Source organism: Notamacropus eugenii, chromosome Y (genome assembly GCF_028372415.1).
Source record: "Notamacropus eugenii isolate mMacEug1 chromosome Y, mMacEug1.pri_v2, whole genome shotgun sequence".
Taxonomy (NCBI): Eukaryota; Metazoa; Chordata; class Mammalia; order Diprotodontia; family Macropodidae; genus Notamacropus; species Notamacropus eugenii.
In genome coordinates, this window is record NC_092880.1 from 898,224 (window position 1) to 1,157,329 (window position 259,106).

Consider the following 259,106-nt stretch of genomic DNA (forward strand, 5'->3'; position numbering starts at 1 on the left):
CCATGGATTATAATTCTAGAGCAAGAAGGGACTTCATAGACCACACTCTTCTAGTGAGGAAACCAAGACACAAGAACTATATGTGACTCGATCAAATGTTTTTTAGATAGTAAGCATCAATAGAACTTGACAGATGTTTGAAGGAATAGTCATGATATTATGCAATATCTTATCTTTTACATTTTTAAATTTTAATTTATGAAATAAAACAAACATTTCTGTAACACAGTGTAATGAAAAAAGACAGTTGCATGTGAAACCGCACATCTACTATGTACAACTTGCTATTCCTTTCAAATACATAACAAAATTATCATGTAAATATTTTTTCCTTTTTTCTTCCCTTCCCCTTAACTTATCTTAAAGACAACTCTCAGTTCTATGATTCCATGATCATATATATATATATATATATATATATATATATATAATTTATTCAGTAGTGTTAAATTTGAAAAGAAACAGGAAACAAGTAACCCACATATAGGGATCCCTGGGGGCCACATTGACACAAAACCACATATTAAAATCGTCTGTGTTCTATTTTATTTATTTTGTTAAATATTTACAATCATATTTTAACTAATTCCAGAAACGTGGGCAGTCAGTAGCTTTTGACATCTCAGATTTAAACCTTCACTATCTCTGTGTACCTCTACAAAGATTTTCCTCCATTGCTTCATTATGGTATTAGAAGGATGAATAGTTTCTTCAAGGATATGCCAGCAAAGCATAAGCTCTAGTAGGTCTTACTCAGTTGGGAAGACTTCAGGTATAGACCTCATAATAACCTACCGTACCTGCCATCTGCGGAACAGTGTACTTAAATATGAAGAGGCTGGACAGGTTGACTAGCAAGGAGATGATCACAGAACTCTTGAAGATCATCTACCAAAGCAGAGAAAGAAAGCAGTCTGCCTTGGTGGGGAAGCTGACACAAATGAAACCAGGGATCCTAGAAGTATTTGTAAACGTAATTTTTTTTCAATTAATAACCATTTATAGTTGTCCCTTCCACATAGAGACTTTCCCCATCGAGGTTTTGATATATCACAGGTCAGCCTAAGAAATTAAATGGGAATTTGGGGGGAGCTTTGCAGATGCTGCAGATGATATGTGAAGCCCAGCAGATGACAGAAAAAGTTTAGAAACTCAGAAATGCATAAAATATATATATAGTACTGTTTAATATCAACATACCTTATCTTTTAATACCCTAACAATTTAAACTTCTTCTCTAGGATAAAGACAAGGCCAAATTTTTTTACACAGATTTTCCAGATGGGGGGGGCACCACACCCCTAACCCTCGCATAGTGTGGAAGGGATAACTGTGTTTTCTCTCCTTGACTCAAGCTAAAAAAAAAAAGAAAGAAAAGAAAAAAAAGCAAAACTCTTGGAACAAATATACAAAGTCAAATGACTGGTGTTTGTCATCTCTCTGTCAGGAAACGGGTAGCATGTTTCCTCTTTCAACCTCTGAATTTGTTGTTTGCCACTGCTTTGTTCAGTGTTCTCAAGTCATTCAAAGTTGTTTTTTCATTATATTCTTATTGAATAAATTGTTCTCCTGCTTGTGTGTAATTCATACCACTTCAGTTCAAAAAAATCTTTATCTTCTCTTTTCATTTTGAAACTGTGTATTGCATAATTTCCTGTGGTGCAATAATTTCTATTTCATTCTATTCTATTTCATTCATATGCCAAAATTTCTTTATCCATTTCCCACTAGCTGTGTGACCCTGGGCAAGTCACCTAACCCTGTTTGTCTTAGTTTCAAGTTGGAGAAGGAAATGGCAAATAGCCACAGTATCTTTATCAAGAAATTCTCAAATGGGGTCATGGAGCGTCAGATACAACTGTGAAAGGACTCAACCACAACAGTTGTATAAATTGTTCTTCTGGTTCTGCTCATTTCAGTTGTAGCAGGTTCTTTAAAAAATAATTTTATTGACATCTTTTTTTTTAATATCACCTTAATTTCCAAATGTAACCCTTCCCAACCCATCTCGTTTACCAGCAACAACAAAAAGAATTTTTTTAAAAAGCTGTTCATCCAAACAAGCAACCATTTCAACTAAGTCTTAAATGCCTGTGTTTCTGTGGGACATAGGCAAATAACACATTGACTCTGCCTTCATAGAACTTATACTTACTTCTCATAATTTATAAACCTCACAGAGTCCTGGACACATAGTAAACATTTAAGAAACACTTATTGATTGAGGTTGCCTTCCTATAACTTTTATAAACAGCACTGAATGGAGCTGCATCTTTCCCTGGAATTCTTATCCACTTGATCATTGATTCTGCTATTAAAAATGCAGACTACTTATCAGTTGAGTGACTTAACAAGCCTTTAAGTACTTCCTATGTAGCAGGCCCTAGAGCTATGGAGTTAAAATTGGAATAGCTCCTGCCCTCAAAGAGTTTACATATTAAATGTAAATTAGTGTATAAGAAATATAGACAAAACAGAAACTATGTAACTGGAAGGCATTTGTATGGAGGCGGGAGGAAAGCAGATAGAAAAAGCCTAAGAATACCTAGGTTGTAGCGGCTGTTTTATTTCTGTCCTCATTTTAGTAACAATGTGTGTGCTCTATTGTGTGTGTGTAGATGTATACATAAATACGTACCCATCTCTACAGACAGCTACTTAACCATGTCTCTAATTTTGGGGGAAATTTCCTGATGGTTGGTGAAGAAGTATATTGAGTAATCACTGTTGAGAAAATTCCTTGCAACTGTGACAGAGAGGTTCCTCTCTATTGAACAAATGCCCAGATACTGTGGCTTCTTTAGAGGAAAAAAAATTACCATCACTTTTAAAAAAATATATTTAAAATGATTATTTTTTTGTTTTCAGACACAGAGGCAAATCATTTTCAGGAAATGAAAAGATGATGCAGTGCTAGGATATCTCGGGTGCAATATATCTGTTTTCTACACCAGGGTTTCCCAGCCCTGAAGGGTAAGAATTATTGGAAAAAATCTTTGAATCCATATTGTAGCAAGTATTTTATAGCACAACAAAATAGGCACCCAGACTCAAAATTGTAAATAAGCAAGCACATCTTTTGTTGATTATTAATGCCCCAAACATATGTTCAAAGATGTTATGACCTTGTGGAGAGAGGATTGGCCTTAGAGGCTTAGAGGGACCGATCTTTTTACCTTTCAGTATCCTGAGGTATCTCTTTAAGATTTTAGGTTAGAAATAGTGTCAGATCTTCATTTTTAATGCAATAACCAACCATGTTTAATCTAGACGACCAAGATGAAGTATACTACACATCTCCTGACAGAGAGGTGATAGTCAATATGCCAAAAAAAAAATTTTTTTCCTCATGTGTTTGATGTTGGAATTTGTTTTGCTTAACTATGTATGCTTGATATAAGGATTTTGTGTTTTTTTTTCTCCATTGGGTGAGAGGCAGTGACAGAAAATAAATACCTGTTAAATGAAAAAAAAAAATGGTGTATTAGAGGGAGTTTTCCCACCAGGAGTTCCTTACACTGATGAAGTCATAGATATGAAAATGGACACACTGTATCAATCAATCAAGCATTTATTAAGTACTTGTGTGCTAGATACATCCTAGGTTCTAGTTTATACACAGAAAGGCCAAAAAACCCCAAAAACCTCTTTGCCCTTAAATAGCTCATGTTCTCGTGGGGGAGACAACATGTATATAACCCTGAAAATTCAAGATACATGCAGAGTGGATGGCAGGTAAACTTAGAGGGAAGGAACTACCAGGGGTGGAGTTGGGGGAAATCAAGAAAGGCCTCTGGCAGAAGGTGGGATTTAGTCTGAGTTGTGGAGGTAACCCCAGAAGGTAAGAGGTAGAGGTGAGAAGGGAGAATGTTCAGAGATGTAGGATAGCTGGTGATGGAGTGCTGTGTGTTTGAGGAACATCAGATAGACCAAGTCAAGCTAGATCATGAATTGCTTGGAAGGGAGTAAAGTATAAGAATGGAAGAGACATGGGAATGTTTTTAGACAGCAGAGAAGCAACCAGCACTTAGGGAGATAATGGATGCAGTCTCCTAGAGAAGAGGGAATGGTAAGTACCAAGTGTGTATTTAAAAGGCTTGCTTTGTCAAGGAGAAAGATCACTTCTTCATCATTATGGAAGAAAGGAGGAGATAATGGAGAACTTTTTGAGTGGTGTGAGATGAGGAGAAGGGGGAAAGAGAGAACATTTGGGGGAAGATGTCATTTGTTTTTGTTTTTGGTGAAGTATTTGGTACAGCCCTCATCTTGGAGGGCTGAGGTGTGTGATGGGAGGATGGAAGAGGGATAGAAAGTTTGTAATAGCCTCATTTTTTTGAGTGGGATATTAAGTTGATTAGAGAGGTATAAAGGCTTACCTTACTATATTAAGGGCACAGTTGAGATTAGGTAATAGTAATTTGTATCCATATGTATACAAGTACACGTAAATGTATATACAAATATATTTGAAATGTGTGTATGTGTAATTTATGTATGACATTGTGGTAGCATAGTTTAGTGAACTGAGTACTGGTCTTGGATCTAGGAAGATGGGTTAAGTCATACCTCTGATACACAGTGGCTATAGGAAAGTGATTTAACGTCTCAGGTCTCAAAGCAAGTTTCCAAGACTATAAAGTGAAGGGAAGATACCAATCTAACTTGGTAGAGATTGTTTTCTCCTCCAATGAAATCACAGGTCCAGTACAAATTTGACATTAGACATGTCTGGAAAGGAAACATGCCATTGCCAATTGATTAAGAAAATAAATCTTTTAAAGACATTATTAGATTTATAGGGGATTTTTTATTATATATCTTCTCAGTTAATGGATATCAATTATTACAATACTAATCCTTTGAATCTGCGAAATTTTGTGACATTAAAAAGAAATCTTTGAAAGAGCTGGGAATTGATTATTTGGGTCTCAAGCCTTGAAGACAGTGTTTTTAAAGATTTTGTTAGGCAGTAAATGAGTGATTTGATAAGTTTATATTTATGAAAGTATCAATCCTAGGATTGTGAATATTTTACAAAAAATATGTATCTGCTCTTTTGAGAAGGCCCAATATGGGGAGCTATCTGAGAGGTTAGTGAAGAGTCTCAGAGAAGTCTTAAATTCCTCTCCGATTCATACCTAAGGAGATAATTTACAAACTGTCACATGCGTGTATATCCAGACTACTTCTGAATTCAAAGTGGAACATGGTTTTGGGGTGTGGGAGTTAACTGTAGAGAAGATAAGTATGGTACTTTCTCCACCCCAAGAAGTAACACCCCTGATGGCCAGAGAGGAAACTGTTGGATACCCCATAAGAAGATTTAAATGAAGATTCCAAGAGAGATTTTTTTTCAGCTTTTTCTGGAGTGTTAAGTACAAAGATAGATTACTCCATTGCCAGGATCAGACAATTCTTGTATGAGTTTAGATAGTTATGGAATACACTTTCACAACAGGAACTTTGGGTTGTCATTTCCTTCCAGTATGCATTTTTTCAAAAAAAAAGTGAAGAAAAATGAGAAACAAAAGTTTCAGCATCATACGGCTTTGTCCCTGGAATTGTAGATGGTAACATGCCCTTTGATTAGTTTTAAGTTTTCAACTAAGTTATACTTAAAAGTGACTTAGGTAGGGTGGAAGAGCATGAAATAATGAGATCTGTAACAGTAATTTGCCTATCAAGATATGCCTTTAAGATAATCAGATATTTTGTAAATGTCACATTGTGAAATGGGGTGGAAAATTATATTCACACCCCCTCTCGCATAAGTGCATCAAATTGAAGTTTATGCCTTGGATGTGAGTCCTAGCATTCCTATCAGTTTCAGGAAGAGAGACTGGGGATAAAGACACAATGAAATTTCAGAGAAGATGGGAATTGCAGATTGTATGATTTTTCCATGGCATCAACTTTTTGAGATAGGTTTATCCTTCATCTGAAGCTAGATGCAACCTAGATTTTCTGTCATTTCCACAATGCTCCAGACATCAGTCAATTAATCACTTGATCAAGACACATTAAAGCACCTGCTATGTGCTAGGTACTTTGCTAGTTGCTGGGAATACAAGTACAAAACGTAGAGAGAGGTACTCCCTTTGAGGAATTAACATTCTATTAGCAAGATGCAAGATATCCACAGATAAAGAAGATTTATACAAAATAAAGCTTGTAGTAATTTGGAGGTGAACAAGTTATTCACAACTGAGGGGAATCAGGAAAGGCCTCTTGAAGGAGCTTACTTTCAACTGAGTCTTGAAGTGATCCAAGAGGCAGGAATAGATATTGCTTGTCTGGGTGCCTAAAATCAGTGAGATAAATGATAGCTGGCATCTGCATAGTGCCTTAAGATTTGCAATGTGCCACAAGAATGAAGAGAACCATGAAAAGGTGAACAGCAAAGAGAAGTCATAAGGGACTTACTAAAGTTGAACTGTTTACATTCCTACATGGAAAGACAATATTTGTAACTCTTGAAACATTTCAGTATCTGGGTACTGGGTGGGAGTACACACACATACATAGAGACAGAGTGCACAGAGTGAATTGAAGAGGATGGGATCATATCTTAAAAAAAAAATGAAATCAAGCAGTGAGAGAGAAATATTGGGAGGAGAAAGGGAGAAGTTATATGGGGCAAATTATCTCTCATAAAAGAGGCAAGCAAAAGACTTATTAGTGGTTGGATAAAGAGGGGAGGCAAGAGAAAAACATGAGGTCTACTCTCATCACATTCCACTAAAGGAAAGAATATAATGCACACTCATTTTGATAGGAAAACCTATCTCATAATACAGGAGAGTGGGGGACAGGGGCACAAGCAGGGTGGGGGGGAGGATAGAGGGGAGGGCATGGGGAGGAGAATGCAATACGAGGTCGACACTCATGGGGAGGAAAAGGACCATAAGAAAATAGAAGTAATGGGGGACAGGATAGGATGGAGGGAAATATAGTTAGTCCTATACAACACAACTAGTATGGAAATCATTTGCAAAACTAAACAGATATGGCCTATACTGAATTGCCTGTCTTCCAAGGGGAAGGGGTGGAGAGGGAGGGAGGGAGCTAAAGAAGTTGGAACTCAAAGTGTTAGGACCAAATGTAATGTTCTTACCACTGGGTAACAAGAAATACAGGTTAAGGGGTCAAGAAAGCTATCTGGCCCTACAGGACAAAAGAGAAGACGGAGACAAGGGCAGGGAGGGAGGATAGAGGAGACAGCAGATAGGTCACAGGGGCAATTAGAAAGCTTGGGTCTGGGGGGGGGGGGAGGGGAGAAAAGGGGAGAAAATTTGTAACCCAAAATGTTGTGAAAATAAATGTTAAAAGTTAAATAAAAAAAAAAAGATTTGCAATGTGCTTTGTGAATATGATCTCATTTTATCCTCACAACAACATAGGTGCTGTCATTATCCCCATTTTACAGGTGAGAAAACTGAGACAGATGACTTAAGTGACTTGCCCAGGGTCACACAGCTAATAAGCATCTGAGACAAAATTTAAATACAAAGTCTTTCAGACTCTAGGTGCAATTTATATCCACTGTGCCACTTTGCTAATGAATAATGATGGGAACAGTGACACTACCTGGGCTAATGGAGCTAGAGAGGTAAAATTGGGCGTAGAGGACCGCGTGAAGCTGTTTACAATGGGAATAACCAGTTTCAGTGTCTAGTGATCACCAGTCATAAAACCACAATTGCATCATTCAGTACTATGTCAGACAGAACTCACAAGGAAGCCAAGTACTGTTTACGATTCAGGAAAGAAACAAAGGTAGGATGAAGGTTAATCGTTATAAAGAAATGAAGGTTTTTGACTTTGAGCTTTGATGAGGGATCTTTCATGGCTTGTTCAGTACCTGATTTAAGTTTTATAAAGAGTCTCAAGAATCCTTTATAAGGATAATGGAAACTATATTGAATTCTGTATACTCTGTATGGCTAGGAACTTTCAGAGGGTGGGGTAAAATGGTTTGATTCTTCAGTAAGCTGCAAAACTATGAAAAATGCAAAGGGATTTTTTAGTTGAATTTGTTCAGAATGCTTGATTTGCAGGCCTGTCTCCTTCATTCTACTTAAACAGAAAGAATATTAGAGCAGAAGTTTTGACCTGGTTTCTAGGCTTCAATCAATCACTAACTGAATGTCTAACTTTGGGCAAGTCACTTGTTCTCTGGGACTTAGTTTCCTTATCTGCAAAATGAATTGAGTTATGTTAAGTGCTCTCTCTCTGCTCTACATTCTGTGATTGTAGGTATATGTGATGTAATAGTTAGGAATATAAATACAATAATTTATGTACTATGGTTTCTGCATACATTCACTTATTTCCTCCTCATCTTATCCTTGTTATGTAGGTAGGAAAGATGACATTATTCTCCTCTATAGATAAGGACTTGTTCTGGGTCACAGACAATACTGTAGTATTGGCAGTATCAGGTATATATTGATCATCTATTTCCTGTCTCTGGGTTACTGGGTTATAGAAAGCCAATCCAGATTACTGAAAATTAATCTTGTCTGATTAACATGGGTTTTACTTCCTTTGTGAAGATTAAGGCTTAGTATGACTTAGAATTTAATATTTAATAACTTATGATTGTCATTTTTACTTCTACAGACATTAAGTCCCTATTGTGTAGCTAATACCATACTAGGAAATGGGAAGGATAGGTTAGATTTTAAATAGTTTCTACCCTAATGGAATTTAGTCTAACAGGAGGAAATACACATACATATACGTACATACATATATACATACATAAACATACATAAATACACAAATACATATACAAACACATATACACATACAGAGCTTCATTTCTCATCAGACTATACTCTGGATTTCATTTTTCTTTATTATATCCAGAGCTCTTTGAAGGTAGGAACAGTCTTTTGCCTTTCAGAGCTTAGTGGTTAATAAATGTTTATTGACTGACATACATATATATGCCTATCTAGATATAATTATCTATGTAGATAGGATTTTTTTCCTTTTTTTGTTTCAAGGACCCCTTTGACAGTCTGAAGCCTATGGATTCCTTCTCAGAATAATGTTTTTAAATGCTTAAAATAAAATACATAGGATTAGAAAGGAAATCCACTGTATTGAAACATAGTTTTATGTTTTTGGTGTATTTTACATACACACACATACACACATACTGAGGAAAGAATCAGACAGAGGAAGAAATGCAAAAAAGGACATTGTGAAAAGAGAGGGGGAACTTTGATATTCAAGACTATGGAGGTAAACAGTGTTCCTAAACTGGGGCTCTTGAGTGTTTTTCATAAAAAATACTTTAATAACTATTTTTAACATAATTGATTTTCTTTATATGCCTATGGATTTTATTTTATGTATTTAAAAACAGGATTCCAAGAAGTAGTCTATAGGCCTCTCCAGAATCCCAGAAGGTTAAGAATTCCTGTTTTAGGGTGATGGTTAAGTCAGAGGTGTGACCATTCCTATAGGCTGCTTGAGGCATTCAGATAAGTACAATAGAAAATGAGGTGGGGTAGTGGGACTCAGTGAGAAGGGCATTCGTTTTTATAAATGCATGTATTTTTCCATGCCAAAATTTTCATTTATGACTTTTAAGTATTTTCATTTATGGTATATCAAGTTTCTTATATTAAAGTGAAATCATAAAATTGTAGAAAACCAGTGTCAGGGCTGTGTTGGTAAATGTTTAACAATGGGCTCCAGGGTGGGAAACAAATGTGTGTACAAAACACTTTTGCATTTAATCTGCCTTATTAACATTCCTTATCACTTTAAGTTTAGCTAATCAATAAAACAAGAAATCAAGCCCTGATTTGCAGGCTTGTTGATTTCTGAGGTGTAAATGCTCGTAATGATATTTTGAGCAATCATTTCTGGGAAATTGATTTGAATTGGTCCAGAACCCCTTTGTACTATGGTATAAAATAGAAGGTCTTGGGATTTGTAAAATTCCCCAAAGACTGAAGGGGACCTTTGTTTGAATTTCTGCTCTGCTACATATTGCCTGTGTGATCTTGGCCACGAGGGGCTTCAGTTCTCTGGGTCTCAGTTCTGTAGTTTCATAGATCTAGAATTGGAAGGGACCTTGGGACAACTAGTTGGTACGGTGGCTAGACAACCAGGCCTGGAGTCAGGAAGACTCATGTTCCTGAGTTCAGATTTGGCCTTAGGAGCTGTGTGACCCTGGGCAAGTCACTTCACCCTGTTTACCTCAGTTTCCTCATCTGTAAAATGAGCTGGAGTAGGAAATGACAAACCTCTCCAGTATCTTTGCCTAGAAAATTCCAAATAGGGTTATAGAAAGTTGGACATGAGTAAAGAAAAACAATAATTAGGGATCCAACTCTCATTTTACAGATGGAGAAACTGAGGCCCAGAGAGGCCCAAAGTGAAATGACTTGCCTAAGATCATAAAAGTAGAAAGTAGCAGATTTAGGCGATGACCTCAAATCCCGTGCTTTCAAGTTTACTATTCCTGTTTCATTCTTTTTCTATTTTATCACATCCCTTCTCTATACCATGAGGGGACTGGATTAGTGGACCTCTCAGATCCCTTTCAGCTTTAAATATGGCCCTCATAGTCTTTGGGGGTTGGGGAAGGGCATGGTATGGACCTTCAGTAACACAATTTGTCGTCATGAGAATAAAGGAAATAGACTTTATCAAGAATTTTGCCTTTTTTGGAGGCATTTTCCTCAGTCTAGTTGATTTCTTTGCAGCTTTTAACTGTATCAGATGTTCCCTCTTTCTAGATGCTTTCTCTAGTGTTGGCTTCTACAACACTGCTTTGTCAAACAGATTGCTTTGGCTGAGTCTTCTTTGCCAGATCATTATTACTCTTAAGAGAAAATTCCTGTCTCTGCTGCATAAGGTTAGTTAACCTCTACGTAGACATTTGGAAGAATTTCAGTGACAGCAGGACAGTAGGAAATCACAAGAGGTGATAGGCCATTGCTGGTGATTCCAAATCTTTACATAGAAAAGTGCAATCATTGTGTGTTAATCTATAGGCAAACTAATAACTATTTGCCTCCTGGGGTGGTATAATGCTAGTGTGGTTTAGCAGGAAGAGTCTTGCTAGATTTGGAGTTGGACAAACTGGGTTCCACATTTTTGAAAGGTAATTGATAAAGCTTGAGAGCATCCAAAGAAAGTTAATCAGATTAGCAAAAGGGCTTCAGGATCGTGCTTTATTAGATTTATTTGAAAGAATTTGGGATGTTTACCCTTGAAAAGAGAAGGCTGGGAAGAGACAGGAGCTTTAGAACTTCCCCCAAATGTCTAAAGGCTATCACTTATAAGAGTCAAGTCAGAAAGCATTTATTAAGTACCTACTATGTTCCAAGTACTGCGAAGTTCAGAAAAAGCAAAAAAACTATCCTTTCTTTCATTACAATCTAATGATGATAAAGGCAACATGAAAAAAAGATTAATTGAATGTGATGTTGGGAATGGGAGAAGGGGGCAGAAGCAGTAACAGTGTGTAGAAACTGCAAACAGGACAACTGAGACTTAATGGAAGGAAAAAAAAAACTAATTTGAATTACCCAAAAAGAGAATGAATTAGGTTCCCTGTGGAAGTGATGAGCTCCTTCTCATGAAAGGTATTCGATCAAAGGTAAGATGTGTCCTTGTTTGATTTTCTTTTTCTAGAGGGACTCTTGTACATTTAGACTAGATGGTGAGACTGAAGTTTCTTCCAGTTCTGAGTCTCTATGATAAGATTGCTTGTCCTTGAGTAAGTAATTTAACCTCTGAGTTTCAGCTGTCTCATTTGTAAAAAAAAAAAAAAAAAAGGGCTGGAGTCAATGATTTTTCAGATCCCATTTAGCTCTAAATCTTTGGTCTGGTGAGCTCATAGTTTATTCATCAATAGGTATAGCTAAACTAACTGAATGATAGAAGTAAATCTCCTTGCAAATAATTAGATATAATAAACATTCATTACTAAATATTAAGGAAGAACAAAATATTGAACTGGATAGAAAGAATCACATTCTTTGAGACCCTAGCCTCTCAGCATCTAAATGCACTTTCATGCATTTAGTAGGCACTTAGTAAGTGCTTATTGAATTATATTCTCAACTGGTATCGTGGATGCCTAAAAGAATTGTTTTTCTTTCCCTCTCTAACTTGTTACCAGTATATTTTCATAAGCCTAGGTATGGTTAATTCTAGGGACTAGCAAGTGACTTATCCATTTGGCATTGTCTAGTGCTTTCATTCTTTTAAAACTTACCCTCCTTGGATGTGTTCAGTGCTGAAATACCACCTTCCTTCCCCACCTACCTGGGATGGAGCCAAGCCTTCAGATCCTTCCTTCTTTATTCCCTAGAAAGAGTTCTACAGATCTATCCAAACTGCAATGGGTGTAGGCTATAGTTAAATACTGACTTGATTCTGGAAGCTGAAGATTTGGAGATACAGAATCTTTTGTCTATTAAACAAATTTGGGTAGATTTTTAATGATGACAAAGTACTAGAGCCCAGAAAAGAGATCTAGAAGTTTGACTGACAACTGTAATTTTTGTATTCAAAATATATTTTATATCTAGAATGTAATTTAGAAACAGTTCAAGTATTCTTATTAGTTGAGATACGTAGATTGTGATTTTGCATATAACTAAACACATTACCCTTCAATCCTTTAATTATTGTTGATTTATAGGCATGAGTACTCTTTTCACCAATATGTATTCTGATGTCTATCCTTTGGTAGATTTTCTCTGAAAGCTATTGTGGGGATGGGCAATGAATGGGCACTATGAATAATTTCCTACCCTACAGGAAAGTTTATTTGATTACCCTTACCAGGAATTATCAACATCCTTTTTTTTTAAGGATGCATAGATCATTGCTTCACTTGGAGAAAAAAAATCTTTAATAAATCTTTCTGTATATACTTGTGTATGTACTTGTCATCTTTACTATTAAAATATAAAATCCTTTCAGGTTGGGATTGTTTCATTCATTATATTTCTATATCCAGTACCTGATACATAGTAGATGTTTAATAAATGCTTAATGATTGGTCAATTACAGATAAATTTTTAAAAATGATGGTACTTATGTAGGAAGTTATCAATGTCCCAAAGATCATACAAGCAGGAATTGGGCCAGACTTAGTAGACATCCAGATGACTTTGAGGCTAGGTTAGTGATGCAAGATGATGGGTTAATTATAAAATAGGTTAATTATAGCATGTTTTAAAGATATGGGCTTCGCATTGCATTTGGAAAACAGATAAGTTAGTTTCATAGAATTACATAATGTTATACTTAGAAGATACCTCAGGGACCACTTATTCCATCCCACATCTGAATGCAAATCCCCTCTACAAAATACCTATAAAGTAGTCATCTATCTAGCCTTTGCTTAAAAACCAATGAGGAGAACTGATTGCCTCTCAAGGTAGTTTTCCATATTAGGTAACGTTTTCTTATCTCTTTGAATAGCTTTGTCTTATCTCTAGGATAAGAGATTCACCTGTTTTCCATCAGTCCAGTTTATCAAGATTTTGATTAAAAGTGGGAGAATTAATCATAACTGTCTTAAAAATTGTGATACAGTATCACTGAAAGATACACTGACTACATGGCAAGAGTCCAAAATAACTTACAGTCCACATTCTCTACCATGTTGTTAGGATATTATGATGTTAGGAGAATATAGGGAAAACCCTGGCGCGTTGAGAGGACTCCTGGTAGAGATCTCATGTGAGGATCTGGACAAGAGGCTCTTGTAGGATTTCTAAAAGCCATATATACAGAAGTCCGCCTTGGGCTTGGCCTGTGCTTATCAGTAAATTCCTGAATAAAAGATCAAGGACCCTTTCATTCATTTCTCAAGCATTCATTAAGTGCCTACTGTGTGCCAGGCAACTGTGTTATGTGCTCAGGATAAAAATACCAAAAATTAAACGAACCCTGCTCACAAGGAGCTTACATTCTAAGGGGGAAGCAACTATATACACACACATATACATTGTGTGTGTGTGTGTGTGTGTGTGTGTGTGTGTGTGTGTGTATACACATATACATATATATATATACGGAGTAAACAAAGAAAATAAGAAGTAATTCAAAGTAGTTTGGGAAGGAGGGCTACTAGCAGTTGGAAGCATCTGGAAAGGCTTCTCGTAAATGAGAGAAATGATCTTGTAGGTAAGAGAAAGCAACTCTTTCAAAGGTTATCTTGGTCCTTTAAAAAATATCTTTTTCCCAATTACTTGGGATAAGAGGCACATGTAGGGCAGCAATAATAATACATAATGTAATAAAGAAATATAAATATAATAATAAAGAAATGTATTTAATCAAAATGAGTAAGCACTTTGGTCATATCTACTAATATATGCTATATTCTGCAACCAAAATTCCCAGAATTTTTCTTCACACACCTGAAATTCTACCTATTAGAAATTCACATTTGTTAATCAAATATCCTTGGACATCTCTATCCCTTGCTTTATCTCCCTCAAGGCTTAGCTTGTAATATTGCGTACTTGCAGGGGCCTTTGATGATTCCTTCCATTGTTGGTGCCTCCTACTCCCATATCACTGTGTATTTATTTGGTATACATCTTATATTTAATTATGTGAGAACCTGTTGTATCCCTCATGGTAGAATGAAAGCTTTTTGAGGTCAGAGACTATGTCATTTTTATGTTTTTATTATCTCCAAAACTTAGAACAAAATAGGTTGTTAAAAATTTTTGTTCGTTAGTTGTTGCCTATGTTAAGGGTCAGGATAGCCCCAAAGCCTTTCCAGGTGCCCAGCTAAATAGAATATAAAAGCCCTTCCAAGAATCACTCAAATAGAAGAAGGATGAGTCAGGTGCTGTAATCCAAATACCTCACTGGTCATCTTTAGAGGAACTTTGAGAGAGTGACATAGTGCCAAGCTCAATTAGAAACCTCTGGTTCCATGGTGGGGATGGGGGTTAGGGGGAGGGCAGGCAGGAATATTGACTTAGAAAACCATATGTTAACATTATCTATGTTCTATTGTATTTTTTATTTTGTTAACTATTTCCCAACTACATTTTAATCTCGTTCAACTGTACTCTAAAGGAGTATAATGTAGGGATGGGGGGGTAGGGGGAGGGTAGATGGTAATATTGACTTAGAAAACCCCTATGTTAACATATTCTATACATTTTCATCTCATCCAATTGTATTCTGAAGCTGTATGATGCAGGAAGGGCCTTCATATTTGACACTTCTCCCTTAGAGGGATCTATAATTTACCAATTTTGATTAACAAAACACATTTATACATGCAATAAATATTTTGCTATTTAATATGGATAACCTGCTAATTGATATACTATTTAATAATATGATAGATATTTGCTATTTAAAGAAATCTTTCCTTTTCATGTGACCCTGAGAAGAAGCAAGCTGATGGGGCAATTGTTGCAGCATAGAAGATGAAGGATTTGGAGTCAAGACAAACCTGGGTTGAACCCTTGGCTCTGATTCTCTCAACCTGTTTGATCTCAGGCACATCTCTTATCATCTCTGGGCCTCACTTTTGTCATCTATAAAGTGAAGGGGTTGGATTAAATGCCCTCTAGTCACTTCCACCTCTAAATCTATGATCTGTGATCCTAAGTAAAGTTGTGTGACTTGTCCTAGGTCGCTGGCAGAGAGGGGATTACTTCTGAATGGCAGTTAAGTGTCAGGCTGTTACTTAGCCCATGGAGTGGTTTGTCCCCTAAGAGTCAACTGGTAGAAGTGAAAGCAAATTTTCTTCATGATGTGCCCTGATCCACTGCTCAGGCTGAGCTTCAGTAAACTGCTAAAAGGAATAAATCCAAAGGTGAATGGGTCCTGTAAGTGCGATTGCTGGGAGAATGTGTGTGCCTTTATCTGTAAGAGTATCCTGGCTTCCACAGAAAAGATATGACATTAATAGGGTGACTGGGCTTGAATCTTAGCTTTGATCGTTGTAAATAACACAGTGATTCTAATCCTTTCACGGATGTGGCTGAGACAGCATCATTTCAAATATTTTTCTGGATTAGGTAAAGGACTTAGGGAGTACTGGTTCATGAGGAAAAGGTGACCCTCATAATTCTGAAATTTGGAATCTTTCATAATTTAAGGTGGTAGTATGCTGACAACTCCCTTTCCATTTCAGAAGTTTCTATATGATTTTTCCGATTTGTAGTTTAATTTTTATATCCTCCCTTTGCCTTTTAATACTAAAGGTAGGTTTCTTTGATACATAGAGTAATTTCCTGTCATAGATTTATTTATCATAGAATCATAGATTTAGCGTTGGAAGGGACCTTGGAACTTCTAAACCCTCCCTCCACTTGCATTTTGCAGATGAGATAATGTGACCAAAGGGGTTAAGTGACTTATTCCAGGTCACACAGGTAGCAAGAATCAGAGGTGAAATTTGAACACAGGTCCTTCAACTCCCCAGCTAGGGAACATTCCATGTACTGTGCTGCTTCCATTGCAAACAATTATGGTAGAATTGCCTCTGAAATGATAGTGTTGTCGATTTTATCTGAATATTTGAATGAGAAAATGTCTCTTAAATAGAAAAATAGGGAATCTTAATGAAATCACATTTAGCCTTTCATGCTTGCCTTTGAATGTTTTCTTTAAATGGCAATATGGAGAGGGGTTTGTAGTTTTTATTTTGCTTTGCAAGTGTTAAAATGTAAATGTATCAAATTGTGAAATATGTATCATAATATATGGCTTTCATTGACTGATATATTCAAAAAGCAATGTAGAATAGTGGATAGAGAGTAGCCCCTGGAGCCTAGAAGACCCAGGTTCAATTCCCAAATCTGACCCATGCTGACTTTGTGACCTTGGTAAAGTCATAGACACCTCAAACGCTGCAGAAAAGTTGCCAATCCACATTGTTAAAAGTTTCTAATTGGCAGTTGAGTACATGGATAAAATCATGAATTGACTAAAAAAGAAAAAAGCCATAGTCATATTAATGAGAAGGGCCAGAGACTGATTTTTCTTAAGATCACAGAAATGTTGCTGTAAACCTACTCTCAACAGCAAAAAGCTAATCACGACTACCATTTACATAGCCCTTTAAGATTTTAAGCATGATAAAGCAATAATATTTCATTAAGAATGCAAAAGCATACATTAGGACCCATTATGAGGCAGCTCATAGTATGGATTTAGATATACGATAGGTCAGACTAAGCTATCTTCAATCTAACTACATGAAGTAAAGACAAGATGGTTAACCCTGGTGTTTCCCAGTATTAGGACTAATAAAAGAGTTCTGATATTTGATATAAATAATAATAGCTAGCATTTACATAGCGTTTACTATGTGCCAGACGCTGTGCTAATTGCTTTGTGATGATTATCTCATTTTATCCTCACAACAACTGTAGGATGTAGATGCAGTCATTATCCCCATTTTGTAGATGAGGAAACTGAGGCAAATAGGGGTTAAGTGACTTGCCCAGGGTCACACAGCTAGGAAATGTCTGAGGCTGGATTCAAACTCAAAGTCTTCCTGATGCCTCTGCCTATAACACCACCATTATGTAAAACGTAATATGTTTTTATTGATTAGGACCAGATATAATTATTTAACAAACTTCATGTTGCCACTTGTAGATTTCAGCTAAAGAGCTTCTCTTTGGTCACACTGCTTCTATAACATGTTTGGCGAAAGCAAGAGAATTTGAAAAACAGCCATACATTGTGAGTGCTGCTGACGATGGGTAAGTAACTATCCATTGCTTTTGCTAATAATTGTTCATATTTTGTTGTCCTTTAAAATTTACAAAGGACTTTCCCGTAGATGAGAACTTTTCCTTGTACTAATAATAACATGATATTAGGATTATAGAAGTCTAGAGCTAGAAGAGACTTAAGAGATCACCTAACCCTACCTCTTCATTTTACAAATGAAGAAACTGAGGTAAAATGAAGGGCAATGACTTGCCAAAGGCTAAACAATTCATGACCCAGCCAAGGCTAGAAATCAGGTCTCCTGACTCCCAGTCAAACACAATTTCCACTACACAATGCTATACTTAGACATTTTCAAGGTTCACAAGATCATTGATGAAATAGAGATGAGGTGTGTGTCTTGTTTAAAATGATTGCCAGAGTAACTTTATTCTGTTGAAGGTTTGGAAGATTCTGCAGGCTCCTGTGAAACTAGAAGAGAGTTCCCTAGAGTGACTATAAGCTTCATAGACCTGTTTCCATCCTGGATAGGCTAAGATGAATGTAAAAATTCATTAGGTATTAGGGCAGGAGACCCTGCTAATCTCTATTAACATCTGCCTTCAATAGCTAACCTTAAATTTTCCCCCTTACAAGGAATTTTACCTACTCTCATCTTTAGATTTCAGGGACCACTCGTAATTTGGTAATTGCTTTCCAGTTTATCTGTCTGGAATATTATTCCACTTCTTAGCCTGATCTCTGTGACAATGTGCTGTGTGCTGTTTGCCATGGACTGATCTTGTCCGAATCTTTGGCTCTCACATTTTTGGATCCTTACCTGTCATGCTGATTATAAAACTGCCATTTCACGCACTATCAATGGGCCTTATGCCCGCTTCTGATGTTTCGTTACTGTACCATAGCTTTTCCATTGGCTACTTTCCTTCATCTCTACATGGAATTGTTGCTTTGTAGCATTTAACAGTAGCTATACTTTCTACCATATATCCCATCACTAAGAAAAATGTATATGCTGTCACTGTATTCTGTCTTGATCAAACCACATCTGGAATATTTGCTTCCATTTCAGTCTTAGAGTCATATTTCTAAAAGAAATTATTTTCAATTTATGAAACAAAATAAGCATTTCTGTAACATAGTATAATAAAAAAAGATGCCACACTTTAAAAAGAGTACTGACAAAAGGAAAAAAATGAGGATTGTAAAGGCTCTTAGGACCTTGCTTTGCAATGATCAGTTGAAAGAAGCGTGCAGACTTTTAGTCAGGGAAAAGAATTTTTGTTTGTTTGGTTTTTGGATTGTTGAATACGATAGTTCTTTTGAAGTATCTAAAGAGCTGATGGGCAGACTTGAGATTAGATTTACTTGGATCTGGAGGACAGCAGCTAATGGACGTTCTGGAAAGGCAGATTTAAACTCAAGGTAAAGAAAGAGAATCCCTGAGAATTCAGTTTGTCCCCCAGTAGAATGGGTTGCTGAAGCAGACACTTTGCTCAAAGTCTTCGAGAACACATTAATTTAGCTGGTTTGTTTTTGAACATTTATAGACAGATATTTGTTGGGATAGATGGCCTCTGAGGTACCTCGTAACTCAAATGATGTGATGAGGGATGGTTCTTTACCCCTCTGGGTTAGGAGTGGCACTAACTCCTGGATGGCTATAGGTATAATTGTAATCCATAGACAGTGCCAGCTTCTTTGACCAACCTAGGTTTGACAGGTGTAAATGCAAAGGCTTAGCATGCAGTGGATTGACAAAATACTCAACTGTGGGGTTGTCAGCATCCATTCCATCACTTTTCAGCAGAATCTTGTACTCCATTAAAGAAAGATACAAAAAAAATTGGCTTGCTTTGCCCAACCACAGAACACGTAGTATTAATATATTTTAGGAATTTAAAAAAGTTTTATTTTTGTGTATTTTATTTTCAATGTTAAAATATTCATTTTTTTTCTCTTTTTCCTCCATTTCTCCTATTTCCTCTCCCCCCTCCATTTTTTGGGAAGTACAGAAACCTTGTATCACCTAAGAACACTAAAAACAAATCACCACATTGCTCATACCTGAAAACGTGTTTCTTATTCTTCATATTAGTCTACCATGTCTCTGTTATGACATGGACAGAGTCTTTCTCAGTTCTCTGGAAACTTGGTTGATCATTTAGTTGATCGAAGTTCTTAAATTTGTTCTTTAAAGATTGCTTATTTTACAATATTGATTTTATAAATTGTTCTTGTCTTTTTGCTTACTTCATCCTGTATCAATTCACACAAGTCTTCCTATGACCCTTTGAAGCCATCTTTGTCCTCATTTCTTATAGCATAACAACATTTCGTTACTATCTATTTTAAAGGCATTTTCAAAGCTTGTTAATGAGTGTTGAATTCTTGCAAGAAAAAGAGTTACATTATCTTGCCAAACAAATTTTTTTAGTGGTGACTTAGGAAATCCTTCCCAGGAAGCCTTCCTTTATAAAAAGGGCAGTAAATTATGACCCACTTTTACAGACAGGCTCACTCTTGAAGGCAGAAGAATTCCATTTGTGAATTTATTTTTCTAGAACAATACATGCTCCCCACTGTCCTATACCTATTTAGTAACAGGAAGGCCACTGAGTGCTTATTTACAAAAGCCTGGACTCTTGAAATCTTTGTTACTTGATACCATATTTCTTAGTACTTGGAACACATGTAGAGGCAGGGCAGGCACATCTCAGGGCTAGGGTGCTGTCGTCTTGGTTTTCTTCCACCAGCATGAAGGTGATTTTTGAGATTTATGAAAGCAAGGTTCTCATCATGAAACCTTGAAAGGCCACAGTATAAAGGGTAGAGTATTATTATAAATGAGTTTCTTACTTCTAAAGAAGGAGCAAATTCCAGCCTCTTTTGATTTTTTTCCCCAATATTTTAGCAAAGTCCTTTGGGTGTTTTGTTGATAATGGCAAAGGTAGACACCATCTTCATGGATTAGTTTCTCCATATCCCAGACGGAGATAATGATACTACATATGGCAATCATCCTAGAGTGGTAAGAAATCATAGACTGCTAACTGAAAGGGGTTTCATTGACTGTCTATAATCTTAGCCCCTCATTTTATAAAGGAGAAAATTGGGTGCCAGAACTTGCCTAGGGTGACACGGGTAATTAGTAGTAGAGCTGAGATTTGAACTACAGACCTCTGATGCCAAATCCAGCACACTTTCCACATCTGATGGAGAAACATTTTTGAAAAGATGAAAACATACTCTGTGTCGAATCTTAAAAGGGAAATGCTATGTGTTTCAGGGAGCATCTGTTTACTTTGCTTCAGTTGTTGTTGCTTAGTTCTTTTTGAATTGTGTCTGATTCTTCATGACCCAGTTGGGATTTTCTTGGAAGAGACACTAGAATGACTTGCCATTTCCTTCTCAAGCTCATTTTACAGATGAGGAAACTGAGGCAAACAGGGTTAAGTGACTTGACCAGGATCATATAGCTAGTAAGTGTATGAGTCTGGATTTGAACTCATGAAGATGAATCTTCCTGATTCTAGTTCCAGTGCTCTGTCCACTGTACCACCTGACTGCTGTAATGAATTTACTTCATTATAGGTTTTCATTTCTTAGTGATGACACCAGATTTCCCTCATGAGACATTCACTGAAGGCTTCTGAGCTCTGGTCACAGAGAGGGAGAAAAATAACTTTTCTCTCTCCCACCAATTACACTGTATCTCCTTTCCTTTCCTCTTGGAATATGAAACATAAGGTTGGTTGTATAGTGGTGTTTTTCACTTGGGAAATGTTGGATTTTATTTCTTAGAGATATAAGAGGACTTAGACTATGTCAGGTCAATCTTTAAGAAAGGTATTTGCCTGGGGAAAAGAAAAGACTGCACTTGCAATATTGAGAGTACACTTCTTGTTAAGAGGTGAACAATTTCTCCCGTTCCCTTGTAACATGCCAAGCTATGTGTGTTAAACAAATTATTTGTTTTCTGTTGTTGTTGTTTTCACTTCCCCTGTACCCATCTTTGGGAGGCTAAGAGCCATTGTTTTGTTTGTGAAATCTTTGTGGATCTCATTCCAAATTTAGAGTGCTTCAAAGGATCCACTAGTGTTGGCAGTTACCTCAGTCCATCCCTGGAGATCACAAATGCTCCCTACCATAGAGGGTTCATGGACTGCAGTCCCCATAATAACAGCACCTGATGGACCCTGTCTTTGGGTAAGAACATCTCCAAATGGCATCTCCCTAATTCCAACGGCACCTTGGACTACAGATATATTCTTGTTCCCACATAGTGTACTTAGACTCTTTCTAGCTTAGTCATACCTATGAGATGGTATAACCTGGGAAATGATGTTCACCATCAAATTGGAATAGGCTCTCTGTAAAGCTCCAGATATTATTATATTATTTTATTTGGTTTGTTTTGGTGGGGGAGAAATGATAGATGATTGGACCTTTTGATGAAAGGTAGACTAATGGACTAGGTTGTTTTGTTTTGTTTTGGCAACTTTTGATGCTTTGGGATTTATTGTAACCCTTAATAGATCCCAAACACCTTTGATTATTCAATAGCTGGATATGGTAAGCATGATATGAATGGAAAGAACACTGGCTCTGGAGTCAAAGAAACTGGGTTCAGATTCTAAGTCTGCCACTTAACCGTGATCAAATCACTTCACTTTTCTGGGTCTGAAATGAAGAAGCTGTACTCAAGGGCTCTTTCAGCTCCATAGCAATTATTCTGTATTTACATTTAGAATATTTAATCTTACAAAAGAAGGGAGAAAAGCAAACCATTACTCTCATGTCGTATTTCTTATCAATTCTGTATTTCTCTTCGATTCTAATATTGTCTTCCAAATCTTGTAAAGTTTTCATTTTTTCCTTGCTTGGGAATTTTATATTTATCCAGATTGAAGAGCTTAACGTGTGACCAGAATACATGGAATGTGAAAGCAGAGGATGCGCATTCAGATTCTGCCTCTGATGCTTAGAACCCGAGGGATTTGGGGGACAAATCAGTTAGTCTGTCCAGGCCTCAGTCTCTTTGTCTGTAAAATGAGGAAGTTTATTAGATGGTCTCTGAGGTCCCTTCCTGCTCTCGGTCTATGAACTTTTAACAGTAACTTAAAAATGCTTTTTTTCACATAGGAAAAGAAGAAAACAAACTTCAGAAGTAGCATAGTATATTGAAAACAATACTGGATTTAGAGTCAGAAGACCTACGTTCAGATCCCTCTTCTGATCTCTATTACCTATATGATTTTGGGCTAATTATTTGACCTCTTTGGGCTTCAGTTTCCTTATCTGTAAAATGAGAAAGGTGGATTACGGTTGGATCAAGGTTTCTTAATCTGTTTTTCTTCCAAACCTTTTAGTTTGATAAAGCCTATGGAAGTCTGGTACAGCCTCAGAAAGCACAAAATAAAACACATACGACTTCAAAGGGAATCAGCTATATTAAAATAAAGAAGCAAATTTTTTTCCTATCCAAAATCATGGACCTTCTGGAATCTATCCATAGAATTTTGATGAGCTAGATCATCTCTTCTAACTCTAGAATTGTGTGGTCTTATGAACTTGTGGGCAGTATTAATGTGTGGATATAATTTCATTACTATCTGTTGTATAGCTACATAAATTAGATACATTTTCTTTAAAACATGTGTGTGTGTATGCACACATGTGTATATATGCATGTTTATGTGTGTATATACATATACACACATATACACACCACACACATATATGCATGTACATACATACGCACACATACACATGTATATAAACAGGTAATTTCATTAACTATTTGTATATACAACTGTATAAACTATGTGAAAAATTTTGTTTAAATAAATACATCATGGAGGTAATTTCATACCATCTGATGTAGATATAATCATGTAAATTAGGTGAAGATAATCTTGCTTAAATATTAATCTGCATGGATTATTTTAGGGTAGGTTGACATTTTTGCTTGGACTGGTAGAGATGATGAGTGTAGACCAAGACTGGCCTCTAGGTGGCACTGTCTATTCTTAACACAACGATTGCTTACCTTAAGACTGAGAGCCCAGTAGAGCAACACAAGATACATTTATGCTTTTGAGAAGGTACAGGTTAAGCTCGGTGAAATGAGCCATTTTCAGGAGGATGCTGTTGCACGGAATGATCATTCTGGTGTCACTCTGAAGGAGCCATAATGGCCATCCCTGCACCATTTGTCGTGGACCAGGTTTGGCCTTAAAGTAAGGTTGCTGCCAGGTATAATTACCAAAACAAAAAGAAACAGATACTGCGTGTCATCCTCTGCTAATGACCACAACGTTTTCTTGCCCAGTAATCTGTAACAAAAAGCCACATAAACGATCAGGCTGCACTTAAGTGCGGCACTAAAGAAAAACTTGGTGGCACGAAATTATTCCAGCCAATTGAGTGGAAATGATAGAGAATAATGCAAAGTTATCTCTGGCAGGGAGATGTGTGTTTGGAATGTCACCAGTGGCCAGTGCATTGAATCTGCAACCCTCCCTTATAGACACACAGCAGCCATCTGTGTAAGTACATCCTGCATCTGCTTCTTATGGGGTATTTCAGGCTTTTACAACTTGGAATCACTGGGGTGCAGACATTTTAAGGGATTGTACTTAAGGGATTTCCCTTCACCTATTCACAGATATAACTTACCCTAAAGATTAAAAAGGGGAACCTTTTAATATATAAATATTGCAGTTTCAATAATTCAGTATTTCAATTTTTTCTGTTAAAAATGTTGTTCAAGCAGTTAATGTTATTTTCACTTTAGTTTCTTAAAAATATATATCTCCTAAATACATGAATTCTTTTTTTCTCCCCAAAAATATTTTTTTATTTATTATACATCTCATATCACCTCTCTGTCAGGAGACAGGTTGCATAGATCTTTAACAGTCCCCTGGCATAGTGATTGATCGTTGCTAAATATGCATATCTTTGATAAACCTATATCCATGTTTTTTTCATATAGAAAATTTTGTGATTTGTCTTTTTTAAAAAGATTATATTTACTTTCCCTTTGGCCTTTACAAAGGATAAAACCCTTGTTTTCTTCACTTATATGGTGCTGACATTATTTCTGGTGTCTTTCATGAGAATTTCTACTATGCTTCTCATCTATATTCTTTAATCTGGCCACCTCTGATCATAAATGTGCATAGGTGGAAGGTATCTCGCCAAGGCTAGAATGAACTATTAATAGAATTAATCATCATGAATAGAAATTAATAGAAACAGAATTGTCAGTAATAGAAATAACTCAAAAATGCAATTACTGCAAAAATTACTTTGATTTAAAATTAAATGCTTAATACAGAAAAGAAGAGAGTTGGAAATTGTCTTCATTAAAAAAATGTTACAAGGAATAGACTTGAATTAATCAAAGTGTTTTACTTCCCACGATTAAGAATTTTTTTTTTCATAAAATATAAGTTTTTATATCAAGAAAAATAAGTTCGTGGTTGAGGTAAAAATTTGACAACTTAGAACTATCAAGTTATAGAATTTTAGAAATGGAATGGAATACTTTCATCATTTTATAGGTAAGGAGGCTGAGATACCAAGATGAATTCACCATAAATCCTATCTTGTGCCCCAAATATATACACAGACACATGCACGTGAGCATGCATGCACGCATGTGCGCGCGTGCACACACACACAAACACTTTGTGCCTCAATTGCATTAACTTTAAAAACAATTGGATTGTGTTTGAACAGTACTATCACTGCGCCTTTCGAATGACAGGAGATGGCTGGCTTTTGTGTTGTGGAGAATATCAAGATATTCTCATTATTGATGCCAAGACCTTGACAGTACTTCACACTTTTATATCCTCTCAATCTCCTGACTGGATCAACTGCATGTGCATTGTTCATTCCGTGAGGATTCAAGGTATATGTTTGGTACAGTGCATGAAGTAACCTGGGGCAGTGTAGACATATTATCACTGAAATGTCTTCATCGGTTGCATAGGAAAATATGCATACTGATGAATACTAGGTGAGGGGTATTTGATAAATTCAGATCACATCCTAATCAAGAACATTTGCTTGTGTTACCTGGTCAAGGGAGCAGCTTCCTTATGTGGGATTGACTCCTTTATAATGCAAAGAGCAGAGTAATTGTGAAAGGGCTAAGGAAAGATGGGGACAGCGAAATGAATGGCCCAAGACGTTGGAAAGAGATTGCATTGTAGATCCAGTCAGAAAAGACTGCCTCTTGTAAGCCAGTCCTGCTGGAGATGTTTCAGTAATGGCTGACAAGTATTTGCTAAAAATGACCAGTTTTCTTCTTTACTTTTCTTTTTTCTGAGGATATAGTGATGAAAGAACAGTTTAAGAGTTAAATTTGATATGTATTTTATGAGGCAAAAATGTAAGGTTCTTCTTCTAAAATAACTGCCTATACAGGGGAAGGGAGTTTGCTGATGACAGGACAATAGATCTAAAATTTGTTTTATATGCAAACATTTAAAAGGTTTGTTATTTTCTTTTAAATAAAAAGTAGAGTGTGTGTGTATATATGTATATATGTGTGTGCGTATATATATGCATACATATGTATATATCCATGTACGTGTGTGTGTGTGTAAATTGATACAGCTTTCCAAAGGAGATAGCCTATAGATAAGATGTCTTTTTTGTGACTGAGTTGCTCAGTGGTCAGCTCATATCTTTTTTTTTTTTTTTAACAGAGGATTCTCTCCTGGTGGTTTCTGTAACTGGAGATCTCAAAGTGTGGAATCTGTCCTCTTCCATAAGTAGCATTCAGGTCAGTTTTGTGGAATAATGTTTCTCATCTAAGAATTAGGCATTGGGAATATGAAAAGTGTAAGAATTTGTGGAGCTTTTTAGTGCTCTCCTTTTCTTGGTAGTTACATGTTAAAAGGTTTGTGTAAAAAGGGACCTGAGAGAGAAAAGAAGTAGGGGTGGAGGGAAAGGTCCCAGAAAGTATGCTAAAATCATCATCGCCTTACATTTTGTCATAAACATTTGCATATTTAGTAGTGGTGATGGGTTTGGTGTGGGATAGAGAAAGTATCGACAATAACTTTGGATCTCCTCTCTTCTTTTATTGATTATTTCTGGGTATTTTATTTTAACTTCATAGTCATTTTCGGATGAACCCCTTGCTGCTCATTGAACTTTCCCTTATAACAAGGAAAACAGTTAAGCAAAACCAAACCACAAAGCAACAAAGTTGACAGTGTATGTTACTGCCTGTGACTGTAGATCTGCAAATCCTCTACCTCACTATTAGGGGAAGTTCTCACATTCTTTTGAAGGAAATTTTTACTGTTGCTGAAGAATATCTTACTGGATTTGGCAAGAGATGAGGTAATGATATGTTTTAAGACATATTTATTTTTGAAGTTACTGCATTGAAACTGTAAGCAATGGTATCAGAGATATTCTAACATCTCCTCAAGAACATTAGCAATTACAGACTGCTGATGTGCTAAAGGATAGTTTTCTCTATTAGTTGAAGGAGTTGTTCTAAAAGAACAGTTGGTGGCACGGTGGATAGAGTTCCAGGTCTGGAGTTGGGAAGATTCATCTTTCTCAGTTCAAGTCTGGACTCAGATACTTACTAGCTGTATGACCCTGGGCAAGTCACTTAACCTGCTTGTCTCAGTTTTCTCATCTGCAAAATGAACTGGAGAAGGAAACAGCAAACCATTCCAATATCTTTGCCAAGAAAACCTCAAATGAGGCCACAGAGAATCGGATATGACTGAACAACAATTTCTTGTAAAGGTTTAGTTTCACCCTTAGTCCTCCCAATGTACTGTTCAATCCAGTGTTGCTGTCCTCCTTGCTGCTGCTCATAAAAGATACACCATCTCCTGATTGTGCATTTTCACAAGCCTGTGATTCCTTTCTCCTCATCTCTGTCTCCTGGCTTCCTTCAAGTTTCAGCTAAAATCCATTATTCTATAAGAAATCTTTCCTAGTAATTCTCCTTAATACTAGTGCCTTCCTTCTGTTGATTGTCTCCAATGTATCGTGTCTGTATCTTGTGTGTAAGTAGTTGTTTGCCGGTTGTCTTCCCCATTAGACTGAATTCTTCAAGAGAAGGAATTGTATTTTTGTCCACTTGCCCTTTCTTGTATCCCTGGTACTGAGTATGGTTCCTGGCATATAATAGGTGCTTAATAAATGCTTGTTGACTGTCTCATCCTAGGGAGTGCTTTTGACCTAGCTTGGACCTTTCTGGTTGTGAGAGATTCCAGAAATACTGAACCCAAAATAATATATATCATAACCACCAATCGATAAAAATTTATCGAGGACTAGGGATATAAGGCCAAAGAATGACATAGTCCCTGTTCACAAAGAGCTTGTATTCTAATAAGAGACAAGTACACATAAAAACATATATAGCATAAATATGAAGTGAATAAATACTGACATGTGAAGTAGTTAAATATAAATTAATTTGAGAAGAAGGGCATTAGTAACTTGGGAGATCAGGAAAAGTGTCATGCAGAAGATAGTGCTTGAACTATGGCTTAAAGGAAGATAGAGAGGATTCAGTGAGGAAGGATTCAGGAAGGAACACATCAGGAATGTGAGATATCCAGTGAAGAGACACAGAGATGAGATATAATGTTCTGAGTGTGATGAAGAGAAAGACTGGATGACAGAGTGCAAGCAGAAGAGGAATGCCTCCCGGAGGTATAAAAATATGTTTGAAGCAAGTTGTAAACAGTTTTCAAAGCTAAACAGAGGAGTTTATATTTAAACAAATATTTATTGAATGACTACTGTGTGTCAAATCAAGCTGGGAGGGGAAGACCCTCAGGGTTGCTGGCCAAAAGAGAAATAGTTACTATTGACATTCACTCTAAGCCAGGAGGGCCCAAAATACAGCCATTAAGTGGAGCTTGGTTAGGGAACTATTATGGTCCAATCTATGGGCTTCAGAGTGAACTGGGTTTAAGATTTTGTGAAAACAAAGGTAAAAGAGAGAGAGAGAGAGAGAGAGAGAGAAAGACAGTAAATCCCAAGCTAACTGGGTAGCTTCTGGCTATCAAAATTTACCTTCCTTTGGAAAGGGGAAGGAGAGGGAGAGGTGAATGGGTGTTTCCTCACTTTAACTGAGTACCTGAAAAGACCTTAGCTTAAAAGGGGCAGGGTTTCCCATTGCATCCTGGACCATCTCCAGTCATCCTGATTGATATCTGGTCACTGGGTCCAGATGGCTCTGGAGGAGAAAGTGAGGCTGGTGACCTTGCACAGCCCTCTCTCACTCAAATCAAAGTCAAGTGCAAGTCATATTATCATTTCCCTGATGTCATGGTCCTCTTAGAAAATGAAGGACAAACACAACATCTATATGTAAGGCACTCTAGTACACATGGAACACTCTTCATTTCTTTTTCAACTGATTTTGTGAGATACTTTTGAAGTCATAAGAAAGTGATGTGATCTGGTATAAATATGTTGGAAACATTTTATTATGTGTATTAACCTAAAGCATTACATGTTAGTACTGACATATGTCAACTTCTAATAAAGGAAAAGAAAGATATTCATGAAAAAGAATCCAAATCTCTGGACTCACCCAACTGCCGGACGATAAGATTTTGTACCTACACGGAAAGACTTCTGTTGGTGGTATTTGCCAAGCGTTGGCAGGTAGTGTGTGAACACAGTGAATTTCTTTGCTCTCATTATATTAAGAAGTAGATTACAATTTAAATACAGCACAAACCTTTTGGATTATTAATCTGGGGCTCTGGACAAACACTTTCTACTTTGCATCAGGTTTTCTTTTGTTTTTTTTTACACAACTTCTAGTTCCTATACTTTTGGTCTATGGATAATCATTCATGTTATAGTAGGGAGTTACTATATTTAGACAGAAGATTTTTTAAAAAATTGATGCCTCTGCTTGAGAATTTAAAGTAATATTGCCATGTTCTTGAAATAATTTATCTTTTTAAGGACTTCTATTTTTCACTACCTTATTATGTTAACATCCTCTTTTCCTATGAGTGCACTGAATGCCAAGATCACTGAGTTTCCAGCTTGTCCTGAGAGAAAAGTGAAAGTGTCACCCTTTGAAAATGCCCTCTTCATTTCAATATATGATATAGCTGAATCTATTAGAAATGATTTGGCTTTATAGAAGGCCACCCTGAAACAGGATCATAATTTAATCAAATCTACTGAACATTAAGTCTCAAGGAAAGACAATAGCTGAATGCCCACATTTGTAGTGAGTTGTTCTTTGTATGTCTATATGGATAAAATATAATGTGCACTTGAGACTTGCCCATAATTTAACCTAAACCATAATCACATTGATAGAAATGAGTACACATTGCTTACTGCTGATGGAAAGCATAGATTTTCTTTTAGGTTTATGATTCCTGTGATTTTTCCCTCCTGCTCACTCAAGTCAGTAAAAGCAGGGAGTTTTTTGCTGGTGGAGAGGTGCTTGCAGCTCACCGAATCATCATCTGGACAGAAGATGGTCACAGTTACATCTATCAGCTGCTGAACAGGTGGGCTCAGATGGGGACAGCACACATAATGTTCAGGTAGAAAATGAACTTTGGGAGGTTTATCATAGGAAAGTCCCTGCATGTTGCCCATGATCAAAAACCAGAACAAAACCGCTTTGGCACTCGAAGATTTACCCTAAGCTTGGTAGACTTCAGCCTTTGTATTAAACAGCAGGGGATGGAGGAATGAGATTAGCCATGTAGAACTTGTACAGCTGGTGCCGAGTTTTCAAAAAGAAGTCACTTGTAATAATTAACCTAACAGTTTCTAACAAAGTTTAGAAACGTAAGTGGTAAATCCTGGACCCAGAAAGTGAGGGGAGTGACACAAATATACTACAAACAAACAGATCTACATTTCTTTGAAACTTCTTTGTTTTTTCGCCCACTGGACTTTCAAAAAGTTTATATCCTGCTGATGGAAGAGCACTTCAAGAAACCATGTATCCTCATTTACTTTGCTCTACTTCTGTAAAAGAAAATAAGGTAATGGATGACAAAGAAAAGTGATTCATTCCTTAAAGTTCTTTGATTCAGTATTTTAGATAAGTAGCTGGCTTTGTCTGTTTCAGAATGAAGTGTTATGAAAAAGTTGGTTCAAACTATCAAAATAAACACTCTGATACTATTATTTTTAAGTAGCTTATATTTTCTACAAAGTTGCCATAAAAATTAAATTTCATTAAACATATTTTAAAAAATCAATATGATTCTCTTAATTGCTGTAAACTAGATGAAATTTTACTATTATCATAAGTTACAAGAATGATGGCATTAGCTCTTTACTCTTATGTAACACTTTAAAAGTGTCAAAGAACTTTCTACATTTTATCATAATAACATTCTGAAATAGTCAATAGATAGATAGTATACCCATTTTACACATGACAAAACTGAGGTTCATCTGTAATCATAAACTATTGTCAGAAGAGAGATCTGAACAAGTATTCTGATCCCAAGTCTAGCACTGTATTAACAGTAACAGAATAATGACCATTTATATAGTGTATTCTATATGTCAGGCACTGTGCTTTACAATTATTATCTCATCTGATCCTTACCACAATCCTGGAAAGTAGGCACTATTGTTAGCCCCATTTCATAGATGAGGAAACTGAGGCAAATAGTATTAAATGACTTGCCCAGGGCCACACACACCAAGGAAGTTTCTGAGACTCAATTTGAACTCTGGTCTTCCTGACTCTAGGCCTGGTGCCCTATCCACCGAGCCATCTATGTGCTGTAACATAATCATACCAAAATAATTCACTTACTAAATAGAAGGCATTATCAGATTTGCTAAAGGACATGCAAAAGTAAATGACAGTCCCTTGTCCTAAAGGAACTTACATTCTAAAAAACAAGTAATACAAAATATCTCACTGATGTATATAAAAGATGTCAGCAGAGACTCTGGTGCTTCTCAGGGTATATTAAATGATATTTCCATAGGTCTACAGTTTGGTCCTCAGTTTTTAAGGTTAGGGACCTTAATTTTATCAGTTCACTCAGAAGTGATCAGGCTTGGAGGGCCACTGATGCATGCTACCAAATACAGAAGAAATCCTAGTAAGCATGAATGCCAATTTATTAGATGACAGTGACAAATAGATCTGATGAACAGAGCAGATGTTTCTATTGCTATTTAGCACATTTGCTTCCCAGTAGGAAAGTCTACTTAAACAACCAAATTGAAATTGAAAGATTCACTGGTAACTATCAAGCTATGATAACCAGGCACACTCATTTCTATTCTACAGATCTGCCAAATGAACCAGATACTTCTCTAACCTGGTCAAGTCAGGAAACCCTTCCTCTTGTCTGATGTTGGTTAAACACTTGACTCTTTACTCTCTAATTCTCTTTTTTCCCACTGTTCATCAGTTATCAAATATATTATCACAATGCCTCCCCATGCAGGACTTGTTACCCAATTTAAAATTTAACTTTGGTTACATTTTAATCCTTATACTTCCTTCTATGGAGTCACCTTTAGCTCCTTGCTTTAAAAGAGCAAAACTATCTCATTCGGTAGGTTGTTTCTGTAGATATCTAACTTCATTCATTATGAGTTCATTCTTTCCACCACCACCCCCATCCCTAGCTGCAATGACTTTTACTGACTTGTAGAGAGTGACGTTTCTTTGTCTCCTCATACTTGGAGGGCAAACTTGGGGACCTTATTTGCAGTCTTTGGTCTGGTGTGTAATTATTACAACCATCCTCAAGCTTTCTAAAGATATTGAACTGGGTTATCAGTTAAACCCTAGAATACTTACTGCAAGAAAAATGAAATATTTTTGTATGATTGATATGACAACCAAGAGTACATGTTGCTATTTATTGGTTGATGGCATGCTTAATTAGTCAACCATAAATGTTGAGAAGTCAGACAATTGCTTCCTCTTAAATTTATTTGTGAAGTTTTATAGATAACTTTTTAAATAGGTGATTACAACAAAAAAATTGGAAAATGAAGGAATGTTTCAATTCAGGTATGGCAGTGGTGATTATTTTTAAATTATTTGAAAATGGCTACCAGAATGCTGTTTTGTATTCTATCTGGAAAAACAGAATTTTCGGTGTATAATTTGCCCAAAGCATTATTTAATTACTGCTTTTAATATCTTTCTTTCTCTTCATAACTAAAATATTCAGTGTAAAAAAAAAATGGCTTCAATGCTGTGCAGTTAAAATGCACTGGGAGTTCAAGAATTTTATTATTATGTTCATTATTTGATATTCTCTTATTTTTTTTAACTTTCAGAAAATAAAGGTCAGTAGGCAGCACCTTCCCCCTTACCTACCAGTTTACCACCTTGGAGACACCAGTCTCCCCAGTCATTCCACATTGCTGGTTTTTAAACTAAAAATTCTTCATTATGACAGTTATTTAGTTCAATACTTGGCTTCAGAGATCGTTGCTATGGCTTCAGATCACAAATGATCCTGAGTCTTGGCCATACTCGTTCATTTCTGCCCTTCTTCTGTAGCTATTGATCATGTCTTCATCCAAATCTTAATCAGAACACCCATCTAACACACTAGGTGGCTTTTTCTACTTTTCAAGCCATTGAATAAATAGCAAAGGAATACATGGTTGTTGTTCCATGTTGTTCCTTATTCTCATTTCATGTCCAGTCAGTTATTTTTCTGTTTATGTATGTGTTATGAAGTCCTATAGGCTGCTTTCCTGTGTAGTTCTTCATTCTTACTATATTGTAGCCCACATGTACAAATCACCTCATCATTATCCTTTGGTTCAAATTCCACTTTAATTTTTATGAAACTGTGGTATTCCATGAATCCCAACCTCACTGGGATTTCTGCAAAAAGAATATTTATGTTAAAAAGTTGAGTTTTTGTTTCAAGGAGAAGCTTGGGGTTTATAAAAAGTGTTGATGTTTTCCAAGGGAAATCTATCTCACACCTCTTTTCAATTCTCCGATCTATTTATTGTTCATTTGCAGTAGCTGTTTTAGTTTGTGTATTATGACAATCAATCAGCCAATCAGTATTAAATACCTATTATATGACTGGCACTCCTCTAAGCATAGGGAATATGAAAAGAAGCAAAAGACATTCCCTGCCCCCAAGGAGCTTACAATCTCATGGAGGAGACATCATTCAAACAAATATATACAAAGCAAAGTACATGGAGAACAAAAAGGTACTAATTAACAGAGGGAAGGCATTAGAATTAAAAGTTGTTGTGGCAAACTTCCAGTAAAAGATGGAATTTCATTTGTGAATTAAATGAAGTCAGGGAGATCAGTAGGTGGAGTGGATGAGGGAATAATATGGACAGATTATTATCTGCCTTGCACAAAATAGTGGAGTATAAATTGAGGTTATTCTAACACATTCCTCCATGTCCTCTGAAATTGAAGTTTTGCTGGAATTATTTTTCTTTCTTTTTTTTTTATTATTTTTTAATGTTTAACAATCACTGCCATACAATTGAGATTTTATCCCCCCCCACACCTACCCCCCACTACCCCCCTCCCTCCCCGCGACTGCATACAATTCTGTATAGGTTCTACATATACTTTCCTATTGAATATAGCTATACCAATTAAACTATCAGACAATTATTTTCTAGAGCTGGATAAAATAATATCAAAATTCATTTGGAAAAACAAAAGGTCCAGAATATCAAAGGGACTAATGAAAAGAAATGCTTGGGAAGGTGGCCTAGCGCTACCAGACCTCAAATTGTACTATAAAGCAGCAATTATCAAAACCACTTGGTATTGGCTAAGAAACAGAGAGGTAGACAAGTGGAATAGACTTGGCACTCAAGAGGCGCAGTAGGCAAGGAATATAGCAACCTTCTGTTTGATAAACCCAAGGACCCCAGCTTCTGGGATAAGAACTCATTGTTTGACAAAAATTGCTGGGAAAACTGGATAACAGTGTGGCGGAAATTAGGCATAGACCCATACCTGACACCGTACACAAGAATAAAGTCCAAATGGGTACATGATTTAGGTATAAAGATTGATACCATGAATAAACTGGAGAATCAAGGAATAGTGTATTTATCAGATTTATGGAGAAGGGAAGAATTCTTTACTAAAGGATAGAAAGCATTATGAAATGCAAAATGGATAACTTTGATTACATTAAACTGAGAAGTTTTTGCACAACCAAACCCAATGCAACCAAAATCCGGAGGGATGTAGTAAATTGGGAAAGAATTTTTACAGCTAAGCTCGGGGATAAAGGCCTCATTTCTAGAATATATAGAGAACTGACTGAAATGTTTAATCATACAAGTCATTCCCCAATTGATAAATGGTCAAAGGATATGAACAGGCAATTTTCAGAGGAAGAAATTGAAGATATCTATAATCATATGAAAAAAATGCTCTAAATCACTATTGATTAGAGAGATGCAAATCAAAACAACTCTGAGGTACCACATCACACCTATAAGATTGGCAAACATGACAGAACAAGAAAATGATAAATGCTGGAGAGGATGTGGGAGAGTTGGAACACTAATTCATTGTTGGTGGAGCTGCAAGCGCATCCAACCATTCTGGAGAGCAATTTGGAACTATGCTCAAAGGGCTACAAAAATGTGCATACCCTTTGACCCAGCAATATCGCTACTAGGACTGTATCCCCAAGAGATCATAAAAATGGGAAAGGGTCCCACATGTAGAAAAATATTTATAGCAGCACTCTTTGTACTTGCCAAAAACTGGAAGTCAAGGGGATGTCCATCAATTGGGGAATGGCTGAATGAATTATGGTATATGAATGTAATGGAGTACTATTGTGCCATAAGAAATGATGAACAAGACTTCAGAGAGGCCTGGAAGGACTTCTATGACCTGATGCTGAGTGAAAGGAGCAGAACCAGGAGAACTTTGTGCACAGCAACGACCACAGTGTGCGAGAGTTTTTTCTGGTAGACTTGGAATTTCGTAATAACACAAGAACTTCTTAAAAAAAAAAAAAATCCCAGTGGTGGTTCTCAAGGCAAAATGCCTTCCACACTCAGAGAAAGAAATACGGAAGTCATTTGCAGAATGTAGCAGATCATGTTTGTGTATGTGTATGTGTTTGTGTATCATGTTGTGATTTGTTATATGATTTCTTTCATTTATTTTAGTCTGACTACATAGCATGGAATTATTTTTCTGTGGATCATTTTGTAAATACTTAGTCGTGCTACCACAATACCAGATAACCAAACGTTGCATGAAATTATGTTTCCTGTTGCTTTTGGGCTCATGGCACAGTCAGCTCTGCTAATGCCATTATTTGCATGTACAAGAAGAAGCTGGAAGTTAGCCTCTCATTTATTGTGGGTTTCATCTTTTGGTTTTGTTTGTGTTGAAAGTATCTTATTTCTATTGAAAATGTATACATTTTTTATTTTGAGAATGTCAAATTTGACATAATTAAGTTCCTCAAATAGTATACTTTCCCTTTGGTCATTGGACAAAGATCTCACATTTGAAGTACCTACAATTAATGTTTAAGTCAAAATGTGACTCTTAGAGTTGTATTCTTTTTTTTTTGGCGTTCTGCTACTATTACCTCAAAAGTAGAAGATGGTTACATAGAACGAGGGCCATTTTGTATTTTTCTTTTGTTTCATTGTTTGCCATGCCCAAAGGGGTAGATGTCTAGTGATAAGCATATCCTTGGCTTGCCCTCATGGAGCAGACACAGTTTGTTGCCAGTTTATAATCAAAGCCTTTTCTCATTCTTTGCTTATCCACCTTTTGGTAATCTAAATAAGGTCACCTTCATACTGTGAGGCTTTGGAGTAGGACTTTGTGAAAGTCAGAGATACCAAGATGTTAACTGTCATATTAACTGTTATCTCCTGATGTATTCCCTGCCTTCCCATTCTCATTTTTCTAAGAGTTCCATCTTCCTTCAAAAAAAAAAAAATCAGACTCAGGAGGAGAAAAAGCAGTATAGTACAGGGAAATTAACAGTGGGTTTGGGACATAAAGGGGGCAACTAGGTGATGTAATAGAATGCTGGACCTGGAGTCAGGAAGACTTATCTTCCTGAGATTAAATCTGGCCTCAGACACTACCTATGGGACTGGTTAAGTCACTTTATTCTCTTTGCCTCAGTTTCCTTTTCTGTAATCTGGAAAAGGAAATAGCAAACACTCCAGTATCTTTGTCAAGAAAACCCCAGATGGGGTCACAAAGAATCAGACACAACTGAAAAACAACTGAATGGCAGCAATTATCATATAAGAACTTGGCTTCAAATCCAAGATCTGCTCTTAAACTATCTATGTAACTAAAAGAAAGTTTATTTTACTTTTTGTGCTCTCAATAAATTCATTTGTAAAATGAGCTTATTAGATGCATAATTTCAAAGGTAGCTTAGAAATAACTCCAGATCTGTGATTCTGTGTTTTAAGAAACATTCTTTTATGGCACCGAACTCTCTGCTGTATAATATCAATTAAGTACACATAGTTCCTGCCCTAGTGTTTGGAAGAAAGAGGTCAGTGGAACTGAAATGAATGAAAATGCAGTAGATCTTCAGAGAGCAAAAGAAAAACGCTGAAAAGGGCATTTCTTCTATACAGAATTGCAGTTGCATACAAATTAACTGAGACAAAGTAAAATAATTAAATTTATTGACATACAAAAGATCTTACTGCTTATTCTTTCTTAAAAACTTTTTAAATATGTAACAGACTTTTGGTATAGTCACTTGCTTTATATGACATTAGGTGGAGTTCACAATTTTAATAATCTTTAATTCTTCATTATGAAATTCCACTTTCATCACATTGTATATTAAATATACTTTTGACATCAGTACAAGTTCCAAGTCTAGTCTTGAGTATATGCAGCCTACACTTTTCCTTTTTGGAAAAAAAATATTTTCATTGGTATTTTTTGTTTTTACGTTGTCTGCAATTCTATCTGTAATTTTTTCTCCAGGAGTGCCATTCTATATAAGAAAGAATTTAGAATAAAAGTGGGGGGGGAGGGGGACCATCAAATCAGTCAGCAATTTTTTAAAAAAATCATTATGTCCTATAATTGTTTTTGTTTTTGTTTTTGTTTTTACCTCTCACAAAGAAGTTTACTTTATCAGGCAAATTCCCAGCCTATTAAAGCATTTTTATTTCCATTTCTAAAATTTCTTAACCTTTTGCCATGTGTTGAATTGCATAAAGTTGTATTATAGTATTCTCTATTTGGGAATTCCTGTAATTCTAGAATGATTTTACTTTTCAATATGTTACTGTGTGTACCAGAATTCATCATTCCTTCAATGAGGATAAGATTTCCAGATCTGGGAAGTGAAAAGTCCCCAAAGCAATTTGGGGGATGCAGGATCATAAAAATATAAAATATAAAACTAGTCCTATGAAAAAGTCCAGATCTTGGAGACTTACCTGGATTTTTTATGCCAAAATTTTTGACTTACCCTTTAAAATAGGATCAACTTCACCACCTTTTCTATGTCTTTCCAATCTTCAGCATTGCAGTCTTTGTGCTATCCTGATCTTTCTTTCCCTTCTTCATAGCAGCAGTTAGCAATGTTTTAAAAAATTACACACAATATTCTTTCAACTTTGAAAAGCTTGTATGTCATGGTAGAGGCATCCATCAGTAACAGCCTCTTCAGCTGCCAGGTTCCTCTGAAAGTCTTTGCTTATTTTCTAAGGATTAATTGGGCTGTTCTGCAACTATAGTTTGTCACTTCTTAGTTTTGCTTTTTATTTTCAAGCATATTTTCTTTTTGTTGCAACTGTTCCTGTTTTACTGTGGGCCTGACTGATCTTTGAAATGCTTGAATAGCTGCTACAATATCTCTAACACTCATTGAAGTGTGCTCATTAATGAGGATGCTCATTAAAAGTTATAACTTTTCCATGTTTCTATGGAGCAATATCAATTCAGTAAAACCATAGAATTAAAAAAAAGCAACAAAAGGGGCAATGAAATGTATATGACATGAAAACCAACAGTCAGTTGATAGAGAACTAACTCAAATTGGGGAAGCCACATGAATGCAACTTTATCTTGTCTAGGTCAGAAAAACCCCAAAATCACATGACCATTGCTATCACAAAATGAAACCAAATAAAAATTATTGTTTGTCCTAAGCAATTCACATAACAGTGTGCTTCATATTGCCAAATGAAATAGATCTCTCATCAGTTTGGCAAACTGCTGAAAGATCCTCAATAAGAGTTCTCCTAGTTTCAACACCTAGCATATGTCTGGCACATAGTAGATACTCAGTAAATGCCTAATGACTAGTTCACTGATAGATACATAGATTGCAGAATTTTGTCTGCCTTCCCAGATTTATATCTTACTTCCTTCTCTTCCGTTTTCTCAAAATCACATTCTCCTTCTTTTGACAATTATATTTATTTTATAGGTACTTTTTAGTAGTAGGTTGACTCTGTAAAGAAGCCATCATATATCTGACAAGTGTAAATCTGAGTTGGAAAGCAATCATGTTTTCAATTTTCAGATTTTTTGCCTTTTATTTAACAAAAAAATTCATCTTTATAATCATTTTAAAATTTCACAAATTTAAAAATTATCCCTACTTGGTGGCAGGAATTAATGAAGGTAATTTGCTGGGGTGGAAAGAAGTGGATTTGGGTGGATTGGGAGCATTTGGTTTTATTCTTGGCCCTACTAAACCCCTGTCTTTGGATTTACAGTAATGTAAAGTGAATTAGTTGACTCTAACCTAGCTTATTAGTCTGTAGTAGAAGGGCTAGATAGGTATAATGCAAATACAAATGAGAATATTAGATGAACCAGGAAAATAGTTGAGATCATTACAAGATCCTGAAGTACCTTGGGAATCATCCAGGAAAGATTATGTTGGATAACAGAATTAATTGATTTAGTTTACCTTTTGAATTTCTTTCAACTCAGGTTCAGAAAAGGTCATCTTTCATGGAAGGTCATAGAACATTTGACCTGTAAGGGGCTATTAAGGTCATTCAACCTAAGCCTTTGAGTACTCCCTGGGCAAATGTTATATTTAGGATATTTTCTCTCCTTTTTGAAAACACTGAAAACTACCTAGTGACCGAATCTAATTGCACAGTGCCCAGAGTTTCCTTTAAAGCTGGTCACTTCCTTGTTTCCATTCCAGATTAAGGTTAGAGACTTGAAGAGAGTGAGGCATTTATACAAGAAGGTTAATCTGTGTGTTAACCTTTTCCTTTTTCTTTTATTCCCCATTCATCACAACCATTTTCCAGTCTTTGTCTTCTCCCTTGTATGTAAAATTTTGAATTATTTTGATACAGAGCTATCCATTTGTTATGGGCTATCTCAATGAACGGAAGGAACCTTTCTATAAAGTCCTCTTCTCAGGAGAAATGTCTGGAAGAATCACTTTGTGGCATATCCCTGATGTTCCAGTATCAAAGTTTGATGGTTCCCCCAAAGGTAAAAAAAAAGTTATTCCATTTGCCAAATGTGTGCTGTGTCTGGGGAAAACTTCTGGATCTTTCTATTTGACTCTGAAAGTGAGAGGAGAAGATTGGGTGGTAGTATGATGCAGAGGGAGAGTGATTTTACTTATCCAAGCTTAGCTTGGCATAGTATAATAGATCAGTAGGGATAACACTGAATTTGGACTCAGGAAGACCTGTTTCAAATTCCACCTCAGCTGTATGACCATGGACAAGTTTGACTTACTTCTCTTAGCCTCAGTTTCCTTATTTGTAAAACAAAGAGGTTGGACTTGAAGACGCAACTATGACATTATTTTGAATTTGAATTGAATATTTGAAGAAGCAACTACAACATTAGGAAGAGTCCTGATTTTGATATCCAAGGATTTTGGTTCAAATGTAGGTTCTGCTACTTATGACCTATATGTACTTAGGCAAGTCACTTCATTTCTGGGTCTTAGTTTCCTTAAATGTATAATGAGGGAGGTTGGACTAGACAATAGTTTGGGCACCTCCCCCCCGTCCAACTATAAATTTATGATGTATGATCATGAGGTTCTTAAAGGTCTCTGGGACTTTCGCAAGCCTTATTTAAATCCCCAAAATGTTCAACAGCTGCTGAAGTATCCTCAGAATTCAAAGTGCAAGATGGTGAGAGGTCAGAGTGGCACTGAACGTGACCCTAGTGAAACAGACCATATAGAGTGTCTGTGATAGCTACCAAGCCTCAGAAATGCGGTTGGAGCATGACACTATTTTGAAATATTCAAATATTTTGTTATTTTTCAGACTGAAACTTTCCATATAGTGCCCTCAGAAGCTTTAGAGTGAGAAGAAAGCTTCCTTAGAGGTCATCTAATCTTAACCTTCTCATTTGACTGACATTGCCACTAGTCTTTAAACCTAGGGCTTTTCACTCCATATCTAGTATTCTTTCTACCACCATATTACTACAACTCTATGTTCTCTTCCCATCTTTGGCTAAGTCACACTGAAAGCACCATATGATATTCCTCAGAACCAACTCCACCATCCCAAGACTTCTCTGGTATCTTTGGTTGCTCCAATCTATGATGGATCCCTTAATATCAGTCTACCCTGATCATGCCCTTCACGATGATAGGTCCTAGGATCCAGGGGTAGAAGACCTTGAATTACAAAAAATGAATTACAGTTAGCCAATTTGTGTGCCATTGTTGAGTAGCTAGAATTTTTTGGCTGGCCCAATGACACATTGACTCATTTCTTTTGGTGATTGTGATAGATTATCAAAGGTACTTTTTTAATTCATCTTTCCCTCTATCCTTTCTAGAGATACCAATAACTACCACTTATACTCTTCAAGATAATTTTGACAAGCATCGCACTATGTCACCTAGCATTATTGATGGTTTCTGTGCTCTTGAAGATGGAGTTGGAAGTCCAGCAGTCACTTCATCTATGTATATTCCAAATTTTGACAAACTAATGTGTGGATGCGAAGATGGGAGGATCTTCATAACACTTGCCTTAAATGCAGCGAAAGCAGGACTTTTGGAAGACAGTGCCTTATTTAAAAAAGGTAATTAGTTGAATTCATTAAACAACGTCAAGCCAAATTAGAAGTAATGTTTCATGGTAACAAGAAGTGCTGGGTTTAAGCTAAATAAGACAGATTGGTTTCTGATGGGTGTATCAGGAAGGTGGCCGTAGTTATTGTTTGTTCATAGTTTTGTATAGTTTTTGATAGCTTATTATATTGCAATAAGTTACATATTAAAAATTAATAGGTCCTGAGTAACAAGTTGAGCTCTAGGCATGTTGAAGATGGAGTTCTGTGTCTTCACAAATTTAAAGGCATAGTTTGAACAGGTGCAGGTTTTGTCCTTGGCTCTGGGAATACAAAGGAAAAAATAAAATGATCATTTTCTTCAAGGCGGTTTATATTCTCCTGAAGTTAGAGAGGGTGGGTGTGTGGGATGTTAAAAATACACAAATAAATACCAAATATATACACAATAAATTAAAAAACTAAGGCAGCTAAGTGGTGCAGTGGATAGAGTACAGGTCTGGAGTCAGGCTTTAAATCTGGCCTCACACACTTACTCACTGTGTGACCCTGGGCAAGTCACTTAACCTTGTTTGTTTCAGTTTCCTCATCTATAAAATGAACTGGAGAAGAAAATGGCAAACCACTCCAGTATCTTTGCCAAGAAAACCCCAAAAGAGGTCACAAAGAGTCAGACATGACTGAACAATGAAATTTGAAGTAGTTTTATGGGAGGGAGGAGATTCACAACTGGGGTGATCTGGAAAGAAGATGGCCTTGAAGCACAAATCTATAAGTAGAGCTGAAGAAAGTGGTTTTTGCAGGGATGGGCTGTAGCCAATGTAAAGGTATGGAGAGTTGAGACTGAATACTCTGTGTATAGAAACTACACATAAGTCAGCTTGCCTAGAATGTAGAATGAATGAATGAATGAAGGGCAGTAATTTCAAATCAGTATGAAAGATAGATTGAAGCTAGATTATGAAGGATTTTAAATGGCATAAAAAAGGGAGTATTGAATCCAAGATACAGTGGGGACCCAGTAAAGCTTACTTCTCAGGCCAGTGGTATAGTCAAAGCTGTAATTAATGTAAGTATATAAGGCTGGTAGCTATGACTGATTGGAGGATGAATCAAAGAGAGGAGCAATCAGAATAATGAGGACAATTAGCTGTTTTTAGTACTTCAGGTGAGAGGTGATATGGATCTCAATGAGAGGGATGATCAAGTTGAGAGGAAAGAAGCTAACTGATGCTAGAAATGTAGTTAGATTTGATGAGACTTGGTGACTGAATATGCTAGGGTAAAGGCAAAGGAAGAGATAAGGGTGATGGTCACAAACCTAAATGACTAGAAAAATGGTGTTGTGGTTTGTTTGTTTTTTTTCAGAAGAAATAAAGAAATAAGAAAGAGTGACAGGTTTTGGGGAAAAGATGACAAAAGCAAGGAATTAAATTTTGGGTAGGTTGAGTTTGAAACTCATTTTCCTGAGTTCAGATCTGGCTTCAGACTGGCTGTGTGACCCTGGGCAAATCACCTAACCCTGTTTGCCTCAGTTTCCTCATCTATAAAATGAGCTGGAGAAGGAAATGGCAAACCACTCCAGTATCTCTGCCAACAAAATTCCAAATAGGACATGACTTAAAGATAACTGAACAGCAAGATAATGGACATCCTGTTACAGATGTCCAGAGGAAATTTGGAACTGGAGCTCAGGGAGAGATAGATACATAGAAAGATAGATAGATGTAATCATTCTATTTGTGAGAGCTGTTATCTCTTTAGAGTTAGTTTTATACGTAGTAGTTGTTCATTGGCTGACCCATGAAGATGGAGCAAAAGTGATCTGAGCCTCCAGTACATGATGCCAGTAAGCTGATGAGATGCTGCTATGAACTGCATAGGTGATCTCCAGGGAAGGGTAGGAGAGTGGCTGTTCAGCATGGGCTGAGGTGGCATTCTCCTGACTCAGTTTCCCCACTGACACCTGGCAGACTTTAAGCCTGACTGAACGCAAGTGGATAATCTAATCCTGCCTGGAATTGACATGAAGTTGGGGAGATATTGTACCCCTGCAATGTCCTTACTATTGGTTGCAATTTCCTATAGTCAAAAGGTTTGTAAGCTTAATACCAGATCTATTCAATTATAGATTATGGGTAGGGGAACATCCGAGGTTGTCTAAAACTAAGCTATTAGGCATAGGACTTTAGACCAACAACATTAAGTTAGGGTCCTTTAATTCTTGGTAATACTGTGGAGACAATTAGGTCAAGAGCTTGTGAAGTTAGCAACATAAATATTATTTGTGTCTCAGTTGGTTAATGTTTAAAAAAAAAAATCCTTTTGTGGTCCATATTGTAAATGCTTTAAATCATCTGAATGATGGTTTAAAACAATCATCTGAAACACTGTCATATAGCTAATATGGATCAGCCTGGACTTGAACCCATCTTTCAAAGATACACTTTTATCCACACACTATCCTGCTTCTTAAAGTGATAACATGTCAGTATGATGTGTTCTTAGACTTATCCTGTGAAGGAATAAGCTTCAGTAAGCTATGATGTCTACCATTGAACTAAGTAGTTTGAAGATTGACTGTAATTTGCAAACTGGTGAGTCATCCCTGCATAACTGAATTCAATAAACCCTCCACGGTAGGCAGAGGGGACCTATTGAAGTTTTGGGAGGTTAAGGGTAGCAAAGAATAAGATGCTCATACATACATATACACATACATATACATATACTTACACATATGTATATGTGTATATATGCATATACATATGCATACACTCACACACACACATATGTTACTACTGTTTATTGTTTGTCCTTTGTTCTTGAAGAGGCCCATGACATCAGGGAGGTGATGCCATGATATACAAATGAATTGGATTTGAGTGAGGAAGGGCTGTGCAAAGACTTACTCTATCCTCTGGAGTTAGGTGGGTCTAGAGACAAGATATAGATCAGAACAACTGGAGATGGCACAGGATGCAATCAGAAACGCTGGCGTTTTGAAGCTAAGGTCTTTAATAGGTCTCAGTTTAACTGTGGTAACATTCATTCAGTGTTAGGTAAGAAAAGATTCCAAAAGTGGCCTCTTTCAAAAAAGAAAAGGATCTGAGAGGGGAAGACCCTTGGGGCTTCTGGCCAAAACCTAAACAATTGCTATTTACTTTCATTCTGTGCAGATCAGAATGACCAAGTAGGGCTTGACTTGGGAAATATTATTGGCCTATCAGTGACAGCTAGAATGATTTGGAGAGCCAGTGTGATTTGGTTTGAGGGCTGATATTTAAGAGAAAAGTAAGTAGAAAAGGAGCTACCCACTGAGGACCAAACTGGGATTGGCCAGTCAGGCAACACATCTGTTCAACTTCCTTCCTTCCTTCCTTCCTTCCTTCCTTCCTTCCTTCCTTCCTTCCTTCCTTCCTTCCTTCCTTCCTTCCTTCCCTCCCTCCCTCCCTCCGTTCTTCCTTCCTTCCTTCCTTCCTTCCTTCCTTCCTTCCTTCCTTCCTTCCTTCCTTCCTTCCTTCCTTCCTATCCCACCTTTATCCGGGGGTGCTCTGCCCAAAGGGGAATGTAATGTAAATATGTGTTTGTGTATATGTATGTATATGCATACAATACATGCATATATTCATGCATACATATATGCATATGCGTATATGGTTACCAGACAAATGGCAAGTGTCCAGCACTAGGCAAGCCTTGATGTTCCAAGGATTGATTGTCTAGATGGGATGTTAAGTGGGGTTTGGACTCTACATGAAGTGAGCTAAGTGAGTTTTCATTCTCACCCACAAATTAGAACAGCTCATTGTCACTATTCTAAAGGGACTGATTCCCCTTCCTGAGGACAGGATGGTAGATTTATTAGAGCCAAAAATGAACTTTAGAGTCTAAGCCAACCTCTCCTGCCACTCTCACCTTCCTTCCCCCATTTTACAGATAAAGAAACTGCATCAGAAAGGTTAATCGATTTGCCCAAGATAATCTAATTATTAAGGAACAAAACCAGAAGTAGAACATAGGTCCTTTGCCTCCAAATTCAGTACTTTTTCTATGCCACTCTGATGTCTAGAGGTCCAAGTCTGATGGAGGAGTAAGGGTAGATGCCGTGTTTTACTTTGAGGTGCAAGCATGGCTTTCAAATGGAAATGCCCTGTAGGCAAGTTAGAGTTCCAGGACTGGAGCTGCTGCTGCTTGTGCTTCTCTGCTCAGGCTTTGTGGGAAGTACATCATTTTGCTGCAAACAGAGATGACTTTCCTGCTGGCTCCTGCTCCTACTCGTTCCCTGCTGACTGTAGCAAGGTTAGTTGCTCCAGGCTACATTTCAGTTTATCCTTGAGGCACTTTGTGCATAGCCTTAGTCCCTAAGGTTCTTTTCTCTCTTTGTCCTCCTTTCTTTCCTGCAGTGGAAATACTAACTCAGGAAATGGAAACTCTTAAGCCTGCATTCCACCTTAGGATAAAAAAAAAGCTGTATAATAAAATAAGCAATGACTGGAGATGTTAAGTCTTTGTTGTAAAGTATCTTTGCAATTTATGCAATAAAGTATGAGCTTGGTAGAGGTTTTATTTCCTTTTTCTGAACCTCTACTTTGCAAGGGGAGATGGGGAGTGGAAGATGGATAAATTATAATTTCCTATAATATTTAGCTTCTACTCATCCACAAATTGCAGGTTTTCTTCTTTCATCATCGTTTATAGATTGACTGAAATAATGAGGCAACATAAACTATATAGTGCAGTGAACAGAGTTCTGGCTTTTTAGTCAGAAATACCCTAATGCTCAAAACCTGATTCAGATGCTAACTAGCTGTGTGACCCTGGACAAGTCACTTAATTTCTTAGTCTCAGCTACTTCTCCTGTAAGATGAGGGACACAATGGCAGCTGCCTCATAAAGTTGTTGTGAGGACCAAATGACTTACATCAAGAGCTTTGCAAATCATAATGCTTCATAGAAATGCTAGCTATGCTTATTGTAAGCAATGGAGTATTGTCTGAATTCATCCTATGAGTTTGTAGTAGGGAGGAAAATATGGTGGGGGTAGATAGAAGATAATATCATACACTTTAATCTCTGTTATTTTATAATTGCCAGTGGTCACCATCTTGGCTTACCACTGGCTATCTGTTCAAGTCAGGTATTTGTGAAACAAAGGTAGACAGATACCTTTGACAAGTTAACAAGGAACACATCACATACAGCAGATTCTTTCCTCTTTGTTATGGTCAGTGTTCACAAAGCCTCCTAACAGTTACTCATGTCTGTGGGTCTTTACCACATGCTGTGGTTGTTGAACAGTTTTGGCTATGACCAGGGACCTTTAGAAACTTTTGTTTACAACCATTTGTCACAGGGCTTATCTCTCAACCTATCACCACTTTTAAAGAATTTTTTTGGTATCTTTTTTTTAACATATTTAAAGTTTTGAGTTCCAAATTCTATTCATCCCCCCACCCCTGAGAGGGCAAGTAATCAGATATAGGTTATACACATGCAATTATGTAAAATATTTCCATTAGTTATTTTGCAGAAGAAGACGAATAAAAGAGAAAAGAAAGGAAAGTGAAAAATAGCACACTTTAGTTTGTATTCAATCAGTATCACTTATTCCTCTGGAGGGAGGTAGTATGCTTTATCAGTATTGTGGGGTTGCCTTGGAGTATTGTATTGCTGAGAATTGCTAAGTCATTCACAATTCTTCACTGAACAATGTTGCTATTACTGTGTACAGTGTTTTCCTGGTTCTGTTCATTCCACTATAAAGTCAGTTCATTAAAGTCTTTCCGGGTTTTTCTGAAATCATCCTGCTTGTCATTTCTCATAGCACTATAATATACCATTACAATCATATACCACAGTTTTTTTAGCGATTACCCAATTGATGGGCATCCCTTTGATTTCCAACTTTTAACCACCACAAAAAGAGCTGCTATATTTTTGTAAAAAAAAGTCCTTTCCCTATTTAAAATACATCTTTGAGAATAGACCTATTATAGAATAGATTTAACATAATAACAGAATAATAATAACAAATAATGCTTACTCATGATTTTAGATAAATATTACTTATCATTTTAAGGTAAGCTCCATTTATTCCTATACTCTCTAGTGTTTTCAGTGGGAATAGGTGCTATATTTTGTCAAAGACTTTTCTGTATCTGTTGAGATAATCATATGATTTCTGTTGGTATTGCCATTGATCTGATCAACTATGCTGATAGTTTTCCTAATATTGAACCAATCTTGCATTGCTAGTATAAATCTCATCTGGCCATATTTTATGATCCTTATGTTATAATACTGTGATTTCTTTGCTAGTATTTTATTTAAATGTTTTTGCATCAATATTCATTAGGGGAATTTATCAGCATCATATTTGTGTCATAAAAGGATTTTGGCAGAACTCCTTCTTCGCTCATTTTTCCAAATAGTTTATATAGTATTGCTATTAATTGTTCTTTAAATTTTTGGTAGAATTCTCTTGTGAATCCGTCTGGTCCTAGAGATTTTTTCCTTGGAAGTTCATTGATGGCTTGTTCAATTTCTTTTTCTAAGATTAGGTTAAGTATTTTATTTCTTCTGTTAATCTGGGTAATTCGTATTTCTGTAGATATTCATCTATTTCATTTAGATTCTCAAATTTATTGGCATATAATTGGGCAAAATAGCCTCTAACAATTGTCTTAATTTCCTCTTCATTGGTGAATTCATCTCTTTTATTTTTATACTAGTAATTTGGTTTTCTTCTTTTCTTTTTTTTAAATCAAATTAACCAGTGGTTTATCTATTTCATTGTTTTTTCATAAAACCAGCTTCTAATTTTGTTTATTAGTTTAATAGTTTTCTTAACTTTCAGTTTTATTAATTTGTCCTTTGATTTTCAGGATTTCTAGTGTTTAATTGGGGATTTTAAATTTGTTCTGTTTCTAGTTTTTTTTTCTTAGTTCTATGCCCAAATCATTGATTTGCTTTTTCTCTATTTCACTGATGTAAGCAATTAGAGATATAAAATTTCCTCTAAGTACCACTTTGGCTGCATCCCATAAATTTTGCCATGTTGTCTCATTGTCATTTCCTTTAATGGAATTATCAGTTGTTTCTGATTTGTTCTTTGACCTACTTGTTTTTTTAGGATTAGGTTATTTAATTTCCAATTGATTTTTTTAATCTCTCTTTCCATTGTCCATTATTGAAAGCAATTTTTATTGTATTATAATGTGAAAAGGATGTATTTATTTTTTCTGCATTTGATTGTGAGGTTTTTATGTCCTAATGCTTGGTCAGTTTTTTTATGTAGGTGCTATTTTTGAAGAATTTTGAACAAATTTAATCAAGACACACCTTGTGTTACAATCTTTATTTCTTTTGTCCTTTAAAAAAAGCTTATATAGATGCCCTTTTTTAATTCCATATATATTTCCTAATTAATGTCTTCCCCTGCTCCATTGGACCTTTTTTTATTTCCCTTCAAAGTGCAATTAAGTAAAAACCAACTGACAGTGTCCATGACTGAAAACCTGTGCAATATTTTGCTCCTGTAGTTACACACCACTGTAATAGGGGAGGGAAATAGATTTCATCCTCTGTCTTCTTGGGACCAAGATTGACATTTAATTGTTAACATTTCATTCATGTTATTGAATCTTCTCTTGCTTGTGACTCCTTTGCACTGTGTCAGTTCATACAAGTCTTCATATGTTTCTCTAACTTCCTTGTATTTGTTGTTTCTCACAATACAGTAGTATTTCATTTTATTGATATCCCACAATTTGTTTTTTTGTTGTCATTCAGCCATATAAGTTGTATCCAGCTCCTCGAGGTCCCATTTGGGCTTTTCTTACAAAGATGCAGCTGTTGTTTGCCATTGTCTTCTCCAACTCATGGTTTTTTTTTAAGCAGATGAGGAAACTGAGGCAAAGAGGATTAAGTGACTTGCCCAGGGTCACATAGCTAGGACCTCTTTTAATCCAGGTCTTCTTGACTCCAGGTCTGGCACTCTACCCACAGTACCATATAGTACCACAGTATCACATTGGAGCAATGTGTTTAGCCATACACAACTGAAGGGCACCTGTTTTTAATTCAGTTGTTGTTATTTGTTTATTGGTTATTGTATCAGGTGGCAAAACAGTGTCTGATAAATCTTCCAATTTTTTTTGTCGTTGTTGCTGAAATTTTCCTGATTGTACCAGCAAGGTACAGTGGAAACAGCACATAATCTGGCAAGTCACTCAAACTCCTTAAGTTTCAGTTTCTCATCTTTAAAGTGAATAATCTAAAACTAGATGACTTGAGGTCCCTTCTCGTTCAGTTGTTTTTCAGCTGTATCTAACTCGTCATGATCTAATTTGTTTTATTTTTTCCTTTTGGAAAATATACTAGTGTGGTTTGCTATTTCTTTCTCCAGCTCATTTTACAGATGAGTACAGCGAGGCAAGCAATGTCAAGTGACTTGCCCAGGATCACACAGCTAGTGTCTGAGGCCATATTTGAACTTGGGAAGATAAGTCTTCCTGACTCCAGGACCAGCATTGTGCCCTCTGCCCATAGATGTCCATTCTGTCTCTAGATATATAGTACGGGTCTATATTCTAGCAATCCACAAGTAATGTTTCTTATTAAAATGTAGCTGTTTCCCCCAGATTTTCTTTCAGTTTATGCTTAAGAAGCTTTGGCATCTTTCTATAGCTTCTAGAAGAAAAAAATCTCATCTCTTAGGGCGTATAAAATCATTCATGTTCTTGTTTTTTGTGGTAGCTAGGTGACAGAGTAGATAGGGTACTGTCCCTGGAGACAGGAAAATCTGAGTTCAAATGTGACTTCAGCCATTTGTTAGCTGTGTGACAGTGGGCAAGTCATTTAACCCCCATCTTCCTCAGTTTCCTCAACTGTAAAATGAGGATAATTATAGCACCTACCTCTCAGGGTTGTTGTGAGGATACAGTCAAATTAGACAATAATTATAAAGCACTTAGTGCCTGGCACATACTATGTACTATATACATGGGGTTTTTTTCTTTATACTAATAGTTATTCACTATATGCAGCTGGTGGCCCAAGGGATAGAGTTCCGGACCTGGAGTCAGGGAGATTCATCTTCCTGAGTTCAAATTTGGCCTCAGATTCTTGCTAGCTGTGTGACCCCGGGCAAGTCACTTGGCCCTCCTTGCCTCAGTTTCCTCATCTATATAATGAGTAGAGAAGGAAATGGCAAACCATTTCAGGATCGTTGCCAAGAAACCCCCAAATGGGGTCACAGAGAGTCAGATATGACTAAAATGACTGACTGACAATATCTAGCTTACTTAGCTTCATTGTTACTGAGTCACCTTATGGCACAAAAGTGAGTTGTGGAGCCTGAATGTATTACTACCTCTGTTATACTTCATTTTGATTCAGTTTAACAAACATTTGATCGGTGCTGGGCACTGGGCATATAAAGGGTAATATGAAACTATCCCTGCCATAAGATACAACATGAGCTAAGATAAGCAAATGCAAGATGTATGCGAAATACATGCAAAATTACTTCTGAAGACTGACACCATTAACACCTGGAGGGGACAACAAAGGTCTTAAAAGAAAACTGGGATTCACAGAGGCAGAAGTAAAGTGGGACTGTATTCTAGGCATGAGGGATAGATAGACTATTCCCACAAAAGGAGGCTGGAGATAGAATGCTGTTTTAGAGGAACCATGACTGTACCCGTTTGACTTTGAGGGTGGAATATGTGAGAAGGAGTAATGTGAAATAAATCTGGAGATGCAGATAGAAGTCAGATTGTGTAAACAGATATGATTAATATTATAAGATAAGTTTAATATAAATGAATAAACATGTAAAATGAAATACTCATCTATAAATATACACATGCACACATGCTTCACCCTGAAAATATAGACTATCACTAAAATGAGAAACCTGTATACATATATAATATATATGTATGTACAAATACACAGTATATATTTTAATTATATGCAGGGAAAATAACACTGATTAGATGTCACATTTAAAGTTTATACAAGTCAGATTTGGGAAAGAATCATGGCCTATATCTAAAGCAGATCTGTATGTAATTAAAATAAGATATCAGTACTTTCTTGAAATCCTATTATAACATATACAGTATATTTTGGAGAACCACTATAAGCCTGTTGAGTATCTTATAGAATTCATATCCCAACAACAAAATAGCCTTATGCTGTCACATTAGGTGTTTTTTTTTCCTTCACATCTTTATTTTTTCTCAAAGTGTCATCTTTAGGGGATGGAGGTTATTGCTGTCTCCTCTTTGGTTAGCCATTGTAGATTTTTATCCTTAAGGAAAAGAGTTTACCTATTTTGTTAGCATCTAATATAAAGGAGAATGCTGCATTTCCTTTTTTAAAAAGTATTTAGAAGAATAACTTTTCTTTGTAAGTTTTCTAGATCATATGAATTTTTTTCATAAATGATGGTGTGAAGGAAATGCTATGAGAAAAGATGAAGATGTTATGAGACTCATTCTAAGCCAGTATTTTAATAGTGTTTTTCACATGGAAGTTGATGCATTTGTGTTTATTTGTTTGCAGTAAAGAGGGGGGGAAATTACATTGTATATGGTGGCTACAAAATACGTGGATCTGTGCAGCCAAATAGTCCTGTGCTGAGTCAGCTAAGTGGTGCTGTGAATCTGAATTCAAATCTGACCTTAGATACTTCCGAGTTGTGTGATCCTGGGCAAGTCACTTAACTTCTATCTGCCTCAGTTTCCTCAACTGTAAAATGCGCATCATAATAGCACCTACCTCCCAGGGTTGTTGTGAGGTTAGAGTGAGATAATATTTGTAAAACACCTGGTACAGTGCCTAGCACATAGTAGGAACTTAATAAATGCCTATTCCTTCTCTCTCATGAAATTTTTAACAAGTGTTATTAAATGGTTCGGCTCATAAAAACTCAGGTTCAAGACTTGCTTCTGACAGATGCTTCCTGTAAAAACAAGGACAAGCCACTTAACCCTACATTCCTCCTCCTGAGACTTGAAAGGTAGACAGCAATTATCATCTACATTGATGAAGAGAGTTTCCACATTGGAAGTTCCACACACCAATAAAATCTCTGATCCTGACCTCTGCCCCGTCAAAAAGAAATCCTTATAGGAAATATAATTTACTATCAGTGATCATAGATTGTGCTTTATTCTCTATCCATATTTATCTCATTTTGTATAAAAATAACAATTTGAAATAAATTTAGTTTTTATTTGAGGACAAGATTAACTCCTATTGCTGGTGTCTTTACTCAGCAGAATATAAATTATATGTTTAACATGGCATGGATAATCCAAATGAACCCATAGCTGATGGGATACTATGGTCATCATTAATTCATATTTATTGAGATCTCCTTGAGTGGATATCATTGTGTTTTACAAAAAGACAACTGTTTATGAGCTACTTTCCTCAGAAGAGACATTTGTTGATTTATTCCATTTTTAGATTTGTTCCTTTTTTAACTCCAATAAAACCCTTGCTCCTTTACTTATAAGCATGTGTAGTCCCTAGAAGATAAGTTCTTGACCTTTTGTGTGTCATGGATCTCTGTAGTTGTCTAGTAAAACCTATGGATAACTTCAAAATAACATTTTTAAGTGCACAAAATAGGATAAATGAGACTATGACGGAAGTCTATTATATTGAAATGGATATAAAGATTGTGTAGATATGTTTGTGTGTATAAATATATGTGCATGTGTATATCTCTCTCTACACACACACGTTTGTATGTGTATATATTTAAGGTCACGGACCGCAGATTTGAGAACACTTGTTCTCAAAGAAGGGCAGGGAAAAGAATAAAGGAAATATTACATTTTTTTTCCTCCTCTGCTCGCCAGTCACAAAGGCAAAGCAACTGGGACGATTCTGTTCAGATAAATAAAAGTAACATAAATTCTTTAAATCATATAGGCAGAAAGTGGAAAAAAAGAGAGATAAGCTGTGGTTGCATTTGTGTCCTTACTTGTGCTCCTCATTTAAACTGAAGATATTTATACATGGAAACAAAGGTTTTAAGTTTGATGAATCCAGTGAGACATAAAACACAATTTTCTTAGAAGAGCAAGCTCATTGTGTTTTGTGACTCGAACACTAGGAGGCAGCACTAAAATATTCTATTATTGTTTGTTATTGATTATGCACATACTGTATACTAAGTGCCAGGTTTTATTGTTTCAGAGTATTGAATGTCCCATTGATCTCAGTGGGTAAAGACGTATGTAAAGGAAGGCAGGCGCTTTTAGACCATTTTTCTGCTTTAGTAAGAGGATGCTTTGAAAGACTCAGAAACATTTTCCCATCCTGTATTTGATACTGTCAGAAATCAGAATACCACATTAAGTTGAAGCATCATAATTTCTTGCTGCTGCAGACTCTGGCGTGGATAGAAATTTTTTCACATACTTCTGTTTTCTTTTCTGACCCTGTTTCCTAGGCACTCTGGAAAGACATGAAACAGGAGAGAGAGCAAGGGTGATTCTTAATTGTTGTGAAGAGTCACAGATTTTTAAGCCTGCGCCTTTAGCTGCACTTGCTTCAGAAACACGCAAGCACAAAAATGCAGATTACAGATTCTCCAGTTCCTCGCAATTTGGAACCTTGTCTTACCCTATTCCTCATGCTGAATCTTTACCTAAGGTAAGTCAAAGCCAGAATATTGTTTCACAAGGCCAGTCAATAACAGAAGTTTAAAAAATGTAGAGTAATAAAAAAACTGATTTAAAATATTGACACATATCCAGAAGTATTCAAAGACTTGACTATGCCTAGTGACTTATGGATAATTCGTTGAGGAATATCTTCCAATACAATGGAATACAGTGAACACTTCATGACAAATGAAATTTTCTTTTCCTGTGTATGATAACTGAGCCAATTTATTGTGAATTCTGTGCAATAGACAATTGAAATGCTCCTTAGTTTGGAGAAGGATAAATGTCTAAGTTCCTCATTTTGGCTCTTGGTGTCTTTTAGCCGAGAGCATTTGCATTTATTTTTAAATGTAAATTCTTCAAAAACTATAATAAAAATATTGACCAAGGGATGTCAAATGTATATCTGTTCTTCAGTATACTCAGCATTGAAAAGTTAAAATTTAGTTCCTATATTTTAGTACTATGTACACATATACTTACCCATGTATATGTATACATACACACACATTCCTAATATTTGTTTATATTAGCATAAGGGGTAGTCAAGCTACTTAGAAGAAATTTTTACTCTAAATAATTATCAGTAGAGAGAGTTAATTAGCAGCTCAGTTAATTTACATTGGATTTACTTAATTTACTTGCTCCACACCTTCCAAAAAGTAATCAACAAAAAAAAAAGAGAAGAAGGAATAAATAAATACAAGGGAAGGGAGGGATGGTAGAAGAGAGGGCAGAGTGGTGCTAGGGGCAATTAGAATGCTCAGTGTTTTGGGGTGTGGGGAGAGAACAAATGGGGAGAAAATTTGGAACCCAAAATTTTGTGAAAATGAATGTGAAAAGTTAAATAAATTAATAAAAAATAAAAAGAGATTATGGAGTCACAGAGACACAGTTCAAATCCTGCCTCTGAGGCTTGCTAGCTATGCAAATTTGCACAAGCTCCCTGACCTAAGTTTGTTTATCTGTAAAATTACCATATGAAATGAGATAATTTCTGATGACTCTTCCAGCTCTAGGTCTAATATCTATTTGATATCTAATATCCTATGATATACCAAGGAATATTTTATTCTTTGAAGCAGCTAACCCCTCAAGATTTTTATATCTGTATTTTATGTGTTTTCCATTTACCTATGTGTGACTATGGTGTTTCCTTCCTTAGAAGAGTTCTCTTTTCTTCTTGTGCAGTATAGTCCAATTCCTCATGACACCATTTAGAGTTTTCTTGGCAAAGATACTGGAGTGATTTGACATTTTTTTCTCCAAACAATTTTACAAATGAAGAAACTGAGGCAAGCAGGTGACTTGCAAGGGTCACATAGCTAGTAAGTATCTGAGGGTACCACTGGTCTTTTGATCATATGCATATCACATAATGTAGGATACTTAAAGAGGCACCTAGTTGGCACAGTGGATAAAGCTCTGAGCCCAGAGTCAAGCTTATCTTTCTGAGTTCAATTCCAGCCTCAGTGCTTTATCCACTGTGCCACTTAGCTGCCCATAATATGTTGAGAAAAATAATGCTGGCACATAAGTGCTTGGTTAATGTTTATTCCTTCCCTCAGTCAGAATTTGAACTCACATTCTCTGCCTCTAGAGTGTGTGATTTTTCTTTTTAGTATATCACACTTCCTTACCTTTCTCCTATCATCCTGGGACTTCTTCAGTCATCTTGATGAATATCCGCTCACTGGATCCACATGGCCCAGGAGGGGAAGTGAGGCTGGTGACCTTGCACAGCCATTCCTCACCAAAACAAAGTCAAGTGCAAGTCATGCCATCATTTCTCTGATGTCATGGTCTTCTTCCAAATGAAGGACTAACCTTAACCAAATACTGATATGTAGCTGGAGGGAGAGACTATTAAGTTTATATTTGTACATAATATATATGCACATATACATATTCTTATCCACATCTATATCTTAGACAGGTGCAATAAATGGATCCTGAGCTGTGCACAGAATTATATAGGAAGAGATTGGCTTAAATCAAGGAAATTTTACATTGTTTTCCCAAGTTGCTTATTGTTGCATAAGCAGCTATACTGATATTTTCCTGGTGATATTCTATGGCTGAGATCCATAGAACACAATGATCACAGAAGAATCATAATGTCAGATGACCCCAGTATTTATGGAAAGATTCTTTAACACCTCATTTCCAATTTTGCCATATGAGGAAGTTGAAATGACAAGTCAGTCAATGAAATTAGGAAGAACTGCAGTACCAGCCTGAAGAGGAAATCCATGCTAGAGGCTATGTGATCTTAGAGAATTGTAGGTTTTGTTTTACAAGATGTTGTAAGTAAAAAAAATGCTGAAAGAAGTTTTTGAAAATTACTGATTTTAGCAATCCTTATTCTACCACTAATACCTGTGTGACCATGAGCAAGTCACCCAGATTCTCTGGGCCTCAGTTTTTTCGTGTATAAAATAAGTGAGTTAGAATTGACAACTTCTAAATTCTTTTCCAGCTTTGAATCTGTGAAACTGACATCAGCATATGATGACTTGTGTATGAGAAATGACAGATTTTATGAAGGTTGCATATGACTACAAAAAGAGGTGGTGAGAATTAGGTCAAGGAAATGGAAATCTCAAGAGGTACACTGGCATAACCATTATATTTAAAGAGCCAGAGGAAGGCCTGCAGTATATGGGATGGAATTTGGGGGAAAGCATGGTCAAGAACGTTATGTTCTTGTTGTGGTTGGTCTATTTTCTGAGCCGTTGGAGAGAGTACCCACATTAAAATGATAGTATTTAAGTATCCCAATCATGTTAGTCTTGAATTTTTGGATTTTAGTTTTCAACATCATTTGAGAACAGATTTCTTTTCAATTCATAAATGTCAATCTGGAGTGGAACATTTCATAGGTAAAGTTTGAATTAGTTTTCTGTGTCTTGGGACTCATCTGCTCATTTTTCTACCCACTTCTAAAGACTCTACCAGAAATTTGGCCCTATGAATTTGATATGGGATACCTGGTGGAACTTTATATCCTCTACAAATTTAACTGTATAAGGAAAGGATGAAAAGGAAGGAAGAAGGAAAGAAAAAGGAAGGAAGGAAAGAAGGAAGGAAGGAAAAGGAAAATAAACTTAACCAGGGCAATACTTTCCCATTAAACTCAAATTAGTACTTCCTTCTATTTTGAGAAGTGACTATTTGATGCTGTCTTTTGTCTCCTACCTTTAAGTCCCTTTTTCATTCAAGTGAGAGTATTTGTCTTCCTTTTCCTCCCTTTCTTCAATTTCCATGTCTTTCTCTTTAAACTACCTTTGTAATCTTTTGAATATGTTTTCGTGGCAGCTCCCCCCCCCCCAAAAAAAATCTAATTTATATCCATTGTTTCCTTCTTATAGACATTTATATTTATTCTAAGAACTTTGACTGGTGATGAGTTGCTTGGAAATTTCATCATAATAACTTACATTTAAATAATCCTTTATATTTGACGACAAAGTATGTTCCATGTAGATCTCTATAATATCCCAGAAGGTAGACAGTAGAAATATAATTCTTTGCATTCTGTAAATAGATTGAGGTCCAGAGTGGGCTCATGGCTTTTCCGAAGTCACGTATGAACTCAAGTATGACTCCTCAGTCCAGTGCTCTTCTATGCACTGTTCCATGTTACCCCATTATAGGTGCTTTTTGTCTGCCCTTTGGAGTTAACAAGTATACCAAAAAGAACACACATTTTTGAAATCTTTCAGAAATCGTGATTAGAACTACTTCAAATCTGTATTTCATTTACTTTCACTGAAAAATATGGATTATAAAAAACTATAAGCACACATTTATGCTTTTCCTTGTTGTTTTTAAAACATGAACTCAAAAGGCATAATTATATTTTAACAGGACAACATTTATGCCACATTTCCAGATAAATTTGGTGACAGTGATTTTCTAAAGAGAAGTACATTCTGTTCGTTGTCCAACCTATTACCTAGATCTGAGATAGATGTTTCAATGAAAAATATATATTTTCCATTAAGTGGAAGGTCATTAGAAGCTTGAAAATTTGCCATTTCTCTTGGTTTCCTTTTTAAAAAAGTACACATTCTTTCCTTTTCAAATCCTCTGTTCAGGCCTTGGAAGGACCTTCACACAGGTGAAAGACAAAGAATTCAAATCATAGAATGTCTGTTGCAAGGCTTTTCAGTTCATGATGAATGAACATTTAATTTTCACATTTTGTTTTCTTTTTCCTAGGTTTTTGCACATAGCACAATTTTCTTAATTAATTATTCTGCAAATCATGTCAAAGCATAATATATGAGATAATATTATGGCTAAAAGAGACGTATGCAGATACTCACACACTTTAGTTATGTAATTAAGAAATACAACTAAATAAGCTTTATTGTTGATTCATAATATTCTGCTAAACCCTTAGATAAAAAATAGTAAAAAAGAGGCATATTTTTCTGTTCATTTCATAGTCAGCTTGTGTACTCTGAAATCAGGAATTTTCTTGAACTCACTAACAATATTTTATGCTCATAAACCAGTTTGAAGCCTGAAACACCATCTCATTTACCTTTATATTCTAAGCTTTATAGTGTCTGCAGAAAGTGTCCATCTGTTCATCCGAGATTGCTTCAAATAGTGAGTGGTCAGAGAGACTTAGATGATAGAGGTCAAAGGAGCCTCTTGACCCTGTGATACTCGCGAAAGCAATTGGCGAGGAGGGACTGATATATAGTTAGATACAGCTTGCCAAGGTGGTCCCCACTTTAATTGGTAATGATGGCAGAAATACACAGTAAAGTCCTTGCTGAAAGAAAACAAAAAGTATCCAGTATAGTAATTTATGACCAGTCAGTGGGTCTCACGCACTTGGTTGTTTTACCCCTGCCGTGGTCAGGGAAAGCACAAAGGTACTCTAACACTTAACAGAAAATGGATGCCCTGCTGCTATCAGAGATGCATGCTGGTCAAATGATTGCCCATGCCATTAGCTTGGTAATGTTTTCTCTATTTTAAACTCAGCTCCCCATGTCCTTCCTGTGCATCAGCTGCAGACTGAAGGCTTTCTCCTTTGTCTTCTATTGCTGCTGCCAATCATCAAGCTGCTGTCCACCAGGCACATTTGAAAGAGACAATTTTTTACTATTGACAACCATCTCCAGCAACCTAGGGCTCAATGGATTTAAAAATGAATGGCCTGGGTTTTCATTTGCACTTTGGGGGTGGTTTTATGCATTGTTTGTATATGTGCTTGGGCAGAGAATTCAGGGTACGCAGGACCCCGATTTCACAGTTGTTTGAATGCTAGATGCTGCAGGTAATCTGTACACTCCACTAGGCTTCTAGATTGTGATGCAATTAAATGATTTGCTATAAATGCTGAAAAATATTTGTGTGAGATGGGCAGAATCTCTTTGTAGATATTTTTTCATTTGTCAACCAATAAAAAAAGTCATTTAAAAATAGTTACAGCATTCTGTCAAAGAGAATAAAATTCCCACCGACAAATGTAAATGAGCTCCACCCCCCACCGAATGTGGAATTTTTTTTTAGGCTCTAAATGTCATATATAAAATATTTCATGGGCACTGAGATGATAGATTCCAAAATTTAGCAATTGATTATAAAGACAGGGGAAAAGAAAATATTTATTTTCTTGTTTACATGTGAGATTATAAAATATTCTGGTCCTCTACTTATTTTTTTAATAATCTATGTTTAAAATAGCCCAGAAACCATAAAGGGAATTAAAATTATTAAGTCCATAGGCACTTTCTAGCCTTTTTTAGATTTTTTAATTTGTTGTTTTTTTAAGCACCACTTGGTAGAATAAGTATTTCTCAAATTATGAAACACATAAATTCCTGCAAGGTTATGTGTGTGTAAAGAAAATTAACTCATGCTATAAAGTTGGAAATGAATTCTCCAAAAGGAAATGTCTTTCAATGAACTGAAGTGAATCCTTTGTTTAAAAGAAGAGTTTTAAGGGACTGGCGGATGATTTCCTGGCGATGCTTAGATTACAGGAGGCCCAGGGCACCCACAGTTCAGCAAGGAAAACCAGTGTTTGCATTCTGCCTAACATACTTATTATCTGAGTGACCCTGAGCAAGCCATTTAACGTCAGTTTCCTCATCTGAAAAACAAAATGAAGATTATTGTTATTAATTTCTTCGTAGGTTTGTTGTGAGGACCAAGTGAGATAGTATGTGTAAAGCACTTTGTGAATTTTAGAAGTATTATACAAATTTTAATTATGAGTATTGCTCCTGAATATCATAATGCTGGGAGTGATCAAGATCTATTTTAATTTGTATCTTAGCATAGAACTGTTCCTTTAAGACAACAAATCAAACCACCACATTCACTGTTGCTCAAGCATTTTGGGGAACGTCTCCCTGGCTGATAGTTTTTGTTAGGTTTTTGTTGGCTTGACTGAGATGAGAAGGTTATTGCCAGCCCATGTAACAACATCCCACAAGGAAAGACTTGGATTTTGCGCTCTTTGGTAACATGTTTTCCGTGGGTCTGGTGGTGAAGCTACGACCATTTTTTCCCCAGAATGTTAGGACTGGAAAAAATCTTGGGTATCATCTTGTCCAGTCTTATCATTTTAGTAGATGAGGAAACTGAGACACCTCAAGTGGCCTGTCCAACATCAGTTAGTAATGGGCTGAAATGGAACTTTAACTCGTTTTTTGACTCCAAGTTTAGCATTCTTTCTCTTCTATTACACTAAAGAGGTTGGGATAATGTATGAGAATGTGATTTCTCTTTTGCTTAATTTATTATATTTCAATAGATTGAGTCTTAAGGAATTTCCTTGTACTGTTGTATAGTCACTGAAATGTGTTCTTGATTCAAATTTTAATTTTTCAAGTTTGCATATTATGCTATTGAAGTAACAGGACAGATGTTGAAAATAATTTAGAAAGTGAGGTCTTTAAAAATTGATTTCAGCTTTTCACTTGGTCAGGAAAGTTCTAAAGATAACGCTTGACTAGGACTAGACCTGCCAGAGAAGAGCTATAAATCTCCATATTACAAGACTTTATCAATTTTAATCTTCAAAAGGGGTCATTCCCAACTCAGTTCCCGCAGCCTCAGCAAGCCCTGGGAGCTCCTGTCCTCTGCATTTTTAACATGGTAACATAGAACGTAGGCTTCATCTTCTCAGAGTCTGATGAGGTAGAATATTTCACCAATATCCCAAAGAGCCTAATTTCTGTTATTGGAGTATTGCTTGGTTATATCAATAATAATAATTGGTAATTATATAGTGCTTTAACATTTACAAAGTGTTTTGCCTACATTATTTCATTTTAGTAACTAAGTACCTATGAGAAAGCCCACAGTTGAGCAAAACTAACCAACACTTTAAAAAGTCTAATACTACATGTAGTGTTACGCATTCATAGTCCCCTATTCGCCAGCTCTTCGAGGAAGGGGAGAGAGGTGCTTTCTCTTATGTCTGATTTGAGGCTATTTCGTCATTAAAATTGCTTTCACTTTCTTTCCACTTATATTTTTGCGGTCCCTCTACATATTGTTCCCTTGGTTCTGCTTACTTCATTTTGCATCATCTTTTCTGTCTTCCCATGCTTCTCATATTCATCACTCTCATTTTCAAAAGTACAACATATTCCATTACATTCATGTATGTGCCTCAACTTGTTTAGCTGTTTTTAATCAACAGACACCTACGTTATTTCTAGTTCTTTAAAGTGTTTACATTTTAACATGGAGAACCAACACGTAAAGGGGAGTGGTGGCCAAGAATGGAGTTTTGGTTTGAGGAAGGCTAAAACAGATGGCAAGGAAAGTCCTTCGTCATGTCTGTTCCAGAAACAAGGTACAATCTATGGATTTGATTATTTCCCATATATCACAATAGTTATGTCTTGTTGAGCTAAGTAATTTTAAATCTTTGTACTCAAAAACTTCAGAGGGCTGCTAGATGGTGCAGTAGAAAGAGTTCTGGTTCTGAAGTCAGGAATACCTGCATTCAAATCGACCCTGGTCAAATCACTTAATTCTGTTTATCTCAGTTTCCTCATCTGTAAAATGAGCTAGAGAAAGAAATGGCAAATCACTCAAAGTATCATTCCCAAGAAAACCCCGAATGGAGCCAGAGACAGATGCAACTAAAATGGTTGAATAAAAACCCTAGATCTTATTTTTTTAACTTCCTAATTTTATTGATTAAACATGAGAGAGGTTGAATGACTTAACTAAAGTCATGCAAATAATGAATAGGTAGCATAGCTGACATCCGAACCAAAGTCCTGTGACTCCAAATCTAGGATCATGATCACTGGACCAGTGTTTTCTTTACCCCTTTGGAGGATGGGCAGCCTTTGCACAGCACAGAGTTCTCAGCAGGACACATCTGGTTAAGGAAACTAGAGCCTCCATATAGAAGGTGAAGAAGAGGTGAACCAGTATGGGAATCCCTGCCAGCTAATGGAAATTTATGTTTTAAGTGAGGTAGAGTTCCCAGAATAAGTTGAATCCCAGTAGTAAACAGCCTTTAGAGACAAGAAGGTAGCTAGGTAAAATAGCATTTAAGTTGTACTTTCCATGAAATTTTTATGTGGTTATGTGTATTAAAGCAGTCAAAGGAGATGGCATGTCCTGATGTATTTGGGGGAGGGGGGAAAGTATAAAAGCATTTCCTTTTCCTGGATATCATGCTGAAAATATGTACAGTAACTTGAATTTTCAGGTAGACTTTATGCTTCAATTTAAGGCTTTCCAAAATACAATGTAGCATTATTGGTTTTGTGTGCTACTAATGGACCATGGCTTAATTTTAGGAAGTGAGTTCTTGACAGTAGGAGGAGGACCCTGACATTTATGGATCATAAAGTAATGCCTTTCACTCTTTTTTCATTATTGTATCCCTAGGACCTTTTGCAGTACCTTCAATGTATTTGTACGTGTTTTCTGGTCTTTGTTCTTCTGATGTTAATCTGTTTTTTTCCAAATGTTTTTCAAGATCGTCTAACTACTCTTTAATGTTATAGCTTGACAAATATTAGTGAAAATATGAAATTTTAAATCATTTGTATAATGACTTTAAATTATGCTAGTAGCAGAATGCTTTTGACAGGTCATAATTTTTTTTAGTTAAACCTGCTGCTTATAGTTTTGTTTCTGGAAAGGTATTGACAGGCTTATTTGTGTTTTCACATCAATAAATAATCATTGACAGATCTTTTGGCCATTGGTGAAATCAAGAATAAATCAGATGAGCAGCAGGCATTTATTTTGCATCTACTCTATGCTAAGTTCCATGGTAGGTGTTGGGAATATGAAGACAAAAATGAGGCAGTCTTTGCCCTCAGGAAGTTTGTCTTAAGTCTGGAAGACTTGAATTCATTTAATTTTTTTAAAAATTTAATTTAAATTTATTTAAATATGATGAGTGATCATGGACAGATTGCCTCTTAGTGCCCCTGGACACTCTCTGAGAGAGGTGATTTTCAGATTGTCATTAAGGAAAGAATTTCCTTCATTGGGAGTTCCCTATGTATGTAGGCTAAAGTACGTGTTCACTAACTCTTTCCTCACACCTTACCGTCACCCCCCAAAAAATACTAGAAAATTCTAGAATGAGATCTATGCTCTTTAGGCCATATCAGACTTTTGCCTTGAGAAAGTCAGTTCTTTTGTTTTTCATGAAATCAATAAAGTCAAAGCTTTAAGGTTTGGGGATATGGGAGGGGGTCAGGATGGGTCGATTTTGTATTTGTGGGGATAAAGCAGTAAAGAAGAAATTTGTTTGTTTTCTAAAGATGCTGATGTCTAGTTGTCGTTGCCTTGTAGAACGTCAGGGAAAAAAACTCCTTTCTAATTCATACCAATTACAACAAAGTACTTTTTGGCCTTAGTGCAAATATGATTTAAGGAATATTTTTTATGACCCACAGATTTATTACTTTCAAATGCATGCAAAATCTGGAACTAGTCTTAGGAGACTTGCTGTGAAATTATGAAAATGATTTGTATTAGAATATCAGTTAGATATAAATGATGACTTCCTAAGTTCTCCATGCCTATTGTTTGCAATAATTTGCAGGATCCATGATAAAAAGGTTTTGTTTAATAATGGCAAAAATCAATTTTCAGCCCTGTCCAAATTATCACAATTTCTGAATTAGTGGCATCCCAGTTAATGAGGTTTTAAGTTTGTGACCCAAAGGCAGGGATAGTAAATTAAGTTCTGCCAGGGATTCTAGAATCTCTACATCCAAAAAGAAGCTGGGAGTGGAGAAGCTACTTAAGAAAGAAACCTTTTCAGGAGGCCATGAAATCTTGGCTAGCTCCTGTAATTAGGTGCTTTCATGAGCTAATGTCCTGAAACATTTATTTTTCCTTTATGGTGACAGTTACTTAAGTGGATTTCACTGGAAACACTGATGTTAGAGATGAACTTCTCTGCATGTACAGGAATGTGGCCAGAGGACTGACTTCTAGTTACTGTAAACAAAGGCAACTTGTTAAAACACATGTGCCTAGCACAAGACCCTCTTATAATTGACTTTTAATGAATATCTTTTGAGTGAATGGATGAATGTACATGTTGAGTTCATTCCTAAAATGCTAATAAAATTAGAATAAATTTTTTTTTGATTTTTATGCTATATTGTATGATGGGTGGTGGTGTGGAAGTGAGAAGATAAAAAAATGAATCATGTTTCTACTTAGGATATCTATGGTTTAAATCTGAAAGACATAATGGTGTTGTGCAAAGAGAACTGGAAGTAAGGAAAGAGGACTTGGTTTTGAAACACAGGTCTGCTATCTTACCTGAAACTTATCAACAAGCATTTATTAATTACGAGGCACTGTGCTAGGTACAGAGAATGGTTGTTGTTTCTGTTCAGTCATTTTTTAGTTATGTTAAGCTCTTCATGACCCCGTTTGAGGTTTCTTTGGCAAAGATACTGGAGTGGTTTGCCATTTCCTTTTCCAGCTCATTTTACAGATGAGAAAACTAAGGCAAACAGGGTTGTGACTTACCCAGGGTCACACAGTTAGTACTGAGGCTAAATTTCCTGACTTCAAACCCAGTGCTCTATCCACTGTGCTACCTAGCTGCCTCTACTGTGCCACCTTGCTACTTGGTGCAGAGAATACAGTGGTAAAAATGAAAAAAAAAAATCGTCCCTTCATTCAAGAAGTATGTACTATGTACTGTTATCTCCCATGGGGGAGATAACATCTAAGATGTACAAGCTTGTAGAAAAAAATATACAAGGTGATTTTGGAAGAGTGTCACTGGTAACTTGGAGGACCAGGATTCATTCCTCTCCAGGCTGTCAATTGAGTCAGATAGAATATAGAATTTAAATCCCATATTATTCCACAAATCAGAATTATGCTATTGACTTTTTGAAGTTTGCATGATATTTTTGTGGTTCTTTTGACTCTAGGGTGACTCATTCTTCTCTATGCTGCACTCTGAATTTCCTCTCTCATGCCCCAGAATTCTCTTAGTCCTGAAAACTCACTCCATCCCAGGAATTCACACATTGGAAGTATCATCTACTCCTGTGGCTTCTACTTCTAATCCATTGGCTCCTCTCAGAACCTCCATTTAAGGAGGGTGCCTAGGTCAACCATGTTTCATTCCTCTCCTTACTGTACTTTGAACTTTTTGTACCTTGCTCAGTACCAAGTGCTTCATTCCTCCCACCATTTTTAGCTTCCATTTATGTGTAGTCTTTCCACATTAGAATGAATGCCCCTTGAAGGCAGGGACTATCTTTCTTTCTGCTTTTATTTGTATTCTCAGTACTTATCATGGTGTGTGGTGGGTAACAAGCTCTTAATAAATGCTTTTGACTTGACTAATTGACCAGGAAACAAATCCTATAGTAGGTGATTTGTGAGTTGAACTTGGACAGAAACTAGGAATTCTTCAAGGTGGAGCTGAGAGACTAGTGCATTGTAGGCATAGAGTGACACTGTGCAAAGACAGGACAAGTAATGTTCCATGTGTGGAACAGCGAGAAAACCATTTCCTTGCATCACAAGTGGGTGAAGGGGAGTAATGTCTAAAAAGGCTGTTTAGATGGGGTAGTATTTGAACGCCAAAAAAAGATATAATCTAATTCTAGACATAATTAGAAGCTTCTAGAGTTCACTGAGTAGAAGAATGGTATGGTCAGGAATTATCAATTTAGCAGCTGTTTGGGGGACTGATTAGAGAGGGGAAAGAATGAAGAAAGGGAATTCCATTAGGAAGCTATTGAAACACTCCAGGTTATAAGTAATGTCCTGAATTATGGTGTGAGCTCTATGAGTGAAGAGAATAGGACACATTCAAGAGATGTGGAGGTAGCAAAGACACAATTTGTCCATTGATTGGACATTGGGGTGAGGGGGAAAAGCGAGGTGATGAGAATTGACTCTGTGATTGAGAACTTGGGTGGTAACTTCAGTGAAAGGGGGAAGTTCATTGAGAAGAGGAGTAGATTTTGGGAAAAGACAATGAATTCTTTCTTGAATATGTGTTTGAGGTATCTGTTTCAAAATGTTCAATAGGCAGTTTTGTAGGACTGACGCTCAAGAGAGTAGAGGAGTGGAGATGTTTTTCTCTTACGGTTCATCTGCTGATAATTCTACCTGCCATCTACCTGTGTGCTCTTGGAAAGTCACCTGGCTTTTTTTAGCCTTATTTTTTATCTTTAAAAGGAGAAGGATGTGTACTAATTGATTTCTCAGGTTCCTCCCAGCTCTAAAAGTCTGTGACCCTGTGCACTTTTGCCCCATCAGCTTTCTCACCTATAAAATGAAGGATTTGAATTAGATAATCCCTAAGGAGTCTTTTATCTTCCATTAAATACTATATTTGGATGTGTGATGAGTCTCTTATACTTATTTTCCTAGAAATTAAGCATAATGACATGATAATCCCTCTTCAAATGCAGTAGAACACATGAGTTTACAGCTAATTTTAGTGAATGAGTCAGAATTGTGTCACTGACATTTTAAATGTTTTGGTGACTCTTAGGAATTCATTCTGTTTCCTAGTAATTGGAGGTATAGAATCCATATGGTCCATTGAGAAGAATCTTTTGTTTTCTAAAGGTCTAGAAATTTGATTTCAATTTTTATTTCACATTTCCCCTGCATACTTCCCAGGGCAGTGTTTATAAATCTCCACTAAGATTTAAATATACTTTCTCCATGTTTCCAATCTGTCATCATACTTCCCTGTGTCATTTTTTTCTTCTGGATAACTATCTATTATATGATGCAGAGGAAAGGAGAACCCTACTCAATTGGAAATATGACTGGTGCCTCTTACTTGGCTAAGGTATGTTTAGCTGGTATGAATGTTTGGCAGTGATGGAATGAGCTGTGTCTATAGTGCCATCATAGGACTGAACTGTGCCCCTCCCAAATGAGAAGTGGCCTATGTCCAATAATATGGCAGAGGGGTGGCCATACTTTTTAAGAGACTTTGTCTAATTTAGCTCTGTTTTAGTTTAGATAGAAGATAGTTGAATCTCACAGATGTTTACATCTACTCTCTCTGGTGCCAAATCTTGCTCCATTAGACTCACGAGCAAACGGAATCTGTTTGACAAATACAAAATTCGAGCCCCTATTATGCAGATAACAGGATGAGAGTCATCATATGAAGCACAATGTAATGTGGTGTCTTTGTTCCAGTCTTTATCCTCAAGGACCTGGATTCTTCCTGGAAGATAAGGCATGTTTACTGAGTTGCCATAGAAATAGCACTGAATTCAGGCTCAGTGGTTCTGCTCTACCTCCCATTTCTATGGGTGTGAGAACTTGAGCAAATCACTAGCTTTCCTACCTTTGTTCACCTGTAAAATGTGGAGATTGGACAAGATGGTATGTAAGGTCCCTGCCAGCTCTAAATCTTAAGAAAAGTTAAACTACAAAGCAGTATGTGATTAAACGTTAGGAGTTTCAAAGGAGAGTGACGTCTTTCTGGGCTAGAATGGTTAATGAAAGCTAAAAGCTTCATGGAAGGAGGTATGACTTGACTTTATTTTTGGAGGAACTCTAGAGGGTAGTAGAAGGTTTACTCTTCTTCAGGGAATATTTGAAAGAACAAAGCAGTCATGTGGCCATGAGAAAAGCATGTTAGAAACTGAATAAAGCACCAGTTTTGGATTGGAGAATAGGAGTACTTAAAGTACTTAAAGGTAAAGCAGGTTAGGGCTAATTCTGAACCTTAAGTGCTAAATTAAGAAGCTATAGATCTTGGAGAGCCACTGAAGCTTTTTGAGCAGAACAACGTCATGGAAATTGTACTTTGGATAGAAAGCTAAATAAGCAACAGAGTGGAAGTTGGATTCAATGGAGGTAGGTAGAACCCTTAGCAGATGATTGTGGTAGTCTAATCATGACTTAATAAAAGCCTGAACTAGGGTATTTTCAGTAAGGAAGGAAGAAAACACAGCAACATTCGGAAGAATGAATATATTAAATAACCTTTTTGGTGGGTGGAGCACATGAGAGACATAAGGCACATTTGAATTGGTCTGTTTCAATAGAGCAACTTGTATTGTATGGCCTTATTCTTTTCTTGTGGAAACCTACCGCTACTGTGGCTTTTGCTCTTTATCTCCCTCTGGTTTTCCTTCCCTGTATTGTGGACTTAGGATGGTGGGGTAAGAAAATTAGGAGCAGAGAGAGGATTATTGCAAAAGCCATGCAGGGTACAAGATAATAATATCTGTTTACTTTTTTGCAATTTTTACTACTCAAACAACTCAAAAGGTATAACCTGGTAACAGTCAGTTATACCTGTTCTCATTGCACTGGGAGGATTACCTGTCATTAGAAATGGCCAGGCAGGGAAAAGGACAGAACATTATACTTTGATATTAATAAAGTGTAAAGGACCTGTATGCCTTAAAATTCAGCTGGTGAAAGACAGTTTTGGATGCTGGTGAGTGACTGAACACTTGAAAACCCTAGGAACACAATCAGGCAAATAGCAGGGAGAAAATGATAAAGGAAGAAAAAATAAAAGGAATTAGAGGGTTTAGAGGAAAAAAAAAAGAAAACAATAGATACACAATTATATGAGGGATTTTGTCTTTTTTACTCTATAGGTGTTTTATGTGTGCATATGCATACATAGATAGTTATGCATTTTATGACACATTAATAGGAGTGTAAGGACAACAGAATGATTCCAAAAGCTTGTTTTTCATTTTGCAAAATTGCTAGATCAATGGGAAGTTTATTTTCCCAATTTGTTTCTCCATGACTCTGGGCTACATCTTTTTTTGCTCATATAATTTATTTATTTTCAGTTTTCAACATTTACTTCCACAAGATTTGAAATCCCAATTTTCTCCCCAGCTCTCCCCTCCCCCCCACCCCAGGACAGTGTGCACCCCAACCACGCCTTTCCCCAATCTGCCCTCCCTTCTCTCACCCCCATCCTTTCTCCCATCTCCCTCCCTTCTACTTTCCTGTAGGGCAAGATAGATTTCTAAACCCCATTGCCAGTACAGCTCATTTCCCAGTTACATCCAAAAACAATTTTTAGCATTCATTTTTAAAGCTTTATATTCCACATTCTCTCCCTTCCTCCTTCCCCACCCACCCTCATTGAGAAAGAAAGCAATTCCATATAGGTCATACTTGTATAGCCATGCAAAACACTCCCATAATGGACATGTTGCAAAAGACTAACCACATTTCCCTCTGTCCTGTCCTGCCCCCCATTTATTCCATTCTCTCCCTTGCCCTTTCCCCCCACAATAGTGTTTGCTTCAAATTACCCCTTACCCCAATCTACCATCCCTCTCTTATCTCCTTCCTCCCTGCCTTCCTGCAGTGTAAAATAGATTTCCATGCCCAATTGAATGTGTTATTCCCTCCTTAGGCCAAATCTGATGAGAGTAAGGCTTACTTATTCTCTCTCACCTCCCTCCTCTTCCCCTCTGTTGTAAAAGCTCTTTCTTGCCTTTTTTAATGTGAGATAATTTACTACATTCTACCTCTTCCTTTCTCTTTCTCCCAGAACATTCCTCTCAATACTTAGTACTGTCTTCTTTGGTATCCTCCCTTCATATTCATCTCACCTTGTGCTGTCTGTCTGTATCTATCTACACATATATATGTATATATGTATGTATACACACATATATGTGCATATATACATACCTACAATTATATACACATACATACACACATATACTTGACTTTTGAGCTCTTTGTCAAGTGGAGGGTATACTGCTCCAAGTTTCAGGGGTTTTGTCCAGCTGTTTTCAGAGATATGTCTAGGGACTACAAATTCTCAGTTCCTTCAAAGTAGTATGATGAAAGGAGAGGTGTTTACTTCTCTCCTGGCCTTCACTCTTGTCTGCGAGCAACCACAAGTGCCGTTTTCTGCCCTGGAACTGTGATTAGGATTCCCTCTCCACAGCTGCCACCAGCTCTGCCATGCCCACACTCCTCCTCCTCCAGGACTGCCACCCAGATCAGCCACTCAATTCCCCCACTGCCTGTAGACAGAGCTCCAGAAGCAGCTGGCCCTGAGGCATTGACTACTGTTGCCCTGGTCCTGGGGCTGGGGATAGACCACATTCCTCTCTCACCCAGCTGAAAGAGTTTCCCCACTGACCTTTGAAACTGTCTTTGGTGTTTGTAGATTGAGAAGTTTGGAACTGCTATAGCTGCCAGTGATTCAGTGCCCTGAGGTGTCCTCCAATCCTATCTGTGCTGTGAGGTCCATGCTGGGCTTTGCTGTGCTCTAACCCAGGGGCAATGAACCCTTTCTGTCCGCCTTCCCTATTTTCTTTGGTTGAAAATCTGAATCACTCTGTCATTTTGTGGCTTCTGCTGCTCTAGAATTTGTTTAGAGTCATTTTTACAGGTATTTTGAGGGGTTTGGGGGGAGAGCTCAGGCAGGTCCCTGCTTGTACTCTGCCATCTTGGCTCTGCTCCCTTCTGGGCTATTTCTTAATTTGCTTCCAACTTTATTTCTAAATTTTTCTACCTTTTGTACCCATGGACCTTACATAGCTGAGTCTATGTGACATATAGTGTTTTTGGTACTTGGTCCAAGGGATTTCTAGGTTCTGATATAATATAGAATACTTGTGAAAGGTTTGCTTGCATAGGCTGTCATGAAGGACGCAAGGAGATATAGAGAAATTAACATTCCCAAGATGGTATCAAGGAGTCATAATCACTTTTTGTAGTCTCTCCCCTTTCACTCCCCACCCCCATCAATCCTAGTGTCCCCAGGATGCCCCAGAAATTCATTCTATATTGTTTGGGATTTCTGCTACAGCTGATAGAGTTCCCTTTGGAGAGTAGATTTGTGTTTTAATTAGGGACTCAAGGCAAAGGAAAATGTGGTAGAGGATTTCTGGTAGTGTATCACTTGGGTAGTGTATCTCTTGACTTGAACTTGGTCTAGTTCAGCTGAGACTTGTTCTACTAGAGGATTCAATACCAGACATGTTCCCAAGGTTGAGGTGACACATACAGACATAGAGAAATATAGGAGGCTCCTAGCCTGGACCTAATTCCATAATAGTGGCTTTATTCAGTAATTTTAGGTAATAAGACAAATTTGAACAGGCAAACATTTAGTGAGATTAAGATTCAGTCTTATCTGACTCTTATCTGACTCTTTGGGTTTGTTTGGGGTTTTTTTTTTTGAAAAAGATTCTAGAGTGATTTGCCATTTCCTTCTCCAGATCATTTTATAGATGAGGAAACTGAGGAAAACAGAATTAAGTGACTTGCCAGGGTCACTCACCTAGTAAGTATCTGAGGCCACATTTGAACTCAGGTCTTCCTGTACTCTACCTAGGTGCTCAGATCACTCAGTTTACATATGCATAAAACTTATGGAATTGTTATTGCTTCTGATCATTAAATTACAGATTTGTAATATTAGGTTTAATTGGGAAATCTCTTTTACTATGTATGTTTTTTTAATCCTATTTCAGAAAATGCCCCCATTAAAGTTAGATATACATTTTAAAGATTTATTCAGACATTTGGTTTTAAGGGCTTTTCAAGTTTTACCATGAAATGATTTATATGCCAATTAATTTCTTTTTGGAATAGTGTATCAAGATACAATTAAAATTATATTCAGGCATTTCCTACTTCATTTCTAGAATTCTATACAACATTGTAGCAGCATTAACTGGCACTTTGGTATATAATGCTTTTACTGTTATTAAAAAAGACTATTATTAAAAATTGAATGAGATTCTACTCAATTGGAGACTTTAATAAAATTGAATGTCATACAGTATAGATAACAATAAAATTTAACTTAAAGCCAGGCAATATAAGTGGACAAATTGAGGTTATAAAAGATATACAGGTAGCTTCCCTTCAACTTAAGGATATGAGTTTTTTCTCAAAAGTTCATTTCTAAGTAGTTTGTTTGGAACTCACAATTTATTTTCTCACAGAAGTAATATTACGAATGGTGATCAAGTTTCAAGTCAGTCCACAAAAACTTACTTACCCCATAACGTACCTGAAGTACAATAGTAATACTGTTTCATAATACCTATCCATCACTTAAAATGTTCTCTTTATGGGAAAATCCATTATGAATTCCTGCTGAGGAAGTTGAGATTACATCTTCTCCTAGAAGGAAAAGTTAGGGTCTCCCAGGTCTTCATGTCCCAGGTATCAGCAATAGGTCTTTAGGAGGCCAGACTTGTCTTCTGGGTATCAATAATTAAGTCATTATGTTTCTGTTAAGTCAACAATATTTCATTACTGTTATCTAAGCAGCAGCCTGGTGCAGTGGAGAGAGATTGGACATTGGGCTTTCAGGTCATGAGTGTGGAATCTAGATGTGCCATTGTGCCAAGGACTTGGGGCAAGTCACTTTGTAATCATTGGAGGGGGTGGGACAGGATGACTTCTAATATCCCTTCTAGCACTAAAGCTATTATCAAAGACTCCTGTAGGTACTCGAAGGGCTTATATTCTAACAGAATAAGACACTAACATAAAGACCTGACAACCCAGTAAATTCATTAGAGGGTTACAGAACAAAGTGCTGTGTGACAGGTGAGGCAGGAACCTGGGAGAGCTTCAGGGAGAAGGTGGCTTTTAAAGTTGCCTTTAAAGATGATTAAGTTTTCGACAGATGAAGAGGGAGTAGCAGGATATTTGAGGTATAGCAAAGGAGACCCTATTTATAATTAGTTCAGGGCCATGCAATGAATAAAGATCATTCAACAGGAATTCAACAGCTCATTAAGTGCCTACTATATGCACGGTACTGTGCAATGTGCTGTAGATCCAAAGATAAAAAAACTCATTTCCCTTAAGGAACTTAGATTTTTCTGGTCAATACACAGAGAATTGCATTTATACGGAGCCTACTATGTTCTGGGAACTCAGGTAACCTTTATAAATATTATCTCATTTTATCCTCACACCAGCCCTGGGAGATAGGTGCTATCATTCTTCCTGTTTTACACTTGAGGAATCTGAAACAGAGGTTAAGTGACTTGCCCAGGGTCACACCATTAAATAAGCATTTGAGGCTGGGTTTCATCTCTGGTCTTCCTGACTCAAAGCCCAGTGCTCAATGCGTTGCACTATGCAGCTGTCTCAGCTGCCATTCCTAGCCATATGGAAATTTGGGGGGGATTTTGTGGAAACTACAGATGGCATGTGAAGGCCATCACCAAGGCTGTGACCAAACACTTACCCCAAATTTTGCAATAAGGTACTGTAAACACCCTATAAAACAGAAAGAAAAAATTCCAACTTCTTCTCTGGTACAAGGGGAGGGTCAAAAAATTTTACATGGATTTTCCAGATCACATGGACACTGTGCCCTTAACCCCCTGCAACGTGGAAGGGATAACTGTAAATGAAACTTCTTGATGACAAGGACTGGTTTTATGTATTTTGTTTTGTTTTGTTTTTTGTCTATAGAACCCAAACAACCAGCACAGCAACTAGCTGTGTGACCTTGGGCAAGTCTTAACCTCTATAGTAGGACTTCTAATGCATATTTATTAGATTTGGTTCAGTTGTGTTCAGGAAAAGGTTTCATAGAGGAGATAACAACAGAGATAACAGATAACAATAATGAAGCAAGCCAAGGATTCTGAGAGATGGAGATGGGGAAGAAGTACATTTCAGGCATGGAGAACGGCTTCTGGCAGATAAGTCAGTAATAGGAAATAGACAGAGAGATAAGTAGAGCCAGGAAGATATGAATTCAAACCCTACCTTAAATACCAGTTTTGTGATCCTGAGTAATTCACCTAACTGAGGGGTGGGAAATCTGTGACCTTGAGGCCACATGTGACCATCTAGGTCCTCCAGTGCAACCCTTTGACCGAATCCATTTAGGGCCACACTTGAGGACCTAGAGGTCCAAAGTTTCCGTATCACTAACCTAACTTGTTTCAGCATCAATTTCTTACTATGAAAAATGTGAATAATCATAGAAATTACTTCATAATTTTGTTGTGAGGATGAAATGAGATTCCATATGTCAAGTGCTTTGTAAACCTCAGAATGCTAATTGTATCCTTCAGGGCTAAGTACAAAGTCTGACACATCATACATGCTTAATGAATCCATAGATAATTGATTGATTGAAGCCTCTAAGGCAATTTTTAGTTTTAAAGCTATCATTATATGAACAAGATGATTTTTAAGGTCCTTTTAACAGCTATGATATTGTGAAAGAGAAAAGTCAAAGTCACAGGTTTCCTAAAAATTGTAGTAGTATACTGGGTGGTGCAGTGGTTAGATTGCTGGGCCTGGAGTCAGAAAGATTCTTCTTGATGAATTCAAATCTGACCTGAGACTCTTACTAGCTGTTTAACTCTGGACAAGTCATGTAAACCTGTTTGCTTCGGTTTCCTCATCTGTAAAATGAGCTGAAATTGGAAATGGCAAACCACTCCAGTATCTTTGCCAAGAAAACCCCAAATGGGGTCATGAAGAGTCAGACATGACTGAATAACAATAACAACAACTTTAAAAGTTGGATATGACTATGATGGAGAATGGGGCCACTCAGCAGATATTTTCTACATCCAACATTTTAGACAGTATGTTGTAGTAGATAGAATATTGAACTGGGAATCAGGAAGCTTTGAGTTGGGATATTACCTCATACTTATTAGCTATGTGACCCATGATACTCAAATGGCCTCAATTGACTCAACTCTTAGAGGGCTGAACATTTTAGCCAACTCAATCTATAATCCTGTGGGGATATATATGTGTGTGTGTGTGGGTATGTATATATGCATGTGTGCATATGTACTGATAATATTTAATATGGAATTTTGGAGTGATCTCTTTGTTCTCTCTGAAGCAAACTCGGGGAGTGCCTTTCCTATGTCAGCAGAGACCAGCCGGGGCTGACTCTACATTCCTTAAGGAGACCTTTAACCTGGGACACTATCTTGAATAATGGGACGTTTTCCATATCTTAATATTTGTAGACCTACACTATGTTATGGCATGTTAATGGTAAAGAAAACACAGACATCTTAGGTCGTAATTTCTGTTGAACTTTGTTTGCCCTTTCCTGTGTCAGTTATCTGTTTAGGGCAGGAAGCCTGCCACTTATTAGTGGTGGGATTTCCGAGACATATATTTACACAGCTTGGAATCGCAAGGCCCAACTGACATTACTTTGTTGGTTGTCTTGTCTTACTGGGTTTATGATTTGTTCGACTGGGAGAGTTCCTTTCTCACGGCAAAATGTATATAAGCCAGAAGATTTCTGCACTGGGGAGCCAGAACATTTCTGGCTCCATAATGCATTATGTTACCGTTGTCTTTAATAGGGAATTGATTAATTAATTAATTAAATCATGAAATGTATGCAATTATCCTGTTGCCTTTTCTTGGTAAGTTTTCAGGTCAACAGTACACATGTGTATGTATATGCATATACACATATATGTGTATATAGATATATGTCTGTGTGTATGTAAGTATGTTTATATATTCTTGCCTCCTTCCTTACCCAAGCCATTCCTTTTAAGAAAGAATAAAAAATAAAGGGAAAAATAGTTCAGCAAAAATAACCCAGTTCTAATGGTATAAGTAATTGTTGAACCCCTACTTTGTGGCAGGGAATTCATTTTCCTAGCTCTTCTAATCAAATATTTTGAGGTGATAAGTCACATAAAGCATAATGAAACAGTTTTTTAAAAAATCAGTAAAGAAGCTGTTTTACTGACAGCTTTATATTGAGGATAGTTTGCATGCTTCTAATCTTTTTATGATGTAACTCATAGAGCATCCATTCATCATTTTTGTCACAAGGCTTTTTCTCATAATAAGGAAGTTGAAGCAGGTGATTGTTAAATCTTTTGGTGTTTCTGAATCAAGCATCAACACTCATAGGGAAAAAAGAAAGAAACTAACAGAGCAGTCCGCCATCTTGATTTGAAGGAAATGTGCACATATCTCACACTTTTTTCTAACACGTTTCTCTATCTTGTAAAAATATATTTTGGGTTGAGGGGGGTTAGGAAGATCTCTCTCTTCTCCCCTCCTCATTCCCCCAATTATCATCAGAGTACTTTATGTGGGGAGGAGTTAAGAGGACTTGAAAGGCAAAATGCTTGCTGACCATCTGGGATTTACCCTTCACACTTTCTTTCCCTAGAATACTTTCCAAAGGTCTTCGCCCTCAGGACAAAGGGATTGTGTGGGGCTCAGCTCTCTTCTCTTTTCCCCACCTGCTGCTGCACTTTCATATGCAGATTTTCTTTTGCAACTTTATGAGCCAACTCCCCTAGAATTGAACAAGGAGGGGAAAGAATGGTTATGTCTGGAGAACATCCCTTCTTTTTTTTTTTTTTTTTTTTTTTTATTCAACAGTTAACAAAAGGAGATTTATTTAGCTATAGAAGTAGAAAGATATTCAACAAAGACATTTTGAGTTGATTCAGTAGAATGAAGCTCCCCATGCAGTTGCCCATCATGATCCCCTAGGCACACATCAGAGCACCCCTGGAATTCCTTGAGGCTACTTTGCACTCAGGAGATAAGGAAGGGACATCAACAGTCTGAGCTTTTAATCTCCTGAGCCAATCAAGTCTTGAGAATGTTTTCAACACCTTTTTTTTTTTTATAAGAAGTTTTTGCGTTATTACAAAATTCCAAGTCTACCATAAAAAACTCTTGCACACTGTGGTCGTTGCTGTGCACAAAGTTCTCCTGGTTCTGCTCCTTTCACTCAGCATCAGGTCATATAAGTCCTTCCAGGCCTCTCTGAAGTCTTCTTGTTCATCATTTCTTATGGCACAATAGTACTCCATTACATTCATATACCATAATTTATTCAGCCATTCCCCAATTGATGGACATCCCCTTGACTTCCAGTTTTTGGCAACTACATAGAGTGCTGCTATAAATATTTTTGTACATGTGGGACCCTTTCCCATTTTTATGATCTCTTGGGGATACAGTCCTAGTAGCGATATTGCTGGGTCAAAGGGTATGCACATTTTTGTAGCCCTTTGGGCATAGTTTCAAATTGCTCTCCAGAATGGTTGGATGCGCTCACAACTCCACCAACAATGAATTAGTAGAACATCCCTTCTTTACCACTCAGTTCCCTGACAACAAACAGAACTCCCTCAGTAGCTTCACCAAGCAACAGCTAGCTCAGAGTAAGCTCAAAGGTTGCTACAAGAAAAAGCTGGGAAAAATACTAAGGCTTACAGGAAATAGAAGAAAAAATATTTGATCTTTCTGGAAAAGTTTTGGGAATTCAGGAAATGAAGTAGCCCATGGAAAGCACCAGGTGAATTGCACCTAATAATAGTTAGATGAGGGTTATTTTGGTTTTTTAATTAGAGCATGGACATCATGTACATATAGACACTCAGCATAAAGTGTTTATTGTAGTCCACCAATTGTTGAAATCCTCATTGTCACTAAATCATTGATTAGAATTTTAACTTTTGGTGTAATAAACTTTGTTGTTATGACTTGATCAGTCATAATGTACTAATTTTATTGTAATGTGATTTTTTTGAGTCTCCTTTAGCATCATCCATCCAACATGGCATGGTGGAAAGAGCATTGGGTCTAAAGTCAGTGGATCTTAATCTCACCTCTAGTGCTTGGTATAGGTGTGACCTTGGGCACATCACTTACACTCCTTGGGCCTCAGTTTCTCATATGTATAATGAAAGATTGGGTTACATGACCAATCCCAGATGTTAAAAATTCCTGGTTAGGAAGAATATTTCTGGGAATGACAAATGATATCACCAAAACATACATCATATATATGTGTGTGTATATGTATATATATATATGTTTGTATGTGTATATGTCTGCTTACTTCATTCTGCATCAGTTCATGTAAGTTTTTACAAGCTTTTCTATTTGTCATATTCATCATTTCTTATAGTGGCTATATTGTATTCTATTAATATACCACATTTTATTTAAACCTCTAGTCAATAAGCCTCTACTTTCCTTCCAATTCTTTATATGCTCTCTCACACACACACACACACACACACACACACACACACACACACACACACACACCCTAATGCTACTAATAATATTTTAGCAAACATGGGAACTTCTTTTTTAATCATTGCTGTAAAATCTCTTAGAGGGTATATGTGTTTTTGAGTTACTTTATATAATTCTACATTGCTTTTCAAAATGGTTCTATCGATTCACAGCTTCACCAACCATGCTCTACTGTACCTATCTTCCTATAATCCCTGAAGCATTAAGTATTCCCATCTTTTGTCATCTTTGCCAACTTTCAGGGTATAAAGAAACTATATTAGATGAATGATGAAAGGATATGAACAAATGGTTCTCAAAACCAGAATTTTAAACTGTTAATAACCATATGAGAGAATGCTTTCTTTCTGAAATTAAAGTACAAATCAAAACTGATTGATCAAAATCTTTTCTGTTCAATTTTACAGTCGTTTCTTCATTCTGCTACTTTTTCAACAAGTTTAATAAGTATTCAATACTTACTTGCTGGATAGCTGTGCTATGTGTGGTGATGGCCATAGTGGGGCATCCAGGGTGGGGTCAAAGAAGCAGAAACATACTTTGAGTCTTCACAGAACCAATAGTGGTGTTGAATAATTAAGATGGGCATATATAAAGTGAATGACAAAAGTTAAATAATTCAACAAATATCAATGCTTAATTTTTATGAAATGCCATGATACATGCTGGTGATTTTTGGATTACAAATAACATCACCCCTGCTCTCAAGACACTTACACCTAAATGGGATTTATAATATGCACACAAATATGTAGGATAGAATGTATAAAGACAACAGGAACAAAAAGGAAATCCAGACAGGGCTCTAGGTAAACTGAGGTGGGTGAGATTCCATTGAGCTTGGGGAGATGAGGCAAATCTGTTATGTAAATTGGGTCTTGAAAAAGAAGAAAGATTTTAAATGTGTGATGTGAGAAGTAGATGCATTCCAGGTACTGGGGAAATCATGGAGGAAGGCAATTGCAAGCCAACATCAGACATAAGCTAGTCAATGTGGCTAAAACATAGATCACATAAAGAATAGTGGTGTAAAATAAGACTGGACAGGTAAGTCACTTACACTATTTAGAGCTTATCTAGTATTACCTAGTTCAATCAATATTTCAAAAGGATTTTCTCTAAAGTGGTCATCCAACCACCCCTTGAAGACCTCTAGTGAAGGAAAACTTCTTATTTCCAGAGATAGCTACTAAATTTTTATACACCTTTTAATTGTTTGGAATATTTTCCTCACCTCAAAATGAATTCTACCTGACTATAGCTTTGACCATCATTCCTAGTTCGATCCTTTGACACAAAACAGATCAAGTCCAGTTTTTTTCCCCTATGATAGCCTTGGTAACCAAATTCTTGAAGGCAGATTTTGTGAAATCTACCCCAAGTTTTCTCTTCTCCAACCTAAAATCCCCAGTTTCTTTAATCATCTTCATATAGTATGGTCTCAGGTCACCACCATTGCTAGCTATCCACTCACTCCCTTCTGACTCACTCTCTTCTCCCCACCCACACCCTATAGAAGTCCTTCCTTGAAACAGTTAAATCTAGTCAAGTAAAGCAAATTCACATATTGTCCATGTCTGAAAATTCATTTATGGTTGTACATCTTGAGTCCATCATCTCTCCATTAGAAGAGATTTGTGGAAACATGCTTCTCCATCAGTCTTTTGGAGTCATTGGATTGTTACATCTGATCTGTATTTTTAAGTCTTTCAAAGTGATTTTTCTTTCCATCACTGTTATTATATAAATTTTTCTTTTAGTATTCACTGTACCAGCTCACACAAACCTTCCCACATCTCTCTGAAATCATCTTTCCCCTCCATTTCTTATGGTACAGTAATATTCCATTACATTCATATACCATAATTTATTTAGCTATTCTATAATTGATGTTCACTCACCTTTTTCTTTTTCTTGGTCACATGATTCTAATTTTTAACTGGCCTGTCACCACAGTGACCTGTATTTAACTTAAAGTTCACTAAAAACCCGAAATCATTTTCAAATAAAGTTGTCTATCCCTGGCTATACTGATTTGGTGGGGTTTTTTTTTTTAAACAAATGTAAGACTTTTAATTTGTTACCATCAAATTTCATATTATTAAATTTAATCCATTGTACTCTTCTGTCAAATTGCTGTCTTCCTGACTTAGTCAACAAGCATCTATTAAGTACCTATTGTGTACTACTCATGATATTAAGCAGTGGAGATATAGAAAAAGCAAAAATGATGCCTGCTCTTAAAGATTTTAGTCTAGTAAGGAAGACAACATGCAAACAGCAGTGTACAAACTATATATATGTGTGTGTATGTATATGTGTGCGCATATATGTATACACACGTACACACATACATACAGGATTTATTGTAGATCACATCAGAGAGAAGTCACTAACTTTAAGAGGGATCAGGAGAGGCCACTTGCAGAGGCTGAACTTTTATTGGGACCTGAAAGGTGTTAAGGAAGACCAGAGATGGGGATGATAAAGGGGAGTTCAGGCATAGAGAACAGCTCTTGAGAATGTTTAACATTAGGAGACAACATGTCATCTTTTAAGAACAGCAAGGAGGCCAGTGTCACTGGATTATAGATTATGTGAAGAGGAGTAAGATATAAGATGACAAATGTGAGGGAGAAGGTATGTTATGATGTGCTTTAAAAACCCAATAGAGGATTTCTATTAGATCCTAGAGTTAGTAGGGAACTTAGAATTTGTTGAATGGGAAGCTTGAGGGGAAGCATTCTCTTATCTATCTATATTTTATTATATTATTATATATCGTATATATAATATATATTATATAGATATTATACATTATATAATATATTATATAATTAATATATTATATTAATAATATAATATTGTCATATAATATATATTACAATTATTATAGTATAATTATTATGTTGTGTTTATATTATAGTTATTATATTATAATTATATATTACAATAAAATATAATAATATATAATGTAATATATAGTATATAAATATATATATTTTTATATATGTCTATATATATTTTAGGAAAATCACTTTGATAGTAGATTGAAAGATGGAGTGAAGTGGACAAAACCTTGAGGCTTGTAGAGCAATCATAGAGCTATTTCAGTAGTCAGGGTGATAAGGTCCTGCACTAGAGTTTGGTGGTGTTCGAGGAAAGAAGAGAGTGTATGAGATGTTACAAAGGTAGAACTGACAGGACTTGGCAACTGATTGGATATGGGAAATGGGGAGTGGGAATGGGAATAGGTGAGTGAAGATACCTAGAGTTGTGAGTCTTAGTGATGGGAAGATGATGGTGCACTTGACAGTCATTGAGAAGTTCAGAAGAGGGGAGAGTTTTGGGGAAAAGATAATCCCCAGAAGTTCAGTTGTGGACATTTTTAGTGCAAGATTTTTGTGAGCCTTTCCATTTGAGATGTCTAATAGGCTGTCCTCCAGTATATTATCTGTCCCTCTCAGACTAATGTGATCTCTGATTTTTATTCCTTCATTCACATCAGCGATCAAAATAGTGAACCCCAGAAGACTAGAGACTCTGAGTCACTCCATAAGAATTTTCCTTCCAAGTTTACATTGGCCCATTAATGACTATTTTTTGGATCTGTTCGTTCAAAAATATTTTAAAATATTCATTAATATTCTAGCCATTTTTATGTTGTCTGTAAGAATGACATTTTGAAAAATGTTGCTTAAATCCCTGTATGCCGTAGCTACAACATTTTCCTGAGCTGTAAGCCACTTAATAATCTTGTCAGAAAGGGAAATAAGTTTAGTCTGACATGACCTATTCTTAAAGGAGCAACCTTGCCTTTTAGTGTTTACTATTTACCTTTCTAATTGATCACAAATAAAAATTTTCACATGTCCTTTACTATCCGTCCCAGAATTTTGCCACTGATTGAAGTCAAGCTCAGAGTTATGTACCTTGAAAACTCTATCTTCAACCCTTTCTTGAAAATTACAAGAAGATTGGAATGTCTTCAGTCCTGTGGTTTCTCTCTCTTTTAGTAGTCACTGACAGGTTCAAAAATCAGATGGCAACTTATCTATCTTATTATAAAGATTGTTCTTTTTCAGATAAATTAGACTAGTGGCAACTGAATGAGATCCCTTCCAACTTGGACATCCTGTGATTTTGTAGTTCAGCCTTCACTCAATCATGTTTTACATTACCATCTACCCTGGGCATGGTTATATACCTTCTTCAATCTTCTTCTTTCCCCAATATTGTTCCTGGACAATAAAATAATTCCAGTCACTGTTGTTATCTTTTATATCTATCTCCACCCTAAGATCATTCTGGACTTCAGTGCTCATGATGATAGCCTTCTAGGACTGAGTTACTACTTTGTGTTCATCATCCATCATCCGTGAGCTGTCATAGCTTCTGTCTTCTATCCATTAAAAAACAAACAAAAAGCCAAAGTTGTTTGTACCGCCATATAGATCTCTAAACTATTCCCACTCATTTTTCCTCATTGGAATAATTCATCCTTAGCATTTTATTCTTGATAGCTTCCCATTTCTTTGGCCACCAGATCCTGCTTATAATTTCCTTCAAAAAAAATCTTTCTTTAAATTATGCCTATGCTTCTCTAACTCGAATTGGAATAAAATCTTTGTTCTAAGGTTTTCATGATTTCTACTTGTGACTATTTTCCTTACTGGTTACAGTCAGGTCCAAAATAATCACTCCTAATGTTTTTGCTCCATGTTTTGAAGGATAGAATTTTCATTAAGGTGAGTCACAAATTTATCAATTGTTCTGCCTTTAAAAGAAAAAGCTTTAGCACTCTGCATAATTGTCTGCATAACTGAAATCCCACATCAATACTATATCATGTGTCCATCCCACACCAGTGATTTGTTTCCCAGTCTCCTTGTCTTTCCTACCTCTCTGTCTGGGTCGGGGTTTTTAAACGAGGGTCATGAACTCATTTTTAAAATATTTTGATAACTATCTTTCAATATAATTGGTTTCCTCTACAAGCATATTATCTTATTTTATTAATTGTAAAACATTCTGGAATGCCCATCAATTGGGAATGGCTGAATAAATTATGGTATATGAATGTAATGGAGTACTACTATAGCGCCATAAGAAATGATGAACAAGACTTCAGAGAGGCCTGGAAGGACTTATATGGTTTGATGCTGAGCGAAAGGAGCAGAACCAGAACTTTGTGCACAGCAACGACCACAGTGTGCGAGAGCTTTTTCTGGTAGACTTGGAATTTTGTAATAACACAAGAACTTAAAAAAAAATTCCCAATGGTTTTCTAAGGCAAAATACCCTCCACACTCAGAGAAAGAACTATGGAATTCATTTGCAGAATGTAGCAGATCATGTGTGTGTGTGTGTGTGTGTGCGTGTGCGTGTGCGTGTACGTGTTTTGATTTGTTATGTGATTTCTTCCATTTATTTTAGTTCATCTACACAGCATGACTATAGTGAAAGCGTATTCAATAGGAAAGTATATGTAGATCCTATATAGAATTGTATGCTGCTTTGGGGAGGAAGGGGGGTGGTGGGGAGTAGGTGGGGTGGGTAAAAATCTAAGTTTTATGGTAGTGATTGTAGAACATTAAAAAAAGTAAAATAATAAAAAATTTTTAAAAAAAGAAGTAAAACATTCTGAAAGTTTTTTAATTTGTTAAAAGAGTTCATGACACAAAAGGGTTAAGAGTCACTGGTACAGGTGATCTTCATATTTCGATTTTGACTCAGGAAACACCTATTAAGTCCCTACCATGTTTAAGGCTAGAAAAAAACAAAACAATCTATGCCTTTAAGTAGATAATATCCTGTTTCAAAGACTGTACTTTGTTTATCACTTTGTATTATTTCTTACCTCAGTGTTCTCTACCAGATTTCCTCTCATCTGTACATGAATGTATCTTGTTACACTGACTGACTTTGAGGGCTGTCACAATGTCCTCTGTTCTTTTTGGATAAGGGATACCTTGTAGTTTCATTGACTGGGAGGTCACCCACGTGCTTGTCTACATTGAAGAGTATGAACTTTGTCTTGTAGTTTATTGCCATGGCTGCCACATTGGCTTTACCTACCCAACGGTGGGGAACCTGTGTAGCCCTCTGGGTTCTCAAACTTCAAACTTCACAGAATTAATCTTGCTCAGCAGCAACGAAGAGGAATTGTACTGAGGTCAGGCTGTCTGCCACATAGGCCAAGGCTGGATTGAGGGTTGATGGAGGAAGACATGGGGATCCTGAGTAAAGCCTTCTTGATAGAAAGTCTTTGATTATTCATTAGGATTACAATATATGAAGGAATATAAGATGTGTCCCAATGCAGTAGAAACAGAGCATTACTTGGGAAGACAGGGGACTTGAATTCTATTATACCTTCCACAAGAAGCCTTTTTCAGTGCTCATTAAACTTGGTGGCTTCATATATCTTCTTTGTACATAGTTGTTTGCAAGTTGTCTCCCCCATTAAATTCTAGGCTTCCTGAAAGTGGGGTGGTTTTTGTTTTACCTTTCTACATATACCCAGTACTTAGCACAGTACCTGGTACACCAGAAGGGCATTTACCAAATACTAGTTGATAAGCTGTAGCTACCTACCAAGTTGCAGGGATATTTCACTTCAAAATTTCAAGGATCCACAACTTTTTTTCATGAGGGTACCTCATTTCCCATTTCAGTCCACAATCCTTCAGTTTAGTATCTGATATCAGTGGCCTGAAAATATTATTGTTTTAAGCCTGTCTGGTGTTGGATGCTCACTCTAAAACCATGGATATACAGTTACATGTAGACTCAAATTCATAACCTTCTAACACAAAACTGATGGCACAATGGAAAAAAGCACAGGATTTGGAATCAGAGAAACTTATTGCAAATGCCCACCATTTTTTACTACTGGTATGACCTTGAGTTAATGAGTAAATTATTTAACTTTTGAAGGCTTTAGTTTACTCATCTGTAAAATGAAGGGATTGTACTAAATGACTTCTGATTTGCCTTCTAGTTTTAAATATATGAATCTATAATCTTCCTATTTTGTTCCTATGGTATCTGGCTTGGCAAATATACATAGGTAATTTTATCCTTCCTTCTCTGACTTACATTTAATGTTCACTAGATCATATTTGGAAAATTCCAGTCTCTTTTTAGTTGTAGTTTATGATCAAGAATCTACCATTTCTGTAATTTAAGCCATGGTCCATCCTGAGCTCCAGATTCCATTCCTCAAGTTATATTTAATAACCAGTTATTCAGTTCTCAAATCATTTTCTTCTGAAGCCTTGTTTTTTTGGATTTTAATGGATTTTTATTAATATATTTTTGTTTTTATATTCAATTCCTAGATACTTCATCCTATGTCTTACTTTTCAGAGACATCCCATATAACCAGTATTTCTTTTAAAAAAGAATAGCAAGAGAAATAAAACATTTGCCCAAATTTATCAATTCATTGGAAAAGTCTGACATTATATGTAATATTATACATCTGTGTAACACCTTGTTCTTTGAAATTTTGCATCATTCATTTTTAATTATTTTATGGTTTTTATTCTTTTCATTGGTATAAATAATCATTGTATATGCTGTTTTATTGGCTCTGTTTATTTCACTTTGCATCAGTTCATATAAATCTGTCCATACTTCTCTGTATTTATCATGCTATGTCCTTACTTTGTATTTCATTTTTTGGAGGCATTTGGGGTTAAATGATTTGCCCAGGGTCACATAGCTAATAAGTATCTGAGGCAGGATTTGAACTCAGGGTTTCCTGTTTGTAGGACTAGTGTTCTATCCACTGTACCATCTAGCTGCACCTAGATCCTTACTTTCAATCAATGTCAGTAATTTAAAAAACAAAATATATCACTTGTGTCTCTAATATGTTCAGTTTTGCGGGGTTAAACTGGAGCCAGATTGTGGTGACCTTAAATGTCAAAGGAGTTTTTAATAGGCAATGAGAATCTAGTGAAAGGTTTTGATCATTTTAGGGACATGGTAAGACTGATGTAGGTAGATGAATTATCAAGTGATTTCAGTCACCCAGTATGAACCCATTAAGGACTGGAGTGGTGATGACAGCAAGAATAGAAAGGAGTAGAGAGATGAGAGCCACAAAGGAGGGCTTGATCCCTGCTATGGTTGGTATTAGAGAAAGAAGAGTCAGAGGTAATTCTGGAGTTTGTCTCAAAGAGATAAGATATGAAAAAACTATTGTTTTTGACATAAATAGGGGAGTAAGGAGGAGGAACTAGTGTTGATCTGAAGATTACAAGTTTCATTTTATCTACTTTAATTTTAGATTACAACAGGTTGCTCAATTAGAAACAGATATGTAAATAGAAGAAAACACATGCACATGCATGCACACACACAAATTAGTTGAAAGGTAAGCTCAGAGTTTCAGTTTGAAAAAAATTGCTAATATATTTCAAATGAGATAATATATGTAAAGTGCTTTGTAAAGTATATCAGTATAAATGCCAACTAGTATTATTATTAATTACAATGGTGACTTTTCTTGCAAAGTGGTACATGATCCCAGCTGGTAAAGTTGAGGCTGGTGGGTTACTTATTGAGTAGATAGTGACTAACACAGTCAGACCCATGCTTTATCAAAACCAGTTTGGCAGTGAGTAAAGAATAAGACAGAGAGACCAATCAGGAGACTGTTTCAGTAGTTCTTATGAGAAATTGTGAGGACCTGAACTACAGTATTGGTTATGAAGAGAAAAGGCTGTGCAAAATAGTGTGATTCTAGAAATGACAAAATTTGGAAACAGCTTGGGTAGGTAAGATAAGTGAGTGAGGACACAATGATGTCACTGAAATGAGCCTAAGTGACTGGAAGAATAGTACAATGCCTTGAGTTGTATGTAATAGGGCAGTTTAGAAAAGGTAAAGATTTTGAGGAGAAGATAATGGTTTCCATTTAAGACAAGTTGAATTTGAAATGGTTAGAAGTCAACCAGTTTGAAGTGTCCATAAGGCAATGTGGGACTGTATCTCAGGAGAGATTAGGAGACACCTACACACACACACACACATGTGTGTATGTGTGTGTGTGTGTGTGTGTATGTATGAGTGTATGTGTGTGCGTGCATGTGTAACTGTAGGAGGAGTCCTAAGGAGACTAAGATTACCTACAGAAATACACATGCCATATGATTTTGCAAATCATCTACACAGAAGTAATCATTGAACCAGAGGGAGCTGAAGAGATCATGAAGTTAAAAAGTAGAGGTAAAAGAGAACAGGACCCAAGCAGAGCCTTGTGGGGCACACATATTTAGTGGGCATGGTATGGATGGAGATCCAGCATGGGAGATTGAGAAAGAGGAGAAAGATGTGTAGGAGGAGAACCAGGAGAGAGCACAATTATGGAAATAAAGCTATATGCTGGGTAATAGTATTGGGTTTTTATTTAATGTTGAATATTGAGCAAAGCAAGCCCTAAGTAAATTGAAATGTAGCATATAGCATATAGTCCCAGTTGAATGGTAATTAGAAGTCAAATTGTAGAGTTTGGAGGCAGGGAAGAAAATAGAGTCACCTAATGTAGTTGAATTTCTTAACAGGTTTAAGCCTAAAGGGAAGGAGAGACAGAATCATAGCTGCTGGGCATGCTAGGATATAGTGAGAGTTTTTGTAACATGGGGTAGTCAAGGGTATACTTTTAGACAGCAGGAAAGGATCCGGTTCATAAGAAAGGAACTGAGAATGTTAGTTGGGTCATCTGCAGGAAAGTATGGGAAGGGACACAATCAAAGGTACACATAGAAGTCTTGAAAAATAGAAGACCTACTTCATCCCAGTCCAGAGTGCATGGAGGAAGAGATGGTAGGAAGTTCTCTGGGTAATATGATTTTAGGAAAAATGAAAAAGCACTAACTCTTGGCAAATGACCTCAGTTTATTCAGTGGAGTATGAAGAGGGGTCCTCAATACAGAGGGCAAGGAAATATGTAGTTGTGGGAGAGTTAAAGACATGCATAAAGATTTGGAACAATAATGGAGAGTAGAATAGTCAATCAATGAGGCAAATTTAAATGAATTGCCTTCCTTCAATGGAGTCCTGGTAAAATTAGATTATGTAAAATTTTACAGGACACAATCCACAGGATTTTCTGATTTCTTCCAGCTCATTTAGCAGTACCTGAAAAAGAGCAAAGCAGACACTTGCTTGTAGTTCTAGGTGGTTCATATTTGGCAGTGCATTATTAGGGATCAGACAAAGGGATAATGGACTCCAACAGATCTTGGATGAATGGTGGAAATTCTGATAGGTGGGGGTGATATTAAGAGAAAATAAGCAAGCAGTCTAGCACACTTAATGGACCCTTTGTCATGCAATTATGGTAATAAATGAACGAGAGTTGCCCAGGAGGGAAAGATGTAGAAAGGTTATAAGATGCATCATTAGAGGGGAAGCCATGTTGATGAGGTCATGAATCCATTGAAGTTTTTGACTACTTTATTCAACGTTTACTATCTTCAAGGCATTCTATGAAGCACTGGAGATATGAACTTCCTTCAAAGACTTTATAATTTATTTACCTACATGGACATTTCAATTTACTTAGGGCTTGCTTTGCTCAATATTCAATATTAAATAAAAACCCAATGCTATTACCCAACATATAGCTTATAAATAGTCATTCCTTGCTTTCTCCTTCAGACTTACATTCCTTTCTGTATTTTATTTTTCTTATTTGACTAACACAAGTTAAAGAACTCTATTCTCAGTGGCCAAGCAATGAAATTTCTAGGCAGAAGAACATTCGTGTTTGGGAGGCAGTATACATTAATGAATACACTTGGAAGATAGAAATCTAGGTTTGAAACCTGCCTCTGAGACAATAGCTTTATGACAGTGTACAAATAGCTAACATCTAGGCTTCAGTTTTGAGTATAAAATTAACATAATACTACCTGATGATTTTCATTTGTTTCAGTCATATCTGACTCTTTCTGATCCTATTTGAGGTTTTCTTTGCAATGATACTGGAGTGGTTTGCCATTTCTTTCTCCAGCTCATTTTACAGATGAGGAAACTGAGGCAATCAGGATTAAGTGCCTTTCTCAGGGTCATACAGCTATTTCAAGGCCAGATTTGAACTCAGGAAGATGAGTCTTCCTGAATTTAAGCCCATCATTCTATATAGTGTACCACCTAGCTGCTTTAACATTACTTGTAGTAATAACCAAATTGGTTTCTATGTTAAATAAGATCATGTGTGTAAGTAGTGAGAAAATTTAAAGTACTGTATCCATTCCTCATGAAAGATGAGGAATGAATTGGGCATTATTTTAATATACCTGCCTTCTAGGTAGGCATTAACACCTGATTTGTTTTATGTTTTTTGGATGCTTAAATTCCAGATGAATTATTGATTTGAGAGAACGTAAGATTGTAAGTCAAGAGCTAAAATGAACCTCAAAGGCCACCTAGGACATCTCCTTTGTTTTGATGAGGCAACTACCTTTCTTTTTAAAAATGAATTTTATAAATGAAGCATTTTAATACTGTAGTATTACAGTCTTTTTGGAATAAAAGGAAACTTGCTATGTCAAATGGAATCGTAGGATTTTTTAGCTACAAAGGAATCTTTGAGATCTTGTATTCAATTTGCAGATGAAGAAGTGAATTATACCAGGTAATTGATTTGTCCAAAGTCATACAAATCATTATTCTTAATTTTTTTGTGGTTATTTCATATGGTATTTTAATGATATCAGTTGTTTTTTAAATGACTTTATAACTCATCCATATTTTTCTTTTTCCCGTGTTAGCTCCCAGTTGCTTCGTCTTTCTCAGGTCCATTTAATGTGTTACCAGTGAAGAGCAAGTGCAGCAACATTGACTTTCACGTTCTTTTTTTTGACCTGGAAAATCTTGTGGAACTTCTGCTTTCCACCCAATTCAACAGCTTTAGCACTTCCCACTCATGGCATGGCAGTGACATTCTAAGAAGAGTCAGAAGCACCTTTGAGAAAAGGCCACTGGCTTTGAAAAGGAGTAAAACTGCCACCTCTTCTATTTCCGGCGAAATGCAGATGAGAAATATTTGTGAGGACCCAGACCAGGATGATAACCCAGGCCAATCCTTTGAAGAAAATGAGGGCATCAGACGACAGAAAAAAAACGAAGAGTTCTAAAAAAGCTCAATTTATACCCCCAAGGAAAGTTAATATCAACCTCATGATAGACACAGCTAAACTTCTCTTGTCCTGCCTTTTACCATGGGGTGTAGATAAAGATTTAGATAATCTCTGCATTCAGCATCTAAATATTTTTTTTTATTTTATTAAATTTATTTATTTAACTTTTAACATTCATTTTCACAAAATTTTGGGTTACAAATTTTCTCCCCTTTTATCCCCTCCCCCACAAACCCAAGCTTTCTAATTGCCCCTGTGACCAATCTGCTCTCTCTTCTATCATCCCTCTCTGCCCTTGTCTCCGTCTTCTCTTTTGTCCTGTAGGGCCAAATAACTTTCTATACCCCTTTACCTGTATTTCTTATTTCCTAGTGGCAAGGACATTACTCGACAGTTGATCCTAACACTTTGAGTTCCCCCTTCTTTACCTCCCTCCCTCTCCACCCCTTCCCTTTGGAAAGCAAGCAATTCAATATAGGCCAAATCTGTGTAGTTTTGCAAATGACTTCCATAATAGTTGTGTTGTATAGGACCAACTATATTTCCCTCCATCCTATCCTGTCCCCCATTACTTCTATTCTCTTTTAATCCTATCCCTCCCCATGAGTGTCGACCTCGAATTGCACTCTCCTCCCCATGCCCTCCCCTCTATCCTCCCCCCCACCCTGCTTGTGCCCTTGTCCCCCACTTTCCTGTATTGTGAGATAGGTTTTCCTACCAAAATGAGTGTGCATTTTATTCTTTCCTTTAGTGGAATGTGATGAGAGTAGACTTCATGTTTTTCTCTCACCTCCCCTCTTTATCCCTCCACTAATGAGTCTTTTGCTTGCCTCTTTTATGAGAGATAATTTGCCCCATTCCATTTCTCCCTTTCTCCTCCCAATATATTTCTCTCTCACTGCTTGATTTCATTTTTTTTAAGATATGATCCCATCCTCTTCAATTGACTCTGTGCACTCTGTCTCTATGTATGTGTGCGTGTGTAATCCCACCCAGTACCCAGATACTGAAATGTTTCAAGAGTTACAAATATTGTCTTTCCATGTAGGAATGTAAACAGTTCAGCTTTAGTAAGTCCCTTATGACTTCTCTTTGCTGTTCACCTTTTCATGCTTCTCTTCATTCTTGTGTTTGAAAGTCAAATTTTCTTTTCAGCTCTGGTCTTTTCATCAAGAAAATTTGAAAATCCTCTATTTCATTGAAAGACCAATTTTTCCCCTGAAGTATTATACTCAGTTTTGCTGGGTAGGTGATTCTTGGTTTTAGTCTTAGTTCCTTTGACTTCTGGAATATCCTATTCCATGCCCTTCGATTCCTTAATGTAGAGGCTGCTAGATCTTGTGTTATCCTGATTGTATTTCCACAATACTTGAATTGTTTCTTTCTAGCTGCTTGCAATATTTTCTCCTTGACCTGGGAACTCTGGAATTTGGCCACAGTGTTCCTAGGAGTTTCTCTTTTTGGATCTCTTTCAGGAGGTGTTCTGTGGATTCCTTGAATATTTATTTTGCCCTCTGGTTCTAGAATCTCAGGGCAGTTTTCCTTGATAATTTCATGAAAGATGATGTCTAGGCTCTTCTTTTGATCATGGCTTTCAGGTAGTCCCATAATTTTTAAATTGTCTCTCCTGGATCTATTTTCCAGGTCAGTTGTTTTTCCAATGAGATATTTCACATTATCTTCCATTTTTCCATTCTTCTCTCTTTGTTCTGTGATATCATGCTTTCTCAAAGTCATTAGCCTCCATCTGTGCCATTTTAATTTTGAAAAAACTATTTTCTTCAGTGAGCTTTTGAATTTCCTTTTCCATTTGGCTAATTCTGCTTTTGAAAGCATTCTTCTCCTCATTGGCTTTTTGAACCTCTTTTGCCAATTGAGTTAGGCTAGTTTTCAAGGTGTTAATTTCTTCAACATTTTTTTGGGTCTCCTTTAGCAGGGAGCTGATCTGCTTTTCATGCTTTGACTTCATCTCTCTCATTTCTCTTCCCAGTTTTTCCTCCACCTCTCTAACTTGATTTTCAAAATTCTTTTTGAGCTCTTCCATGGCCTGAGCCCATTGGGTGGGCTGGGACACAGAAGCCTTGATTTCTGTGTCTTTGCCTGATGGTAAGCTTTGTTCTTCCTCATCAGAAAGGAAGGGAGGAAATGCCTGTTCTCCAAGAAAGTAGCCTTCAATAGTCTTATTTCTTTTCCCTTTTCTGGGCATTTTCCCAGCCAGTGACTTGACCTCTGAATATTCTCCTCACACCCACCATGCCTCCTGATCCTCCCAGCCAGCGTTTGGGGACTGAGATTCAAATGCTGCTTCCCGCCTCAGGGCTTTTGGCAGTGGCAGGGCTGCTATTCAGTGTGAGATTAAGTTCAGGTGGTCAGGTTGGGGCAGGGCCGCCTCTCAGGCTCAGTTCCCTCAGGGGGTTTATGCACAGACCTTCCACAATGGATCCAGGCTCCCGCCCGCTTGGGGAGCTCCTGTCTGCAGCCACCTCTCAGCTTCTACCTCCCGGGGGGGCCCGAATCATGGGGGCACCCCACTCCCCTCTCGACCCGCCAAAGAGACCCTCTCACCGACCCCCGTCACCTGTGGGCGGAGGGACTTGTGCGGCCACTGGAGATCCCGTCCCTGAAGCCTGCTCGGGTCTGTTCCTCTCGGTGCCGCGGCCGCAGCAGGTCTGGGCTGGGCTCTGCGTCTGCAGCGTGACGGACCTTTTGTGAGAGGTTTGCAGGTCCCTCTGTGGGTGGAGGGACCCACGTGGCCGCTGGAGATCCCGTCCCTGAAGCCCGCTCGGATCTTTTCCTCTCGGTGCCGTGGCCGTTGCAGGGCTGCACTCAGCTCCCAGTCCTGGTGCCCAGTCCACAGCGCGAAGGACCCCCTGCGAGAGGTTTGCAGGTCTCTCTGGAACAGAAATCTCCCTCGCTCCAATGTTCCGTGGCCTCTGGGTGCAGAATTCACCGTGAGTTACTTCCCTGTAGCCGTTCTATGTGTTGTGGGTTCGGAGCTATGTGTATGTGCGTCTTTCTACTCTGCCATCTTGGCTCTGCCCCCTCAGCATCTAAATATTTTAAGGCTTCAATGTCCAGCTTCTTTAGGATTAGCTTCAAATGAAGATCACTTCTCTTTGATGTTGCCTGGTTGGAACTTTTGCAGTCCAGGAATGAACGAAGGGTGTTCAGTCATCAACTTATTTTCCAGAAAAGTGCTAGACTTGTCAAATAAATACATGGCTGCCCTCCCCAGTCAACCAGAAGGTTTAGGAAAGCTAGAAAGTGATTCGAAACATGGGTCAGATACTATATTATATCTGTTAAGCAAATTGTTTTTAGTTAATAAGCTAGTTAACATGCCTTTAGAATTGGCCTACCGAACTAACAGGTAATAAGTACTTATGATCTTTTTCCCTTTTTGGTGATGGGTGGGTTTGGTAGAGAGAAGGACATATTTACTAAAAAATCTACTAAATTTGTCTTATTTTTATGGGAAATATTGATCAATACGATAACCTCAAAATATGTTTAATTAAACCTGGATCAGACAGTGGAAAGGATCCTTAGAAGCCATTGAATCCAAACCTTTCATGATAAGACTGAACCTAGAAAGAGTGCAGCACATATCTAAAGTCATACAAATAAAAAAGGATAGTTCCAAGTTAGTCACTATTTGAAATCAGTTCCTCTGTCCCTAAATCTAGGACCCCTTCCACTATACTGTGCTACCCCTATCACACACACACACACACACACACACACACACACACACACACACACACACTTGCTATTAAATTTGCTGATTTACTTCATATTTATTTTTGAATTGAATATACTGCTTTTCTGGTTATTAGTTTTTCATGATCACAAAGGAACTTAACTATGGGACTTTTACCTTTTTATTTAGAAACTAAATCCATATTGTGGAAGAAAAAGTTCTAAAAATTTAGATCTCACCAAATCATACAATCATACTTCATATGAAAGTAAAGGAAGTTTCTTTTTCAATTATTTCTTAAAAAAAAACCAACCAACCAACGGAAAACACCTTGATGCTTCTTTCTGAGGTGTCCTCCCTTGCATAATTTTCTATGTTTCTATATTGTTATGTTTAATTGAATTCTCTAATGCTTTAATTGTTGAACTCTTAATGTTGCCCAACATTCTGAAAGGTATTATGAGATATCTAAATGTATGTCATTTTCCCAACCCTCAAAGAACTTATAAACTCATTAGCCTAGTAAGACTTACACAAATAGATCAATTAAACTTAATGTAATTGGGAGACAACTACAAAATATGTGGTACATATAAATGCAACTGGTCAGAAAAGAAAGAGATCAATGGATTATTTGTAGAAATATCCTTGAAAGAAGTGGGAATAGCATTTGGATAAACATTAAATTGTGGTGATATTTTTGTGTTTGGTTATCCTCTTTAGAGGGGCAGCTAGGTCGTGCAGTGGATAGAGCACTAGTGCAGGAGTCAGGAGGACCTGAGTTCACATCTCACCTCAGACACTTGACACTCACTAGCTGTGTGACCTTGGGCAAGTCACTTAACCCCAATTGCCTCATCCTGAGTCATTTCCAGTCATCCTGCCAACATCTGGTCACTGGATTCAGATGGCTCTGGAGGAAAAGTGAGGCTGGTGACCTGCACAGCCCTCCCTCACTCAAAACAGTCAAGTACCAGTCATGTCATTATTTCTCTGATGGCATGGTCTTCTTTGGCAACAAAGAATGAAGACACACACATCCTCTTTAGAAAACGTTTCATTAATCTATCTGAACCAACCTCTGCTTATTTGTCTCTTAGATGCCCCATTATTGGGGAGACGGATGCATTTTTTGATGTACATTTGTCTCTCTTGTCTTTACTTATAATTTGTGTTCAATAATCAGTTCTTTTTTCATCTTTCATCTTCTATTGGTTAGCAGTCTCATTCATAAAATTGAACACTATAATATGGCTGAATTTCCTGTAGTCAGTCAAAGGTGTATTGAAAATCATATTATGAGGATTTCTTGGGGGTGGGGGGCTTGTCAGAGGTAGAGAATAGATATCTAGATTCTTTTTTCTTCACAATTTTTTCATGAAGTAGACTGCTTTCCCTTGATCAGTGTAAAAACATATGGAGAGGTCCTTCATCAGCAAATGCCCATCTACTGATGACTTATGGCAATTTATGAAAATAAAAATTAATAGAGAAGTGCCTTCAGCTCTATCTGTGGCCCCCTTAAATTTCTGCTGTGATGAGAAAATGATGGCAGAGATGATAGATGGAGGGAGCTAAGAATCTCACAGTTTTTAGTCCAACTATAAACTTTAACTTAGCTGTTGAAACTGCTCTTTGTCTAATGACTAATGAAGGGGCATACCATTGGAGGAGTTGACTATATCAATATTGACATTCTTATTATTAAGGAAACCAGAAGAAAGAAGGAAATTATATCTAAGTGGAAAGATGGTCTATGGGTATGCTGACAATAGGCCAACATTGGAGTTGGTGGCACTGATGGAATTATGTGCCTCAAAGCCACAAGACAAATAATTTCATGAGACATTTGGTCGTCTCTTATTGTAGTGATTATTGTAAGGGGCGCTGTAAGGGGCCATAGCATTTTATAATATGGATCTTCAAAAAAATTGAATTTAATGCATCAGCATTGTTTCCATAGTATGAAGACATGAAGAAATGATCCAAAGAACTTGTTAATAACTTGCAAATTAAATCATTATAATATCAGAGTGTAAGAGTACTGAAGATGTTGAGAAACATATTAAAAAGCATGGATCATGAACAAAAATGTGAGGAGCCAAAGATTGTTAGACTGCACAGATGCTTCGTGATTTTATGTCATAAGCAACTTTTTTTTTTCTTCAGGACTGGGTTGATAGGCACTGAATGTGGAAAGCATCAAATGGCATTCCAAAAAAATTTTATATTTTAATATAAGAAAAGACACTAATGTGTAAATATTACAGAATCAACTATTTGTAAATAGTCTGATAATCAATTTACTAGAACAAAAGTCAGATTAGTATAAAGCTAAAAGAAGGACTAATGATGACTTAAAAAAAGATATGGCATACAATTGAAACAAACCTATTTTAAAAAGTTATAAGGAGGGGAGTGGAGCCAAGATGGCGGAGTAGAAAGACGCACATACACATAGCTCCGAACCCACAACCCACAGATCGGCTACAGGGGAGCAACTCACGGTGAATTCTGCACCCAGAGGCCACGGAATATTGGAGCGAGGGAGATTTCTGTTCCGGAGAGACCTGCAAACCTCTCGCGGGGGGTCCTTCGCGCTGCGGACTGGGCGCCGGGACTGGGAGCAGAGGGCAGCCCTGCAGCGGCCGTGGCACCGAGAGGAAAAGATCCTAGCAGGCTTCAGGGACGGGATCTCCAGCGGCTGCACAAGTCCCTCCGCCCACAGGTGACGGGGGTCGGTGAGAGAGTCTCTTTGGCGGGTCGAGAGGGGAGTGGGGTGCCTCCATGATTCAGGCCCCCCCGGGAGGTAGAAGCTGAGAGGTGGCTGCAGACAGGGGCTCCCCAAGCGGGCGAGAGCCTGGATCCATTGTGGAAGGTCTGTGCATAAACCCCCTGAGGGAACTGAGCCTGAGAGGCGGCCCTGCCCCAACCTGACCACCTGAACTTAATCTCACACTGAATAGCAGCCCTGCCACTGCCAAAAGCCCTGAGGCGGGAAGCAGCATTTGAATCTCAGTCCCCAAACGCTGGCTGGGAGGATCAGGAGGCATGGTGGGTGTGAGGAGAATATTCAGAGGTCAAGTCACTGGCTGGGAAAATGCCCAGAAAAGGGAAAAGAAATAAGACTATTGAAGGCTACTTTCTTGGAGAACAGGCATTTCCTCCCTTCCTTTCTGATGAGGAAGAACAATGCTTACCATCAGGCAAAGACACAGAAATCAAGGCTTCTGTGTCCCAGCCCACCCAATGGGCTCAGGCCATGGAAGAGCTCAAAAAGAATTTTGAAAATCAAGTTAGAGAGGTGGAGGAAAAACTGGGAAGAGAAATGAGAGAGATGAAGTCAAAGCATGAAAAGCAGATCAGCTCCCTGCTAAAGGAGACCCAAAAAAATGTTGAAGAAATTAACACCTTGAAAACTAGCCTAACTCAATTGGCAAAAGAGGTTCAAAAAGCCAATGAGGAGAAGAATGCTTTCAAAAGCAGAATTAGCCAAATGGAAAAGGAGGTCCAAAAGGTCACTGAAGAAAATAGTTCTTCAAACACAGATTTGGCCTATATTGAATTGCTTGCCTTCCAAAGGGAAGGGGTGAGGAGGGAGGGAGGTAAAGAAGTTGGAACTCAAAGTTCTGTTGAGTACTGTTCTTGCCACTAAGAAATAAGAAATACAGGTAAAGGGGTATAGAAATACATGCAAAGGGTAAACGTCCTGATATCTTATCTGCAGCAATGAGCTCAATACAAGGATTGCAGTTAGGTAGGAGATATTTGGGAATATCTCATACTCATTTGCTACTTTGGCCTTTATGATAGATATAGGGGAAGGTGTTTCAAGACATACATTGAAAACTAGGACGATATTATATTAACATCCTTGTTTCCCTTCACTCTCTTCATGGATAATAGGACCTTCAATCTTGTACATATTTCCTGGATGTTATCTCAATATTTAGGATTTCTTCATTTGTAGACCGTAAGAGTCAACATGAACACCTTTTGGCAAATAACCTAAAGAGAAACCTGTGAGGTAATACAGGTAAATGGTAAACCTCCACATAGCTTATCTGCAGCAATGACCTCCATACGAGGTTTGCAGTTATCTGTGAAAGTTTTGCTAATATCTCATTCTCAATTGTTCCATTGGCCAATATGGTAGCTTTCATAGAAGGAATCTCAGGAAATATGTTGAACACAAGGAAGATATTATATTAACAGCATTGTTTAAATTCACTCACTTCGTGGCTGATATGAGCTTCATTCTTGTCCATATTTCTTGGAGGGATTCTCAATATTTAGGAGTTCTTCATTTGGAGCCTATAGGAATCCAAATACACACATTTTGGCAAGTAACTTTAAGAGAAAACTATGAAGTAATTCATGTAAAGGGTAAATCTCCTCATATCTTATCTGCAGCAATGAGTTCAATACAAGGTTTGCAGTAACCTGGGAGATATTTGCAAATATCACATACTCCACTGCTCCATTAGCCAATATGGCAGATATAGTGGAAGGTAACTCTATACATATATCGAACACTAGGAAGATATTACATTAACAGCATTGCTTCCCTTCATTCTCTTCATGGATAATATGAACTTCAATCTTGTACGTATTTCTTGAAGATTATCTCAATATGTCAGATTTCTTCAATTGTAGGCTATACAAATCGAAATAAAAACATTTTGGCAAACAACCTGAAGAGAATACTATGAAGTAATACTTGTCAAGGGTAAACCTCCTGACATCTTACCTTCAGCAATGAGCTCAATACAAGGTTGGCAGTTATGTAGGAGATATTTGGGAATATCATATTCTCAATTTTTCCTTTTTCCAATATGGCTGAGATAGTGGAAGTTATCTCAAGACATATATTGAACACTAGGAAGATATTACATTAACAGCATTGTATCCCTTCACTCTCTTCAAGGATAACACGACCTTCAGTCTTGTACATATTTCCTGAAGGTTATCTCAATAGATCAGATTTCTTCAATTGTAGGCTATAGGAATCCAAATAAAAACATTTTGCCAAACAACATAAAGAAAATATTCTGAAGTAATACATGTAAAGTTTAAACCTCCTGACATCATATCTAAAGCAATGAGCTCAATAGAAGGTTTACAGTTACGTAGTAGATATTTGGGAATATCACATTTTCAATTGCTCCTTTGGCCATTAAGGTAGATATAGTGGAAGGTATCTCAAGACACATATTGAACACTTGCAAAATATTACATTAGCAGCCTTTTTTCCCTTCACTCTCTTCATTTATAATAGGACCTTCAATGTTGTACATATTTCCTGGAGGTTATCTCAATATTGAGAATTCTTCATTTGGAGCCCATAGGAATACAAATACACACATTCTGGGAAATAACTAAAAGAGAAAATTTAGTAATTCATGTAAAGAGTCAATCTCCAGATATCTTATCTGCATCAGTGAGCTCAATACAAGGTAAGCACCTGGGAGGTATTTGCAAATATCACATTCTCAACTGCTCCATTGACCCATACGGTAGATATAGCGGAAGGTAACTCAATACATATATTGAACACTAGGAAGATATTACATTAACAGCATTGTTTCACTTCACTCTCTTCATCGATAATATGAGCTTTAATCTTGTGCATATGTACTGAAGGTTATGTCAATATATAGTATTTGTCCACTTGCAGGCCATGGGAAACCAAATAAACAGATTTTTAGCAAATACAAAGAGAAAACTCTCAAGTAATAAATGTAAAGGGTAAACCTCCAGATATCTTATCTGCATCAATGACCTCAATACAAGGTTTGCAGTCATCTGAGAGATATTTGCAAATATCACATTCTCAATTAATCCATTGACCAATATGGTGGATATAGTGGAAGGTAACTCAAAACTATATTGAACACTAGGGAGATATTACACAAAACCGGATTGTTTCCCTTCACTCTCTTCCTGGATAATATGATTTTCAATATTCTGACTATTTCTTGAAGGGAATATCAATATATGTTATTTCGTCTATTGTAGGCTATAGGAATCCAAATAAAATCATTTTTGGCAAACAACCTAAAGAGAATACTCTGAAGTAATACATGTAAAGGGTAAAACTCCTGACATCTTATCTGAGCAACGAGCTCAATAAAAGGTTTGCAGTTAGGTGGGAGGTATTTGGGAATATGGCATTCTCAGTTTTTCCTTTGGCCATTATGGTAGATACAGTGGAAGGTATTTCAAGGCATACATTGAGCACTAGTAAGATATTACATTAAAAGCCTTGTTTCCCTTCACTCTCTTCATGCATAATAGGACCTTCAGACTTGTTGAGATTAACAGTTCATGATCTCAATATTTAAGGTTTCTTGAAATGTAAGCTATAAATATTCAAACAAAAATATTTTGTCACATAACCTAAAGAGAAAACTTTGCAGTGATACATGCAAAGGGTAAACGTCCTGGTATCTTATTTGCAGCAATGACATCATTACAAGTTTTGCAGTTACCTGAGAGATATTTGCAAATATCATATCCTCTGGCTACACATGCGCAGCTCCTCTGGCTACACATGCGCAGCTCCTCTGGCTACACATGCGCAGCTCCACCAGCTACGAGGGGGCAGCTCCTCTGGCAGCCACCATAATACCCCCTCCCACTTACATTCTGCTGCCAAAGAGCAGGAGATAAAAGAGGAAAGGGATTCCCACCCACCTAGTATACCTTACTCCATACATATATCCCCAGCTGTCCTTGGATTGTTCCAGAGAAACCTTTAAGACCCTTCTATAAATTTCCCTGTCACCCTAATGCCCTAAACAATGGGTCTCAAAGACCCAGCAGGGCTGCTAGTAGCCTCTTGAAGAAATGTTATACAGCCTTCCAGTTGACTAGTTTTTGTTAAGGAGAAACAAAGATTCAGGTCATTGTAATACCGTAAAACTTGAAACAGGAAATTTAAGTTCGAAACTACTAGTCCTAGACAACATGTTGTTTGAAAAAAAATAAAATAAAACAAAATTTAAAAACAAAATCACTTTTTTTCCCCTTCAAAGCAGAAAAACTCTTCTGGCTTTGGATCAGGCCCTGAATTCAAAGCTTTTGTCAAACTCTGGCCTTGATTGGGTGACAAAGCAGTTAAAACCCAACATAATAAAAGGCCAAATATTCACTTCATTTTCCCACTTGCTCAAAATTTTCTGACTCAACATAGAGCCAGTGAGTTCCCTGGAGTGAGATGGAGGCAGAGAGTATTCTCCATGCTTTGGAAATTTCATTTAGCTTTTCCTTCCCCTGCCTGGGAAACGCTTAGCTGCTCCCAGAGCTTATTCACAGTGAATAAACAGGACAGCAAGATGCTTAGTGAACCCAGCCCTGTTCCTGGTTTGGTCATAGGTTTATCTTGTTTTTTGTTGCCTTGTCTGAAGATAGCACACCCATTCACTTCACTGTGCATGGTATGATCACATTGCCCCCTCGGGGATTTGTCAGAGCTGTGCTATAGCTTTCCTCAGCTTAAGTTGGAATTTACTGCTATGTATCTGTCTGTCTTCCATTTACAGAGACTGGGACAAAACGGGGCTTTAGCCTAACCCCAGACAATGATGTGTTCGAGTATCTTGCATATACCTACTCTTCAAAGAATCCTGAAATGAAAACAGGAAACTTTTGTGAAAATAGTATAAATTTCCCCGATGGTATAACAAATGGATACTTGTGGTACCCACTCAAAGGTTAGTTTTTCTCTGGTTCTACTGGGTTCTTTTCTTGTCTCTTTAATCCAAAGGTTATATGTTCTTCTCTCTATAAGCAGTTATCCAAAGACCCCCCAGTCCTTGCAGACTACTGGCAATCCCTTGCTAACAGAGTGTAGATGAGTTTGTGTTTGACATAGATAATAATAATGTTCCCTGTCATCAAGAACCCAGGCAGAAATGAGAAAATGCAACATTCCGTGGCCACAGTGGGTCAGGACCCTATGGGAAGAGTCCCCTCCCCTAGAGGCGTGATTGTACAAATAGCAGCCTAGATACTGCTTCTTTTGAATTCCAGGTGCTGATGGGCCAGAATACTCACTAGTCCCTTTTCCTAACTCCCTCCCCATTCAGTTGTTCAGCTGTGGGAAGGACGGAGAGCAGACACACAAGTTGGTACTTTTTACAGCAGGATGGCTCTGGGCCAGCCACATGAAAGAATGTAAAACAAGCAGACAGTAGGATTGATAATGCAGCCAAATAAATAGGTGTCTTAAGCACATCTTTCTATGGGTTTCACCTCCTTTGCTCCCTCTGTTTCCAGGCTTCTGTCACCTTCCTCCCCACTGTTGATACAAAGTTTTCTCCTTACACTTAGAAGAGAAATATTCTCTGGCTCAAAGGCAAGCTTTACTGTCTGTCTCTTGCGTATGAGAACAAACCCGTATTGCGTGGGATTAGTTGGAAACATAGTGACACACAACAGTAATTCTGGGACTCATTCCCATGTGTGAGTCTCGATAGACTTGTGTGTCTTCAGTGCTGATGAATGGGGAGTTTGGCAGGAAGTGTGCTCTATTCAAATGTCTGAAGGGCTAGAATGTGAGGAGGGATTACATTTGTCCTGCCTGGCCACAGAAGTACTCGGTGGAAATTACAGGAAGGCAGATCTCAGTCAACATAAACAGAACTGTCTATAAATCAGAGCTAGAACCATTCCAGCACAAACCTTGTCAGGGAGATCGTTAGAAGTCATTCATTCTACAGATGGAATATAGACTAGTCCAGGGGAGGTTCTTAAATCTTTTTGCATCATGAACCCCTTTGGCAATCTGATGAAGCCTACAAAAGCATGTTTTTAATACATTGGATTACAAAGGAAACCAGTTCTATTGAAATGAGGTTAGAATTTTTTTCCCCATCCAAATTCATGGACCTTCTGGCATCTACCCACATAACCCTTAGAGGATAATAACCCCTGAACCATAGAAGATACCTGATGTGTACATACTTTTCAACTCTTCTAGGATTCTAAGTTAAAATCAGATAAAACATTGTACTTTACATTTATAATCGTCTTAAAAATACGTGCTGGAATGAGAGGCAAAAGAGTGTCAGAGTGAACACCCTCAACATCTGGAGTAGTGGGGACCCCCAGTTCAGTCTGCATCAGTAACAGCAAAATTTGTGCCTTGCTTTTCTATCAGAAGGTTACTCTGGTGATGATTGACCCAGAAATGGCCCAGGAAGTTGAGCCTTCATTACAAAAGTGCAGGTGTGCCCTCTCTTTTTTTTTTTTTTTTTTGGCCTTAAAGAGATGTGCACTTGAGGAAGCTCTCTCTTAAGAGGATCCAGCAATGAGTCATTTTGTTAAGGGAGGAATCCTCTTGTAATGGAAATTTTGTAACATGGGGACAATCTTGGACATGTTTCAGCAGCCTGGTATAAGAGCCATAGTGGAGCATTTCCAGTTGCCCCTAGATAATTGCTTTGTCAGGTCTTGTGTCTGTACACTAATTGATGGAGTGAATGGGGTGTTCAGGGAAGGCTAGTACTTCTGGTGTGAGGGCTTGCTGAGCCCTTGTCAGGGCTACTCATCCACCTTTGGTATCCACCTGTCACCCAACTCTCACCTGTGGCTCCAAGAAGCTGGAGCATGTGCAGGTGGTCACTCCCCAAGTTAAACCATAAGGGTAACCAACAGGCCTCATCAGTGAATTAGGGGGATGTCTAAACCAAACATGTGAAGACTTCCTCCATCGGAATGGGCAGATGAGAACAATTTGTTCCAGCAGTCATGAAGGAGGTGAGGCAGGCTCTGTGGAGTGCTTAGAGCTTGGTCAGACATCAAAGATGCCATGGTCATCCACTGCACCCCAGATCATCACCAGTCATCTTGACTTTTGTCTTGTGACTGGACTTTGATGACTCAGGAAGACAGAATGAGGCTTTATGCAACTCTGCCTCTCTTAAATACAATTGAAGGGCAAGTCAAGACATCATTTGTGAGGTCGCTGGTCATCTTTGAAAACCAAAGAAAACAATACTAATTGGTAAGAACTTCTGAGACAGTCTAATGCAGCCCTCTCATTTTAGAGAGGTCAAGGGACTTGCCAGGGATCTCCTAGGTCTTCAGCAGAAAAAAACAGAATTTAACCCACATTCTCTGCCATCAAATGCAGGCTCTTATCACTGTGAGCGATATGCCTCTTCTTTTCCTGTAACACAAGCATCTGCAGCTGCCTAATTCACCCATTTCTGTTTGTCTGGTGCTTTTGTTTAGGTGGGATGCAAGATTACAACTACATCTGGGCCCAGTGTTTTGAAATTACGTTGGAGGTGTCATGCTGCAAATATCCACCAGAAGAAAATCTCCCAGACTTTTGGAATAAGAAGCGAGACTCACTAATCAGCTTCATGAAACAGGTTCATCTAGGTCCGTAAGATTTTCAAATGAATTCTTTGCTAACGCCAAGTATGACTTCTAGCAAAACCTGTGGGATAAGAATGCGAACTTACCAATTTCCTGGCTACATTATGGTTTTTCCTAGGAGGCATAACTAGAAGTGAAGAATTTTCTCTGCTAGAGAGGAATCCTTCCATATTTGGGAAGGTGCTATGTCAGCCAGTTGGGGTAAAAGAGAGGACAAAAAGTGTTGATTTCCAGTGGGCCCCAAGTTCAAATATCAAGTCACTTGGAAACTGGCCTCAAGACAAGAACACCCTGTGTTAGTGAAAGGGATGACGCTCATTCAACAAATATTTATTACAAGAATCTGGCATATAAGACGCTCTAGGAGGCACTGGGGCTGCAAAGATAAAAGGTGACATTGTCCTTGTCCTCCATGAATTCACATCTCACATCCCACCGTGTAAGTTAATGGTGACCTATCCTAGGTTACTTATTACCCATTATAGAAAAAAATTAATAAAAGCCCACCTGCATATGTGATACTTCATAATTTGAACTTCATAAATTTCCATATTTCACTTTAGTTTCCCAGTACAACTCTTCTTGGCCCCATTTCACATCTGGGAAAGCTGATGCTAAGAGTTCAAATGACTTCCTTGAGGTTATAAGTGGTAAGTGGCAAAATGAGGTCTTTGAAGACCAAAACATTCCAGAGGGGTAACTGGACACCTGCTTGATGACCTTTTGTCCGTTTCTTTTCCAAGGTAGGAAGAGACCAACAGTGACTCCAGCATCCCCCCCCTCCCCCCTAGAAAGCCTGCCAAATGCATCCAAGCTAGTATCATGGGGCTCTACCTGGCCTGCTTCCGGAAAGTCCTTTGCCAGTATTTCCCACAGCTGCTGGTCAAATACAATGAACAAAAGAGCAATATATAAACTGGGATCATGTACAGTTCAGCGCCCCAGCTGTCACTCAGTCTTCACTCATGTGGGCTTTGTAAAGCTCTTTGACTTTGTTAAATGTTGGTATCATCTGCTTCTATTTAGAACGTCCAGAAGAAAGATCAGAAATTGGCAAATGTTTTTCTGCTATAACGTCAAGTAAAGTGCAGGGAGGAAAGAAAGCGTTTGGGCTTTTGGTTTTGGTTTTTGCCAAGTTCTTGCCCTAATCCTCAACAAAAAGCCATCATTTTACATCATCCTTTTTTTGGTTTGTTTTAGAGAAAGTATCATTTCCATCTTCACTTAGGTTCTAGGGTTTTTGCCCATCATCCCATGTCTTTCTCCTTTGCTAAATTCTAAACCTTGATTGATCTCTGGTTACCAGTGCTGAGCCCCCAAACCTTAATCCCCTGGGTCTGTTAGGCTTCCTGGATTTGTACATGTTGTATATGCTCAAGTTCTTAATTACCCGCTTCCTTCTTCTGTCATTTCAGTCGTAACTGTATGTCTACTTTGGGCATCCATTTCCCTTCCTCCTTTACTTTCTGTCTGCCATATGAATTGTACCACAAGAGTATATTTTCTAGGATATGTTCAGAAGGGGGTGTAGGGGGAAAGGACATAGAAGTTTAGAAAAAATTCACTAAAAGTAAATAAGAAATAGATATGAAAGAAAAAAATGACCCAAGTCTTAGGCAGATTGACCCCCTAAGCTTGTTTTCTAAGTTGAGTCATAAAATATAAGTATATTCAACAGGATATAATGCTATCCACATCCAGAGATGGAATTAGAGTCTGAATGCATAGTATTTGTTCTCTGTTTTGTTTCTTCTTTCTTGTGGCTCATTCCATTCATTCTAATTCTTCTTTACCACATGACTAATGTGAAAATGTTTAATATGAATGTATATATAACTTATAACAGATTGCATGCCATCTTGGGGGAGAGGGGAAAATTTAAAACTCAAAAGCTTGTGGAACTGAATGTTGTAAACTACAAATAAATTTTAAAAATTTATAAAAGAACTATGATGGGCTCTAAAAAAGATAAAGCCACCCTTTCTTTTGTATTTGTCTATGCAATATAAAAAGATCTCTAAATAACAAATGAAAACTATCAGGTTTTTCCTAGGAGATTTTTCCTAAGATTCTTGGAAGTAAGGACAGATAAAACTTCAAAGAATCAGAAACCTGAACTTATTTGCAACTCAAAAACAATCATTTTCATGAATCATCATCACATTTCACCAACAGTATTCAACTTAAATAATATTTATTAAATTTACTATTTACACAATTTTTTCAAAAAATTTCACACTCCCAAACTAGATAAGGAAATTACTTAACAAAAAGAAAGTCAATCTTCAAAATAACTAGTGATTCTTAACAGATGCAAACAGTAAAGGATCTATAGTTTCAATATAACCCAGTATGAGTGTTTATGACTTACTCTCAAATGATCTGACTTGGCACATAAGTTTTGGGAACCAACTAAAGCACAAAGAGGTTCAATGATTCATCCGGGGTCAAACGAGCTGTAAGTGTCCCATGTAGTATCTGACCTGCACTCTATCCACTATACCTGGCTGCCTCTATAAATAATACAAATGAAAACTAATAAAAATGCAAAAATGGAAAAAATAGTAATTAAAATGTTTTTTCCCAAAGGAAGAGAATAAAAAAATTCTTCCAGAAAGTAAATTGCATGAGATTTAACTAATATGGATTAGAAGTCATCCCAGAAAAAAAACGTACAAAAATAAAATTTTAAATAAAGTTCACAAGTCGTGTGAACATTCTTTAAGAGTTTCATACACAAGGTTCATACATGGTTCCATTTTTAGTACATCACATTTAGAGAAAATAAGTTAACACAATCATCTGAATTGGCTGCCTACACACTGGACAAGGCTTATTTCTCTTTTTCAGCTTCTTAGCACATGTAAAACATGCCATAAGATGTCCTGTCCTTCCATGAACAATGCATCCATTTTTAGGTCGGCTCTGACAGATGACACAGGGCTCTACTGTACTAGGGGGAAGAATGGATTCCACACTTGCTTCTTTGTCTTGCAGTTCTTCTCTCTCAAATTCTCCAGCATCTTCCTGACTACTACAGATGATACTTTTAGATGTCGATGGCTGAGAATAATCCTCACTTTCTTGGGAGTCTGACGTCTGTACTATTTTTTCATCACTTTCCTCAACACATGAATCTTGAGAGTCATTCATTTTATCTTTCTTACAATCTGGAACATCAAAGCCCTCTTCCTCCCCTTGTGTGGGGCGTTCTAGTCTGCCTTTATCTGACACGTCACCTTTCCCCTCAGAAAGCCAATTCTCTCGCAAAGCCCAGCATCTATGGCAATGTGGTGGAAGTGGAGGGTTCATTTTATCACAGGAAGTACACTTCCAATAGTCCTGCAATGAAAAAAGAAGTAGAACTAGTTTCAATAGTTCTTAAATAACCAGAAATAACAATGCTAGTCATGCCAATTTATTCAGCTTGTTTGTTAAAAATCAGGTTTTGCAATAAAAAGATTTGGTAGCTTATTTTGTAAAACATTTCAAATTCTACCCCATCTTTAACTCTTAGCAACTTCTCCTGAAACCTGAAATTGTGGGTAAGTGGTCTTTTCACCTTTTGGAGATTCTGACGTGAGGCATTCTATTTCTCTTAGTTGTAGACCTTTTTTCAATAGGAATCCATCCTTATCCGTATCTGTCAGGAACCATCTGCTACCATGTCTATTTTGATTGGGTAGTATTCAGAAGAATCTGTTTTAACTATTGCCCCCCCTCCCCCTTTTTGTAAAATAGAGATTAATGCAATTTATAGGAAACTAGCCAACTTACATTTGTAGCCAGTTCCCACCTTACAAATGATTTTTGTTATTTTACAAATCAGGTTTTTTTGAAAGTGAAAATGAATGTCTTCATAGAAATATTGCTAGAAACAGAAGTTAGGTTCCCAGGCCAAACTCAGAAAAGTCTACTTTATAATACAGCCTAATTAATAATACTAGATATTGAGAACACTGAACAATGGAGAGGTGGAAAAGGCTGAGAGGATGGCTGGAATTATGAATGAAAATCATCTAATGGATCCCCCTCTAGTTCTCTTGCCCTGTGGAGAAGGTTAACCCTAGATGAAACCTGTCTTTGACATCTTCATTACCATTGTACTTTCTCTCATTTCTCCCTCTATGTATCCTAATGTGATTCCCCCTTAGCATTTCCTTATATTATCCTCAACTCATATGTGCCCGCCAATGTTCTTCATGTCCCCAAATTACCTATAATCCTTTCACTCTAAACAAAATTCTTCTTTCAAATATCAAGCTGTGTTAGGAAGAAAACCTAAATTAAAAGAAATTAATTCTGAGCCTCAGCAAACCTCCCAGGAGTGATAGCTCCATTTTTTTTCAAAAGGCTTGCAAATTCAAACGAATCCCTGGTAGTCATTTCAGGGACAAAGTGAAATGAAAATATTTAGTAAGCATACGTTTGGAAGAGAAAATATTTTGGAATGGGTACAGAGGTTACTAAACAGTCTGTTATCTTTAAGTTTGTCAACTGCTTAGCTCTAGAGAGCTAAACTAGAGAAAGAAGCCATAGTAATTCGGCAGTCTCTCTTCTTAACACTAAGCCTAACTTTTACTTGTTTCTTATGCCTCGAAGATCTATGATTTCACTCATGTGAGCATATTCTCACTGTATTGACGTACATATGCTGCACCTTAGCACAGGGTTTCCGACTTATCACTTCTGGTGATAAACTTCTCTGATCTTGAGAGATCTTGGGTTGATCTTGAGAGAACAGACTAATAGTGCTTCACTTGGCCTAGACTTCTCACCTTGGTAGGAATTTACTAAATTTGCTAAAAAGTCTGAGTCTCACTGGAATAACTTGAAAATTCAGGATTACCTGAATTATATAACAAGACATTAAGCTAGGATTTTAGTGAAGGTCCCTCACTACCATCTTATGAGAAACAATACAGAAAACAAGTTTCAGTAAAAGGCTTTGTCTGCAGGTTTGGTGTTTGTTGAGATGGGGTCAAAGAGAGAAGCAAGAGAGAAACAAAAAGCAACCTTCCCTCCTGACTCTTTTGTTTCTGCTAATAATACCAAACTCTCAAAGGAGTGGAATCACCTCTGATTCCCCCCATTTCCTTCTACCCCCAAATTCAGTCATTATAGTCTCCTCATACTTCCTCTGAAATACAACATCCAAAAATTCTTCCCATTCTTATTGCCATTCAGGATCTTTATTATCTAGAGTAATGAAATGATTTAAACGAGCTTTCCACCAATCCATCCTGCACATTAGAGCCAGTGTTTCCCATGTCATTTCCCTATTCAAAAGCATCCAATGGTTTTCACTACCTACAACATAAAAGTCCAGACTCCTCAGCCCACCATTCCAAGGCCTCCACAACAGACAATATTTAAGAAGTGAAGTATTAACAGTGAACACAGCATTGTGCAAGATCCTGAGGAAGGTATGAAGTTTAGAGAAAACATAGCCCTCACAGAGCTATTCTAGTAGAGGCATAAGACATACATACTACTAGAATGCAAAAAAGTACATAAAACACTTGTGTATTAAGGAAAGATTTCATAACCAAGTGCTATGTAAAATTTGAGGGGAGAAAGTCATTGAGGGGAAATTAGAAAAATCTTTATGAATGATGAGCATTCTAAACTGAATTGGAAAGGATAGGTAGAAAGTCAAAAGTGAGGAGGAAGGGAAGGGAAGAGAATAAGCATTTATACAGCACCTACAATACGCCAGGGGCTGTGCTAAGCACTTTACAAATATTCTCTCATTTGATCTTCACAACAACTCTGCAAGGTAGGTGCTATTTGTTATCCCTATTTTATAGTAGGGGAAGACTGAGGCAAGCAAAGATTAGGTGATTTACCCAGGGACACAAACCTAATAAGTGTTTGAGAATGGATTTGAACTCAGTTCCTCCTGACTCTAGTAAACCCTCTATTCACTGAGTCACTTAGCTAGATAGACATGCTAGGTAGAGAAAATGGCTTGAACAAAGGCAATGAGGTACAAGACACATTCAAGAGATACCAAATAATCCAGTTTAGCTGGAGCATTGAGTCCATGAAGGGAAACAGTATGAGGTACAGGTAGAAAAGCAGGGTGATCAGTATATAGACTCATTATTCAGCACTTTTTATTATGGTAAAGCAGAGTGTCCATCAAACGGACAATGACTAAATTGCAGTACATGAATGTAATAGTATAGTGTTACACAATAAGAAATAGTAACTATGAGAATAACAGGAACAACTGCATAAAATGATACAAACAGATAAGTAGAACCATACATACAACTACAACAATGTAAATTAAAAGAAAAAAAAAAACCTGAACCCTGAGTCACTAACAAACCAATAAGGCTCAGTCTGAAGAGAAGCTGGAGATAAGGGCAGAATGATGCAAACAATGTCAAATGCAGTTATAACTGATGGGTGAAAGCAAAATTCTTGACCAGTCAGGCTTAAAGACCAGAGCAGAGGCATCAAACACAGAGTTCACTGATGAACCACAACACTTCCAAGCACTCCCTGGAACCAGAATAAAATGTGCCTGGGAAATGTTACAAAATAAATAACTACAATAAAACAGAGGTAACCTAAGTCAATAAGTAGCCCACAGGGATCTTGATGTAGAAATCGGTGGCCCCTATATTTAGTCTGACACCAATGGACTTTAAAGCACATCATCTCACAAAACCAAGCATGCCCAGTGTCTACAATGCTATCTTATAATATTAAAATGGAAGTCATAAAAGAATGTTAGAAAATAGTTTTCACTAAGTTCTTTTAAAATCATAACGGTATATGTTACTGTTTCTGTTAGGATGAGATAAAACTATTGCTAGATCTACTATGTACTTCAAAATTTTTATATACAGTATGTTATATGAAACAGCTTACTCAACTTGACCTCAACTATATCAATATTATGAAGTCATTTTAATTTTCTAGTTTTTGTCTTCCAACATTACAATGAAATTTAAAGTTTTCTTTTCAAGTCACACAGTATTATGGTGTTCTTACAATTCTCAAATACCTTTGATCTCAATGATTTGGACATTCCCTCTAACAGAAATGCACGTCACAACTCATCCAGGCCTTGCACCACATCCTTCCCTAAGTTCACCATGGGGGGACAATCTTCCTTAGAAGTTGTTTGGCACAAGGATACTGAGTGCTGTGTCATCCCCCTGCCATCCTCTGTCCTCAAAATGTAGCACCCAGGCCACCTTTTTTAACCTTTTTTCTTATTCTACATACAAAGAGAGTATTTAAAGTCAGGTAAACACAGATATCCCTATGGTGTATACCTGATTTTATAATCTTTTCTCTTCTTTAGCATACGAAAATACACTTTACTACTAATCTATTCTTAGAAGGAAAGAATAACTAGCAAGATTAACCAAATAAGAAGCTAAAACAACAGTTTTAACAAAATCTTTCTCAACATCAGTTAATTAATGAACAGGAAATCCTAAGTGTGTGGCATAAATGTGAGCATTTAACAAAAAAATATTAATCACATTCCAATAAACAACATATATGTAGCAACAGATGACTGCCTTAAGTCATTAATGTATATTGTAATGTTAAAAATAAAGTAAATTCCACAAATTTTTTTACTTCTTACAAAGTGGATATACTTTTCTAACCCTAACTCTAAATTCACATCTCACTGTCATTTGCTTTTGTATCGCAGGAAATCAGAATTTTATACTTACAGCTAAGGATATTTCAGGATCTTCATCAAACGAGTCAGTGTCACTATCCTCTGCCTGATATAAGGTTACCTGGGATATCTAAAACAAGGCCCAACAACTCCATTAATACCAATCTATTACTTCATTTTATCTAAACAAGTTCCCTAGATTTACTAGAAGTGGAGTTTCGAAAATGAAGAGCTGACCCACAAGCAAACAGAAGCACAGCACTGGAGCTGAGCAGAGCCCAGACAGGCTCCGCAACTTGCCAAGGGCAAGTAACTTCACCTTTCTAAACTTCTATCTACAAAATGAGAATGATACTGCTTGTGTTAGCTACCTCTCAGAATTACAAGGTAAACAGACTTTTCTTTCATGCATGAAGGGTGATGAGGACAAAGATAAAGAAATTTCTGGAATTTTAAATGAACCAATACATTCAAAAATCGGGATTAACATTTCAATTTGCTGTACAGAATGCACTAAAAACAAGGAAAACACTTCACTTATTTCTTAAGCAGGTATGTTAAAAAAAAAAACCCACCTCATCATCTTCATCTGTGAGTTCTTGTCCTTCTTCATTGTGGCTATAATCTTCTGAATCAATAGACTCAACTTCAAACTCAACACTGAATTGGTCTGAAACTGAATCATCTGAATTTTCACTTAATACACCAGTATCAATATCCTAAACAAAAGAAAAGGAGTTTTAACAAGCAAAAAAAACACGATCCACAATTTCCTAACTGCTCTCCCTTACTTGTCCAATCCCACCCCCACCTTAAAATCCAATCAGCACATCAAACTAATTCTTCCAAAAACACTTTGTCATTTCCTTACACAAAATTGGACAAAACCTAGACTCCTTATCCTGACATTCCAGGCCTTCAAAAACGCTAATATTTAAAGCTCTTCTTACACTTGATAACCTCAAAATGAACCATCCTCTCCAGGCAGACTGTCCCTACCTCCAAGCCTTTGCTTTAACCTTTCCTCCTATTTGAAATGTTTCCTTCTTCTCCTCCCCAACCACATCCCACTCCTCCACAGTCCTTGAGGGTCAGCTCAAGTTCCATATTCCTGGAAAACCTTCCCAATCACACATCTGAAAATTATTTGTCTCCTTTGAATTACTGAATTACAGATGTACTATCTAATTTTCCCAAAAGATTATGTATTTGAGGACAAAGACTGTCCTCTATACTTTCTTAAGGCCTCCCCCACAGAACTAGCACATGACTTGTGCACACTTGGGTCTTTAATCTGTTGACTTAGAAACATAAACTTTATACAGTTTAATAAATAGGATTACAGGTTGAATTTGGAGAGGTAAAAGAATGGTCCAATTTACATAATTCTAGCACTTACCAGAGGGCTTGCCCAGAAAATACAAATAACTGGCTATGTAAAATAGTCTAAATTTGAGACTATTTATAAAATATCCTGCTAAAGGTTCTCAATTTTGAGACAACTGCCTTTCCCAGCTATCTCTGAACATTTCAGAAATCAGGAGAAACTAATGTTCATCAGTATTATGTGCCTTATACAAGGTACAGCTTAAAGATGAGTTTTTGGACTCTGAGCCAAAGAGCTATTAAATTTGTTAACCAAGGCAGGTGTGACAAAGACCCTTACTGTGGAATGAGATCTAGTCACATAGCTGAGTGTAAAGCATTGGAAGTCAGAAAAACTGAGTTTGAATCTTAGGTCAGTCATTAACAACCGAGTGACTGTAGGCCAATCACTTAACTGCTTAGGTTTCAGTCTCCTCATCTGGATTATGAGGTCTACTAAAATATTTCTAAGGTCCCTTCTTGCTTCTCAATTCTATCAACTATGAAAAATGCAAGTAACATCTTCTTGAAGAAATCAATGGAAACTATATGACACTCATTAACCACCACAGCTTCCACGGATTTTGAATCTTTGCACAGAAAATGCAAGGATCACACTTAAAGAAAATACTTTAATGAGATGATCAGCCAGTCCCTAGCGGATGCTGCCATATCCCAGAGAAGGCAGAGGTGGAATGGGTAATTGTTTTCAGCATACCACTTCTTTAATCAATCATCCAGATGTGGCTGGAGACACTCTAGAAGCTTGATTATAATTACATGGCCATATGCTATTAGAAGTCCACATTCTTCATTTGTAACACAGTCTGATTATGGCACCAGCAGCTATACAATTCAATAATATAGCACTGGCACTTATGAAAATAGTACCAAGTTTGTACAGCTCCAGTCCTAAGTGCAGCAGGTGAGGACAGCCAGTTCAGTAGCCAGCATGACTGATGTCACATTTCCCTAGCTTGGGGGAGAATTCCAACCGATGAATTTACCAACCCTCCCTCAAAGAAAGCCTTTCCTTCTTTTCTCTTCTCCCCTCCCCTGCCCTTTTGAATCACTATGATTTGTCTGTTATACAGATGAGTTAGAATTCACTTCTAATTTTTCCCTGACAAAAACGATTCCAGCCAGGTTACAAATTTTGAGTGTGTAGCCATATAAAGAGAGTTTGAGGAAATAATCTTTTTAAACTTCTTGCATATTGAGAGAATTTTAGCCCTTAGTTAAGAGAATAAAATATTTTAGGCAATTTAATCCTAGCCCCTTTTCTACACTACAAATTTTGGAAGTAGAAATGAAGGTTTAAATGCAGAACAAGGAAAGAATGCTGCTATGCTCTAATCTCATTATTTTACTGGAGGGTAAAGGTGAAGATGGGCAGCAAAACATTTGCTATTATTCCCTAAGTTCTTTAAGAAAAGGCAGGAATTAAGAAATGTTAAAGAAGTGCTTCTCAGGAGACTGGCCTGCATATTGGACTTACAGCTGATCGCATGTGAAAGGAAAAAAGGAGTAACCAAACTCAAGGTAGGATGAGTTTGCTGATTCTCCCCAGCTAACATCCACCTTAATAGATCAGCCTAATTAGATACCTACCTTACCAAGGAATGGAAGAAAAACATTTAAATAATACATAAATGTGTTAAGCTAGAAACTGGATTACTGTACTTCAATTATTGCCAGAATCGTAAGGTGATTCTTAGATGTCAATTTAAAACCATATATTATTTTCTACGCTATCTGAAATGCTGTATCTCAGCTACAAGGTGGGTGCTACATATGTCAATCATACTAAAAGGAATCAACAGTTTCCAAATGTCTCATATATACAAAAATATTGACAACAGTGCTTTTAGTTAGTAACAAAGAACCAGAAGGAAAGAACATCCTTATATCTTTTTATTCAGAGATTTTAGAAAGATAACAATGGTTCACTGAAGAACTCTGTGTATACCTTCTTAATCTCTGCAGTTTTATAACTGAGCTGAGTATTATTTCTCAAATATTCTTTTGCAACTCAGCTTTTAGAATTTATAAAGCATTTTAAAAGGGAAAGATTCAAAACGACATGCATTCAATTCACTATCTATTTGCAAGCTGGTAGGCATTTCCTATTCCTAATGAAGTATGCTGCCTATGTGACTTTTTTTGGCATAGGACATAAAGGGCAGACTCTCAATCTGGGAAGAAAAAAATTATGCTTTATGTCTAATGCCCAACAAATTGACATCAGTGGGAGAAACTGAAAACATCCACTTTGACATTCTAACTATTAAATATGAATAGAATACATAAAAGAGGTCACAACTACATGGATGAGCAGCTTATGAATAAAAAAGCTGGCTGTGTTTGGTTTCATTGTATACTCAAATTATTTCAAAAGATTCTCAAAATCAACATAAGCAAATATACCACCATGAAGATAACTAGCTTATGTCGCAATATCTACTACAGAGAGTAGTAGAGAAATTCTACTGAAGAACTTGACAACGTTCTTCAAGATAAATCAATATATACTTTGAAATTCAACAACTTCAATACACAAGTGAACACGGGTAGAAAGTGAAAACTACACTGGCAAATATGGCTTATGATCAAAAAATTAAAAGCCAAAGTGAAAGTAGACTCCTAAAAATTCTCATACAAATCTTAAGTACAGTCGTTTAGAAGAGCCGGAAAGGCACTAAACAGGGCAAGAAACATTAAAAATTTAAATTTGCCATTTTTCAACAGACAGGAAACAAATCACATCAAATCAGCTGTCTGTGGAATCAGCTGACCAGATAGAGCAGAGGCTGAAGTAAGCATCCAAAAAGGATAAAGGTATAGACACTGCATACAATTACAGTAGCTCCTACAAATCCAGAACACATAAAGTAGACTTAAGAAATTGGATATCACCATTTCTAGCCCAATCTCTCATCTCAATTCTGGTCTGTCCTTAATTATATTTTATTAGCATTTAGGTAAAAGGGATAAAATTGCCCTTATTTCATTTTAATCCGATTCCAACCTTAACACACAACAATCGCACTCAACAAACAGGCTCTCTTTAAGTTCTATTAGTTTTCTAAAAATTCCAGTTCCCTCTTCCTCCCCTTTGAGATCAGTATTAAGAGTGCTTACCCTTTCTCCTCTCTTCCTATTCTTTGTTGTTTGTTCTCCATTTTCTTCACCTTTGATGCTTATACTCAATTTCTCTTCTTCCCTCCTCCCTTCTCCCTCACCCCTAAAACGATCTCCCTAGAGTGATTACATTGAGTTAAACTGTAAAACTCACTTTGGTTTTCATACCTTGACGATGATCTGCCTTCTTGTTGCAAAGCTGCCTTAAGACTGGCTCTCTCCTCCACAAATCCTTGAAATCCCCGTAGACTCAAAATGACCACCTTTTTTGTCTTCAAAAAGATTCTATTAGAAACTTAGGCACAAATGGAAAACTAAACTGGATTTGGGATGAAATTTTATAGCTTTAATTTTTTAGAACTAAACTATTTCAGATTCTGTCCTTTTTCTTGTTTTGCTAGAAATGTTATATAATTCAAACTGATGTTTTCTGGTATGAGATGCTTTTCTCAGTGACTTGCAAAATCATCTCTTTATCAGGGCAGTCGTGAAGTCTAACAATGATGTATCTAGGCAAGATTACCTTAGGATTAACTGTTCCATTAACTTATAATCTGTCCCTCATTTTCAATATATTCTCAGATTTCCCTATATAGTTTCCCAGAACGTCATCTTGTTTTCTTCAGCTTCCAGAAACTGAGAATTCTGATATTCTTTTGCCTTGTTCTGGCTTCCAGATACAATTTATCCAACTGTTCTAAATCTTTGTCCAGTTGTGAAATTTTTTGAGCATGTTTCCCTTTCTTGGTTTCTTCAATTTTGTCCTCCAGGGAAATAATTCTATTTTAAACATGTTACCTTTTTCTTCAGATACTTCTAAGCTGTTGTTTCAGAAATCTCAGGAAAGTTCTCATTCAGTTTCTTTTCATTTTATTTCAGCTCCTCCATGGCATTTTTCTTAAATTCATTTCTTCCTTAAATTCCTTTACTACATCCACTGTTCCAATATCCATTGTGTCCTAAAAAGATTAATGCTTCTGTTTTGTATTTTATACATTCTATTTGTCTGGTGTTTATGTCTCTACTCTTATATTCATTGTGATTGTATCAGAACCTTTTCTCATGTTTATTAAGCCTTGAATTTTTTCCCCCAAAAATTTTTCTCTTGAAAAATGATAGTGTTTTTCACTCTTTCAGGCATTTATTGACACAATTTTTGGCTCATTTGGGATACTGAGAAGGTTCTCCATGGATCTTTTACTCCTCCATCTTCACAGAAGTTCATTAATCACATTTCTTAAAATTTCAACTCCTGTACAACAGTCATCACAACAAAAAAGTGGGGAAAAAAAGCCCATAAAGTATTTCAACCAGCAAATACTACCTCATTGGCAGGTATATACTACCTCAAATGGCAGCCAAGGGCAATACAAGTTGAATACAAACTCAACTGTAAAACTACAGAAAAATGTTGGAAAACTACAAGCAGTATTACCTCAAAACAATGAAAAGTTGTTAAGAAAACAATCCAACAAAGATGTTGTGAGATCCAGATTAAGCCAGTTCATCCTGAATGAATTTGCAGATAAAACCAGATGGAATCAAACACAAGTAAAATAGCAGAATTGTGAGGATTTTTTATGGTAGTATATCATTCCCATGAAAAAGATATGAAATCATCATATTCAATTCAGGCTTTGTGAAGAAGTGACAATTGTACTTAAACCACAAGTTGGGAGCCATTAGAAATGGCCAATTAGACACAGAAAAAATCCATGCTACAGGAAACAATTCCTGAAGCACTCAAGGATCAATTAGCAGATAATCAAAAGAGGTGAAGATTCCTAAAAACTGAAAAAGTTACGGATTTTGCTCTTACCCTGCTCCCAAAAAACAAAAAGCAAAAATGGGTAGGGGAGAAAGGAAAGGAGGGAATTGAGAAAACAGCAGCAACTAGCACTCCATTTATTCAAATGGTCACAACAGTCCATGCTCACATCAACAGTAACCTCAACAAAAACCATTTAAGCGTTATTTTCTTAGACAATTTTCTACAAAAGACCACAACTTTACAGTCAACTCTATTGACTCAAAGATACAGAGAACACAATACACCACTATTTATTTTTCACTGATTTTCTTCTTTGGAGAATGGGTCTCCTCAACCAGTCCAAGACGGAGAACATACAGCAGCCACTAAACAAGCCTGATCCAAAACCGACTGTTATGGAAGCTTCACTCTGCTCCGTCTACGACCTGCGCCACTTTGCTCCTCCTTAGGCAGCCTGGTGGTCTTCCACTCCCAAAGGCTGACCACATTGGTGCTGCACTTAGCACACTCCATTAGCTTCAGCCACACTGCAGCTCAGCACTCCCGAAATCAAGGGGATCCATCAACCTACCCCAGTAGCAAGGATTATAGATGTGCATCATCATGCCTGGCTATTATTCAGTGATTTAAAAGAATATGACTCAAAAAACAAAACAAAACAAAACAATGGAGACTTGAAGTCTCCTCAGATGTGCATCTGGGAGGCACATATCAAAATCACATAAGACTCACAGCAAACAAGACATCATGAAAAATATACTTTACATTAAGTCTGAATGAAGGATTCCTTATCAATTACAAGCCTATCCAAATGCTTCTAATCAGATGACTGTACTTTTTGCATCATCCCCTGTAACACTACACAAAACTTCAAATAAACTCACAGCAATGTGAGGCTGGTCTAAAAATCCACAATTGGAAAAAAATAGTGGATTAAAATATTGCCTAGATAACGCCCGATGGCCAATGAAATAAGTTTGCCAATGTTTGTAGGATAGGCGTACCAGATGGAGAATGAGCTTGGGCATGAATTGGGTAGGGATGAGACTGGGATGGGTTACATTTGGAAATCAACAGCATGTATTCATTAGTTCTAAATTACCTGATGATGCAAAAGCCTGTTTTAACACCAATCAATCACAGATACCAAATGGTTCTGAATCATAAAACAATGATCATGCATAAGAAGGGAAGTTATCAATGGGAAAATTCATTGTATTCAATAGTTCATAAAAACGAGATGTCTGTAAGATGCTTTGCAAAACTTAAAACACCATGTAAATGCTAGCTGCTATTATCATCATAATCACAAATTATCTAAAGAGCTGTTACCCAATAGTTAAGCAGTCAATATCAAGTTTTCAAAAGAATTACAAACTGTGAACAAGCATACAAAAACATGTTCCAAATCACTATTAATAACAGAAATGCAAAGAAAACTATTCTGCAGTTTCATCTCATACTCAGCAAATCATCATAACAAAAGATGAAAATAGTCAATGCTGGAGGATCTATGAGGAAGACAGCACTGCTGATGGACCTGCAAACTGGTCCAACCATTCTGGAAAACAATGTGGAATAAAATGTAGGAGAAAAATTCTCCTAAATTGTTCATAATCTCTGATTCAGAGATCCCAATGCTTAAGAGTATAGTCCTGGGGGGTGGAGAGGGAGACAAACAGCTCTCACATACACAAAAACAATCATAGCAACACTTTTTGTGGTTTCAAAAACTGGACCCATTTAGCTGAGGAAACAGTTGAACAAACTGTGGTGCATGAACATATAATATATTATTGTAGCATAAAAAACAATAAATATGAGAAATTTAGAGAAAAAACACTAGATAATGAAGAAATGCAGAGTATGAAATAAGTAGAAACAGGAGAATAATAAATTGCTGTGGTCCAGTTGTGTCCTATTCTTCTTCCTGACTCCATTTGGGGTTTTCTTGGCAAAGATACTGAAGTGGTTTGCCATTTTCTTCTCTAGCTCATTTTACAGTTCAGGAAGAAACTGAGGCAAGTAGGGTTAAAATGACTTGCCCAGGGTCACACAGCTAGTAAGTGTCTGGGGTCAGATTTGAACTCAGGAAGACGAATCTTCCTAACTCCACGCCTGGCACCCTACCCACTGTGCCACCTAGCTGCCCAAAAAGCAATATATATAAAAATGATAAACAACGTAAATTGAAACTACACTAAAATAAAGCCAAACACAAAAAATTTAACGATCAGTATGGGCTCCTCCCCTTCCCAAGGAGAAAATAAATATATTTCTCTTCTTTCTCTGAGAAGATAAGGAACTGTGGGTTTGGAATGATGTAGACTACTGTCAAAAAGTTGCTGACAGTAGTTTTATTTACCCATTTTTCTTTGTTACAAGGCAGGGCTCATTGTATATATGTTGGGAGGGAAGAGGAGCTATAAACTGAAATGGTGGCAATGTAAAAACATAAAAAATCCATACAAGTCATTATTCAAAACAATTCAGCTGTACTTCAAGGCAAGGTTTATTTGGTTTATCCCTTTACTAGTGAAAATGGATTCTTCCCTCAGTTGCCATCCCCCTTCTCCAAACAGCCCCCATGTCTCTTTCCCCCAATAATGTTTTCACAATACCTAGATTAAATCCCTATTTGCCCTAAAAATCAGCCCCCCCTTCTCTCAGTTCTGACCCAGGAAGGCTGCCCTACTCCTCCTGTCTTTATTCTCTCCAACCCCTAAATCTAGGAGTAAAAAGGACCTTTGACAGGCTCAGCATACACCAATAATCTACAACCCTTTCCTTTTTCTCACAAGGCGTGCCCCTTGAAGCGAGGGTAGAATTTTGGGATCCAAGTCGGAATGGGTAAATTTTGAGCCCAGCTTCTAATAGTTCAATGAAGGGAGCCTGAGTTTGAACGGAGCAATGAGGGTTCCAAATTCCAACAGATTGATCAAGGCTCTGAGTTCCAATAGACCAGTTGAAGAACAGAAAAATAAGTCATAAAAACTTCCTACTATCAGTGAAAGGAAAAGTATCCAAGGAGAGGTAGCATGGAACTTCTTAACCTTTTTGTATCATGCCCTCCAAACCCTGGCAGTCTACTGAAACCCATGGACCCCTTCTCAAAAGAATGTTTTTAAGTAATTAAGGAAAATGCTAAATTTCATTTGGAAATTAGTGAAAATAAATATGTAATTCTTCCCCCATCTAAGCTCATGGACAACCTGAAATTTATCCATGAATACCAGCTTAAGAATCAGTAGTAGACAGAGTTGGTCTCAGAACTCAGTGTCCCAAGCAATTCCATATGGTTTTAAGTTATAGAATAGGTGCTAATCTGTATTAATAGAGGAAGCCTCCTCACCTGGGACTTTACATCAATAAGATCACAGGGTAAGACTACAAAAAAGAAAAAAAAGACCCAAGTGTCCTGGCACAAGGAGATGATAATTACACTATACTATGACAGACATGTCAGACTATATTGGAAGTACTATATCTAGCTCTGGGTATGACATTTTTTGAAGAAATGGTGAAAAGTTAATATTCAACCAGGAGTAGAACTGTAACAGGAGGAGTACTCTAAATCACTGTATTTTTCATTAAAGGAAATAGGAATGTTTAGCCTAGAAAAGATAACATTTAAAGGGGATATGATAATCTTCAAACACATGAAGCATTGTTATGTGAATGCAAGATCATAATTGTTTTGCTTGACCCCCTAAGACAAATTGATAAAAAATTACAGAGAGGTCATTTCAGTACAAACTAAGGGAAAAAAAATCTCCTAAAAATGAGAATATTTAAAAGTGAAATGGGCCAACGTAAAAACTAATGGATTTTCTATCAGAGGAAATCTTCACTTAGGCTAAATGATCAATGATTAGGCATACTGGAAACAGGATTCATGATTTGGAAAGGAGTTAGACTAGAGGATCTCTAAATTATTTTTTAACTCTCAGCCTATGGTCCTCTGATAAATAGTATAAAAGACTGTGTCAAGGATATTTATTATAGTTACATAGTGAGATAGCCAGGAAAACAGTTAAAATAATACAGCTAATTTCAAAGATAAAAGACACTGGCCTTCAGCTAGATGGATAAATTGGATAAAGTGGAAACCAAAGCCATGATTTATATCTCCCACCATGCTCAACACACAGTAGGTACTTAATGAAATGTGATAGATTTCAATAAAAACCAAGACTGATACTGTCCTACCATACATAATGTCACATCCGTATTTCCTTACTTCCAGATAAATCTGCCCTTTTTTACTTCCAAACCTACCACGTCACCTACGTGGTAGGTGTTGAAAATAATGGACAATGACATACTTGCTGGTGGCTGAAACGTATAGGCATTGCCTTAAATTATGATTAAGCTTTCCAAGAAAATACGCAAATTCTAGTAACTGAAAAAACTAGGAAATATACCAGTTATGGTGCTCAGACTCATATGAAGAGCTACAAATATCTAGGTTAATGAAATTTGGGGGGTTCTGCCCTGGCTTTTTTAACTTTTACAATCACTAAAGTAGAATTGCTACAAGTTTCTAAAACCATATAAGCTTGATTCTCTTAAGTATCTTTCATCACATTTAATATTAATTTTATCATCAAATCTCTAACTCTCCATCCCCAAGAATGCATCTAAGTGGATGTTATTACACAGTCGCTCCCCTTAAAGGGAAAATCTTATCACAAATTCAGAAGCCCATACTCCTGTCCTTTGAAAAAGAGTTTCTTTCAAACCCCCTTTACCTACATTTCTGCTGACAAGATAGCTAATCTATTTTAACAAGTAATGATTACCGGACTTGAAGGGATTTCTGTTGAGTCACTGCTACCTCTTCGTTCACAGCATATCTCACTTATGACACACAGGGCACAGCTTTCATCAAATGTAAGGGAAATACTATCTGACTTATGTCGTTTTCTGTGTCTTTCACCAGGCAACTCTTCGGAATTTTCTTCTTTTGGTGAAAAAAAGAAAAAACTGTTAATTTATACAATTATAATAATTCTAGAAAGTGTTCTGTGTACCTTTACATTGACAATTTTTTCACCAAAAAGTTAAAATTATAGGCATATGGACTAAAAGGTAACAGTAACATACAAACACGTCTGAAAAGAAACATCTACCAAAACACCTCCAAATGAGTCTTATAAAAGGTTATCAAACATATCATTTTTGCAGACTTGTATCTCCACAAGTAATGATTTATAAAATTCACTAAAGAGATTTTCTTCTTTCAACTCCTCTGTATGTTGATAAATATTGTATTCTAGAATATGAACTTTTATCACTGGCATCTCAAAAAATAAAAAAAAATTATTGCTAAGGTGGCTTTCATCATTTCAACTTCTTCAGAATCCTATTTCTTCAGCAGGATATATCAATATAAGTGAGAGCTACTTTTAAACAAAAGATTACCTCCATGATTTAAAACAGGCCAAGATAGTTGCCAATGACTGCAATGACTTGTGCGCACAAGACAAACCATTGAGATGTAAAAATGTTAAAGTTACTAACATTTATTTATACCTTAAAAAAGCAAAATTAAGCTTTATTAACATTTAATAAACAACTTAGTACCAATATCCTCACTCAGATGGGTCACATATCACGATATGTGAGGTGTTCTAAGGGAACAGTGAGAGATATACCACACAGAAGGGTTGAGATTAGTGCCCTCATTCACTGATTTGCTTTCCCCATTATTACAACAAATTGCAGTTTGTTTTCCTGGCTGAGTGGATTTACAGTATTATCTAGGTTTATCTACACTAACGTTTGCAAAATAGGCAAGTGATTTAAAAAGATTTCTGCAAAGAAACTATGGATTGAGGATAACACTAACAATGCGCGAGCACAAATGAACATGAATATGGCAGGGATGTCATTCCTCTTACTCCTCCATTAGCCAAATTACAAAATGAAAATGACAGTACAATGAACTGTAATTAAATAAGACAGAAAATCAATCAAAATCCTTTGAAATTATTCGTAATCTTTGAAAGATGGATCTCAATCCATTATCATTCATGTTTTACCTTGAATTATCAAGATTTTCAAAGATAATAAAGCACATATTCAACTGCTCTCACTCTAAGTATTGCAATTTTATGTACCATTAATAAAAAAAGTTTAACTACTGTCCTTTACCTGTCATACTTTAACTTCTGTTTTTGTGTTTTTATAACGTATGTAACATATCAGTGCAATAGTTTCATGTAAGCAATTTATATGACAGTGTAATACACTGAGGGTATATACTCAAATGTTTTTACAGAAGTACAATAACAGAAGTACAAAATCAATAAAGCATAAGTGTTGTATAAGCATATTTGTGATTCAACACATTTCTAATTTTCTCCTTTTACATTTTCTACTCAAAGATATCTTCATTTTTCATTTTCTCAAATGAAAAGTTACCTGCCACTGGGAAAAACTATACTTAAGATGTACTGCAGTAAAAATAAAACATTTTAATGAGAAAAAAATGAGAAAGAATTTAAAGAAAATAATTAGCCAGCCTTAAATAAATGAGCCCATATCATATATCAACAGAGAATGAAAAGAAAGAACAGAGATCCATCCACTTAACAAAGGAAAAAAAATCCTTCAAGCAACCACCATCAATACAAAAGTTAATTTCAAGGGAGAAATGAAACAAAATTTTGAAACTAAGTTAAATATCACCATGTACCTGCTTCACTATGTGTTCTCCTTCTGGATGAGGTAGTTGGTCTAGTATTCAGATTTGGTGATGGTTTCTCTTCCTGCCATTCCTGAATAGACTCCTAAGTATTCAACACAGATGCAAAATAAATACTAAGCTTAAGAATACCAGTCAGCTAGAAGTCAAACAATTTCCAGGGCAAATGAATTACTGTAGTAGAAAATGAAAGGTTAAAGCTCACCTTTTGATCACTTCCGATTTCAAGCTGACAGCTGGCTTCATTTGTTGATGTATCTGGACTAGCAAATTCTTAGGAAAAAATATATAAATTAGGTGTTTAGAAAAGACATTGAATTGGGAAATGCAAAACATGAACCTCTTACAAAGTTGAAATTCTTGTCAAATATGCTCCTAAGAGCTGGCACAAATATATTTCCTTAAAATAGCATTTTCCCCCCGAAAAATTGAGAAATTAAAAATTCGATTAAGATTTTGAGTTAAATTTCAGAGGTTGTATGACCATGGAAAAGTTATTTAACCTCTCTAAACTTGTTTCTTCTACTAAATGGGGATAATAGTATGTAAAGTACCTACCTCACAATGTTGAAAGATTAAATGAGATAATATGAGACACATTTTAAGGGTCAGTCATTATTATTATTAACACAAACATGAAGTGAAACAGCCCACTATGTTCGCATAAATTTACATGTTTTTCTTTGAGAAAACAAGAATATTTAAGAACTCAGAAAATAATATCTGAAGACAACAATCTCTATAGCTCCCTACAAAGGCTTTAAAAATTATTAGAGAAATAAAAACAAGAGAAAAATCATTCCAAATACTAAGTTTTTTAATGCATTAACATATTAAATGTATTTTGGTTTGACAGATGAAAAGTTCTAAAATTTATATTACACAGTGTAATAATTATTTTTGAATTCCTGTATTAGGAGACAGTACCACAAATCTCTATTCTGAGTAACTTTCTTTCAGATAATTGAAACGTGAGGACAGATGGATGGCTACTTTATCTACATACAGGCAATACTGGACCTCTCAGCCATGAGAGTAATCAGAGGATATGGGGAGAAAGCTCAGGCTGCAAAGAAGAAAAGTTTGGGAAGATGGAAAGCAGTAGAAGCTCTGGTAAAAGGAGATAGGGGCTGCTGGAGATCCAGGTTGCTTCACAGAAAGAACTTGGAGGTAACAGTCAGGTTCTGACTTACAAGAAACCAAAGAGAAGATATAACTGTAAACATTTAGGAAATCACTGATTAAGACTCATATAAATTCAAAATGAATTTAGTAGCTCAAATTTTAATTTTAAAGTAAATTTTCTGATATTTTAGAAACAAGATTAGGCCCAAGCATATGTAACCATCAAGTTTGTTTTGAGTGACAATTTTACTGAAGTTTTTCAAAGCTATGTAAGTAAAAAGACTGTGTTATAAGGAAGGAATGAGGTTAACAGATAAAGTAGTATGGTACAGTGAGAAGAGGGCCAGGTTTCAAGTCAGAGGACTTTGGTACACATACTGATTGTGCTATTGTGACCCTAAGTAAGTTATTGCATTTCCTTGGGCCTGAGTTTCCTGTAAAATGAAAGGCATCTACCATGCCTTTGTGGTCCCTTCTGGTTCTAAGCATACAATCCCATGATCACAGCTTCAGTGAGCTTTTGGTGATAGCTTATATCCTCGTAGAAGAAAGTAGTCTTCTTACTTCCTCTATTTCTAAGCCCTATGGAACTGCATAAACAATCTAGGTCTAGACCTAAAAACTAGTCTGCTTTTAAGAATCTGAAACTGAAAGGAACTCCCTATTTTTTTTTTTAAACTTGAATTCTTTTTTATTAGATTTGCATGAAAGTAGGCAAATACAGTGTGACTAGCCTTTTAGATTGCACTCCCATCTTCAGCCAGCATTTCATTCCCACTTATTTAAGATATTGTACAGAAATCTGAAGGCAACTGTCAGATTTCATATTCTTAATCTTGTGTTCATACCCTGAACATAAATAGGAGAATTTGGAGTCAGAACTTAGAAAGGAATATGAGTTTAGTTTGGAGCATATTGAGTTTGAGATGTCAAAAGAACATTTAAATGGAAAAATTAATATACAATTTTGTCCTTCAGGTAAAATTGTTACTATTACCTCCTCTCTACTCTATAAGGAGGTTGGATACACTGTAGATTAAAGACAGACACTGAGAAGGCTGGAGATAAACTATTCAGTGGTCTCTTACAGCATAATAACTATTTTCACAAGATCCTCTTAGACAAAAGGTATCTTTACCACTCTAACTGGGACTGGCATATAACCAGAGTGACCCTGACAGCATTTCTCCAAATGAAAAAGCTGATGAACCTGCTTCTTGAGAGCCATGATGATTTGTCAGGGAAATACCTCATAGAGATCTTCGAGTATATGTAGAGATTCCTGTCTCCTAGTTTTTTGATTGGCTGTGTACCTAGGAACTCCCTATTTTACACACAAGAGACTCACACAAATTTCACTGGCCAAAAAACATCCTTGCCCTACAAATTAAGATTGATTTCAAGGTAATTTCCACTCCTTATACAAGACTTAAGGAGTTATGTCTAAATTCTGTTTGTTTCACGGAACAGGGAATTCCCTCATCTAGAGATGCCATATGCCCAAGGTTTTATTTAACTTCCATAACTTTTTCTGCCAAATATGACAGCACTCGAGGGTAGCACTTCTAACCTACATGTCCTTCTGAGATGAAAAATGAAATTGATAGTTATAAAGCCACCAATAGCTATTTGGAGAGTTCACTGTAGCTTCTATATTATAGCTACAAAGAATCTGGGAGCAAGGACAACACACAGGCAAATATGTATGCAAAAATCGAACCCAGGAAAACTCTAGTTCCAGGCCAGCCCTAATGAAGTGGGCAGATTCAGTCACAAGTAATCCCTGAGCAACTTATAAGTTTCAAAGGCATAGGCAGCATGGCACAACAGAAAGTACACTGAAACTGGAGTCAGGAAGACCTAAATTTAAATCCTGTTTCTGACACTAAGTAGAATGTGGTCATGGGCAATCATTAACCCGTCAGACTTCATGTCCAAAGACAGACCCAGGCACATGCAGAGCTACTGTGAGGTTTAAATGAGATAACAATATTTAAAGTGCTTTTTAATCTCAAGCATTATATAAAGATCTCAATTATTATTATCATCTTTGTATTCTCAGAGCCTCTCCCAATGCCCTTTTCTTTTCACACAGTGTGCTTAATATTTGTTCATTTTAATTGAACATAGAATATGTCTTCTCTTGCAGCTGTGTCTTGGGATGACCTGGGAAGAAGCTTTGGTTTCTTCTAGATAGGAATTTCAGGTAGAGGCTGGGGAGCAGCTATAAGGCAGAAATTCAGGTTTAGTGATTCCTAATTTCTAGTCAGTGCTAAAACCAACCTGATTTCCCGGGAAAATCTTGAATTAACAAGGCTATGCTGAAATAGAACCACACACTGGGGACAGAGAAGCAAGTTATCATTTACTCAGACACAATGATCTATGTGGTACTCTGTTAGTATACCAAAAAGATACATACTTATTCAATGGTCTCATCCAGGACCACTGATTATTATACTATTAACCAGGACATAAAATCCACTTTTCAGTGTTCTAAGTTCTAGCTATATTGATTACCTCTACAAACCAAGGACTTCTAAATTACTCAACTTTCAAAATAAATCAATAATTTCCAACTTAAAGAAGGTCATGGTTAATTTTAAATTTACACATAACTGATTTAGAAGCTGTAAAATACTACATAAAAAAAGTTTCTTTGTACTGTTCCATGAAATTATTCCATCAAATTATTAAAACTAGTACTCCACATAATTAATTCTGCATTTAATGAAAACTAGTTATGAAATGCTAGAATGTAAACAATTCAAAAAATACTTTGGAATTCTTTCAAAATCAACTTACCTTGTTGATTGACTACTATCAAGTTTCTAGAAATCATTGCATACAATCTCCGGGTGGGGGTGGGAGAGAGATAAAAAAATATGTCTGTGATGAAACATCTGCATAGTGGTTGAATTCAAATTAATATAATCCAAGATTTAAATAGTTTCAAACGGAATCAACATATTAGGGCCGATAGAGCACGCAAGTGACAGAGTTCAATGCTCTCTTAATAAAGAACTGACCTCTCTTAATTAGTACTAAAGTAAGCCAACAAAGAAGACAATTTTATGAGTCCTAAGGATTTAGAGAACTATATCCTTCTTAGTACTATTTCTTCTCGATTTGTCAAAACAAGGAAAAATACATAATCTTTCTCACAGAGAAGAATCCAACCTACAAAGGAATTGTATTCATTTCTATTTTATCATTCACATTAGGCTAATCACTTGATGTTCTTGTTTTATTAGTTTAACATCTACAAAAGAACCAAGGATCACTTAAGTAACTAGGCACATGTAAAGAACAGTTGGTGACTACCATGCATGTCATTATTACATATTTTCTAGTTCCCAAAAGAGAAGGAAAATTAGCATTACCAGCTAGTTGCCTGCTAAAATGTTTCTATTTACTTCCATTTTCCTAATGAGTAATTTTCTTGAATGTTCAATCTCCTTCTATATATGAAACTTCTGGTCAGAAATCACTTAAAAATTGAACTGTCCACAACAGCAGCTACAGCATCAAACATTACCTAACATGAACATATCAGAAATCATGTACAAACAAGGTAATGAATTTCAACTCTACAAGAAAACACTGGCTCTAAGTTACATTTAGATGTCAAAACAAAAGTTTCACAGCAGCATGTCAAAACGGGAAATAGGCATTTTCAAAAGTAGTTGAGATGTAAGCTATTTACAGACTTAGTGATCAGTAACCTGTTATGGTACAGACGGGATAATGCATTTGGAGAAAACAAAAATGCAGAGCTGAAGAATTAAATTTCAAGAGTTTTCATAAGAATACAAGTTTCTAAGACTATCTCATGACGTTTAGCATGACATATAATTATAGAAAATCTTTCACTAAACAAAGATGATCCTACAGGTTAAAAAAAAGAAACAAACCTGAAGTCATAACGGGATTTCTAAACGAAGTCAACAGAAACAGCTTACCTATGCTCTTTCACAGAAAAGCTTGGTACCCCAAACAGATCTCCAAGAAGGTCATCTGAACAATAGACAATGTGCTGTTGCTTTTTATCATATAATTGTTTTGACATAATATACTGGCCAAGGTAGAATAAAACCTGAAACAGAAATGAAATCTATGACTAGAGAGAAATCAATGCCACAATCTGAAATATGTATATAGCAAACAGGCTATAAAGTATTAGTATCAACCTCTGTACCATATCTACCAGGAAGTTCTCAGGAATAGGTTTGATGCCACCTAACACAGAATTTGAGAAGTGGGAGCAATAGGGCAGCTCTCTAGTCCAAGTTAGAGACAAAAGGAATCCCAACTGTAACATACCCAACAAGCAGTCATTCAGTCTCTGCCTGAAGACCTCCTGGGAGTGGGAGTCTGCCACCTCTCATTCCACCCTGGGAGATCAGTTAGAAACCTTTTCTTAAAGCTTAAGTTTGCCTCTTTGCAATTCCCCGCCCCCCCCCCCCCCCCCCCCCAGTCCCTGGTTCTGCCCTGTGTGGTCCAATGAAACTAAGGACTGTGCCTCCTCCACGTGACAGTGCTTGAACTTCACTGTCACATCCCTCAGGTGGCTTCTTCTGGATAAACACATCCAGTTCTTTCCACCAAACCTCAGCAGTCATGGACTCAAAACTCTTCTTCCTGACTGCCCTCCTCCTGCATACTCTCAAGCTTATCACCATCCTTCTTCAAAAATTACTAAGAATCCAATTCACTAAGTAAGGTCTGACAAGGTTAAGAGTGGTGAGATTTTAATCTTTCTATAAAAACGTGTTTTTCAGAGAACTGTTCCAGAATGATGTGTAGTTAAAGCTGATAGATCTTCTGGATTCATGTCTGTGATACCGCCATCAAAAGTAACTAAATTACAAGAGGTTTCTAAACTACGATGACTTAGCATCTTTCTCCTGTGGTAGTCAGTTTCTGTTCCTTTGCAATCACAAAGCTCGAGAGCCTACGAACACACTACCACGAGACAAATCATCTGCTCACTAACAACAATAGAGAACAACCTCAGGAGATCCCAGAGAGAGGGCAAGTTAAACTCTACCCACATCCAAGGGGGCCTTAAGAGTACAAAAACTGATATTCTCATGAGTCATCAAAACATTCATGTTCTGAGAATTGAATTTTGTTCTGACAAAGATGGCTAAACTAAAAACTTGACCACGGACTTCTAACGTCCCTATCTTCTCACTCCAGTTACCACAGGACAGACATGTCTAAAGAATTCACTGCTTTCCTGGATTCCCACAATTACTTAAATTCCTAAGTATGAGCTCTCCCTCTCCACCTGCAAGGCTATAGCTGTGAATAAACACCCTATGATCCACAGTCTCACTAGCCCAGCTACATTTCTTCCCTCCATGTTTTTTACTTACAGCTGCTGATGCCCCCTCCTCTTATGTAATCTCCTCTCTGTCCTTCTGTTCCTGCTCTTTTACGGTTCTCCTGCCAGTCTAAATAATCTTCCTCAATTTTCTTTGCAGGATCATCACCCACTAACATGATAAAGTCCCCGAAATTCTGTCCTGAGTGCTCCTCTCTTCTCCCTTTGACCCCTTTCAGTCATCTCATAATCTCCCATGGATTCAGTTATCTCTGTGCAGATGACTACAAAATCAACATCATCAGAAATAGTCTCTTGGATTCCATACAACATTTCCAACTGAATGATGTCCAAACATACAGAACAGAAACTCATCTTTTCTCTACAATCTGTCCTTCATCCAAATTTCTCTTTCCGTTGAGAGCTCCATCCTCCTTACAGTCAGCCAGATTCACAATCTTAGATATCTTTGATTCTCATCACTTTCCTCATCCAATCAGTTGTCAAGTTTTGTCAATTCTACCTCCATAAAGTCTCTTATGTCATTCCCTTCTTTCAGACACACATAGCCAGCACCTTATTTCAGACCCTTATCACCTATTACCTGGACTATTCCAGTAACTTCCTAAATGGTTTCCTTTATTCCAATTTCTCCCCTTTCCAAACCATCCTCCAGGTAACTGCCAAAATAATCTTCCAGCAAAAGTCTAGCCATATCATTCCTGTGCTAAATGCTCCAGGTAGATGAACTCCTCAAACCTGGGAATCAAAACCCTTTCCAGTTCCTACTTCCCCATCTCTCTTCCAGTTAAACTGGTCTAATTCTGGTTCTCTAAACTTAGCTAAAGCCCAGAAGCCTTAGACTCCTTCCAGGTACATCCTAAGTGCCACCTCTTTCTGAAAGCCTTTCCACTTTTCCTAATTACTTTTGCAATTAGTTAATTAAATAGGGTATTTCCAATCTCTCAAAAGAAAGCACTTTCTTCAACATCAAGGATTATTTTCACTGTCTCTGAAACCTCAAAACTTTGCATGTTTAAGAAATGTGCAATGAACTGAAAACTAAAATTCCCTTGGAGGCAGAATATGAAATGGGAAAAAAAAAGTAAAACTCACTTTATTGGTCCCGAACAATACCATTTGACTTGAAGCTTAAAAAGAAGCATGCAGGCTGGAAGTACACACTGCTGAACGATTCCCCTAGTTGGGGAGGTAAAAATGGTAAAGATATTCTATGTTTCTACCCTCTTCTTTCCTCTTCCTAGAGAACAAAAGCTAAGAAGCAACTCTTCACTTCAAAACTGGCCTTGAAGGAAAAGAAGCACCCTAACCCATGCTCAACCAACTGATATGATCATCCTTTCTCTTTGTCAGAGAATAGTGAAACCTATAATAGGCATAGAGTAAAAGGAAAGGCCTCAGCAAAAAAGTCTCATTCCCTCTCTTCTACCCATCAACATCCCAAAAGACATCCTTTTGGACTAAAAAGATCTTTTTTTTTTAAATTAAATTACTCTGGGAAGGAGAATAGTGTAATGATCACATTAGTGCCAAATTACTTTAAATAACATGATGAGAATAAAAATGCTGACTTAGGAAAAGGAAAAGAATTCTAGAGCAGAGGAGGATTTGGGAAGAAGTAAGGCCACAACTTTGCATATAATACCACTGTAGGCAGAGTTGAAATGCTTCCAATATAATGCTTTCTATTTCATTTATAAAGGATAAATCATGAGTTAAAACATAGTTCACATTATACAAAGTGCCTATAGGTAAGCTAGCTCAATAGTACTCCAGGTACATACATTATCTTCTCTGTGACCTCCCTGTCTCTTCCACTTGAAACCTGATGCTAGTATTTTCCACTGAGTAGTAGAATCAGTATATTAAAGTAGTGTTACGCACCTACAAAAAGAGTCAAATTCCTTCTACTATCTCATCTCCCTAGCAGCTGAACAAATTCCTCCACAATGTAACTATTTCACCATGACTGTAAGTTATGTTATGCTGAACAAAAAAAATTTAATTGTATTTCATCTCAAAATACAATGTACTTCTTTCATAATTTCCGAATATACCTTACCTCCTTCAATGTGAATGTTTCTTTCTGTGCACCAGCAAACTTCAACAACTTCAAGAGCAATGGTTTTGGTCTAACCTATAAAGTACAAACATCATCTATAACACTTAGAAAATCTTTCTACAACCAAGCGTTTCTTAGTATGTAACCACATAAAATAATCAAATACATGAAATCATAAAGTGTGGTGTGGCAGTGCTAGATTTGGAATCATAGGACTCAGGTTTAAAACCTCTTCCTGGGTCTCAGCTTCTTCATCTGTAAAATGAGGGAGTAGGGACTAGATGGCCTCTAAGGTCCCTATCAGTCCTTAATCTACCATCTACCCAAGACTACAGATTACCTACATTTAAGTTTGATCAAGCCACATCATGGACTGTCATGGAAGTCTAAAATAGGCAGGAATGAAAGAATCACAGCATCCAGAATCCTAAGATCTTACAAAACAATCCTCTTAGTTTTACAGATGAGGAAAAGGAGGTCCAGAGAAGTAAAGCAATCAGTCCTCATAGTTATGAGCCTGTAAGAGTTGGAGCTAGAACCTAGCTCTTCTCCTCCAGATCAATGGTCTTTCCATTACCCTACAATGCTTCCTTAGGGCCTGGGCACTTGACTTCATAGAGGACCAAACCTGGGAAATACAGGACTTAAGCTCAAGTCCCTGCTTTACAAGTTGCTATCAGCTTAGACCTTGGGCATGTCACAACTTCCGTGACTCAGTTTCTTTCTCTGCAAAATGAAAACGTTAGACTAGATGACCTATAAGGTCCTTTCCAGCTACAGAGATATCAGTCTATGTAAACTATTCCATAAGGGTGTGACTTAAACTCCTGCCACTGCCAAGTCAAAAACTTAGCCAAAAAAACAGCCTTGTGGATTTAGTTTAACGTAATGTAATAACCCCCAAAACATAACTTTCACGTGGTTCTTCAAGGCCTGAAATTACTTTTTCAGGACTCCCCTATCTCAAACATTCAGCATGTCAATGTCTACTAGATTGTGAATTATGAGGGCTGAGACCTTCTCTTTTCTATTTTGTATCCCCTACAGCACCTAAGACTCTTGCAAACAGAACGTACTCCGCGTCTGTTGAAGAAATATACTTCATACTTCACCAGAAAGTAGTTCTAATTTAAAAAAAAAAAAGTTGTTCTAATTCTTACCAACCCTTTGGTTCACGATTAAACAAAGGTACCCTCTTCTAAACAGAGAGCTTCTGGGGTTTTTCCACTCAAATACTAACAATTACACTGCTCAATTTATGCAGCTACGATGAGGTAACAGCTTGAGATGCAACCCGAAAAACCTGTACTTATGGAAATAGCTATTCCATGTTCAACTAAAAGGCAAATGTTCATTCCGAAAAAATCAACTTTAAAATAAAATATAAAAACAGAGTAAGTACAAACTTTCCTAAAAAGATATCTATAATACCTTTTTTTTTTTTACCAGAAACAAAGCACGTAATAATAATGATAGAATCATAAACCTCTGAAATTTCCTATCAACTCTTTTTATGCCAGGCGGCCAGTTAGCATTTTAGCTCGTGTCTACTACGTGCAAGAGGCCCTGTACCCTAGGTTCAAGGACCGACTTCTCAGGTAAGGAGGAGACAAAGACTTCTCTTATTCAAAATGTAAACTTAGAAAGAAAAAGTGCTCCCAAAGGTCCTTAATTTCCCTCTAAAGACTCCATAAACCACATCTTGACCAGTCATCCTAACCTGAAAACTTCAAGACTTCTCAGGACAGCTCAGAACAGGACAGAAAGAGAAAGAATAAGACTTAAAGCCTAACTTTCAGCGCCTTCGCTAGATTTAGGGGGGGGGAACCTCACTCTGCTAATGCTCCCGTTAGGAACAAGCCTACACGGTCGGATTGGAACTTCTCTTTTCGGCCTGAGGGGGACAATCGGATCGGGGTCCACTTTACAAGAGGAAAACCCTAGGAAAGCGGGGCTTCGTCACTTGTAGCTGAAACCCCCACGGATGACGGGGCGCAGGGAGGCAGAGCGCTGGGGACAAGCAGACTAACCAGGGTCTCTTGTTCCGAAGCTGGCATGTGTGAGGTGCTTAAGGCACCGTCTGCATCGGAAGACATTCTGGTATTGCACACTTGCCTAAAATCGGGAAAAGAAGCACAGACGACACAAGCGTGAGAAAACCGACGCCATGGCACCCGAGGCCCCAAAGTGGACGAGGCGTGAGAAGAAGCGAGAGACCCGATCAGAGAAGCCCGCGCCCCTCACCTGGGTCAGCACGGGAAGAGCTCGCCGAGGTCCGCCGGAGGACAGCTCCTGAAACCCAGAGGCCGGCAGGTGGCGGCTTCCATACCCGCGGCCCGCGGCCAAGTCGGGCCTTAGCTCCCCAGCACGGCCGCCGCCTGACGGGGCCGAACATGACCACCCCGAAGAGGAAAAGCTCGGTCAAGCCGCGGGCTGGCCCCGACCTCGCCCGACGACTTGCCGAAGAACCGGCCCCGGTTCGCCTGCTCTGCCCCCCACCCCCACGGGGGCCCGCCGGCCCCGACTTCCGGCTACCTTTGTCCCCGGATGCGAAGACCCCCTCCTCAACACCGTCCGCTTCTTCCTTTCCCTTTCCCGCCGGTGGCCGCCGACCCGCCCCTTCGTTCGCCCCCCTCCCTCCTGGTCCGAGGGAGACGTGGCGGAGCCCCAGAAAAGAGGGTCCGCCGGGAGGGCGCCCCTCGACCCCCAGGCCAGGCGAGGCCCCCCGCGGCTCCGGCCTCACCTCCGGCTCCAGAGCTGAGGGGCGCTTCTGGCCGTGCTGGCCACGGCCCGCGCCCCCGGCGGAACGGGGCCCTACCGCCCTGGAAGGGCGGTTTCGGACTCCAGACCCCGCTTCGCGGACCCTGGCCGGGCTCTGGGGGGAGGGGAGAAGGCCCTCGGCGCGCTAAGGCCCCCGAGGGAAGCCCAGAGCGGGCCCGCGCCGAAAACCGCATGGGGTCTTCGGGTGCGCAGCCGGGCCTCGGGAGCGAGCACGCACCCCTCCCCCTCCAAGGGCCCGCGCCGGAAGCCGCAGGGATATCTGCGCGTGCGCACACCTCCCTCAACCCCAAGCTACCTTCTCGAGCGCGGCGGTCCATCCGGGCCTCTGCGCGCGCCGCCGAGCGTTCTACGCGCCTGCGCAGCGGCTGCCGTTCGAAGCCGATCCAATCTCACTCGAGCTTTCTTTTCGCCCTTCACGTGTTTTTATTGACGCTGCTTCACCTCGTCAGTAGGGCGCCAGGGCAACGAACAGCTCCGGCTTGTGAAGAATTAAAAACAACATGACCCTCAGTAAGAACGATTTTTTAAACAGCGGAGAGCAAACTCCAGAGTTCCCCAAAGTGTTCCCAGTTTCCTGACCGAAGCTTTATTTAGTCATAAAGTGAGGAGCGGCCCTCAAAATGGGCTTCTTCAGTCAGCTTTTTACCAAAAAAAAATACTAGCACGCTATTTTAAAAGGTACAGAAATCAAAACCTTTTCGGGCTTCTACAGTTTAACGAGCTCCTGGAGATGGCAAAATTAAGGTTGGCCGGGCCTCCTATCGCGACTGTCACGATACCTGGGGCGCCTCTCACGATGCCTGTCGCGACTCAACACCTAGGCGTAACCCTTCCGCCTCAGCGTCCGTCCGCATTTACTGGCGTGGTTCTCAGACCTGTGTGAGCTCGGTCCCAGAGACTGTGGTGGAGGACTTGGGGGGCCCCCTGCGCCCCTGGGATCCCCAATTGATCCCGTCTCCATCGTGCTTGTACCTAGCTCTTGGAGCGTAGTTGTTCCCCCATGGGAGGGTGAGCTTCTTGAGGACAGGAGCTTTTATTTTCCTTTCTTTGTATCTGCGGTGCTTAGCCTAGACGCCGGTGGTATACAAGAGGTGCTTAATAAATGTGTGATGGCTGACCCGACCAAACAGCCACTCTCACTGAGAGAGACTTCTCCCTGCCCTCCCCAACAAGAGCCTGGTGGAGTGAACATGGAAAAAACCAACCCGTAACAAAACAGCACCAAGGGAAAAGGCTGGGTGAGACACCTTCCCGAATTCCCTGAGCCCGAAGTAATCCCTCCCTTCTCTAAGCTACCGTAGGGAAGACTTTGTCCTTCTGTTAGGGCGTATTCTGCGTTATGGCATAATTCTGAACATGCACACTCCGTGAGGCAAGGTTCGTGTCTTACTTCTTTTTGTGTGTCCTCAGAAGTTGGTACAAAACAGGCACTCCAGAAATGTTGATTGAATAGACTTTGGTCAGACATTTTAGCACCGTAGCCATAGGGGAAGAAAGGAATAATATTCTCTTTTCTTCTGGAAGAATGCCCTCCAAAATCCACTAGGGAGTTAGGGAGGAGTCCCTTCTATTGGCATTGTTAATATTCAATATAAATTGTAGACTTTAATAAGGGCCAAAGTTGGAATTAAGAAGAGTCTGGACCTAATAGTCTCCTTTGTTTAGAGGAAAACACAGATACCTGGGCTTGTAACTTCAGCTTTTGTCAAACTCTGTTAAGGCCTGTTTAGGACAGGATACCTGTTATCTGGGTGATGGGACCTTTTCCTTATCTTAAATCACAGAGATATGCTACAGAATGAAGATGCCCATAGCTTGGGATCATAAAACCCAACTGACGCCACTTTTGTTTACAATGTGTCCATCTAAGAGAATTCCTTTCTCATGGCAACATGTACTTAAGACAGTCGATTTCTGTACTAAGTCAGCCAGTTCTGATCCTGGCTCCATAGCGCTATGTAACCGTTTTCTTTATGGGGAATTGATCGATGAATTAATTAAATCCTAAAATGTGTGCATTTAGCCTGTTGCCTTTTCTCTAACCAAGTTTTCAGGTCAACAGCATCCATTATCTCTCCCACCCTGACCCTTCATTGGTCAGGGAGTTGCAACAGTAACTTTGCCATACAGTTCTTTCAGTCAATTACAGTTCATGGACAGACATTTGTCAAGTACCTGTGTTCCAGGCACCCTTGCGAGGCTTTGGGGATACAAGTGCCAAGTACAAAAAACCATCTCTATTCAAAAAGAGCTTCCATTTTAATGGAGAAGACAGCAAGTACATATATAAGCATATACAGAATAATCAGAAGCGAATACGTTCAAAGAAATAGAAAGCGGTTCAGTATGGGTGATTTGGAAAGAAGGGTACAGCCAGCTGCAGCAAGAGCACCGTCAGCTTATCTGGGCTTTGGTCACTGTCCAGCAGAGTTATTTCATCCATTTATATCGTCCAATCCTGATCTGTAATGACAATCTCATTAACTATAATCCTGTTTGTCTGAGAGAAAGGTACAATTTATTTTTGCGGTTTACTGCCAGTTTGGGTATTAGAACTCTATCAATTTTCTTCTTGCTAAAAAAGACAGTCACATTTCTAGCTGATCTATCAACTCCTGTTGTTCCCCAGCATTCCACAGCTGTGCTATGTATATTAGGCAACAGTGCTCAAAAGTTGCACTTGTTGACCTGAAAACTTGGTTAGAGAAAAGGCAACATGGCTGAATGCATACATTTTATGATTTAATTAATTAATTGATCAATTCCCTATAAAGAAAACAGTTACATAGCGCTATGGAGTCAGAGGTGACTCTGACTATCTAGTACAGAAATCATCTGTCTTAAGTACATTTTGCCATGAGAAAGAAACTCTCCTAATTAAGCAAATCATAAATTCAGTAAGACAGGACAATTAACAAAGCAATGTTAGTCAGGCCTTGAGATTCCAAGCTGGGTAAGCATATGTCTTGGTGATAAGGAAAGAAACCCCACCACTACTAAGTGGCAGGCTTCCGCCCTTAAACAGATAATTGACATAGGAAAGGGTAAACAATGTTCAATAGAAATTATGATCTAAGATGTCTATATTTTCTTTATCACTAATACGCCATAACATAGTATGTGTCTATAGATCAAAGGAAAGTCCCATTATTCATAACATAGTATGTGTCTATAGATAATAAGATTCATCAAAGGAAAGTCTCATTATTCATCAAAGGAAAGTCTTATTATTCAAGATATAGTGTCTTAGGTTAAAGGTCTCCTTAAGGAGTGTAGAGTCAGCCTTGGCTGGCTTTTGCTGACATAGGAAGAGGCACTCTCTGAGTTTACTTCAGAGAGAACAAAGAGATTATTCCAAAATTTTATATTAAACATTATCACACTTTAAAATGTCAGTACTGTTCTGAGATGAGCTTCTCTTATTTATTGCACAATCTCTAGAAACATTCTTTTGCTCCAAAGCAAACTTCACTTTTTCTTACAATACTCATTAACTCAGCTCCTCAAACGCATCGAATGGACGCTGCTCACAGTCCAAGGACATCTTTCCATCTGGCTTAATTTGTGATAACTGGACTAATCTTTACAGAATGGTAGGAAACAAAGTTAATGAGGGAGGGGGAGACAAGATGTTTTGCAATACATTTTCCAATAGTCATCAAAGATAAAAATTCCAAAGATAACCCCAATTTCATTATAACCTTTGAAATAACCAGATATGAATAGTTTTAAAAGAAAAATCCCAGCAGTTATGGAATTAGAGTAAATTTGTATAGTCTTCACACTTTTTATTTGGTGAGAGCTCTATTATAATCAAGATATTTTGTAAGAGTGCTTCAGTTGAAAGAACTAAGATCATAGTACACAAACAACATGGATCACCTAAATTCTATAGCCTTTTTAGTTTGACCAGAAATTTTTAAACTTTTTGAAGAATATTTTCATTTGTCACATGTGGGTATTCCCTGCAATGGTGCAGGTCTCAACCCATCCATGTCCTTTCATACTCTGCAACTTTTGTCCATTAAGCTTTTCCTTTAGATTTCTAGATATTGCAGAAATGCCAGTTGAGTATATGGACTTTCCATTAGACATCTCTAACTCTCATCAAAGACTTTTTGTGGTGTCATACAATTTTCTGATGTAATCCTGTACATCCTTTATCCTATAAGTTCCTCATGTGTAATGTATAATGTTGCTAACTCACACCCACTATCTGCCACCTTCAGCTTCTTAGAAAGTGGCATTCCATGACTTGCAGCTATGTAGAGTCACTGGAAGAATATTGGTGCTAAAAAGATAAGCCTTTCTTTCAAGAAATTTGAAGTCATTAAGAGAACCATGAAGGCAATCCGTTCTGCCGTCCTCCTCCAGTTCACCTTAGGGTCGATCTCGTGATTCCTTTGCAAAGTCCGTCCAAAATATTTATACTGATGATAAGCTCTTGTCATGTTAATTATGTCAATGAGAGTTAAAGATCTTCCCTACACGTTAAGAGAAGCTTGATTAGGAGAAATTCATCGGAAGGCCCACACCTTTTGTTAATTTCTAATGAGGCACTGGTTCTCAAGGGTTGTGCCCTCTGGCTTTGAAAAATGTATATGTACTCTGAGGTGAGGCTTTGTTTTGGGGCTTACTCACTGGAAGTGTTTGGCCAGACAAGACTCTGGGTAGCTGCTAAGGAGCCCCATGCATATGCACACTTTTAAAACCGAGAAGTTGATGCTTCTCTCTCAGGGAACTATGTATGTATATAGTGTTAACCTGAAAACTTGGTTAAAGAAAAGACATTAGACTAAAGGCATGCGTTATTTATTAATTAATTGATTCCCTCTTAAAGATACCTAGTACAGAAATCATCTGTCTTAAATACATTTTGCCATGAGGAGGAAACTCTCTTAACTACCCAAATCAGAAATTCAGTAAGACAAGACAATTAACAAAGCAATGTCAATCAAACGTTCAGATTCCAAGCTGGGTAAACATATGTCTTGGTGACAAGGAAGGAAATCCCACCACAGATAATTGACACAGGAAGGGGCAAACAATGTTCAATAGAAATTATGACCTAAGACGTCTATATTTTTTTACCATTAATATGCCATAACATAGTATGTGTCTATAGATAATAAGATACAAAGGAAAGACCCATTATTCAAGATATGTCATAGGTTAAAGGTCTCCAAGGAATGTAGAGTCAGCTTTGGTTGGCTTTTGCTGACATAGGAAGAGGCATTCTCTGAGTTTGCTTCAGAGAGAACAAAGAGATTATTCCAAAATTTTATATTAAACATTATCATTCCCTCCTTTTGGTCAAAGGCAAGCCGAAGGCTTCGCCTGTAGACCAAGGAAAGCTTCACATTTCTTCAGGAAATGGGAATGGAGTTCTAGAAATTCTTCCTTAATGGAACAGGGAGATGCACTATTCTGTGCATCTGGAGTAGGTTGGGGGAAAATGATCTTGGTCAGCATTATTTTGTTCACCAAAGTGGTGGAACATTTGTGGACCAAGGCTAATCCTATTCGGATACCCGGGAAAATAAGGACCAGAATAGCAAGTACTCCCGCAGCAGAAAGGAGGATGGATCTGAGTAAGCCACCCACTCTTGGGGAAAGGGAACTAAACATATCATACCACTGGGGTGCTTCAGCCCTTTTCCGTAGCTGAGTGGCATGAGAACGAAACACATCTATGCTATCCTGTATCTGTTGGGATTTGTTAACACAAAAGCAACATTCTTCTCCGAGAAAGACACAGACACCCCCCTGAGCCGCAAGGAGGGCATTAAGTGCTCTTCGATTTTGTAAGACCACTCCGGCCAAAGAGCCAAGTTCAGTCTGCAAGTCTCCCACCACCTGGGTCAAATTGTCAATCAGGTCTGCAATTTCGTGAGATAGATCCTTATAAACTTCATTTGTAGCGGCTAGCCCTACTATTCCTACTCCTGTGGTTGCCAGGATACTACCTCCTATGATGAGGGGCAGGAATTGGATGGCACGCCTGAAGCGGAGAGGCTTGGCAGGGGAGTTGGGGTCAGCAATAATTAGGTCTTGAAGTGGCATGGGTATCGGAGTTGAGCCTGGGATATATCGGAGGTCTGGCACTACTCGAACAATGGTACAGAGTCCTGTCCACTGAGGAGGAAGGGTCTGATAAAGGGATGTACCACACAGGAAGAACATTCCTAAGGAAGATGGTAGTGTAAGGGAAAAAGTAAGGGAACCCGGGAACGGTCTAATACTATTTCTAGATCCTCGGTAAAAGTAAGTTGTAGTCTCGTTGGACAAAAAGCGTGACTGAGAAAGAATGAGGCCCATAGAAGGGTTTAGGCAGGGGTTGTTGGTCATTCCGTTGGAAACAGGGCCATACCCTTTTTCTGCCCACAAGTAACCCCGATAGTGGTCCCAGTAAACTGTTTCATTTCCTGTTTTATCAGGCCACAGCTTTAGGCAGGATCCAGGGGTGAAAGTGGCATTGAGGAGAAACCAGTCACTGCCACAGACATAACCATTGGGTGGCCCTGCACAGTAGGTGGAAGTAGAGTCTTTTTGAGTTGTGTTGGTGCCTAGAATCCAGGCAGAGGGCAAGGTTACAAAGATAACACTTGATTTCTCTCCCGTAGTTGAGAGCATTCTACCAGGGCGCAGCCAGATTATATGATTGCACCGGGCAGGGTCGAGGTTCCCTACAGGGGTTCCAGAAGTGTGGTTGGATAAGTAGCAAAAAATAGCAGGGGCTGCCGTGGAAGCCCAGGCTACCTTTGAAAAGACAGGACCCTTAGGGCTAGTTAAGGCTAAATGGACTCTGGTTTTCTTAAAAGGCTTTCGGAAATAGGGGGCACTAAAGAGAAGGTCATATTCCTTAGTAGACTGTACCTGATTTGCCTTTTGAACCAAGATCGGCATTCCAGGATGCCCATCTTCCGAGAACCTAATGCCCTCAATGGGGTGAGCCTGGGACTCCACTTCGACAGACCCCCAATCAGAGGCTGATATAGGGTGTGCTGAAATGCGTGTTAGAGGGTCAAGACACAAGCAATCTGTCCAGTTGGACAGATTAAATAGTCTGGCCACCCCCTGGCTCAGCTTCCGCATGGGGTAAATTGGGAAGAAGGAATCACCTCCTCCCCATTCTTGATCATCCCCAGAGATAGGCAGCCATTGCAAGACAATGACAATTAAGCAGAAGGAGTAAGTTGTAAAGGAAATCAAAGTGGATAGTGGGAGGTACAGAGTGGGACACAAAGCAATTAAGCAAGAGTGGGGAGGGAGCTGTTGCTTTTCGCACAGGCCTGGTCCGGACTCTTGGGAGAGCTGTCTACACCAGATGTCGTCTTTTTCTGGCCCTTTCGAAGTCGGAGGGCAAGGTCTCCTATCGGTTCAGATGTCCACTCAGGAGCAGGGGCTAATTTCAGATGCGACAAATGGATCCAGGAGTCTATTCCTTGGAGCTTGGCAGCGGTGGAGGTTGTGAGCAGCACCTGAAAGGGTCCCTTCCACCGTGGTTCCAGAGAGTGTTTCCGTAGATGGCGCTTCCAGTATACCCAGTCTCCAGGGGAGATGAGGGAGCTGGTTTCCGGCGGTGGACCTAAAGAATAAGACTGAGAAACAAGGTCCTGAACTTGATGAATCTGCTGACCAAGTTTGACACAATATTCCTGAAGACAATGCGAAGCGAGTGGGGAGAGGTCTGCCGGGGTGAGAGGCATTGGTCTCCCAGTGACAATCTCATAGGGGGAGAGTTTAGTCTTGCCCACAGGTCGAGACCGGAGGGCAAGGAGGGCAATAGGTAGCACCTTAATCCATGGTGCCTGGAAATCTGAAGTTAATTTTCCTAGTAGCCCTTTCAATACTCCATTGGTTCTGTCTACTATCCCTGAAGACTGTGGGTGATAAGCACAATGCAAGTGCTGATGAATTCCCCAAGCTTCCAGAATGGTTCTGAGTCCCTTGCCAGTAAAATGAGTTCCTCGATCACTATGAACTTCACGGGGGACTCCCCAATAAGGGATGATGTGTTCACATAGGATTTTTCCTACCATCCCTGAAGTGGCTGCTTGACATGGGAAAACCTCTACCCATCTGGAAAACATACAGACCATAACAAGGGCAAACTTATATCCTCGGCAGGGAGGCAGCTGGATAAAGTCAATTTGCCAGATCTCAAAGGGTGAGAGGGGGAGAGGAAAGCAACCCCGGGGAGGTCTAAGGGACTTGGAGGGATTATATAAAGGGCAAGACTGGCATCCGGATACCACCTCTTCAACCACCTTCTTTGATATTCCCCACCAGTGCTGAGAGGCGAGTTCATAAAGTTTATCTGGTCCCCAGTGACTCAGATGGTGCAAGTGACTTAGTAATGGTCGATGCAGTTGAGGAGGTAGGACAACCTGCTGTCCATGTTTCCAAAGTCCAGTTTCAGAGTCCCGAGTGCATCCTTGTAGTTCCCACTGACGCGCTGTTTCAGGAGAGATAAGAGCTTGGGCTTCAGTAAAAGCTACCAGATCAATAGGCGGGGGAGCAAGCAAGGGGGTGCAGGAAATCATCACAGGAACCGGAGGTGAGAGGGCTGCTTCCCTGGCTGCTTGATCAGCTAGTTGATTCCCTTCAGCCTCAGGGGTGGATTCAGGAGAATGGCCTGTAGTTTTGATAACAGCCACCTTCCTGAGGAGTAGGAAGCATTCTAATAACCTAGAGACTTGCTTACTGTTCTTTAAGGGCTGTCCTGGGGAGGTTAAAAATCCCCTTTGTTTCCACAACATTCCAAAATCATGAGCCACCCCAAAAGCATATCTGCTATCTGTATAGATGTTAATCTTCAGCCCCCTCCCCAATTCACAGGCCCTTGATACAGCTTCTAACTCTGCCTGCTGCGCAGAGTTAGCCCAGGGGAGAGGGCCCAACTCCAATACCTCAGTTACCGTAGTGATACCGTAACCGGCTACTGCTTGCCCGTCGGAGTTCCTCAGACAGGAGCCGTCAGTAAAGACTGTGAGGTCGGCATCTAGGATGGGTGTTTCCTGAAGGTCGGCTCTTGGAGTCAGTAGGTGATCCAGGATTGTGATGCAGTCGTGATTGGAGGGGTCAGGCTCACGATCATTCTCGAACTGGTCTATCTCAAAACGGGGAATAGTCTCTAGAAACGCAGCAGGATTTAGTACGTTTAGTCTTTTGATTGTGACCTGGGGTCGTGTCATCAACTGGGTTTCGATTTTTGCCAGGTGGCTGCTTGATAGATGCTGGGTGTGATGTGAGTTTAGGAGGGCCTCAACCGCATGGGGTACAAAAAGCGTCACTGGCGAATCGCGAATCGAGTATAATGTCCTCACTTTGTTAAAAAATCTCAGTTATAGCGATGACACTTCTCAGGCAGGGTGGTAGGGCCCTGGCTACTGCATCCAGTTGCTTGCTATAATATCCTACTGGTCTGTAACGTTCCCCATGTTTCTGTGCTAAAACTCCTACTGCATTCCCTCCTTTGTCCATAGCAAAAAGTACAAAAGGCAGGGAATAGTTAGGAAGACCCAAGGCTGGGGGTTGAGAAAGGGAGGCTTTTATGGATTCAATAGCCAGGTGCTGTTCTTTGGATAAGCAAAGGGGATCAGGGTTTTGGTGTCGCAGGGCTTCATACAAAGGGCGGGAGAGTACAGAGAATTCGGGAATCCAAGAGCGGCAGTATCCAGCCAGGCCCAAAAAGGCCCGAAGCTGCCTCTTGGATGTTGGGAGAGGAAAATCACGGATAGCCCGAATTCGGGAGGGATCTAGGGAAACACTGCCCTTAGAAATGACATGACCAAGGAACTTTACAGAGGCACGGCAAAACTGAAGCTTGTCTCGGGAAGCCTTGTGACCATTTAAAGCCAGAAATGTAAGAAGGGTTATCGCATCATCTCTCCCTGAAGTCAGGTCAGGGGAGCAGAGTAATATAATAGGTCTTCAACATACTGGAGAAGTACAGAGCAGTGGGGTAGGACCAGAGAGGCGAGATTGTCATGCAGGGCTTGACAGAAATAGGAGGGAGATTCAGTGAAGCCCTGAGGAAGGACTGTCCAGGTATACTGCCGTCCCTCCCAAGTGAAAGCAAAAAGATATTGACTGGAAGGGTGCACGGGTATAGAAAAGAAGGCGCTACAAAGATCCACAGCAGTGAACACAGTAGCAGACGGGGGAATAAGGGACAACAGAGTATGGGGATTGGGAACCACCGGGGATCGAGGAAGAACAATGGCATTAACAGCACGGAGGTCCTGCACGAGGCGCCAGCCTCGGTTACCAGGCTTCTTAATAGGGAAAATAGGAGTGTTGCAAGGAGATGTACAGGGGACAATCAATCCTTTGGAAAGGAACGCTTGGAGGAGAGGCCTAGCACCTTCTATAGCGGCATGAGGGAGAGGATACTGACGGAGACACGGAACAGGACGAGAGCGGTCAATCTGAACCTCTATGGGGACGGCGGTGGAAATGCGCCCAATGTCTGTATGATCCGTGGCCCATAACTGGGGCGGAACCTTGGCTAAAGCTAGTTCCTCGTCAGAGGGGGCAGGTATATCAGACTGAGGTAGGAGGGATAGGGCTGTGACGAGCACTGGGGAAGGGGAACGGTGTTCTAGCTGAAAACCGGTTGGGGTAAAGCTTAATAGAGCAGAAAGGAAAGATAGGATATCTCGACCAAGGAGATGACAAGGGGCCCCAGGGACAAGGAGGAAGATGTGTTGGAAGTGGTCCTGGCCGAGAATGACTGAGAGGGGATGAGTTCGGAAAGCCCGAAGAGGCTTATTGGAAACCCCCACCACCAACAAACTATCGTTACTCCGAGGAAGGGGAGGGGGGAATTTGCAGGGATCCAAAACTGACAGAGTAGCACCGGTGTCAACTAGGGCCAGAATGGTTTGACCTTGTACTACTACAGACAGTTCCCCTAGTTGAGAAAGAGATAGAGAGGGGAAGATAAAAGTTGGACCCTGCAAACCTTGCTCGGAGCAACCCTATGGTCCTTGGGGGGAGGGGTTGTAATGCCCCTGGCGTTTCTGTTGTTCCAGTACCTTGAGACGCGTTCTGCATTCTGATTTCCAATGCCCTGGTTTCTTACAATAGTGACAATTGCCACGTTTGCGACGTGTTGTCGCAATGGGAGGAGAGTGTGAAGTTGGAACAGGAGCTGTTAGTTGTTGAAGCTGCATTGTATAAACCTGATCCTTCTTAGTTCGAAGTTCCCTTTTTGCTTCTAAGTCCTCCTCAGCCTGCGTTGCTAAGGTCTGAGCGAGCTGGGAGGCAAGTTCAGCTATGAACTGCGGATGTTTAGACTGCCACTCCGGCTGGGTGATTTTGATATTTCGTGATAGGGAAGGTTGCAGGTTATTAACAAAGTAGGAGAGGAACTGCGTTTGTCCCCCACCTTCCCGATCATGTACTAAGCCAGAGTTAGCATCAAAAACTTCAGCTAGGCGATTATAACATTGAAACACAGTCTCATCAGATCTCTGCGTAACACACTTAATCTTAGAAAAGTCTACGAGTCGGGGAAAGGCCGCTGGGATAGCTTCAATTAGGGCTTCACCCAGGGCTTTAGCCTCCCGATAATGGTCTTCCTGATTCTTATGAGCAACCCAATCTGTTTTTTGCATTTCCTCAATTGTGGCCTTTATCTCTGCCTTTTTCCACCAATTCCTGGCTTCACCCTTCCCAACCAGGACCACTACCAAAAGGCAAATGTCAGGGATTCCCGGCCTATAAGACTGGAGGGTAACCCCGAATTGGTCAGCAAAACCTATAGGGTCCTGGCGAGGATCAGGGAAGTCCTTCTTAATAGCCTGCAATTCGCCCCGCTCCCAAGGTTTAAAATTATACTGAGTGGTGGAAACGAGCGTGACAGTTGGCTTCACCTGGCCTTCTTTGTCTGTTATGGGCATAGTTTGGGAGCTTTGCTTAGTAACCACCTTAAAGGGATAGGCTCCAACGGGGTCACACACAGACTCCTGACCTGCAGACGCGGAACAATCTTGCGCTCTAAGATTAGAGTCTTTAAGGGGAGGGAGAGAGCAAGGGGGCAACGATTGTGGAGCAGAGTTATCCCCCTCACCTTCCTCGGGATTAGAGCAGGCAAGAGCAGGAGAGGAGAGAGAAAACAACCTCGAAGAGCTTTTGTCTTTCCCAGAATCAGAGCTTTCAGGGGAAAGAGACGAGGAATAAGGGGGCGGGAGGGAAGGAAGAGAGGCGGGGGGAGGGGAGGGACAGACTGGGGCTGTCGGGGAAGAGGGTAGAGAAGGATAGAGAGAGGTAGCAGGGGTTGAGGGAGGAGGGGGTGATGCTGGAGCAGCTTTGCGAGCTTTAAAGGAAGAGGCCTCAGATTTCCTTTCTCGCTCAGCCATTTCAGCAAACCAACGATGAAAACATTCCCACTCCTGATTAAATGTTTTGTTGGCCTTTAAACTCAATTGGGTTTTAAGATAGAGTAACTTTGACCGGTCAAAAGAGCCCCATCGTGGCCAACATAATTTAGGGCTATCCTTAGTTAACTGATACCAGCGCTGGCAATATTTGTGATCATCAGATTGGTAACGACTCGACATATAAGAAGCAGGGGTCTTGTCGGCCGGATTTCTGATCTTAGTTTTTGACTGACCCATGGCTAGCTAGCTTTCCTAGATCGATCCTCAGAGGAGACCTAATTAGTACAGAGCGACATAACGCGAATTGGTCTCCGCCCCCAGAGTTATCTTTAAGAGAGAATATTTTGGACTGCAACCAAAATAACGGGAGTCCACTGGAAGCTGGGAAATAGAAGCACTTACCCCGACCCCGTCAAGATCCAAGACTCCAGGAAAAATGGATCCTGTTGGCGCCTGAGTCCTGGCGTTGGCGAGGTGAGGGAAATGTCTTCATCCTTTCCTCAGTTCCAGTCCGCACGTCACGGCACCATTACTGTTAACCTGAAAACTTGGTTAAAGAAAAGACATTAGACTAAAGGCATGCGTGGTTTATTAATTAATTGATTCTCTCTTAAAGATAACAGTCATAGCTATGGAGTCAGAGGTGACTCTGACTACCTAGTACAGAAATCATCTGTCTTAAATACATTTTGCCATGAGGAGGAAACTCTCTTAACTACCCAAATCAGAAATTCAGTAAGACAAGACAATTAACAAAGCAATGTCAATCAAACGTTGAGATTCCAAGCTGGGTAAACATATGTCTTGGTGACAAGGAAGGAAATCCCACCACAGATAATTGACACAGGAAGGGGCAAACAATGTTCAATAGAAATTATGACCTAAGACGTCTATATTTTTTTACCATTAATATGCCATAACATAGTATGTGTCTATAGATAATAAGATGCAAAGGAAAGACCCATTATTCAAGATATGTCATAACATAGTATGTGTCTATAGATAATAAGATACAAAGGAAAGACCCATTATTCAAGATATGTCATAGGTTAAAGGTCTCCAAGGAATGCAGAGTCAGCTTTGGTTGGCTTTTGCTGTCATAGGAAGAGGCATTCTCTGAGTTTGCTTCAGAGAGAACAAAGAGATTATTTCAAAATTTTATATTAACCATTATCAATAGACAGTTGGATCTGTCTGTTGATTTGTGGTGTATGTACTGCTTATGACAGACATTTGAAAGGACTGTCTGTTGGTCTTTCTGTTTGCAATTTCTGCTGTAATTTCTGTTTATATTTCCCTGAAGTTCAGGGTGCTGACTTTCCCCCCTGAACTAAGTGAATGATATATGTGTTTGATTAAAATAGATTGCTGGCCCCTCAAAAGTTGCCTTCCTTTTAAAAAAGCAGATCTGAGAACCTGTACCCTCCTGTTTATGCTGTGACAGCTCTGTGGGTTGTCCACCTCGCTGAATATCATAATACAATAGGCATTTTTCACCCACTTGCTTTTTCCTGCGTGAATAGATAAGCTGAATTCTTTTTCAGTAACTATGGAGGATAAAGCTAAAATTAGCATGAAATTGTATTAACATAAAATGACAAATTATAAAAAGGGGTTGTATTGATTTGCGCTATTTTGTTTACTCAAAGAAAACCAGAGTATCTTTCAAATCAGGCAAATTTGAATGTTGCTCTATCTAAGGACTTGTAGAAATGGAGGGGTACCAGAAGGTTGCGTTCAGTTACTTATATCTCATTTGCTATTTAATAACTATTCCCACATAAAAAAAATAAAATGTGAAAAAATATTCCAAATCCCCACTAACTAGAGAAATGCAAGTTAGAAACTCTCTGGGGTTCCACTTCACACCCACGAAATTGACAAAGATAACAAGATGGAAAAATGACAAATGCTGGTGAGATTAGGAGGGAAAGAGGCACATTAGTGCATTGCTGGTAGGACTATAAATTGGTCCAGTCACTTTGAAAAGCAATTTGGAACCATGTCCTAAAGTCACTGAAGTGTGCATGCCATCTGACCCAACAGTACTACTACTGGACAGATACCCCAAACTGATAAAAAGGACAAGGACCCATATAATACAAAACATTTCTATGAGCTTTTTTCATCTTACCTAAACACTGGAAATTAAAAATGGGGGAGGTACCCACCTACTGGGGAATGGCCAACATAGTATATAAATAAATGAAATACTATTGTGTCATAAAAAACGATGGAATAGTTTCAGAGGAAACTATGATGCAGAATGAAGTGAGGAGAACCAAAACAATTTATACAATTGACAACATTACAGAGAAAAAAAGCTTTGTGACGTGAGAACTCTGATCAATGCAATGACGAAAGACCAGAGAAAGAAAGGTGAAGTGTGTTTACTAACCACCTCTTGCCAGAAGGGTGATAATGGATGTTAAATAAAGAATGATGAAGACATTTTGGATTTGACCATTGTGGAAATTTGTTTTGCTTGACTTTGAAGATTTGTTAGGAGGGTTTTCTTTTTTTTCTTTTTTTTTTTAATTGTTCAGTGCTGGTGAGATGAGTGAAAGAGAAAGAAAATAAACACTTGTTAATTAGAACAATAATATTGTTTATTAAAAATAGCAAAAAATTTTTGAAATTAAGTCAGTGAAAGTATAGATTTCGTTTCAATCATATACAGTAAAAATGCAATGGAAGAAAATGGTATTATTTCAGTTATTTGTATTAGTGAAGTATTGTGATTGTCAATAGAACATGTGTGGTTAAATATGAATTAGCTAAATAGCCAGTATTTTGGCAGAATTAACTCAGCATTGTCACACCCATGAGTTCATAAAGATTTTAAGCCAGAAAGTGTGTGAAGAGAGACAACTTTAAAAAACATTTTATTTAATATTTTCAAGAATTAAACAAAGGCAAGCAACATAGCTGTTTTTTAAAGCCTGATATAGAAAGGACCAAAGAAGAGAGAAAATACATTTTGAAGGTTTTATTAGTCATCTATTTCTTGCTAGCATCTGTCCTCTGTTTTTGTCAGTCTAGATTCTTCACTTTCTCCAATAGATATAATTTCCACCTCTGTCACCTACATATTCTTGGACAAATCATTTCCCCTTTCTGTGAATCAGTTTTCTCAAATGTGGAAGAGAGACTTGTACTACGTGACCTCTTATGGTCTCTTCTTCTTCCTTCTTTTTTTACCTATTAAAATCCTTCACATCCTTGAAGTCTCTTAAGTAAAAATATTTTAACCAACAATCTCCAAATTAAAATGTAGCCAGTTTTTATATTTCCTTAATCCAAACAACCAGAAAGCTGAAATCTCTAGTTGAGGATTTGTTTGTTTTTAGGGACTAAGGAAGTGGACTAGATAATCTCTGAGGGACTTTTCAGGTAAAAATTCTATAAACCTGTGACAAGTGTCTCAAATTTTTGGTAAGAAATATGAATGACTTCACTTTTCCATGAATGTCATAGGTTTATTCCATTTAAGTGGAACACCTTTTTCTCTGATGACTCTGGATAAATGAGGTGTCACTGTTATTCTTTTCTTTAAAGCTTCCAATTTATGTCTTTTGTCCCATCTCACATCTAGAAATTTTAACTATGAGAACAAAGTGTGGGATGAGAACAAGAGCAGATTTTTGGATCATGCTTCTTCTTAAACCTAGCCTGAGAGATTAAAAGAGAATTAGATATGTCCTTCCTTGCTCCTCAAATCTGTTTGGGATGTGACTTTCAATGTTTGGGTCATATGCCCCTTTGAAGTTCACCTTGTATATGGTGTGAAATGTTGACCTATGCCAAATTTCTGCCATATTGCTTTTCAGTTTTCTTGGTTTCTTTGAACAGTGAATGTTTATCCTAATAGTTGAGGTCTTTGAGATTATGGAACATTATGCTTCTATGTTCATTTTCTTCTGTATGTTGTGTACTTAACCTGCTAGGTTAATCAAGCTCTCTACTTTTTTTTTTAACAAGTACCAAATGGTTTCAGTGACTATTGTTTTGTAATGTAGTTTGAGATCTAGTGCTACTAGACTACCTTCCCATTTTTTTTTATTATTTCCTGGGGAATTCTTGACCTTCTATGCCTCCAAATGAATTTTGTTATTATTTTTTTCTAGCTTCATAAAGGCATCCTCTGATAGTTTGGTTGGTATAATACTAAAGAAGAAAATGAGTTGAAGTAATATTGTTGTTTTCATCATATTGGCATGGCTCTCCTCATTCTCTCCCTCTTCTGTCACATCTTAATCCTACTTTCTCTTTCTCCTTTTGCTAGTTGTCCCTGTGCTGCCAATTCTTTCCAGTTCAACTACTGATGTCCCTGTTCTTTCCTCTCCATAGTCAGCTCCTTGAACTTTCTCCTCAATTATGGGATAGATTCTTGTTTATACAAATTCCTTCGAATGTGACCTCACCCAACAGAACCAGTTATACCTAATTTTAAAAAGCCTTTGATTGATTGATTCAAGAAGTTTACAAGTAATTTCCAAACTTAGTTCTAAGATTTTCCTAACAAAGGTAATTGCATTTAAGTGGGAGTCGGGGTAATCAATGGATCCCCATCCTTACACAACTATGGATAGGATAAAAATTGATAACCAAACAAAAGATAGAAAAGTATTAACTGAGTAAAAATGGAAATATTTTCTTATATAAAATTTTAAAAGTTTTTGCATAAAAAATATGTAGTTAAAATTAGAAAGGAAACATTGTTTTGACTTTTCTTGTCTCTAAAACAATACTATCTATTATATGGAATGGCTCTTAGGAAGGTAGAGGAGGAGGGATACATGGGCTATTATGGTGATGTAACAAACATTAAATATCAATAAAAACTTGTATTAAAAAGAAAAAAAGAGAAAACAAATAATTAGGGGGGATCCTTATGCCAAGTTTCTCTGAAAAAGGTCTGATATTTTAGACATATGAGAAACTGATTCAAATATGAGAACAAGAGCCATTCCCCAATAGTTGAATGGTCAAAGGCTAAAAGCAGGTAGTTTGAAAAGGAAGAAATCTATTACCCAAACAACTAAAAGTAGGAAAAATGCAAATTAAAATTACTTTGACATTCCATATCATGTCAATCATATTGGTAAAGAAAGCAAAAAATAAAAAAAAATGACACTTGTTAGAGGGGCTATGGGAGGACAGGTATACTGATGCACTGTTGAATGAACTCTTGTGCTATTCATTCTGGAAAGCAATTTGGAACTACTCAAAAAGTCATTAAACTGTATACTCTTAGAACCATTAATAGCACTACTAGGTCCACATTTTAAAGAGATGAAAGAAAGAGGAAAAGGATCCATATATACAACAATATTTATATGCCAAAGAACTAAAAACTAAGGGGTGGCCATCAATTAGTTCATTGCTAAATAAGTTGTGGTATAGCAATATGATGGAATGTGATTGTCCTATAAAAAATGATGAAATGACAATTTCACAGAAACCTGAGAAGATTTGTATGAATTGATGGGGCATGAAATAAGCAGAATTAGGAAGATGAATTCTATAATAACTGCAGGGGTATGCTTGGCCCTTTAGTGCTGATTGTTAATTTTTCCCTGTGAAAATCTACACCTCCGAAATTGGTGCTAAAAATTAGGGCATGATTTATTGCTATTTTAAGAAGACATCTGAATGATGATGAAGCCTCTACCACCAGACAGAGGTTATGGACTCAGTTTACATAATAAGTCATATATTTTTGGACTTGGCCAATGTGGAGATTTGTTTCTTTTTTCTTTTTTTTCTAGTGAGGCAGGTGATATAGAGAATTGAAGGGGATAGAGGGGCTGGCAATAGGGTCACCAAAGGAAAAAAAGAAAAGATCACTAAATCACCTATTTTTAATACACAGAAGAGGATAGAAGGAAGGTCGGAAGGAAACTCAGGCACAACAGCTTTAAAAGTAACAATGCAGAGTTTAAAATATCTTGAAAGGAAAAGCAAGTTGTACATAGTAGAAACTTGTAACGTCACATACAATCTTTTCCTATTTGATTTATATATGAAAATACTCATTTTATTTAATATTTGTTAAGTTCAGAATTTTTAGTAACAAAAAAAGTGGATCTAGGTGTAGTCATTGAAGAAAACCTAAAGAATCACAGAAAGGGAATGGAAAGAGAGAAATGGAAGAAAAAGAGAAAGAAAAGTAGGAGGGGGGGAGTAAACTAGAAATAGGAGGAGGGAATGAAAGAGATGGGACATGAATTGCCTCAGGAGTCTTGGTTGTCTAACCGTTATATGTTGTCCAACATTTTGGTTCAAACGTTTTAGTAGCTCCAGGTTCTCCCATCATTATTAGTACTATAAAAGAAAGAACTAACACAATTATAAGTTGTAGACTTTCCTGAGTGCAGGAAGATAAGCTGACTTTTTTAAAAGGAATATCTTTATTTTTTTTCAATTATACATAAAAACAATTTTTAATATTCCTTTTTAAAATAATTTTTGAGTTCCAAGTTCCATCCCTCCATCCCTGCCCCCCTCCTTGAGAAGGCAAGCACTTTGCTATAGATTACACATGTGCAGTTATGCAAAATATATTTCCATGTTAACCATGTTGCAAAAGAAAGCACAGATAATAGCAAGATAAATAGTTTTAAAAGTATGCTTCAATCTGTATTCAGACTTCATCATTTCCTTCTCTGGAGGCAGATATAAGCTGACATTTTTAAAGGGGAAACCAGAATGTTGCAATATGCTAGAACTTAACATTTTTTGTTTAGATAAATTGTTTTATTTTTTATTTTCAACATTTTAACATGCATTCCTAAATCAGTTCCCTATAGTTTTTCTTGGTTACGGATAGCTATATTCATAATGAAGATATCAGTTCCTTCTAAAATATTAGATTGAAAAATTTCAAATTTAATGTAACCTAAAAATCCAACAACAAATCTTCCCATAATACGTTTCCATATTAAACATTGTTAATAAACTGCAGTTTAAGGTTTTTAACTGCAAGAACAAATCTGATTTATTATCCAGCTATGAAAGGATTTCACCGATTTAAATTCTCATTTTAAGCATGTCTCAGAGAATCAGCTTTCAGAGTTGTGTTTTCTCAGTAGCTCCACCTAAGAGCAAAATGATGTTAAATTTATGTGAGTAATTGGGAAGAAGCAACCAATCAATCAACAAACATTTATTAAGCACCCAGTAAGCCAGGCATCGTGATATAATGCTAATATCCTAAGAGGAGAAAAAGGAGTATTGCCCAAAACCCTTAATTACTTCAAAGGGTATTGAGAAAGTTGAATAATAAACACAGAGATCTAGGGTGTGGATTGGTAACGTTCTGAGGGCGTAACACAAAGAAAGAGAAGGGAAGGTCAAAAGAGGAATGGGTTAGCAAAGAAAGGAAGAAGGGGAAGGGCGAGAGATGAGTACACAAGCATGTGGTAAGAAGCTCTTGTTTGTAGAGTACTTAACATCTGGTCTTGCCCATATACCAAGTACTGTGTCAATGTTGGCTGTTGTGATTTTCCATGCTCCCTTCGGTTTTAGTTTTTACTACCCTCTTTGTTGTTCAGGCATTTTTCAGCTGAGTCCAACTCTTCCTGATTCCATTTGGAAACTTCTTGGCAAAGGTATTGGAGTGATTTGCCATTTCCTTCTCATCTTACGAATGAGGAAACTGAGGCAAATGCCCAGGGTCACACAGCTAGTAAGTGTCCAAGACCAGATTGGAACTCAGAGCTTCCTGAGTCCAGGCCCTGGTGCTCTATCCTCGCTGCCTCCTGATGACAATAACAATAACAGTTGTCAAACTAAACTGGGAAAGCTGTGTATATGTGTGCGCGCACGTATGTGTATATGTGTATAGATAAAAAGAGACATATATTTCCTAGTGCTATTAATGTAAAATAAATTGCATGCTTACGTTATGAAACTCGGTAACACCAGCATAGAAAAACGACTTCTCTTGTAATTCAGATTCTGTTAGTTTATAAACTCATTTGTTAAAGAGCTGTCTAAAGGTTGCAAAAAAAAAAGTATATAAAGGAAAGAGTGGGGGAGTGGGAATCACATGAAACTCACTTGTATCCAAAAGACAGAGGAAAACTGAGTATCCACAATTTGCTGTAGGAAATACATTAAATTCAACATGGAAACAATTGAGGATGAGGGCACCTTTAAGAGGAAGGGTAATTCTGGGGAGAGGATAGCCATAAACAAACCATTTATTGTTCTTAAAGAAGTATTGAAAGTAAGGAAAAAAAGAAAATGAAAAACCAGACTAGAAGGGGATGTCTTAGATCAGATCTAAACAATCGGAAAATGGCAAAACAAATTTTGGTATACAAACGTAATGTAATGTGATTGCACCATCAGACACCAAGAAGATGACTTCAGAGGATTTAGAGAGTAGAAAGTGAAGCAAACAGAAACGGGAGAATAATTTAGACAAGTGTCACATTGTAAAGAAAAACAACTTTGAAAACTTAGCAACTGTGATCCAAACAAAGACCAATGATATCACCCAACGTCACCTGTCACCTGACAGAGGTGATGGATACAAGGCATAGAGACATACCCACTGCGAGGATTTATTGTGCTTGATTCTATCTGTTTGTTACAAGGAATTTTTCTCCCCTTTCTTTTCTGGGTTAGTTGGGGAGAGGTGCTGGGTTAACAATAGTGATGCCCACATGAAGATGGCCTTGAAAACTTCTTTTGATTCACAGAAGAGAACAGAAGCAAGTTCAGAAGAAGCACAAACAGGACAATTTTGAAAATAAAGTGTAGAATTAATTTTACATATATATATGTGTATATATATTTTTAATGAGACCTGACTTAAAAACAATGACTGGGACCCCAGGAAACATAAGACTGTCGCAGTCTAGGAACGCTGGGAACCCTGAAATCCAAGGGCAAAAGACATGAGTCCCACCTGAAAAGTATTCAACTCAAGCCTTCCTTCAGTCAGAGACAAGTTTTATTAAAACGCTGGTTAAAGTGGGTGACATTGTAAGAATCTGCTTTGGTAGAGGAGACGAACCCTTTTTAGAGGGAAAAGGTGTGTGGGAAGATTTGGATGGAAGTGGACAAAAGCGTCGTCACGGTTCTTTCTTTCTTCCTCCCCCCTCCTCCCGAACCGAGCGCGAGGGGGCCGGCCGTGCCGCCGGCGTGGCGCTGCTTGCTCGCCGCGGGGCGGGTCGACCAGCACTCCGTGAGAGCGTACCGCCGCGGCTGGAGGACAGGAGGATCTGTCGATCGATCGCGGACTGCACGGACCTGGGTCGCGCTCTCGGTCTCGCCCCCCTCCCTCCCTCCCTCCCTCCTCTCTCTCTCTCTCTCTCTCTCTCTCTCTCTCTCTCTCTCTCTCTCTCTATCTCTCTCTCTCTCTTCCCACCCCCCCCCCCTTATCTCCCGGTCCCTGCGCGCATGTGCGGACAGGGTTCAGGGGGCGGAGGGACCCTGGCGCATGCGCATGTGCCCTACTCGGTCACAGACGGCGGCGAGGGTAGGGGTGGGGGAGGGCGCCAGCTCTTCTGCCTACACATGCGCAGCTCCACCAGCTACGAGGGCGCAGCTCCTGTGGCTACACATGCGCAGCTCCACCAGCTACGAGGGCTCAGCTCCTCTGGCTACACATGCGCAGCTCCACCAGCTACGAGGGTGCAGCTCCTCTGGCTCCACATGCGCAGCTCCTCTGGCTACACATGCGCAGCTCCACCAGCTACGAGGGGGCAGCTCCTCCGGCTACACATGCGCAGCTCCACCAGCTACGAGGGCGCAGCTCCTCTGGCTCCACATGCGCAGCTCCACCAACTACGAGGCGGCAGCTCCTCTGGCAGCCACCATGATACCCCCTCCCAGTTAGACTCTGCTGCCAAAGAGCAGGAGAGAAAAGAGGAAAGGGATTCCCACCCACCTAGTATACCTTACTCCATACACATATCCCCAGCTGTCCTTGGATTGTTCCAGAGAAACCTTGAAGACCCTTCTATACATTTCCCTGTCACCCTAATGCCCTAAACAGTGGGTCTCAAAGACCCAGCAGGGCTGCTAGTAGCCTCTTGAAGAAATGTTATACAGCCTTCCAGGTGACTAGTTTTTGTCAAGGAGAAACAAAGATTCAGGTCATTGTAATACCGTAAAACTTGAAACAGGAAATCTAAGTTCGAAACTACTAGTCCTAGACAACAAGTTGTTTTAAAAAAAATAATAAAACAAAATTTAAAAACAAAATCACTTTTTTTCCCGTTCAAAGCAGAAAAACTCTTCTGGCTTTGGATCGGGCCCTGAATTCAAAGCTTTTGTCAAACTCTGGCCTTGATTGGGTGACAAAGCAGTTCAAACCCAACATAATAAAAGGCCAAATATTCGCTTCATTTTCCCACTTGCTCAAAATTTTCTGACTCCACAGAGAGCCAGTGAGTTCCCTGGAGTGAGATGGAGGCAGAGAGTATTCTCCATGCTTTGGAAATTTCATTTAGCTTTTCCTTCCCCTGCCTGGGAAACGCTTAGCTGCTCCCAGAGCTTATTCACAGTGAATAAACAGGACAGCAAGATGCTTAGTGAACCCAGCCCTGTTCCTGGTTTGGTCATAGGTTTATCTTGCTTTTTGTTGCCTTGTCTGAAGATAGCACACCCATTCACTTCACTGTGCGTGGGATGATCACATTGCCCCCTCGGGGATTTGTCAGAGCTGTGCTATAGCTTTCCTCAGCTTAAGTTGGCATTTACTGCTATGTATCTGTCTGTCTTCCATTTACAGAGACTGGGACAAAACGGGGCTTTAGCCTAACCCCAGACAATGATGTGTTCGAGTATCTTGCGTATACCTACTCTTCAAAGAATCCTGAAATGAAAACAGGAAACTTTTGTGAAAATAGTATAAATTTCCCCGATGGTATAACAAATGGATACTTGTGGTACCCACTCAAAGGTTAGTTTTTCTCTGGTTCTACTGGGTTCTTTTCTTGTCTCTTTAATCCAAAGGTTATATGTTCTTCTCTCTATAAGCAGTTATCCAAAGACCCCCCAGTCCTTGCAGACTACTGGCAATCCCTTGCTAACAGAGTGTAGATGAGTTTGTGTTTGACATAGATAATAATAACGTTCCCTGTCATCAAGAACCCAGGCAGAAACGAGAAAATGCAACATTCCATGGCCACAGTGGGTCAGGCCCCTATGGGAAGAGTCCCCTCCCCTAGAGGCGTGATTGTACAAATAGCAGCCTAGATACTGCTTCTTTTGAATTCCAGGTGCTGATGGGCCAGAATACTCACTAGTCCCTTTTCCTAACTCCCTCCCCATTCAGTTGTTCAGCTGTGGGAAGGACGGAGAGCAGACACACAAGTTGGTACTTTTTACAGCAGGATGGCTCTGGGCCAGCCACATGAAAGAATGTAAAACAAGCAGACAGTAGGATTGATAATGCAGCCAAATAAATAGGTGTCTTAAGCACATCTTTCTATGGGTTTCACCTCCTTTGCTCCCTCTGTTTCCAGGCTTCTGTCACCTTCCTCCCCACTGTTGATACAAAGTTTTCTCCTTACACTTAGAAGAGAAATATTCTCTGGCTCAAAGGCAAGCTTTACTGTCTGTCTCTTGCGTATGAGAACAAACCCGTATTGCGTGGGATTAGTTGGAAACATAGTGACACACAACAGTAATTCTGGGACTCATTCCCATGTGTGAGTCTCGATAGACTTGTGTGTCTTCAGTGCTGATGAATGGGGAGTTTGGCAGGAAGTGTGCTCTATTCAAATGTTTGAAGGGCTAGCATGTGAGAAGGAGGGATTACATTTGTCCTGCCTGGCCACAGAAGTACTCGGTGGAAATTACAGGAAGGCAGATCTCAGTCAACATAAAGGTCTCTTACCCAACAGAACTGTCTATAAATCAGAGCTAGAACCATTCCAGCACAAACCTTGTCAGGGAGATCGTTAGAAGTCATTCATTCTACAGATGGAATATACACTAGTCCAGGGGAGGTTCTTAAATCTTTTTGCATCATGAACCCCTTTGGCAATCTGATGAAGCCTACAAAAGCATGTTTTTAATACATTGGATTACAAAGGAAACCAGTTCTATTGAAATGAGGTTAGAATTTTTTTCCCCATCCAAATTCATGGAACTTCTGGCATCTACCCACATAACCCTTAGAGGATAATAACCCCTGAACCATAGAAGATACCTGATGTGTGCATACTTTTCAACTCTTCTAGGATTCTAAGTTAAAATCAGATAAAACATTGTACTTTACATTTATAATCGTCTTAAAAATACGTGCTGGAATGAGAGGCAAAAGAGTGTCAGAGTGAACACCCTCAACATCTGGAGTAGTGGGGACCCCCAGTTCAGTCTGCATCAGTAACAGCAAAATTTGTGCCTTGCTTTTCTATCAGAAGGTTACTCTGGTTATGATTGACCCAGAAATGGCCCAGGAAGTTGAGCCTTCATTACAAAAGTGCAGGTGTGCCCTCTCATTTTTTTTTTTTTTTTTTGGCCTTAAAGAGATGTGCACTTGAGGAAGCTCTATCTTAAGAGGATCCAGCAATGAGTCATTTTGTTAAGGGAGGAATCCTTTTGTAATGGAAATTTTGTAACATGGGGACAATCTTGGACATGTTTCAGCAGCCTGGTATAAGAGCCATAGTGGAGCATTTCCAGTTGCCCCTAGATAATTGCTTTGTCAGGTCTTGTGTCTGTACACTAATTGATGGAGTGAATGGGGCGTTCAGGGAAGGCTAGTACTTCTGGTGTGAGGGCTTGCTGAGCCCTTGTCAGGGCTACTCATCCACCTTTGGTATCCACCTGTCACCCAACTCTCACCTGTGGCTCCAAGAAGCTGGAGCATGTGCAGGTGGTCACTCCCCAAGTTAAACCATAAGGGTAACCAACAGGCCTCATCAGTGAATTAGGGGGATGTCTAAACCAAACATGTGAAGACTTCCTCCATCGGAATGGGCAGATGAGAACAATTTGTTCCAGCAGTCATGAAGGAGGTGAGGCAGGCTCTGTGGAGTGCTTAGAGCTTGGTCAGACATCAAAGATGCCATGGTCATCCCCTGCACCCCAGATCATCACCAGTCATCTTGACTTTTGTCTTGTGACTGGACTTTGATGACTCAGGAAGACCGAATGAGGCTTTATGCAACTCTGCCTCTCTTAAATACAATTGAAGGGCAAGTCAAGACATCATTTGTGAGGTCGCTGGTCATCTTTGAAAACAAAAGAAAACAATACTAATTGGTAAGCACTTCTGAGACAGTCTAATGCAGCCCTCTCATTTTAGAGAGGTCAAGGGACTTGCCAGGGATCTCCTAGGTCTTCAGCAGAAAAAAACAGAATTTAACCCACATTCTCTGCCATCAAATGCAGGCTCTTATCACTGTGAGCGATATGCCTCTTCTTTTCCTTTAACCCAAGCATCTGCAGCTGCCTAATTCACCCATTTCTGTTTGTCTGGTGCTTTTGTTTAGGTGGGATGCAAGATTACAACTACATCTGGGCCCAGTGTTTTGAAATTACGTTGGAGGTGTCATGCTGCAAATATCCACCAGAAGAAAATCTCCCAGACTTTTGGAATAAGAAGCGAGACTCACTAATCAGCTTCATGAAACAGGTTCATCTAGGTCCGTAAGATTTTCAAATGAATTCTTTGCTAACGCCAAGTATGACTTCTAGCAAAACCTGTGGGATAAGAATGCGAACTTACCAATTTCCTGGCTACATTATGGTTTTTCCTAGGAGGCATAACTAGAAGTGAAGAATTTTCTCTGCTAGAGAGGAATCCTTCCATATTTGGGAAGGTGCTATGTCAACCAGTTGGGGTAAAAGAGAGGACAAAAAGTGTTGATTTCCAGTGGGCCCCAAGTTCAAATATCAAGTCACTTGGAAACTGGCCTCAAGACAAGAACACCCTGTGTTAGTGAAAGGGATGACGCTCATTCAACAAATATTTATTACAAGAATCTGGCATATAAGACGCTCTAGGAGGCACTGGGGCTGCAAAGATAGAAGGTGACATTGTCCTTGTCGTCCATGAATTCACATCTCACATCCCACCGTATAAGTTAATGGTGACCTATCCTAGGTTACTTATTACCCATTATAGAAAAAAATTAATAAAAGCCCACCTGCATATGTGATACTTCATAATTTGAACTTCATAAATTTCCATATTTCACTTTAGTTTCCCAGTACAACTCTTCTTGGCCCCATTTCACATCTGGGAAAGCTGATGCTAAGAGTTCAAATGACTTCCTTGAGGTTATAAGTGGTAAGTGGCAAAATGACGTCTTTGAGGACCAAAACATTCCAGAGGGGTAACTGGACACCTGCTTGATGACCTTTTGTCCGTTTCTTTTCCAAGGTAGGAAGGGACCAACAGTGACTCCAGCATCCCCCCCCTCCCCCCTAGAAATCCTGCCAAATGCATCCAAGCTAGTATCATGGGGCTCTACCTGGCCTGCTTCCGGAAAGTCCTTTGCCAGTGTTTCCCACAGCTGCTGGTCAAATACAATGAACAAAAGAGCAATATATTAACTGGGATCATGTACAGTTCAGCGCCCCAGCTGTCACTCAGTCTTCACTCATGTGGGCTTTGTAAAGCTCTTTGACTTTGTTAAATGTTGGTACCATCTGCTTCTATTTAGAACGTCCAGAAGAAAGATCAGAAATTGGCAAATGTTTTTCTGCTATAACGTCAAGTAAAGTGCAGGGAGGAAAGAAAGCGTTTGGGCTTTTGGTTTTGGTTTTTGCCAAGTTCTTGCCCTAATCCTCAACAAAAAACCATCATTTTACATCATCCTTTTTTTGGTTTGTTTTAGAGAAGGTATCATTTCCATCTTCACTTAGGTTCTAGGGTTTTTGCCCATCATCCCATGTCTTTCTCCTTTGCTAAATTCTAAACCTTGATTGATCTCTGGTTACCAGTGCTGAGCCCCCAAACCTTAATCCCCTGGATCTGTTAGGCTTCCTGGATTTGTACACGTTGTATATGCTCAAGTTCTTAATTACCTGCTTCCTTCTTCTGTCATTTCGGTCGTAACTGTATGTCTACTTTGGGCATCCATTTCCCTTCCTCCTGTACTTTCTGTCTGCCATATGAATTGTACCACAAGAGTATATTTTCTAGGATATGTTCAGAAGGGGCTGTAGGGGGAAAGGACATAGAAGTTTAGAAAAAATTCACTAAAAGTAAATAAGAAATAGATATGAAAGAAAAAAATGACCCAAGTCTTAGGCAGATTGACCCCCTAAGCTTGTTTTCTAAGTTGAGTCATAAAATATAAGTATATTCAAGAGGATATAAATATCACTAAAAAAGGTTTCATTATAAAATATATGATCTATCTTCCCTCAATTTATCATGACCCTAAAATTTCATCCACCCTTCACATTCATCCTGAATCACTTCAGCCTGAAAATCCCCTCCTCTTCAGCCTATAGCTTTCCTCATCTAATACCTTTCTCTCAAATTTTTTTCATCCGTGCCCTGTAACCCCTGTTACAAACAGAATTAGGCCAGCAAAACAAATTTACCATGTTGGACATGTTCAAAACAGTACGTCTTCATTCTGCATCCTGAGTCCACCTCTGTAAGGGGGTGGGTTATAGAAAAGGTAAATGATCTCTCTAGGCCTATGCCCTAAATCATTTGTCTTTTCTCTGATCCATAGCTTTAGCCAAGCAGCAGAGGATGGAGGAATCAAAAGATATGGGTTTCAATCCCAGCTCTTCCACTTACTTCCATTTGAGTCCTTGGACAAGTCGCTTTATTTCTCTGGGCCTCAGTCTCCTCATCTGTAAAACTGGGATAATAATCCCTCCCAGGATTGTAATAAGGGTAAAATGATGTAATATTTATAAAGTGTTCTTGCCAATTCTAAATGCTAGCTATTATTCAATGACAGGCCTGGGGCCTCCTGACTCTCAGGTCTGTGCTTTTCCCATGATGTTTGAGTTCTCTTCTGTAGCTAATTCTCATTTGCTCTGATTCAGGAGGTGTGTCCATATTGGCTCCCTTCAGGGACTATAGGGGTAAAGGAACCTGGGTATCAGTCACAGAGTCTCTCTCTCTGGCATACCATAAACAACCAAAGAAAGGCATTCTGGAGGGGAGAAGGGAAGCAAAGAGAACGGCTTATGCATTGCATATCAAATAACTGATCCTACTCGTAGAATGTAGAAGGGAGGTATAGTTTATCCACACAGAATGTGATTGGCACAAAATTCAGCCCATGGAGTCATTTCTTGCTTGGTTAGAAGACCAGCAGACTGTATATCCCGTGCTGACCATTCCAGGACTTTAATGAATGAGAAAACACTGGCTTAGGAAATGATGGACAGGAGGACTTCAGAGAGTCCTGGAAGGAATTATATGAACTGATGCTGAGTGAAATGAGAAGAACCAGGATTACATTGTACACAGTATCAGCCACAGTGTGTGAGGACTATTTCTGGTAGACCCAGCCCCTCACAGCAATACAAACATTCCCAAAGGACTACTGAGACAAAATGCCACCCACATCCAGAGAAAGAACTGTGGAATCAGAACACAGAATGAAGCAGAACATTTCTGCTTTGTGTTGTTTTGGTTTGGTTTGTTTTCTCGCATGATTTCTTCCATTCATTTTAGCTCTTCTATGCAACATGACTAATGTGAAAATGTGCTTAATAAGAATGTATATGTAGAACCCACATAAGATTGCATGCCGTTTCAGGGAGGGGGAGAAAATATAAGACTTATGGAAGTGATTGCAGAAAACTGAAAACAAATAACTTAATTATTAAAAAGAAAAGGTTACACTAGTTTAGGAAAGAAAAGATCTACAGTCCCCTTGAGTCAAGTCAACCAAAGACTGAAGGTAATTTCAGAAAGATACAGTCACTACAGCATTTTCTTCTCTTTTGTCTTTCAGTGAGAACAAGGGAGCGCTTTTCACTCAGGTCTCATCCTTTTCTTCCAGCTTAGAAACAAATCTGCTTTGAAAAAAAACATGTGGTTTGAGTTTTATCCTTTAAGAATCCTGAATTGGGGTCTTTGCATGCTAACTGTAATTCTTTTATGGTGCCCCACGGTCAGGGTTGGAGGCGAAGGAACATGATTTCTCCTGGATTCTTGCCGGGGGAGGTTTCCAGCTGCAATTTTATTGCAGAAAACAAAATTAATTAATTAAATTAAATGACTGCATGGATTGGTGCAACAATTCTGCCCTCTTGTGCTTTCAGACTGATATTTCCCATTGCAACTGCAACCGCTTTCAAGGTTTCCTCGTGAGGCTTCGATTTCAGGGTCTTCCATGGAATGTCTTTTCTGCCCTTGTGACTTGAAGTCCATGGGAAATCTTGATTCCTGAACTTCCTGACAATGGGCATCTGTTCTAGTGCTCTTCAGCTCTGACCTCGACATTGAAGTGTCTGGTGACTTTGCCATCAATGACCCAATTTCATCATTTGACATGATGTATCTGAAGTGGTTGAGACTGCTATCACTTCAGACTAGACCCTACGTATAAAAACCTTGTTGTAGTGCTTTGAGCACTGGATGTTGGCAGCAGGAAACATGGGTTCCATCACTGACTACAGTTAAAGGTAGTTAGCTAGATGGTACAGTGGGTAGAGTGCTGGAATCATGAAGACCTAAGTTCAGATCCCACCTTAGACATTTATTAGGAAAGCCCCTTAACCTCATTCATCTGCAGTTTCTTTATCTGGATAATAATAGCATCTTACAGAGTTATGGTGAGGATGAGATAAATCGTGAGAATGATTCTGCAAACCTAAAGCATTATATGAATGTGAGAGATCATTATTACTAACTAGCTGCGTGACCTTAGGCAAGTTCTGTGTCTGCTCCTCTTCTGAAAAATGGGGGCAGTAAGTCCTATTCTATCTAATCCATAGAGTTCACATGAGGGGGAAATGAGATAACACGTGAAACTGCTTCAAAATGACCAGAGGTCTCCAACACGGGAGAATACCACTCTATTATTGTGCCACTCTCAGGCGACATCGGATCTCCTATTGCATTTTCAAGGACTGAGCTTAGAGGGGAGCTTACACATAATTTCTTCTAACAGCTGCATTTTTCATAGAAAGAAGCTAAAGACCTAGAAAGAAGAGAACAGTTTGGCCAGTGTCACAGAGAGTTAGCCTTAGACAAGTATTAGAGCCAAATTCTAGAAGCTAAGCCTTCTTTGTAGATTCCAGTATCGTAGGCTTTAGAACATGGTGGAACCTTAGAATTTATCCAACCCATTCCCCTCACTTTATAAAGTCTTTGCTTCCTGGGGGCTCTGAGGCTTAGATTAGAATGGGAAATCCTTTCACCTATTGGGAAATCTCTTCTCTGGGCCCAGAAGAGGATTTTAGGGTAAAAGGTCATGAATTTAGAGCTTGAGGAACTTCAGATAATTTCTGGAGCTATTTGGCAGTCTTCAGTCATTTCTTAGAAATCTTAAATGGAAACCATACCGTGCCCTGATTTCCCATAAAGAAAAAACCCTGACGTTTCAAGTTGTGGTCCAGAACCACCCAGCAATCTAAAAGGCTGGACAATAAAAACCTGGGGGATGTTTTGTTCACCAATGGATACAGTCTAGCAAAAGAACTTTGTCCACCCCTGACTGCTTTGTTGTAAGAGAACAAAAGAGAGAAAGGCCACATAGTATCTATATCAACATTAAAGACCTGAGCCACACTGACCTAAGGCAAGACTACTTGTCTCTCGCACTTCTGATGTCTGCCCACCTTGTCATTTGTTGCTTGGCTAGAAGAAGATAAGCAGATGGTATAGCCATAGTATCCAGGGTGTTCATGAATGAAGCCAGGTCAGAAATGGCAAGCTGTGGAGTCAATGGCTAAAGCTTAGTATTTGGAGTCAGGGCGACTCAAGTTCAAAACTGATCTTAGATCCTTTCTAGCTCTCTAATCCTGGTAAAGTTACTTAACGTATCTGCCTCAGTTTCCTTATCTGTAAAATAAGAGCACCTACTTTTGAGAATTGTTGTGAAGACAAAAGGAGATATTTATTAGGCACTTTTGCAAACCTTAAAGTGTTGTATAAATGCTATTTATGATGGTGATGATAACTGCTATCTCATACCTCAACTTACTTTACCTTCCATATTTTCCCATGCATATAGCAAGAAGGAAAGGACTGATATGTACACAAAACATTTACAGCAACTTTTTGTGGTAGCAAAGAATTGGAAACCGAGGGGATGTTCATCAAATGGGGAATGACTGAACAAGTTATGGCATATTATTAACGTGATGAAATATTATTGTGTTGTAAGAAAAGAAGGGAGATGGTTTCAGAAAAGCCTGGAAAGACTTAGATGAACTGACACTAAGTGAAGTGAGCAGAACCAGAATATATGTGTGTGTACGTGTGTGTGTGTATATATATACACATATATACATGTATATATAAATGTGTGTGTATATATATTATTGTTATAAGATAACAACAATATTGTAAAAATAATCAACCCTGAAAAACTTGGGAACTCTGATCCACAACATGATAAACCACAGTCCCAAAGGACTTATTAAGAAACATGCAATCTACTTTCAGATAGAAGTGATGGGCTGAGAGTAAAATGAAACATCTTTTCTTTCTCTTTCCCTCCCTAATGTGGAGACTGATACTGCATAGCTATACCTATTAGTAATGGGCTTTGTTTTTCTTCCTTTCTCAGTGGATATGAGTAGGCTATTTGGAACTGAAGATAAAATTGACTTTTTTAAAAATTTAAATTAGAGAGGTTGGACTCAATGGCTTATAAGGAATCTTCCCATCCTAGATCTAAGATCCTGAGATGGTATTAATCAAAAAGTATTTGAGTTGAAGAAATTTTTTAAAATACATTTATGAAGTAGCCTTTTGGTCCAAATTGTGAATTCGTTGATTACTCCAGGTGAGGAAACTCCCTCTACAACCACAGATGGGCAACTGTTCTCCAGTTAAACTCTTAAGAAAACTGCCTGCGCAGTTTTCAAAAGAAGAAATCAAAGCTATCAGTGGTCACATGGAAAAAAATGCTCTCCAATGCTATTGATCAGAGAAATGCAAATTAAAACAACACTAAGATACTCCTCACACTTCTCAGATTGGCTAACATCACAGACAAAGAAAACATCAAATGCTGAAGGTGATGCAGAAAAATCAGGACACTAATGTGTCTGAAACCAGATTTAAGCAGGCAAAGATGAGTCTTCCTGACTCCAGGCTGGGCACACTCTTCACTATGCCACCCAACTGACCTAAAACACCAACAAAACTACTGTAACTTAAATAAGAAATGGAAAGAACGTCAACAACTGATCAAACAGCCAATCAAAATCCTGTTCAATGCCAATGCCGATAGTATTCAGTCATGAAGGAAACTGAAAACAGATATAAAAGAAAAGTCACGAATCAGATCAAGGAAGGAGCTGCGTGCTTCAAAATGCTATCCTCCTGGTGTGCAGTCTGACAGTGGGATTCGAGAGCAAAGTGGGGGTGTGGCTCTCATGCCTCCACTCTCATCATCTTGGATAAGGAAGTGATGTGAGGCAAAACTGTCATCTCCTCAGTAACTACTGCTCCAACTTTACAGCATATATGCTCAGTCTATACAGCTTTTGAACTGCCTGATATGACCTCCATTCCCACCTCCTACCTTCTCCTTTGAGCAACCTCCATCTTCAATTCTCATGGTCTGTGGTTTATTCTCCATGAACATAATTTGAACCACTGGACTGCTTCATCCTTCCCCTAAAATTCTCCCCTCTGGCCTTTAACCATCCTACAGGTGTTGGCACCAGTTGGGTCTCTAGAGGGTCCTGAGTCAAAGACATTTCTGTGGTTTCCTACTCAAAGTTAATATTGTTGGGGGAGAGGGATTCTTCTACAAAATGTTATCTGATTATCTAAATAGCTTCCAATAAGAGTTTGGCAAGATATTTTAAATGAAAAAAAGTTTTATTCTCACAGGCTATAAACCTTTTTTTGTGTGCTTTTTAGGTATTAAAGGTCAAGTGTTTGATGTGAACAAAAATCCAATACCAAATGTAATAGTGTAGGCTAAGGGCAGGAACCATATATGCCCCTTCAGAACTAACAAATTTGGAGAATATTATCTTCTTCTTCTGCCTGGATCCTATACGATAAATGTAAGCATATAATTGAAGTGGTTCAAATTTACTTTGAAAAGACAAGTCTTTCCCCCATACAAATTCATATCAGACAGGCTATGGGTGGAGGGATTGCTTGGCTCTAAAACAACAATCTCTGGAATCCAGTAACTGACTTGCTTCCTTCTTAGGGTTGAGACTTGTTTTGCTCATAGGGATGCAGTTTGGAGAAATGCAGTGATGGCAACTAAAAGTAAACTCTTCGGAAAGCCCAAGAATTAGAGATGCCTAGGGCTAGAGGGAGGGGATAGTGATAAATTTGACATAGTACAACAAAGAACAATTTTTCTGAAAAATCTGAGATGGGAAAAGTCACATCACATATTGAGCAGCTGTTATTTTTATTGGTTGGTTAGCATTTTTTTTTGAAAGACAGACCATATTCCAAATATTTAGTGTTTAAGAAGTTTAGCACTGAAGGAATCTGAGGGGTAATCTATTCTAATAAATACTTGAGACCTTCCTTAATATCTCTACAAAGTTCTCATCCAGTCTCTGATGGATGATCTCCAGTAATTGGGAACTCAGAGAATTTTAGTGTTGGAAAGGGATGTCCACAGCCTTCTGGTCCAATCCATACATGAAAGGCAGTCCCTATGACATATTCAACAAGTGATTGTCTAGCCTTGGCTTGAAGACCTCTAAGTCTTTTTTCTCCAAAACCTCAGCAGGTAGCTTCTTCTACTTTCAGACTAGAAGTAATTTTTTTTTTGTCTTAGATCTAGCCAAAATCTGCTTCTCTACAACTTCTACTCATTGGTCCTCATGGAAGATTAGTGTGGCAGTAGGATAAAGGATGGATTAGAAAAGGAAAAGAGGAAAGATCTACTAAGAAGATTTTTGCAATAGTCTAAGTTGGTGGCAGTGAGAGCCTGAACTAGGGGGATGTCATTGGGAATGCAGAGTAGGGCAAAGATTCAAGAGATATCACAGAGATGGGCTTGTTAACTAATAAAATGTAAGCAGTAAGGAAAATGACGATAATGCCTCTATGTTACCATAGACAATAGGGAGTCGAAAGGAGGAGTAAGTATATTGGGAAAGATGACAAGTGCCATTTTGGACATACTGAGTTTAAGGTACCAGTGGGTACCTTTTCCTTGGGAAACAGAGGACATTGAAGATGTTAGAGCTGGAGATAAAGACTGGGAAGTCACATAAATAGATGTTGTAGTTTTATTTTGGCAGTGACAGGGAAGAAACATGGGGTAATGGTAGGAGTAGAATAGTAAAGCAAAGTTTATTTGGAATTCAGAAGACTTGAGCATGATTGTCGGTGCATGAGAAGGGTGTGACAGAAAGATGCAGGAGAGGAATGTCTTGGTTCTGGAGCAAATCGGTTCAAGGGCACAAGGGGAAGGTGGTTCGCTTTATTACAGACTGGAATCTTTCTTTCTGTGGCCACAGGAAAAATTATGCTGAGAGGTTCTTAGGAGAAGAAATAATAAGAGTTTCCTTCAGATAATCTCCTTCTCAGTGTGGAGTGTAGCTGGATAAAGAAGAGGAAAAAGAAAAGGTTTAAAACAATCTCTATGGGGAAAAAGCTGGGGAGTAATGAAGGCCAAGATAGAAGAGGTATCAAATAGTTAGGAGGAAGGTATAGAAGGTGAAAGTTCATTTTCATTTTGTGGCATTTACCAGCAATACCCCTTGAAGTAGAGAAATCAGAAGTTTGAACCACTTAGGATTGATAATTTTCTGTTCAGGAATGGTTGAAGACCATGGAAAGTTCAAGTGATTCTAAGGTAGAAGCTAATAAAATGGTTTTTGGCTTTGTAAAGCCAAAGTGTGGTATAGGAATTAGGAGACTAAGTGAAGAATCCATGGTGAAGAATCCATAAGTAAAAGTGCAGATTAGGTTTTAGGAGAGTAGAAGAGACAGAAGAATTAAAAGGTCATGTCAGAGAGAGAAATTTCAAAGTTCAGGATCTTGGAGGTATTGCAATTTCAAGAGATGGTGAAGACTAGAGTGTAATAGTGTCAATGAAATGTGTTGGATAAAAAAAGGGTCTTTAGGCTGAGATATTGTGTGGTCAGATTGTTAGAAGGGTTGCCATTATGAACACTGACATCCCCTAGGATGATGGAAGAGAATGAAATGGAGAGAAAAATGGAAATCATGAACCCAGATCATTGAGAAGGTCGGGCAGTGGCCTGAAGGTCAAGAGATGACATCAGTAAGAATGGGGAGTTGGTTTTGAGTCATTTCAATCGTGCCCAGCTCTTCGTGACTCCATTTGGGTTTTTCTTGGCAAAGATGGTGGAATGGTTTGCTAGTGGTTCCCTTCTCTAGCTCATTTCACGGATGAGGAACTAAGGCAAATGGGATTAAGTGACTTGCCCAAGAACATAGGGATACTAAGTGTCTGAGGTCACATCTGAACTCAGATCTTCCTCACTCCAGACCCAGCACTCTATGTATTGTGCCATTTAATTGCCCTGTAACCAGTGTAATGCAGTGCACATTCAGCCCAATTTAAACCACAGACTTAAAGAGTTCATCCACCCCAGAGATCAAAATAGAACAGAATTCTGGTGTATTGTAAATGTGTCTTTATGGGCACTTACTTCCAGGCAGCTGTAATGTGAGGGTCAAATGAGACAATGGGTGTAAAGCATTTTGCTATAAAAATACCATTTGCTAGTGTAGTAGTAGTAGTAGTAGTAGTAGTGGTAGTAGTGGTAGTAGTAATAGTAGTAGCAGTAGTAGTAGTAGTAGTAGTAGTAGCAGTAGTAGTAGCAGTAGTAGTAGTAGTAGTAGTAGTAGTAGTAGTAGTAGTATGGGCAGCTAGGCGGTGCAGTGGATAGACCAGGAGTCAGGAGGACCTGAGTTCAAATCTCACCTCAGATACTTGAAACTCACTAGCTGTGTTGACCTTGGGCAAGTCACTTAATCCCAATTGCCTCATCCTGGGTCATCTCTAGTCATCCTGATGAATATCTGGTCACTGGATTCAGATGGCTCTGGAGGAGAAGTGAGGCTGGTGATCTGCACAGCCCTCCCTCACTCAGCACAAAGTCACGTCCAAGTCATGTCATCATTTCTCTGATGGCATGGTCTTCTTCAGCAACGAAGGATGAAACACACAGAAGTAGCAGTACTAGTACTACTAGTAGTAATAGTTTTGTTGTTATCCCAAACTCAGCTGGCCTCCAGTCTGATCATGACTTCATTCCCTCAGCCTTCTAGCACATTCCTATAGAGCTAAAGTAATACGTATGAAGCAATTCAAAGGTGTCCTGGCAAATGTTTAACAAATGGGTTCTGGGAGGGAGCAGTAGCCACACAATTCTAAATTTAATCTGCATTATTTACTTTTAGAGCATCTAGGTGGTAAATGGATAGAATGCCAGGCTGGAGTCAGGAGCATTCATCTTTGTTGTTCAGTTATACCCCATTTTGGGGTTTTTGTGACAAAGTTCATTTTATTGATGAGGAAACTGAGGCAAACGGAGTTAAGTGACTTGCTCACAGTCATATAGCTATTAATTGTCTGAGGTCAGATTTGAACTCAGAAAGATTCCTGATTCCAAGCCCAGTGCTCTATAAATTGCACCACCTAGCTACCTATTACCTCTACTGTAAACTGTCAAAACCGTGCATTTGCTCTGATTTGAAGGGGGTAGGAGGTGGGGGAAAGGGGTCTTTGCCCCTTCAAGGGAGATCTTGTTCCTCCTTTTTCTGGTCAGAATATAGTGGACCTTCATGATGTACTGATTAGGGAAACAGTTGGGTATACTGGAAAAGAGGACCTGAGTTCAAATTCCAGCTCTGACATTCACCAGTTGTGGGAGTGACCTTGATCAAGTCATTTATGCTTGTTAACTCTCAATTTCTTCATATACCAAATGAGGGGATTGGACTACATGGTCTCAGATCCCTTCTGGTTCTAAATCTATGATATGATGATCCTTAGGACTATGGCCTCCCTTGCTTAGAAGGGTTTTCTACTCCACTACCACCACCCCCTTTTCCCCCCCCAAAGTAGTAAAATGGTCCCTTCTGTGTACACTGGATTTCACTGTGGTATTTCCTTTTGGCTAGAAACTCATACACCTGGGTGGAGTAAACCTAATGAATAACATGAATTGCTCTCTGTGGTACCAGAGACAACTTTAAATGTATAAACTTCCCTTGAGCGCAAGGACATGCCAACACCCCAAGGGATTCTGCATGACTTGTACCACATTATTTGCCCATTTAATAAACATTAAGCTTGTTGCCTTGGATTTTTCATTTCTTTGGATATTAAATAGATGCAAACATTTTAATTATTAAACAGATTGTGAGTCCTCATTGTACATCAAAAAATTATTTGTACAGCCTTGTATGTAAGGAGGCACCCCCAGGTGATGAATTATTTATGCCCCATTGATCAGCCTGGCTTAAAACAAAGAGCCTGAAGTTACTCTGAAACTTGGTAGGTGAAACCTTTAAGGTCAGAACTAAGGATTTTATTATGACGTGACTTTTAGCCAGATATATGGAGTGTGGTGTTCCATTCTGAGAACCACTTTTTAGAAAGGACATTGAGAAACCGAATAATCCTTTAAATCAAGGTAAAATGGGGAAGGGCAGATCTCAAATCCGTGTTATTTAAGGATCAGTTGAAAGGACTCAAGGTGTTTACCCTGTAGAAGAGAAAACTTGGCAGGGGAAGGGACCCTGAAAACTGTCTTCAGATATCTAAAGGATTGTCACCTGGAAAAAGGACTGCTTTTACTTTGCCCTGAGGGCAAAATTAGAAACAGGGGATACTAGATAGTTTTAGAGTTGATATTAGGAAAAAACAGAGAGAACTCCGCAAGAATTGGAATATGGAATTCAGGAGGTAATGTGTTTCCACTCATTGGAGGTGAACTGGATCACTTGTTGGGAGTGTTATAAGGCATTCTTGGTCAGATGTAAGTTATACTAAAGGATCTCCAAGATCTCTTCCAGCTGACATTCTAGGATTCCCTCCCTTGGGCTCTCATATTCCATTTACCATGGATTACATACATACAGCATTTTTCAGTATGAGAATCTCATGGCCAGCTTTTTTCCTATTTTTTCCTCTTAAAAAAAATGTGCTGCTTCTCTCTTTTCTTTGCAGAGGTTGAGGACTGATAAAAGTATGAAATCGTGTATATTATCAGAGGCAGTTCTTCTGTGGGTTAACCTTTGGTTTTGCTAAACTGCTTTTTTTCCTGTCTTTTTTTTTTCAGTCTGTTACAAGCCATTGTTTGTTAGATAAGGAAGGGATAAATCTAGAAATGATCAACAAAAAGAAAATGTTTAGATAAATAAATGAAGAAGGAAAGAAAGAACGGCAGTCAGTCTGGCAGAGACAACAATAGGGACCTTATCTATTACAGAGCCCAAAAGAGCAGAATGAGACCCATACAAGTGCAGGGGGGTGGAGATCTGATTCTCACCCTCCTCCCTTTGTCTTTTCATCATTGTCACTGGCTGAATGCACTTGTCAATCAACCAAGAGTTCTGATTCCCTCCCCCGCTTTTGACCAATCACTGATTGAATGAGCTATCAATCAGCAATAGTACAGCTAAGGACCATTTCAATTGGTTGTCATTTCACTCTGCCTGATCTGAGGTGATCGCTGGTTCAGCCAGCTAGTGACAGGGCTCCAGGCTAAGAGTCCTCCTTTATTCCCTCTGCTAATTCAACAAGGACCACCCTCTTGATTACGGGGTGGTGTATTTTGTTGATTCTAGAGATTGCTGCCTAGTATCTCCCTCATGAAGCTGGAGGAAGGAACAATTCTGGGATGCCAGAGTCAGTACCCCCACGTGCCAGGATGGGTGACACCCCTGACTGACAACCTACAGAGACAAAACTCAAACTTTGATTCCACTATCCCAAGATAGACAGAGGGCCCTATTTCAAGTTCTTTTGGAAGGCATTCAAGCTTAAATTAACTCTGGAGGGAAAATAAATTGCTAGGGAGCTGACTTTGTCTGCTTATTTTGTTTACAAATATTGCGACATTTCCTGGGAGGGAGCCAGGAACACGTTTCCTTTGGTGCAAATTTTGCCTTCACTGAGGACTCTTGGTCACCCAGAAGAAGACCAGAGTAGAATGATAATTTTGCTTTCTACTTCTCAGCTGCATGCCTGACCTTTTTTTTTTTTTTTCATTTTATGGTTCTTGGCTACATCTTTATCAGCCTTGATTCTGTTGACCTAAAAACTTAAAAAGAAAGGCAACAGGCTGAATGCATATGTGTGGGATGGCTCAGGTCCCTACATAAATCAGTTACTCAGAGGCCTCTCAAAGTGATGACAGAAAAGTGATTTATTCGATTCTCGAGAAGCGGGGCTCACCTGTAGGAGTAGGAAAGCCGAAGACAAAAATCAGGACAGTGATTTATAAACTCTAACGCAAGTCCCTCCTCCCCCCACTGACCATTATCCTCATTAGCTGAGGATATGGTCTTACATTCTAGACACGAAATCTAACCAATCCCTTTGAAATGAAGACATCGAGGAATTACGCAAGTTTTGTCCAATCATTGAGACCCCAGTACACCACACAGTTTTATACCTTATATGGAACTATTCTATTCCAAAAACACTGCAGCCCCGAGCCTCCAGGCCCCACCTCACCCTTGGGAGAAAACCACAATCTGAGGAGTCTTCACCAAGTCTATCCCACTCAATGCCAATAGAAGGGACTCCTCCCTAACTCCCTAGTGGATTTTGGAGGGCATTCTTCCAGAAGAAAAGAGAATATTATTCCTTTCTTTCCCTATGGCTACGGTGCTAAAATGTCTGACCAAAGTCTATTCAATCAACATTTCTGGAGTGCCTGTTTTGTACCAACTTCTGAGGACACACAAAAAGAAGTAAGACACGAACCTTGCCTCACGGAGTGTGCATGTTCAGAATTATGCCATAACGCAGAATACGCCCTAAGAGAAGGACAAAGTCTTCCCTACGGTAGCTTAGAGAAGGGAGGGATTACTTCGGGCTCAGGGAATTCGGGAAGGTGTCTCACCCAGCCTTTTCCCTTGGTGCTGTTTTGTTACGGGTTGGTTTTTTCCATGTTCACTCCACCAGGCTCTTGTTGGGGAGGGGAGGGGAGGGGAGGGCAGGGAGAAGTCTCTCTCAGTGAGAGTGGCTGTTTGGTCGGGTCAGCCATCACACATTTATTAAGCACCTCTTGTATACCGGCGTCTAGGCTAAGCACCGCAGATACAAAGAAAGGAAAATAAAAGCTCCTGTCCTCAAGAAGCTCACCCTCCCATGGGGGAACAACTACGCTCCAAGAGCTAGGTACAAGCACGATGGAGACGGGATCAATTGGGGATCCCAGGGGCGCAGGGGGCCCCCCAAGTCCTCCACCACAGTCTCTGGGACCGAGCTCACACAGGTCTGAGAACCACGCCAGTAAATGCGGACGGACGCTGAGGCGGAAGGGTTACGCCTAGGTGTTGAGTCGCGACAGGCATCGTGAGAGGCGCCCCAGGTATCGTGACAGTCGCGATAGGAGGCCCGGCCAACCTTAATTTTGCCATCTCCAGGAGCTCGTTAAACTGTAGAAGCCCGAAAAGGTTTTGATTTCTGTACCTTTTAAAATAGCGTGCTAGTATTTTTTTTGGTAAAAAGCTGACTGAAGAAGCCCATTTTGAGGGCCGCTCCTCACTTTATGACTAAATAAAGCTTCGGTCAGGAAACTGGGAACACTTTGGGGAACTCTGGAGTTTGCTCTCCGCTGTTTAAAAAATCGTTCTTACTGAAGGTCATGTTGTTTTTAATTCTTCACAAGCCGGAGCTGTTCGTTGCCCTGGCGCCCTACTGACGAGGTGAAGTAGCGTCAACAAAAACACATGAAGGGCGAAAAGAAAGCTCGAGGGAGATTGGATCGGCTTCGAACGGCAGCCGCTGCGCAGGCGCGTAGAACGCTCGGCGGCGCGCGCAGAGGCCCGGATGGACCGCCGCGCTCGAGAAGGTAGCTTGGGGTTGAGGGAGGTGTGCGCACGCGCAGATATCCCTGCGGCTTCCGGCGCGGGCCCTTGGAGGGGGAGGGGTGCGTGCTCGCTCCCGAGGCCCGGCTGCGCACCCGAAGACCCCATGCGGTTTTCGGCGCGGGCCCGCTCTGGGCTTCCCTCGGGGGCCTTAGCGCGCCGAGGGCCTTCTCCCCTCCCCCCAGAGCCCGGCCAGGGTCCGCGAAGCGGGGTCTGGAGTCCGAAACCGCCCTTCCAGGGCGGTAGGGCCCCGTTCCGCCGGGGGCGCGGGCCGTGGCCAGCACGGCCAGAAGCGCCCCTCAGCTCTGGAGCCGGAGGTGAGGCCGGAGCCGCGGGGGGCCTCGCCTGGCCTGGGGGTCGAGGGGCGCCCTCCCGGCGGACCCTCTTTTCTGGGGCTCCGCCACGTCTCCCTCGGACCAGGAGGGAGGGGGGCGAACGAAGGGGCGGGTCGGCGGCCACCGGCGGGAAAGGGAAAGGAAGAAGCGGACGGTGTTGAGGAGGGGGTCTTCGCATCCGGGGACAAAGGTAGCCGGAAGTCGGGGCCGGCGGGCCCCCGTGGGGGTGGGGGGCAGAGCAGGCGAACCGGGGCCGGTTCTTCGGCAAGTCGTCGGGCGAGGTCGGGGCCAGCCCGCGGCTTGACCGAGCTTTTCCTCTTCGGGGTGGTCATGTTCGGCCCCGTCAGGCGGCGGCCGTGCTGGGGAGCTAAGGCCCGACTTGGCCGCGGGCCGCGGGTATGGAAGCCGCCACCTGCCGGCCTCTGGGTTTCAGGAGCTGTCCTCCGGCGGACCTCGGCGAGCTCTTCCCGTGCTGACCCAGGTGAGGGGCGCGGGCTTCTCTGATCGGGTCTCTCGCTTCTTCTCACGCCTCGTCCACTTTGGGGCCTCGGGTGCCATGGCGTCGGTTTTCTCACGCTTGTGTCGTCTGTGCTTCTTTTCCCGATTTTAGGCAAGTGTGCAATACCAGAATGTCTTCCGATGCAGACGGTGCCTTAAGCACCTCACACATGCCAGCTTCGGAACAAGAGACCCTGGTTAGTCTGCTTGTCCCCAGCGCTCTGCCTCCCTGCGCCCCGTCATCCGTGGGGGTTTCAGCTACAAGTGACGAAGCCCCGCTTTCCTAGGGTTTTCCTCTTGTAAAGTGGACCCCGATCCGATTGTCCCCCTCAGGCCGAAAAGAGAAGTTCCAATCCGACCGTGTAGGCTTGTTCCTAACGGGAGCATTAGCAGAGTGAGGTTCCCCCCCCCAAATCTAGCGAAGGCGCTGAAAGTTAGGCTTTAAGTCTTATGCTTTCTCTTTCTGTCCTGTTCTGAGCTGTCCTGAGAAGTCTTGAAGTTTTCAGGTTAGGATGACTGGTCAAGATGTGGTTTGTGGAGTCTTTAGAGGGAAATTAAGGACCTTTGGGAGCACTTTTTCTTTCTAAGTTTACATTTTGAATAAGAGAAGTCTTTGTCTCCTCCTTACCTGAGAAGTCGGTCCTTGAACCTAGGGTACAGGGCCTCTTGCACGTAGTAGACACGAGCTAAAATGCTAACTGGCCGCCTGGCATAAAAAGAGTTGATAGGAAATTTCAGAGGTTTATGATTCTATCATTATTATTATGTGCTTTTTTTTAAGTTCTGGTAAAAAAAAAGGTATTATAGGTATCTTTTTGTGAAAGTTTGTACTTACTCTGTTTTTATATTTTATTTTAAAGTTGATTTTTTCGGAATGAACATTTGCCTTTTAGTTGAACATGGAATAGCTATTTCCATAAGTACAGGTTTTTCGGGTTGCATCTCAAGCTGTTACCTCATCGTAGCTGCATAAATTGAGCAGTGTAATTGTTAGTATTTGAGTGGAAAAACCCCAGAAGCTCTCTGTTTAGAAGAGTGTACCTTTGTTTAATCGTGAACCAAAGGGTTGGTAAGAATTAGAACAACTTTTTTTTTTTTTTTTAAATTAGAACTACTTTCTGGTGAAGTATGAAGTATATTTCTTCAACAGACGTGGAGTACATTCTGTTTGCAAGAGTCTTAGGTGCTGTAGGGGATACAAAATAGAAAAGAGAAGGTCTCGGCCCTCATAATTCACAATCTAGTAGACATTGATATGCTGAATGTTTGAGATAGGGAGTCCTGAAAAAGTAATTTCAGGCCTTGAAGAACCACGTGAAAGTTATGTTTTGGGGGTTATTACATTAGGTTAAACTAAATCCACAAGGCTGTTTTTTTGGCTAAGTTTTTGACTTGGCAGTGGCAGGAGTTTAAGTCACACCCTTATGGAATAGTTTACATAGACTGATATCTCTGTAGCTGGAAAGGACCTTATAGGTCATCTAGTCTAACGTTTTCATTTTGCAGAGGAAGAAACTGAGTCACGGAAGTTGTGACATGCCCAAGGTCTAAGCTGATAGCAACTTGTAAAGCAGGGACTTGAGCTTAAGTCCTGTATTTCCCAGGTTTGGTCCTCTATGAAATCAAGTGCCCAGGCCCTAAGGAAGCATTGTAGCATAATGGAAAGAGCATTGATCTGGAGGAGAAGAGCTAGGTTCTAGCTCCAACTCTTACAGGCTCATAACTATGAGGACTGATTGCTTTACTTCTCTGGACCTCCTTTTCCTCATCTGTAAAATTAAGAGGATTGTTTTGTAAGATCTTAGGATTCTGGATGCTGTGATTCTTTCATTCCTGCCTATTTTAGACTTCCATGACAGTCCACGATGTGGCTTGATCAAACTTAAATGTAGGTAATCTATAGTCTTGGGTAGATGGTAGATTAAGGACTGATAGGGACCTTAGAGGCCATCTAGTCCCTACTCCCTCATTTTACAGATGAAGAAGCTGAGACCCAGAAAGAGGTTTTGAACCTGAGCCCTATGATTCCAAATCTAGCACTGCCACACCACACTTTATGATTTCATGTATTTGATTATTTTATGTGGTTACATAGTAAGAAACTCTTGGTTGTAGAAAGATTTTCCAAGTGTTATAGATGATGTTTGTACTTTATAGGTTAGACCAAAACCATTGCTCTTGAAGTTGTTGAAGTTTGCTGGTGCACAGAAAGAAACATTCACATTGAAGGAGGTAAGGTATATTCGGAAATTATGAAAGAAGTACATTGTATTTTGAGATGAAATACAATTAAATTTTTTTTGTTCAGCATAATATAACTTACAGTCATGGTGAAATAGTTACATTGTGGAGGAATTTGTTCAGCTGCTAGGGAGATGAGATAGTAGAAGGAATTTGACTCTTTTTGTAGGTGCGTAACACTACTTTAATATACTGATGCTACTACTCAGTGGAAAATACTAGCATCAAGTTTCAAGTGGAAGAGACAGGGAGGTCACAGAGAAGATAATGTATGTACTTGGAGTACTATTGAGCTAGCTTACCTATAGGCACTTTGTATAATGTGAACTATGTTTTAACTCATGATTTATCCTATATAAATAAAATAGAAAGCATTATATTGGAAGCATTTCAACTCTGCCTACAGTGGTATCATATGCAAAGTTGTGGCCTTACTTCTTCCCAAATCCTCCTCTGCTCTAGAATTCTTTCCCTTTTCCTAAGTCAGCATTTTTATTCTCATCGTAATTTGGCACTAATGTGATCATTACACTATTCTCCTTCCCAGAGTAATTTAATTTAAAAAAAAAAGATCTTTTTAGTCCAAAAGGATGTCTTTTGGGATGTTGATGGGTAGAAGAGAGGCCTTTCCTTTTACTCTATGCCTATTATAGGTTTCACTATTCTCTGACAAAGAGAAAGGATGATCATATCAGTTGGTTGAGCATGGGTTAGGGTGCTTCTTTTCCTTCAAGGCCAGTTTTGAAGTGAAGCGTTGCTTCTTAGCTTTTGTTCTCTAGGAAGAGGAAAGAAGAGGGTAGAAACTTAGAATATTTTTACCATTTTTACCTCCCCAACTAGGGGAATCGTTCAGCAGTGTGTACTTCCAGCCTGCATGCTTCTTTTTAAGCTTCAAGTCAAATGGTATTGTTCGGGACCAATAATGTGAGTTTTACTTTTTTTTTCCCATTTCATATTCTGCCTCCAAGGGAATTTTAGTTTTCAATTCATTGCACATTTCTTAAACATGCAAAGTTTTGAGGTTTCAGAGACAGTGAAAATAATCCTTGATGTTGAAGAAAGAGCTTTCTTTTGAGAGATTGGAAATACCCTATTTAATTAACTACTTGCAAAAGTAATTAGGAAAAGTGGAAAGGCTTTCAGAAAGAGGTGGCACTTAGGATGTACCTGGAAGGAGTCTAAGGCTTCTGGGCTTTAGCTAAGTTTAGAGAACCAGAATTAGACCAGTTTAACTGGAAGAGAGATGGGGAAGTAGGAACTGGAAAGGGTTTTGATTCCCAGGTTTGAGGAGTTCATCTACCTGGAGCATTTAGCACAGGAATGATATGGCTAGACTTTTGCTGGAAGATTATTTTGGCAGTTACCTGGAGGATGGTTTGGAAAGGGGAGAAATTGGAATAAAGGAAACCATTTAGGAAGTTACTGGAATAGTCCAGGCAATAGGTGATAAGGGTCTGAAATAAGGTGCTGACTATGTGTGTCTGAAAGAAGGGAATGACATAAGAGACTTTATGGAGGTAGAATTGACAAAACTTGACAACTGATTGGATGTGGAAAGTGATGAGAATCAAAGATATCTAAGATTGTGAATCTGGCTGACTGTAAGGAGGATGGAGCTCTCAACGGAAAGAGAAATTTGGATGAAGGACAGATTGGAGAGAAAAGATGAGTTTCTCTTCTGTATGTTTGGACATCATTCAGTTGGAAATGTTGTATGGAATCCAAGAGACTATTTCTGATGATGTTGATTTTGTAGTCATCTGCACAGAGATAACTGAATCCATGGGAGATTATGAGATGACTGAAAGAGGTCAAAGGGAGAAGAGAGGAGCACTCAGGACAGAATTTCGGGGACTTTATCATGTTAGTGGGTGATGATCCTGCAAAGAAAATTGAGGAAGATTATTTAGACTGGCAGGAGAACCGTAAAAGAGCAGGAACAGAAGGACAGAGAGGAGATTACATAAGAGGAGGGGGCATCAGCAGCTGTAAGTAAAAAACATGGAGGGAAGAAATGTAGCTGGGCTAGTGAGACTGTGGATCATAGGGTGTTTATTCACAGCTATAGCCTTGCAGGTGGAGAGGGAGAGCTCATACTTAGGAATTTAAGTAATTGTGGGAATCCAGGAAAGCAGTGAATTCTTTAGACATGTCCGTCCTGTGGTAACTGGAGTGAGAAGATAGGGACGTTAGAAGTCCGTGGTCAAGTTTTTAGTTTAGCCATCTTTGTCAGAACAAAATTCAATTCTCAGAACATGAATGTTTTGATGACTCATGAGAATATCAGTTTTTGTACTCTTAAGGCCCCCTTGGATGTGGGTAGAGTTTAACTTGCCCTCTCTCTGGGATCTCCTGGGGTTGTTCTCTGTTGTTGTTAGTGAGCAGATGATTTGTCTCGTGGTAGTGTGTTCGTAGGCTCTCGAGCTTTGTGATTGCAAAGGAACAGAAACTGACTACCACAGGAGAAAGATGCTAAGTCATCGTAGTTTAGAAACCTCTTGTAATTTAGTTACTTTTGATGGCGGTATCACAGACATGAATCCAGAAGATCTATCAGCTTTAACTACACATCATTCTGGAACAGTTCTCTGAAAAACACGTTTTTATAGAAAGATTAAAATCTCACCACTCTTAACCTTGTCAGACCTTACTTAGTGAATTGGATTCTTAGTAATTTTTGAAGAAGGATGGTGATAAGCTTGAGAGTATGCAGGAGGAGGGCAGTCAGGAAGAAGAGTTTTGAGTCCATGACTGCTGAGGTTTGGTGGAAAGAACTGGATGTGTTTATCCAGAAGAAGCCACCTGAGGGATATGACAGTGAAGTTCAAGCACTGTCACGTGGAGGAGGCACAGTCCTTAGTTTCATTGGACCACACAGGGCAGAACCAGGGACCGGGGGGGAAATTGCAAAGAGGCAAACTTAAGCTTTAAGAAAAAGTTTCTAACTGATCTCCCAGGGTGGAATGAGAGGTGGCAGACTCCCACTCCTAGGAGGTCTTCAGGCAGAGACTGAATGAGTGCTTGTTCGGTATGTTACAGTTGGGATTCCTTTTGTCTCTAACTTGGACTAGAGAGCTGCCCTATTGCTCCCACTTCTCAAATTCTGTGTTAGGTGGCATCAAACCTATTCCTGAGAACTTCCTGGTAGATATGGTACAGAGGTTGATACTAATACTATATAGCCTGTTTGCTATATATATATTTCAGATTGTGGCATTGATTTCTCTCTAGTCATAGATTTCATTTCTATTTCAGGTTTTATTCTACCTTGGCCAGTATATTATGTCAAAACAATTATATGATAAAAAGCAACAGGACATTGTCTATTGTTCAGATGACCTTCTTGGAGATCTGTTTGGGGTACCAAGCTTTTCTGTGAAAGAGCATAGGTAAGCTGTTTCTGTTGACTTCGTTTAGAAATCCCGTTATGACTTCAGGTTTGTTTCTTTTTTTTAACCTGTAGGATCATCTTTGTTTAGTGAAAGATTTTCTATAATTATATGTCATGCTAAACGTCATGAGATAGTCTTAGAAACTTGTATTCTTATGAAAACTCTTGAAATTTAATTCTTCAGCTCTGCATATTTGTTTTCTCCAAATGCATTATCCTGTCTGTACCATAACAGGTTACTGATCACTAAGTCTGTAAATAGCTTACATCTCAACTACTTTTGAAAATGCCTATTTCCCGTTTTGACATGCTGCTGTGAAACTTTTGTTTTGACATCTAAATGTAACATAGAGCCAGTGTTTTCTTGTAGAGTTGAAATTCATTACCTTGTTTGTACATGATTTCTGATATGTTCATGTTAGGTAATGTTTGATGCTGTAGCTGCTGTTGTGTACAGTTCAATTTTTAAGTGATTTCTGACCAGAAGTTTCATATATAGAAGGAGATTGAACATTCAAGAAAATTACTGATTAGGAAAATGGAAGTAAATAGAAACATTTTAGCAGGTATCTAGCTGGTAATGCTAATTTTCCTTCTCTTTTGGGAACTAGAAAATATGTAATAATGACATGCATGGTAGTCACCAACTGTTCTTTACATGTGCCTAGTTACTTAAGTGATCCTTGGTTCCTCTGTAGATGTTGAACTAATAAAACAAGAACATCAAGTGATTAGCCTAATGTGAATGATAAAATAGAAATGAATACAATTCCTTTGTAGGTTGGATTCTTCTCTGTGAGAAAGATTATGTTTTTTTCCTTGTTTTGACAAATCGAGAAGAAGTAGTACTAAGAAGGATATAGTTCTCTAAATCCTTAGGACTCATAAAATTGTCTTCTTTGTTGGCTTACTTTAGTACTAATTAAGAGAGGTCAGTTCTTTATTAAGAGAGCATTGAACTCTGTCACTTGCGTGCTCTATCGGCCCTAATATGTTGATTCCGTTTGAAACTATTTAAATCTTGGATTATATTAATTTGAATTCAACCACTATGCAGATGTTTCATCACAGACATATTTTTTTATCTCTCTCCCACCCCCACCAGGAGATTGTATGCAATGATTTCTAGAAACTTGATAGTAGTCAATCAACAAGGTAAGTTGATTTTGAAAGAATTCCAAAGTATTTTTTGAATTGTTTACATTCTAGCATTTCATAACTAGTTTTCATTAAATGCAGAATTAATTATGTGGAGTACTAGTTTTAATAATTTGATGGAATAATTTCATGGAACAGTACAAAGAAACTTTTTTTATGTAGTATTTTACAGCTTCTAAATCAGTTATGTGTAAATTTAAAATTAACCATGACCTTCTTTAAGTTGGAAATTATTGATTTATTTTGAAAGTTGAGTAATTTAGAAGTCCTTGGTTTGTAGAGGTAATCAATATAGCTAGAACTTAGAACACTGAAAAGTGGATTTTATGTCCTGGTTAATAGTATAATAATCAGTGGTCCTGGATGAGACCATTGAATAAGTATGTATCTTTTTGGTATACTAACAGAGTACCACATAGATCATTGTGTCTGAGTAAATGATAACTTGCTTCTCTGTCCCCAGTGTGTGGTTCTATTTCAGCATAGCCTTGTTAATTCAAGATTTTCCCGGGAAATCAGGTTGGTTTTAGCACTGACTAGAAATTAGGAATCACTAAACCTGAATTTCTGCCTTATAGCTGCTCCCCAGCCTCTACCTGAAATTCCTATCTAGAAGAAACCAAAGCTTCTTCCCAGGTCATCCCAAGACACAGCTGCAAGAGAAGACATATTCTATGTTCAATTAAAATGAACAAATATTAAGCACACTGTGTGAAAAGAAAAGGGCATTGGGAGAGGCTCTGAGAATACAAAGATGATAATAATAATTGAGATCTTTATATAATGCTTGAGATTAAAAAGCACTTTAAATATTGTTATCTCATTTAAACCTCACAGTAGCTCTGCATGTGCCTGGGTCTGTCTTTGGACATGAAGTCTGACGGGTTAATGATTGCCCATGACCACATTCTACTTAGTGTCAGAAACAGGATTTAAATTTAGGTCTTCCTGACTCCAGTTTCAGTGTACTTTCTGTTGTGCCATGCTGCCTATGCCTTTGAAACTTATAAGTTGCTCAGGGATTACTTGTGACTGAATCTGCCTACTTCATTAGGGCTGGCCTGGAACTAGAGTTTTCCTGGGTTCGATTTTTGCATACATATTTGCCTGTGTGTTGTCCTTGCTCCCAGATTCTTTGTAGCTATAATATAGAAGCTACAGTGAACTCTCCAAATAGCTATTGGTGGCTTTATAACTATCAATTTCATTTTTCATCTCAGAAGGACATGTAGGTTAGAAGTGCTACCCTCGAGTGCTGTCATATTTGGCAGAAAAAGTTATGGAAGTTAAATAAAACCTTGGGCATATGGCATCTCTAGATGAGGGAATTCCCTGTTCCGTGAAACAAACAGAATTTAGACATAACTCCTTAAGTCTTGTATAAGGAGTGGAAATTACCTTGAAATCAATCTTAATTTGTAGGGCAAGGATGTTTTTTGGCCAGTGAAATTTGTGTGAGTCTCTTGTGTGTAAAATAGGGAGTTCCTAGGTACACAGCCAATCAAAAAACTAGGAGACAGGAATCTCTACATATACTCGAAGATCTCTATGAGGTATTTCCCTGACAAATCATCATGGCTCTCAAGAAGCAGGTTCATCAGCTTTTTCATTTGGAGAAATGCTGTCAGGGTCACTCTGGTTATATGCCAGTCCCAGTTAGAGTAGTAAAGATACCTTTTGTCTAAGAGGATCTTGTGAAAATAGTTATTATGCTGTAAGAGACCACTGAATAGTTTATCTCCAGCCTTCTCAGTGTCTGTCTTTAATCTACAGTGTATCCAACCTCCTTATAGAGTAGTGAGGAGGTAATAGTAACAATTTTACCTGAAGGACAAAATTGTATATTAATGTTTCCATTTAAATGTTCTTTTGACATCTCAAACTCAATATGCTCCAAACTAAACTCATATTCCTTTCTAAGTTCTGACTCCAAATTCTCCTATTTATGTTCAGGGTATGAACACAAGATTAAGAATATGAAATCTGACAGTTGCCTTCAGATTTCTGTACAATATCTTAAATAAGTGGGAATGAAATGCTGGCTGAAGATGGGAGTGCAATCTAAAAGGCTAGTCACACTGTATTTGCCTACTTTCATGCAAATCTAATAAAAAAGAATTCAAGTTTAAAAAAAAAAATAGGGAGTTCCTTTCAGTTTCAGATTCTTAAAAGCAGACTCGTTTTTAGGTCTAGACCTAGATTGTTTATGCAGTTCCATAGGGCTTAGAAATAGAGGAAGTAAGAAGACTACTTTCTTCTACTAGGATACAAGCTATCACCAAAAGCTCACTGAAGCTGTGATCATGGGATTGTATGCTTAGAACCAGAAGGGACCACAAAGGCATGGTAGATGCCTTTCATTTTACAGGAAACTCAGGCCCAAGGAAATGCAATAACTTACTTAGGGTCACAATAGCACAATCAGTATGTGTACCAAAGTCCTCTGACTTGAAACCTGGCCCTCTTCTCACTGTACCATACTACTTTATCTGTTAACCTCATTCCTTCCTTATAACACAGTCTTTTTACTTACATAGCTTTGAAAAACTTCAGTAAAATTGTCACTCAAAACAAACTTGATGGTTACATATGCTTGGGCCTAATCTTGTTTCTAAAATATCAGAAAATTTACTTTAAAATTAAAATTTGAGCTACTAAATTCATTTTGAATTTATATGAGTCTTAATCAGTGATTTCCTAAATGTTTACAGTTATATCTTCTCTTTGGTTTATTGTAAGTCAGAACCTGACTGTTACCTCCAAGTTCTTTCTGTGAAGCAACCTGGATCTCCAGCAGCCCCTGTCTCCTTTTACCATAGCTTCTACTGCTTTCCATCTTCCCAAACTTTTCTTCTTTGCAGCCTGAGCTTTCTCCCCATATCCTCTGATTACTGTCATGGCTGAGAGGTCCAGTATTGCCTGTATGTAGATAAAGTAGCCATCCATCTGTCCTCACGTTTCAATTATCTGAAAGAAAGTTACTCAGAATAGAGATTTGTGGTACTGTCTCCTAATACAGGAATTCAAAAATAATTATTACACTGTGTAATATAAATTTTAGAACTTTTCATCTGTCAAACCAAAATACATTTAATATGTTAATGCATTAAAAACCTTAGTATTTGGAATGATTTTTCTCTTGTTTTTATTTCTCTAATAATTTTTAAAGCCTTTGTAGGGAGCTATAGAGATTGTTGTCTTCAGATATTATTTTCTGAGTTCTTAAATATTCTTGTTTTCTCAAAGAAAAACATGTAAATTTATGCGAACATAGTGGGCTGTTTCACTTCATGTGTGTGTTAATAATAATAATGACTGACCCTTAAAATGTGTCTCATATTATCTCATTTAATCTTTCAACATTGTGAGGTAGGTACTTTACATACTATTATCCCCATTTAGTAGAAGAAACAAGTTTAGAGAGGTTAAATAACTTTTCCATGGTCATACAACCTCTGAAATTTAACTCAAAATCTTAATCGAATTTTTCTTTTCTACATTTTTCGGGGGGAAAATGCTATTTTAAGGAAATATATTTGTGCCAGCTCTTAGGAGCATATTTGACAAGAATTTCAACTTTGTAAGAGGTTCATGTTTTGCATTTCCCAATTCAATGTCTTTTCTAAACACCTAATTTATATATTTTTTCCTAAGAATTTGCTAGTCCAGATACATCAACAAATGAAGCCAGCTGTCAGCTTGAAATCGGAAGTGATCAAAAGGTGAGCTTTAACCTTTCATTTTCTACTACAGTAATTCATTTGCCCCGGAAATTGTTTGACTTCTAGCTGACTGGTATTCTTAAGCTTAGTATTTATTTTGCATCTGTGTTGAATACTTAGGAGTCTATTCAGGAATGGCAGGAAGAGAAACCATCACCAAATCTGAATACTAGACCAACTACCTCATCCAGAAGGAGAACACATAGTGAAGCAGGTACATGGTGATATTTAACTTAGTTTCAAAATTTTGTTTCATTTCTCCCTTGAAATTAACTTTTGTATTGATGGTGGTTGCTTGAAGGATTTTTTTTCCTTTGTTAAGTGGATGGATCTCTGTTCTTTCTTTTCATTCTCTGTTGATATATGATGTGGGCTCATTTATTTAAGGCTGGCTAATTATTTTCTTTAAATTCTTTCTCATTTTTTTCTCATTAAAATGTTTTATTTTTACTGCAGTACATCTTAAGTATAGTTTTTCCCAGTGGCAGGTAACTTTTCATTTGAGAAAATGAAAAATGAAGATATCTTTGAGTAGAAAATGTAAAAGGAGAAAATTAGAAATGTGTTGAATCACAAATATGCTTATACAACACTTATGCTTTATTGATTTTGTACTTCTGTTATTGTACTTCTGTAAAAACATTTGAGTATATACCCTCAGCGTAGTACACTGTCATATAAATTGCTTACATGAAACTATTGCACTGATATGTTACATACGTTATAAAAACACAAAAACAGAAGTTAAAGTATGACAGGTAAAGGACAATAGTTAAACTTTTTTTATTAATGGTACATAAAATTGCAATACTTAGAGTGAGAGCAGTTGAATATGTGCTTTATTATCTTTGAAAATCTTGATAATTCAAGGTAAAACATGAATGATAATGGATTGAAATCCATCTTTCAAAGATTACGAATAATTTCAAAGGATTTTGATTGATTTTCTGTCTTATTTAATTACAGTTCATTGTACTGTCATTTTCATTTTGTAATTTGGCTAATGGAGGAGTAAGAGGAATGACATCCCTGCCATATTCATGTTCATTTGTGCTCGCGCATTATTAGTGTTATCCTCAATCCATAGTTTCTTTGCAGAAATCTTTTTAAATCACTTGCCTATTTTGCAAAGGTTAGTGTAGATAAACCTAGATAATACTGTAAATCCACTCAGCCAGGAAAACAAACTGCAATTTGTTGTAATAATGGGGAAAGCAAATCAGTGAATGAGGGCACTAATCTCAACCCTTCTGTGTGGTATATCTCTCACTGTTCCCTTAGAACACCTCACATATCGTGATATGTGACCCATCTGAGTGAGGATATTGGTACTAAGTTGTTTATTAAATGTTAATAAAGCTTAATTTTGCTTTTTTAAGGTATAAATAAATGTTAGTAATTTTAACACTTTTACATCTCAATGGTTTGTCTTGTGCGCACAAGTCGTTGCAGTCATTGGCAACTATCTTGGCCTGTTTTAAATCATGGAGGTAATCTTTTGTTTAAAAGTAGCTCTCACTTATATTGATATATCCTGCTGAAGAAATAGGATTCTGAAGAAGTTGAAATGATGAAAGCCACCTTAGCAATAATTTTTTTTTAATTTTTGAGATGCCAGTGATAAAAGTTCATATTCTAGAATACAATATTTATCAACATACAGAGGAGTTGAAAGAAGAAAATCTCTTTAGTGAATTTTACAAATAATTACTTGTGGAGATACAAGTCTTCAAAAATGATGTGTTTGATGACCTTTTATAAGACTCATTTGGAGGTGTTTTGGTAGATGTTTCTTTTCAGACGTGTTTGTATGTTACTGTTACGTTTTAGTCCTTATGCCTATAATTTTAACTTTTTGGTGAAAAAATTGTCAATGTAAAGGTACACAGAACACTTTCTAGAATTATTATAATTGTATAAATTAACAGTTTTTTCTTTTTTTCACAAAAAGAAGAAAATTCGGAAGAGTTGCCTGGTGAAAGACACAGAAAACGACATAAGTCAGATAGTATTTCCCTTACATTTGATGAAAGCTGTGCCCTGTGTGTCATAAGTGAGATATGCTGTGAACGAAGAGGTAGCAGTGACTCAACAGAAATCCCTTCAAGTCCGGTAATCATTACTTGTTAAAATAGATTAGCTATCTTGTCAGCAGAAATGTAGGTAAAGGGGGTTTGAAAGAAACTCTTTTTCAAAGGACAGGAGTATGGGCTTCTGAATTTGTGATAAGATTTTCCCTTTAAGGGGAGCGACTGTGTAATAACATCCACTTAGATGTAGTCTTGGGGATGGAGAATTAGAGATTTGATGATAAAATTAATATTAAATGTGATGAAAGATACTTAAGAGAATCAAGCTTATATGGTTTTAGAAACTTGTAGCAATTCTGCTTTAGTGATTGTAAAAGTTAAAAAAGCCAGGGCAGAACCCCCCAAATTTCATTAACCTAGATATTTGTAGCTCTTCATATGAGTCTGAGCACCATAACTGGTATATTTCCTTGTTTTTTCAGTTACTAGAATTTGCGTATTTTCTTGGAAAGCTTTATCATAATTTAAGGCAATGCCTATACGTTTCAGCCACCAGCAAGTATGTCATTGTCCATTATTTTCAACACCTACCACGTAGGTGACGTGGTAGGTTTGGAAGTAAAAAAGGGCAGATTTAACTGGAAGGAAGGAAATATGGATGTGACATTATGTATGGTAGGACAGTATCAGTCTTGGTTTTTATTGAAATCTATCACATTTCATTAAGTACCTACTGTGTGTTGAGCATGGTGGGAGATATAAATCATGGCTTTGGTTTCCACTTTATCCAATTTATCCATCTAGCTGAAGGCCAGTGTCTTTTATCTTTGAAATTAGCTGTATTATTTTAACTGTTTTCCTGGCTATCTCACTACGTAACTATAATAAATATCCTTGACCCAGTCTTTTATACTATTTATCAGAGGACCATAGGCTGAGAGTTAAAAAATAATTTAGAGATCCTCTAATCTAACTCCTTTCCAAATCATGAATCCTGTTTCCAGTATGCCTAATCATTGATCATTCAGCCTAAGTGAAGATTTCCTCTGATAGAAAATCCATTAGTTTTTACGTTGGCCCATTTCACTTTTAAATATTCTCATTTTTAGGAGATTTTTTTTCCCTTAGTTTGTACTGAAATGACCTCTCTGTAATTTTTTATCAATTTGTCTTAGGGGGTCAAGCAAAACAATTATGATCTTGCATTCACATAACAATGCTTCATGTGTTTGAAGATTATCATATCCTCTATAAAATGTTATCTTTTCTAGGCTAAACATTCCTATTTCCTTTAATGAAAAATACAATGATTTAGAGTACTCCTCCTGTTACAGTTCTACTCCTGGTTGAATATTAACTTTTCACCATTTCTCCAAAATTGTCATACCCAGGGCTAGATATAGTAGTTCCAATATAGTCTGACATGTCTGTCATAGTATAGTGTAATTATCATCTCCTTGTGCCAGGACACTTGGGTCTTTTTTTTCTTTTTTGTAGTCTTACCCTGTGATCTTATTGATGTAAAGTCCCAGGTGAGGAGGCTTCCTCTATTAATACAGATTAGCAACTGTTCTATAACTTAAAATCATATGGAATTGCTTGGGACACTGAGTTCTGAGACCAACTCTGTCTACTACTGATTCTTAAGCTGGTATTCATGGATAAATTTCAGGTTGTCCATGAGCTTAGATGGGGGAAGAATTACATATTTATTTTCACTAATTTCCAAATGAAATTTAGCATTTTCCTTAATTACTTAAAAACATTCTTTTGAGAAGGGGTCCATGGGTTTCAGTAGACTGCCAGGGTTTGGAGGGCATGATACAAAAAGGTTAAGAAGTTCCATGCTACCTCTCCTTGGATACTTTTCCTTTCACTGATAGTAGGAAGTTTTTATGACTTATTTTTCTGTTCTTCAACTGGTCTATTGGAACTCAGAGCCTTGATCAATCTGTTGGAATTTGGAACCCTCATTGCTCCGTTCAAACTCAGGCTCCCTTCACTGAACTATTAGAAGCTGGGCTCAAAATTTACCCATTCCGACTTGGATCCCAAAATTCTACCCTCGCTTCAAGGGGCAGGCCTTGTGAGAAAAAGGAAAGGGTTGTAGATTATTGGTGTATGCCGAGCCTGTCAAAGGTCCTTTTTACTGCTAGATTTAGGGGTTGGAGAGAATAAAGACAGGAGGAGTAGGGCAGCCTTCCTGGGTCAGAACTGAGAGAAGGGGGGGGCTGATTTTTAGGGCAAATAGGGATTTAATCTAGGTATTGTGAAAACATTATTGGGGGAAAGAGACATGGGGGCTGTTTGGAGAAGGGGGATGGCAACTGAGGGAAGAATCCATTTTCACTAGTAAAGGGATAAACCAAATAAACCTTGCCTTGAAGTACAGCTGAATTGTTTTGAATAATGACTTGTATGGATTTTTTATGTTTTTACATTGCCACCATTTCAGTTTATAGCTCCTCTTCCCTCCCAACATATATACAATGAGCCCTGCCTTGTAACAAAGAAAAATGGGTAAATAAAACTACTGTCAGCAACTTTTTGACAGTAGTCTACATCATTCCAAACCCACAGTTCCTTATCTTCTCAGAGAAAGAAGAGAAATATATTTATTTTCTCCTTGGGAAGGGGAGGAGCCCATACTGATCGTTAAATTTTTTGTGTTTGGCTTTATTTTAGTGTAGTTTCAATTTACGTTGTTTATCATTTTTATATATATTGCTTTTTGGGCAGCTAGGTGGCACAGTGGGTAGGGTGCCAGGCGTGGAGTTAGGAAGATTCGTCTTCCTGAGTTCAAATCTGACCCCAGACACTTACTAGCTGTGTGACCCTGGGCAAGTCATTTTAACCCTACTTGCCTCAGTTTCTTCCTGAACTGTAAAATGAGCTAGAGAAGAAAATGGCAAACCACTTCAGTATCTTTGCCAAGAAAACCCCAAATGGAGTCAGGAAGAAGAATAGGACACAACTGGACCACAGCAATTTATTATTCTCCTGTTTCTACTTATTTCATACTCTGCATTTCTTCATTATCTAGTGTTTTTTCTCTAAATTTCTCATATTTATTGTTTTTTATGCTACAATAATATATTATATGTTCATGCACCACAGTTTGTTCAACTGTTTCCTCAGCTAAATGGGTCCAGTTTTTGAAACCACAAAAAGTGTTGCTATGATTGTTTTTGTGTATGTGAGAGCTGTTTGTCTCCCTCTCCACCCCCCAGGACTATACTCTTAAGCATTGGGATCTCTGAATCAGAGATTATGAACAATTTAGGAGAATTTTTCTCCTACATTTTATTCCACATTGTTTTCCAGAATGGTTGGACCAGTTTGCAGGTCCATCAGCAGTGCTGTCTTCCTCATAGATCCTCCAGCATTGACTATTTTCATCTTTTGTTATGATGATTTGCTGAGTATGAGATGAAACTGCAGAATTGTTTTCTTTGCAATTCTGTTATTAATAGTGATTTGGAACATGTTTTTGTATGCTTGTTCACAGTTTGTAATTCTTTTGAAAACTTGATATTGACTGCTTAACTATTGGGCAACAGCTCTTTAGATAATTTGTGATTATGATGATAATAGCAGCTAGCATTTACATGGTGTTTTAAGTTTTGCAAAGCATCTTACAGACATCTCGTTTTTATGAACTATTGAATACAATGAATTTTCCCATTGATAACTTCCCTTCTTATGCATGATCATTGTTTTATGATTCAGAACCATTTGGTATGTGTGATTGATTGGTGTTAAAACAGGCTTTTGCATCATCAGGTAATTTAGAACTAATGAATACATGCTGTTGATTTCCAAATGTAACCCATCCCAGTCTCATCCCTACCCAATTCATGCCCAAGCTCATTCTCCATCTGGTATGCCTATCCTACAAACATTGGCAAACTTATTTGATTGGCCATCGGGCGTTATCTAGGCAATATTTTAATCCACTATTTTTTTCCAATTGTGGATTTTTAGACCAGCCTCACATTGCTGTGAGTTTATTTGAAGTTTTGTGTAGTGTTACAGGGGATGATGCAAAAAGTACAGTCATCTGATTAGAAGCATTTGGATAGGCTTGTAATTGATAAGGAATCCTTCATTCAGACTTTATGTAAAGTATATTTTTCATGATGTCTGTTTGCTGTGAGTCTTATGTGATTTTGATATGTGCCTCCCAGATGCACATCTGAGGAGACTTCAAGTCTCCATTGTTTTGTTTTGTTTTTTGAGTCATATTCTTTTAAATCACTGAATAATAGCCAGGCATGATGATGCACATCTATAATCCTTGCTACTGGGGTAGGTTGATGGATCCCCTTGATTTCGGGAGTGCTGAGCTGCAGTGTGGCTGAAGCTAATGGTGTGTGCTAAGTGCAGCACCAATGTGGTCAGCCTTTGGGAGTGGAAGACCACCAGGCCGCCTAAGGAGGAGCAAAGTGGCGCAGGTCGTAGACGGAGCAGAGTGAAGCTTCCATAACAGTCGGTTTTGGATCAGGCTTGTTTAGTGGCTGCTGTATGTTCTCCGTCTTGGACTGGTTGAGGAGACCCATTCTCCAAAGAAGAAAATCAGTGAAAAATAAATAGTGGTGTATTCTGTTCTCTGTATCTTTGAGTCAATAGAGTTGACTGTAAAGTTGTGGTCTTTTGTAGAAAATTGTCTAAGAAAATAACGCTTAAATGGTTTTTGTGGAGGTTACTATTGATGTGAGCATGGACTGTTGTGACCATTTGAATAAATGGGGTGCTAGTTGCTGCTGTTTTCTCAATTCCCTCCTTTCCTTTCTCCCCTACCCATTTTTGCTTTTTGTTTTTTGGGAGCAGGGTAAGAGCAAAATCCGTAACTTTTTCAGTCTTTAGGAATCTTCACCTCTTTTGATTATCTGCTAATTGATCCTTGAGTGCTTCAGGAATTGTTTCCTGTAGCATGGATTTTTTCTGTGTCTAATTGGCCATTTCTAATGGCTCCCAACTTGTGGCTTAAGTACAATTGTCACTTCTTCACAAAGCCTGAATTGAATATGATGATTTCATATCTTTTTCATGGGAATGATATACTACCATAAAAAATCCTCACAATTCTGCTATTTTACTTGTGTTTGATTCCATCTGGTTTTATCTGCAAATTCATTCAGGATGAACTGGCTTAATCTGGATCTCACAACATCTTTGTTGGATTGTTTTCTTAACAACTTTTCATTGTTTTGAGGTAATACTGCTTGTAGTTTTCCAACATTTTTCTGTAGTTTTACAGTTGAGTTTGTATTCAACTTGTATTGCCCTTGGCTGCCATTTGAGGTGGTATATACCTGCCAATGAGGTAGTATTCGCTGGTTGAAATACTTTATGGGCTTTTTTCCCCCACTTTTTTGTTGTGATGACTGTTGTACAGGAGTTGAAATTTTAAGAAATGTGATTAATGAACTTCTGTGAAGATGGAGGAGTAAAAGATCCATGGAGAACCTTCTCAGTATCCCAAATCAGCCAAAAATTGTGTCAATAAATGCCTGAAAGGGTGAAAAACACTATCATTTTTCAAGAGAAAAATTTTGGGGGAAAAAATTCAAGGCTTAATAAACATGAGAAAAGGTTCTGATACAATCAAAATGAATATAAGAGTAGAGACATAAACACCAGACAAATAGAATGTATAAAATACAAAACAGAAGCATTAATCTTTTTAGGACACAATGGATATTGGAACAGTGGATGTAGTAAAGGAATTTAAGGAAGAAATGAATTTAAGAAAAATGCCGTGGAGGAGCTGAAATAAAATGAAAAGAAACTGAATGAGAACTTTCCTGAGATTTCTGAAACAACAGCTTAGAAGTATCTGAAGAAAAAGGTAACATGTTTAAAATAGAATTATTTCCCTGGAGGACAAAATTGAAGAAACCAAGAAAGGGAAACATGCTCAAAAAATTTCACAACTGGACAAAGATTTAGAACAGTTGGATAAATTGTATCTGGAAGCCAGAACAAGGCAAAAGAATATCAGAATTCTCAGTTTCTGGAAGCTGAAGAAAACAAGATGACGTTCTGGGAAACTATATAGGGAAATCTGAGAATATATTGAAAATGAGGGACAGATTATAAGTTAATGGAACAGTTAATCCTAAGGTAATCTTGCCTAGATACATCATTGTTAGACTTCACGACTGCCCTGATAAAGAGATGATTTTGCAAGTCACTGAGAAAAGCATCTCATACCAGAAAACATCAGTTTGAATTATATAACATTTCTAGCAAAACAAGAAAAAGGACAGAATCTGAAATAGTTTAGTTCTAAAAAATTAAAGCTATAAAATTTCATCCCAAATCCAGTTTAGTTTTCCATTTGTGCTAAGTTTCTAATAGAATCTTTTTGAAGACAAAAAAGGTGGTCATTTTGAGTCTACGGGGATTTCAAGGATTTGTGGAGGAGAGAGCCAGTCTTAAGGCAGCTTTGCAACAAGAAGGCAGATCATCGTCAAGGTATGAAAACCAAAGTGAGTTTTACAGTTTAACTCAATGTAATCACTCTAGGGAGATCGTTTTAGGGGTGAGGGAGAAGGGAGGAGGGAAGAAGAGAAATTGAGTATAAGCATCAAAGGTGAAGAAAATGGAGAACAAACAACAAAGAATAGGAAGAGAGGAGAAAGGGTAAGCACTCTTAATACTGATCTCAAAGGGGAGGAAGAGGGAACTGGAATTTTTAGAAAACTAATAGAACTTAAAGAGAGCCTGTTTGTTGAGTGCGATTGTTGTGTGTTAAGGTTGGAATAGGATTAAAATGAAATAAGGGCAATTTTATCCCTTTTACCTAAATGCTAATAAAATATAATTAAGGACAGACCAGAATTGAGATGAGAGATTGGGCTAGAAATGGTGATATCCAATTTCTTAAGTCTACTTTATATGTTCTGGATTTGTAGGAGCTACTGTAATTGTATGCAGTGTCTATACCTTTATCCTTTTTGGATGCTTACTTCAGCCTCTGCTCTATCTGGTCAGCTGATTCCACAGACAGCTGATTTGATGTGATTTGTTTCCTGTCTGTTGAAAAATGGCAAATTTAAATTTTTAATGTTTCTTGCCCTGTTTAGTGCCTTTCCGGCTCTTCTAAACGACTGTACTTAAGATTTGTATGAGAATTTTTAGGAGTCTACTTTCACTTTGGCTTTTAAGTTTTTTGATCATAAGCCATATTTGCCAGTGTAGTTTTCACTTTCTACCCGTGTTCACTTGTGTATTGACGTTGTTGAATTTCAAAGTCTATATTGATTTATCTTGAAGAACGTTGTCAAGTTCTTCAGTAGAATTTCTCTACTACTCTCTGTAGTAGATATTGCGACATGAGCTAGTTATCTTCATGGTGGTATATTTGCTTATGTTGATTTTGAGAATCTTTTGAAATAATTTGAGTATACAATGAAACCAAACACAGCCAGCTTTTTTATTGATAAGCTGCTCATCCATGTAGTTGTGACCTCTTTTATGTATTCTATTCATATTTCATAGTTAGAATGTCAAAGTGGATGTTTTCAGTTTCTCCCACTGATGTCAATTTGTTGGGCATTAGACATAAAGCACAATTTTTTTCTTGCCAGATTGAGAGTCTGCCCTTTATGTCCTATGCCAAAGAAAGTCACATAGGCAGCATACTTCATTAGGAATAGGAAATGCCTACCAGCTTGCAAATAGATAGTGAATTGAATGCATGTCGTTTTGAATCTTTCCCTTTTAAAATGCTTTATAAATTCTAAAAGCCGAGTTGCAAAAGAATATTTGAGAAATAATACTCAGCTCAGTTATAAAACTGCAGAGATTAAAAAGGTATACACAGAGTTCTTCAGTGAACCATTGTTATCTTTTTAAAATCTCTGAATAAAAAGATATAAGGATGTTCTTTCCTTCTGGTTCTTTGTTACTAACTAAAAGCACTGTTGTCAATATTTTTGTATATATGAGACATTTGGAAACTGTTGATTCCTTTTAGTATGATTGACATATGTAGCACCCACCTTGTAGCTGAGATACAGCATTTCAGATAGCGTAGAAAATAATATATGGTTTTAAATTGACATCTAAGAATCACCTTACGATTCTGGCAATAATTGAAGTACAGTAATCCAGTTTCTAGCTTAACACATTTATGTATTATTTAAATGTTTTTCTTCCATTCCTTGGTAAGGTAGGTATCTAATTAGGCTGATCTATTAAGGTGGATGTTAGCTGGGGAGAATCAGCAAACTCATCCTACCTTGAGTTTGGTTACTCCTTTTTTCCTTTCACATGCGATCAGCTGTAAGTCCAATATGCAGGCCAGTCTCCTGAGAAGCACTTCTTTAACATTTCTTAATTCCTGCCTTTTCTTAAAGAACTTAGGGAATAATAGCAAATGTTTTGCTGCCCATCTTCACCTTTACCCTCCAGTAAAATAATGAGATTAGAGCATAGCAGCATTCTTTCCTTGTTATGCATTTAAACCTTCATTTCTACTTCCAAAATTTGTAGTGTAGAAAAGGGGCTAAGATTAAATTGCCTAAAATATTTTATTCTCTTAACTAAGGGCTAAAATTCTCTCAGTATGCAAGAAGTTTAAAAAGATTATTTCCTCAAACTCTCTTTATATGGCTACACACTCAAAATTTGTAACCTGGCTGGAATCATTTTTGTCAGGGAAAAATTAGAAGTGAATTCTAACTCATCTGTATAACAGACAAATCATAGTGATTCAAAAGGGCAGGGGAGGGGAGAAGAGAAAAGAAGGAAAGGCTTTCTTTGAGGGAGGGTTGGTAAATTCATTGGTTGGAATTCTCCCCCAAGCTAGGGAAATGTGACATCAGTCATGCTGGCTACTGAACTGGCTGTCCTCACCTGCTGCACTTAGGACTGGAGCTGTACAAACTTGGTACTATTTTCATAAGTGCCAGTGCTATATTATTGAATTATAGCTACTGGTGCCATAATCAGACTGTGTTACAAATGAAGAATGTGGACTTCTAATAGCATATGGCCATGTAATTATAATCAAGCTTCTAGAGTGTCTCCGGCCACATCTGGATGATTGATTAAAGAAGTGGTATGCTGAAAACAATTACCCATTCCACCTCTGCCTTCTCTGGGATATGGCAGCATCCGCTAGGGACTGGCTGATCATCTCATTAAAGTATTTTCTTTAAGTGTGATCCTTGCATTTTCTGTGCAAAGATTCAAAATCCGTGGAAGCTGTGGTGGTTAATGAGTGTCATATAGTTTCCATTGATTTCTTCAAGAAGATGTTACTTGCATTTTTCATAGTTGATAGAATTGAGAAGCACGAAGGGACCTTAGAAATATTTTAGTAGACCTCATAATCCAGATGAGGAGACTGAAACCTAAGCAGTTAAGTGATTGGCCTACAGTCACTCGGTTGTTAATGACTGACCTAAGATTCAAACTCAGTTTTTCTGACTTCCAATTCTTCACACTCAGCTATGTGACTAGATCTCATTCCACAGTAAGGGTCTTTGTCACACCTGCCTTGGTTAACAAATTTAATAGCTCTTTGGCTCAGAGTCCAAAAACTCATCTTTAAGCTGTACCTTGTATAAGGCACATAATACTGATGAACATTAGTTTCTCCTGATTTCTGAAATGTTCAGAGATAGCTGGGAAAGGCAATTGTCTCAAAATTGAGAACCTTTAGCAGGATTTTTTATAAATAGTCTCAAATTTAGACTATTTTACATAGCCAGTTATTTGTATTTTCTGGGCAAGCCCTCTGGTAAGTGCTAGAATTATGTGAATTGGACCATTCTTTTACCTCTCCAAATTCAACCTGTAATCCTATTTATTAAACTGTATAAAGTTTATGTTTCTAAGTCAACAGATTAAAGACCCAAGTGTGCACAAGTCATGTGCTAGTTCTGTGGGGGAGGCAAGAAAGTATAGAGGACAGTCTTTGTCCTCAAATACATAATCTTTTGGGACAATTAGATAGTACATCTGTAATTCAGTAATTCAAAGGAGACAAATAATTTTCAGATGTGTGATTGGGAAGGTTTTCCAGGAATATGGAACTTGAGCTGACCCTCAAGGACTGTGGAGGAGTGGGATGTGGTTGGGGAGGAGAAGAAGGAAACATTTCAAATAGGAGGAAAGGTTAAAGCAAAGGCTTGGAGGTAGGGACAGTCTGCCTGGAGAGGATGGTTCATTTTGAGGTTATCAAGTGTAAGAAGAGCTTTAAATATTAGCGTTTTTGAAGGCCTGGAATGTCAGGATAAGGAGTCTAGGTTTTGTCCAATTTTGTGTAAGGAAATGACAAAGTTTTTTTGGAAGAATTAGTTTGATGTGCTGATTGGATTTTAATGTGGGGGTGGAATTGGACAAGTAAGGGAGAGCAGTTAGGAAATTGTGGATCGGTTTTTTTTGCTTGAGTTAAAATTCCTTTTCTTTTGTTTAGGATATTGATACTGGTGTATTAAGTGAAAATTCAGATGATTCAGTTTCAGACCAATTCAGTGTTGAGTTTGAAGTTGAGTCTATTGATTCAGAAGATTATAGCCACACTGAAGAAGGACAAGAACTCACAGATGAAGATGATGAAGTGGGTTTTTTTTTTTAACATACCTGCTTAAGAAATAAGTGAAGTGTTTTCGTTGTTTTTAGTGCATTCTGTACAGCAAATTGAAATGTTAATCCCGATTTTTGAATGTATTGGTTCATTTAAAATTCCAGAAATTTCTTTATCTTTGTCTTCATCACCCTTCATGCATGAAAGAAAAGTCTGTTTACCTTGTAATTCTGAGAGGTAGCTAACACAAGCAGTATCATTCTCATTTTGTAGATAGAAGTTTAGAAAGGTGAAGTTACTTGCCCTTGGCAAGTTGCGGAGCCTGTCTGGGCTCTGCTCAGCTCCAGTGCTGTGCTTCTGTTTGCTTGTGGGTCAGCTCTTCATTTTCGAAACTCCACTTCTAGTAAATCTAGGGAACTTGTTTAGATAAAATGAAGTAATAGATTGGTATTAATGGAGTTGTTGGGCCTTGTTTTAGATATCCCAGGTAACCTTATATCAGGCAGAGGATAGTGACACTGACTCGTTTGATGAAGATCCTGAAATATCCTTAGCTGTAAGTATAAAATTCTGATTTCCTGCGATACAAAAGCAAATGACAGTGAGATGTGAATTTAGAGTAGGGTTAGAAAAGTATATCCACTTTGTAAGAAGTAAAAAAATTTGTGGAATTTACTTTATTTTTAACATTACAATATACATTAATGACTTAAGGCAGTCATCTGTTGCTACATATATGTTGTTTATTGGAATGTGATTAATATTTTTTTGTTAAATGCTCACATTTATGCCACACACTTAGGATTTCCTGTTCATTAATTAACTGATGTTGAGAAAGATTTTGTTAAACTATTGTTTTAGCTTCTTATTTGGTTAATATTGCTAGTTATACTTTCCTTCTAAGAATAGATTAGTAGTAAAGTGTATTTTCATATGCTAAAGAAGAGAAAAGATTATAAAATCAGGTATACACCATAGGGATATCTGTGTTTACCTGACTTTAAATACTCTCTTTGTATGTAGAATAAGAAAAAAGGTTAAAAAAGGTGGCCTGGTTGCTACATTTTGAGGACAGAGGATGGCAGGGGGATGACACAGCACTCAATATCCTTGTGCCAAACAACTTCTGAGGAAGATTGTCCCCCCATGGTGAACTTAGGGAAGGATGTGGTGCAAGGCCTGGATGAGTTGTGATGTGCATTTCTGTTAGAGGGAATGTCCAAATCATTGAGATCAAAGGTATTTGAGAATTGTAAGAACACCATAATACTGTGTGACTTGAAAAGAAAACTTTAAATTTCATTGTAATGTTGGAAGACAAAAACTAGAAAATTAAAATGACTTCATAATATTGATATAGTTGAGGTCAAGTTGAGTAAGCTGTTTCATATAACATACTGTATATAAAAATTTTGAAGTACATAGTCACATAGTAGATCTAGCAATAGTTTTATCTCATCCTAACAGAAACAGTAACATATACCGTTATGATTTTAAAAGAACTTAGTGAAAACTATTTTCTAACATTCTTTTATGACTTCCATTTTAATATTATAAGATAGCATTGTAGACACTGGGCATGCTTGGTTTTGTGAGATGATGTGCTTTAAAGTCCATTGGTGTCAGACTAAATATAGGGGCCACCGATTTCTACATCAAGATCCCTGTGGGCTACTTATTGACTTATGTTACCTCTGTTTTATTGTATTTATTTATTTTGTAACATTTCCCAGGCACATTTTATTCTGGTTCCAGGAAGTGCTTGGAAGCGTTGTGGTGCATCAGTGAACGCTGTGTTTGATGCCTCTGCTCTGGTCTTTAAGCCTGACTGGTCAAGAATTTTGCTTTCACCCATCAGTTATAACTGCATTTGACATTGTTTGCATCATTCTGCCGTTATCTCCAGCTTCTCTTCAGACTGAGCCTTATTGGTTTGTTAGTGACTCAGGGTTCAGGTTTTTTTTTTTCTTTTAATTTACATTGTTGTAGTTGTATGTATGGTTCTACTTATCTGTTTGTATCATTTTATGCAGTTGTTCCTAAGTTATTCTCATAGTTACTATTTCTTATTGTGTAACACTGTACTATTACATTCATGTACTGCAATTTAGTCATTGTCCGTTTGATGGACACTCTGCTTTACCATCACAAAAAGTGCTGAATATGAATCTATATGCTGATCACCCTACTTTTCTACCTGTACCTCATACTGTTTCCCTTCATGGACTCAATGCTCCTGCTAAACTGGATTATTTGGTATCTCTTGAACGTGTCTTGTACCTCATTGCCTTTGTTCAAGCCATTTTCTCTACCTAGCATGTCTATCTAGCTAAGTGACTCAGTGAATAGAGGGTTTACTAGAGTCAGGAGGAACTGAGTTCAAATCCATTCTCAAACACTTATTAGGTTTGTGACCCTGGGTAAATCACCTAATCTTTGCTTTCCTCAGTCTTCCCCTACTCTAAAATAGGGATAACAAATAGCACCTACCTTGCAGAGTTGTTGTGAAGATCAAATGAGAGAATATTTGTAAAGTGCTTAGCACAGCCCCTGGCGTATTGTAGGTGCTGTATAAATGCTTATTCTCTTCCCTTCCCTTCCTCCTCACTTTTGACTTTCTACCTATCCTTTCCAATTCAGTTTAGAATGCTCATCATTCATAAAGATTTTTCTAATTTCCCCTCAATGACTTTCTCCCCTCAAATTTTACATAGCATTTGGTTATGAAATCTTTCCTTAATACACAAGTGTTTTATGTACTTTTTTGCATTCTAGTAGTATGTATGTCTTATGCCTCTACTAGAATAGCTCTGTGAGGGCTATGTTTTCTCTCAACTTCATACCTTCCTCAGGATCTTGCACAATGCTGTGTTCACTGTTAATACTTCACTTCTTAAATATTGTCTGTTGTGGAGGCCTTGGAATGGTGGGCTGAGGAGTCTGGACTTTTATGTTGTAGGTAGTGAAAACCATTGGATGCTTTTGAATAGGGAAATGACATGAGAAACACTGGCTCTAATGTGCAGGATGGATTGGTGGAAAGCTCGTTTAAATCATTTCATTACTCTAGATAATAAAGATCCTGAATGGCAATAAGAATGGGAAGAATTTTTGGATGTTGTGTTTCAGAGGAAGTATGAGGAGACTATAATGACTGAATTTGGGGGTAGAAGGAAATGGGGGGAGTCAGAGGTGGTTCCACTCCTTTGAGAGTTTGGTATTATTAGCAGAAACAAAAGAGTCAGGAGGGAAGGTTGCTTTTTGTTTCTCTCTTGCTTCTCTCTTTGACCCCATCTCAACAAACACCAAACCTGCAGACAAAGCGTTTTACTGAAACTTGTTTTCTGTATTGTTTCTCATAAGATGGTAGTGAGGGACCTTCACTAAAATCCTAGCTTAATGTCTTGTTATATAATTCAGGTAATCCTGAATTTTCAAGTTATTCCAGTGAGACTCAGACTTTTTAGCAAATTTAGTAAATTCCTACCAAGGTGAGAAGTCTAGGCCAAGTGAAGCACTATTAGTCTGTTCTCTCAAGATCAACCCAAGATCTCTCAAGATCAGAGAAGTTTATCACCAGAAGTGATAAGTTGGAAACCCTGTGCTAAGGTGCAGCATATGTACGTCAATACAGTGAGAATATGCTCACATGAGTGAAATCATAGATCTTCGAGGCATAAGAAACAAGTAAAAGTTAAGCTTAGTGTTAAGAAGAGAGACTGCTGAATTACTATGGCTTCTTTCTCTAGTTTAGCTCTCTAGAGCTAAGCAGTTGACAAACTTAAAGATAACAGACTGTTTAGTAACCTCTGTACCCATTCCAAAATATTTTCTCTTCCAAACGTATGCTTACTAAATATTTTCGTTTCACTTTGTCCCTGAAATGACTACCAGGGATTCGTTTGAATTTGCAAGCCTTTTGAAAAAAAATGGAGCTATCACTCCTGGGAGGTTTGCTGAGGCTCAGAATTAATTTCTTTTAATTTAGGTTTTCTTCCTAACACAGCTTGATATTTGAAAGAAGACTTTTGTTTAGAGTGAAAGGATTATAGGTAATTTGGGGACATGAAGAACATTGGCGGGCACATATGAGTTGAGGATAATATAAGGAAATGCTAAGGGGGAATCACATTAGGATACATAGAGGGAGAAATGAGAGAAAGTACAATGGTAATGAAGATGTCAAAGACAGGTTTCATCTAGGGTTAACCTTCTCCACAGGGCAAGAGAACTAGAGGGGGATCCATTAGATGATTTTCATTCATAATTCCAGCCATCCTCTCAGCCTTTTCCACCTCTCCATTGTTCAGTGTTCTCAATATCTAGTATTATTAATTAGGCTGTATTATAAAGTAGACTTTTCTGAGTTTGGCCTGGGAACCTAACTTCTGTTTCTAGCAATATTTCTATGAAGACATTCATTTTCACTTTCAAAAAAACCTGATTTGTAAAATAACCAAAATCATTTGTAAGGTGGGAACTGGCTACAAATGTAAGTTGGCTAGTTTCCTATAAATTGCATTAATCTCTATTTTACAAAAAGGGGGAGGGGGGGCAATAGATAAAACAGATTCTTCTGAATACTACCCAATCAAAATAGACATGGTAGCAGATGGTTCCTGACAGTTACGGATAAGGATGGATTCCTATTGAAAAAAGGTCTACCACTAAGAGAAATAGAATGCCTCACGTCAGAATCTCCAAAAGGTGAAAAGACCACTTATCCACAATTTCAGGTTTCAGGAGAAGTTGCTAAGAGTTAAAGATGGGGTAGAATTTGAAATGTTTTACAAAATAAGCTACCAAATCTTTTTATTGCAAAACCTGATTTTTACAAACAAACTGAATAAATTGGCATGACTAGCATTGTTATTTCTGGTTATTTAAGAACTATTGAAACTAGTTCTACTTCTTTTTTCATTGCAGGACTATTGGAAGTGTACTTCCTGTGATAAAATGAACCCTCCACTTCCACCACATTGCCATAGATGCTGGGCTTTGCGAGAGAATTGGCTTTCTGAGGGGAAAGGTGACGTGTCAGATAAAGGCAGACTAGAACGCCCCACACAAGGGGAGGAAGAGGGCTTTGATGTTCCAGATTGTAAGAAAAATAAAATGAATGACTGTCAAGATTCATGTGTTGAGGAAAGTGATGAAAAAATAGTACAGACGTCAGACTCCCAAGAAAGTGAGGATTATTCTCAGCCATCGACATCTAAAAGTATCATCTGTAGTAGTCAGGAAGATGCTGGAGAATTTGAGAGAGAAGAAGTGCAAGACAAAGAAGCAAGTGTGGAATCCATTCTTCCCCCTAGTACAGTAGAGCCCTGTGTCATCTGTCAGAGCCGACCTAAAAATGGATGCATTGTTCATGGAAGGACAGGACATCTTATGGCATGTTTTACATGTGCTAAGAAGCTGAAAAAGAGAAATAAGCCTTGTCCAGTGTGTAGGCAGCCAATTCAGATGATTGTGTTAACTTATTTTCTCTAAATGTGATGTACTAAAAATGGAACCATGTATGAACCTTGTGTATGAAACTCTTAAAGAATGTTCACACGACTTGTGAACTTTATTTAAAATTTTATTTTTGTACGTTTTTTTTCTGGGATGACTTCTAATCCATATTAGTTAAATCTCATGCAATTTACTTTTTGGAAGAATTTTTTTATTCTCTTCCTTTGGGAAAAAACATTTTTATTACTATTTTTTCCATTTTTGCATTTTTATTAGTTTTCATTTGTATTATTTATAGAGGCAGCCAGGTATAGTGGATAGAGTGCAGGTCAGATACTACATGGGACACTTACAGCTCGTTTGACCCCGGATGAATCATTGAACCTCTTTGTGCTTTAGTTGGTTCCCAAAACTTATGTGCCAAGTCAGATCATTTGAGAGTAAGTCATAAACACTCATACTGGGTTATATTGAAACTATAGATCCTTTACTGTTTGCATCTGTTAAGAATCACTAGTTATTTTGAAGATTGACTTTCTTTTTGTTAAGTAATTTCCTTATCTACTTTGGGAGTGTGAAATTTTTTGAAAAAATTGTGTAAATAGTAAATTTAATAAATATTATTTAAGTTGTATACTGTTGGTGAAATGTGGTGATGATTCATGAAAATGATTGTTTTTGATTTGCAAATAAGTTCAGGTTTCTGATTCTTTGAAGTTTTATCTGTCCTTACTTCCAAGAATCTTAGGAAAAATCTCCTAGGAAAAACCTGATAGTTTTCATTTGTTATTTAGAGATCTTTTTATATTGCATAGACAAATACAAAAGAAAGGGTGGCTTTATGTTTTTTAGAGCCCATCATAGTTCTTTTATAAATTTTTAAAATTTATTTGTAGTTTACAACATTCAGTTCCACAAGCTTTTGAGTTTTAAATTTTCCCCTCTCCCCCAAGATGGCATGCAATCTGATATAAGTTATATATACATTCATATTAAACATTTTCACATTAGTCATGTGGTAAAGAAGAATTAGAATGAATGGAATGAGCCACGAGAAAGAAGAAACAAAACAGAGAACAAATACTATGCATTCAGACTCTAATTCCATCTCTGGATGTGGATAGCCTTTACCATCATGAGCCTTTTGGAGTTGTCTTAGAACCTTGCATTGCTGAGACTAGCCAAGTCTATCAAAGTTAGTCAAAATACAATATGACTGTAACTGTACATAGCATATTCTCCTGGTTCTGCTCCCTTCACTTAGCATCAGTTCATTTAAGTCCAGGTTTTCCTGAAGTTCCCGTGCTCATTATTTTATAGCACAATAGTATTCCATTACTTTCATATACCACAACTTGTTCAGCTGTTCCCCAATTGATGGCAATCCCGTCAATTTCCAATTCTTTGCCACCACAAGAAGTTGCTGTAAATGTTTTTGTACATGTGGGTCCTTTTTCCATTTGTATGATCCCTTTGGGATACAGCCCTAAAAATGGTATTGTTGGGGCCATCATAATTCTTTCTATACTCCTTTGCCACCAGGACCATACCAGGCAGGTCTTTTTAAGGGCCTCAAGTACAATGTAGCAATGCCCCTTTGGATGAATGATAGCTTACCCCAGACCTTTTTCACACTTCAAATTAGGATTAGAATTGGGAAAATCTGTTTCTACCAAGTTGAACATAATTCAGATGTAACTCATTATGTTATCTTAATCTGGACATATGGCCCCAGGTGGTGTCTTGGTTTCAACAACCAGGTCCAGTTTTTAAAAAAAATTCAGGAATTACACAAATGAAAGCATGTTCTTAAAGAATCTTTTGGTTTTTTTAGGCTGTCAAAATATTTACTAGATGTAGTTAAACCATTGGTACATGCTTGAATTTAATGTTTTAAAAGTTGGGGACATCAGTCACAATTACATAAAACTGATATTAACATGAATTTCTGCTCTTCCATGCAAATGAAGGTGATCCATTTTTAAGATTTTGCATAGGGGCACCTCCAAAGCAAATAGATTGTGATTTGTTTTTTTTTGGAAGCAGATTTACCTTCACAACTATTGTTGCTTAGTTTGTGAATTCTTCGAACTGCAGATTATTTGCTGACTGGAAAGCTAATTTAAATTTGAAATTTTATTGCACCAATTTAGGTGACTAATGTGTTTGTGCAAGTTAAGATAAGGAAATAAAATAAACTGGAGTCCATTTCTGTTTGTATTGAAGACTGGTAGTGAACCAGATAGCTGTACATCTGGATCATTTCCCTAGAATGTCTGCTCCAACTCTTGCTCAGACTGGGCCTACTCAACCCCCGTGGCTGCCCAACCTGGTGTGTGTGACAATGCTGTTGAGTCCAACTTGGACTGGAATCAAAGTGTTGCAGCTTGTACCACTCAGTGGTGCTGCCCCATGCTGGGCTCACTGTTGGTGATCACTTGCTGTGGTGCTAAAAGTGGCAGTTGTGTGTGTATGTGTTCGTCCTTTGTTACTGAAGAAGACCATGTCATCAGAGAAATGATGACATGACTTGCACTTGACTTTGTTTTGCGTGAGGGAGGGCTGTGCACATCACCAGCTTCACTGCCCCTCCAGAGCCATCTGAATCTAGTGACTAGATATTCATCAGGATGATTGGAGATGACCCAGGATGAGGCAATTGGGGTTAAGTGACTTGCCCAAGGTCACAGAGCTAGTGAGTGTCAAGTGTCTGAGGTGAGATTTGAACTCCGATCCTCCTCACTCCTGCATTGGTACTCTATCCATTGCACCACCTAGCTGCCCCAGGATGGGATCAAGAGAGTAAATAAAGGAGTTGTTCCAAGCAGGAAGTATCAACTCATGTTTTGAAACCAGAAGAAAGTCAATTACAGGTCAACAAGCATTTATTAGAAATGCCTAGAACGTCGTTCCCCAATTGATAAATGGTCAAAGGATATGAACAGGCAATTTTCAGAGGAAGAGGTTAAGGCTATCTATAATCGTATGAAAAAATGCTCTAAATCACTGTTGGTTTGAGAGATTCAAATCAAAACAACTCTGAGGTACCACATCACACCTATAAGATTGGCAAACACGACAGAACAAGAAAATGATAAATGCTGGAAAGGATGTGGGAAAGTTGGAACACTAATTCATTGTTGGTGGAGCTGCGAGCGCATCCAACCATTCTGGAGAGCAATTTGGAACTATGCCCAAAGGGCTACAAAAATGTGCATACCCTTTGACCCAGCAATATTGCTACTAGGACTATATCCCCAAGAGATCATAAAAATGGGAAAGGGTCACACATGTACAAAAATATTTATAGCAGCACTCTATGTAGTTGCCAAAAACTGGAAGTCAAGGGGATGTCCATCAATTGGGGAATGGCTGAATAAATTATGGTATATGAATGTAATGGAGTACTATTGTGCCATAAGAAATGATGAACAAGAAGACTTCAGAGAGGCCTGGAAGGACTTATATGACCTGATGCTGAGTGAAAGGAGCAGAACCAGGAGAACTTTATGCACAGCAACAACCACAGTGTGTGAGAGTTTTTTCTGGTAGACTTAGATTTTTGTAATAACACAAGAACTTCTTACCAAAAAAAAAAAAAATCCCAATGGAGGATCTCAAGGCAAAATGCCTGCCACACTCAGAGAGAGAAATATGGAAGTCACTCACATATTGTAGCAGATTATGTTTGTGTATGTGTATGTGTTTGTGTATCATGTTCTGATTTGTTATATGATTTCTTTCATTTATCTTAGTCTGACTACATAGCATGACTATAGTGAAAATATACTCAATAGGAAAGTATATGTGGAATCTATACAGAATTGTATGCAGTCGTGGGGAGGGAGGGGGGGAGTGGGGGGTAGGTGGGGGGGATAAAATCACAATTGTATGGCAGTGATTGTTAAACATTACAAAATAAAAAAAAAAAAAAAGAAATGCCTAGAACAATTCTAAGTGCTGGGGATACACAGAAAGGCAAAAACAACAATCTTTCCCCTCAAGGAGCCAGCAGTTCAATGGGAGAAAACATGCAAATAAAAATGTACATAGAAAGCAGAAAGAAGAAAATCATGGTGTTGTGCCCTCATCTAGGAAAACTGGAACCACTTGCAGAAGGTAACATCTGAATTGAGTCCTGTGCCAGACAGGCAGCTACCCTAAGTGATGTTGGGCAGCAGTCGGGCTGCTGGGAGCAGGGTGGCGAAGCAGGCAAGGACTGGATAGGAGTGGGAACTGTATTTAAAGGATCTTGGCCAGGGTAGCATTCAATTCGGTATTCATTTGCTAAATATTTTGATTTGCACAGCACTTTTTTAGACAGTGAGAAGATATGTTGAAAAATAAAAGTTTCTCTCTTTAACGGACTCTACAGTCTAGTCCAGTGGATGAGACAGGTACACTATAAGTTTTAGTGCAAATTAGCATGAGAGATTGGACATGATAAGGGTATCTGAAGTGCATTGAGGATTCTAAGAGGTATAAAACTGTGAGAGCATGGGTGGGTGGGTATTGGGGTGGGGATGTAGTCTGATGTAGAACCGAGCATTGAATGGATTAAGGAGAGAACTGTGAAATAAAGCTTTAAAGTTGGAGCTTACGCTTCATTTAATCTTTGATTTAGAAGATGTATTTCCAGACATTATGGAATGGCCTAGGAGCATTATTATAAATGTCTGTCACCACTGTTGGTACTGTGAAATAATTCTAAACTCCTAGGACTTACTAGAATTAGTGGGGGTGGGGTTGGATGCTGAAGACATGGGAGTTTGCTCTATTTTGTTTGATGCATCATGCCTCTCAGCTTTCCCTGACAGCTTTAGATTGCTCGTACAAAGTAGTATTCAGTGATAATATCTCCAAATTCTTTTCAGGGTAATTTTTAAACATGAGAAGTTCTTATTGATACAAAAGCTAAGCTGTAAGCATCAAATGGTACTACTATGGTTTTTTTTAAATGCCTGCATAAATTTTTGAATTTGAAATTTTGGTACAGGAGACTGTTGGAAAAGATGGAAGTGAAATTCACATTTAAAAAAAAAAACTTGTTACTACAGGTATTACTTGATGAAGATTCAGTTATCTCTGCATGCCAGTAGATAGTGGTTAAACCACAGAGGGCAGAACTAAGGCAGGACTAGGGATGCCTTAAAGGATGGCAGATTTCTATTTAACAGAAAGGAAAATGTCTTGACAACTAGAGTAGTCTAAAAGTCAGACTTGACTACCTGGAGTTGTAGTGAGTTCTTCATGGCTGGAGATGATGCTTGAGCTTTGTAATTCCATGACTGCAATATAAAATGGTCAAAAAGACATGTGTGTATACATACGTGTGTATGCATGTACATGGTATGATATGTATGTATGAATACAAACATATGCACATACACAGTTTAGGCACAGTTTTTTTGTTTTTTAGAGTCATTTATTAAATATTTACCAGCTTCTCTCTCTAGACATAGCATGATATGAATTGGGCTAAAATGGGATTGTAATTGACTTGAAGCTAAATACAGTATGCTTTAAGAAAATTAAAAAAAATTTTTTTCCATTAAAGTTATCTTTCCTCCCACTTTCCCCCTTCAGAAAAAAAAGAAAAGCAAACCTTTTATGCATAGTCAAGCAGAACTGATCTTGCATTGGTCAAGTCCAATAAATAGGTCTCAGTCTGCACCCTAAGTCCATCACCTTTCTGCCAGGAGTTAGGTAGCAGTTTCATCATAAAGTCCTCTGGAAGTGGGTTTAGTCATTATGTTGATAGGAGCGCTTTAAGTCTTTCAGACTTGTCTTTACAATGTTGTGAATATATAATTTTTTCTCCTGGTTCTAGTCACTTAACTTTGCATTATTTCGTAGAAGTCTTCCTAGGTTTCTCTGCAATCATTTCTTTTATTATCCTTTTAATATTTCTTATAGCACAATTGCAATTCCATTATGTACTCATATACCATAATTTATTCAGCCACTCCTCAGTTGGTGAATATTTCCTTAGTTCTTAACACAAAAAGGATTGTTGTATTTTTGAACATTTGGGTCCTTATTTCTTTTATCTCTTTGGTATATGGACTTAGTGGTCATATTGCTGGATCAAAGAGGATGCACAGTTTAGTAACTTTTGGGACTTAGTTCCAAAATACTTTCCATTATGACTGATCTGGAAAAAGTTCTACCAATAGTACATTAATGAACTTGTTAACCTCTCCAACATTTGTCATTTTCTTATATATTTATATTCTTTTTAAATTTGGAAAAATTAACGCTGCTTTCCTTAAAAAGCTATTTTTAATGCTTCATCTTTAACTGTGGATTGGACTGTATGATTTCGGGGATGCCTTCCAACTCTGATTTTTTGTGATTGCAAAAGAAATTTAAGATCTTTGCTTACAGGAAGAACATATTTTCAGTGGTGTCTTGGACTTATCCATTGGAGTATTCTACCGGCCCCTGAAACTTATAAGGTCCATCTTGACTTAGATTCACTGCCCTAGCCAAGCTGAGAAGCCTGTCAAAATTTGAGTAAGGATTGAACTAAATCTTGTTTGAGAGTCTGTGATTCCACACCATGCATATGCCTAGATTATTCTTACCTTTGCACCTGTCTTTGTGGAATTTCCTTTCTCTTTGTCAAATCATCCACACTGTTCACTCCTTTCAGTCTTGTCTGACTCTTTGTAACTTGTGGACTGTAGCACACCAAAATTGTCCATGGTGTTTTCTTGGCAAAGATACTGGAGTGCTTTGCCATTTTCTTCTCCCGTGGATTAAGGCCAACAGATTAAGTGACTTGCCCAGGGTCACACAGTTATGTCTACACACAGCTGAGTATGCACTGAGCCACCTAGCTCTAACATTAAATTCATCTATATACCTACTTCCAAACTAGGTTGAAAATTACTTCAGAAATCTTCTGTATATATTTGTATTTCTCCAACTAGATTCTTGGGGCCTAGATTGTCTTCTCTTTTATCTCCATTCCAATACTCTCTATATAGTAAAGACTAAATAAAGGACAGAGTAACAGTATAATTTCTGACCTCAGATATTTGAAGCATGCTAACTCAATAGCACTGTGCACTTTTCTCAGAATGATAATTAAAATTATCTTACAATAATTAAAAAAAAAACTTGTAGAAGTAGTCTTTCAACAGCACTATAAATAAAGTCCAAAAACAAATAAATAGAACAGAATAGAGATTCCAGGTGCCCCACCCAATACACTTTAGGATAAGGGGAAAAAATCCATTATTTCACAGATTATTTGGGAAGGCTGTTTTCATGATGGGTGGGAAATGAATTTAGACCTATATCTCCTAGATATCTACCTTGATGATCTCCAACTGAATAATATAAAACATGTAAAAAAGAAATAAACAGGAAATATTAGCAACATCATAAATGTTGGATTATTTTGAGCATTTTTTTAACAAGAAAAACATGAAAGTACCACTGGGGAAAGTATGTAAAATTTGTGATAAAACTTTCATCTTAACTATATCAGGAACTGGTAAAAATTTTCAAAAGCAATTCCTAGCCTCTAATGGATAAATAAATGGTCACAGATTTTGAACAAATAATTCTTAAAAGAAAAAAAATGGTAATCTTTGAAGAATTTAAGAATTTTAATAAAGATGCAAATTGAAACAAATTTGAGTCATCATCTCACATTTTCCAATAGGCCCCCCAAAATAAAAGCAATGAAATTACTAGTCAGACTTACTTCTTCATTGCTGGTGGAAAACTGAAAATAGAGAATTTTGAAGGGCAGTATGCTGTACTAGCTTAAAAACAATTGTACTTCTTGACCCATTCTTTTGTTGACAATATACAACTTGAAAGTATTTTTTTGTAACTATCCAAAGATCTACAGTTTTGCAAAAAAAAAAAAAATGAAACTGGTAACAGTCTAAATGTTTAACAGATAGTTAATGAAACACCACATTGCAATTAGGATGACACAAATACGCAAAATATATAGGAATCTGGAAGGACTCTTAAGAAGTCATGCAAAATAAAAAAATCAGAGGGAAGCAGAAAAGTGGGGATTTTTGCAACTGGTGTCTGTGATAAAGGCCTCATTTCTAAAATATATAGAGCACTGAGTCAAATGTTCAAGAATACAAGTCATTCCCCAGTTGATAAATGGTCAAAGGATATGGACAGTTTTCAGAGGAAGAAATTAAAGCTGTCTATAGTCATATGAAAAAATGTTCTAAATCACTATTGATTAGAGAGATGCAATCCAAAAACTCTGAGGTACCACATCACACCTGTCAGATTGGCTAACATGACAAAACAGGAAGATGACAAATGTTGGAGAAAATGTGGGACAGTTGGAACACTAACTCATTGGTGGAGCTGTGAGCTGATCCAACCACTCTGGAGAGCAATTTGGAACTATGCTCAAAGGGCTACAAAAATGTGCATACCCTTTGACCCATCAATATTGCTTCTAGGACTGTATCCCAAAGAGATCATAAAAATGGGAAAGGGTCCCACCTGTACAAAAATATTTATAGTAGCTCCCTTGGTGTTGGCCAAGAACTGGAAATCAAGGAGATGCCCATCAGTTGGGGAATGATTGACCAAGCTGTGAAATATGAATCTAATGGAATACTATTGTGCTATAAGAAATGATGAACAGGAAGACTTCAGAGAGGCCTAGCAGGACTTATATGAACTGATGCTGAGTGAAAGCAGAACCAGGAGATCACTGTACACAGTAACAACCACAGTGTGCAAGGAATTTTTCTGGTAGACTTAGCCCTTCACAGCAATGCAAGATCCTAAAAAATTTCCAATAGACTCTTGAGGCAAAAAGCCTTCCGCATCCACAGAAAGAACTATGGAATAGGATTGCAGAATGAAGCAAACTCTTGTGTTATATTTTGTTTTGTTTTCATGGTTTCTCCCATTCATTTTAATTCTTCTATGCAACATGACGAAGGTGAAAATGTATTTAGCAAGAATGTATATGTAGAACCCATATCAAATTACATGCTGCTTCAGGGAGGGGAGATGGAAGAGGGAAGGGAGCAGAGAAGGAAAAGAAGAAAAATCTAAGATTTATGGAAGTGATTGGAGAAAACTGAACACATAAATCAATTTTTAAAAAAATCAGAACCGATAGAATTTTGACCTTTGACTGTATAAAAAGAAAGCTGTCCAAGATAGGAAATGGCTGGAAAGTTATGCTATGTTGTCTGCTGAAATTCATGAAATTCATTTATTTAAAATGTAAATAGGTGCAAAACAAGTTTGATTGATGGAATGTCAATTTCTTGAGAGTAGAAGTTGTTCCATGTCTGTATCCTCTGAACCCAGCACAGAGCCTGGTAGGTACTCGATAAATAGCTTGTTGATGGCTTGGATTGGTTGTATGGATGTTTACCATGTTTATAATAAGTTATTTTTTAGATTGCTTTACAGTCAAGTGTCCCAGTACATGTCTGAATTCATTGCTACCAGAGGAAAATGAGCCTGGTGGATTCAACTTGAGTTCAGATATTTTGAACTAAAGCCCACCTGGTGTCCCAAGAGTCTAGCATCAATACGATGATCCCCCAGGAGGGGTTAGGGTGGGCTGCCTAAAGAGGGGCAAACTGACCCAGGCTGGAGGCAGCATAGCTTAAAACTTCCATGCCTGTTGGCAGTGGAGTAGGACTTTTTGCACTTTCAGCCTTGGAAAGAGACAAATCCAAGCTCAAAAATTTAAAACAATCCCACTCCCCACCCCAAATAACCTTCACAATGTTAAAGTTTTTTCCAAAATATCACAGCAAAAAAAGGGTTTAAATGGGGGTCAAAGGCACCCACATAAAACCTAATAAAGTGATCTTTAGAAATTGATCTTTGTGTGTACTTAAACAAATTATTTTGAATATTAGGATTGCCAGAGGATGTAGAAGCAGAAAAGTTTGCTTCTCTTCAAGCACACACACACAACCCCCCTCCATCCCACTGCCAAGCCTCATAATACATGTTTCTATATAGACACATTTAGATAAAACACTTTATTATTTTTTTGAAAGCAAAAAAGCTTTCAATGAAATAACAAGTCAGGAAAAATGACAAAGTTTCCCCCATGGACACAAGGGTAAACTCCCCTACAATTTACTTCTCTACAAAGACAGGGATGATGCATACATAGGAAACACATATAACAACTCAAACATCAGTATGTAGATGCTGCAGAGTTATTGATGTCCTCTACTGATGTCAATAGAATTGACTGATCGGAGGAACAGTTTTCTTGGCTACATTTTTGCAATTTATTTAATATTTAATTTTTTCTGAATTACATATAAAAAGAATTTTTAACATTCTTTTTAAAAAAATTTTTTTGAGTTCCAAATTCTCTCCCTTCCTCTCCCTTCTCATTGAGAAGGCAAGCAATTTGATACAGATTGTACTAGTGCAGTCATGCAACATGTATTTTCATATTAGTCATATTGTGAAAGAAAATAGACCCCCCCCAAAAGCAAAAAAAAAAAAATATGCTTTGTGGAGTTCAGAATCCAATTCTTTCTCTACAGATGGATAGCATATTTTTTTCATTCTTTTTTATTTAATTAGTTTATTTGTTTTCAGATTTCAACAATCACTTCCATAAGTTTTAAATTTTCTCCTCCTCCCTTCCCCCTCCCTCCCCAAGATGGCATGCAATCTTATATGGTTCTACACATACATTCTTATTCAACACATTTTCCTATTAGTCATGTTGCATAGAAAAAATGAAACTAATGGAAAAAACTATGACAAAAACCAAACCAAAACACAATATAACACGAGAAAATAGTCTGCTTCATTCTGAATTCCGATTCAATAGTCCTTTCTCTGGATGTGGATGGCATTTTACCTCAAGTCCTTAGGGAATGTTTTAGGTCCTTGCATTGCTGTGAAGGGCCAAGAAGCAGGAACATATGACCAGTGCATGGAAAGTACATTTTCAAACAAACCAATTTTCAAAAATGGAATGGGTTACCTCAGGGGAGTGGTAACTTCCCATGCACTGGTCATATGTTCCTGCTTCTTGGGCCTAGGTAAAAGTCTCTCTTCCCAGAAACAGAATTTCAGATATTTGAAGATTATTATGATCCCTCTTCTCATGGAATCCCTAGTTTCCCTGTTTTTATTGTTTTTCAGTCATGTCCAACTCTTCATGATCCAGAGGACCATACTGTCCGTGGATTTTTCTTGTCAAAGATACTGGAGTGTTTTGGCATTTCCTTCTCCAGCTCACATTACAGAAGAGGAAACTGAGGCAAACAGGGTTAAGTGATTTGCTCAGGGTCACAAAGCTCGGGGGCTGAGGCTGGATTTGAACTCATGTCTTCCTGAATCCTGACCCAGGGTTTGATTTATTGAGCCCCCTAGCTGCCTAATTCCCTCAGATAGTCATAAAATCTTAGCATTCAAAGGGATTGTGGAGGTCGTCCATTTTGGTATTCTCCCAACTTTTTTGATCAAGCACACCCAATCAGTAGAAAATTTTTTGCATGTACCCTAATATGTTTGTATAACAAATTATATAATATACCACTATCCTAATAATTGTGTGTATTATAAAGCTTCTTCAAAATAGATATTTTTATATGGATGAGATGGAGATGAATAGTTGATCTTAGGGCCAGGAGGTGGTGCTGGAATTTATAGAGCAGATGGTCAGGACTGTGCTGTAGGAAAATCTCTTTGAAAGCTATGTGGATGATAGATTGGAGAGAGGGAAGACTGAAGCAGAGAGACTAATTGAGGGACTGTCACAATAGCTTCAGTGAGAAGTGATGGGGGCCTGAAGCTAAGATGGGTTGTGTTATGAGAGAAGGTAGAAGCATTTGAAAGAGGTGGAGGTAGAAGTAACAGGACTTGGAAGCTAGATATCAGGAGTAGAGAATGACTCTGAGGTTGTATACCTGGGTGGCTGAACTTATAGTCCCCCAAACTCCTGGATTGTTTTACATAAACCATTATCTACCTGACATCCCATGAGATACCGCTAGTCTGTATTAATTCCATGAACTAAAGTATAAAAACTTGAATTTATACCAAGCAAAATTTCATCTTACAAGATTTGGGCCATTGTCTTAGCTTGTTGAGATCTTTTTGGATCTTGACTAATCATTCAAAATATTAGCCATTGCTTCATATTGCCTTCTTTGATATCTTCATACTTTGATGAGCATATCATCACTCAAGCAATGTCTTTATTCAAGTGAGTGGGCGCTGAACAGCATAAGACCATGGATAGTTCCTTGGAGAGCTATGATAATCTCTCTCCCAGTTTATTTTTTTTATTTTTAATTTAGCTTTCTTTTTTCTTCTTTAATGTTTATTTATTTATTTTTACTTTGCAACATTCATATCCACAAAATTTTGAGGCCCAAATTTCCTCCCCATCTCTTCCCTTCTCCCACCCCAAAAGGCGGTGCATTCTGATTACCCCTTCCCTCAATATGCCCTCCCTTCTATCACACCCCTCCCTTCCCTTATCCTATCTTCTCTCTTTTCTTGTAGGGCAAGATAGATTTCTATACCCCGTTACCTGTATTTCTTATTTCCCAGTTGCATGCAAAAACAATTCTCAACATTCATTCCTAAAACCTGGAGTTCCAACTTCTCTCCCTTCCTCCCTCTCCACCCATTTCCAATGAGAAGACAAGCAATTCGGTATAGGCTATCTATAGATAGTTTTGCAAAACACTTCCATAATAGTCATGTTGTGTAAGACTAACTATATTTCCTTCCATCCTATCCTGTTCCTCATTTATTTTATTCTCTCTTCTGACCTTGTCCCTCCCCCAAAGAGTTTACTTCTAATTACTCCCTGCTCCCACTTGCTGTCCCTTCTATCATCCTCCCTCACACCACTTCTCCTCTTCTCCCCTACTTTCCTGTAGTGTAAGGCAGATTTTCATACCAAATTGAGTGTGCATGTTATTCCCTCCTTAAGCCAAACGTGATGAGAGTAAACTTCACTTTTTCCCTCTCACCTCCCTCCTTTTCTCTTCCATTAAAAAAAGCTTTTTCTTGTCTCTTTTATGAGAGATAATTTGCCCCCTTCCATTTCTGCCTTTCTCCTCCCAATATATTCCTCTCACCCCTTAATTTTATTTTTTTAGATATTATCCCCATCTATTCAACTCACCCTGTGCTCTCTGTCTATATATATATGTGTATAATCCCTCCAACTACCCAAATACTAAGAAAAGTTTCAAGAGTTAAAAATATTATCTTTCCCTGTAGGAAGGTAAACAGTTCATCTTTAGTAAGCCCCTTAGGATTTCTCTTTCCTGTTTACCTTTTTGTGCTTCTCTTCATTCTTGTGTTTGAAAGTCAGATTTTCTTTTCATCTCTGGTCTTTTCATCAAAAATGCTTGAAAGTCCTCTATTTCATTGAATGACCATTTTTTCCCCTGAAGTATTATACTCAGTTTTGCTGGATAGGTGATTCTTGGTTTTAATCCTAGTTCTTTTGACTTCTGGAATATCCTATGCCATGCCCTTCGATCCCTTAATATAGAAGCTGCTAGATCTTGTGTTATCCTGATTGTATTTCCACAATACTTGAATTGTTTCTTTCTAACTGCTTGCAATATTTTCTCCTTGACCTGGGAACTCTGGAATTTGCCTAAAATATTCCTAGGAGTTTCTCTTTTTGGATGTCTTTCAAGAGGTAATCAGTGAATTCTTTCAATATTTATTTTACCCTCTCATTCTAGAATATTAGGGCAGTTTTCCTTGATAATTTCATGAAAGATAATGTCTAGGCTCCTTTTTGGATCATGGCTTTCAGGTAGTCCAATAATTTTAAAATTGTCTCTCTAGGATTTATTTTCCAGGTCATTTATTTTTCCAATGAGATATTTCACATTATCTTCCATTTTTCATTTTTTGGTTTTGTTTTGTAATTTTTTGGTTTCTCATAAAGTCATTCGCTTCCATCTGTTCCATTCTAGTTTTTAAAAAAACTATTTTCTTCAATGAGCTTTTGAACCTCCTTTTCCACTTGGCTAATTCTGCTTTTTAAACCATTCTTCTCCTCATTGGTTTTTTGGACCTCTTTTGCCATTTGGGTTAGTTTATTTTTTAAAAGGTGTTATTTTCTTCAGCATTTTTTGGGTCTCCTTTAGCAAGCTGTTGACTTGCTTTTCATGATTTTCTTGCATCACTGTCATTTCTCTTCCTAGTTTTTCCTCCACCTCTCTTACTTGATTTTCAAAATCCTTTTTGAGCTCTTCCATGGCCTGAGATCATTGCATATTTATTTTGGAGGTTTTGGATGCAGAAGGCTTGACTTTTATGTCTTTCTCTGATGATAGGCATTGTTCTTCCTCATCTGAAAGGATGGAAGAAAATACCTGTTCACCAAGAAAGTAGTCTTCTATAGTCTTATTTTTTTCCCCCTTTATTGGGCATTTTCCTAGCCAGTTACTTGACTTTTGAGTCCTTTGTCAAGAGGAAGGTATACTCTGGGGATGTGTAAGTTCTCAGTTCCTCCACGGTGGCACAATTAAGGGAGAGGAGTTTACTCCTCTCCTGGCCTGTGCTGTGGTATGGGAGCAACCACAAGCACTCTTCTGTCCAGGATCTGCGAGTAGGAATCCCTGTCCAGAACCTCCACTGCCAGCGCTCCTCCTCACCCCAGGACCACCACTCAGGGCTGAAACCCCGATCAACTGCTCAGTTCCCCCAGGGTCTTTAAGCCAAGGGCTCCAAAAATGGCTGCTGCTGGTGGGGCCAGGCCACATTCCCTTTTCCCCGAGATGAAAGAGTTTTCTCACTGACCTCTGAAGCTGTCTGTGGCGTTTGTGGGTTGAATAACATGGGAACCGCAGCTGCTGCTGCTGGGGATTCCACCCCTTGAGGCCTGCTCCAATCCTATTCCTGTTGGTGCCCTGCGGCCAAGGCTGGGCTGTGCCTGGTGCGATAGACCTTTCCTGTCTGCCTTCCAGGCTACCTTGGGCTGGAAATCTCTTTCGCTGTGTCATTTTGTGGCTTCTACTGCTCTAGAATTTGTTTAGAATAATTTTTTACAGATATTTTATGGGCAATGGGGGGGAGCTTCTACAGGTTTGTTCTTCTACTCCACCATCTTGGCTCTTCCTCCTCTCTCCCATTTTGACACCAACCCATACACTACTTTTTGGGTCCAGCCATTCAGTTCGTTCTGAAAATCCACCTTTTCTCTTCTAGGCCACATATCTCTTCACTTTATAATAGGTAGCATATATATATATATATATGTATATACATATATATATATACCTATATAGGTAGCTTATATATACCTATGTAGGTAGCTTATATATACCTCTAGTATATATAAGGATATTGTCAAATATTTTTCTGGGTCTCTCCTGTATTCTGATTTATTAGACTAGTAACCATGTTTTTTAAAAATTTTGTTAAATTTGTGTGTGTCCAAGCTTTAATTTCTCCCAAGCTGGCTTGACATGTATTGCATGGCAGTTACAGTGCACAACTGGGCCCCCCTAAGGGGACCAGTTCAGAATTGGCTCAATTTGGGATTTAGGGATACAGATTGTATGCCCTTTGAGTAACCCTGTTTTTCAAAAAAGCAATATTGGCTTAGCATAACTGATTTATTGGTGAAGCCACAGTGGCTCAGAGATCACTGCTTCTCTCACTAATATTTTAATAGTTCCAGCATCTCACAGATGAAAGTACTCACTCTTATCAATATAATGTGCAGCCTGCTCATTGTCCTTTTCCTTCCCCCAAGGATACCCCACAAAAGATCCACCCCAACATGCCAAAGGTTCCCCTCCTAGGTTTTGTCGCATTGTGTAAGGACCACTGTAGCACCTGGGCTGTTGATCTGCTCTCTTTGCATTCCAGGATCTCCCTCCCCTTTCTTTGCCCACCTCTTTCCTGGACATAGATTTCATGGGTATAGTTGTTGCCACCTATTTCACATAGGTCCATCAATGGATATGTACTACAGCCTACTTTCACCCATTATATTTCTCTCCAATGCTTTTTTGGATTACCTGCAATTTTTCCTTTTATATATGGTGGTCCAAGATGTATATCCACAAAACATCTCCAGGAAAATACCACTTAAAAAAGATTGTTCCTTGTGTCAGGTTATCCGCTTGGGATCATTAAAAGCACTGCATTCATCTCCCAAATTTGATTTAACCTGCTCTTTTTCAATTTAATTCTGGGCATACAGTAGCTTATTATCTTGGGCTGTATATAATACAATGGTACCCTCAAGGGCTAAGGTAAATATTTCCAACTCATTGGCTTTTATACTTCATTGAATATAGATTTAGAGCTTGAAAATGCCTTTGAGGCCATCTACTCAAGCTTCTAAAGTTACAGAGAGAGCAAATAGCAGGGATGGGATTTGGTCCATAGTCCTCTCACTCCAAATCCAGCGTCTTTCCAAAACACACTTCTGTTGTCCTTTTCTAATGCTTTACCTTTTCGTATCTGTTTTACCTTCTAGATGCTAGGATGACTGTTATTACTTTTCTAATCTACTGTCTTCTTTTATTGTTGTTCAGTCATATTTGTCTCTTCATGACCCCATTTGAGGTTTTCTTGGCAAAGATACTAGAGTGGTTTGACATTTCCTTTTCCAGATGAGGAAACTGAGACAAAGAGGGTTAAATGACTTGCCCAGGGTCATATAGCTATAGTGTCTGAGACTGTATTTGAACATGGGAAGATGGGTCTTTTTGACTCCAGGTCCAGCACTCCATCCACCATCCCTACCTTCCTGTCCTTTATACGTAAGTCTAAATCGATGAGCTTGGAAGTGAGGCCTTGACTCAGCTTACATAAAATGCATTGGCTTTGTGAAAGTCATGTTCCTTATAGCTGTGGGCTTCCCCCCCACTCCTAACTCTGTTCATGTCTATATTGTAGATAGTTAAGGTGACCAGAAATTAAAAACATTCAAATGAAAATTTAGTGATACATATGTTATATAATTACAAGGCCAATTTAATTTAATCACCATGGACTTTCTTCTGCAATGTGCTTTCAAGATACATGTAAAAACACAAAATAGCAAAACATTTAGTGAATTTAACCAGAGCATATAAGAATACTTTATAAACTGTGTACATTGACACTTAACATTATATTGTAAATACAGATATGAAGCTTTAAGAGTTTTTGCTACATGTATTTCCATTCTATTGCTTTAAATGAAAGGGAGGAAAATGGAGACATTAACAGGTGCCCCTCCATGCCAATTAACTACCATAGAGTACCCTCAAATCAAGTGCTAACAGCAGTAGGAAAAGCTGGGGAAAATCAGCCCTGTTGGACAAAACTTGAATCTTCACGAGTTATCTCCTAGTGAACCATGATAACTCATTTGTCTTTACAGTGTAGTGATATAGAATACAGTTATGCAGAAAAAGCAAATTGCTTCTCTTAGGAGCTTAGATCATTTGGTTCCTTTCTACGTGGCCCCCTTTTTTGTTTTTCTTTTTCTGTGCTTTTAAGCACTCAGCAGTTTCAAGGCACAATCGTATAGACTCAACATGGTCTCCATGCCTTGTGAGCATGTTTCAATGTGACAAGAACAGTTAAAGAAATGAATTCACTTCTGTGTTGAGTTTCTCAGAGATGTTTGGCTCACCAGAAGTAGGTGGTATTTTTCTCATTTGTTACAGAGATCAAATTCCATTATGGTGGTAACCCTAGGGAACTTGATCCGAACACCCTGGCCACACCTCTGAAATGAGATTTCTTTGAAAATACACTGGTGTGCGATGAAAAGCCACAATCCATTAGGGGCCACACCCAAGTCTTATACAAACCTGGATTCAGAACAATACTTTTCTGGTACTTAATATTGTGTTGTGTTTTGAGTATTGCTTGAAATATTACAACAGAGATTTCCCTTATTGTAAAACTATCCTTTACGATAAAGTCAGCTGCAATGGTACTTATGGTTAACATACTATTTTCCAAGCACCAATAATAACAACACAGCAATAAGAACATTTGGCTCAGTAAAGCCATTGCTTTTAGATTTATTTACTGACTTAAATATGAACACTCTACAACTGAGTTGCTTGTGAATGGAGATGGCATGGCTCCAGGATCCTACATAGCTTCGCAGTAGGGGCCTACAGTAGTATTGTGCTCCTAAAATCCTACCCCTATGGCTCCATTTGGTACTGTAGGCCCTTTGTCAATTCATTGGTGAATCTACCACATTCCTCATAGCACCGCTAATGGCATTAATTCCTAGACATCTTGCCCTTGGTATTTTTCTACAGTCTGCACCCTTCATATAACCTCTCCATCTTCTGCCAGAATTCCTGACCTCTGTAATTTTAGCACGCCAAACAGTTTGAGAAGCAGGTCCAAACTGGGAGGACAGACGAAGACTCTACTGTAAGCACTAAGGAAAGCTGAAGGAGAAAAGACTGGCTAGTCATTTAAAAGAAAAGAAAAGAAAAGAAAAGAAAAGAAAAGAAAAGAAAAGAAAAGAAAAGAAAAGAAAAGAAAAGAAAAGAAAAGAAAAGAAAGGAAAAGAAAAGAAAAGAAAAGAAAAACAAAAACCGATCCATTGTTCTGAGTTCGGTGAGACAGCATCTGACCTTACCCTGACGTAGGGACTAGTAATCTTGCCAAAACCTGTTTCTGTATTTTACCCTGGCCCTGTCAGCCAATGTAACTTTAGATTGTGACCAATAACTCTAGCATTGATTTCTCTAAACCCTAAAAACAATCTTTGTAGTCTCTGTACCACCAGCCTCTACCACTTGGACCAAGGCCTTGCAGGCAACCTTAAATGTTGATTGATTTTGATCTCATTCTTATGAATTCACTTAGGAATTTCCATTTTATTGGGCAAAGTGGGTTCCATTTTTTTCCTTAGAGGAACTACTTTGTATTCATTTTTATGTTACATAATGATATCTATAGACCCCATCTCAGAATAATATATTTTTAAAACTAATTGAAGTAAATGTTAAATTTCAGTTAGAGTTCAGTGAAAATATTTAATCCTTTCCCCACCCCCCCATCTCAAGTTTATGACCTCCTGAAATCTAAACATGCAAGTGTGTCAACCCTAAGTTAAGACGTTCTGTTCTAAAGGCTGAAGAATGAGAAGTCATTCAGAGGTCAGAGCTCCCAAGTGACAAGATGGAAATACACTTTGCTGGACCAGATGACAGATGGTCAAGACCTCATTTGGCAGGTTTGATAGACCAGGAGATGATTCTTGTCTCCTCCAAACCCTGCTTAGCTGTGATGAAGCCATCAGGTTCTGTTGGTGAAAGTTGAGGAAAGACCTAGAGTTTTCTGATCCACCTTAACAGGTAATTGAAATTCCATTTTGGAATTTCTGAGCAGCATCATTATTGGCATGATTCTGGCATGATTTTATGGGTATCTTAAATATTATTGAGGCTTTTCCAGATACTTTGAGTGATTCAGGAATATCCAGTTCTGTAGGAAAGAGATGCCCCCATCTTAGGGAAAAGTCCATGGAGACCAGGCAGCTGACAAGACAGAGTGGGCAAAGTGGAACTGGCCTGGCTTGTTCATTACACATCCTGGAATGGGGGTGGAGGGTGGGGAGCGAAGTTCTGATGGTTTACTTTACATGAAGGATAGATACAAAAGTCAATAAAAATAAGGGGATAAAATGTGATGTCAGTCTATCAGAATGGCTTCTAAGATACATGTAAAGAGGAACCTCAGAACATGAAACCCGGGTGATCACATTATAATCTGATTTCACTTGGAATGGAAAATGAAAGTCCACCCTGAGTGCACTGAAGTTTTGCGTGTTCTCTGGTATGGTCACTTGCTTTAGGATTGTTTTATGTCCAGGGACTGTAGCCTAAGGAGAAAAAAGAAACGTCATTTGACTCAGTTCAGATGTCCCACCTTGTCAACATGTTCTACATCAAGAGATAAAAATATTATTTTTGTGTAGTTTCCACAAAGCTTTGCTTGGGCTCCTCCCTAGTCAAGGTCAGAATCCTTCCTGAGAACTCAATGAGCTTTCCAGGGATCCTGGATAGGAATTGATAATGTTTAATATAAAATTTTGGAATAATCTCTTTGTTCTCTCTGAAGCAAACTCAGAGAGTTTCTTCCTATGTCAGCAAAAGCCAGCCAAAGCTGACTCTGCATTCCTTGGAGACCTTTAACCTATGACATATCTTGAATAATGGGTCTTTCCTTTGTATCTTATTATCTATAGACACATACTATGTTATGGCATATTAATGGTAAAGAAAATATAGACATCTTAGGTCATAATTTCTATTGAACATTGTTTGCCCCTTCCTGTGTCACTTATCTGTGGTGGGATTTCCTTCCTTGTCACCGAGACATATGTTTACCCAGCTTGGAATCTCAACATTTGATTGACATTGCTTTGTTAATTGTCTTGTCCTACTAAATTTATGATTTGTTCAACTAGGAGAGTTCCTTTCTCACGGCAAAATGTATATAAGCCAGAAGATTTCTGCACTGGGTAGCCAGAACATTTCTGGCTCCATAATGCATTATGTTACCGTTATCTTTAATGGGGAATTGATTAATTAATTAAATCATAAAATGTATGCATTCAGCCTGTTGCCTTTCTTTTTAAGTTTTTAGGTCAACAGTTATGGCGCCCAAACGTGGATTGGAACTGAGGAACAGGACGGGCATTGCCTCATCTCGCCAACGCCAGGACTCCGGCGCCAGTAGGAACTGTTTTTCCTAGAGTCCTGGGCCTTGACGGGTCGGGGTAAGTCCTTCCATTCCCAGCTTCCAAAGGACTCAAAAATTCCCTTTAAAGATAACCGCAGGACAGAGACCACTCTGCGTGAAAACGCCTCTGTATTAATTAGGTCTCCTCTGAAGATCGATCTTGGGTAATCAGCTAGCTATGGGTCAGTCAAAAACTAGAAGTAGAAATCCGGTTGAGAAGACCCATGCCTCTTGTGTGTCAAGCCGTTACCAACCTGATGATCACAGGTATTACTAGCACTAGTGTTAATCAACTAAAAATAGCCCTAAATGACGTTGGCCACCACAGGGCTCTTTTGGACCGGTCAAAGTTACTTTATCTTACAACCAAATTAAGAAAGGCCAACAAAACAACTAGCCAGCAGCGAGGACGTTTCATCCTGGGCTTGCTGACGTGGCTGAGCGAGAACAAAAGACAGGTAGCCTCTTCCCTCTAAGGCTGGGAGCTGCTTCAGCACCTAGCCGTATCCTGGCAAAAATCCTTTCTTCTTCAAGGGCTCCAGTCTGTCCTTCCCTTCACTCCCTCCGTCCTATTCCTCACCCCTTTCCTTCCTCCCCCTCCCCTTGAAGGCCTCTGATCTGGGGAAACTGACGGCACCTAGATGCAATCTTTCCCCCTCTCTTTCCCCTACCTTAGACCTGAGAAAGGCAGCCTCTGTTCAAGCCTCTGTTGCCTCCCTCCTCCCCATTCCCCCTCCCCGCTTTCCCGTAAGGGCTCTGGTCCTGAAGAGGACAGTTACAATCCACCTAAGTGCTAGAGGCCTGAACCTATTCCCATGGGGCCTGTTTAAGACAGTCAGAAACTTTGGGGCACCAAGGCTCCCCACCCCTCCAACAACTGCAGGGGTGCTCTGAGCAAAGGCTGCAGGATTCCCCTTGGATTCTTGCAACATCCTTTCCTCAGAATGATAAGAGCCAATTCATGATGGGGATTTTTAGCAAGCTTCTAATTGCCTTCTCTCTCTGGGTTGTTTTTGGTGAGCTACGTTTGTATTTGTCCTGTTGTCATTTTGTCTGTTGGTGTATGTCCCTGTCCATATCATGTGTGCTGTGAATGAGTGTGTTATCTTGTAAGATTTAAACGCAAGCAGCCAGACTTCAAGGGCTGCAGCTAGGGTAATAAATTAACAAACAAAACTTTAACACTTTTCCTTGTTGTTCTGGTCTGGCCAACCTGGAATTACAATGGAAAGTTAGATCATCTTAGGTAAAAGCATTTTAGCAGATTTGTATGTTGTGAAATTAATCAGAAATATTTCGGGAACTGATCATTTGAAATTACTCCTAAGATTGTGAGTAGCCCACCTTTCTAGGTCCTAGACATTCTGCCCACCCTGTCCCAGCACCTGCATATCCCCTTAGGGGCTCAGTAAATTCTGCTGCTGTGGGGGGGATTGGTAAACGTGGACGAATCAGGCCTGTAGCGAGCATTCTCTAAACTCTGCCTGCGAAACTCGCCACTGGGACATCAGTTTCTCTGCTCTTGGTAAGCTTCACTTCTTTGTTCTAGTTGCAAAAAGTATTTTATCTCTGTTTGACCCATTTTTCTGATTTGTAAAAATAATTGTGCTTGTTGTTATGGGATCAAAATGATAAAATGATTGTAAAATGCTTAACATAATGACTGGTATATGTTTCATTATTATCTCTCCAAGGTAATTGTTATCTTCAAAGTGGTTTTAATTGCTAAAAGTAATAAGATCAATAATTTCTGGAAATGCAAATTATACCATCTGCAGTTATTGTTGTGTTAAAACTGTATTTCTAGGATTGTATTTCTGAATTTCTCTTAGATTGTGAAAATTGAGTGACCACTGTAATCTAGAAATAGTGTTAGAACAATTTTTAATATGAATTTTGTTGAAACTAAAAGATGTTGGGAAAATTGTGTAACATCAGTTCTGTTACTTTATCACTCCTGCTAACTTTGTCTTTTAATGTTTTGTAACTGTCATTTAGAAAACCAGGTATCTTCACCCTTGTCTGTTAAAAAAAAAAAAAAGTTAAAGCTAAAGAATTTGGCTATCTTCTATGAAGCTGTAGAATTGTTAACTAAGCTATTTGGGATTATTGTTTTAATGCTGAAACCTAAAATTGTTAAATGATTCCTATGTATGGAAAGGAGGGAATGGAGTGAAAGCTTTATTTAAATTTCTTCTGTTCGTTCAGAACAGTCCTCCCATTCCTGTGGGTAAGATCATCAGTCTTAGTAAAGGAATTTGGTTGGTTAATGCAAATTCTAAACAATGAATATTACTTGCTCAGAAGTTGTAATAGATAGAGAGAATTTTTAATAATTGGCTTTTACATCAGTAAAGTTTTAAATCTGAGAAGGAAAGATATTAAATGGAATCCCTTACGTGTGTGTGTTTTCTGGTAAATCTTTATTGTTTATTGTAACTCCAAGAGAGTGGAAATAACTGTTATCTGATTCTAAGTTGTGATTAGTGAGACTTGCTGTTTAAGGTAAAAGGCATTTGGGACAGTAACTATTTTTGGTTTTGAGTTTGAATTTGGGTATAGTTGTCTGCATGAAATCAATGTCTGAGACAAATGCCACAAGCTACTCAGAGGGAATGTGATCCTGTACTGTTAACAGGTGAAGTTTGTATCTGGAAAGGAAACACCAAGGGGACAGTTCTAGACTCAATCTAGGATGGGATCCCCCTGGCTCAGTTTCCCTATTGTGTTCCTTTAAAAAGGAATGTTTTTCACCTGACTATTCCTGAGCCTGGCTATGAAACAGATACTGCATGATTGGAGAATTTCACTCCTATCTGAATTCAAACAGAGTAAAGGATGTTTTATCCTGCCATATTTTATATGTCACATGTCCCTGCTTTTTCCTTCTATAGCAATTTCTATGGTCAATAACAAGTGACCAGCAAAACATGTGAGCCTTTTGTGTAATCTTACTGGGAAATCTAATATTATTTTTATCTGAAATTAGAATATATCCAGAAGTTTATGTAAACTACTTAAGACTCATCTTAAGATGTTCTCATTGTTTAAAAGGATTTTAAAAGCAACAGCATTTTTCTGTGAGTCGGTCTCGTATCTAAGAATACTGTAATAATTAAGAATTCAGTTTGTTTTAATACTTTGGAAATTCATATTACTTAAGAACATTTTTGTAACAACTCAGCTTTAATGAATTCCAGTTTTAAAGGTTTATTTTTGCTTAAGAACAAAAAGAAAGAGATATCAAGCATTTTAAGAGTTTCCAACTAGTTTTCTTCATAAGAGTTTAGTGAACATCAGAGTAAATTTTAAACTGTTTTCAAAGAAGGGAAATACTTTTAGAAGAAAATGTTTTGGAAAATCATGTGTGATTCTTAGAAGGCCTACTAAAGTTTCAAAATAATATACTGTTAAATTAAGCTGTTTTGATCTGAATACGTAGTCATTCTATGGCCTAAGTCAGAGTTAAAGTTTGCTTTTGAATTTATTATGTAAAAGATTTAATTCCTGAAGTATCTCATTCTTCCAGCGTGACTATAATTAGGGAAGAATAACAACTTGTGAAACAAAGACATAATTCCATCAAACTATAAATTTAGTCATTAACCTCTTTGTTTTGTTTAAGCTGGAATGAGATTCCAGTACAGTTATGCTAGCAAAAAGTAATAACTTGTGAGCTATCTTGTCTTATGGTTAAAATGTAAAAGCAAGTGGAAGAATAGGATTGAGAGATTTGGAAAGATAAATTAAGTTCTGATTGAAACTATGAAAGGTAGATAAGATTTGGGAATAAATATGGGTTATCCAAACCCCTCTTGGTCCTAGATAGTTGTTCTGGATACTTTTGTGTCAGTTTCAGATGGTTTAAAGAGTGAGGAAGTATTTTATCTGAGGCATACCTGCCAATATTGATTTGCTATATAAGACTGGGACTGCAATTTACTATTGTTTGAAGCTCTGATTACAGGAATACTTGTCTAAGTTATCATAAAGCCAATTGACACGTGCTGCAGGCTAATGGTGGATGCTTGGAAAGGTTTTGAAGACGACCTTGGACACAGCCTAGGTAGGATCTTCCTAACTTTGTTTCCCAAATGTTCTATTTCCTTTCTGATAAAGGAAATTCCCCACCTGATTACCTCTAAGCCCTGCTTTCAGCACCTGGTAACCTCATGATTACATGTCAGATAATGGCTTATTCCTGGAATCAACCAGAACTAAGGAGATCCTTTCCTTCTGTTAACATTGTCCCTCTTTTTCTTTTATAGCAAATCTTTATAATCAAGAAGTTCTGAAAGTACAGTACTAAGTCTATCAAATAATAAATGGAAATTGGAGCATCTCTGAATTATTATAATGGGGTGCAGGAATGAATAGCTTACAACTTTAACCTATATTCCTGGCCAAATAAATAAATATGATATAGAGATAATATCAAGGAAATGATTAGACCAAGTAATAAGAGCAAATTTTGAGGAAAAGCAACAGGATCAGACTGATTCCTCTAAGAATTATATACAGGAGTATATGATTGGCTTCTAAAATTTATCATGCTTTTGATAATAAGATCTCAAATCTGGATTTTTGCACAAGATTGTATAAGATAGTGGTAAAATTATTTCTTGTCTGTTAAAGTACCTGTCCAATCATTTAAAAGGCAGATGAGTTCATTTTATGGTTGAACCCTCACATTTTAAAAGATTCTTATTCCAGGTAGAAGATTTAGGTAGAAACAGAAACAGCAAATAGGATAAACTGAAATTTTCTGAAACTTCAAAAATGGAGAACAAATTTTAAGTAATTGTACTAATTTATATTGTCAGAAGTATCTGGGAACTTCTAGATTTGAACCAGAAAGGCACAATTCTCTTTTTGAATTGTCCCAAGAATAAAACCTATTGTCAAAGAAAAGATATCTAGGTATCAGATAACTACATGATATCTACAGATAACTACAGATATCTACAGATAACTACATCTGGGATTCAAATTTAAATGAAAATTAAGAATGGATTACTGGGATACAAGGAACTTAATGTTAATTAACTTTGAAATAATAATTGCATTGATTTGTATGGTTCATGTTTAATTTTCTTGTTTATATTGGTGACATGTAAATCTCCCTTTCAAAACTAGTCTATTGTGAGCCATCTAAGTTTTAATCTGTACCTGACTTAATGTAAAAATGCAGTTTGTGAACTGTAAGAAAAAACTTCATTGTGTTGTTTGAACCTAGCCCTGCATGGCTGGGAAACTGAACTGCTAAGTGTCTTTAGCCATGTTAACTATGTTGTATTGTTTCATTTCAATTATCAAATCATGTTTTCTGGGAGACCTTGTCAAGTTTTCTGTATAGACTCTTGGATCCATCTGTCACCTCCATTGCTCCTGCTCCTGAGTGGATCATGCCCTCCAATTTTGAAGAGGCCTGAAGAAGATGCCATCAGACATAGACAACTGTCCCAAGAGCCTGGACCAGACTTGCATGAAGAGTAAAACTCTCACACTACTGGTTATTTAGAGGTTTTTTCATATCTTTGTTGGTCTACAGGCGAAGCCTTCGGCTTGCCTTTGACCAAAAGGAGGGAATGATAATGTTTAATATAAAATTTTGGAATAATCTCTTTGTTCTCTCTGAAGCAAACTCAGAGAGTTTCTTCCTATGTCAGCAAAAGCCAGCCAAAGCTGACTCTGCATTCCTTGGAGACCTTTAACCTATGACATATCTTGAATAATGGGTCTTTCCTTTGTATCTTATTATCTATAGACACATACTATGTTATGGCATATTAATGGTAAAGAAAATATAGACATCTTAGGTCATAATTTCTATTGAACATTGTTTGCCCCTTCCTGTGTCAGTTATCTGTGGTGGGATTTCCTTCCTTGTCACCGAGACATATGTTTACCCAGCTTGGAATCTCAACATTTGATTGACATTGCTTTGTTAATTGTCTTGTCCTACTAAATTTATGATTTGTTCAACTAGGAGAGTTCCTTTCTCACGGCAAAATGTATATAAGCCAGAAGATTTCTGCACTGGGCAGCCAGAACATTTCTGGCTCCATAATGCATTATGTTACCGTTATCTTTAATGGGGAATTGATTAATTAATTAAATCATAAAATGTATGTGAGTGGGATAGACTTGGTGAAGACTCCTCAGATTGTGGTTTTCTCCCAAGGGTGAGGTGGGGCCTGGAGGCTGGGGGCTGCAGTGTTTTTGGAATAGAATAGTTCCATATAAGGTATAAAACTGTGTGGTGTACTGGGGTCTCAATGATTGGACAAAACTTGCGTAATTCCTCGATGTCTTCATTTCAAAGGGATTGGTTAGATTTCGTGTCTAGAATGTAAGACCATATCCTCAGCTAATGAGGATAATGGTCAGTGGGGGGAGGAGGGACTTGCGTTAGGGTTTATAAATCACTGTCCTGATTTTTGTCTTCGGCTTTCCTACTCCTACAGGTGAGCCCCGCTTCTCGAGAATCGAATAAATCACTTTTCTGTCATCACTTTGAGAGGCCTCTGAGTAATTGATTTATGTAGGGACCTGAGCCATCCCACACAGTTTGGGGGCTCGTCTGGGATCTGTGACCTTTCTGAGAGACGGCTGACAGCTCAGTCTAAGGACTTGGGCGCCCGTGGGGAGATTTCCCCATTGTCCTTGAAAGGAGCTGCCGGGCCTCCCTCTCTGCAAGGTAACGACCCGAAGCAGAGGAACTCAGTGAAGACAGAAAAGAATAGAGATAGGGACTCCAAAGACTCCGAAGCTGTGAAGTGTGTAAAAATGCCAACCGGTTGGTGTTGAAGTTTGCAGTCAGGCAACTTGTACGCGTATACGACCCAGCGGTAAGCGCGGGGGGGGGGGAGTCTGGGGGTCAATTCGTTGAGTCTTAGACTCGGGGAGAAGGTGACGACTCCCAACCAAATTAGTGGACTGCGGGACCCCAGGGTGAAGTGCGCCCCCAAAAACGTTTGTTGGGTGACTGCTGGTGACGGGCGACCCTCACCTGAGAGCTGGCAAGAGAAGCTAGCAAGGGAGCTAGCATAATTCGTTGAGTCTCAGACTCGGAGGTGTTGGCGACAACCCTCGACCAAAGGAGCCAGCAGGAGAAGCTAGCAAGGGAGCTAGCATAATTCGTTGAGTCTCAGACTCGGAGGTGTTGGCGACAACCCTCGACCAAAATGGGACAAAAGCAGTCCAGGAATAGAGCTTCGGAGTGGAGTCAGGAAGAAATACCGGTAAGCAGTCCCTTGGGAAACCGATTACAAAATTGGCATGAATTACCAAAATTATAGAGAAAAGAATGTAGAAGAAGATGATTAAGTACTGTTGTTTCATATGGGGTGAAAAGACATTGGAGGAGGAGGCACAATCTGGCCCAAATATGGTTCCTCCGAGGACTGGGTGTGACAAAAATTTAAACCTATATGTACTATTCTATTCTATTCTGTTAAATGTTTTGTCTGTATATGTTGTGTTGTCAAAGTTATCTTTCCTCCCACTTTCCCCCTTGAGAAAAAAAAGAAAAACAAACCTTTTATGCATAGTCAAGCAGAACTGATCTTGCATTGGTCAAGTCCAATAAATAGGTCTCAGTCTGCACCCTAAGTCCATCACCTTTCTGCCAGGAGTTAGGTAGCAGTTTCATCATAAAGTCCTCTGGAAGTGGGTTTAGTCATTATGTTGATAGGAGCGCTTTAAGTCTTTCAGTCTTGTCTTTACAGGAAGTTTTCAAGTCAGAGGTGAAGTGGCTTAAAACTTGCTACAGTCACACGGCTCAATGTCTGAAGCCACATTTGAAATCAGGTCTAATTTCTAAATTATTAGAAATAATAGAAATAATTCCAGGTCCCATGATGGACCTAGCTCCCTACCTGGGAAAAATTTAAATTTAACACCACACTCTCGGTTTGCTCACAGACTTTTTCCTCCCTCAAAATGCAAATATGAGACCAAGCAATATATACCTTCAACAATGCACTTCTCTGTCTCACAAAAACAACAGGTTTTCATGATTTCACTGCCTCCCGGTTCTTCTGGAGACCACATCTGATTACTTCTGAGTCTCCTTTGCGGGGTCCTCCTCCAGGTCACACCCACCTACTCCCTACGCCCGTCCTCTGACGCTCCCTCCTGGCACCTCTTCTCTTGGGTCTCACCAGCTCCGGGTTCCAGTTATTTTCTTTACGCAGATGCTCCCCCTGCTCCCATCCACATGTCCGGCCCTGGGCTTCCTGAGGTTTAGCACAAAATACTGAATTTCCCCACGCCTCCAACTCCTCGAGTCCGAAACCTGAACTCCTGATCTTGCTCCCCAAGCTCCCCCGCCCCCACACCCCTCCTCACTGCAGGGAAGCCATCCCCCCCACCTCCCGAATACCCAGACCCCCCAATCCGTCACCAGCTCCTGCCCGCCCTACCTAGGGGACACCCCGCCCCCCTTCACCCCGCGGCTCCCCCCTCCCCCGCCCCCCCCCCCCCCCCAGCAAACACGAGGCCGAGGCACGTAAACGCGGCAGCTTCCACACTTTAATCGTTTCTTCCGGGGCAGCTCAGAACTGGATCACTTGTCCCTTCCTCTTCTTGTCCCCTCCCAGCTCGAAGTGCTTGCAGCGCTTGATGGCCAGCATCCTCTTGGACCTGCAGTTGGGCTCCACGCACTCGAGCCGCAGCACGATCTTCTTGGTGGTCTTGGCCTTCTTGCGGAAGATGGGCTTGGTCTGGCCGCCGTAGCCGCTCTGCTTGCGGTCGTAGCGCCGCTTGCCCTGCGCGTACAGAGAGTCCTTGCCCTTCTTGTACTGCGTCACCTTGTGCGGCTGGTGCTTGCCACACTTCTTGCAGTAGGTGCGCCGGGTCTTGGGCACGTTCACCATGATGGCGGCGGCGGCGGCGGCGGCGACGGCGGCGGAGGAGGAGGCGGCTGCGGCGGCGGCGGCGGAGGAGGAGGCGGCTGCGGCGGCGGCGGCGGCGCGGGGCCGGAGCTTCCCAAGTCTGCTTCACGCGGGGCCGGGCTTCTCTTCGGCTTCTCGGACACACCGAGGACGCGGGAGGAGACGGAGGAGACGGACGAGAGTTCTCAGAGAAGAAGCTGCCGGAGCCGAACGGAGCTCAGCGCGCGCCGGCACGAGGCTCACGGGGAGGAAGGGCCGGAGGGCCGGGGCGCAATCCTATTGGCCTGCTCGGGGCGGAAACGGAAGTGGATGTGGATGTTACCCAGGAGGCCGACCGAGTCGGGTGGCCGGAAGGACCTGACTCCTGACGAAAGTGCGGAAACGCTCAGAGGGCGCTCTTTTGCTCCGCGGCCGCCTTTCTTGCGGCGAATGTGCTGTTGGGCTGTCGTCGGGAGCTTCCCCGTGCGCTTGACCGGCGGCGATCGCTGCCGACGGGGGCGGGCTTTGGCCGATTTGCGACAGTTGGTTGGCGTCCCTTGCCCTTCGTCGCCATGGTGATGATGGTCTCGGCGGTGTTGACGGATGTGAACATCCCCTGGGAACGAGGCCTTGAAAACCCGTTGGTTATTGCCTAGGCCCCCATCCCGGGGAGCGCGTGGTCGAGGGCTGTGGGGGGGAGGGAGGCGCCCCCGCCCGCGGGGACCGGAAGTGGCGAGACCTCCGTGCTTGGAGCGCCTTCTTTTTACAAAGTTTAGTCAGTAAGCACTTAATAAACGCCTGCCGCGTATCAGGCATAGTGCTCCTTAAAAAAAAATTAGTTTGTTAATTTTTATTCTTTTCGGTTAACAATCATTAGACTCTCCCTCCCCAAACCCCCTTCACCGTTAACGATCCAGCTTTTTAAGAACCTGGAAAATAAAACCGTCGGAAGTTATTATCACATAATAGAGGAAAACAATAGACGTGGAAAAAACATAGTTTAGGAAAACAACGTCCGCCTTGGCCATCACCGGAGAGGTACGAGTCTGTCTGCATCCTCACTCCGTCCGCCCGTCTGTCGGACAGGTCTGCCCCGCTTTGCACAGAAGCGTCCCGGGTCCTGGTTACGCAGCCCTCACCGCGGGGGGCCGGCCTCCCCGGCCCTGGGCTCCGCCGCCACCAAGAGCCTGGACAACACTGACGGAGGTGGGAGACCTTTAACTCTGATTTTTGGGGGGTGCCCCTCCTCTCCCCCAGAGTGGTTATAAACGTGTATGACCAAACGGATGAGGTCAGAGTTGCTGAAGCTGGTTCAGGGTGAAAGAATTCACTTAGACGGGGTCCCCTGCAGCCGTCGGGAGCTCGGCAGCCAGAAAGCGGAGGAAGACCTCGGTGCGGGGCGAGCTGTGTTTGTGCAGGGGTTTCAGAGGGGCCCCGCAGTTGTAGAGATTTTAGGGAGGCTAAAGATCAGGGACAGGGTGAGGAGGACGCATGGAAGGTAAGGAGACAGAGGATACGGGAGACGAGGAAGTCTGCGGTCTAGGATGAGGGCAGTGTGATGGTTTCGGGAGCCAAGGACAGGGTAGGAGGGCACAGGGTAAATATTAAGGGCCCCGAGGGGGACAAAAGCAATTCTTTTGGTACAGCTTGCAGAGAAGTTAGGGGGCTTTAGGGCGCCTTCAGGTTACAGAATAAACTAGGGGCTTCACAAAGTCAACCCTTCATATTATTTTTAGCTCTTAGGGCACTGTTTGTAATCCTCATCAAAATGAGCTAATATTGTAAAGCAAGTGGTCCAGTGCCTGGCCCATAGTAAGAAGTAGCAGGACAAGCTGAAACAAAATCAAGTAGGGATCGGAATTCTAGTTTCTGAGTCAAACAGTCAATGGGAAGCCAGGAAAGAAGTGACATGAAGCTTTGAGATTTGGGCCCAGAGATCAGAGGGGCACTCCAACTGTCTTCCACTCTCATATAGCAACATCAATTTATTTTTGTACCAAATAGTGCTGGTTTTGTTTGCTGCAACAACTTCCTCTTCTCACAAGCTCCAAAGTGACTGAGGCAATTTTCAAGACTGCTATTGTTAACCAACTGATATTGCTGGGAGCTCAGTCATGAGGGTACAGTGTGGTTCTTTCATGAAGAAATTTCCCTCATCATTTCAACTTTTTCCCCTAGCCTTAGGCCTCAATATCTCTAAACACGTGACATACTGATAGACAAACTACAAAATGGTGAAAAATACCAAATTTATCCCTTTTAACCAGTTGGAAGTCTCTGGACAAAAAGCTACCAGGTTCATAGAATTCCCAGAACATCTGGGAGTCATCAAGCTTCTGTTCACAGAGTGGGCCCCTGGTCCCAGGTGACCTGCTTCCTGATGATACTAAGAAGGTGAGGAGGAAAACTAATCTGTTACCCAGGCTCTTAGGGTTAGGCACAGTCTTTTGCTGTCAGGTGCACTTAGATGGGTGAAACTGGCTTATTTTTCTGAAGAGTAGCTAATTTAAAGATGCTAAAAGAAGGGTTCATATTGGCATAAGATAATAAGGCTTGCCATCTACAGCACAAGGTTAGGGGACCACCAAAACTGACATGAAGAGTTAAGCATAAATAGATTTGGCCTTTTTCTCAAATGGTTAGATTCTGTGACTTTAATCAGAAGTTCTTGAGGATGGGACAGCTTTCCATATAAAAAACTTCCTATAAGGGCTTAAAAGGTCTCTCACCTTTATTTAGTTGAACATGGAAGTCTTTTGAAGAGGTACTAGTTCCCCACTGGCTTTCCAAGAGGGATAGGAATGTGTATAAATGGTACCATTAAACTTTTATTTGAATAATATTTTATTTGTTCCAATTACATATAAAAACAATTTTAACATTCACTTTTAAAATTTTGAGTCTCAAATTCTCTCCCCCTTCCCTCCCCTTCCTTTTCATTGAGAAGGCAAGCAATTTTACATAGATTATACATATGCAATGATGCAACATACATCTCCATATTACTCATATTGTAAAAGGAATCATAGACAAAAAAATATCATGAAAACAGAAAGAAAGTGAAAAATAGTATGTTTCAATCTATATTCAGACTCCATTAGTTCTTTCTTTGGAGGTGGATAGCATTTTTCATCATGAGTCCTTTGGAATTGTGTTGCTAATTGATTCTTGTACTGGTGAGAACAGGTAAGTCACTCACAGTTGATCTTCATACACTATTGTTACTGTTTATGACGTTCTCCAGATTCTGGTCACTTCACTCTGCATCGGTTCATGCAAGTCTTCTGATGTTTTTCTAACGTTGACCTACTTGTCATTTCTTATAGCACAATAGTATTCTATTACAACCATATACCACAACTTGTTTAGCCATTCCCCAATTGATGGACATTCCTTCATTTACTAATTCTTTGTTATGACAAAAAGAGCTGCTATAAATATTTTTGTACCAGTGCTTCTTTCCTCTTTTTAATGATCTCTTTGGGATACAGACCTAGTAGTGGTATTGCTGGATCAAAGAGTATGCACGATTTTATAGCCCTTTGGGTGTAGTTCCAAATTGCTCTCCAGAATGGTTGGATCAGTTCACAACTTCACTAGCTTCACATTAATGTTTCAATTTTTTTCTTTGTCATTTATAGCATTTTATTTTTTTAATCTTATTAATATTTTGTTTTATCCCAATTACACATAAAAACAATTTTAACATTCTTTTCTCCCCCAAATTTTGAGTTTCATAATCTCTCTCCTTCCCTTCTCCACCTCATTGAGAAGGCATGCAATTTAACATAGGTTATACATGTATAGTCATGGAAAATACATTTCCATGTAAGTCAGTCTGTGAAAGAAAACACAAATACACACACAAAGGAAAATAAAGGAAAAGTATCTCTGATCTGCATTCAGGCTCTACTAGTTCTTTCTCTGGAGATGGACAGCATAAGTCCTACAGAATTGTCTTGGATCATTATTGCTGTTACCGTTCTCCTGGTTCTGCTCATTTCTCTGCATCAGTTCATTTGAGTCTTTTAGTGTTTTTCTGAGAGCATCTTGCTCATCATTTCTGAAAGTACAATAATATTCCATCACAATCATATACAACAATTTGTTCAACCATCCCCTCAATTTCCAATTCTTTGCCATCACAAAAAGAGTTGCTATAAATATTTTTGCACACAAAGGTCCTTTTTTGTTTTTTATCCCTTTGGGATATAGACTTAGTAGTGGTATTATTCAGTTAAAAGGTATGTATGGTTTTATAGCCCTTTGTGCATAGTTCTAAATTGCTTTCCCGAATGGTCACCAAGAGTGTTTTAAATTTCCCACATCTCCAACATTTGTCATTTTCCTCATGTTATATGAGGCAGTAGCTTAGAGTTGTTTTAATTTTCATTTCTCTCACCAATAGTGATTTAGAATTTTTTATATGACTATAGACAGCTTTGATTACTTTATCTGAAAATTGCTTGTTTATATCCTTTGACCATTTGTCAGTTGAGGAGTGGGTCTTATTTCTATAATTTTGACTTGTTTTCTATATGATTGAAAAATGAGATTTTTATCAGAGAATCACTGTAAAAATTTTTTTTCACAGCAATGATTACCAACTATGTATTCCCCTCCATCCTATGTTCCCTATTTATCATTCTCCTCTCTCCTTTTAGCCTGTCCATTTTCAAAAGTGTTTTGCTTCTGACTGTTACCTTCCCCAAACTGCCCTCCCTTCTGTCAATGGTCACACACACACGTATACACATACATCCTTCTCTTATCCCCTTCGCACTTTCCTGTATGGTAAGATAGATTTCTACATGTGAGTGTGTATATTCCCTCTTTAAGCCAATTCTGATGAGAGTGAGATTCACGTGTTCCCCTCCCCATTTCCCCCATTTCCCCCTGCACTGTAGAGTCTCTTTTATGCCAGGTGATTTATCCCATTCTACCTCTTCCTTTTCCCCTTCTTGTGGTACATTTTTTTCTAATCTCTTAATTTTATTTAAGGTAAGCATAACTTCACATTCAACTCACGCATCTGCTTTCTATGTACACTCTTAACTGCCTTAATAATAAGAAAGTTTTTAGGAGTTATGAATATCTTTTTCCCATGTAGTAATATAAACAGTTTAACCATATTGAATTCCTTATGATTTCTCTTTTCCTGTTTACCTTTTTATGCTTCTTTTGTATTTTGTATTTGAAAGTCAGATTTTCTATTCAGTGCTGGTCTTTTCATCAGGAATGCTTAAAAGTCCTCTATCTCATTGAATGTCCATTTTTTTCCCTTGAAGAATTGTACTAAGTTTTGCTGGGTAGGTGATTCTTCGTTATAATCCTAGCTCTTTGGCCTTCTGGAATATCATATTCCAAACCCTCTAATCCTTTAATGTAAAAGCTGCTAAATCTCACATTATCCTGATTATGACTCCACAATATTTTAACTGTTTCTTTTTGGCTGCATTTGCAACATTTTCTCCTTATCTGGGAAGTCTGGAATTTGGCTATAATATTTCTGGGAGTTTTGGGATTTCTTTCAAGAGGTGATTGGTGTATTCTTTCAATTTCTATTTTACCCTCTGGTTCTAGAATATCTGGGTAGTTTTCCTGGAAAAGTTCTTGAAAGATGATATCTAGGCTCTTTTATTTGATCATGACTTTCAGGTAGTTCAATAAGTTTTTTTTTTTTTTTGTAGTTCAATAATTCTTAAATTGTCTGTCCTGGATATATTTTCCAGGTTAGTTGTTTTTCCAATGAGATATTTAATATTTTCTCGTATTTTTTCATTCTTTTGATTTTGTTTGATTGTTTCTTGAAGTCTCATAAAGTGATTAGCTTTCAATTACCCAATTCTAATTTTTAAGGAATCATTTTCTTCAGTAAGTTTCTGTACCTCTTTTTCCAGTTGGCCAATTCTGCTTTCTAAGGAATTCTTTTCTTCATTGAATTTTTGTACCTCTTTTACCATTTGGCCTATTCTGCTTTTTAAGATGTAATTTTCTTCAGTACTTTTTTGTGCCTCCTTTATCAAGTTGTGGATTCTTTTTTCATGATTTTCTTGCATCACTCTCATTTCTTTTCCCAATTTTTCTTCTACCTCTCTTAGTTGATTTTTAAAATCCTTTTTGAGTTCTTCCATGGCTTGAGATCAATTCATATTTTTCTTGGAGACCTTGGATACAGGTGTTTTGATCTTCCTTGTCACCATAGTAACTTTCTCTAGTCAGAATTTCTTTCTTTTGTTTGCTTATTTTCCAGCCTATTTCTTGATTTTAACTTTTTTTGTAAGTGGGGCTTTCTTCCCAAGTGGGGAGGGCACTGTTTCAAGTTTCAGGTTTTTTATGAAGCTATTTTCAGAGGTAATTCTGGGGACTTATAAGTTTTTGGCTCTCCCGAGGTAGTATGATCTAGGGAAAGGTGTGCTTACTACTCAATGTTGATGCAGATAGTACTCTTGCCGGAGATGGTAGATAGGACTAGATAGCTTCTAAGGGGCATTCCAACATTGATTCCGGGGACAAGAGGCACTTCTTTCCCAGCTTGTCTAAGAAATGAGGAGGTCTCTGCTGCAATCCCACCACATTTCCCTGGGAGAGAAGGTTTGAAAGGGTCAATATCCCCCCTTGAAATGGAACACCTAACTGCTCAGCGCTTCTGTTCTGCTCCCAGACTGCAGGTTCTGAGGCCTGTTTGTTTCGTGCCCCAATTTTCTAACATCCCCTTCAACATGTATCATTTTCCTTTTCTGTCATATTAGCCAGTCTGATAGGTGTGAGGTGATAACTCAGAGTTGTTTTAATCAATAGTGATTTAGAGCATTTTTTCCATCTGACTATAGATAATTTTGATTTCTGTACCTGAAAACTACTTGTTCATATCCTTTAACAATGTCAATTAGGGAATGACTTGTATCCTTACAAATTTGACTCAGTTCTCTATATATATGAGAAATGAGGCCTTTATCAGAGATACTATAAAAATTGTTTCCTATTTTTCGGCTTTTTAAAAAATTTTGGTTGCATTGCTTTTGCTTCTTCTCTTGTTCATAAATCTGACAGGTAAACTAATTCGTTTATGGTATCATCACCCTTTATGTCTAAGTCATGTACCAATTTTGACCTAATCTTGGTATACAGTGTAACATGTTACTCTTTACCTAGTTTCTTCCTTATTGCTTTCCAGTTTTCCCAGCAGTTTTAGTCAAATAGTGAATTCTTGTCCCCAAATACCATTAAACTTGTGAAAAAAAAATCACACTAATAATGTGTTCTGAGATTTAGGCTTAAGTCTTTTAGAAGCAGTGCTATTTTTAGTAATATAAAATTATTTTAAATATATCATTATTTAAAATATATCATTCTCTACCCAAGCTATTTCTAGGATACACAAACACACACACACACACACATGCACGCACACACATACACACACGTCCAAATTGTCATTGTTTCTCATGCCCTCCAATATGACTGTTCTCCAAAAGAATTTGAGGTAATATTTATAGTTTTGGGCAAGAAAAAGATCATAATATTTTAAAATGCAGTTTTGGGATAATATTCCAAAAAAAAAAAATCACACCTCGTTTTCATTGTGAGCTATTTTCCTTAAAGGACTAAAAAGAGTTCCTTTTTGTAACATTATCTCAACCTTGAATACAAAAGAGATCAGTGCCCTAAGGTGGGTCATGGTACAAATCACTTCAAGTGGTAGAGAAATAACTATATTTTCTAGACAAAAGTCTGCTTATCATCTTAATCCATTTTCTTAAGAAAGGCCTTAGTTTTTGTTCTAACCACTTTCCTGAAGGGATATTCTGGAAAGGGTTTTGGCTTAGAGAAATATTTCTTAAAGATTCTAGGGAAATAGAAAAGAAGTTTTTTAGAAAAAATATGCTTTCACACAAACATAGTGAAAAATGACATAAATATAGCTATGAATAATGTGTATAGGCATGTATCCATCCTCTAGTAAGCAATATAAATTCACTTGCATTCTGGAAAGATAGTTTAATAAGCCTTGCAACAATCTTCCCTCACGGCTGAACTCTCTACCCAGAGAGGAGAGAGTATCCAGAGAAAGTGATTGACAAAGTCAAAGGCAAATAGGTCCAGGAAGATGAATATTGATAAAAGGTCATCAGGTTTGGTAATTAAGAGATTATTGCTAACTTTGAAGATGTTTCAGTTTAATGATGAGTCTGAAAACTAGATTGCCATGGGTTTAGAAGTGAAAGAGAGGAGAAGTGGCCTTAGGTACCAAGTGTTGAGGAAGTTGGGGATAACTAGGAAGTTTGAAGAAAGGATCCAGGAAGTAAGAGGAAAGGTAAGGAAAAAAATTTTATGCACACAGTGTGATTCCCAGTCTGAGGACCCAAGCTCTAACTAATCCTGATAATGGATAATGCTTAGATGTGGATGACCCTGGGCTGTGAAATGTTGTTGATGGTGGGAACAATAATTATCTGTGGAAGGATTCAGAGCGAAGGAAACAGAATTTCTTTTCAAGTAAAAATAGGTTTCATGTAATAATGGGGGTGAAAAACAATAGTCACACAGAAGAGATAAAGGAACATTTGGAGATACTTTTGTTTACAAGCTTCACATGAGATAAAAACCTTGAGAAAGAGACATCAAAATCCTTGCTAAAAGCAATTTGAAATTATGCAAAAAATAAACACTACACTCTTTTGATTCAGAATTTCCAGTTAGGCATAAGTAAAGATTCTATATATACACAAATATTTGCTATCACTTTTTGTGATAGTAAAGAAAAAGTAGATCTTCATCAATTGAGGAATAACTAAACAAACTGTAGTATGCAGACCTGGTGAGATATGACTGTTCCATAAGAAATGATAATTACAATAAATGTAGAGACCTGGGAAACCTTACATGAACCTGATGCATAGTGAGTTGAGCAGAACCTGGAAAACAATATACACAATGATTGCAGTAATGTAAATGGATATAACAAACAATTAAAAAATCAACAAATATTAACCACTTACTGCATGCTAGGCATTGTACTAAGTGCTGAATAACAACTGTGGTGGTTGTTGTCCTTTGTTCTCAGAGGACCAAAATGACATCATCATGATAAAGTCAAGTTTCAAAGTGTCCAACTGTGGCTGATCAGACCAATATGAGCTCAACTGCTGTACCACAGATTGGGCACAAATAGTCTGTGTGAACACTTGGAGTGGATACTCCAAATTTGTGCACCCTATGTTTCCTTTGGGCTGCCTCAATTCTGCTTTGCTCATAGAGCACAGTACCTTCTCTGATGTGGGCATGCCATACTGAGTGGTCCTGGGCCAGTATCTCCCACGTCACACAATCAAACCCAAAGTTCTTGAGAGAGACCTTGAGAGTGTCCTTGTATCGCTTCTTCTGATCACCATGTGATCGCTTGCCTCATGTGAGTTCTCCATTAAGTAGACTTTTTGGCAAGTGTACATTTTTCGTTCAGACAATGTGGCCAGCGCATCCGAGTTGAGCTCTCTGAAGCACAGTTTGAATGCTTGGCAATTTAGCTCAAGTAAGGATCTCAGTGTCCGGTACCTTATCCTGCCAGATAATCTTCAGAATCTTCCAAAACAACTGAAATGCTACAAAATCATAACAACCAAGGTTGCTCTGAAAGAAAAGAGATGGGGATTGATTAGTGTACAACACTACATATAATGTCATGTGTTTTTTTTTTATATGTTGGTTAGTTTTTTGGAAATTTTTTCTTTCTTCCTCCTTTAAAAATATTCTTTATTACAAGGAATAGCTTTCTAGGAAGGGTGGGAGAGAAGAATACAACAGAAATGTAAATAATAAAAAAAGGACAATAAAATGAACATTAAAATTAAAAAACACCAACCTCCTTTCTTAAAACTCTATCTTCCAAAAGAGACCTGATGGAAAAAACTGAATGGTATGTAGGGCATATGAAGGGAAATGCTGCTAATTCTAATATATAGCAGTGAAGAAACTGGAGAAAATTTTATGCCTTTGTACTGGGCAGGCAGCCCCAGCACACTCGTATTCTGAGGAGGGGGATCCCTTTGATTTTTCCACGTTATGCAGAAACCAACACTTTCTTTCCCTAGCTCCTCAGTTTTAGAAATAATTATATTCATCTCAGCTTGGGTCTTATAGAGAACGTCTGAGACTGTTCTTTTTCTCTCAGAAAAGGTTCCCTCCAGTCCTCTCTGAGCCCTTCCTCAGTCATGGTTTCCTGGCCTTCCTTCTTCTCCTTTGGGTTATATCTAATAACAACGACAGTGACAGTACCTCTTAATTCCAATGCCTTTCCTTGGCGAATTATTTCCTATTTATTCTGTATGTAGCTTGTTTTGTACATATTTGTTTGCTTGTGATCTCTATCATTAGAATGTAGGCTCCTTGAGGAGAAGGCCCTTCTTTTGCCTCCTTTTGTATCCTCAGAATTCAGCCCAGTGTAGGCACTTAATAAATGTTTATTGATCAATAGATCAGCCTCAGGTAAGAATGACACTATGAGAGGCAGTGTCTGAGGGGGCCTTTTTTAAAAAAATTAACCTTATTACCTCATTTTGACTGTTGTAATTCACACCCAATGTGTGAATTACATGGTACCCATGTATGAATTAATCTTGTAGAAGTGAGGCTGTGATGGGTTATCAGCATTATTATTCTAATTATTGCTATAACTGCTCTTTATTGTCTATTTATTGAAACTTCACGCGCAGCCTTCATTAAGCAGAAGAAAATTTGTATTGGCTTATTGCAATTGTCCCTACTTGCATTTTGAGTTGATAAGTTTAACTTTGAAACACAGTCACTTGTCATGTAAATCTTCATGTCAAAAGTTCAACATCTTCCTTTGTTTCTTCCTTCCTTCCTTCCTTCCTTCCTTCCTTCCTTCCTTCCTTCCTTCTTTCTTTCCTTCTTTCTTTCCTTCTTTCTTTCCTTCTTTCTTTTCTTTCTTTCTTTCTTTCTTTCTTTCCTTCTTTCTTTCCTTCTTTCTTTTCTTTCTTTCTTTCTTTCTTTCTTTCTTTCTTTCTTTCTTTCTTTCTTTCTTTCTTTCTTTCTTTCTTTCTTTTTCCTTAAAAAGGTTTTGTCCTTCTCTGCCCAACTCTAAGATATGGTAGCCTTTCACCTCCCCATCCCCATCTCCTTCTAAGATAACAGTAAATTCTCTCAAGGTTATTCTCAGGATATTTGTTAGTACCCAAGCTGAGTAGATTTCATATACCTTGTTACTTACTTTTCATTTGATATTTCAGTGTCTTTAATAAAATCCTTCAATAATCCCCATTATTACATATATCAGTTGAGCATTAGGTTTTATTTTCAATGTTTACTGTGTGGAAGTAATGTTTACTAGTTACCTACAATATAATATTGAAAGAATATTTGGAGTAAAATGCTGAGGAATGGGCAGGAGTCCTCAGCCACCTTTCCAATCCTTGGAATTAATCACTAGGACATAGACCAGTGAGACAGAAAATTCCATGCTTACTCAAAGCTAGAAGGGACCCCTGAAAGCACACAGTCCAGCTCCTTATTTTGCATGTAAAGGAGTGTGGGGTATAGATAGTAATAACATTGAATATAAAATTTTAGAATAATCTTTTTGTTCTCTCGGAAGTAAACTCAGAGAGTACCTCTTCCTGTCAATAAAAGGGCTGCCTTGGCATTTCTTAAGAGACCTTTAACCTAAGACACTTTTTCTGAATAATGGGACATTTTCCATATCTTAATATTTTGTGGACATATACTATGTTATGGCATGTTAATGGTAAAGAAAACACAAACATCTTGGGTCATAATTTCTATTTGAAACTTTGTCAAACTCTGTTATCTTAATGTATTTACAACCTGTACAATTAAGAAATTCCTTTCTAATGGTCTAGTTAATCACTTATGGAGACCATAAATTTGAAGGACACAGAACACCTTCTTTTGTCCTAAAACAGATTTAAGGCTGTTTAATTTAATTTAATTTAATTTAATATTTTGGTATCTGGTAGCCAGATTTAATATATCTAGCTCTGTGGACTCCACGTACTATCACTTTAAAGAGAATGAATTAATCTATAATAAATAATGAAAATGTATCCATTTAGCCTGTTGCCTCTAGTTTATTATTTTTTTTTTAGTAGCACTACTTTCATTTTATTTGAGTATTTTCTCTTTCCAGGGAAAACATGCATTTTACAGTATCTGTAAACACATCAATATGTTTACACTGATTTGTGAACTAGGTACATTCTGGAGTGTTGGAATACTCATCAAATCCAATGCAATACGCAACAACAGTAAAAAAAGGGAGGAATGCATTTGATTAGGACATTTTATGGTTAAAAATACTCATAGCAGCAGCTTTTGAAGGATGATTTTATTAAATCAAGTCATTGTACTTGGTCATTTTATTGCTACAGAAAACAAGGCCATTTTATTATTGTTAACACTGTTCATTTCTAATTTTAACTGATTGTCTTATTTTGCTCATTGTAAATTTTCATGTGGATAAAATGTTTAAAAATAATTTGGAGCACGTTTCTTAGTGCTATGATCACAGTGAGAAATATAGAAAATAAATTTGTTTGACATCAGGCCTACTTTTCTATTTTCATCATCAGAAAAATACTTCTAAAGAAAAAAGAATTACAGACAATAAATATTGTTAAAATTGAAAGTGTTTCATTTTTGATGCCTTCAGGAAGGTAAGTGAATACTGAATCAATGCATTACATTTCAAAAACTGTGGCATACCTGTATATTCAGTACATTCTCACATGATTCACCATTATAATAGCCACTACAGATATTACACAGTTGACTCAAAGCGTTGTGCTTATGGGCACATTAAAAAAAAATTAATCAGTGCATGAAAATTGCACCCCTTTTTAGAATGTAAATTCCACATTCCTACATATAGTGTTTCTACATACAATACTATGATGATACAGCTCTCATGAATAGGAATTTCTAGTGATGTTCGGTATATACCAAAACTGTACTGGTGAATTGCCATACTGAAGTTTTCTTCTTTAAATGGAGACAGATAAGTTGAGGCCATTTAAGGGCAATTGGTTTTCTTTTCCTTATCTATTCAAGAAGGAAGTTACAGAAAGGGCAGTTAATAGATACCAGGGACTTTACCGAATATTTTTTTTTGCAAATCTCATACTTAAAAAAGTTTGTCTTCCTGATGTGTTATAATCAGCATATGAGTGATCTTAACTACTAGCAAACCAAGGAAAGAATATTTAATTTTTCAACTTCTTCCCAAGAAGGAAAAGGAAAAAGTTTCTCAAATACTCTTTCTGACAAAGATGATTCCTAGAATATAAAGAGCTTAAAATTTTCCCCTTTAACACTGTCCTTAAAACCAGATAGGGGAGAAGGGATATTTGGGGGAAAGGTTTGGGTGCAAAAACAAACAAACAAACAAAACCCCAAAAAACTTCATTTGCTTGGTCATTTTAAAAATGCACATGGAATTCTGATAGCTAATTTTGATTAGTGATTTCACTGCGACAGCTGTCTATGACCTTCATAATGAGGCAACACATTTAACCAAAGATCAGCTACCCCCAAAACAGTATTATGTATTATTTCAATATCTATGTGAAGCAGTATATTGATTATCTTGTATCCAAATAAAGTTTTACTTTTATAAAATTAAATTGTAAAGCAAAAGATTGTATTGAGTTTTAAGTTGGAATAACAGAAAAAAAATTGAAACATTCTTGTACACACACTGTCACTCCACAACCTACAAGACTTGTAATTTCATACGCTGGGAATCTACTGACCATTTGCTATAATGGAGCTAAGCCCTAAACTGCAGCATTGTTTGTTAAAAGACATTAATTACCAGTAAAATCCATAAATCCTGGGTAGAACTATGTCCATATTTGAAATTTTTGACCTATTATTGATATATATTTTAAAACTGTGTCAAGGCTGACAAATTTAAAAGGAGCTCTTTGTGGACTATATGATTTACAAAAATGTAACTTTGAAAAGGGGTCTTATTTTTGTTGCCTCTACTTTAACCAAACTTTCAGGTTAATAATAGTTTCCTTCAATTTAGAACAACCTGTCCTTTCTTGGACACTAGTGGGTGCCTTCCAGCCAGGTGGTCTGAAATTTCTACTCAGTATGCAATTTCCTCATAGAACACCAGGTGGTGCTCCAAACTCAAGCTACCACCCCAGGTCTCTAAGCAAAGGGGAGCAGCCTGCCGGGTTCTCGGCATGCACCAGGAAGCACTTTCTGTCCACTAGGGCCTTCTCAGGCTTCTCTTGGCTTGATTTAGGCTTTAAAATGTCAAGATTAAAATGTCACATTTTATATACTTATCAAAATCGACTTGTTTGTTGTCCCTATCCCAATAAGATTTGTGTCTCCTTCCCATCTTCACATGATCCAAAGGAAAACACACTCACATAGTATGTTAGAGTACTCAATATAATTGTAATTAACTAATGGAACATAAAAAATTCTAGCCACTCTGACTTTCTGGTTCTGTCGCATGGTGTGTCGTGGTGGGACTGTAGCGGACCGCCTGTGTCCCTACACGGCTCGGTGATATGGTGAAGAAGAAAGACACAGGAGGCAGGAGAAGAAAGACCAACCCGCCTTTATTGATCTGAGGGTCCGGGTATTTATAGACAGAAACTGCAAGCCTACGAGACATTCTGCTTGTCTCCTCCCTAGTGATTAAACCAGTCTTATGAGACCGATTTAATCAGACTGTGGGCCTAGAGGGCATCTATTTTACATATCCCTTGTTTTCTGTAATTCTCTTGTTTGTCTCATGGAGACAGCAACATCTGGGGGGCATGGAGAGCCATTCCGGATGATAATGAGCACAGTCTCAAAGAACAGTTTCCCCGAAGGTCTATCCTGATCTTGTCAACCGCACTCCACCCTGGCCCTCAACAGTGCGACCTTCTCAAAGTATTCAATCGACTGCCTCTCATCCAAATATAGGCACTTATTGGGAATGATGCCTTCAACGGGTTGAGTTCCAAGAGGAAGCAGCACCTTAGTAAGACAACACAGGCAATTTTATAGTGTGATGGTGCTGATTACACAACAGAAATTGTGAATATTAAAAAGCCAGGAGGAGTTTGTTAAGGTATTAGGTAATGGGGAGGGGTGCTTTCTATGGTTTGGTGCTTAAACATCCTGTTCCTGCTGCTTTGTGATTGGCTGGTTTTTGTGGTCATGTCTTGGGCTAGATGAATGATGTGGTTGTGGCTGAGTGCATGGACACACCTGTTTAAATATGTGGATTGAATCTGCGGGCAGTGGCTGTATTGGATCTGGGGGCCTGTGATGTGGTTAAAGTCAGATTGTGTGGTCAAATCAGGACATGCCTGGTGTTCTTTGGGGCCCATGAGGGCAGCTTTATTAGGATTCCATCAGTTCTCTGCTTCCTATTTCCCATTCTTCAGCTGGGCATTCTCAGTATACTTTCATGACATTTCAGGTGAGCACATTTCTGTATTCCACTACCAAAGTCAAGAAAAGAAAGGGGAAGAATTGTCTCATTAACATTCTCTCCAGTTCCCAGAGTCTTGGGAAGCAGGTCATCAGGTGAGAACCTATCTCAGACTTTTCCCAAGGGCAAGAACTTGTTGTATTCCCTTTTCCCCCACCCCATTTCTGCTCTGCATGTAGCTCTGCCTTCTCTGACTGTGCTTTGGTGGTGTCTCCAGCATCTAAGAGTCCTTGGCCTTTCCAGTTTAGGTGCTACCAGACTTGATATACTCAAATATCCTAGTTGGGGGATTGGGCTCCCAATTCCTAATTACAAGACAAAATTTCCTCATTGGGAATCTCCAAATATCAGGCTCACTAGATACTGGATATCTCTAGAGTGTAGTTATAAAATAGTCCATGCTCTTTGTTTTAAATATAACTACCACATTTTGCTAATTCAGTTTGAATGAATAGTCCCCAGAATTTTGCTCTTAGCTCTCTTACCCACTGTCCTTATCTGATAGATATCTAAAGAATCCAGGAAACCACAGCCAGGGCCAAACTGATTCAAACATAGTTTAGATTTAGATGCAGAAACTGGAACACAGCAAAATAACTTCACAAACTTTCAGAGCTGAAGGGGACTCCAAGGCTTGTTGAGGTAGTCAGGTGGTGCAATGGATAGAGTGCTGTGCCTAGAATCAGGATGATTTATCTTTGTGAGTACAAATTGGACATCAGACACTTACTAACTGGGTGACCCTGGGCAAGTCACTTCAACTTGTTTGACTCAGTTTCGTCGTCTGTAAAATGAGCTGGAGAAGGAAATGGCAAACCTCTCCAGGATATTTGCCAAGAAAATCCCAAATGGGCTCATGAAGAGTCAGACAAGACTGAAAACAGTACAACAACTTAACAGATTTTCAGAGCTGAAACTGACTCTAGGGCTTACCTTGTCCAATTCATAGTTGAATTACAATAGCTAGCATTTAACTTCTGCAAAGCACTTTATATATATTATGTCTTTTGATCCTTCCAACAGCCCTGTGAGGTAAGTGCTATTATTATCCCCACTGAGCCAACAAGATTGAGATATCTTAATTGCCCAGGGTCACACAACTGGCAAGAGTTTGGATTTGAACTCAGATCTTTCTGATCCTAGGTCTAGTATTCCACATAACACCAATTAGCCACCTCTTGAAGCTGTTGAAGCAATACTTCCCTTACAAAATACTGCATAAGTGGTCACTTAACTTGTACTTGAATACCTTCTATGGAGCCTAAATCTACCTCTGTGATTTCCACCTATTGGTCCTAACTTTCACCTGTGAGGTCAGGTAAAACAGTCCTAATCCCTGATTGAAAGTCTGGTCATTTTCCTCTGGACAGATTCCAGCTTTTCAGTGTCCTACTTAAAATGTGGCCCCCAAACTGAACACAGTGGGTTTTGATGTGGTCTAAGCAGAGCAGGGCATATTGGGACTGTAACCTTTGTTTTGGAAACTCTGCTTGTACTAATACAAAATAAAATCTAGTTAACTCTGTTGGCAGTCAGCCAGCCACTGGTGACTCATCCACTAAAACCATGAAGGCTTTTTCACAGGAACTGTTTACTAACCAGACCTCCCTCATCCTGTACTTGGGCAGTTGACTTTTTTAAATTCTAAGGTAGGACTTTACTTTTAATCCTATTAAATTTCATTTTATTAGATTTGGCCCATCATTTTAACCGGTCAAGTTTTTTTTTTTTGTTTTTTTTTTAAATCCCAATTCTGTCTTTAACTCATTTTTAATCCATCAATTTCAGCTTTGTATTCTCAGCAAATTAGACAAGCATTTCATATAAACCTATATCTAACTCATTGATTAAAAAAAAAAATTAAACAGAACAGGTTTAAGGACAGATCCCTGTGATGCTCCATTAGGGAATTTCCTCTAGGTTAAGGGTTCTTAATTGTGTGTGTGTGTGTGTGTGTGTGTGTGTGTGTGTGTGTGTGTGTGTGTGTGTTTGTGTGAGATGGGGTTTCTGTGATGGCCAGAGACTCTGAGGGTCTTCCCCTTCCCCACTGATTGTTTTGTGAAGGCAAAATAGGTCATCTTTCAGGGCAGCTAGGTGGTACAGTGGATAGAGCAACAGTGCAGGAGTCAGGAAGACCTGAGTTTAAATCTCACCTCAGACACTTGACATTCACTAGTTGGTGACCTTGGGCAAGTCACTTAACCCCAACTGCCTCCTCCTGGGTCATCTCCAGTCATCCTGAGGAATATCTGGTCACTGGATTCAGATGGCTCTGGAGAAGTGAGGCTGGTGACCTGCATAGCCCTCCCTTACTCAAAACAAAGTCAAGCGCAAGACATGTCACCCTTTCTCTGATGGCGTGGTATTCTTGGGTAACGAAGGATGAACACACCTCGTTTTTAATATGGGTGTTGCCTCAGACAAATTGAGCAGTGGGAAACACCTTAGTTTTAAAAGGCCAAGGTCTCCCATTGCATCCTGGATCATTTCCAGTCCTCCTGATCTATGTCTTGCTACTGGACTCCAATGACTCTGGAGGAGAGAGTGTGGCTGATGACTTTGTACAACTTTGTCTTATTTATATCTAATTCAATTGCAAGTCAAAACATCACCCTATTAATGCCATTGGTCCTCCTTGAAAATGAAGGCTGAACAACAATCTGTGTCTTGGACTCCTTTGGCAATCTAATTTACCCCTTCTCAGAATAATTAGTGCAGATGTGTGAAATAAAATACATAGGATTATGCAGGAAACCAATTACATTTAATTATATTTATCAAAATATTTAAAAATAAACTATTTCACTCCTAGGTTTGCTTTAGGTTGACTTCTGTTCACTAGTTAATACTCTGCAACCAGTATTCAATTACTTGTGAGTATGCCTTAAAACACAATCATTCAGACCACAGTTCTTTATCTTGCTCAGACTTATGGCATAAGAGACTTTGTCATTTCTCAAATGATCACTAGGCATGTTATATTTATAGCATTTCCCTGACCTACCAGACTAGTCATACTATCAAGAAAGGAAATGTGGTTTATCTAGTGTGACATGTCCTTTTAAAAATGAATTTTTTTTGTCTTTTGTATTTATACCACCATCATTTCTAGGGGGAAAAATTCAAATAAAATTGAACTTTGTTGTAGTTGCCTCTGGATCTCAGTGATCATTTAGGCCAGCATAGGTGGCATGGAGGTGATGGATGTGTTTGAAATTGATGATATCCCAGGTTTACTGAAAGTAATTAGGGGTAATGGATTGTCTAGTCTCTGTAATGTTCAGTGGCATAATTAGAGGGTTGGGAAACTGAGCAGCTTTGATTGAGGAAGAGTGATAGTACTGTGTCTGGAGGTTACAAAGATACGCAAAAAATTTATACAGACAGAACTATAAAACACTCTTTACACCAATAAAGGAAGATAAGTAAGAGAAAAATATTTATTTCTTACTCTTGACTGTGTAAAATCTGGAGCCTCAAGGTCATGGATACCCTTTCCCAGCAAAGGGCCCCAAGACCTGTACTTACATGGACAAAATTTAATACTGGGTATCCTGACTTTTAAAAGAAGGGAGTTAGACTCTTTTCGTACTCTCTGAGTCATTATACTCCCATACTGAAGGTAAAGCTTAGTTTTGGCTCGTGTATCTGGTCTCCCTAAAAGGCATTGTCAGGGTTCCTTCTAGAAAAGTTGTTGTTGTGTTTGTCCTTTGTTCTCGAAGAAGATGATAACATCAAGATGATGACATGACTTGTAGTTGACTTTGATTTGAGTGAGTGAGGGCTGTGCAAGGTCACCAGCCTCACATTCTCCTCCTGAGCCATCTGGGTCCAGTGGCCAGATGTTCATCAGGATGACTAGAGTTGGCTCAGGGTGGAATGTGAGACCTTGGACATGAAGGTAAGGTCTTATCAGATTCTTTGAGTGAGATACACCCATTCAATGAATAGGCTTCTTTAAGTAGCTATTCAAGGGATGGCCCCTTTATTAATACAAAAAAAATCAAACTGGGAGAGGACTCTTAGGGTTCCTGAGTAAAAGAGAAATAGTTACTATTTATTATTTACTATTTAGAAAGGCACTCAATGTACAAAGTAGATCAGACATGGGGCAGTTATTTAATTTTTCTGCCACAAAAAGAATGCTTAAAACACAAATGACTAATATGTGCACATTGACAAATACTTAATATATGAAATAATAGCCCATCATTCCTATTGTAATCTCCTGGGAGATTGTTACTTAAAACATTAAGACATGAAACACTTTGTGATACTGTTGAACAGGATTTTTCCCTTTGTCTTCAGCTCTGTACAGTTTAATAAACTCATTCAAGTGAGTATTTTCTGGCAAACAGGGGCCTGAGTTGGGATTATCCTCCTGTTGTTTGGCATCTTTTCCTGTGAGAAGGTGTTTCAGAGGTTACCTCCTACTGGGCAACCAACATCTGGATCTAGGAAGAGCTCTTAACTTCTTGAACTCAGAAGCTTGCCATCAAGTCTAGAAACATTTCTTAAGATTGATATTGAATCACCTGTGCTCAGATTCTTAGGTAAGGAAACCCAGAGCAAAAATGACCACAAGGGATAAGGGGAAAGAAGATAAAGAATAAACATTTATATAGTACGTACTGTGTGCCAGACATTGTATTATGTGCTTTATAAATATCTAATTTTCTGAGATCTCACGAGAGACTTGCCAGTTTATCTGTGATGACAATCAAAATAGGATCTTTTGCTCTTTTTGTTTCAGTATAATCAAGTACCTCTAATTGAATCTTGCCTTTATCAATCAAGAGTCTTTACAAGGAGTAAAGTACAGAAACAAGAGTTTCTTTAACTAAGAACAGTGTATGTATTTATATTGTTAATTATTCTAATGCGATCTTTCCTACTCATTGATGGGCCTGCTCATTGCAGGAAGCTTGATTAGGGCAGTTGTTTTGTAGGAGGTTCCCAAATACCTTTTCTTTTTTCTTTGGGTCAAAGAGTTGTGATGTCTTCTGGCTCTAAAAAAGGTATAAATACTCTGAGTTGAGGTTTTACTTTGGTGCTTAGTTTTTACAAGAAGGTTTGAGCGTCAGATGAGGACTCTGGGAAGCTGCTAAGGAGCCCCCCAGCTTTGAGAATCCAGATGTTGTGCTTCCTTCTCTGGTAAAGATGGTCAGACAGCTGGGATCCAGTTGTCTGTTGAATTCAGGCAGAGGAAGCCTTGTCTGTTGATCTTTTGATTTCTCTGTATTTTCTTTGAAATTCAGGGTGCTGACTCCCTGAACTAACTGAAAGATATGTGTTCATTTTTCATTGCTGAAGAAGATCATGCCATCAGAGAAATGATGACATGACTTGCACTTGACTTTGTTTTGAGTGAAGGAGAGCTGTGCAGGTCACCCACCTCACTTCTCCTCCAGAGCCATCTGAATCCAGTGACCAGATATTCCTCAGGATGACTGGAGATGACCCAGGATGAGGCAGTTGGGGTTAAGTGACTTGCCCAAGGTCAAGTGTCAAGTGTCTGAGGTGAGATTTGAACTCAGGTCTTCCTGACTCCTACACTGGTGCTCTATCCATTGCACCACCTAGCTGCCCCAACTGAATGATATATGTACTTGGTTAAAGGAATGATACATGTGTTTGATTAAAGTGATTGTTAACCCCTTGAAAGTTGCTTTCCTTTTATGAATACAGATCTAAGAACCTGTTGTAGTAGGCCCCCCTGTGTATGTTGGGGTGCTTACTGATACTCTATCTCAGGGTCACTGAGACAAGAACACGTACTTGCAGTCATGTACTTACAACTGCCATAGCTGTCAGAGGCTAGGGGAAGAAAAAAATCCCCTTCCCTATTTATTGGAAATCTGAATCCCAAGACTTCCATTCATGAGAAAGGAAGAAGAAAAAAGTTGAAGTTATTTTTTCTTTTAAAATCCTTTGATCAGAAGGTTCTTCTTGATCTGTAGTCAATCCTCTTCAATATGGTCACCTG

The 259,106-nt window shown here is 38.3% G+C and overlaps 4 protein-coding genes, 1 long non-coding RNA gene and 1 pseudogene across 7 annotated transcripts; 4 read left to right on the forward strand and 2 right to left on the reverse strand.

Annotated features, from left to right (window-relative positions):
- Window positions 1–829: 829 nt before the first annotated feature.
- LOC140516681 (WD repeat-containing protein 72-like) lies at window positions 830–97,435 on the forward strand. The gene is given in 14 exon segments (XM_072627668.1): window positions 830–973; window positions 17,626–17,732; window positions 24,173–24,254; window positions 25,453–25,627; window positions 26,430–26,506; window positions 29,257–29,376; window positions 30,103–30,284; window positions 30,638–30,734; window positions 40,033–40,174; window positions 41,495–41,743; window positions 54,213–54,415; window positions 90,741–91,085; window positions 91,087–91,225; window positions 94,152–97,435. Coding segments are annotated over 14 exon segments (2,394 nt in total). The 3' UTR covers window positions 94,484–97,435.
- A 952-nt stretch (window positions 97,436–98,387) lies between these two features.
- On the forward strand, window positions 98,388–107,212 carry LOC140516606 (uncharacterized). Its single transcript, XR_011971400.1, has 3 exons — window positions 98,388–100,265; window positions 102,354–102,524; window positions 105,049–107,212. It is a non-coding gene; the product is annotated as an uncharacterized lncRNA (long non-coding RNA).
- Window positions 107,213–107,375: 163 nt separating this feature from the next.
- Window positions 107,376–136,702, reverse strand: LOC140516682 (E3 ubiquitin-protein ligase Mdm2-like). Its single transcript, XM_072627669.1, has 11 exons — window positions 136,645–136,702; window positions 136,406–136,614; window positions 134,376–134,450; window positions 130,926–131,059; window positions 129,769–129,815; window positions 126,044–126,111; window positions 125,830–125,923; window positions 123,932–124,092; window positions 113,428–113,571; window positions 112,905–112,982; window positions 107,376–108,540 (listed from the first exon to the last, which is right to left on the reverse strand). The coding sequence occupies exons 1-11, from the start codon at window positions 136,700–136,702 to the stop codon at window positions 107,974–107,976; spliced, it is 1,635 nt and encodes a 544-aa protein (XP_072483770.1). The 3' UTR covers window positions 107,376–107,973.
- A 21,907-nt stretch (window positions 136,703–158,609) lies between these two features.
- Window positions 158,610–259,106, forward strand: part of LOC140516683 (carboxypeptidase M-like) — a 101,691-nt pseudogene continuing 1,194 nt past the window's right edge.
- On the forward strand, window positions 179,634–208,691 carry LOC140516607 (E3 ubiquitin-protein ligase Mdm2-like). 3 transcript variants are annotated; one of them, XM_072627613.1, is made up of 10 exons: window positions 179,634–179,712; window positions 181,673–181,747; window positions 185,012–185,145; window positions 186,253–186,302; window positions 189,960–190,027; window positions 190,148–190,241; window positions 191,979–192,139; window positions 202,490–202,633; window positions 203,079–203,156; window positions 207,527–208,691. In XM_072627613.1, exons 1-10 carry the CDS (start codon window positions 179,647–179,649, stop codon window positions 208,091–208,093), a joined length of 1,437 nt encoding a protein of 478 aa, XP_072483714.1. In that variant the 5' UTR covers window positions 179,634–179,646; the 3' UTR covers window positions 208,094–208,691. The 3 variants fall into 3 exon arrangements, with proteins under 3 accessions (XP_072483714.1, XP_072483716.1, XP_072483715.1); XM_072627614.1 differs by lacking the exon at window positions 181,673–181,747 and having other exon boundaries at window positions 179,635–179,712; XM_072627615.1 differs by lacking the exons at window positions 202,490–202,633; window positions 203,079–203,156.
- LOC140516809 (large ribosomal subunit protein eL42) lies at window positions 237,276–237,926 on the reverse strand. Its single transcript, XM_072627712.1, has one exon. The coding sequence runs from the start codon at window positions 237,637–237,639 to the stop codon at window positions 237,319–237,321; it is 321 nt and encodes a 106-aa protein (XP_072483813.1). The 5' UTR covers window positions 237,640–237,926; the 3' UTR covers window positions 237,276–237,318.

Bases quoted from the DNA above. Each gene is read 5' to 3' on its own strand.
- LOC140516682 (XM_072627669.1), bottom strand. From the start codon at position 136,702: ATGGAAGCCGCCACCTGCCGGCCTCTGGGTTTCAGGAGCTGTCCTCCG. The intron at 112,983-113,427 runs GTGGGTTTTTTT...GCCTTGTTTTAG, and splicing joins TCACAGATGAAGATGATGAG to ATATCCCAGGTAACCTTATA. The intron at 108,541-112,904 runs GTAAGTATAAAA...TTTTCATTGCAG, and splicing joins ATCCTGAAATATCCTTAGCT to GACTATTGGAAGTGTACTTC.
- LOC140516607 (XM_072627613.1), top strand. From the start codon at position 179,647: ATGTCTTCCGATGCAGACGGTGCCTTAAGCACCTCACACATGCCAGCT. The intron at 190,242-191,978 runs GTACATGGTGAT...TTTCACAAAAAG, and splicing joins GAGAACACATAGTGAAGCAG to AAGAAAATTCGGAAGAGTTG. The intron at 192,140-202,489 runs GTAATCATTACT...TCTTTTGTTTAG, and splicing joins CAGAAATCCCTTCAAGTCCG to GATATTGATACTGGTGTATT.
- LOC140516809 (XM_072627712.1), bottom strand. From the start codon at position 237,639: ATGGTGAACGTGCCCAAGACCCGGCGCACCTACTGCAAGAAGTGTGGC.